Source organism: Desmodus rotundus, chromosome 3 (assembly GCF_022682495.2).
Source record: "Desmodus rotundus isolate HL8 chromosome 3, HLdesRot8A.1, whole genome shotgun sequence".
Taxonomy (NCBI): Eukaryota; Metazoa; Chordata; class Mammalia; order Chiroptera; family Phyllostomidae; genus Desmodus; species Desmodus rotundus.
Window position 1 is genome coordinate 187,773,973 of NC_071389.1, and position 214,204 is coordinate 187,988,176.

A 214,204-nucleotide genomic window follows, 5' to 3' on the forward strand; every position below is an offset into this window, starting at 1 on the left:
AGTAGCCCACTCCCCTTATATGCAGGGAGTTAAAACAGAGTTGGCTTCGAAGATTAAGCTAAGATGTTTTTCCCCTGAAGGAACAACTTGACAAACACTCTGTCTACTCCATAAAAAGAATCTACTGTTCCATACTTTGCATGATTTGGATTTTGTTTCCTTTCAAATCGGTGACCTTGAGCGTTGAATTAGAGTTCTACGCTTCTGTTAGCCTTCCATATCCAAAGCATAGTGTTTCAAAGCAAGCTACACCACTAATGAGTCAAATATTTGTTTTCACAGTAGTTACACAAGAGGTATTACAACTGGTGCATGCAAAGACAAAGAACTGGTTGCTAATGCTGATGTTATTTTACCAAGAGAAAAGGGCCTCTCCTTCCCCCACACTCAGACTTGGATTTTAATAATTTTGTCTCCCCTTAAGCCTTCATATGTCACTATAATAAAAGCTGTGCGGATGTCCCAGCTCAGGAAGAGTTCTTTTGAATTTACAAATCACCCCACTTCAATATTTAGGAGAAAGTCAATATTGTACATAAACCAAAAAGAGTAACATAAACATAACTTCTCTCTTCTACCCCTGAAATAGGACCAGTTCCCGGGAAGTTGTAATGGGAAAGCCCCCTAACTTGATGGTGGCACCGTCCATGCATGGTCAGTCACCCAAATCAAGGCAAAGGTAATTATCTTGAGGCACTAACCAGTCTCTCTGCCTCTTATCTTTCTCTTATCCTCTCCTTCAATCCATCTCCCAAATTGGCCTGGATTGATCTTCCTAAAGAACAGTTAACCTTCATGTTACAGTCTCTGCTCAGAAATCACCAAAGGTTCTCCACTGTCCTTGGTTTGGCATTTAAGACCTTCTGCCCCTTTACGTAAACCACTTTCCCAGCCATAGCCACCACTCTCCCCTGGACACACTCTCAGCTCCCCCTTACACACTTTGCTGTTCCCAACATGCTTCACACCCTTCTAGCTGCCCGGCAGCATTCATAGTCGGTCATCTGCCTTTTCACTCCTTAACTGTGTCCAGGTCCCAATTTTAATGATCTAAGAGGCCATCAGTAACCTTTAAGCACTTTGAGAAGAGAGACTGTTGCTTAGTTTTGAATCTACTCAGTAACTAAGAATGCCTTATGCTGGGTAGATGCTAGCACCATATTTACCAGATGGATAAATGGATGAATGCAGAGATGAATAGGAGAAGAAAAGGTGGAATTCATGGGTGAGCGGGAGGATGATGAGTAGACAAGTGGATGAATGGGTGGATGATTCAATGGTTTCATGAGTAAACTAATAAAGTATATCTTCTTACATGAGATTCAAGTTAGGAGAAACAACATCTAATAGTCAGTTGACACTGAAAACTTTCTGGTAAAGAACGTCCGCTGAACTCTGGTCTAACCTTTGTTCACAAAGACATTGTTAGAAGATAACTTTGCTACTCTGTCCTACAGCCAAGAGCTCTGTGGAACAGTTGTTTATTTCTATAGCTAGGATGGGAATGGTATTTAAATGAATCTCAACCCAGATCTATTTCTAAAAAACTACCTAAATAAATCCTCCTTTCACTGACTTGGAAAATATACTGTTTTCTCAATACAATAATTGTTACATCTGAAAAATTCAGGTTTCTGGCACCGTCAACATTGAGGCACAAGTCTCTGAGGTTTCAGAACAAGGGAGGTAAAAGCCAGATACCAGCTGGCCTGTGCTCTTCTTAGGTAGGAGTCTGCAGCCTTCACTTAAAGCCTGGAGACTCATATAACACAAAATGCTACTAAGACAGTCTGATCCCCAGCATGGGGCAGATTACAAGTTCCTGGGACACAGAAAGAGTTCCTGGCACAGACCAGTGTATTTACTGCAGCAAAAACTAACAATTCACAGCTACCTTTTAAGCAGGGTGAAGGAAAACTGTTTTAAGACAATTTTAAGAAGTCATTTTCTGGGCACAACATTCCATTAAGTTTTTGTTGTTGTTGTTGTTTTATTTTGCTTCATTTTTTTGTAACCACATTATATAGCTTACTTACATTGTCTCTGCTGCTGACAGAAATCTGGAGTTCTTTCCACGCGAGCTCTGGTTCTCTGAGTCCATCAGTGAGACAAAGAATTCAATAGGTCAACTAGAGGACAGCCAGCTAACCCAGGCCCAAGATACCCCAAAAGACTTCCTAAACACAGTGCCATCCACACGTAGACCTGAATGAAGGATGAGCAGGAAGACAGCACAAACAACAGAGAGATGATGGCCCGTTCAGGGAACCACAAGAAGCGCAGAGCAATGGTGGCAAAGAGAAGAGAGGAAATTGAGTGGCAGATTCGAGCTGGAGAGGAAGCAGGGTTTGGATGGCAAAGGACTTTATAAATTTGTACAGGAGTTTGGAATTTATTATGGAATTTATTATTATTATAATTGGCGTGGCATTAGAAGGTTTTAAGCTAAGGTGTGACTTTTTAAGCAAAGATATGTTTTCAGAGAGGTCGCCTGGGCCCCAGTGTGGAGCTTGTATGGGATAAAGTAGAGTCAGCGTGAGGACCTAGGGGACGATGCCATTGTCAACTGTAAGGACCCCAGTGACCCGACTCACTGACGGCCCCCTGCCCGAGTTCCCCAGGCTGCACTCCCCAATTCCCCAGTGCTGCTTTGTGCACAGGCCAGTCCTGCGGACCTGTTTGTGCCCCCTCCTTTAACTGGCCTTGGCTTCTCCAGCTTGGCCTTTGCATTTTTGGAGAAACTTAGCTGAGAATCGCCCTTTAGTTAACTCCATTCCACACCCCTCTGGGGATACAGTGCCTCAGCTCTGCCTCCTAGAGCCCAAACCTGGTCTCAGTTTCCTCAAGGGTCCCCTAAGCAAGGGCTTCATACAGATTTTCTGCCACAAAACTGCACTTGCGGAGAAAGCTTTCTGCAACTAACATTTCCATGATTGTTGGTAATTGCACAAAATTATATATATATATATGTATATTTCATATAAAACTGCATTTTTTAAAAGCCAAAGGAAATGTCAGAAAGCAGGAAAGTTGCACTGTCCTTTACATGCACACATTTTACATGATCATCATCACCATGAACATGAACATGAGGCCCCATGGTGGGGAGGGTCCGCAGACTAGTGAGAAAAGAGATCAAGAGAGAAGAAGGGGATGCAGAAGGTAAAGAAGCAAAACAAAAAGAGCAAGACCAAGTACCTGTAAACTTAAAAATACTTTAGAAAACAAAATGCACTGATATCAACATGATATATGAACAGGAAGTAGCAAAAGAACAAATTAAAACTTCTTAAAACTAATACTCCAATACAGTAGCATTGTCTCAATACTGCTTCAAAACAACCGTTCAATGCATACCTTTGGTCTATTACTCCCTCATTACTGAAGGATCCAGTACTGCCTGGAATCTACACCAAAGGCTCTGCGAAAGTACAAATCAATTGCTAGAAATGTCAAGATAACAGCTTTCCAGAAGGAATGACTAATCACAAACACCTCAGTCCCAGTCTCCAATCCTTTACACCTGGTACGTTCATCTTCCAAGAAAGGAAATAAGATGCTCTTTGTATCTGAAATATATTCATTGGATCCAGAGGGACAAATTTATGTAAAATGAAGTACTGAACTTGTTTAAATTTGGCATTGATTATTAAATTATTTCTTAAATAAAGAAGAAAAAAAGTGTTGCTCTGAAGGGCAAGCATGAAATAAATCTGAGCGAAAGCTCTATTTTTGAACAATCCCTTGTTCTAGTCAAACCTCTTTAAATTCACTAAAATGAATTTGAATCCTGAAAAGGTCATGACTCAAAAAAAGAAAAACCCAAAATTGATTTAAAGGGGCTAATCAAGGAGAACATTTGCAGTACTTTCAAGAAACAACCTTCTGAAATGGAAGAGAATTGGCCAACAATTCCATTTTACATGTTAATATAACAGCCAATTATTGCTCCACAAAAGCAATATCCCAATTCATTCTTTTTCATAAGGTAATGACTCTGGTTTGTGAGTTGAGACAATAAAATGATGGACTAGACACACGCCACAGAGGCGAAGTGTGGGTAGGATTTGGGGCTTTTTACTGGATGCGGTACATTTCATTAGAGGTTCTGAGTCTCCCGCTGGGCTCTTATTTCTAAGCCTTTTGTGAGGGATTTTCCTTTTAAAATGATACCTCAATGCCAACGTCCACATTAGTGTAAGAAAGCCCTTAAGCACACGCCTCAGAAACCTGTAGAATGGTCATGGAAAGCACAGAAATTTTTTAAAGCAAAAATAAAGGGACTAAAATGGGATATTTTAGGCTGCCCTAGCAGGTGGGTATTTTGGTGGTTGAAAACTTGCTCTGAAACAAGCAGGACTATAACTAGAACAAGAGAAAAGACACTTCTGTTCCAATAATCCTGACAAAACGAAATTGCAGACCTGGGAACATTAAAAAAAATCAACAACAACAACAAAAAACACAACACCCTTCAAAAGAAAAATAAAACAATGCTCCCAAAACAGGCTTGATTATGTGGGTCACTGCATACTGTGTGTTTCCCCTGTAGCATTTTATCGTGGTTACTGTTGCCAGGGGACGGTTGACGCTCTCATTATATATGTTTGTCTTTCACATCAGAGCCTGTCTTTTCCCTTGGATGCTCCCAGAACTGTAACAGAAATAAAAATAAGGAATGGACCCCATTATTACACAAATACCTACAAAGCAGAGGGAGTGACCCCAGTGGGTCACCGTGTTGTCCCTGGAAGCATCGATGCCTTGCCCCGGGGGCCCCCAGCCTTTTGTCCCAGGGTCAAAGCCAGGACCTCGGCTGAGTATCCTCTGTGAAGAATTAACAAGTGTGACAATTTGCGGGCCCTCCCCCCTCAGCCCCTGGGCCGGCCAGCCTGAATGCTGTAAATAGAGACATCTGGATGGAGCCCTTTCACTGCAGTAATTGAAAATGAACACGGATCAAGTTCTGGCCTGTTGTATTCATAAATCTTGAGGCTTAATTACATTAAAGGGAAATCTAGGGCCCAGTGCTATGGAAACTGCAGATTCTACTGGGCGCTTGAATCATGAATCTTTAAGATAAGTGGGTTTTCGCTCCCCACCCCATCCTCAATTCTTTGCTAAGGTTAAATGGGAAATTTCCAAAGCGAGCCTTCCTGGATGCATGTAGGAAACTTCTGGGAAGACTTGGGCCCTTCGCTAAGCATCCTCATGCTCCCATTGCATGTCCCTGGGGTGACGTGCGGGGTCCCTCCTTGCAGATCAGCATTTCTAAGCCTCCAGTGACGGACCTGACAGATACTGAAAATAAGTTTTCCCCCTAGTTGAGCAGAAAGAGTGTGCATCTAGTTAAAATTTAATGAGTTTCAAAACAAACAAACAAACAAACAAAAGGATTATGGCCACTGAACATTCAGATGATGTCAAAACTCTCAGCATCCCTTGCAACAAGTTGAAAATTATACTCAGATAATTCTATTGAAATATATTATAGATACATATGGACATAAATCTATATGGACATATATACACACAGGGTGGGGCAAAAGTAGGCTTACAGTTGTTTGCAGGGAAAATAATACAATAATTAATAAATAATACAAGAATAAACTCTGTATTTCGGACTCACAACTGTAAACCCACTTTGCCCCAGCCTGTATAGGTATATATGTGTGTATATATACACATAAAACAAATTTTTTTATTTGCTTAATGTAAAAATTCACTGAACTTTATTACCTAAAGTTGAATTTAAAAGTACATGCATGACGCATATGGTTTGTTTGGCTTATGTTTTTGTTACGATTTCACGTATTGTATGATAGACCCACGTTGGCAAATGGGTGGGTGGGAAGCAGTTCTGCTTAACTTACTAGACATACATCTACACCAATCACCACACAGAAGCCCTCGAAGGACAGGCTCCACCTGTGACTCTCCCCCAGCTTGCCTTGATACAGGGTCTTCCCCAGCTGCTCACACCCTGGGGGCACACAGTAAGTATTGTGGGGATGGCTAATAAATGAATCTCCACAGTGGATCTGTATTTCTGGGGTCAGCTATAATATGTTACTACTACCCGTTGTCTTCACTACTTTGTGGTTACTTCCTAGCCTGGAGAAAAAAATCACTGGGTATAAAAAATGCTAAGGAATTGTAAGGAGACTGTAATAGTAGTTATCACTGATCTAAAATCTAACCTTTCAGACATTGTGCTCCCCACATAGTCTCTCGAATGCTCACAACAATCCATCAAGTCAAATATCATTATTTCCATTTTCTAGATTGAGAAACTGTAGCTCAGAGGAATGAGGGAGCTAGAAGTGATGAAGTTGAAAATTAAAGAGACCATTTTGACTCTAGAGTCCATGCTAGTTCTACCAAACTACATTAATATCTAACCTTTTATGGAGGTCTATTATTTATAAAACACTGTTCTAAATATCATGGGCAACATAATATTCTGGTATGGCCACGAGCTCTGGGTCCAAATTCTGGATCATGCACTTATTTGCGATGGCAGCCCAGACAGGTTCACCTTTCTTGGTTTCTTACCTCGCAAGTTCCTTACCCTCAAAGGGACAGTGATAATAATAGTAATGACAGCAGCCAAACTGGAGGGTCATTTTGAAGATGAAATAACAATGTGTGTGTGTGTGTGTGTGTGTGTGTGTGTACTTAGCCTGGTCCATAAATAAGTGCTCAAGAAAAAATAGCTATATTATCCTTTCCTTCACACAAGCATTCAATAAATGTTTCCTATCAGGATTTAACTTTCTAGAAGCCTCTTGCTAGAAACTTATTAGAACCATGTCAGAAGTTCATGAGGTATAAGAAGGCCCTTGCTCCCTAAAAAGGCTTATAGCTAGTAAGGGGGAAAATATATAAATACGCAGACTTACTATATTCTATGGGCTCAACTGTGTCCCCCAAACTCATATGTTGAAGTCCTAACCCCCAGTACCTCAGAATGTATCTGTGTTTGGAGATAGGACCTTTAAAGAGGTGGTTAAGGTTAAATAAGGTTTACCTGGGTGAGTCCTAATCCAATCTGAGCAGTGTCCTTCTAAAGAAGATATTAGGACTGAGACATACACCGAGGAAAACCTTGTGAAGGTACGGGGAGAAGACAGCCATCTATAAGCCACGGAGAGGCCTCAGAAGAAAGCAACCCTGCTGACCTTGATCTTGGACTTCTATCATCCAGAACTGTGAAAGCGTAAATGTCTGTTCCTTAAGCCACACAGTCTATGGCATTTTGTTACGGCAGCCCTGGCAAATTGCTACACGAAACAGAATGGATTAAAAACAATAATACAGGAACAAAAACTGATAGAGAAGAAAAGGACTTACTTACTTGTGTAATTGAAAGTCCCAAAAGGAGACACCGACCAATACAAAATATAGATTAATCTTCAGGACAGAAATAAATGAATCAAGTAGACAAAAATTAGTATGACCAAGGAGGATATAAGTAACATAATTGATGAGTATACACCTATATATATTTATGTACACAGATAAATACAAAGTAAACACCATTTTAAAATACATTTGGGAAATTATAAAAATCAGCTGTGTACTTATGTATTAAGTACACAGGAACACTCAACAAATTTCACAATTTAATATCATAAGAGGCCAATTTGCTGACAAAGAATTATGCAATAAAATTTAGAAAACGCTTCTAATTTTGTTCTAAGTTCTTAATTTGGAAGTTATGATCTAAGTGGTAATGACTGAGGGCCCTTCACATCAAAACCTAGTGAAGATCACTTATGTGAGGCCCAGGGGAAAATGTGTAGCTTTACATGGCATTTTATTAAATAAATAAATAAATAAATAAATAAATAAATAAATAAATAAAACACTGAAAAAAAGAATCAAGCTTTCAACTTCAAAAGCTAGCAAATGGAGACTTCCAGCTAAGATGGAGGTGTAAGTAGACACACTGTGCCTCCTTGCACAACCGAAAGAAGAACAACAATTTAAAAACAAAAACAACCAGAACTGACAGAAAATTGAACTGTATGGGAGTCCAACAACCAAGGAGATAAAGAAGAAACATTCATCCAGACCGTAGGAGAGGCGGAGACGGGCAGCTGGGCAGAGAGGACTCACAGCAAGGCGGCAGCTGGTGGACTGGGGTGGGCAAGGCTGCAGTTGACGGACTCTGCCACACAGCGAGGGGAAATAAAGCCTCAAACCTCTGATTGAAAACACGTGTGGGGGTTGAGGCAGCAGTGTAAGAAACTCCCAGACTCACAGGAGAGGTCGTCAGAGAGACCCACAGGGTCCTAGAACATAAACAAACCCACCCACCTGGGAATCAGCACCAGAAGGGCCCAGTTTGATTGTAGGTAGTGGAGGGAGTGATTGAAAACCGGCAGAGAGCGGAGCTAGTGCCATTGTTCCCTCTTGGACCCCTCCCCACGTACAGTGTCACAGCACAGCGACCAGCGTTACCCCACCCTGGTGAACATCTAAGGCTCCACCCCTTACTACATAACAGGCACACCAAGACAAAAAAATGGCCCAAATGAAAGAACAGATCAAAGCTCCAGAAAAAAATACAACTAAGCAACGAAAAGATAGCCAACCTATCAGATGCACAGTTCAAGACACTGATAATCAGGAAACTCACAGAATTGGTTGAATTTGGTCACAAATTAGATGAAAAAATTAAGGCTATGCTAAGAGAAACAAAGGAAAATGTACAGGGAACCAATAGTGATGGGAAGGAAACTGGGACTCAAATCAACAGTGTGGACCAGAAGGAAGAAGGAAGCAACCAACCAGAAAAGAATGAAGAAACAAGAATTCAAAAAAATGAGGAGAGGCTTAGGAACTTCCAGGACATCTTTAAACGTTCCAACATCCGAATTATAGGGGTGCCAGAAGGAGAAGAGGAAGAACAAAAAATTGAAAACTTAGGAAATCCAGGAAGCTCAGAGAGTCCCAAAGAAGTTGGACCCAAGGAGGAATACACCAAGGCACATCATAATTACATTACCTAAGATTAAACAGAAGGAGAGAATCTTAGAAGCAGCAAGAGATAAGGACATAGTTACCTACAAAGGGGTTCCCATAAGACTGTCAGCTGATTTCTCAAAAGAGACCTTACAGGCAAGAAGGGGCTGGAAAGAAGTATTCCAAGTCATGAAAGGCAAAGACCTACATCCAAGATTATTGTATCCAGCAAAGTTATCATTTAGAATGGAAGGGCAGGTAAAGTGTTTCTCAGATAAGGTCAAGTTAAAGGAGTTCATCATCACCAAGCCCTTATTATATGAAATGTTAAAGGGACTTATCTAAGAAAAAGAAGATAAAAAATATGAACAGTAAAATGACAGCAAGCTCTCGGTTATTACAACCACACCTAAAACAAAAACAAAAGCACACTAAGCAATCTAGAACAGGAACAGAACCCAGAAATGGAGATCACATGGAAGGTTATCAGCAGGGGAGTGGGAGGGGGAGAGAGGGGGGAAAGCTACAGAGAATAAGTAGCATAAATGGTAGGTAGAAAATAGTCAGGGGGAGGGTAAGAATAGTATAGGAAATGTAGAAGCCAAAGAACTAATATGTACAACCCATGGACATGAACTAAAGGGGAGGAATGTGGGTGGGAGGGTGTGTGCAGGGCGGAAGGGAGTGAAAGGGGTAAAATGGGACAACTGTAATAGCATAATCAATAAAATATATTTCTTAGAAAAGCTAGCAAATGAATAACAAAGTCAACCATAATGATTACAGTTAGTGAAGATAAAAGCACAAAATACTGAAACAAGAAAATGAAAAATGAGTAAGGTCGAACCATAAAACCAAAAATCAAGTCTTTCTAAAGAACAGAAAAATGAACCTTTGTCATATGTGATAAAGAAAAAGGAGGCACAGCACAGAAGTAAAGAACTTTTATTTGACACTGATTATAAGATACATACAGACTTTAAAGAAGGTAGCATAGGCAGAAATGTCTATCTTTATAACCTTCTCCCAGTTTTAACGGGGTTCAAAACTGTGGTGCAAAGCAATGTGTATTAAAATTTCCCTGTCTTTCCTGATCTCTAGAAATCTTTTATTCTTCTCCCTCAAATAAATTCCCATCTGCACCATCCTGGTCTCATGCCACCACCCTGGGCTGCCATTTCCTCTCTGCTCCTCTCGACACTGAGGAGTCTGGTCTCTCTATCACCACTCCCCTTAAGATGTGAGGGTCCTCTTCTACTTTCATTGATTTTTCTCTTAATAATAAACCCATGCATCTTTTGGTCTTTTTATGTCCTTAGAGAGAAGGAAAAGAAAGATGGGACCCTACATGTGAATATTTACCCTATCGAGCTTAGAATAAGTATTTATAAGTTGAGACACTTAAAGCAACAACTTGTTTTCTACAGAAAGTATCTACTCATACAATATGCGTTTTTACTTTACCCAGAATAAACTTTGTCTACAAAGATCCCCAGATCCTCACATTCTTCTCTGTCTGATGCTGGTGTCGCTGATGTCTCTAGAACAGAGCTCCTTAAAATATGAAGCCTTTTGACATTTACAGGGCATTTTCTGGAAACAAAAGGAGTCTCCCAAACTTTCTCGGTAAAAATGTTCAGGCTCAAAACTCCACAGTTTTAGAGCTGTTGGATGTATCAGGAAAAGGAGACTTTTAATTCACTACCCCCATTCTTATGCAAATAACAGAAGCAGTGCCCACTCGAGAAAAGAACCAATAGCAAAACAGTAAAGTAAGCATGTGGAAATTAACATTGGGTATTTCCTCTGATGTCTTCTTGGGGACGTGGTACGGCTCACATTTCCATAAAAATCAAATTAAAAATCAACTTAAAATCCTTAAAGGTTGAGGTTTATCAGTAGACCTGTGTAATTGGGCTGTGGTTTCCCTCTTCGATCTGATCCCATCTGCATCCTTTCATTTAGAAATTTCTCACAGATTCAAAGATGTTCATTTTTTATTACATTATCAAGTAAATTAACACTCTAGAAAAATCCTTTATGGAGTTATTCATTACTTATGTTTTCTTTGATTTTTAAAATTATATAATCTGCTTTGAAAAATTCATCAGGATGATGAAAAGACTTCTCAAAGAAACAGACTGTCTGGTCCAACTACACTCCTGAAAATGCAATTTCTAAGAAGCATAAAATAGTCCCCACATAACACAGAGGGAACAAACACCTGAGCCCGAGGTTTCCTCTCCCTCTTTGGTCCTTTTCTCAATTAACTCATTCACAAATCTGTACTGAAGAACTATGTTCATAGAACTTCAACCTTGCTGCTTTTAAGTCAGTGGAAACTTTTGGTTACTTATTTTCTACTTTGAACATCATGTATATGATGAGAAGGGGATATTTCTGGGAATTTGCAATTCCAAATGAACACATACACAAGACTGAGTTCCTATATCAGTTCCCCACACTCAAAAAAAATCACTTTAGATATCATTAGTAAAAGAAGCCCCTAGCAGGATGGATACTATATTTCCTGTAGGAAATTCACTTTTCTCTAAGGGGGCAAAAAAGAAGCTCATAGTGCCCTCATGTCTGGGGAGCAGGGATGCTGGGAGCTCCATCCAGCTGACCATCCCGGCTGAGGCCATTGCCCTCACGGCATTCTTTTGTACAATCTGTCCAGTCGTTGCAGAGATGTCTTCCTGCTGTGTTGGCCAGGTCAGCCGAGTGGGGTCTACATGCATCTGTTTGTACAGTATGTTTAGTTCCCATACTTTCAAAAACATCTAGTTAAATTGCCTAAAAAGCTTGTTCTTTCAAACTTTTAAATCAGTTGCCATGGTAACAGATGTTCAAAGGCAGGGGCCTACAATTTTATATTAAAGTATGTTTTCCTCAACTTCCCACAAGCTCCACATTTATAGGCTTTGTCTTGGGGGAAGGGTGCTAAAGTCTCTCCCCAAGCAAAATTCAATCTTCATTCCTCCTTTGTAAAGACTCCACATTGCACTTAAAAATTTAGCCATAACATCAGATGTCATATCACTCTTGCTGTTTAATAAGATCTGAAAATATTGAAACAATCGTCACAGTAACTGAGAAGAAGAAGGAAAAGAGCATTGAGCTCTGTTGCCTATTCTCTGACTACACTTCAGATAAAATTAAAACTACACAAGTCCATTTACTGGACATCTCGAAACAAAGAACAAAAGCTTAATCACATATCTAGACAGGGCAATTAAAGTCAAGACCACAGAAATCTAATTCTCCAAGCACATCCATGCATAATAGCCACTATTGGAAATGTGGCCTATACTGAAAGGCCTCTGTGTCTGTATAGAATCTGTACTTTTTAATTATGAGACATTTCACATAAAGAAGACCTGGGGCCGGGGACCGGGGTAACCTAACAAACCATGAGAGGAGGCCTCTCATTCGCCATAGTCTCTAAAACTGGCAAGTTTCTAGCACCAGCTTGTAAGAAAGAAAACAGACGGTATTTTTCCATGAACTCACTGCAAAACTGCTCTCTGAAAAGGCATGTGGTGTGAAGGAGAAAGCGTATGATGGGTTACAGAACAGGGAAGATCTGGGTTCAAATACCAGCTCTACCTCTTATCAAACATGTGACGTTGGACACATCACTTACCCTCTCTGAACCTTCTTTGGGATAAAAATATCTACCTGAAATGGATTTTCATTTAACTGTCCAATGGGATTTCCTATTAAAAAAACTATCCAACTTAGGAAGGTTTAATAAGTGTTCATCTTTTTTGTTTTTCCATCTCCATCAGGAATCCCCGAGTTTCAAAGCAAGAAATTCTCTTTCCTCATGGATCCTGCAATGTGATCACCCCATTTCTTGAGTGAACCACAGGTGTCTCTGCAAGCACAACTCACCCAGGAGGCCAGAAGAGCTCAAGGGCAAACACTCATATGGTTAGTTATGGAATCTCACCTAGTCTGAGAACTAGAGGAGATAAACACAGGATCCCTCATATTTTAAGAGAACAGGTCCCTTTTTACACTTCCAAATATAAAAATTAAAATGATTTCTAGGTTAGTTCCAATCCTCTGAGAAGCAAAAGTCAAGACAGATTAAACATATAGGAAATTTACTGGAGGAAATTTATTAGGAGAAAATGGGGAGGGACACCTCTGAACCTGGGGGAAGAAGAGAGAAAAGGGAAGAAGGAAGGTTGGATGCAATCTAAGGAAAGCACATCTGGAACTTCAGGGACTTCTCAAGCCAAGATTGGCCATTAACGGTGTCCCTTGCTCCCAGGCTGAGCCTCAGTATGCCAGCCACACTTGACCTCAAGACAAATCTGAGAGGTAAATTCTCAAGGCTGCCACAGCTTCCTAATTAGGTGTCTTTTTTTTCCAGTTGTAAACACAACCTTGAATGAAAACTTAGATGTTTCAAAAAGGAACACTTAGATATATAAAGGCAATTCCCAATTAATCATGTCTTTCTGTGAAGCAAGCTATGCACAAAAGGAGCTGCTATGACACTGTACTTGCTCTACCTGGAGCCATTGTCACAGCTGGAGGACACGCTTTCGTGGCTGAGCCAACACCCACCACTGAGGACCTTAAACCCCGGCCTTTCTCCAGATCTCTGATGCTAGGAGCCTTCCCCCTCAGTTACCTTGAGAGTGACCTCCCCGTACCCTGAGCAGCCTCCTCCCAGATTTCACGCCCTTGCTGCCATCCCATCTTCCTGAAGAGTTCAGAACACAGTGACTTAACTCCCAGGGCGGAGGACTCATATAGCGTATTAATTAATACTTACTGTTGAGACAAGTAAATCCCCAAAGCTCAGTGGTTTCACACAATTGAAACTTATTTTTTGTATACCCAACAATTCATGCAGGTATGTCACAGGAAGCCTCCCACACAAGGATTCAGGGACTTCCACTTGTCAACCCCTAGGAATTTGGGGACCTTCTCTTCCAGCCAGTGGACAGAAAAGAGTGTAGGAATTCCTGGGGGACTTGGGCCAGTTGTCATGGGCCAAGACTAGATATGGAATCTGTCACTGTCACACGTATTTGTTGACAAGAATAAATTCCACAGCCATGTCCAACTGCAAGAAAGGCTGGGAAATGTAGTCTAGCTATGAGCTCCAGAGCAAAAAGATTTGGTGAGCACCTATCTATCTCTGCTACGAAGGGTCCAGGGCTGGGTCCTGAGGGCTGGGGACTTGGACTGACTGAGTTACTATCTTTCTGTGCAACCTTTTCTTTAGAAGGTTTCTGAGGTTGATTTCAGAACCTAAAAAATCACAAGACTATACACTGTTTGTGGCTCCAGCTTCAGGCAGTTAGTAAGTTTGCAAGTGATAAATTTCTATGACAAAATGTGTTTTGAGTTATAAACAAGCCTGTTTATAAACAGATTTCAGTAACCAGAGGAGGGTGGGAGGGGATAATACGGGGGAAAGGGGGAAGGGTTGTCAGGAACATGTATGAAGGGCCCATGGACAAAGCCAAAGGGGGGTAGGATCAAGGGTGGGAGATGGGGATGGCTGGGGTGGGGTTGAGTGGTGGGGTGGAAATGGAGACAACTGTGCTTGAACAGCAATAAAAAAAATGTGGAAAAAAAAGAAAAAATCCATCTGTAAATTGGGAGTTAAGCATACACACGTGGTATAAGTACGTAAGTTAAATGTGAGTTTGGATATAAGGCAATTGGCAATGGGGTATAAGGTAATTGGCAATTGGCTCTCATCCTCCAACAAGCTTAAATTCTTGTTATTGAGGTGAGTGGATTAGAGGCATATTCATATGCAGCTGTGATATACAGTCTTTTGTGAAGACCATTAAGTTAATCTTTATTTCTGTGGTTTGGGGGACAGTACAGACTGACTGAAAATACTGTCTTTCATTAACTTGCAATGAAGCAACATGTTTTATGGCAATAAAAGTTTTGAACTCCATTTATTGCATTCTGGTGAAATTTTATTTTATATTCTCATGCCGATGCAAATAGGCCATTTCAAACATATGCTTGGAGAGAATACAAGGACTGCTGGCAGTCTAGCCACTCAGCTCAGACAACGAACAGTTTCATCTTTTTTTTAAGCTACATCAGAGATTCTTCTCACTTTGAAGATGATAAATAGCTCTTCATAGTCTCCTAACAACAAAATCCTGCATCGCATTGTCCATTTTAGAGGACAGACAATATCGTGGGCTTACAAATTAAAGTCAGGAAATTTTAGGTCTGCTAAGAACTTGAACAATAGATTCCTGATTAGAGAGGATATGCATAAATTGCCTTCCAGATGCACTTTGCATTTATAAAATATTTCCATACCACAGACACGTGGACATAAATGATATCATATCTCTCACATTTGCATTTCCCCTCATGAAATTCTACCAAAGATACCAGAGTAGAAAGAACTGTGACATAGGAGTCCAGAGACTTGAATTCTTGACTCAGGTCTGCATTTACTAGCTGTGTGACCTTTAACAAGTCACCCAACTTCTCTGGGCTTTGGTTCCGCCTCCAGGATTCCATATGATATCTTTAAATTTTCTGAGTTCCCATTTCCAAAAACAGAAAAATGTTTATAAAATCAACTACCCCTTTTTATCCCAGGATTGTTTTAAGGATCAAAATAAAAGCATATGGAAAAGAGCTTTAGAAATTTCAAAATGCTATGCAAATGTAAATTGTTTCCATGAAAAATAATCACATTCATTATGCCCATCTTTTGCATGTTTACTTAGTCTGGACCCCAGGGGAGATTCTGCATCATCAGAATCTTCTAGAGATTTTTTCAGTGGGCAGCCACTAAAATATTCCCTAGTGATCCATCCTTCATTCCTAGTATTACCCCCAGTGTAATATCTGCCCACATGAGCAACTCACTTTTATTAAGTAAATGCAGAAATGATCTGTTAGCACCTCCAAGATTAGGTTATAAAAAGGAAGACTGAGGCTTCCATCTTGGTTCGATCAGTCTCTGTCTCTCTCTCTCTCTGTCTGTCTCTCTCTCTCTCTCCCATTTACTGGCCATTCCCTTCCATATATTATCAGGATCCCTCACTCTACCTGGCCTAGAAAGAGATTCCATCTCCTCTCCATCCAGAAGGAGGATGCCAGACAATCTTTTCCAGGATTTACTCCACTCTCCAATGACAAAGTTCTGACCAACTTGCCAAGCTTACTTCTAGGAACCCTTTGGAATTCAAAAAATTCTTTCCTCTCTCAGATACCTGACTCTTACCATTGAAAGCTGACTTCCCAAGCCATTGTTTCTGAAGTATTATTTTAAATTCTAACTCAGCCTCAATGGGTAGAAAATGGAGAAAAGCAAGAAATCTCAAAAATATAAAATAAATCATACAACATTTCAAAACGTTATCCCATGGAGTAGATTGCATTAACAGCCACAGTTGTTCACCCCTCCCTGCATGTATGCTCCTGTGCCATGTGACTTTGTAGCACCTCCCATTCTGAATCTGGGCTCGGCCATGTGGTTTGCTTTGGCCAATGAGATGTAGCAAATGCAAAACCAAGCACAGGCTTTAAGGGGTTGCACTATTGGACCTGCTCACTCTTATGTTCTCTTGTTATCATGAGACTATATCCACACTAGCCTCCTGGAAGCTGAAAGTCACATGGGGCAGAGCCAAGTGACCCCAGTCTTCCCAGTCAAACCCAGTCAACATCAGCCAACAACAAACCAACACCCCCAGTCAAAATCAGCAGAGCAGCCTAGCAGACTCGCCACTGACCACAGACCAGAGAGGGAGCCATGCTGAGATCAGCCAGGCTGAGACCACATTAGCTGACTCTTCAAACATCTAAGCACAATAAATATGTACTATTGTCAATAGTCTGTTACATATTGCTTAAAATGATGGTAGAAAGTATTTTCCCCCAATGTGTATCATTGATAGGATTCAAAAAGGGAGGAGATCATCAATAATTCTATCTACATATCTAGATATCTTGATTCAGGTCCTTCCAACTTTTTCTAGGTAGATTTTAATTACTTAATGCAACGTTATTGCATATGAATACTTTTTTTGAGAATATGATTCTGATAGTGACATAATGTCATTGCCTGTGGGCACTGTAAGTTCTAGAATGTTCCTGTTACTGGGCAACATAGGTGGCTTCCATTACTTCATGACGATAAATTACATTGTAGTGACCATCCTTGCACAGAAGTTTGGTCTCACACTTTAAATATTTTTTTAATTATTTTTAAGATAAATTCTCAGCAGGGATGAATAGTACCAACAGATATGGACACTTCAACATACTTGATACATAAAAGCAAGTGAACTTGCTCTCCGGAGGGGCTGCAGCGATTAGACGGTGTGTTCAGCAGCTGAATCGGAGAGTTTCATATCAGTGCACTTTCCCCCACACTGTGTTTTTAATCTGTGCTAATTTGACAGGCAAAATTACAGGCTCAAAGTCACTTTCTTTAGTTTATAGATGCAAAATGCATTATAGTTTGGTTTGCTCATAAGATTAGCAAATTGGGTCCATTTGGAAATCCATAAAATCAGTCATTGGAAACCGAAGGTGACCTCAGAGAGCACACAATATACCGAAGGTGAAGTGATTTGCCCAGTATCAAGTGACTGAATTTATGGATGAATTAAGGACTAAAACCTGAGAATTTCTCTAATTCCCATCCAAGTGTTCCTAGGTAGAGATTTTTAGTAAAATAAATCCTACTTTAAAGTCTGGAAAGAATGGAAAAATGGAGGAGACTTTTAACTCTCTTTTGGTAAAGAAACTTTTTTTTCTCTCCTAGTTTTCATGCCTTTGGAGCACTGTGTTGCCAGGTTGGCATTCTGCTGCCCAGCAGTTCCTTCGTTGTCACCTTCTGCCTCTGGAAAGGGTCCTTTTGGAGGAGAGGAGTCACAAAATGTGAATTAACCAGAGCAAAGTGTCGCGAGGAAGTTACATTAGAATGGAACATTCTAATGATATCTCAAATGACAATCTGAAATCACAGGTTAAGGACTTCTCCTTGCTTTTACATTTGAATGATCTGTGGCTCACTTATGTTAAGAACACAAAGGTGAAGACTTTGGAGTCTTCTATTAGAAGTAAAGAACTTCAATAACTTTGCAAATGTAAAATCAGCCATGTTCCAAGAAATCTATCACCCAGAAACATAGTTCTTGCTTTTAAATAAAGCCACCACTTTTGGTCGATTTAACCTCGCCCAAAGTGGATTTTTTCTTCATTATTAACATATATCATTTATATAAATTCAGAGTAGGGCAGTTTTAAGATCAAAACAGCTTTCCACCAAAGCCACAGTTTGCAAAGTCAATAGTGCTAAATGTTAATGGATCTCACCCTCCTGAATCTTGTGGGGAGGGGGACGTGGCTGGATCATTTTGAAACTTCATAAAAACTTTATATACATCAAATGTTGGGAGTTAGCCATGAATAGGTGAAGGTTCAGCGACCCTCAAGATAAACTTGCCGAAGTTAGGCTTCTTTCCTGGTTAACCTCAGTCAAAGGAGTCTCTGGGCGATACAGTAAGTAGGAACTTTTGTGTGGCCCTTTCATTGGTATGTGTGTGTTTTAGCAAGCACCCTGGAACGGCAAATGCTTTTTTGTTGGTGGAACCATGTAGATTCAGAAAAAGCCATCTTCCATTGAGAAGACAATTGTTTTCTATAGAGACAAGAAACAAATGCCCATGACCCGGGTCACCTCATCCCAGCAGGCTTTTGCTGCGGCTTCCTCTGAGCAAACACAGCAAAGTCCGGAGCAGTCAATCCTGCCGCCCCACACTGGGCCCCTGCAGTTGTGCTCTGCTATTTACCCTTCCTATTAATCTGTCAATGTTCTGGTCAAACATGCAGAACAATATGGTGGGTGCATAGTTTGATTGGCCATTGCTAAGTAACTTGGGCCAAAGATGAAGAAATGGAACGTCCAACCAACAAAATGTGAGGCCCAATGTGATTGTTAGAAAATGTTCAACAATACCAGTGCATTTCAGGGTGGCTGTGATTTAGCATCCCTCTCACCAGAAAAGAGTGGTCCCAATCAATGACATTCAGTTCTAGAATCTAAATTCAGGTCACATGGCTGTTTCTACCATTGTGGGGTAAGACAGACCAGGCGTTTTGTAGAGGAAGGTGTTTGATGCAAGATGCCATCATCAGCTTAAACAAGGAACTATGGGCACATAGGTGAGCCCCTGGCTAACAACTAAAACAGTCTTTGAGCTAAAAACTCAGCCTTTCATTCAATGCTCCCTGAATGCAAAAATGTAAAGCTCCCTAGTTCCAAAATGTAATCTGAATTATCAAACAATCTGAGCAAATGTAGTAGCCTGTTTCCTCACTCCCCTTTTCTCCTTTTCTGCCAGTGCAGATGAAGCCTCAGAATCCTTCTCAACACAAAGCTCTCGGTAGCCATTTCCAATCCACTGGAATTAGCACAAAAAGTAGAGCTTATTTGTCACTGCAGTCCTTGAGCCCTGGTCAAGTGAACAAACTCGTCAGAATATAAGATATATAGATGACCAACAACTGTTCACAACTCGCCTTGCTAGCACTACAGAGCACGCATTTCTAGCAGGGAGTAGGTGGCTGAGTACAACAATATGAAAGAAAATATGGATATTAAAGTCAGCCTGACTTGGGGTCAAATGCCCCCTCCCCCCATTTACTAGCTATTTACTAGCTACATGACCTCTGGCAAGTGTTTTACAGATGTTATTTCACCTGTAAATTGGAGAAAGCAGGACTGTATAATGCATGTCAGCACTTTTCAGTGTATCTCCCTGCTCCATTTTCTCTGACTTCTCCACAGACTACAGGTAGCTTTAGGCTAAACTCCTTGCATTTTCTTTTATCCAAGAAAGAAAGGAACCCTCGCTTCCTAGATTATATTCAAAAATTGAAAGAAGCAATTCTGATTGGCTTGATTGAGGTATGTGTCAACCACCAGACTCCCCTACTATGGTGACTGTGATTGGTCCAGACTGCATCACATGCCTATCCATAGCCAAGGTACTGCAGTTGGGCTACTTCCAGAATCACTTTAGTGCGAGTGGTTCAGAGCAGTTTCCCACAGGATGTGCTGAGTTGAGGGAACACTTTTCTGGGGTGGGCAAAACAGTAAAGGCAAGCTCTATGACTTCATGGAGTGAGAAACTACATAAAATAATGTAAAAAACTAAGTAACTGGCAGATAACAAGTATTTCATAGATGGTAGCAAAGATAATGACAACTGCTACTACTACTATCATTATTATTATCATCAGTCTCTAGTCTCCAAAGGTACAGCCAATAGTAAGGGTATTTGCAAAAAGACACTTAATGTTTCACATTGAGTTCGTCACTTGCTGATGGGAGTTTTATTAACTTTGACTACTAAGATTATACACTCAGCACTCTCAGTGAAGTAACTAAGTACAGCAATCATACTTTCTGTACTTTAAGTTGAATTCAGCTTCTAATTCAACTTATAGAGATTTTAGTTTGGTGCAGCTCACTGAAGAAAATGTTTTGCTGAAGAGTGAAATTAAGGTTGACTCGTGCATTTACCTGAGCTCCTATGTGCCAGGCACTGAGCTAGACACTGGTGACATGGAGGAGCAACAGTGACCAAGTCTCTGCCCTCAAGGAGCTTAGTTTCTAGAAGGGGAGCTAGAGACTAGCGAGAAGAGCTACAGAGAAAAAAAGCAGCATGAAAAGAGGTTTGAAGGCACAGAATGGATTTTAGGTACAGGCAGGCCCTCTAAGAAGGGACACATGGCAGAGATAAGAACATAATAAAGGAGACAGCAATGGCCATCCGTGGGGGACAGCATTCCACACAAGGGAACGGTGGGTGCTGAGTGTGGAGTGTGGCGATATGACCAGAGCATAGTGAGCAGAGACACAGTGATGTTAGCCTGCCCCCCTCCATCAGACCCCCGCCAAGAGGCTCAGGTCCTCATGCCTGGAACCTGTGAATATGTTACCTTACATGGCAAAGGGGCTTTGCAGATATGATTAAGTGGAGGACTTTGAGATGGGGGCATTATCCTACAGTATTCAAGTGGGCCAGTGTAATCACATGGGTCATTAAAGGCTGAAGAGGGAGGCAGAGGAGGCGGTCAGAGGGATGCGATATGAGAAAGACAACCTGCTGTTTCAGGCTTTGAAGGTGGAGTAGAGGTAACATGAGCCAAGGAACGTGGCCAACCTCCAGAAGCTGGAAAAGGCAAGGAAATAGAATCACCCTAAAGTCACCAGAAAGGAATGCAACCCAGCCACCAGCTTGATTTTAACCCACTGAGATCCATGTCAGACTGATGACCTGCGGAACTGTAAAATAACAACTTTGTGTTGTTTTAAGCCACTGAGTTTGTGGTAAGTTGTTACAGCAGCAATAGAAAACTAACACAGTATCATTCTTGACATTACCAGATGATTCTTACTTGCTTTACATGTCAGTGAAAAGTTTCTTTCTGACTTTTGTTGAAAGCTTTGACTTATGTACCGTCTAAGGAACAGCACTAATTGCTTTGAAGTGAGTACACATGCCCCACCCTAATGGTCTAGAGTCACCTTATAAATGTACAAAAGAAAGAATAGTAAAGGAAACATGGGCTGTGTCTCCAGATTTTTCTACCAGAGATGTAACATGTCCCTGGGGTGGTAAGAAAAACATTTTATGAAGATATACACAATTATTCTGTAATTTACAATTACGTGGATAAAAATGGAGACTAAGAGGATGTTCCAAACTAAAAGACCAACAGCACTGAAACAAGAATCAAGATTATTACCTGAAATGGAGCAAACTACTGGCTTAAAAAAATGCGAGAAGATATACTAGTTCCTATACTACCTGTAAGCTGATTGCAGAGGGTCTGGTTTGTAGTCCGTGAGAATGCTTCTTATCCATTGCTCCATACTATGCAACTTTACACATATATTTGGTGAGTTCAGCTCCCTATAAACAATGGATGGAGACAGAAGAGAAAGTTTACAATAATGCAACAAAGGGATTAATTGACATTTTTAAGATACTGAATCATCCTATGAACGTATTTCTTCCCCAGGATTGTCAATAAAATTGTATACTTTTCTACATAAAATTCTTGACCATCACTTTTAAAGATTTAATCCTAGGTACTGTTGTGTGTGTTTGGTTGGTTAGTGGTTGGTTTTCATTTGTAATGAAAATTAATGGTATCTTTTAAATAATATTTTTTCTAATCATTTTCAGGGCATAGAAATGATTCAGTTTTATACATTGTTTTAAAACAGTGAGCTAGCTTAACTCTAATATTAATTCTGAAATATATGTCTGTAGGTCATTTGGGGTTTTGATATGAACAATTATATCACCTGCTAATAGTGATAGCGTTGTTTCTTTCCACTTTTTATGCTTTAAATTCCTTGTCTTGTTGCACTAGCTGACATCTCTAACAGAGGTGTGGTGATAGCAGGTATCTGTTTTTTTTCTCCCAAAACAGATTTGCTGCTTATTTACTGAAGCAAATAGAGCTAGCTTGCATAGGCCTCTGTGAGTTCTGAAGATTATTAAGATTTTCAGAGTATTCTAGGTGGAGAGGGGAAGCCCAGTGAAGCTGAGAAGCACTTAATGATAAATTGTTTTAAAAGGTCTCCAAAAGACAAAACTAAGCATATCCTTATTATGTGATCCAGAAGTTCTTGTCCTTGGTATTTACCTAAAGGAGTTGAAAACTCACATCCATACAAAAATCTATGCATGGAAGGATGTTTGTAGTGATGATTTTATTTGTAACTGCTAAAACTTAGAAGGGACCAAGATGTCCTTTTTTAGGTGAATGGACAGTCTATGATATACCCAGACTATAAAATGTTATTCACCAATAAAGTACCAAGCCATGAAAAGACATGAAGGAACCTTAAATGCATATTGCTGAGTGAAAGAAAAAGCTACATACTGTATGATTCCAACTGGGTGTACTGCATATGCACATTCTGAAAAAAAGAACAACTCTGAAGACAGTAAAAAGATGAGTGATTCCCAGGAGTTGGTGGGGGTGAGGAAGAAGGGGTGAAAGGGCAGAGCACAGAGAATTTGGGGGACAGTGAAAATACTCTATATGATACATAATAATGAACACATGACTTTATACATTTCTCCCAACCCAGTCTAATGTGAACTATGGACTTTGTGTGGTAATGATGTGACAATGTAGGTTCATCAATTCAAACCAAGGTACCACTCTGGTGGAGGAAATTGATAATGTGGAGGCTATGCATGTGTGGGGGTTGGGGTATATGGGATATCTCTGTACCTACTCTCAGCTTTATTATAGATCTAAATTTGTTCTAAACAATTGTGTTTAAAGAAAAGTTTCAGACTAAAATGACCTAAATCTCTAAGTCTTCATTTTTTGTGTTTTCTTTTTGCACTCATTTTAATAGATAATTTTTAATTATAGAATTGAGACTTGAGTTATAATATATTTCAAATCAAAGGGAAGTTAACACAGGAAGTTGCTTACAAAGATGTTGGAAAAGAAAAGAAAAGGCAGAGTTCAACAAAATAAGAGAAGGTGATAACAAATCACAAGATGCTAACGCTCAGGTAATGAAGCACCCCAAATAGTGTAAGTTTTCAGCCTTAACAAAAATTGTATATGCTTGGTTGCTCCTGATGTTAACAGGAATTTATATAACACCTCTCCCATCAAGTACAATGTTTGCTGATTTTTAATTTATTATTTACCTTTTCATTCATTTATTCTTTGTACACTGCTTTGTCTGGTTAAACAAGTTCCCATCTGTTACTAGTTTGCAAAGGTTTTTGGTTTGGGGTGGAGGAGGCTGTTTGTTTTAATTAGGAAGAGATGGTGAATTCTATTGAATGTCTTCTCTGCATCCATTAAGATGATCGTATTTTTTCCTTTATTCCATCACAGTGATGTTACATTCATCAAATTTCCAATACTAAACCAACTGGGCATTCATGGCAGGAGAACAACGTGGTCATAACGCATTCTCCTTTTAGTATGTTGCTTAGTTTTGTTTTTTAATATGATGTGTAGTTTTATTTTATTTTTTCAACGATCACGGGTGCAAATGACTTTTCCCCCTCATAATGTCCTTGCTTTGTTTTGGTACCAAGTTTGAAGCCTCATAAAATGACTTGGAGAATATTCTCTTTTTCTCATTGCTGACAGATTGAATATGATTGACATCACCTATCCATTAAATATCTGAATGACTGGATTGGTAAAAACATCTTATTCTGAAGTTTTCTTATAGGAAAATTTTAAACTACTGATTCAATTTATTTACTAGTTATAGGACTATTTATGCTTTCTGTTTCTTTTCAGTCACTTTTGGTAAATTGTGTTTTTCTAGGGAATTATTGTTTTATTTTCTAGGTTTACAAGTTCGACATTAAAGTATATATAATATCCACTTATATTTTTAATCTATTCAGTATGAGTATATATTCCTGTTCTAATTGTCCATATTATTTATATTATTGCATTTCTCTCTTCTTGATAAATCTTGCCAGAGGTTTATCAATTTTATTAGTCTTTTCAAAGAACAAACTTTTAATATTGTTGATCATTTCATATGTTTATTTTGTTATTTATTAGTTTTTATTATGTTTTTTAAATATTGGTTTTCTTACACATTTTGGGAGTTTATTCTGCTGTTCTTAACTCATTGATACTCCATTTTAAAAACTTTTTATCCAGTGTTTGTTTTGTCAATTCAGAGAGTCACATGGGATAATTAGTCTGCAATTTCCTTAGAAATAGACTAATATTTTTAAATTATTAAATTATGCTCTTTTATTGGGCATCCAGTTAGCTTAATCAACATGATCATTTTTCTATTGATTTTCTGACTTTATTAGTGAACAATATATAATTAGGAATTACTGATCTTTTTCTTCTTTTCTTTTCACATGGCTATACTATTTATCTCTGCATCATGTCTTGTATAATTTCCTGGAATTTTCAAAATAATCGAAGTAAAAGTGACACTGTATTTATCCTTGTCTAATTTGTAATTTGAAAGTCATCCAGTGCCTTTCATTAATATGATAATAGCTCTTACATTAAGATAGATTCTTTGTGGTATTAAATAAATATCTATCTGTTTCTAATTTATAAAAAACTTTATAAGAAATAGTCATACATTATCAAAATGTTTGCCATTTAATTGCATTCTCATATGATTATTCTTTTCATCCAACTATTGTGAAATATTTGTTTTTTGTAATTTCTCATATTAAACTATCCTGAAATAATATTTATTGGGGGCATAAAATATAACATGTTTACATTATTTGCCTGTTTATAAAAGACAATATACTTTATGTACACTAAGGACTTCAATGTGTTCATGGGATTTTTAACACATTTACATTTATATTCATGAGTAAAATAGTTTGTTGACTTTTTAAATTATATTACCTTTGTCCAGTTTAGTTATCAAATGTGTTAGAAAAATTGCACCAATTTTTATGTCCTATAATAATTTCTACGATGTGGAACTTGTGTTTCATTAAAACACAAAAAAACTCACTTGAAAAAATGTCTCAGCTCAGAGCCTTGTTTGGGTTAATTTGAAAGCATTGACTAGTATTCTAATTAGGTCTTCCATCCCTCTTTGAGTTAATTTTAGTTGTGTTTGCCCATCAACATGATAATTTGGTAAGGTTTTAAAATGTATTGCCATAAAATTCTACATGGTGATTTCTTATACTTTAAATCTTTGTATGTACTATGGCGAGAGGACACTGGTTCATCTGTTCCACTTCCTTGGAATTGTGGGTATAGTCGCTTCTCTTCTACTCCTTAAGAGAAAATATAGAAACAAACACCCCTCCCCCGAAGAGATAATTGGTGAGAATGGAGAAAGGCTTATATTGATTGGGCCAAATTTACCAGGAGTTGTGCTATTAAAAAAGTAGTGAGGGTGTGTCTCTCACTCTCTGTTTTCATCCTGCTTTCTCCTCTGCCTTCTTGTGCCCAGACGCAGCAGGCCTGGTTTCTATATGAAAAGCTCCTGGTTTCTATATGGTAGGCAGACCTTGCAGACCTTGGAGGTAGGCCACCCAGTCACTGTTGATCAGCTCAGCTTCTCCACTGTGACTCGTGAGTTATCTTCAGTCAGTTCACACTGGAGAGAGTGGGAAACTCACTCTGGCTTAAAAGTCCAGCCTCAATCTCAACTCACTTTCCCAGGGAGCCCTTTCCTTGTTGAGGCATTTGGCCAAATCAGTACAGCTGAGAAGCTGATACAAAACAGGTCTCTATGAAGCAGGACTTTGAAGGGGAAGGAGGAATTAGTCACTTCCCAAACACAAGCTCTTAACTAATTAGAGATCTCTTCTCATTCTCAGTGTTATGTATTTGTGGTTTATCTTCTTCTTCAAATTGACATTCCAGCAATTCTCTTGTCCTCGGTTCACAGTCTAAAATAAGAGAGTCCGCCCGGGGCCAAAAGCAGCTGCAAAGATTGCAACTTCGCAGCTTTACAGATCTTCACTCTGATGGTACTCTGGTCACACAGCAGTTTCTTTACGTGAACTTGCTTCTCTGCCACCTCTTCTTTCCTCTAACAAATAATTTCCTCCCCATCGACTGTTTCATAGCTTCTGCTTATCCATGTCATCCGTTGACCATGATCCTGAATGGTTCTATCTCCAGTTCTTACCTTGTCAGCTCCCCCTTTGATGCTAAGTGCTGGGAAGCCTTAGTATTTCCAGTTCAGATCCAGGAGGTAGATAACCTTCTTACCCCAGCTCATGACTTCATACTAAGCCACATTTCACAGATCTGAAAAAGCCTAGGGAGTGGCCCGCCTAGGGCAGGTCAAGTGTCTACCCCTAAGCCCACCATCTCCTTTTGGCCACCTAGGTAACAGCTCAAAATTAATGTGTCAAACCAGAACAGAAGCCTTTCCTCCCATCTCTGCTCTCTTCCCCATCTCCACAATGTACACGGCAATCTGACCAGTTGTTCGGACCTATGTGCTCTTCTTGGTTCCTCCCTTTCTCTCATCACCTCACTCCCACACTACCACTCAAGTCTCATCCATTCTTCCTCTAAAATAGATCCAAAAGTAACCCATTCTCTTCATTTCCATTAACCTCACTTTAATCCAGGCCACCATTATTTCTTAACTAGATTATGACAACAGTCTCCTAACACTCCCTAACTACTCACTGAACTACCGGTTCCTTTCATCATTCAGTCCATACTCCACACAGCAGCAGAAATAATCTTAAAATATAAACTCAGTCATGAAGCTCCCACATATAAAATCCTTCCAGTAGGTCCCTATTTTTCCTAGAATAAAACCCAGTCTTTTCCATGCCTGACAGGACTTTCCATGATCTGATCCTGGTTAGTCTCTCTACCTCATCTCCCAATATACTCCCCCACTCACAATATCCTAGCCATACTGGCTTCTCTCAGTTAACCAGGACCCTTGAAGCTCTACTCTGCCTCAGGGCCTCTGCACACACCTTAGCTTGCTTCCTCTTCCCTCTCTGTTTCTTCACTCACTTTAGACTTTAGATGTGCAATCTTCCCTGAAAGCCTTTCCTTAACCACCCTACTGAAAGAGAATTCTCCATAATTTGTAATTCTTTATTTTATTGCCTCATGCTTTCATATTTTTGTCTGTCTCCCTGAATTATTAGGAAAGAAACTACAAAGAACAGAGGAAAAACTCAAAAGCCAAAAAGGGAAGAAAGAAAAACTTCAAAAGATAAGAAAAAGGAAGAAAAGGCAAGACGTTTAAAGGAAATCGCCATGCAATCATTAACTTTTTTGGAGAAAAAAGTTCATAGAAGTTTTTAATAAATGGTGTATACCCTTCAAGTGAAGATACTAATCAATTATTTCTAAGTCATATATAATGATTTCTACCTTTCCTGAATTCAGAATTTATGCATGTGGATTTTTCTTGAATTCTGGTGACTACAATAATCCTCTAGTTTGGGAACTTATCAAAATGAAGGCTCAAAATGAGTTGGAGGCCTTTGAAAAAGTCATTATGAGCCACTAGAAGAGTCTAATGCTTTTTTCCTCATTGTAAGTTTGCATAGCAAGCATCCAAGACAAGTTTTAAAATAAAACAACCCTCTCTTACGGCCATGGGTACATGAGGCATCATTTCCCCACAATAGCCTGGCCCTCTCGCCTGCCTTTGTCCTCTGCAATGCCTCTTTGTAAATCACAGGTGTTTGTGGGCATAAAGCCCATCAGAAGAGAGTTTATTGTGAAGAGTTCTTTCTTTGCCACTTGTTCTAAACCTGTTCAGAGAGTGCTCCATGCCTTAGACCAAATCTCCATAAAAATAAAGAAAAAAAAAAACCAAGAAGTTTTCTGTACTCCTGCCCAACAGCCACACTATGACATGGGTTTCGACAGCTCTGTGACCCTGTATTGTCTCAACTTTATTCACTAGTCTCTTTTTCTCTTTCTTTCTCCACTCTTTTTTAAGCCTTTATTGGCATTTTTTATCTACTGTAAAATAAAAAGCAAGAGGATGGGTGTTTTTTAAAACACTCTATGTGGCAGCTAAAAAAAAAAGCTATCTGCAGTTACTGTAGTAATGGTTTCAAAAAACACCTGCAAAGCAAAGAAAGACACCATAGCAGTGCCTTTAGATTTTTTTTTTCTTCTTCCCTCAAAGTTCCTTCTTGGCCATTATAGAGTAGGCTCGGGAGTGAATTTATGTGACAGCTATGAAGTCAGTATTAAAATTGTGAATAGTGCCTAGCAGTTTTCATGGCCTTACTATAAGATCACCTCAATTTGCCACACAGCGGTGAATAGGGTAAGGCGCTGGGGGGTGGAGGGGGGAATGTCAGATGAATGGGAGGAGGAGGGTGTGTGAATGGGAGGGCTCCCCTGGAGGGAGCAGCATGGTAGTCAAGGGAGAAGAGTGATTTACTTTTGAAATTCCCCAAAGAAAGCCAAGAGAAGCTGCGTAAAAGATCCTGGAGCATGTGGTGGAGGGATGTGAGATAAATATGTCCGTATACATTTAGCAAGTGTCAACGCCAAGTCTAGAAGCCAGGATGGGTCTGCAGGGGTTGGGGAGCCAGGTGGGGCGGGGGGGGGGGGGGGGGGGGGGGAGGCAGTGGTAAATCCATTCTTCTGGTCGTCCAAGATGGAATATTAAATGCCAGCAGGAAGCAGATGTGGGTAAGGCTGCAGAGTGGGGGTGGGGGGAGCGTGAAGGCACAGACAGAGGGGGTTAAGTGTTTATCTCAATGGAAATTAACCACTTGGGAAGAATTAAGAGAGAGCTGGAGCGGGTCGGGAGGGGGCGGAGTGTGGAGAGTGTCTCAGTATATTTAAAGACAGGAAATCTTCCGATGGAAGGATTTGTGGAGGACATTCAGAAAAATGAGGTGAGCTGGTAGCAAAGAGCAAGGCGGGGCGTGCCCTCCATCGCCCCCTTGGCCCCGCCCCCGCGGCACTATCCTTCTTCCTCCGCCCTCAGCCCCCGGTATTAGCAAGCGGGCGCAGAGGGCCAGCCGGGCGGGGCAGGGAGGCAGTGGGATCCAAGCGCCAGGCGCATTGTGGGCCGCGCTCGCCTCCGCAGGGGACCATCTGCTCGCTGTCAATGCATCACCTGCTCGTCTGGGCCGTCACCGGGGCAACGGGGAGGGGGGGCGGGGGCGGATTAAGGAGTGTGTGCGTCTCCTGTCTCCACTCCGGCTGCGGCGGCAGGGCGGGCGCCACCGAGAGTCAAAAAAACTAGCCTGCCGGGCGGAGGGGGCCGGCGACCACCTTCGCAGGCTCCGCCACTTGCCGCTGCCCTTCAGGCTTTGCAAAGGACCCCCGAGCTGCCTCCACTCCTGGAGGTAGCTGGAGCCCAGAGGAGGAGCAGAGAGCAAAAGATCTGGCTCTGCGAACCCACCCAGAGGGGGAGAACTGCAACCTCCATGTCTACCTGCAGCTGCTGCCTGGGCCACGTCCCAGGTGCGCCGCTGGCAGCCACCTCCAGAGGAACTGGCCAGTCCAGCCTGGTCCCTGGGGGCATGGAGCAGCGTGGTTCTAAGCACCCCGCAGTCGCTGGGCAACCACAATGGAGTCAGCACCTCGGGTGGAACTTGCCTGGCTCCAGCCACCCAAGTTACAGATAACTTCCACACCTCTCAGCTGACATTCTGGTCTGCCGCCTGATGTCCAGACTAGGGGCGGCCTTCCACAGGAGAGTATGAGTGACACCTGTCCTTTGGGGGCGGGGAGGGTCCTGAGGGTTATCAAAACCTGTTGATTTTCTCCAGAAATCCTGAAATCCCCCTTTCTCTTCCTCATACAAGAGAAGTGCAATGAGTGATGCGCCAACAGGGGGCAGAGCTAGGCTGTAGATGGGAACAGTGTCTACTTTGTGACAACATTTGCTCCAAAGTCATGCTCTCTTAGAAACTTCCAGGAAAATCTGCCCTCTGCCTTTCCCCATCTCCACCCCAACTGGTCAAGAACACTCGTTGCATTAATAAAGGTTATTCATATATGCTAGAGGATTCCATGCCTCTAAACAAAGAGGAACCCCTTAACTGCCCCGCAAGTAAGCTTTCCATAGACTACACAGAACCAAGGAGTTAGTTGTTAAGCTCTAATCACAACTCATAATACGTCTTTTTTTTTCTTTCTGTGCTGGCTAATTACTGTATTGCTCTATAGAATAACAGAAGCAGCAGAAAGTTGAGATTTACAGAGTCCCAGGCTGGATCCCCCAACCCCAGACCCACATCTAACATGTTTCCAGCCAGGTAAAATACCAGCTTGTTTCAAAAAATATCTCTAAGTCAAGAAAGTCCCAAATCTTTGTCGTTAGGTCTGGTTCCAGGGCCTGGTGACTCAAGGAACCAACAGTCTTTCTTTGACTAGCTTAGTGACGCATACCCATTTCCTGCAGTTCTGTTTTCTGAAGAAACAGAGAAATTGGCCCCTTTTCAAATCAACCCTTTGTGTTGAAGGTATTATTAACTTGTCTGTTAACCATCTCAAAAATTCTGCTGTAAAGTGACACCAAATACAAGTTCGTGATGTTGACCCTATGTATCTTCTCCAACTCAAATCTCATCATTAAATACAATTTCTCTCATACTTTTCTGATTTCTACATATAAACACCATAAGTTAGATTAATTTTATGATCAAAGAGAACTTCTAAAAATGTATGGTTACCTCATTTGTTTGCTGTTTCTATCATTTATATGCAAGTGGAAGAAGTCAACTATATCTATACGCTTTGACATAAGAGATGAAGGAAAACGAGCAAGTGTGTAATGCAGAAACTCGCTCAAAAGATAAAGAAAATTCCCCCCATCCAAAACTGCTTTCGATTGTGACTTTTAGGAGTTAAAGTTGAGAATTCTAAAAAGGCTGTTTGATTCACCAGGTACTTCCACACAGAATCAGGGTATCATGCCCACTTAAAGAAGGATGAGTGTGAGCCCAACCACCCTGTCAAGGTGATTGAAACTGAAAGGTAAGTGACCAGCCCATGACTGTTAGACACAGTAGCTGGGGGTGCCCGGGGCACTTTCAACCCCACTAACCTCCCAGAGGAACAGCTTTCCACATTAAGAATACCTCAAGATGCCCTTTGTCCACTCTGTTCCCACTCCTACAGCTGCTGGCCTCCCAGCAGGGATAGGAACTCTTCACCAATTCAACAAATAATTGTCAAACACCTGCCACATGTCAGGCAAGCCTCTACAGAACTCACTGTTTAATAGAGATATATAGATTTTAAAAAAAACTATTTACCCAACAAATGTTTCTTGAGTACCTAATCAACTACTATGATAAGAAAAAAACATATATCTAAATAAGATATGACTATATCCCTCAAAGAGAAAACATACACATAAAAATAGCATATTGTAAGTAATTAAAAAATAATATCCGTATGGAAAAGTATCTTGGAAGTCTAGAGGAAGCATCAGATCATTTTGCCTGGGTAATGCTGCAGAGACATCATAAACTGGGCCATAGAGTAGGAGTCCCCAGCACCTAAAACTGAGCACATAACAGATGCTCTGCAGATAGTTGCCAAAGGAATGAATGATGTCTTTTCCAAGTAGACGAAGGGAAGGTATTTCAGGTAAAGAGATTGCAGTATAAAACAAAGCTCCAGGACATATTGGTTAAGAAATGATGAGTGAGCAATTCATTGTGAGCAACGTAATACAAGAGAAAGAGGAAGATGGAATGCTGGCGTGGAGGCATGTGGAGAAGAGATTTACCAATCCTGCCAAGAATGTGGACTTTGTCTTGAGGACCAATAATTTCTCTTTAATAGCAGAACACTTGTTTTAGACAGAATCTTGTGAATAATCCACATGTAATGAAGTTGACCAAAATAGACTGCTTTAGTTGAAACAGGGATAGGACCTGACACCCTGCCCCCCGGCCACAGCCTTGCCACCTAAGGACCGCTGGAGAACCCTGGTGCGTCCCTTGGAACACTGCTTAGAAACCGTGGGCAATGGGTCATCACTGAACATTATTAGATATGAGAAGGTTGAGTTTGGATGGGAAGAAGTTGAGAGCCATTGGAATGCTATCAAAATTGCCCAAGCACAAAATAATTAGGACTTAAATTAGATCAGGGCCTGAAACCAGGGAGTGAAATGGAAGATAGATTTTGAAGATGAAGTTCTTAATATGTATGGTATTTCTGCTTCAGAGAAGGTAATTTCCCCTCTGGTACATCTGAATTTGGATATTTTTAAATGATAATAGCCCTGGCTGGTGTGGCTCAGTGGATTGAGCGCAGGCCTGTGAACCAAAGGGTCGCCAGTTCCATTCCCAGTCAGGGCACATGCTTGGGTTGCAGGTCAGGTCTCCAGTAGGGGGTGTGTGAGAGGCAAACACACATTAATGTTTCCCTCTCTTTCTCCCTCCTTACTCTTCTGTCTAAAAGTAAATATAACAAATTGTGCATCATAACTGTTACTATGGCCAACACATTCTCACACCTGCCAGAGTTTGTGAAAAAATACAAATTCCTTTGTATTTTTAAAACATGGTTCATATGTCAAAATGTAGATTTTGGGATCCTAAGATGAGCAGATAAAAGATTTAGAAAGATAAGTAAAAGGAGATCACAGGTGAGAGATATTTAATACTTCTTTAACTTACCAGGTGAACCAATTTGGGGGCAATAATCAGAATTATGGTGAACGGAGACCCTTACCCTCACCTCTTCAAATGTAAGCATGCAAGTATTTTACTTAAAAGTCACATAAAATTCATCATTGCTCACTCCCATTTAGATACAATTGCCCCCTAAGAGCCCCTTATGGTTAGAAAGCTTGTGATTTAAGGAATCAATGACCCTTCTGGATTGGGTAAAACAAAGATATGTGCTCACACAAGATAAGCTAATGGAAGAGAGGCAGCAAAGCAGAGCTGGGAAGCTGAGGAAATTCACATGATGAAGCTAGCTGGCATTTAGCCAAAAGTGAAAACTATAAATATTAATCAGACGAGAATCAGTGTCACTTTACTGCACAAGTGTTCTGTAATTAAAAGGATGGGTATTGTGTCGTGCGTGTTAGCACAATTGCCACCAATAACATTGGATGCCAGCAGCTCCCGAGTGCTGGAGACATTCTTAAGAATGTCACCCAGCAGAAAGTTTACTACATAAGCACCAGCCGTTTGTGTCAAATTCAAATGATACTTCGAAATGAGGGGGAATGAATACCAGGGTTCAAAATTGTGTTTCTGTCTTGTCAAGACAAGACAAAATATTTGTTGGACACCTATTATATGCCAGGCATGTACTAAACACTCTCCATACACCATGTCACTTATTCCTTACCTCAGACCTTCGGAAAAGGTATCATCATAACCACATTCAAAGATGCAGCAGGTCCAAAGTTGGCTTTGCAGCACAGGGTATGGCTGTGGGTGTGTCTGAAGTGGAGCAGAGGGGAGAGGTGTCCGACATTGGTGACGTTACAAAGTCATGAGATTAGGATGCTTAACGGGTCGTCCATGTGAGCACTGCGTCAGTCTCCCAGGAAGCTGATGACCCTTGGAATGGAAAGGAAGGATGGGAGGGAGGCGCCCAAGCTCAAATTTGGGGAACTCAGTAATACATCTATTCAACGTTTGGGCAAAGGATGTTCATGCAACATACCAAGAATGTCAGAGGAGAGGGGCTTACCGGAGACCAATGAAGCAATGGTAGAAAGAGGCACAGGCAAACAAAAACATGCTGCCCCCTTTTTTCCTCTGTGCCTGGGCTGGATGAGAGAGAATTAACATCTTTCACTCCAGGAGGGTGCAAAAAAAGTTATCTCTTAAAAAAAAAAACAAAAAACATTTTAGTTAGGTCAGAAGTGGAGGGACCTTTGAATGAAGAGGCCAGAAATGCAGAGGAGTTTCGATTAGGTTATTCTCTCATCTCTCTCTGTCACCTACAGTCTAAAATCCAGGTCCTTAAACATTATTCAAGACCTCCACAATATGTCCTTGTCCAGTGGTGCCCTAGTAAATGTTTAACAACAGGCTCTCTGGGAGAATAAGGCCCATATTTGTAGCAGTTGCCAATTTCCCTGGTGTAAACACTCCACTGTGATTGATCTGCAGCTTCCAATGTGACATTAGAAAGTGCAGAGCTGGGAAAATGTGCACAGTCCATTCTGGTGAGCCAGTGCAAGTTGGCTCCAGCATACCACTAGCCTTGTCTAGTTCATATTTTCCTGACACTGCTTCCCACTCTGTATTCTTGTCCAAAGGAAGTCTGCTAACTTGTGCAAACTCTACTTTGCACAACTCTAGTAGTGCCATGCTCATCACAGTCGTCATGGGTATGTACATATGAGTGTTCCTTCAGATGGCTGTGAACTATACAGAGAAGGATACTTTCCTTAAATTGGCACAAAAGCATCATTTGCTTGTCATGCTCCTCCAAGACCACATACTGGAAGTCACGAGCCAAAATCAGTCGACAGACATATTTTCTTCAGCTCACACTGGGTTAAAAGAATGTTTGCTTTTTAAAAACTAGTTTCTCAGCATTTAAACGTAAGGAGATCAAAATCCAAATTTCTAAATTCTCTCAGAAAAAAATCAGAGCAGCCTGCGTTATTAACACATGGGAAGTGTCTACACCTACAACAAGGCAGTCGTTCAAAAGATGTCAGTACCGTCAGCCCACCCTGGCTGATATTTTACACTTGCCATTTTTAGCGTGATATCCTGGCATCCATGTCATCTGAACTTTATCTTCCCTGGCAGCTCCTCACTCACCTTCTCTCAGTTGCTGGAACTGTCTTTCCACCTCAGGATTTTGCACGTGCCATTCTTATTCCTGAAACACTCCACTCTCCACCCCCTTCATTTGGCCAACTCCTTCTATCCCAATTTAGACACAATCTCCACCATCAGCTCACAACAGGACTCCCAAATAGCCTTCAACCTGCTCCTACCTGTGCTATGCACCACAGAGCACTCAGAGTGTAAAGCACAGTGCAATTATAAGGATTCACAAACTCCTTAAAGTGGCCTTTAAAGGACTCTGTGATTTGGATGTTCTCCTCATTCTTCAGTCACAGTTTCCCTTTCTCTTTCACAGACACACCATACTTGTGCTCTTGCTGATCCTTTACCTGGAATGTTCTTCCCAGATCCTCTTCATAGAGCACACACATTTGTATCATTCAGGCCTCAGCACAAACCAATTGCACATCCTCAGAGAGGCCTTCCCTGGCCATCCACATGAAATAGCAGCCCTCCTCCCTGCAACCCTCCCTTCTGAGACTCTCTGTCACATCCCTGTGACTAATTGTCAAAGATTCCAGATAACCCCACCAGACCTCCAACTCAGAATTCCTGGTGGCAGGACCCGTCAATCTGTCCCTTTGTTTAGCTACCCCTCATGATTCTGATGTGTACTAATTTGGGAAAGTCTAGACTGTAATATAATGGGTGAGGATTGAATATCATGCATGTTAAAGAATGTTGTGATTTATGTTTTGTTCCTTCTGAGTTTTTGTAGTTCAGAATCTCAGTGATAGTATGATATCACAAATCCAGCATAATTTTGCATAAATAAATTCCCAGCATAATTTTGCAGCAATAATTTCCCTATCATTCCCTTGCCTGTTTATTAGTGATTTCTAAAGGCTCGATCCACAAAATTCCAGAAAACCTGTTAGAAACAAAACCAAAACTCCCCCAATCCCTTTGAAGAACAGTTATAATTATACCAGTGAAAAGATAAAGGGTGGACACTCAGAGGTGAACTCAACAACTAATAGGATGAAAAAACTACAGACTCAAGTTAAAAAGAAAGCTGGAGAAGCTGTGAGTACTTAGGAATCACTGGGAAAATATCTAATGTCATAAAGAATTGTAATGCTAAAATCTTAATGCTTATGTAAAATGAAGACTAAAGGAAAAGTTGCCACAGATCGGCAAAGTTTAATAAATCTCGTGAGTGGAAGGATTGTTTTCCCACCAGGGTGAACATGGGAATCATGAAGAAATTATTTCCCAGCAGCTTTGCAAACTTTTGAGTTTGTCTTAACAAAATTGAAGCCAAAAATGATGTCATTTCCATGGTATGTTTCCAAAGTTCATAATTAAATAGGAAACAAATGTCCCAAATCAAATTTGAAAGCCCACATCTAATAACCGGAAGTTCAATTCAGTCGCTGCAAGACTGGCAATTGTAATAATCCGCAACACCACCAAGAAGAAATGCCACTCTCCTCTGAAATGGCCTTCATGTCTCCATCTAAAAAGAACATCTCCTACGGCCTTTCTTTCTTTTATTTTACTGGAAATTACAGTTACTTATAAAAATTTGTATCTTCCTTCTGCACTGTGTTTTTATAGGGCAACGTAATTCAGAAGGGTCGATAACCTAAGCATTGGAGGCAGGGACAGCTGGGTTCAAGTCCCGCCCTGGCCACTTGCCAACTGCATGACCTTGTGTAAATTACTTGACCCCTCTTGGTGTCAATTTCCCCATCTATAAAAAGGTAATCACTTAAGAAATAATAATAGGTAATATTTATAAGTGCTTATATGCCAGGTAGGTACTAAGTGTCCTAAATATTTCATATGCAATATTTTAGTCATCTTTCACAGGAACCTTTTGAGGTGGGTACTATTATTTTCCCTAGTTCATAGATTAGGTAAACTGAGGCATAAGGATATTGAGTAACTTTCTCAGGGGATGGTACTCAAACCGAGCCCATCTGATGCCAGAATGAGATGATGCCTGCAAAGCACTCAGCGCAGCAGCTGTATGCCTGTGGTGATCTTTTCACAGCGGGGGCGGGGGGGGGGGGGGTGCCTCGTGCTGTCTTCCCATCTGTGCCATTCGGCAGTTTCAACTCCAAACTACCTTATGCTCCACTCATGCAATGCGTTTTTCCTGAAAAATTGGGAAGGGGGTAAATGAGCATAACCTGTAAAGTATGTTATTTCTTCTGAAGTTAATCACCACCCAACTGATAGCCTCAAGGAAGAACTATTTTCCTGGAACATTTCCAAACCTGCCATATTCAAAGGAAATAAAAATCTATCTCAGCACTGGAGCCAGGTGTGAACACGTGTACACAGCCTTGAGCATGTAATTTAAACAACAACCAGAAAAGTGTCCTTGTATTAAATACTGAGGGTACTGCCAAAGAAAAGAAAATGGTACATCAAAATGAGTTTCCAAACACGAACAAATTTAGCATCAATTCTGAGCAGAGCAGGTACTGGATATGAGGCATATAGCTACCTTGACCCAAACGAAGTCCCATTCTTACTCTGAATTCCTGTTTTGAGCAGAGCAATCCAGCTAGCTTTCAGAGGTCACACCCATACATGGAATATAACAAATCCCAACAGAGAGGTTTTCTCTTTTTTTCTCCTAAACACATAATAACAATTTCCATATCTCACGTTATCTTAGACCCTTCAACTCTGAACCCAGGAAGTTCTGACATGAAGATATAATTTTCTTAAATCCCCCTGAAGTAATCATTTTGTCCATGATAAAATGACAGTACCACGCTGCCACCCTGGGTTCCTTTATTTTATACTCAAGAGAGGTCAGATCACAGGCATTCGAGCACAGAAAACTTGGACATGAAATCAATAATACTTTATTTTGCCCCTTCTTTAACGGTTGCAATGTGGTTCTTGGCCCATCCTTAATCTCACCTGCACACACTGCAATTCTCTCTTGTATCCTATTTACACAGTCAGGCCCAGCCCCTCTTCTACCAAGAGACTGCTTGCTGTCGGGTGCCCCACGCTAGACAGTGAAAGACATTATTTGGTCACTTTGAAAACCTGTAGAGTTTCCTCTCCATGAAGACAAGGGACAGGACTATGTTTCCTAACTTTCAAATGGTTCACAGGGAAAGCTCTACATTTTAAAGCCCCCAGAGAAGAAATGAGGGGAAGATAGAAACATCTTTGAGAAGAGAATGGAATTCCATTTACCCAAATTCTGGTCTCATTAAGATTTTAAATTGGATTCCAGTGATGTTTGGAAAGCCAAAAAAGTAAACATGGCCCTGACTGGTGTGGCTCACTTGGTTGAGTGTCATCCCTGAGAGCGAAAGGTCACCAGTTTGATTCCCAGTCAGGATACATGCCTTCATCGAGGGCCCAGTCCCCAGTTGGGGTGCATGCAAGAGGCAATTGATAAATGTTTCTCTCTCATATTAATGTTTCTCTCCCTCTCTTTCTCCCTCCTTTCCATATCTCTAAAAATAAATAAATAAAAGCTTTAAAAAAAGAAGTAAACATGAACCAAAACAAATGTTGTATCTATTTAATAAAATAATTCATATAATTTATAATATAATAATATGCATTTATATAATTTAGGTTGTAAATATATTATAAAATATATGTAATAAAATTAATTACATAATATGTGTATATATGAGGTCTGTTCAGAAGGTATCCAGCCATGTAATATGAAAAATAGAGACATTTATTGAAGAAGATACAAGATACAAGAAACATTGTACGTAGGACAATGACACCTCAGTCCCCTTCAAACTACGTACCTTGAGACCTCACACAGTTCTCCCAATCACCATCAGCTTCCCCATGATATTTTCCTGAATCTCATCAGCGGTGTGAAGTCTTTTCCCTTCCAAAGGTGATTATAGTTTTGGGAAAAGCCAGAAGTCACAAGGCACCAAATCTGTGCTGTAAGGGGGCTGAGTCACCTGGGTGATCTGATGTTTCACCATGAGACATGATCTATGAGTGGGCATGTTGTCATGACGAAGCTGCCAATCACCAGTTGCCCATATCTGCAGGCTTCTGAATCATATGAATAATTTCCACAGAGGAATGTTCAAGCTTAACACAAAATTTGATGCATATCCATTGCTCTACTCGCTCAGTCATTTTGAATGCAATAGCCACACCGTACACATGCTCACTCAGCAGCGTCTACCGCCCTCACTGACTAGTACAGTGATGTCTTCATTGTTCTTGCGTGCGCATTCCAGTCCACTCTCCTTGGCTGCCGGGTTATGTCAATGCTGCGCAAACCGTTCTTGTTATATTAAAAACGGCCGGACTTTTTCTGGACAGACATCATATATATTTACATATATATGTATACATACATATAATTGAGAAGTAACAAAGATCATCACACTATAAAAACACTCTCTAACCCTCAAATGGCGGGTGGGGAGTGTAAGGTACTCCAGGCTGGATCGATCACTCCATTGCTCAACTCCCATTTCCTTCTTTCTCCTAACTTCATCGTCACCCTCTCTAGAGGCGTAGGTAGATGCATTCAGTTACTCAGAAGAGCCACTGACATGTTCGTGCACCTGCAAAAAGTTAGTCTAACAAGAAGCAGGAACAGGCAGAGATGTTCCTTGGCCTCCAAGTTGGCCAATAATGTGACGCTCCTGATACAGTTATGCGTTGATGCCTTTTCCAACTGCTATTCTTTAAGTATTTAAAATCCTCACACTCTTCTTTACTGTAAGTTTTAAACACATAAATATATTTTTTAATTGTACCTGTTCTCTCCACCCCTGGGGGCGGGGGAGGGGGTTGGGGTGGAGGATGACAGCCTGGCTTCCTGTAGGCGCGGGACCTGCCCGTGTAGATTAGACAGATTTTCATTTTTATCACTTTTGTACTTTCCTGAGGAGTTCTGGTATATTTGGTTTCCTCCTTCTCATCTTATTTTCAGGGATGTTTTGGTTCCTTTTATGGACTTTATAGCAAACCTGTCCTCTTCCAATAAGACTTGGGGACTCTGTAAGGATTGTTGGAGGAGGCGAAGGTGGAGCTGGTCTCAACAGCATAGTAGATACCTGTTGCTCTGTCTGCCCAGCATTCATTCCTACTTCTTCAGGTAAGAGTTTGCTGATATTCCTTTGGGGAAATGCTCATCCTCCACTCTCCAATGGGGCATGTGTAACTGGCACAGTAACTGGTTCAGGGAAGGACATGTGACCCCAGCCAGGCTGAGAGTCAGGATGTTGCATGAACCCAAAAGAAAAGGGAAGTCTCTTTCCATGAGGTTTGTTAAGCTGGTAGAAGGGAAACCATAGCTCCATTTCTTGCCATCCCATGAGAAGAGAATGAAGCCACAGGGAGGGAGACAAAGCCAAAAAGAAAAAGACTCCCGAGAACATGACTTCCTAACTTACTTAGCCATGCCTAGAGGCAGATATGCCCCTGAATTTCAGCTACATGAGCAGATACCTCCCCCTCTTTGCTTAAGCCCACCTGAGGTGGAGTTTCTGCTTCTCGCAACTGAAAAAGCACAGATTTATGAAAGCAGGTTCCATGATCAGCCTTCCCCTCAAAAACAATAACAAAAAAAAAAAAATTTACCCTGGGATTAGGAAATGGAGTCTTTCTCTAAGGCCATCTCTGGATCTGGAACACTCTAATTTAGGAAGAAAATTAAGACCCATTTGAACTAAATTTATTAACAGAAAGAGTATTCAATCCTTCAACAGGTATTTATTGAGCACCAATGCCTGCTAGACAAAACAGTGTGCCGGGCGCTGAGACAAAAGTCTGAACGAGAGGCACTGTCTGCCTCCAGACGCTCACATCCCAGTGCAGGAAAGCCGAAAATAAACAAGTACTATGTCACATGGTGACCTGTGTTTTGGAGAAAAAGTAAGTAGGGTGCGGGGCATGGAGAGTGGAGGATGTGTTGATAGGAGAGACCTCTCATCTGAGCCGGAACCAGGACAGGGTGTGAGAGCTGCTGCTGCATGAGCAGCTCTGAGGGAAAGGTGCTCCCAGCAGGACACAGGGCAAATGCAAGACCTCCGGAGTCGGCATGTGCAGAGCAGGGCCAAGGGACAGCCAGAAGGCTAGTGCAGCTGGGACAAAGTGAAGTAAAGTCTGGGTTAAAAAGGAGGCCAGATCATACAGGGCCCACTAGGAATTTTAATAACTTTATATTGACTCTGAGTGAGCTGACAGCCATTGAAGGGTATTTGAAAAGAGGAGAGATGTGATGTGATGTCACTTAAAGTTTCGCGCTAGTTCTGTTTAGAAAATCGGTAGGAAGTGGGGCAACAGGCAAAAGCTGAGAGATAGTGTCCCCAGGCAACTGTAAACACGCCTGTAGATGCAGATAATATAAAATCTATGAATCCAAGTAGTCTGTTAGAAGCCCACTACATTTCTCTAAAGTGAAAAACTGAGTATTGAAAACCAATTCCCAAATATACCTGCAGATAAAGAGTTCAAAACCATAGCACATAAATAATTATTTTTTACCCTCATAGTTCTAGATCAGTGGTTCTTAATCAGGGGCCATTTTGCCCCCCAGGAGACATCTGGCAATGTCTGGAGACCTTTTTGATTGTCACAAGTGGCAGAGGAGAGAAAGAAAAGAAAGTGCTACCGACATCTGTGCGTGGAGGCCAGGGAGGCTACCAAACATCTATAATGCACAAGACAGCCCCACAACAAAGGACTGTCCGGCCTCAGATATCCGCAGTGCTGAGGGGGAAAAACCCTCGTCTAGAGAACGTAAACATTCTTTCTTCTTAGTTTCTCTGTTAGTGACTCTCAAATTTGCAATAAATACGAAATCTGAGAAGCACAATCTGAGTTTGATTATTTTCCTCTTTGGCTAAATTATTTGAAAGGCAAAGACTGGAGTTACTGTTTTACATTTAAAAACAACTTCTTGAAAAAATTAAAATAAAAAGTGGCCTATGCTCTCAAATAGATCATTAGAGGAAAATGACATAAGAATATTCCTAAATTTGCAATAAGAAGACATCAGTTTTTTTTTAAAATATGAAAATGTCCTTCCAGGGAAACAGAAGTACCTGGCACAGATCTTGCTTTGGGGAGGAAAATGCCTTTGAAAACCCAACTAGTTGTATAATTAAGTGATAATGAATGCAGAGCTGTACTTTGTATTCCATTCCAGCACATTGGAGTTGAATCTGAGCTTGAAAAGCTAAATCCCTCAATGCTTTGGCCCCTCATCAGTGAAGTGCAAATCAAGGCCTTCACTGCTACAGAAGGGGTGGTTCCAAAAAAAAAAGTGTGAACTACAAATATTATGTTTTCAAACTGCCTGCTTTCTAATGATATGCTAAGTCGTATACGCAAACTGTATTTAATAAAAAGAAATGTTCCCTTGGAACAAGAAAGTAAACTATCATGTGGTATTTTATGCACAATGGAATGATATTCTTTTTACAAAAATAAAAAAGAAAAGAGCTATTTCCATTTTATATGGAAAATAAAAATGTTTTCTGGATGTTTAGCTCACTGGTGATTTCATTTAGAGAAAGACTAAACAGCATGTTACATTGATGCTCTAGTTAACATCATGTATGATAAGATATGTGGCAGTATATACGTGTGTTGGATTGAGCTTTCTGCTTGGTTATAGAGATACAATATGTTACAGTTACTTCTTGAAAATTTGTTTTAACAAAAGTTGGAAAATTCCTTTTTTTTAATATATAATCTTTATTATATTTTTTCCATTACCATTTAGTCTCATATCCCCTCCCCACAGCAATCACCACCCTGTTGTCCATGCCCGTGAGTCCTTTTTCTTTTTTGCTCAATCCCTCCACCCCCTTTGGAAAAATTCTTTAAAAATCTGCAACAAAATATTAACAGAGAACCTGAAAACATAATAAATTCATAACTTGATGAACTATTTAATATTTTATCATTATAATTAAAAGATACGATATAACCAGCCTGTGAATAGGCAACCATTCAAAGAAGCTACTATCATTTGATGTTTTTCTCTTGATGTTTAAGAACAAACAGAAGTTAGAAGAGATGAAAAATTTTTTGTTTCTATGAAATTGGCATTTTCTCAAAGAGGGACTAAAACCAAAACCAAAATCCACACACAAAGAATTTAGGACGTAAGCCTGATGGGGAGCAAAATTGACCATCAAAGATATGTTCAAGTTCGAGTAGCATTTTTACAAATAGATAGGCTTTAATAGTCTGAAGAAAAAGAGGGCTCTACAAATGACAAAAGCAGTGAGAAACATACTTAGCCGTTTAACACCAATCGATACCTGCAGACTTAATAGAGAGGACAGGTTCTTGCTTAGCCTTGCTTAGCCTTGCTTAGCCTCAGGCACAGTCCGGGGTACAATGAAGCCTTGGAAGAGAACCAGCCAGCCACAGGTCGGTTAGAAGGACCACCAAGGAAGCCCAAGACAGCAGTCAGACAAGGCTGCACAGACCAAGCCATCCAATCAGCCCATTTCCTACACAGTGATGACACAATAACAGAAGGAAAACACTTGGACAAGCCAGGGTGGTGACAGAGTAAGACAGATCCGGCATTGTCTTCTTTCTATTGTAAATGTACATACATCTGAGTCTATCCGCCTGAGAACTTTCTGGGTGAGACAAGCAAAAAGATTGCCTGCTGGCCCTGGTCTAACCATTGTAACTAATCATGAAATTGTATACCCACATCGCCCCGCCTTCCCTGCAAGTCAACACCCCGACTCCACCAAAACTGTGGGTTGGGAAGTTTGCAGCCTGCTGCGGCGATGGCTCACCCAAGAGATTTTGGTGGAAATAGTCAAGGCCAAAGCACTGAGAGCAGGTGGGAAGGAGGACTTTGGGATGTCTCTGCAGGTGCCAAACATGGCGTGCGCGCTGCCTGCTTAAAGTTCAAGAGTGGCGCGATCCAGCTGAGGGGCGACCCACAAATCAAATAGGCAATTTCAGTTGGGTGGGTGGAGAGTTACATGAACTGAAACTTCTTTTCTGACATTTTCTGATTAAAAGACACTCACAAGACAGCCCAGTGGAGCAAGAGAGACTGGCCTTCGGGCATATCTTGAACTATGCTTTGAATTACTAATTTTTAATGAAAATGTCTTTTCTCTCAGACTGGATTATATGATTCTTATGTTTCTCTTATCTCAGGCATTTAGTTTTTACAGACAGCCTTCAGCAAGGCCCTGCTTAGAGGAAAGAATAGAGTCATAGAGGACATCTTTCATTTGAAAAAAAATCATTGAAAACAACTGTAAATAGTTTCTTCTGAAAGAGGATGTAAATTATTGGCATATTTGTGGATCATACCTCTACATTTTTCCCTTTGTTTATTTATCATGAGTCAGAAAGCAAAAGAAAAATTTGAGCAGGATTCAAAAGGCAGTGGAAACATTTTAATGCCATTGAAGGCTCAGCAGAAATGGAAACACTTCTGTCAGGATATAAGGGTTAGAGAAATTGTAAATCATGAGAAAGATGCACAGATGTTACTTTGAACTCTAAGCCATAAATTGGCTCACGGGCCTGCCACAAGCTGACACTGTGTCAGCCAGAGTCCTTGGTGGCAAATAACAGAATCTACTTTATCCAGTTCAAGCCGAATAGGAATTTATTAAAATTAAATAAAGTAGCTCATAGAATCTTAGAAGGGGAAGAGCAGCCAGACTTGAAGGCATCTGTCCAGGAATTCTAGCCATCCCATGGGATTCTCAAGCAAAATGTCACTGGCACCTCCACTCAGCAGCCCCTGCTTGGGACCAGACACCAGGAATTGCCACTGCTGCCCCAGATAAAGTGGACACGATTGCCCCACCACACCCAGAAGAGGGACTCTCCCCTATGTGGGGCCAACTCCTCCCAGTACTGTTTTCTAACTCAAGTCTCATATGGGTGGGGCCCATTGGAAAAACGGTCACACATGGGCATCCCATGTGCAGGAGGTCCAGGGACATGAGGTTTTTCACCTTCCAACTTGAAAAGAACTTACAAGGTGAGAAACCATCAAAATGTAGAAGACGTTCAAGGATGGTGAGTAGCCACAAAAGACAAAAGGCCAAGATGAACCCTCATATCCCTTTTTTACTCATATTTTCTTTCCCCAAACCCTCCATTCTAAGCATCCCAATCTCTTTATTTTTCCTTTACATCCTGTATTCCAGCTTTACCATATGAGGCCTGGTATAGTAGCTTACTCCAGATCACACAACTAATAAGAAGTAAAAAATCTGAATTTGAACCCAACACTGCCTTGAGATACAGAATCTACATCTCAGGCATGTGTTGAGAGTAGACTTAAAGTTCATCCTTCACCCTGTCCCCAAGTATCAAGTTCTCTGTTTTAGGTACTTAGTACCATGAATTAAGATAGTAATTTAATTCATTTTCAACAGTTACAGGGTTTTTTTATTGATTTTTTTAGAGAAAGAGAGGAGGAGAGAGAGAGAAACATTGATTTGTTGTTCCATATATTTATGCATTCATTGGTTGTTTCTTGTATGTGTCCTGACCCTGGATCAACCCCTCGACCTTGGCATATTGGGGTGATGCTGTAACCAACTAAGCTACCTGGCCAGGGCTCAACAGCTATGTTTTTAATGCTTGGAATGGAGTCTTAGTTAAGCGAGTTAGAACTTAAGTAATGTTGCACAAATTACTCACTTAAGAGTTTATTTCTTTATCCACAAAGTGGGAATGATGAGATCTCACAGAGTTGATGTGATGACATTTTTGGAAATGAGGCACAAGCCTGGACTAGAATAGACACTCAGTAGGTATCAGGTCAACACTTAAAGGAAGGAGCACAGGATCAAGCCTTATGTTTTAATAGAGTAAGTGGCTTCCTAGCTGTGTGATTTCCAAGGTCTCAGGAAGCCCTCCCAGCCCTCAGCCAGCCTGCTACACACACATACACACACACACACACACACCCCTGCTCACTGACGACTGAAGTCAGGAGATGACAAGACCCATCTAAAATAAATGAAGATGACAAGATCATGGACTGAACAGCCCATGGTGAGGTGAAAGTGATGATTATATGAGGTCCCATTCTGAGAGCAGATTTACAGAAGAGAGAAAAAGACAAAGGTCACTGGACTGTCTGGTGGTGGCAGAGAAAGAACAGAAATGCCAAGACTTCGTGGGTGCACCCAACCACACACGCCTTTTTACCTTCCTCTGTCTTGTGTCCATGCCCTTCCTCCCCATCACTACCTGGTAGACTCCTAGTCATCCTTCAAGACCCAGCTTAATTATTGATTGCCTTCTCTGTGAATCCTTCCTCCCAGGACTATAAACAGGATAAGTCACTCCTTTCCCAGTGAGAAGCTTTTATGCTTCCATCTACTGGAGTGTTCACCTGTCTTCCCTACTAGGCATCAAACTCCTCCTCTACTCATCATGTCAGACTTCTGTATGTGCTATGGGTTGTAGGCTATGGCATGCACAGTGCTGCATTAAACCCTCTAGCTCAGCAGCAAACACAATGCATGGTACACAGATCATGCTCAACAAATGTTGATGAAGTGTCCAACCATGACCTTGGTTCTATTTCCCCCTTGGTTGTGCTTCGTCTCACTTATTTGGGCACCTTTTGCATTCCACTTCCCATTGTCTTAGGCCACCCTTTTGACCCAACCCTTGCTATGGCACCAGCTGTCATAGCAAGGAATTACCTGGCAATCTTGTACCTCAACTGTACTCACATTTCTCCAACACAGCCCCATCCAGCCATCTCAGCACAAGTGTAAACCCAGAAAGAAAAGGAAGTAAACACCCCATGGGACGACCCTTGACCACTCTTTCATGTCTCAGGGGACAATTTTAAAAGGTCCCCTAGGGGATTGCATTCCAGTTGCTGTCATCAGTAACCAGCTAATAATGTACTCTTCAACTGGCTTTCACTCCTCCCCAGTTCCATTCTGTTTAGCCACTACACCATACACAGCTTGAAATTACTTCTGGAAACACACAAGCCCTCTTCTCAGGCTCTGATAAGATTCAAGTTCACAATGGTTTTCATTGGAAAGCCAGAAGGGGACAACATGTCCATAAGGATTACTCTTCTAGCTTCAACAGGTCAGCTTGGACTCCAACAAGTCTCAGTGTAGGAAGATTATGAAAGGAGATAGCACCTAGCAGGTTCTTGTGGCTAGAAAAACACAAACTTATCAGTCCCAGAGGGGACGACAGTACCAATTTTGTAAGATGTTAGCCTGAAAGACCATCTTTGTGTAGGGAGGCCATCTCGGGCATCTAACTTGGCATAGTATCCATAGCAAGATAAATTAATCCTCTCTTATAAAGATGGCCCACCTATAGTTAGAGTTCAACCCTTTCAGATGGTGGCTTCCAGCCACCGGGAGGTCTGTGTGGCTTTTGCAAGAGCCCTTAATAATTTATACAAGCACTGTGCCTAGTCTGCAGAGAGAATAAATGCCTCATCATTTTCATATGGCTACCTGGGAATGTAGATGTGTTGTGATTAATGTACTAGAAACTCATTCAAGAATGTTACTTATTTCAGCCAGTATATATTGTCTCTGCTAATAATACATATCCTACAATGAGGGTTATCTGCAAATTACTTTAATATTATAAAGGGATGTCCATATTCCAACAGTTTGACAACTCCATGTTTTAAGTGATGTTAATATAAAATAGTAGCTTCTCTACATTGAGTGCCTACATATATCATCCTAAACCTCTCAATAATCTGCAAGAAGGTATTATTTGTCTCGTTTTAAAGGTAAGAAAACAGATTCAGAATGTATTAGGGACTTGCCTAAAGCCAAAGAGACAGTAAGTGACAGAGCTAAGATCAAAACCCAGGCCTGTGAGACCTTACTGTCGCCATCATTTGTTCATTCATCCGCTCATTGAGCAGGCATGTCTGGGAACATGGCATGTGTTGTACCCTTTGGGTGAACACAGTCCCTGGCTAACCCCTGCTCCTCCAAACATTTTCCCTCTGCCAATTTAATTCAATTATTCTGTCTTTCTGTTCGGCTCAAGCAGGTTTAAAGTGTAACAGAATCTGACCTTCTCTCTTAACTTACTTTCACAGCACCTAAGACCCACCCTGCCTATCCTTTTTCAAGGATTTCTTGCTCTTTTATCATCTGTTTTCTGCCCTCTCTCTTTTTTTTTTTTTTTTTTTGCTCAGCTGCAAAGAAAGGTGAAAGAAGAAACAAGTCCAGTGACTTGAGTCTCTCCAGCCACCCCAATTTCTTCCTTTTGCCTGGGAGGAGAGCTTAGGTCTACAGAGAGGAATCAAAAATAGGGCCCCATCATGCTTCCTAGGCAAAGTAGGGTCAAGCGAGAAGTGGATGGTTGCCTTTGCCAGATGTGCCCTTTTAGTTTCAAAACCAGGGAGGTGTGCTTCCGTCACCCATTCACACTCAGTGACATCTAAGCCAGGGCAACCCCTCTCTTAAAATGCCACCAGTGAACAAGCCCAGAAAACCCAGGCAGCCATCAACCCTGCCACTTATCAGAATGACTGTCAGCCCAATAACACAGGAAGACTGGACCACATCAGTTTTGATTTATTTGAAATGTATGATTTGCTAGGTAGCTTTATCTGCCACAATGGCGCTGGCTGTTCCCTCACAGGGTGTCTCATGATGAATGGTTGCTCAGAGGCAGAAAGAACAGAAGTACTGTTTCCAGATCCATCAACAGACAGGATGTGAGTGAACACAGTCAACAGGACATCTCCAGGAAATATTTTCAGGAACATCTGGGATGTCACAGTTTCAAAGGAAGCTCAGCATTGCAGGATCTGGATCTGGTTTTGACCAGAATTGCTTTCTCTCCAGTCCAAGGGATGCTAATCACAAAATACACCTGGCCCAGCTGCAAAATTAACTAGTAGACCCTTTAGATGGAATTCTCAAGTTGTAAGCAGTATGGCAAGTGCTCTTTAACCCAGCAATTCAGCCCTTCTAGGAATTCATCATAGTGCATGCAAAGATTAGGCCCCAAAGCTGTTCATCATAGTGTGATGATGGTGATGAGGATGATGATGATGATGATGACGACGACAATGACAGATCGAGCTTAGCACACTGGCCTATGGACTTTGTGTATATGAACTCAGTTTATCTTCATAGCAACCCTATCAGATAAGTGCTATTATTGTTACCACTTTACAAATGAGAAGAACAAACATCAGGTAATTAAATAATTTCTCAAAATTACGCAGCCAGTAAGAGGCAGAACTGGGATTGTGGCCCTGGCAGTCTGGTGTCAGAGACCGCTCTCTTACCAACTATGCTACCTGCAAGAAACCAGCCACCCTAGTGTGCTCCATCTCTCGACTATGCAGAACTTTCCATCGTACATCTTTTAATCTTCAGCAAAATTACCAAGCTACCTTTGAGAAGAAATACAATCCTCAGGCAGAATAAAACAGGTCTGCTTTAAAGAAAACAACATATTTAAGTTACTCTGGCTTCCTGGCCTGCAACAGGCACCTTCTTGCTATATCCTCACAAGGTGGGCGGGAGAGATGTCTCTCTCCTGTCTCTCCTTATAACGGCACTAATCCCGTTCATAAGGGCTCCACCTCATGACCTAGTTACCATCCAAAGGCCCCATCCCCTAATACCATCACACTGGGGCTTAGGTCTTTAATAGGTGAATTTCATGGGATACAACATTCAGTGCACAGCACCAAGACTCAGAGAAGCTAAGAAACGTGTTCAAAGCTATACAGACAATGAGTGGTAAAGCCAAAGTTCACAATTTTTGGACTCAAATCTGTTTTCTACCATTTAATATTTTCAAAAGATTATGAGAGTAAATGCCTTTTAAAAAGCACCAATGCAAACTGAATTTAATATTTTGCCCCACGATCTTATAAAAACTAACAAATGCCTCTCCTCCAAGCACCTAAGAGCTTCCATGAAGGGCACATCTAAAGAGATGATTCCTGTCCCTTACATACATCTTGTTCAAATAATGCAATAATCCCAATGAAAAGTAGCTGGAGATTCCATCCTTTGTACTCAGTATTCCACTCTTCTCTTTACCACTACTAATAGCCACAAGTGTTAAGTTCTGGCGGATCCCTGTGATTTCTTTTGATAAGCCAGGTAGATTTCTTCAGAAGGGAAGAGCTGAAATGCGATGCTGTGGTAGCCCAGTGTTGGAGCACCTCACTGCTAACTGCTTTCATGATTCATGAACTATTTCCACTGAGCCTCAGCCCCTTCTCCATTCTCAGGATCTTGGTTGCCAGGCAAACAGCCGATTGTGAACAATACTACCTTATAAACAGACTGTGCTGAGTTAGCACAAAACCCACAGGTCTGGGCTGGCAGCGGGAGATAGCCAGGGATGGAGGGATTTGAGAATCTGAGCTCTGCAGACATTGGGTGTCTCTGGCGTGAACTAGAGGGTATGAGTTCTGCTCTTCAGAATCCTGGCAGCTGTAATAAATGCATTTCCACTGATCTTTTCAGCCTGCAATTGGCAGAAATCGAATTCCTTTTATGATTTGTGGCTATTTCAATGGTGAGGCAAAACCAACCCTTCACTCGGGCATTGAACTCCCATCTTTTCTAAGCTTCTTGTTTTTCCCCCTCTGAAAAGTTGTTTTCAAAATTTCCCTTTATGGGCACCCTTCTTCAGCATACTTCCTTAGATAGCATTACCCCTCTGACACTGTCAAAACTGTCCCCAGAGAGCCAAGGAATGGCTCTTAGGAATGGATTTCTTACAACTGCCCTTAGTTTTACTTCAATCAATAGACTTAGGTCACAAGTTATTAAAGTATGTTTTACTGACTTGACTTTCGGCTTTAAAAATACAAACACGTCTTCTCTGTATACCAGTGGAACTAGTGAAGATACTGAAAATAATAAAGCCCAAAATGGAAAAACTTCGACTAAATCCTTGTTCAGAGATTCCTCTGAAAAGAGCGCGTGAACCACACCAGGAAACCCAAGTCGTCGGGGTGTGTTTGTGGAGCTTTCCTGGAGGCCGCGGCCCTTCTCCTCTGGAATCTGAACTGTCACTGGCACCTGGAGCAGCGCTGACTTTTGAGGAGCGGACGCAGGGTCGTTTGGTATTCTGCAAAGGCAGTGGCCTGTGTTGGGGGGCCGCGGCGGGCTGGCGACTCCGGGGCCTGCCGGGCTTTCACTCTCTGCGCGCTGCCCTGCCTCCCAGCAGGAGCTGACCCAGGCTTGGAAAAGGTTAACTAGCACAAACAGCCGTCATTTGTGACGAGTGGGAAAGCCCCATGTGTTGCCCCAGCTTCTCTTTATGAGGCATGAGGGGTGGTTTTTCTCTGTTGTTCAGACAGTTGGCACAAGGTAAGTACCCAGCATGCTTCTGCTTTAGGAACCGGGAAGGCCTGTCTCCAGGCAAGTGCTGCGGAGGCCAGCAAAGGAAGCCATCGGAAACCTTCCTATTTCTGCACTGGGGGAGGTGAGGGCGGGAGGGGGAGGGAGAGAAGTTGGGGTGGGGTGCGGGTAGGGGCAGAATAGCTCTTCAGTGTGCGCTGAATAAATGCGTTCACCTCGACCTAATCAGTTCAAATGCTCTATTTTCAGACCCCATCTGCTTATCTCAAGGGAAGTTTGGGGAACGGTTCCCGTCCTATTGTGAGTCCATCATTTTGCAAATCTATTCCCGTCAGGGCTCTCATTATAACAGATGTCAGCGGAGGAATCTGAGCTGTCGCGGGAGGGTGGGGGGAAACGCCAACCATGAAAAGGAGGGGCAGAGGCAACAAGCTATGCACACAAAACCGTGGCCCCCGCCGCAAACGTAAACAGGCATATATTTTCCCACATCGCCAAACGATTCCACGGGACTTATTTCAAAAAGAAAAAGGGTAAAAATCACTGTGACCATAAAGAGGCAGAACCCGTCAGGTTCCTCTCCTCCGCGCTGAAAGATTTGTAACCTATTCCTAAAATCGTCTTTCTCTGCAACGCAAATTAACATGTCTGTTCCTGACAAGAGCGTTTCTTGCTATCAGTGAAAATGGGGCACTGGCTTACTTTTAGTCTGGACAGCAGTGTGAAGAGTTTAAATTCTTCTTCTTCTTTTTTCATTAATAAGCCCTGCCTCATCCTGCCTTGTGAGCAACACAGGACCCAAAGTTTGCACCTTGTGGGAAGGACAGCGCGATTGCCTGCCAGCCCTACCCTGGCCTCAGAACATAAGGCTAACCCAGGAGGGCCGTCTGGAGCAAGAAGACAAGGGCTGCTCACCATGGGTGCAGTTGGCCTAAACTGGGTTTCCTCTTGTCCTGGGAAAGCAAAGAGTTAGGTTTCAGAACCAGAAACAGTGGGAACCCTCAATTTTCTCCCAGCTCATGATTTTAGTGGCTTGAGTGGCAAGTCCATATTTTAGGTAAAAGAATATTAACCTGAGAACTGTTAACACCTAGCACTCATCAAAACACTCATGGAACCTGAGAGGCTTCCCCGAATTCCCTCCCCATAGCAAAGCCTATCAGCAATTTTGTCTGAAGATGGAAGACGGAGCCATATCTGCAAATGGGACCTTCCCTTCTTCATTGGAAGGAACATCTCTGAAAGTGCATGCTGGTTCTTTCAAAGTTTTGTTGTAACTTCAACTTTAAGAGCTGTAGTATGAGGCATTGTGGGATTAAAGTTTTGTTTTTCCACTTCTGAGATGAGACAAGTAGGGCAGACCCTAGTGTTACGGCCTATCTGTGAAGCGTTACCCACATGTCTCATAAACACACCTCAAACAAGAGTCTAGACTATCGGGTGATCGCTTTGTAAGTTCTATAATCACTACTCACTATGTTATACACCTAAAGCTAATAAAATATTGTATGTCAACTGTAATCGAAATTTTTTTCAATACATAAGTTGTTTAAAAATTAAAAAGAATTACTTTCTGGCCTATCTTGTTCTAAGCATCACAGAAACTCCGCTTCTGTGACAATATGGCAGCTAGACAAATGTTAGTGTTTCCATTTTACAGTTGCGGGAAGTGAGGCCCCTGAAGAGCTGAGGTTTAAAGCTGCATCTTCCAACCCTACCACTCAGAGACTCTCCACCCTGTGAATAAAAAGCCCCATTGATTTTCACGCGCACCTGCATCACGGAATTCCATACAACCACAAAAAAGAACAGGGAAGAGCAGAAAATTTGTTAAGATGAGAAAGTGTTTGCAATATCTAAAGTAGGAAAATGCCAGATACCAAAAGTCTGTAACCAAAAGTATGATAATAACTTGTGTTACAAATGGATTTATTTATATGCCTAAATCAAAAATAGTGACAAAAATAATCAACGTGATGGTCCATGAATGTTGAAAGTTTTACTTTTTCAATGATTTTTTAATTTTTCAAGTTTTACTTTTTGCATGTAAAGCATTTCACACAATAAATTTGTAAAAGAGTATTTTAACCATCAGAAAAACAAAATAAAATATTTGATTGGCAGTCCTTTATGACAAACAATGTTCTCAATGAAACAAAATGTAGTAAGAAAGGAAAACAACTCTATTTTATTCTATCTAATTGTCTACGAACTCCTGACACAGTGACATGGCACGCTCTTGACTCAGATCTCTGACCCCCACGGCCAAATCAAACATTGTCATCTGCCGTTTGAATGATATGCTTATTAAATTATCATTAGGATATGTGACCTACTGACTGGGACAGACGCAGAGAAATGCAGACGACCGCCGTAACCATCCCTGTAGCATCTAGGCTTGCCGGCCTCCTCTGGCAACGGGTGAGACACAGCACTGAGTCTTCGAAGAGGTCACATCAAACCACTCTTGCCCCACAGGCAAGGTGAAGTGCAGACCACAGGACAACGGGGAATTGTGTGTCTGCTGGCATGACTGGAACCACTGCCAGTCACACAAAAGCTCAGCCTTCAGTTCAGCCCTTGACAGGATGTGACTCCTTTCAGACTGACTCGGTCAACACAGGGAGCTCCTGGATATTTTCTGGCTGCGTTTCATAACATAATGATGTAAATGAATATTTAGCCTCAAAGATTAACTTTGAGCCACAATGCTGGTTATGTCCTCTAACTCAATAATTACTGGGCTGATTAAATACTATGGTGATTTGTCATTGCTGAAAACAGCAAATTCATTTGGGGGGACTTGAATTTTCTTAAATTGTCCCTTCAGCTTTCTAGTCAGGAATTTATTCTGACAATATAAAGTTTAATATTCATAATATCCCAGAAGGCCCTTGGCTAATCTGATGTTCACCAGTCCAGTGTCTTCTGCAGCTGCTGTCATCTTTTTCTGTTGCTCTTCTTCACTGTGCTTTTGGTCCTTAGGGATTTTAATTAAGAAACTGCCTCTCCCTATTTTCCATGAAGAAATCCCTTGGATGACCTCAGGGCCTAGGTAAAGAGTAAAACTGGGGTCCAGGCATAATTTGAGGAACCAAAGCACACCCTCTGAAGCTACTTTCTGACAGCGGCATTGCTGAGCTGAGGTTCACAGTGCACAGTTGAGGCTGAAAATGTGAAACTGACATTTTATGGGAACAAAACGTTCAAAGACCAGCGATTTCATTTTGTTCAAGCACACAATCCTTGTCAAGCTACAGATTTTCAAATCATAGGATCAGATCCTGATCCACTGACAATGCAGAACATGGGTTAATACTCCACCACCCTCCTTCTCAATGAATGGTAACCCTCCAACAGGGGCACCTTATGCGCAGAGAGATGTTCTGTGCGGAGTCGCTGCCCAGGTCTGAACACCAGCCCAGCACTTACTAATGGCGCAGTCATAGGCAAGCCTTCATTTCTCTAAACCTCGGTTCCCTTGTCAGCAAAATGGGGCTAATATAGTACCTATTTCACAGGGCCATTGTACAAATTAAATGAACTATGTAAGTGCTTAGACCCATACTTGAGCATATAGTGGGTAGTCAGTGAATTTAATTCTTTAACTCAATCAACAAAAATGTATTAAGGACCCACCCTCAGCCCCTTCCAATGGTTTTGTGAGCTTCCAATTCCCTCTAATAGATCCCTCACTGCTTGAAATACCTAACATAGTTTCTGTTTTCCTGACCCAAACGTGCTGACACGTGTTTGGGAGATGGGAGGAGCAAGACACAGCAGGACCGCGTGTGGGACGTGGAGGTGACAGAGATCAGGATGGGACTCAGAGTCTGAGTGAGGAAATGAGCCTTAGACAGGTGAAGGAATCCTTCCCTAATTCTGTCAGAAGAGAAGAAATCAAGGATGAGTATGAATACATCAGAGTGCATCCCAAAGTCTCGTCCCTCTCAGGTGCAATAATAATAATAATGGCTAACATTTATTGAGCCCTAATACAAGTCAATGATCTAAAGACTTGAAATGTATCAGCTCATTTAACGGTCGCCATGATGTGATAAGGCAAGCAGAAGTGTCATTCCCTCCTATTGCAAAGAGGGCGCTGAGGTACAGGGAGTTTGAGTGCGGAGCCAGGATTTTCAGCCGGGCAGTCCATCTCCAGCTAGATCTAGACATGCTATACATATAGGCATAGGTACCCAGCGGCACAGAATTGGATCAACACCATCCTTGGTTCTTGTTTATGTTTTATTTTACTAAGGAAAAGTCACCTCTCTACCCACATCCACTACATGAGCAAGAACATTGACAAGTGACATTTATCTATGTGCTTCCCCAGTTCTGTCCCCGTGACTCTCCCCATCTGAAATGACCATTGTACTGAATCTCGTCTTCATCGCGCTTTTACCTGACAAAATATACTCTTAGGATACATTTGTGTATGTATATGCTAAAGTTAATTTTTGTTAATTTTAATAAAAGGTGACAGGCTGAATCCTCTGAGACTTAGTTTTTCACTTCATACTTTATTAAACATCAGCTTTTGCATATTATTTGCACTTTTTAATTTTTCATATTATTACTGACACTTTGTCTACTTGATCTATCAAGTACCAAGAAAGGTGTATGAAAATCTCCACGGTACGCTGTTACATTTGTCACTTATTCCACGCAGTTAATTTTGGTTTTATGCATTTTAAGGCTATGTTTCCAGGCAAGTACATAGTAAGAATGCTTATATCTTTCTCATGAATTGAACTTTTTATCATTATGTACGATAGTAACTTTCGTTATTTTTCATTGGGTTCTTTGCCTTACAGTCTACAGTTATTCATATTACTACACAAGCTTACTTAAGAGTAGCATTTGCCTGCTCTCTAATTGTCTATACTTCTATTTTTTCTATATGCTGATATTTTAAATGTGTATTTTTTAAATAACATATGGCATATATTTTAAAATCCAGTCTAACAATCTTTGTCTTCTAACTGGAATATTTACCATTTACATTTTTTCCCTGGCAAATGCATTACTTCCTTCACCTTATAAGGCTTTACTTCCATCACCTTATTCTGTATTTTTGGCTTGTATCACATTTTGTGTTTAATTTTTTTTCCTTTATTGCCTTCTTTTGAATTTTTTTTCTTATTCCATTGTCTTTTCTATCAATTTGGAATTTATAATCACATTTTTATTATTCTTTAGATTCCTATGTAAATTCTAGCATGCATATTTAAGTTATTAAAGTCTAAAATTAATCATATATTTATCTCTTCCCACGCAATACAAAGGCCTTAAAACACTTTCATTTAATTAGCCATTTGTCAATTTGCATGCTGTTATTATGTGTAATGAATTCTGTCTTGTCATCATAAATGTTTTATACAATTGATGCTTGTTTGAGACCTATCCGTATATTTACAACTTTTCACTAATCATTCCTTCTTGCATCTAAGAACATTCCATCTGGAAACACTTTTATTATTCCTCAAGTACATCCCCTTAGAATTCTCAGTAGTAAGATTCTGTTGATAGCAAACTTTCTTGGGTTTTAGTTTTCCTTTCAATGCCTTTATTTTACTTTATTAGATTTTGTTTTGCAGAGTAATTCTAGGTTGACAGTTATTTTCTCTGTACAATCACAAAATCTATTTTATTCTGGCCTACATTGTTGACTTTCAGAAGTCAGTTCTATTCAATTGCCATTTTTTTAATAGATAGTCTCTATTTTTCTCAGCCTCCTTTTAAGATAATATCTTTCTTTGAGGATTATAAACTTTGTGAAGTTTCAAAGGCTGTATATTTTTATTTAGCAATACTTGGTTGGAATGGATTAGATTCCTAAACATAAGGATCGGTGCTTTTCATTGGCCCTAGAAAACACTTAGCCGCTGAGTCTTCAAAATTTCTTCCACCTCATATATCTCTTCCCTTCTGAAATTCCAAATATTAGCCCATCTCACTCTAGCCTTATGTTTCTTAACCTTTCTTACGTATTTTTATTTCTTCGTTTGTGCTTCATCCTGGATATTTTCTTCAGACTACTCTCAATTCATCAGTTCTCTCTTTTACTTTGTCTAATTTACAATTAAAATCCATCCATTGATTGTTTTTCTCTCTTTATCTAATACCAAGGTTCAAGGCAGACAATTTTCATTGCTGTTCCCAGCTGAGGGGGATCAGCAACTTTATTTTTAGTTCACCCTTACATCCCCAGCCTGTAAGGATTTGTGGGGTCCCAGCTACATTTGGGGTCTCCCTTATGTTTCCCACATTGGGTGGAATCTAGTTTTACCACTTTTTCCATATATATAAGAGGTCATTACAATAAAAATTCCGCTTCTTTGGGGTTTCAGCAAATGTTCTCAGAATGAAAGTGTTGTTAGTAATCTGTGTACCTCTTTGATTCTCTTTTCTTCTAACAGCTCATTAATGCATTTTGGGATTTTTAAAACTTTTATCCTGCATTTGAGGATTTCACTGAGAGGCTAAGTCCGACTATCTTACCTACCATTCTTCCAGAAGTAGAAAACCGGCTTGTTTTAAATCAGGAATAAAAGCGGACACCACATCTAGCACACTTCTCAGGGTTTTTGTGAGCAATCCAAACAGATGTTGGATATAGGTGACATATGAAAAGCATAACACAATTTTTGTAAAAATAAACACTTGAAAAACTGTCAGTATATATGTGTGTATGTATATGAGCATAGAGAAGATGTAAAGGGTGACATACAAAACTTGGCAACTTCAGAATGAGTGGGACAGATTATGAGAAAATATGGGGGAAATACTACAAAAAGTGAAAATACACAAGTTAATAAAATTTACAGCAAAATATCCTTCCAAATATGTAAAAAGTTTAATAAGTCTATGGACAAGGACTGAAAGGTAACATGGACAAATGTCTCGATGTTTTACGTCAGGGGTGTCAAACTCATTTTCACCAGGGGCCACATCAGCCTTGCAGTTGCCTTCAAAGGGCCGAATGTAATGTTAGGACTGTATAAACGTAACTACTCTCTAACAGTTAAGTGAGAGCTCGGCACTGCTGCCAGGTAGAAACAAGGTGCCGGCCTGGATAAAACAAGGTGGAGGGCGGGATTCGGCCCTCGGGTCTTGTGTTTGCCACCTGTGGTTTAGGTGTTACCTTGCCCAATTATAAAATGATTGACAGATGATCTTGTACATATGCTTTCAATTGCCACTTAAGTAGCCTTGAATTACAATAGACTCACAGTAATCTCTTCTCTCTCCCAGACTTGGCCCTAAATACCTTCTTCTGCTTTATTCCATACTTACATTTCAGACCATCCACAGTACCCATCTTGGCCTGCTTGTGACTTTGGAATTCTTTCATGCATTTACAATTTTTCTTTGGTTCTTAGACCCAAAGCTGACTATTGGTGAAACTTCACTGATGCTCAGATTCTTTATCTGGGTAGGATGCCTCTACTACAGGAATAAGAACAACTAGTATTTTGGGGGCAGTTACCTTGTGGCCAGCACTAATGGGTACTTGCTGTGCATTATTTTATTTGTATTCACAACAGCCCTGTGAAAAGGGGTGCAAAGGCTGAAAGCATTCCAGCAAAATCGAATCAGTGAGGGAGATCTGAGAAGGCATCCTGAGTCGGTGCTGAAGAAGCTGAGTCCTGGAGGATGGGTGGGAGGGAAACCGGCGACTGCACGCCCATGGGATTAAGGCCAGGAAACTCAGCGTGCAATAACCTAATACTAACCTTTTCACTAGCAAAGGAATCTAATGGATATGTGTGTGTGTGTGTGTTTCAGATCTTTTTTATTTTTTGTTCTTGTTTTTCTTTTTATTTTTTTTCACATTTTTTAATTGTTTTTCAAGTACAGTTATCTCCATTTTCCCCTCACCACTACGGCCCACCCCAGCCATCCCCATTTCCCACACTTGATCCTCCCCCTTTGGCTTTGTCCATGTGTCCTTTATACATGTTCCTGACAACCCTTCCCCCTTTTCCCCTGTTATCCCCTCCTACCTCCCCTCCAGTTACTGTCCATTTGTTTTTAATTTCAGTGTCTCTGGTTATATATTTTTTTATTTTTTTATTGTTGTTCTATTATAGTTGTCCCAATATTCCCCCAGTTGCTCTCCCCTGCCTCTCCCACCCCTAAAGACCAGAATACAAGTTTGCCTTTCAAGAGAAGCCAATATTTGGAGTCCCAGTGATCTCAAGACTCTGGCCAGATGGTCCTGTTACCGCTCCCTCTGTCAGGACCCGTGACACCTCTTCCCTAAACGGAGAGCAGGATCAATTCCATTTTTAAATTATCACAGTTTTCTTGGTTGCTTTTAGCTTTGATTTTTTATTGTAATTCTGTTGCTTAGACAATGGGTTAAACAAAATTAACCCTTAGGAGGAAGGATATTTCCTGGGGGTCTTAACAGACACGAGGGAGTGGGAGAAAATAGAACAGCCCCTCGATGGTGAGGTGGGACAAAATGATGAGGTGTTTTCAAGGAGGTCACTGTTGGATAAATGAAGAATGTTGATGTTTGAAGCTACTACAACTTCATAATTTATCATCTAAATTTTCTATGTTGTCAATGTGTAGCTACTAGCCACATAAGGTTTTTTAAATTTAACCTAAATAAAATTAAAAATTAAATTCCTCCTTCTCACTAGCCATGTGTCAAGAGCTCGACAGATAACTGGTAGCCAGCAGCTAGTGCATCAGATAGCTCAGATATAGGAAACCTCTGCTGTTGTAGAAAGTTCCATTGGCCTGAACTGAGAACTCTAAGTTCAGGAGGGGCAGCCCTCTCTGGTGTCAGATACAATTTTCAGTGTAGGTCGTGTCCACCTGAAGTTAAATGTCTTATGTGAAAATTTGTCCACCTCAACAAACCTTTACTAACCACCTTCCAGATGCAAAACACAGAACCAACCACTGGCAGTGAGAGGAACAGAAAAACAAATTAGACAAGGCTCCCGCCTTCCAGTTTATAACCTAGGGAGGAAGAGAGATATGTGACCTGCTTCAGGACCTGCAAGAACTCGGGAAACTTCCCCTTCAGTACAATTTCTTCCAAGGCTAGACCTGTGACGGGTTCCACATTCCAAATTCTCTCATTTTAGTGTTGAAGTGAAGGTTTCTGGAACTTTGGGGACAACGGAATAATATTTGCACGTGTGACAACATAGGTCTCCAATAGAGAATCCAAGACTGGGATTCTTTTAAAGCTTTCTCTCCCGCACCATTTTCAGGGTAAAACGGAGCCTGTTAGGTTGACCTCATGTGGTTAATGGGGTTCAAAGTTGTGTGAAACTGTATCTTCACATTCCTCCAAAAAGGAATGTAAATAGGCTTGTCTTGGCTATTTCCTCATTTGTAAAATGAGCAAGTTGGACTACAAGATAATCCTTTGCAATCTCAAAAAGATCATGTTTGAGCGACTTGTATTTTTTTAATGTGAAAATAGGAGAAAGAAGTAAGGTTTTACTAATCTGGTTTGACAACGGCCCCCACCTGCGCGCTGTGTTGGAGGGTCTGTTGTGGTCATGGAAGATGCTGAGGAACCTTGAGGGAGGAGCAAGAGCTCCACAGCGTGGAGGGACCTCAGCCCTTTGCCTTGAACATGTGGTGACCTATTAGAGTTGGGGACTTTGTTAGTAAATGCATGTGTTACATAAAATATAGTCAAGTCTTCCAAAAAGGACAAGCAGTTAAAAAAAACTCTGTCACATAGCAAGCAGAGTGCAAAGAATGTATCTAGAGGTAAACCACGTGGAATTGCCAACATTTGCTCAGCTTTTACATAAGAAAAACAGCGATTTAATATGGTTCAAACTAATGCTTGCAAACAAGAAGGAAGTGGCGCTATTCCTGGGACCAGCCAACCGACCACATTATAAGGCAAAAACAATAACCACCTGGTGAGACTGGAGAGAAGTGAGCCCCAAGAAGGTGGAATTATCGATATCATTTGCAATACGGACACATGAATCCACTACCCTTAACCGGGAACCTTACTGTAAATACATACACTGCCTTAAGATACTAGCTAATGATAGAGTGAAAACATCATTCTATGATGTTTTACTTTCTCTTTACATCATCTTTTAATTCTGATAGTTGGTGTATTTTATAATGTACATGTGTTAATAGAGCAGTGCCACACGGGGGTGCACGGTCAAAACCACGTGTAGTTGACAAAGATTCCTTGAAAGATAATCACAGTACCTTAGCAGTAACGCTCAGATGGCTTGTGTTCTACTGCCACCTAGTGGCGAGAACACTAAGAGCACGCCTTTGGGAACAGCGGAGAGGAATGGTTTGGACCAGTTGGAACAAACTTCTGGGGATCCTAGGGCCCAGAAAAATAGAACCTGAGCTTTCATGTTTGTCACAGGCACAACATCTGGAAAATTTGATGACTCAAGTAAGTGTCACGTCAGGGTTCTACAACCTTAGCAGATCACTTCACTTCTTTGGACTCCTCTTATCTGTAAAATGATGGTTTTCAAATTCTTGGTGAACTTCAAAAACACCTCCAGTTCTAAAATGCCGCTGATATTAATTGTCACTTTGCATTTTATTAGCTTCCAAGCCCTTTATTTACAGCTCCATAAGGAGCTGTAAAATCTCAGAGTAGTCCCTCCTTCTCTATCACATTGTGTTCACGTGTCCTGAAATACATTTCTAGGCCCAAGACGTAGCTGCTCTTGCCAGGGTGCCACCTCCGCGAACCCAAATTTAGCTTCCAGATCCCTGTACATGTCCCACTCGACCACACAAGAAGTGCTGTAGGCCCAGTCAGCCGGTCCCCAAGGCCAAGTCAACTCTGTGTTCTATACTTATTTCCTTGTTCTAGGAAATAAGAACAAGGAAATTGTTCTCATTCATTTTCTGTTTTTCTCTTCCTTGTTTCTTAGTTCTGGTCGTGCCTTCTTATTAAAGTTTCGTGCCTTCTCTGCCCCATTTCGCAGTCCTATGGACCCTCAACAGCGGAGACTGCCTGCTTCACAAACATTTAAATAGAGTCTGTTTGTGTCATCTAAATTGTCCTCTTCAATCATTTTTAGTCTGTCTCTTACCATTCTTTTTAAGTTGTTCTCTGTTTGTTCATTTGCTTTATTTTTTATTTGGAAATAATTGTAGATTCCCAGGAAGTTGGAGGGTGGGATGTACAAGAAGGGCCCATGAACCCTTCCCAACCTCCCCAGAGGAAGCACCTTGTAGAGAGCGCGCCAGCCTGGCCAGGACACTGACGCTAGTGCCATCCAGAGTTTATTCAGATTCCACTAGTTTTACACGCTCTTGTTTGGGTGCCTACGTTGTTTTTATGTATCCCGCTGTTCTGGATTCCCTGGTTCCCGGTACAGTGACTGACAAATGGATGATGTTCTCTATATGTTGGCGAAGGGAGGCAGGGAGGAAGAACGGAAGGATGAAGGGAGGGAAGGAAAGAAGGGATTCCTGTCAACTAGCAAAACAAGTGAATCGATAAATTAAAAATAGTCCTTAAATAGTACTTTTCACTCGGAATTAAGTCTTTTTTTAATGATTCCCCAATAGATTATTCGACAGCCAGTCTTCAAGACGCTCCACTCAAATGACATCGATACAAATTACAGAACCTCCCGGAGTTTTCAGCTGCTGTTGCAGTGGCTGATGAGGCCCTGACGGACACCTTTTCTTTCTTTCTTTTTTTAAAGCTACTGCTCAAACTGTGCTGGAGGCCAGTTTTACCCCTGGCAGCTACTTCACTCTCTGAACGCCAGTTATCTAAAAAGAAAATGGCAAATGTCCCTCTCAGAAGTGATCTTCTAGTAATTCTATGGTACTATGATATCAGAACTTTCTTTTCAAATGTATTCTTTTTATTACATATAAGTTAATAAATATTTGCTTGTTACCAAAATGCCAAAAAATGTGCTGAAAAAGAAAATTCAAGTCACCTAGAATCTCATCCACTGATGATACATTGTTACTGTTCTGAAGCATTTCCTTTTGTTTCGGTCCTTTCTACACTTGTTCATCTACTTTTATACATCCACATATACATACCAACACCTACGGAAAGAGACACTATATTTACTAATTTGGAATCAAAAGGTGCTTGAAGTTCTGGGGCTGTGGGATCCCCAGAAGTTTTGAGCTGTGTGTCTTTTTCTATTAAAATTATCTTGAAGTTATTGCCTCAGGTCACAAAAATAGTCTCTCAATGTTAGTAGAGTATCCAGCATTCCAATATACTGTTAATATATTCTAATCACTTTCATATTATATTAATATGAAATATATTAATAAATAAAATATATTAATATACTGTTAATATATTTTAATCACATTCATATTATTGGACAGTTACTCCCCCTTTTTTCTATTTTAAATAAATTTGGTATAAACATGTTTGTATGTTTATGGGGTCAATTATCTAAGACTCTGGGGACAGGCCTATATGGATGAATTATATTCCAAAAAGGTAGTTACAATTTACATTTCTGCTTCGTGCAGGCGTATACATTTATTACACCTTTGCTAAAATAATTGTTATTTTTAAAACTGTGCCTAAAATTAGGTAGTTGGAAAATTATATCTCCTTGTTTTTATTTATATTCCTTTAATAGATAATAAAGTTAAATTTTTGTGCCATTATAAAATAATCTATTTATCAAATAACATGGAATTATATTTAAAAATTGTTCTTTGCCTGTTACTTCCATTGATGTTAGTGTTTTCTTATTAATATCATACTAACTTACATATTATCGATATGAACCTTTGTTATAGTTGTTCAGTTTTTTTCTTAATATTTACAACTATCTACAGTTTTGTTAATATTTTATCTTTTTTATTTTTAGAAATTCGTTCTCTAGAATTACTTAAATATTTACCTACATTTCTTTCTTTCTCTTGTGATTTTATTTTTTATATTTAAATTTTAACACCTAAGGACTTGTTATGATATAAGGTGAGCTGCTATAGCCTCATTTTTTTTTTCCTGAATAGCTTCTCTTCTCAAGAATTTGAGAATCAGTCTGTTGCTTGTCTCTGTTGTTTGTGGATTGAAATTTTACCATTGGTTTCCTCAGCCTCCAGCTGGCAGGCGGCAGACCATGGGACTTTCAGCCTCCATGATGATGAGTCAATCCCTCATAATAACTCTGTTTCTATGTATCTATAGAGATCCTATTAGTTCGCTGTCCCTGGAGAGCCCTGACTAATAGAGCAGAGAAGAAAGACAAATAATTGCCAGAGTGTGACCAGTGTTGCAAAGGAGGTAAGTACTTGTTAGAAGAGAAGTGTGAGAATATGCCTCTGTGGGGATTCGAGGGCTGGGAAGGCTTCATGGAAGAGACAAAGCTGAAGGTAGAAATACTGGGTATTCATTACAAATACCGGGTCCACGTACACCTATAGGGAACCATTTCATGTGGTGTGAGGAATGTCGCCCAGCCCCCACTTGGAAAGGCCAGTGGGGATTGAGGTCCAGCACACAGGACCCATGCCCACGGATAGGTTCTTCCACGGGGAATCAGGCCTGCATTGTACCTAGGCCACTTTGAGACTTGCTTTTGCTAAAACTCCCTCACCCTAAATTGAGGCAGCAAATGTTTACTGCATATCTTTAAAGTAACTTCCTAAAATCTATGCTAAACCTTCCAAGGATGAGTGTAACCAGTTCTTTTATATTTGCCTTTATATTTGCAAATATTCTTCCTTTTTGATGTCATTAGCAACATCCTCTCCTTTGTTTTCTGTAAAAGGTAACCACCTAAAGTGAACCTGTGCATAGTAAATGAGGACCATCCTCCATGTAATGTGCCCAGAAAAGCAATAAAAGCCTGTCCAGGCAGGGGTTGGGGCGCTCTCTCACTCAGAGAATGGCTATGCCGTCCCTTTTTCTCAACAACACTTCTGCAGTCCCTGTGAATTTGTTTGTTGCAGCCACAACACACAGACCCCATGGGCCGAGGTCCGCATCATACACCCACAAAAATGCGACAGATGAGCACATGTGTCTAATCCCGGGTTTCTCCACCTCAGCACTGTTGACAGTTGGGGCTGGACAATTCTCTTTGGTGGGCACTGTGGGGGGTTTAGCAGCATTCCTGGTCTCTGCCCACTAGATGTTAGTAGCACCTGCCCCAGCACACAGTTGTGACAACCCAAAATGTCTTCAGACATGGCGAAATGTCCCCTGGGGGGACACAAATCACCCCTGGTTGAGAACCACTGGTCTCATCTTAGCTCTTCTCTTTCTGGCAGCAAAAATGAAAGCTTGGGTGATTTAAGGAGGCAGAGGACTCCTGGGTTCATTATTCATCCTCCCCTGGAAATGGTAGAAGTAGTACTGCAGTCCTTCAAACAGAGAAAACGCATTTCAGAGCAACAATCTTCAATGAATTGCAACCTCTCTAAGTTTCAGTCTTCGTCTGCATGTGGGACTATTTAAACCCTCCTTACTGTAGCACATTACAAGCACTCAAAAATCACACCTACTATTATTGCTTTGTTATTTCTGCCAAGCTATGAACCTGTCAACACCGAACCTACTCAACACTGAGATCTCATAGAACTTAGTCATCATGAACACCAGGGTTAGAACTCAGAAAAAATCACGTGTATTAGTCAGGCAGCGTTCTACAGAGAACCAGAACCAACAGGATATATAGAGATATAGAGAAAGAGATTTATTATAGAGGCTGAGAAGTCCCACAATCTGCAAGCTGGAGGCCCAGAGAGGCCAATGGTATGAGTCCCAGTCTACGTAAGGCCCAGAACCAGCAGCATCCATGTCTAAGGGCAAGAGAAGATAGATGTCCCCATACAGGTAGGGACCAAATTCACCCTTCCTCCACCTTTTTATTCTATTCAGGCCCTGAACAGATTGGATGAGACCCACTCATATTGACAAGGGTGACCTTCTTAACTCAGTCTATGGATTCGAATGCTGATCTCTTCCAGAAACACCATCGCCGACACACGCAGAAATAATGTTTTACCAGCCATATGGGCATCCCTTAGTCCAGTCAAGCTGACACATAAAACTAATATCACACTACCCTCTAAGAAGTTAGGCTGCTTCTGTTTGAAGCCTGTATTTTTGGAGCAGTAGGTCTGAAAAAGAACAGAGAAGCAGCCTGAGTTAACCTGGTCTTGCAAGTCAATCCTGAAAAGATGCGTTAGCTACTTTTAGATGAGAACGTCTGGCCCTTGTGAATGTCAGCAGATTTAAACCAATAAGGGTCTGTAGTGAGTTGAATGGCAACTCCCGCCCCCCCAAAAGATATGTCCATGTCTTAACCCCTAGAACCTGTGAATGGGAACTTATCTGTACAAGGAAATTTTATAGATGTAATTAAGTTGAAGATCTCAAGATAAAATTATCCTAGATTACCCAGATGAGCCCTCAATCCACTGACAAGTATCCTAACAGGCACAGAGGAGAGACAGAGGGAGAAAAGAAGGAGGCCTTGAAGATGGGGGAGCTGTGCAATCACCCACAGAGGAATGCCCAGAAAAAGAAAGAAGGATTTTCCCCCAGAGCTTTCAGAAGGAGCATGGCCTTGCCAACACCTTGATTTCAGACTTCTGGCCTCCAGAACTATGAGAGGATAAATTTGTGTTGTTTTAAATAGCCCAGCATGTGGTAATCTGTTATGACAGTCCTAGGAAACTAGTTCAGCATCCAAGAGCAAAAGAAACAATAGTCAATTCCAAGAAACCATTTGAGTTTATCCAGATCTGTGCAAGGAGAAACATAAAATGAAAGGAAAAAACTTGGAGCCTAGTGAAGGACGCAAAATTTAGAAATCACAGAAAATACACCAAAATTTTTTTACTTAAACAAATTGTGTTTTGACCAAAAAAAAAAAAAAAAAACCATCAGAACTAAAGCAAATTCCTTTTGCTTGGGCATGTGATTAGCTAATCCTTTGAAAGAAAGCCACAGCACATTTTGTTTATAGAGCATTCCAGTAACTGCCAGTGTTATTTCCACTGGGTGGCAAAAGCTGTCCAGGCCCCACCTTGTGGGTCTTGCCCCTACAGTGTAACTTGGCCCGACTGCCACCCTCTGCACCTCTTGGCCTGGGGATTTCCTCTGACCACCAGAGCCCACTGTGCCTCAGAACATGGCCGGTGAAGTGCTGGGAAATAAAAGCCCCCAGGAGTACCCCTCAAGCGGTGTTTGACTGGAGTCAAGCCACACGCACCCCGGCAGTGGTTGGGAGTCTCAGACCCATGAGTCCCCAGCAAGACGAAGCCCCAGATGCCCAGAACACTAATCTGCTCCGTGGTGATGTTTGCCCTCCTGTCTCCCTCCCCTACTTTCCCAGCAACATTTCCTGGGACCACCTCCCAAAGAAATCACTTCCCCTTGAGTCCCTCTCTGAGGGTGTCCTTCTTGAGAAGCCCAAACTAAGACAAATTGCAAACGCACTGAGCAGGAAGCTATTCAGAACCAAAGAACATAACGTGAGGCTTATGCTTCTTTATTCTTTAAGAATTCTTTCTGAACTGCTTACCAATTTCATGTTAATATTAGAAAATAATCTCAAATATTAGACTGGTGTTTCGGGAAATCGACATCTGCCCCATTTATTCCAAGGAGATACACACTAAACTACAGAGAACTTCTTTTTCTCAACCTCAAGCCTACTGTCCATGAAGACACGGGTTCTGACTCCAGAACATCTCTTGTATCCACGACCGTTCGTTCCCACTGCCACTGCTCTGGTCCCCTCCATCAACGTCTCCGGTTAGACAGACCATCTGTTGCCAAACTGTCATGCTGGCCTCCCGAATGGCCCATCCCTGCTTCGACACTTGTCCTTTCCAATCTATCCTTCAGATAGCAACAAAAGAGATTATTTGAAAACAAGCCAGTTTTCCTTTAGGAAACCTTCAGCAGCTTCCCACTGCACCTCCTCTTGGCCTACAAGACTACTCCAGCTTCCTTTTGAAGCCACTGTCCTCTTCCCTCACGATGCTCCAGGAACCTGTTTCCTCTGTTCCTAGCATGGACCCAGCACCTCCCAGCCTCCAGGTTCTGTGCCTGCTCTTCCCTGTTCCCCCAATACTCTGCTCAGACTCTTGGTTGGTATGACTCCTCCTCATCTTTCAGATCTCCTTCTCTGAAGGTCTCCAATTATCTTATCTAAATCATCCCCCTAAATAGCCCACTGTCATTCTCTAGCATTGCACCCTATTTATTTCCTTCATAGAAGCAATAACAGGAGCTAATTGTTTCATTTCTTTGTTCATTCATTCATTATATATATGTACATATAAACACATGTGTGTGTGTATATATATAGAGAGAGAGACTATATATATACAGTTCACTGTATATCAAATAACCATAAAACCTCATTGTCATACAATAGACATTTACTGTTCACACACCAGAGTTCAATGGGCCTGGGGCTTCTTCCATCTCCTCTCAGCTTGAACACGTACCTGGGAGTCTGCTTCCAGTCGGCTGATGTAGACCAGCTTCAGCTGAGTCTATTAGGGGGACTTGGCTCTTCTCCACTTGTTTCTCATCCTCCAGCGGACTAGCCCTGGTACGTTCCCCCAGCTATGGCATAGGGTCAGGAGATCAATCCCAGTGCTCAGGGCAAGTTCAGGCTCTGCTTGCATTGCATCAGCTAACATCCCATTGGCCAAAGCAAGTCATATGCGACAGCCAGCATTAAACCAGGAGGTTCACTAAAAAGTCACCTGGAAAGTGGCATGAATATAAGAAGAGGTAAAGGGACCAGACTTCTAGCTTATAACACATGCTTCTGTACAGCTCCCCATAAAAAGCAATCCATCCCATGAGGTTCAGTCTTTGGGTTCTGATGTTATAAACAATTTGCTTAACACCACCTTGCATAGCACCTCTTCCTGACTTCCCCCCAAGCCTCTTTCTCATTTTATCAATGCTGTGTGTTAGGAAAAGTACATGTTTTGAGTCAAACAGTCCTTGGTTAGCTTCTCGGTTGATCCACTTAAAAGCCATGCTTCCTTGGGACAAGTTACTGCACATCTCTGAGCTCCAGTTTCCTTCTGGGCAAAGCCGGAAGGTGCCCTGTTTGGAAGGCTGTTGCGGATGTTAAACGAGACAGATGTGCACCAAGTGCCCAGCATGTACCGCAAACATTGGATCCTTTCTGCCCATTCCCTCTGCTCACCACAAGGAGGGGCTGGGGAAAAGGATTTTACAATAAGAGGAGTGGATCTGTAAGAACAATTTCACTTGCGAGAGATGGAGAACATGAGTGAAAGCAGCTTACGCAAAAAATTGATTCTGAGCACAGTGAACTGAAAAACTAGGGATAGAGCTTGCGAAAGACCTTCTTGTTAAGGTACAGTGTGATTACAGCCCATTCTGTCCTCTTAATTCTGTTTCTCCCCACTTTGGCTTCTCTCAGGCAAGGGTGGCCTTCAAGGTGGCCTCTGAGACTCACTCCATAGTCACCCCCACAGCCCCAAGTCTAGTGAAGATCCTGTCACCCAACACACAGACTCAGAACAACAGGAAAGAAGACCTGGTTCACGAATAAGACACCCAGTTAATCTTCAATTTCAGGGTAAACAACAGTTTTTTAAAATATAAGTGTGTCCAAAAATATTGCATGGGACATACTTATACTAAACATTTGTTGGTTGTTCTCCTGAAATTTAAATTTAACTGGTAGTCCTGTATTTTTCTTGGCTAAATCTGGCCACCCTATCCAAAGGAAAATAATAATAGTCTTAATAGAAGGAAGAAGAATGCATACTGGGCCACAAAAGAAAGAAAGAAGTAAAAAAAAGAAAGAAAGAGAAACAGGCCCATTATAAAGGGAAACGGGTTTTAGTTCTGTCTCATATCCCGCTTCAATCCCAAGACTTGTGGTCATTTTCAAACCACAGAAGAGATGCCTTCTTTTCTCTCTCATTCTGATTTCTCTGTGGCAATACTTGAAAACAATAAAGAGTTTTCCTAAGGCATTGCATTTGTAAATGTAACTATAGCATTTCAGAACCAGAAAGGAAATTAAAAGTCATCTCTCTCAACCCCACTACTTAACAGACAAAGGCGCAGGAACTCAGCTGAAAAGACCAATCCAAGATGACACAGTTCTCTGGGACAGAACTGGTCTGAAGTTCAGATGTTCTAAAACCTAATCATTGCATTTTCCACTATTTTTCTGATAATCTTTGTAACAGCATCTAGGGAATAAAAGAAAAGTCATTTGGGGCTGACTTTGTTTGTAGCTCTTTACACTGAGTTGAGAGAGAAATTGCTCTCCTTTCGCGGAACACTAAATGCAAGCTCTACCAGAAACAGTAAATGCATCTACAAAACAATTTGCTCACGTGGAAGCCAGGGATTTTCTCAAACCATTTGCCAGACCCAGTGCAACCCTACTTTTCAGAGACCACGAGAATCTGAGCTCTCAAATTCATACTCAGCAGCCACGCTCCCATTGCCCATGAGTTCAGCTCGCCTCCCCAGGCAGGCCTGCCCTGCTCCTGTTCAAACAGAGCTTCCTTTTGTTGATGGCAACTGCGCCAGCTGAGTGACTCTTTTAAGCCACACAACAAAAAGAGATGAAAAGAGGCAGCTTTCAAGATGAATCTATGGGTAACCCCTTCCCAGGCAAGGAGGGTGGCTGTCAGCTGTCGACAGCAGGGCCACAGGCTGGAGTGGCAGCCTGTGCCCTCTGCCCAGCGCCATCCCTGCTCGCCTGATAAAGGCCTGGCTCCATCCCACAGGCGACATTCCTTCGCAGAGCAGCTGCACTTAGGTCTTAACGTGTCCCATTGTACTGTTGGTTTAATGAGGTCTCTTGGGCACTGTTTGTAAATGACAGTCGTCAAAATGCCCAAGCACCGGAGACACAACCGTCTTGCATTCTGCCTTCTGAGAAGCTTGCACCATTAAAGGAATTTTTTTTTGATTTAAAAATAAAATAGAATCATAGTAAAACCCTCCTAACTGTCTGGAATTTATTAATTTATTAATTCTCCTCTAGCACAAATAAGTTATTATGGAGGAGTGGTTACAGCATAAAATTGGAGGCATGAACAAGTCCCACACCCACACTTGCTAGCTGAGACAAGCTCTTGAATTACTTGGAGCTCCAGTTTCTCAGCTGTCAAATGGACATAAAAATCGTACCTCCTACAAAGGGCTGCGGAGAGGCCGAGTGAGATAATATACAAACAATGCTCAGCCCGACATCTGGTATCTTGTAGGAGCTCAACAAATATTAGGTATTATTTGTTTTACCAAAATATACATGATACTGCCAAAAATAATTACATGTGTTCGTGTGTGTGTGTGTGTGTGTATGAAAATGAGTTGCTTTTTGGAAAGTGATTACGAGCAGTGATCAGCACATGATAAGTACTATATAATTGTCAGCTCTTATTACTGTTGTTGATGATCGCATTATTATTATTGTTGAACAAGAAACAAGCTACAGAATCTTTGGAACCAGAGCTCAATTGACTTGACCAATCAATTAACTAATGGCTTCCTCTGCTCTGCAACTTGGGAAGAAAAAGGAAGATGAAATATTATAAGGGGTGGAGAGGGATTCTGGCTAGAATTAAGTTAGAGTGACAAGGTCAACAAACCAGGACCCACCGGGCAACTCCAGCTTTTTATGTTGTAAATAAAGTTTTATTGAAACACAGCCCCACTCATTAGTTTACGTATTGTCTATAGTTGCCTCTACATTACAGCTGCAGGTTTGAGTAGTTGCCAAAGAGATCATATGGCCTACATGGCCTAAGATATTTACTCTCTCGCCCTTTCCAGAGAAAGTTTGCTCACCTCTGAGCTAGAAAGAAGGGAATGGGCCTAGAACAGCATTTGGCACATAGTAGGTCATCAGTAACTATGTGTTGGGAAAAAAATGAGTGAACGGAATAAATGAATAGGCAGGAAGCAGCTGATTTATCATTGGTCCTGGCCTATCAAGGTCTTCATGAACTCGGGACCACTTCATACTGATGTGTCAGCTCTATCATTGTCCCAGGGAACTGTGTGTGCCATTGTTGGGAATGAATAGGGCATAAATATCACTTTGTAAATTTGACCTAACAGTACTGGGTTCCTGCCAGTCGGCTTCAAGTGTTCCATCCTCTGCCCTATTCAAGGAGAGGGGAAGCCGGTGATAGCAGAAAATGCATGGAACTTTACACTGAGATACTCTAGAGAGTAGAGAGCAAAGGGGCGGACTCTGAAATGACACATTTGTCTCTAGTTGGAGTAAAGGAAAAGGATGCATCTGAGTCCTAATCCTGCTGAATGAGTTCTCTACAGAACGCAGTAAGAATAGTAAACCTCCGTATTCAGAGTGAACAATGAGCACAGTCATTTTGAAAGAAAAAAAAGGTAACAACTTGGGTGTGTATATGGCTAGAGTTTGGGGCTGGACTCAATTATGTGACCACAACTGTCTGCCAAAACTTCTGTCATAATTCCTAACTTAACTGGAAATGCTTGGTCTTCCCCATCAGAATATGGGCTCTCTGCAGACCCAGGCTCATCTCGGATCCCTGGGTCCCCCCACGGAGCTCAGAACATTGCTCTGCACGTCCTCTTTGGGGTCAAGCCAATTTGACTTGGGTTTTCTTTACTTGCTACTAAAATGGTCTGAGTTACACCATTAGTGTTGGCTATTGATGACCCCTGCCCTCCTCCCCTCCTAAATCTGTTGATGGCAAAGAGGCGGAAAAAAACAGAGGTTAAGAGTTCAGAAACTGCGGCCAAACTTCCTGGATTTGAACCCCAAACTGTACCACTTGCCCTTGGGCACATTACATCTTTGTGCCTCCATTTCCACATAGATAAATGGGGAATAAGAATAGTATCTATCTCATAGGATTGCTGGAAATCTGTGAGATAACTTAAGTAAGCGCTGAGAATAGCACATAATGATTAATAAGACATAAAAGTACTTGCATTATCACCACAGTGGTGTGCCAGACCTATGTTGCTCCCTCTGCCCTCACCTCAAGGAAGCGATCCCCCTTTCAGCCACCTGGTGCCTTGTTTCTCTCTCTGTCTGTCCCTCCACAGCCACCTCTTTCCTAACTTGATTGGCATGGACTGTGGGAACAACACAAATCACTTCACTAACCCAAAACAGATCCGCCAGCTCACCTGGATGAAATGGAGTTTTGGACACTACAGGTGTCGTATATGAGCAACCAGAGAGATACACACACACGAGCCAAAGCTATCAAAGGCCAAAAGCTGCATTTTCCATGTATTGTGATTGAAAATCTTCTCTTGAAAGGTGACAGGTGGCAACCCAAGTACAAAGCCCAAAATGCCACTTCCACTCTACTGAAATGTGAGCTCCATGAACTGCTCCCTACGAACCTTATTTGTCATGAAATCTAGTATCTCTTTCTAGAAGATGCTGCCGTACCCCATCTCCTGATTGTCCACAAACTCTATGTAATTATATAATCCAAAAGGGGGGTCCATGTGGTACCCACGCTCAGGCCGGGAGAAAACTGGAGTCTCAGATACTCTCATTGCCCTTTGTGGCCACACAGAGTAACTATTACAGGTAGATGCTGCAGGGCCTCGCTGCCATGGCGCCCACTGACCCCAGTTCCCTGTGCAGGCTGTCCTGTCCTGGTCTCTCGAGGAAGGCCACTGTCATGCTGCATGTAGCAGGGGGACCTGCTGTGCTCCCAGAGATGCCACTTTCAAAGACTGGCTCTCTCAGCTCACATGCCCAGCGCTGCCTTCCTGAACCTCAGCCAACCCCAGGCTCACTGAATCAGGTATTCTTTCTAGCATCTGCCACCTTTAGGACAGAATCACCTTCCGCCTGCCTTTTCCTCTGCAATGTTACCATTTTTCAAAGTGGTCGCATTAGGCCCTCCACCCCCTCCCCATTCCCTGAGGGGGCCCTCCTCAGTGGCTCCCAGGACATGCCTTTTAAAGGGAAATTGTCCTCTGTGATTCCAGAAGGCACCTCTCTCACAACTCAAAAGGGCAAACACCACATTTAAAACCAGGCAATGCGTCCTGCCATAGGATAAAGTCTGTCCCTTCCTGTCACCTCCAGGGCAAGAAGGGAAGTGAGGGAAGGAAAGGAACTTGAGGTTTGTACCCTTCAACTTCTGCCCCTACCCCACCCAGACTTTCGTGAACTCTTGTTCAAGAGATTGCTTGCCCTGTGTCGGCTGACACAACACCTTCAGTTAATTTCATTAGATCCACAGTTTTGCGTCCATTTTTGCTACAATCCCATTCACTCTTCTTTTTGTACAGTTTTCAGTAATTTGCGAACTATCCAGGGGTGGCTCTTATGCTTTCAGAGCAGCCACAAAAGAGCACAAAATGAGCCATGACTGAAGGACATTAGATTTTTTTTAACTTTTGTTTTCTACCTAATTTGCTTTCCAGAACATGTAGTAAGTGATTTTTTTCATTATAATTATTTTCAACAACCTAGGCACAAAAAATTTCAATAACCATTAAAATATACACTGTATTATAACAAATGTCGGCAGTAGGTGTATTTTTTTTAGTTAATTATTTTATTGTTGTTCAATTACAGTTGTCTGCATTTACCCCCCACCCCTCCACCCCACCCCAGCCAAACCCACCTCCCTCCCCTGCTTCCACGCCCCCCCCACTTGGTTTTGTCCATGTGTCCTTCATAGCAGTGGGTGTATTTTTAAGAGTTGGCTTACTAAATCAGATCTTTGCTTTTTCAACTACAAGGGTTTTTTCCCTGTTTTCCCTTCCCCACCTTCTTCTCCTGTTCTTTCTTCCTCTTTCATTGTCTCATGCTTTTTTATGCTCTTTGAATTTTTTGCACCCTTGACTGTTGGCCATATTCAACCAAAATGCTTTAATGAATATATTTATTAAATATAATGTAATGTTCTCTCTTCTTAAAGAAATAGCTTCAGTGGAACTTTTTTTTTACATCAAATACATAAACACACAAAATTATGAAAATATAAGAGCTAAAACTAAAAATCCCTTTTTAAGAAAACATAGGGGGAAAATTTCATGACACTCATTTGGCAATGATTTGTTAGATAAAAAGAAAAAATAAATTTGATTTCATTAAAATTTAAAGACATTTGTGCATCAAGGGATGCTGTCAACAAGGTAGACCAAGGGAGGGAAAAAATGTCTGTAAATCATATATCTAATAAACAATTAGTACTCAGGCTGCATAACAAACACCTACAACTCAACAACGAAAAACAAGCAACCCGATTTAAAACTGGGCAAAGGATTTGAATAGACATTCCTCTAAAGAAGATAAACAAATGTTCAATAAGCACGTAAAAAGATGCTCTGTATCATTCAGCATTAGGAAAACACAAATCAAAATCACAGTGAGATACCACTTTACTTCCATTAGGTTGGTTACTATCAACAAAATTTTTAAATAACTGTTGGCAAGGATGTGGAGAAATTGGAACCCTGGTGCACTGCTGGTGGGAATATAAAATGGAACAGCTGCGGTGGAAAACATTATAGGAGCTCCTCAAAAAATTAGGCAGAATTATCAGATGATTCAGCTGTTGGAGGAGGTCATCCAGAGGACATGACAGGAGAGCTGGACCCCAACTATCAGAGGCTCCTCACCCCCTCCCCGTCCTTAGACTATGCATTCTATGCACCATACCCACCGTGGGAGCTGTCCTGGGGACATAGCCACGAGAGAGTAAGGTATTGTTGAGACCACCTGGAGCAAATACGTGGCTGAACCCAGTTAAGACCTCTAATTAAACTTTAAGATTCTGGCAGGCACATGAGGACACCTACTGGTCTTGTGGTTGATCAAGACAAGCCTTATAAGTTCCCCCTGCTTATTAAATCTGCCACCTATGACTCTGGAGCCATCTGCCTCTCCTTGCATTCTGAGTACAAGCCAGTTTCAGATCTTACTCAGGAAGCTCCCACGTTATGAACCTACACCAGCAATTCTGCTTTTGAGTACATTGAAGGATTTCGACCTAAAATGGAGGACGTACAACACAAAATCTCATGCATGCACCCTCAGAATCACAGAACTTAAGAACGGATTTCCCATGAGATGCCTCATTTACAGAAGACTGATACTCTACTAACCAATAGACTTCCACCAAGAATCCCGCCCCCCCGGCCCCCGCATCCTCAAGCCAATGAACTTACTGTTTGAGTCTCACTGGACTAAACCCTTTTTGCACTCCTTACACATAAAGACAGCCCACCCCAAACCCTCAGTGTACTCGCTTATAGCTTGTTACAGCATTTGGTTCTTGAATCACAGTTCCTCTTCTATTCTTGGATAAATTTAATTTCTGGTAATTTGAGCCTGCCTTGGTTTACCTCTTTATTTAGGGAGACAGGTATATACCCAGAAGAATTGAAAGCAGAGATTCAGACATGTTTGTGGTGTCATTATTCATCACAGCTAAAGGTAGAAACAACCCAAGTGTTCATCGAAGGATGAATGGGTAAATAAAATGTGGTAGATACAAACAATGGAATATTATCAGTCTTTCAAAAAAAAAAAAAGAAAATTTCGACCCATGCTTCACCACGGATGAACCTTGAAGACAATCTGCTAAGTGAAATAATCCAGACACAAAAGGACAAATACTGCAATTTCACTTACACGCAGTACCTAGAATAGTCAAGTTCTTAGAGACAGAGACTTGTCTTAGAGACAAGTTGTAGAGCCCAGTTCTTAGAGAAGAGTAGACTGGTGGTTCCCAGAGGCTGGGAGGAGGAAAGAAATGGGGGATTAGTGTTTAATGGGTATGGAGTTTCAGTTTGAGACGGTGGAAAAGTTTGGAGATGAATAATAGTGATGGCTACACAACGACATGAACATACTTAATGTCATTAAACTGTACGCTTAAAATTAACTAACATTGTCAGTTTTATGGGGTGTATGTTTTTGCCACAATAAAAAAAGAAAAGAGTGAATTGTCTTTTAATTTATGTATGTTTGAATTGTATGTTCTTAGGCTAGTGGTCAACCAAACAGAGTGAAGCAAAAAGAAAATGAAAAAAAGAAAATTTCTGCTGCAGACCTCCAAAAAGACTCCGAGAAGCTAGAACAATAAAAAGTCAAAATCAAAGTGGAATTAAGTTGAGGAACCCAAGGACATTAACAGGTATGTGGCTTGTCCAAGATTACACAGCTCATTAATGGGAGAGCTAAAATGAAAACCCTGGAGAATGTGTGATGGTTTAGTGATTTTCTTGGTTTTGGGGTCTTGTCTGAGAGACCTTAACAACTCCACATCTCCCTCTGTCTCCAACAAAGGTGCCCACCAGCAAAGTGCCACAAGGCAAGAAGTCCTGGAGACTAGCACAGGCCACCTAAGCCACTGAAGGCTCTACATCTTGAGGACCAACCCTGGGTCTGGGGCTCCAGTAGGGAATTTGGAGAGTGGGAATGTTCAAGTGAGAGGTGGGTGGGTTTGGGGCATAAGCCATTGGTTTGTGGGTATCAGACTATTATTTAGGATAGATTCTGTAAGGTGTATTTGTGTGTGTCTATTTGTTAGTTTTGACTTTTATCGTGGAAGCTGGTTAAAATTTGTTTCCCTTCTATCTGGAATACAAACACTAGGGATAGTTAGTTACTTAACATTTGAAAGCTTCCAATTCAAAGCTTACAGGCCAGAAGTACCACCACTCCAGTATCTGTACATACCAGTTTCACCAGACAGTGAATTAATCATTATAATGGAAATAGGGATGGCTTTTTCAATATTGACACTAATCCTGATTATTATCAATTTTTCCTTCTCTATTGGAACATTCCCATGAACATATAAAAAGTTTGTTAATTTTTCTCATCTTTTAAAAAATCTTTCCTTGACTCATTTCCAACCTCACCCTCCCCAATCACTGCCTTATTTCTTCATTCCCCATTTTCTGCAGAACTCAATGAAAAAGAGACCTACTCCATCTCCAATTTATCTCCTCTCATCCTTTCTTTTTTAAAATATTTTATTGTTATTCTATTACAGTTGTCCCAGTTCTTCCCCCTACACTGTCCTCCGCCCAGCCCACCCCCAACTCCCACAGTCACTCCCCACACTGTTGGCCATGGGTCACTCATGCATGTTCCTTGACTAGTCCCTTCCCCTTCTTTCTACCATTATCCCCACTTCCCTCCCTTCTGGTTGCTGTCAGTCTGTTTCTTGTTTCCATGCCTCTAGTTCCATTTTCTAGTTAATTTATTTTGTTCATTGGTTTTCTCTTCTGGGTGAAATCATATGGTGTTTGTCTTTCACCAACTGGCTTATTTCACTTAGCATAATCCAGTTCTACCCATGCTGTTGCAAAAGGTAGGAGTTCCTTCTTTCTTTCTGCTGTGTAGTATCCCATTGTGTAAATGTACCACAGTTTTTTTATCCTCTAATTTACTGATGGGCACTTAGGCTGTTTCTAACACTTGGCTATTATAAATAATGCTGCTATGAACATAGGGGTGCATTAAGGTCTTTGAATTGGTGAATCAAGATTCTTAGGGTATATTCCTAATAGTGGAATCACTGGGTCAAAAGGCAGTTCCATTTTTAGTTTTTTGAAGAAATTCCATACTGTTTGCCACAATACTGCACCAGTCTGCATTCCCACCAACAGTGCACCAGGGTTTCCTTTTCTCTGCATCCTTGCCAACACTTGTTTATTGATTTATCAATGATGACCATTCTGACAGGTGTGAGGTGATATCTCATTGTGGTTTTAATTTGCATCTCTCTGATGGCTAGTGATGTTGAACATCTTTTCGCATGTCTATGTGCCATGTGTATGTCCTCCTTGGAGAAGTGTCTATTCAGGTCCTTTGCCCATTTTTTAATTGGGTTGTTTGTCTTCCTGGTGTTGAGTCCTATGAGTTCTTTACATATTTTGGAGATCAAACCCTTATCCAATGTATCATTGGCAAATATGTTCTCCCATACAGTTGGTTGGGGGGGGGCTCTGCCCACGAAGCCCCACTGGTCACCAAGGATGAGAATAAGTCTACCAAGACATGATCTGCTTGGGGAGGAAATGTGGCCGATCTCTCAAAGAAAAAGGGCCAGGAGCCTTTTCCTCAATGGGCTTTTATTGGGCTTAATTTGCATAGGAATACAGGGCATGTATATATATGTGTGTGTGTGTGTGTACACACACACACATAAGGCTCAATCATTGTCAGGCAGTAATGACCAAACAATAGATAACAAACAAAGAACTATGAGGGCTTATTTAGAGTCAGGGTCAGATAGCTAAAGGGCTATAAAACTTTGGGGAACAAACTCATTTTGTGCTTGGATCCTTATCATTTAAATTGAGGGTATTAGCAAAGTAGGTTTCACAGGATTTTATGCATTCTTTCTTAGGCCTGATTGCCCCTGGGGAACCCGCCCTTTCCAGCACAGGGCTGCACCCACCTCCTGCATTGTTTCAGGCTTAAGGCAGGCAGGGGAAGTAAGGCAGCCAAAAGATTAGGAGACTTCTTGCAGATAGAATGAGGACTCAGGCTATGTCAAAGCCAAGGGGCGAGGGTCCATCACCCCCTTTTTCTATAGACCCCCAAGTCCTTCCCTGAGGGCCTCTTCATGACCATGCCTGTCTTAGGTCATCCCTCCCTTGAGGAATCTTACCCATCATTGGCTAACCTGTCATGCCCTGGGGGCCAAGCAGAGTGAAGTAAAGTGGGCAGAGGCAGTGCTCCTGCCGGAGATAAACTTTGTCTCCTTAGTGGCTTATGGCCCCAGGGTCCCTCACTCAGCCTTAGCCATGGGGGTTTACAGCTTCTGAAACCAGGCAGGGTGGTTCCCAACAGTTGGTTCCCTTTTCTCATTTTTATCATTTTCTTAATTGTTATTCCATTACAGTTGTCCCAATTTTTCCCTTTTGCCCTCCTCCACACATCCCACCCCCAGCTACCACAGTCAATTCCCACACTGTTGTCCATGTCCATGGGTCATTCATACATGCTCTTTGTCTAGTCCCTTCCCCTTCTTTCCACCATTATCCCCTCTCCCCACACCCCACCTCCCGTCACTTTCAGTCTGGTTCCCTTTTCATTTTGATGATGGTTCCTTTAGCCATGCAGAAGATTTTGAGTTTGATGTAGTCCCATTTATTCATTTTTTCATTTATTTCCCTTGCTTTAGGAGATATATCAGCACAAAAATTACAATGTGGGATATTTGAAATTTTCCTGCTTATGTTTTCCTCTAGGACTTTTATAGTATCATGACTTATACTTAAGTCTTTTATCCGTTTTGAGTTTATTCTGGTATATGGTACGTTGTGGTCTAGTTTCATTTTTGGCATGTACCAGTCCAGTTTTCCCAACACCATTTATTGAAGACACTATATTTACTCCATTGTATGCTCATGCCTTGTTTGTCAAATATTAACTGACCATAGAGACTTGGGTTTATTCCTTATTTCTCTGTTCTGTTCCATTGATCTGTGTGTCTGTTCCTATGCCAGTACCAGACTGTTTTGATTACAGTGGCCTTGTAGTACAGTTTGATATCAGGTATTGTGATCCCTCCTGTTTTGTTCCTCTTTTTCAAGATTGCTGAGGCTATTTGGGGTCTTTTTTGGTTCCATATAATTTTTTGAAATATTTGTTCTAGATCTGTGAAATATGCCATTAGCATTTTAATAAGAATTGTGTTGAATCTATAGATTGCTTTGGGTAGTATGGACATTTTAATGATGTTAATTCTTCTAATCCATGAACATAGTATATGTTTCCATTTATTTGTGTCTTCCTTAATTTCTTTCTTCAGTGTTGTATAGTTTTCCCAGTACAGGTCTTTTACCTCTTTGGTTAAATGTATTCCTAGGTACTTTACTTTTCTTGTTGCTATAGTAAATGGGATTTTTTTTCCTAGTTTCTCTTTCTCATATTTCATTGTTGGTATACAAAAATGCCATTGATTGCTGAATATTGACTTTGTATTATGCTATTTTTCCAAATTCACTTATTAGGTTGAGTAGTTTTTTGGTGGAGACTATAGGGTTTTCTATGTACACTATCATTTCATCTGTGAAGAATGACAGTTTTACTTCTTCCTTTCCAATTTGGATGCCTTTTATTTATTTTTCTTGTGTGATTGCTGTGGCTAGAACTTCCAGTACTATGTTGAATACTAGTGATGAAAGCAGACACCCTTGTTTCTGATCTTATGGGTAAAGCTTTTAGTTCTTGCCCATTGACTATGATGTTGGCTGTAGGTTTCTTGCATATAGCTTTTATTATGTTGAGATATACTCCCTCTATTCCCACTTTGCTGAGTATTTTTATCATAAATGGGTGCTGGATTTTATCAAATGCTTTTTCATCATCTATTGATATGATCGTGTGATTTTTATCCTTCATTTTATTTATGTGGTATATTATGTTTATTGATTTGCAAATATTGTACCATCCTTACATCCCTGGGATAAATCCCACTTGATCATGGTGCATGATCTTTTTGATGGATCTCTGAATCTGGATTGCCAATATTTTGTTGAGGATTTTAGCATCTATGTTCATCAGATATATTGGCTTCTAGTTTTCTTTTTTCTTGTGTCTTTACCTGATTTGTTGCATTAGTTTGTTAAGAGGTCTTCTCAATTGCCCTTCCATGGTCTAATTTTAATACAGCAGCTGGGATGATGGATTTCTAATAAGATCCAGATTATGTTTCTCTTCTACTTAAAACCCTCCAATATTTCCCAGAATCCTCACCAGGTCCCTTGATCTTTTATCTCCCATTACCACTTCTAATGAAGGGCATTTTCTCTTTCTGCTCCCTCTACCTGGAATACTCTTAGATATCCCTCACCTCCTTTAAGTCTTTCTCATATTTCACCTTCACAGTGAGGATTATACCCTGATTTCCCTACTTAATATGTCTTTCCTCACTCTCTAAAACCCTTTATTCAACCCTGCTTAATCTGTCTTGAAATTTTTAATAATTTTTTTAACAAAGGACCCGGCATTTTTATTTTGCACTGGGCCCCACAAGTTATGTAGCCAAACTTGAAGATCTCTACCTTCCTCTGTTTTCTGATTTGTACAACAAAGATAACAAAAGTACTTTTCCCATAGGAATTTTGAGAGGATTAAATAATATATAGATACAAGGCAAATAAAACTTATAAATTTGTTCAAGAAGAATGTATTATCTATTATGTATCAAGCACTATTCTACACACTGGAGAAATGCCTATGAAAAGTTGTTCTCAAGGAGCTTACACTCCAGTAGAGGAAAGAGAGGTAGTAACAAACAAGATACCATCACATGGAGTAAGTACTATGTGGAGAACTAAAATGTACTCATGTGACAGAGTGACTAGATGACCACAGTTGCTTGGGTGATCAGGGGTGGCTTCTCTGTGAGGTGACATTTAAATGAGAACTGATGACAAGAAAAAAATCAGCCATGCAAAAATTAGAGGCAAGAGCATTCCAGGCAGAGGGAAAGTAGTGAACGTGCCAAAGACGGGAACCAACTGCGGTGTCAGAGACACAGAATAAAGGCAGGATGGGTGTGGCAGAGTACATTGGAGAGTGCTTCCAGATGAGGCCAGAGGGGAGAGTGGAGCCCAGATCAAGTAGGCCACAGCAGTGGGTGCTGCTTGGTTAAATGTGTCACGGCAAGTCATTCAAGTTTTAAGCTGGGAACACTTAGTCTTACTTATGTGTTTAGAAGATAACTGGCTCTTTCCAGCCAGCTCCAAGCAATGGGTATCTCTTGGGACAACTGGCGAAGCGCCACAAGACCGGGAGCAAGAGAAAGCCCTCCACAAGAAGCAAAATATGAGCTGGGGTGCCCTGCTACCTACACTAAGATTAGATCCCGCCACATGCACTATGTTCATGTGCAGGGAGGCAACAAGAAGTACTGAGCCTTGAGGCTGGACGTGGGCAACTTCTGGGTCTCAGAGTGTTGTACAAGCAAAACATGGATTATTGATGTCATCTACAATGCATCCAGCAATGAGCTGGTCCATACCAAGGCCCTAGTAAAGAACGACACCTTGCTCATTGACAGCACACCATACCAACAGTGGTACAAATCCCACTATGCACTGCCCCTGGGCCGGAAGAAGGGGGCCAAGCTGACCTCTGAAGCGGAGGAGATTTTAAACAAAAAAGGATCAAAGAAAATTCAGAACTAGAAAGGAAAAGGAATGCCAAAATCAGCGATCTTCTAGAGGAGCAGTTCCAGCAGGGCAAGCTTGTTGGGTGCATCGCTTCGCGACCAGGCCAGTGTGGCCAAGCGGATGGCTCTGTGCTGCAGGGCAAGGAGCTGGAGTTCTAGCTGAGGCAAATTAAGGCCTGGAAAGGCAAATAAATCCTCTTCCCTCCTTTCTTTAAAGGTCATGTTTGAAAAAAGAACACTCCTGTAATAAAGGTGTTATTCTCAAGTTAACAAATAAGTTACCTCTGGCCCTGGCTGGGTGGTTCGGTTGGTTGGTTGGAGTCGATGTATGGTTGGCCACACATCAAAACGTTCAGGTTAGACTCCTTGTCAGGGCACATACCTAGGTTGCCAGTTTGATTCCCGGTCCCTGGTTGGGGTGTGTATGGGAGGCAGCCGATTGATGTTTCCTCTCACATCAATGTTTTTCTCTCTCACACTTTCTCTCCCTTCCTCTTTCTCTAAAATCAATAAACATATCCTCGGGTGAGGATTTTTTTTTTAAAGTTAACTCTGATTACTGTTTGAAAAATGGACTTGGGTGGAGAGGCAAAGGAAGACAGAGATGTGAAGCAGGATGTTACCACAATAATGTAAGGAAGAGATGATGGCAGCTGGAACCAAGGGGACAGTGGTGGCGATGAAGGGGTCATATTTATAATCGGATTCTACCTATTGGGATAGAATCAATAGAAATTGCTGCTGATAGTGGTGAAGAAAAGGATCAAAAATGTTTCTTGAGCAATTGGGTGGATAAATGTTCACAATGATCATGTGAATACCAAAGATTATTAAGTAAATACCAAATGATCGATAACAAGTATTGGTTAACAATTAATGAAAAATTAATCCTAATTAAGAATCAGGGTGTTTTCATAAAATCACATCCTAAGCAGAAAGGTGCCCTGGGTGTGCCGAGCACCCAGTAGATGTTGCTTGAGTGGAGGAACGGCGGGGAGGGGGGATGCTGAGAGGGAAGTGGAAGGGGAAGCTAAAGAAAAACTTTGTCAACTTTACAGTTTTGCCTAAAGCAGGACCTGCTGACTTGTCTCCACAAAAAGGAAAAACAAAATCACACACACAAAAAAGAAGCTTTGCTGCATGGGAAGATTTGAACTAACAAAGGAACAGGAAAGGGTCAGGAGGACAGGGACACATGTGTTTGGACACATCCCCTACTTGGGAAAGCTGACTCTGGAGAGGCCAAGCCCTGATGGGTGTGCAGGAAACTCTTTTGCCCTGTCAGTTCCTAATAACAAGTGGGTGCGTTTATTTACCCTCTCAAAGGATGATGAGAGGAACCAGGAGGGGTTTGGGGGGCCAGGTGAAGGCATGGATATTTCTCCATCCATTCATCTGGCTCTTCCAGTAAGATGGGAAGCATTTACACAGAGGCAAAGCTGTGATTCTAATGTACATGCTACCTGGAGACATCACGTATCTTATATACCTGTAATAATAACCTTCCTGCAAAATTCATTTCCTGAGAAATGAAGTGAAAGGGTACCTCTCTATGAAGATTGAAAGCTTAGACTCTTTTCTAATCATGGATAGTGCTAAACAGGTGCATGTTAGGGTACACCATAAGAAGTTGCTGGTATTAGTCCATTTTTTTACCTAAAAGAGTGACTATTTCATGTGGTTCAACATCATATCTACCTCTGCAGCTTGATGAAATAGTTAGGCAAAATATCACCATGGCAATGAATCTTAGCTTTATTAAATATATCCCCAACCCTTTCCTCAAAATCACTGAATGTCCTGTCTGTTTCCTTTAAGAAAGTAATATTAAGGAATTAAAGCAATTTCAGATACTTGAGAGAGAAAATAATTTACCTGTATTCCTCTAGGATGCACCCAAATTTCAAGCCAAGTGCCAAAATATTCAAGACTTAAAGAAATTTGGAGGGGGAGAAATCTCCTTAAGGTGAGAAATGTGAAAAGAAATATGTTACAATCCTGTAAATGTGAAGAAGCAGAGTGAATATCATTTCATCCAACACCATTACTTTATCATAGAGCTCAAGGACTTGCCCAAGGTCAGGGTCAGCAGTTTGGGGCAGAACTGGAGCCAGACCCTTGTAGGTATTGAAGCAACTCCCTTTTCTGAATCAATGCTCATTATATACGGAAAGAGTCTGGGACTTTGTGGACGAAAACCATTTCATTTGTAAGAAATAGAAAAATATTTAACACAAATTACGAGAATTTGATTTACCAGATATCAAAATAATAATCTGACAGAATAAGATGTGGAAAAACTCACCGAGAAACAAGGAGATTTTAGAATGGTCCATTAGAGAAAAGTGCTGTGGTAGAGCTGAGTGATACAAAGAGCAGAAAGAACTGATTTTGTAAGAGGCTCAGGGAATTTAGTGAAAAAACAAGAATATGTTTTAATAAGTGAGTTTTTTGAGGATGGTGGTATTTTACTTAAATTATCTAACCTAGTCATCTGTATATCTAAGAAATGTTCATGTCGGTGAGTTATTCTCTCAATCATTTCTACTGAGCACTTGCTATAGATCAAGCACTCTTCCAGATATTCAAGATAAATCATCTGGAAGATATTTAAGATAAATCAGTGAAACAAACAAAAGACCCTGTTCTTAATGAGCAAACATTTTAATTGGGGAAACAGAAAACAAACAATGAATAAAATAAGCAAGTGAAGTGTATGGTGACTTAGAAAGTGACATGTGCCAAGGAAAGGGAAAAAGGAGATCAGGGTAAGAGGAAGCAGGGGCCAGGCCTCCTGGGGTGGGGGGTGCATGCAGCAGTTTTCAACAGAGTAGAGTCGTCTGCATGGGTCTCGTGAAGAAGGTGGACTTGAACAAGCGCTTGAAGGATATGTGCATTAAGTGCTTGAAGGAGTTAGTCGAGTGGCTCTTTGGGGGAAGATTGATTGTTCCAGGCCACAAACAAATCACTAAGCAGAGGCATACCTGGCAGGTATATACTTCATCACGTGCTCTGAGAAGCTGGGATGGTACCATTTCTTCCTTTTACATTGAAAAGGAAGCCTCAGTCCATCCAATTTGCCATGTTCTAGCGTGCAGTGGATGACAAGACTAGTAGACCATGCAGTGGACCATTGGGAATCAGTGACCCAACACTCAGCTCCGGCCCAAGGATGCCTCAGGTTATAGGAATCTCAACCATATTCTTTATTTTGTATCCATGTTTCAGGGCTCTGTGCCCATGGCTTTGTCGACGTGTGACAACAAATAGACAGCACCCAGGGCAGTTCAGCATTTCAATGACTGAATTAGATGAACCACAGATAATGCATTTAGTAGTTCAGGCATCAGCTGTCAGCACGTGGTCTACCATAACAGGCAGAGTGTATGATCAGAGTCAGATTACTGGTTCAGCTCTTGCTAGTTCATACTAACCAATTGACCCTATATGAATCACTCAATTCTTTTATGCCTCAATTTTGACATCTACCAAAACAACATCCATTCCTCTGTCCAGTCTCTTTCACAAGGTTGTAATAAAAGAAAATTAGGTAAAGACTGAAAGTGTCTGGCACATGTAAGATTAATTAAATTAGTTAAAGATTAAGAGTGGCCTGACTTTGTGATAAGGAAGAAGATGAAGAAGAACAAGGCAAAGGAGGAAGAGGAGGAGAAGGGGAGAGGGAGGACAAGGAGGAGGAGGAATTGGTAATGATGGTGATGGTGAGTGCTACTCATACCCCACATGAAATGTTTTATTATTCACAGTGACTGCAATCTCGGTAACTGCCGTGCTACAGAGAAAGGAGCTGTTACACACAAACAATCCAGACCCCTGTGGCCACAGGGGATGCTCAACAGTGTTACCCAGGAAGCGTCCTAGCCCTTCTTTTTCTTTTTCCAAAATGGGAAAAGTCTCTGCAGAGTCCAATCATGAAGTTAATTGTCACATCACCACCACTGAGGACAGATCCCAGGGGCAAAGGAGGTGAGTGGTAGTGGAGGGGGACATGGGAGGACGCAGTGAGAGTGCAGAAGCGTGGCTTGGGCAGAAGAAAGCCAGTCCCAGGTCTTAAGGAGCTGACAACACAGTAGGGGGTGTTGGTAAAAGCAAACTGCCTGGGAAATATTACTGATTAAAAACTGTTGTGTCAAAACAGCTTTGAATGCTAGAGACAGAGATTACACAAGCTGCAAAAAGGAATATGAATCACAGTAAAGAAAGTGGCCTCCCACCCCATTAGGGACACACATATCAGCAGGACAGAGGAAATCCAGACCCACCTCGCAGCCACACTGGACTAGGGTAGAGATTTGTGTATGGTTGTCTACAAAGTTGGCCTCTTTTAATTATATGATAATAATGGTTATGAGTGACTGAGTGCCCACTATGTGCTAGGCACCACCATTCTGAGGACCTTGCTTGTTGATTGCAGGTACATTTGGGGGAAACAGTGGTGAGAATTTGAAGTAATTTGAAGAATCTCTGTTCAAATGTATTTTTTAATGCAACTAATTGATAAGCAAATGAACAGGTCCTATGGAGTCCCCATGGCCATTGGCAGGCTAACTTCTAAAAACAGAATATTCAACCTGCTAATGTCTAGGACCATATTTCCCTAATATAGATCAACAGAGCACTAAATCTGGAGCTTGCTAGGCTAGTTTGCAAAGGAAAAAAGCATCTCTTAGTCTTAAAAATTTGGAAAATTGTGCATTAAGCAAAGTGGAACTATCTTTCCTTGCTTTTGTTACACCAGGTTTTACTGCAGGTCCTCTCAGAACCTTCAATAGGCAAATGAGCATGGCCAGTTAATAAGAAAGGGACATTAGAGGCAGACTTTTCCAAAACCCCTGATGACAGAATTCCGGCACCCCTTGCAGCATTTTCCAGAACTATTTAAAAAATGCAACTATTAGTTCATTTTATTATTTTCCCAGGGATCTAGAAAATTCCAAGCCTCAAATATTTATCCAGGCCCTTCAAAGAGGAAAGAATCAGAAAGGAGCTTCCAAATACTTTTCCTGGTGTATCAGTTAAAGTGACCCAGCTGTGTAACAGATAAGCCTCAAACCCTTATTAGCTTCCCAGAATAATAGTTAATTTTGTCTCTAGCAACAGTCCTATGCAAGTAGAATCATCCAGGAAGCTTGGAAAAAGACTCCTTCTGTTCTCCACACCCAGAAGTTTTGATTGGATGGTTTACAGGAGGGCCGGACATCGAGGAATTATTTCCAAGCTCCGCCAGGACTGTAAATCATGGTTGGAACCCACTGACCTAAGGGAATATAAGAGCTTCCTCATTGGGCATCTTCCCATTCAGACCTCTGGGCGAGCTTCTGAAAGCTGTCTGTATTGGACGTTCCTGAGATTATTGATCAGTGTAACGGAATGTTTCAAAAATTCTAAAAGAGAAAGACTTGGCAGAGAAAGAAGTTTTACCAAAACTAGTCTCTATAACTGCATGAGTCCTCCTGTTAACTCAGGGTCATGAGATGTACCCTCCTAAGCCCACCCTGTTGATAAGCCCAGACTTCATCCTTCCTGACACTTTCCTGTCACATCAGTGGGACCGGAGCACTACCTGCTGTGTGTTTATACGTAACAGTTATTATCTTAGGTAGTACAGGGTAGTGGTTAAAAGTCACACAATATGAAAACTGGATTTCCACCCACTAGCTGTATAACCTTGGAAAAGTTGCCTAACCCCTCTGCCTCAGTTTCCTCATCTACAAAATGGAGAGAATAATTATAAATTTTTTTATGAAGTGTAGTGAGGATTAAACCAGTTAATCCATGGAGAGGCCTAGAATAATAACTAGCACATATTAAGTTTTCAACAAATGTTGGCTACTATTATTTGTTTTTATTATTGTCAAGTGCAGGCCTCTGCTCTAGGTGGTCAGGGGTACAGAGATGATGAAGACTATGGCCCTGTCCCCAAGGAGTTCACAGTTGGGCATGGGAGGCAGACACACAGACATGAGCGGTGATAGATGTGACTAGGCTATCATACTATTGTGTGCATAATGCTAGGAGGGTTTCCAAGATGCTATTAGGGGGGCAGGACAGGAAGGGGTGGCATTAGATCCTTAAAGAGGGGGCCTCGAAAGCTGAGACCTGTAGGCTCAGTCTTTTGTTCCTGACATGACACGGAAGATGAGAAAGGACAAGACAAAAACCCACTGGCGACATCTGCAAAGAGACATTTCTTTGCAGTAGTTTGCCAACCACACCAGGTGAGGCCACCCCTAGTCTTCAAAGACAAGGACAGGGGCTTCTGCAACATTCCCTCCAGGGGATTGTACCCATTTATGGGCACTTCCGCAGATACTGCCAGACAGCGAGCCTGGATTCAGCCAGAAAGGGCTGCAGTTTTCCATGGGGTGGTTGTGGGAATGTTGGCGGGTCTCTGGGTCCAGGAGCAGACAGGACCAGAGGCAGGATGGGCAGAGCAGTGGGAGGCAGGGGCTCATTCTTGGGAGTTTCACAAGGCACAAAAATTCCGGATCGTGTTTCTCCCTCAGCCCCTTCAGGATATCCTGTCATTCAGCCAGGACATATATATACAGTCGAGGTGGCCAATGTCACTGCCACCCCTGGATTTGCTGTCTTTCCTGTATAGAGGCGGGTCCCACAAATCATCTGGTTCAGTCCAGGGAAAGGAGAGGGAAGGGTTTAAAAACAGACACTGAAATGAGAAAGAATTCACTGGGAGTTCATCAGGCGAAGTTGAAATAGGGCAATAGTTCTGACAGGCGCTTGGCACGGAGAAGGAGCAAATATTTTCTCGCTATGCTACAAAATTTAATACTTTTGTTTCTTGGATTGGTTGTACAAAATTTCTGCTCTCCACCGGAAACAACAGAGCAGGTAAGATGAGACGTCAGTCTTTTCATTTATTAATTTTCAGGATATATTCAAAAGCGTTTTGCTTTCCTATGTTGTCACGGGTAGAGAGTACTATCTGGGCTTCATGGAGTAAAGAGAAAGCTTGTGGAGAACAGGATCTAGTGTGATGCACCATCTTTCTGTAGGCACACTACCCCAGCTGGTTATTTCTATGCTAAAAGGCTCTTGTTGGCAATCTCTGATTTTAGTGCTCACATCCCTTGTTCCATGGTGGATTTGGGTATCCTGGGTTTTGTATGTGTGTTTGTTTTAATAGTCTCATCACTTCCCATTGCACCATTTGGAATGTAGAACAACAATGGCTGTGGAGAGGTGGTGTGGGGAATTCCAGGTTGGGTGACATCTGGCTGAGAGATACGTATTAGGAAATGCATTAGGTATTCCCCCTTCTACATTCCCAAGTTGTAGGAAAAGTACCCGGGGCACTTTACGCCAGCAGGCCAGCTTCTCAAGCTAGCTCACGTGAGTTGTCATCATAAAGCAAGTTCAGTGTCAGATGTGCATCAAGGCCAGCCTAAAAAGGGTGTGGGGTGTGGGAGTCAATCTGAGGGGTTTATTTAAAATGCACTTCCCAAGATATGGTTTCTGCTCTGTGAATAATAAACGTGATTCTGAGTCTGTGCCAAGGAAATTTTTATCAACCCCAATTTCACTTCAGTTGGCTGTAGTCTAATAATATTTTTCACAGAAACATTTTTTAAAATGCCATAATGGTTGCTCCCTCCAGCTGTGAGGTTAGATAAGGGTGAGTTTGCACAGTGGTTTCATTTGTTTAACAAATATTTCTGAGGATCAGTAATTTCTGCTCCACAGCTTCCTGGCTGTTCACCCCTGAGCAAGTGACTAGTCTCTCTAAGCCTCAGTTTCTCCCCTGACAGCGCTCCCCACTCAGCAGTAACTGTCATCCTCGCCGTCACCACCACTACCAGCGTCGTGGGTGCCAGCTTTAGTGCAGAAAGCAGGTGTCGACTGATGCTTAAGCTGAGTTTACTCTTCCAGAAGAGATCATATGAGAAGTACAATGAGCCACTCCATTTGAAAAGATCAGTCAAGGTATTTTTGAAAAGAGAATATTAACTGTGGCCTACTAAGAAAGAAAAGGCAAAGTAAGGTCATCCCATCTACTTACCCACATGGGAAAACCTAATGTAAAGAACATTCTGCTTTAAAAAATATAGGGGCTCGTGACCATAATAGGAGATTAATTGAAACTATATCTAAGGGTGGTTTTGTTATTACTCCATAAAGACCATCCAGTGTTATTTTGGTTCATAGTGACCATTAAGTGAAAGCCACCAGAAAGAAAACAGAGGTTTTGATTTTCTATCCACCACTCTGTCGTGTGCAGGGAAGAGACATGGCCAACCAAGGACTCCGAAGACCTCTAGCGTACAGTGTGGTCTTGGGCAGGTCACTGAGCCCCCTCACCTCAGTGAGCTCCTCTCTAAGATGAGGATGATGCTACCTGCCCTACTGATATTTAGGGTGGTCAAATCAAATATGATGCTGCCTTTGAAAGTATGCATAGTGATGAGCTGCTCTATAAGTGGGTTTCTTTTTGTGCAGCCTTCACAGATTTCAACAAACATAGAAGCATTTATGATGTTCTCATGACCCCTAACAGTGCTGGGCCTGTGGGATGACAAAAAAAAAACCCTTAAACACGGTAGTGTTCAAGTGGAGAGCAACAACAACAAATGTGCTCTATTGGCCAACCACTGAGAAAAGGAAAAGAGATGAGTGTGGTTTTGTGTATGCGGTGGTGTTAAACAGGGCCTTGAAAGATTAGAGGTTTGGGTAGCCAGGCGGAGAGGAAAGAACGTGTCTCTCAGGAGAAACAACAAGCACAGCACAGAGACGGGGACAGAGAAGCGGTACAGGAAGTAGCACTCACTGCCTGTGATATTCCAGTACCGGGCCAGGCACTTTGCTCATGTTACATCATTTAAATTTCTCAATATCCTGGAGAGTGGTTATCAATATATTCCCCTTACAGAGAATGGTGAAGACTAAGGAATTCATTCCAGATTATGCAGTTAACAAGATACTGAGCTTGATTCCAAGCTTAAGTCTTTTGACTCACAAGTTTAGTCTCTCGTCATTGTACAGAGCTGCTTCTGTTAAGTTTTGGGGAAATGAAGGAAACCTGGAAAAGGTGAGGAAATTCATTTGGGAGGATCAGCACCAGCAGCTTGGCTACTAAGGGATCCTGAGACAGGGCCCAAGTATGGCTGCATCACTCCTTGTAACGGTTCTCTGCAATATTAGCAAACAGCTGCCAATATTTTCTAGTGTGCCTGTCTGATTTCCTACAATTCATTTATTCAATCAACAAATAACTACTGCACATTGCTATGTGCCAGCCACTATTCTAGGTGTTTCAGACAAAGCATCAGAAAATGAAATAGGAAAAGATTGCTGCCCTCACGGAACCCACGTTCTAGCTGGACTGTAATCAAAAGAATACAAACATCTCTGGAGCAGAAACTGTACGGCATTTAACACTCAGACCAGCCTATGGTCCATTTATGACCAATTGACCTTGAATAACCTGCCTTAACAAATTTCATTTGAATATATTCTACAATATATTTCTCCACTTAGAGAAGTGTTTATAGTGAGGTTACCTTACCTTGCTGGACTCTACGCTCCAGATCAGGGTGGTACAAGCAGCCTGTAGCACAGCTGTGGCAGACATTGCTTGTAGATCCCAACACTTTCCAAATAAGATTGAAAGCAGCCTGCCAGTCATTACTAATCAACCTCATTGCCATCCTGGTCATTCCATTGACATAAAGTCGATGGAGAAGATTGGCCAAGCAAGGCTCTGCTAATGGAACTTGATTTTTCTTTTCTGTTTTCATAGACAAACAGATGCGATAAGAAGTCTCTGCTGGTCATTAGGACTGAGTGCCAATCTTGCTCACTCAGCTCGAGAATGAAGTGCCCGGATGGTTACACCAAGGTTACCAATGGCTCCATAGGGGTTCGAGATTGCAGGTACCCATTATGAGAAAACAGGGCTGCTCGAGTTTTGAAACTCAAGGGATTGTGAATCCAGATAGAAACCTCTTGTCTCAAAAACTGCAAAGCATTTCCATGATTCTCTCTTTCTCTGAGACTGCGTTGAGCCCAAACTTAGGTGATTTACAACTATGACCTTGAGTCTAAAAAAAAGTATTATTGTTGATTCCCATTTTATTACAAAATGGACTATATTACATGGTACAGAAACATTCTTCCTTCATTTGGCCCTTCTTTAGTTTGAAAATCTGGGGTTTGTGTTACTGGAAAATGGTTCCAGGCAGAACACGTTACAAAGCCTTGTTGGGTCCAACAGTCATCTTACTAACTAGCTAGGACCCTGATACTAGATGGAACCCAAAGAAGGGAGACAGCTGAATTACAGTAGCTCTGTTGCATTTTGTGTGAGGACTGCATTCCTGAAATCCTCTTAAGATGCAAAACTCTTGGGATTCCAGGCTAACCCTGGCAAAGGATGACAAGCCGTTCGGCTCACCAGCTAATGGATGCAGCCATGGAGTTCAAGTGCAACCACAATATTTTTTATTTACTCAGTCTACTAATTTAAAAATTAGGCAGCCCTCAGTGACTTTCATTTTTAAGTCAGGGACAGAGAATAAGTATGATTTCTTACTTTGCACAAAATGAAACCTTAACACCGCCATATCACACTATTTTAAATTCATGTTTGCTTAATGTGGCTGCACTATATTCTAAACCCAAGTCATCATTTTTAATAGAGGTTTCCCAACACTAATTGGCCTAGAAGTAGCAAGCGTACGCGGCAGTTGACCACTCAGTCACCGAAGTGGGTGCACATTTGCAACTAGTTTCTTTTAGAAAGCATATCAGGAAGAATTAGGGTTCAAGTTAAAAGTACATAGTGACTTTAGTGAGAACTTTTTTATACTAGTTACTTTTTTCATGGCCAGGGTTGGCACTTGGCTATGTCCCACCCCACTCTACCCTAAACACACACATGTGCACGTTCACAGAATAAGATTAGTAGATTAGTGCACTCGTGTTCTACATTTTAGTATTAAAGATTTCGATTTATCTTTTATTTATACTGAAACAAACCCAAGACTGGTTCTTGAGGGGATGTTTGGTTCTGCCCTTGAATCTCCCTTTTGCAATCTTTATAAAGAGGTGACCCTGCTAGCATTCTCAACCTTTCAAAGGAATCGTCAACTCTATCTTTAACCTGACTGCCCATAAAGCCGGTAGCTCTGTGATTAATCAGCTACCCAACAGGCACTGGTTCAGGAGTACAACCTTGAACTCACCAGAACACTGTTAGTAACAGCCCCGCTGAAAGAAACACTATTTATGGAGGATAATCTCTAGAAACACGAGAGTCAAATCCTGCAATAAGCCACCCATGCAGAGACCTCTATAAGTAGACAATAGTGTTTAGCCTCCAAAGAATGGCTATTCCAGAACTGTACCTCGGATGGTACAAAAACCGTTCTAAAAAAAACCATCACTGGATTTCCCTCAAGAACAATGTAGCAGGTGTTGCTCACTACATTACACCGCCTCTCACAGAGATTTCTACATCTTCGGTACCCTGAGCAGTTGGTGTGATTTAAATTCACAGACCCTGTGCACCACGTAACTCATGGCTTCTATTCTTGCATTGGTTGCTAGGGCACTCAGTGACAAGTGTGAAGTCCACTCGTCCCATGTGCCTAGAACCTAACCTCATTTTTTTCATCTACTAACTTCACTTCCGACATCATTTTAGATATTTCACCCCTATTTTCTTTGTGCCTTGATTTTTTCATCTAATTTTTACAAGTAAAGATAAATCACGATTGTTTTTTCCAACTTTTGTGTTCAATGTATATACGTATTTTTAAATATAAGCAAGTGTAAAGACCTAAAAAAAATGTAGGGCAATTCCACTGCCCAGAGTTAACGCGTCGCTCTGCTAATGGGTTATGTCTCACTTTACCCTTCAAGGTACTCCTTTGAGGTCAGGTCATACTCTCTGTCCCTCCCCGGATGCCGCCACATCTGTAGGAAGGACTACCTCCAGCCTCAGTGCTGTCCCGGCCACTGGGGCCCAGACTGCATGGGTAAGTGGCAAAAGCTTTTCTCAGATTTGGATACTCCCTTCTCCATGTCCCATTTGATGGAAAATTGAGAGGAAGGAAACTTGATAAAAGGAAAATGTTAGCATCTAGAAAGTCACGGTTCTGTTTGTATGTAGAAAAATTTTCTTGCCCTCTCAGCTTTTTTAAAGAAAACTGCTTTCCTCCAGTTCGAGATTTGTCTTTAAGGGAATTCCTTTACCATTCAGCAAAAAGGGATAATTGAAAGGCTACCCATTTTTACAACAACAAATAACTGACTATAGAGAGGAAGTAAGAATGCTGGATTTTAATGACCCCAAACACAATTTTCTGTAAGAAGTTTTATGACAATATCTCAGAGGCTGTAGTTATTGTTTGGCAACCAAAATAATCATTCAACCTTCTAAAAACTTAAGTTTTAGGATGGAATGAAAAACTCTATAATGACTAGTTTCCACTGTAAGGAAAACTAGCCAAGTCTGAGTCAATGGTACAGTTAGACTTCTGTGGTCAAGCATAGCATTTGCTAGCTGAACTTGAACTTCTATCCCGATGGTAGATGTTTACATTCAAGTCGTGACTGCATCCTGGCTGTGACGTGCAAGTTGTGTGAGATCCCCCTTTTGTTCTTGGATAGTAAAAAATCAGGCATTTTAATTCATGAACTTACTCTTTGTTACATTTCATCTTGTAAAATGTAATGAAAATACCTCAAGCATGCACTCAAGGGAAGAGATTAGTTCTCTTTAGCTTTGTTTTTTCTGATTTAAATAATATAAGCAAATTGTACACAGCTTGTAAAGAAAAGTACAAAGAAAGAAAAATAGCATCTTGTATTTTGTCACACATAGGAAACCCTAGACATTTTGGTTTATTTCCCTGATCTCTTCTTTCCTATGGCTTCTAAGTAGTTGAGCCCACAGTGTATGCATAACGTTGTCACTGGTTTCTTTGTGTAAGTAATGATGAAATGAGTTATCTTCCATTAGTCGACATTGCTGACATTAGCTACTAGACAGGTCCTTGGCCTATATTATCTGATTTAATTCTTAAAACAAATCTTTGAGTTACACATTTTTATCTCCATTTTGCATATAAGGAATCAGATATTTGGAGATTGTTTCTTGCCAGTTTCCTTTGAGCTTTTAAGTGATCATGCAAATTCAAGTTCAGGGCTGCTGGCACCAAACTTGCCACAGCAGAGGAGGGGTTAGTATCCTCCAAGTGGGTTTTTTTTTTTATTTCTCTTTGTATTGGTAGTCCTTTCAGACCCCCAGTCGATGCCTGGATTATGCTCCTTACCTGGAAAGGTCAAGTTTGGGGGTTTAGGATATCTGGCCCTTCTCTTGGTTTACTGCTCTGCTCTGTTTCACTCCAGCAAATTGACATAGTGTGTTTCTAAGAGTTTATTAGGTCAAAATCAAGTGATTAACCCAGACTTCCAAACTTTGAGAACTTTTTAAGTATCAGATGTGGTCATCACACCCCATTTTTATAGACACCTGACATAATGGAAAGAACCCTTAGATTTACTTTTCTCCCCCTAACCCACAGAAACTAATCTGATGCTAAGTTATTAATTAGACACACTGTAGAGAAGAAAGGTTCGGCCCAAGATATAAAAGTCAGCATGTTCCACAGAATGAATGACAAGCAGACCACAGCCAGGAGAGAAAAAGAACTCTGGCCTGCTACCAAGTTTTAGGGTTTAATCTAATTCCATCAGTACTGGTTTGGGCAAGTTATTTCCTGCTTGTGCCTCAGTCTCCTTAACTGTCAAGGGTGGTAAAAATCTTACTTTACAAAAATACAGTACAGACTCTAAAACATTGATGCAAGTAAAAATACTAAGCAATGTGTATGCCACTAAGAAGGTACTTTATAAAAATATTATGAATAAATGAATGAGTGAATCACAGTCAAAATAGATCTCTGATAATGAAAGGCAAAAAGAATGACACCCTTTCTCCAAGACCTTTTTAATTTTTTTAATATATTTTATTGATTATGCTATTACAGTTGTCCCATTTCCCCCCTTTATTCCCCTCTGCCCTGCACACCCACCCCCTCCCACCCGCATCATCCCCCCCCACTTAGTTCATGCCCATGGATCATACATATAAGTTCTGTGGCTTCTCTATTTCCTATACTGTTCTTACCCTCCCCCTGTCTATTTTCTACCTACAACAGTGGTAACTCAGAAAACATGAGCAAGCAAGCAGGATTCAAAATCTTTCAGGCCATCAGTCACTCTGTGCTAGGCACAAAGGTGACACCTAAGATCCCACACCTAATACTGAAGGAGTCTTAGAGGATTCCTTAAACATAACATTCAGGCATTTTCTTCTGATGGGTCTCAAGGCCATTGCAGCAAAACACGTGAAAACCGAGGCTTGGACATTTTGCTGTCGTCTCGCTGGTGCAAAAGTGTACTCCCCTTTATCTCTGTCTTCCAAACATACTGAGTGTCTCAACAGGCTTCCTTCCTCTGGTTCAGGAAAGAGATAAGTCTTCCACTGGGCTGTGTGTCAGTTCTCACTCACATTTTCTGGTGATGACAAGAGAGATCTTGCCTATCACTTACATTTCCTCCAGGATAAGGCCATTCGGAACTGCTGACGTGTGTCCCTCCTCCTTTCTGAGGAAGCTCAAGCTCCGGAATGGCCTTCTTCCCAAGGCAAGAGCAGCACCCACTTCATTTTTAGTGCGCTGTGATATACATTCATACTCCGCCCCCTGGGTTACTTTTTAAATTATTTTAATAGTACCTATTCAAATTAGAAAATAACTCTATGGTCCATTCTGAAAACAGGGAAAACACAGTGAAAAACATTACTCATCCTCTTCTAAAATTACAGCCTAGGGAACACAGTCAATAATATTGTAATAACAATGTATGGTGTCAGGTGGGTACTAGAGTTATGGGGGAAATCAATTCCTCAGTCATATAAGTGTCTAATGACTGGGGTGTACACCTGAAACTAGTATTGAGTATCAATACTAGTGGAAAATAAAAATTATTAAAGTGTTTATTCTTCAGAAGTAAGATGTGTCTTCTAAAGAAAATTACGTAGCACTAATAAGGAAAATAAAGAAAATAAATATCAATAAGCTGCCAAAGATATCCACTACTAAACTGGGGATCAATGTGTAGAGTCATATACAGTTGTGATTTGAAGGCACAGAAATCTGGATTTAATACCTGCACAACAATTTATGAGCTCCATTTCTCTTGATCAATTTACTTTACCAAACCAGGGCTCACTTTTACCATCTGCATAATGGAAATGCTAATTAGCATGTTTTTTTTGTGAACACAAAAAAGAAAACATAGCTATTACTATTAACTGTTGTTATTATTACCATTGTTATTACCTTTTGCTATTATTTGTTTGAGGTGTAACAATTTTTAGACCTACACACTGCCTTTGTTTAAAATACCATACTTTTAATATACTTTCAGGTAACTTGTCATTTTCGTTTAACTGCGTGGTTTGAAAATGTTCTATGCAAAAAGAAGTGGCTTTAGTGACACTTTTTTGAATGACTTTAGTAAATGCTTCATGGCCTACATGTCCTGTCATTCGGGGAGCAAATGCCTTATTTTGAACACTTACGTTATTTCCGATATTCCGTTTGTTAAATGAAACTCCGGTAAACATCATAGCCAAAAAGAGAAAAGGAAGAAGGAGGCATGACTTCTCACTTGAGGAGAAAAATATCACCCTGGCACGACAAGGGGGCTTCTACCCCTGTTCAGCACGCTCGCCCCTCATTAAGACTTGCGCTGCTTTTCCGCTGTGTGTATGGAAGTCTTTCCTCATTAGCACAAAACACACTTTTAACCCTGAAAATCAATACGTTTAAACAACCAATTTCTATTTAAGATGAAACAGACTTTTTATTTGAACACGCCAGATCTTTTCCTTCCACCATTAACACTAATGGATGTGAGCTACAACTCAAAGTCATGGGAAAGGAATGTGGAAAAACAATCTGACTGTTTCAAAAGGAAATGACCTTGATTCTACTTTTTGAGGTCAGTGCTATCGAACTGTGCGCACTTGTTTTTTGTATCGTGTTATTGGCGTTTTCAGACCACTTTTTCTTTCCTGTGGTATGTTCCTGGCCATTCACTGCCCAGGTTGCAAACAGACAGTATGGATCTGAGACCATTCTGTAGGTAGGTCCTTTTTGGCTCTGACTAACAAGTAATGCTGAGCTTACATGAAGAACCTACTTCACATCAGTTTCCCAGACAGACAGTTTCAACCAGAGATTTAAATGGAATGGCAGGGCATATTCTCTGCCTCGCTGTGAGCCAAGCTTTTAAACAAAAGTGGTGACAAAGAGTAGGCACCTCCAGGGGTCCTTGGGAGATAAAGTTACAGGGAGGTCCTTGGCCTCTTGTTGGCCAGGAAGTTTATTATCTTCCTTTAAAGAAACAGGCAGCCGATGACTTGCTGACTGTTTAGAATGGGTAAGCTCCCTGCACAGGCAAGTCATAAGCAAGGGACCACCAGAGCAGCAGTGACCAAAGGGAAATGTGATAACAACCTAAAATAGCCTTATCAGCTCCTTGGGCCTCACAATGTCTCAGAAAAGTGCCCTTAGAGCAAAATCCGTAATCTCTCTTTCAAGTGTGGTTGCTGAGATGTCCATTGTACCATCTTTTTTCTTAACGGGAGCTGGAGGTGATAGCAAACGATTTGAGAAGCAGGAAAGAAACTCACACTTTGGCATAAAAACCTTTTCACCTCTTCCTTGTCTGGGAAAATCTACATTCATCGTTCGACATAACCAGTGGTTCTTAAACATTAATGTCTGGTAAAATTACTATCAAGCCTGTGAAAATGCATATTCTGGGGCCTCACACCCAGAAATCCCCATTTGATAGGTGTGAAAGGCCAAACCTGGCATAAAATTGTTATAAGTTATTATTGACCAATAGGGTGAATACGGGCTGATATCCAGCCCATTCTTGGCTCACCGAGCCATACACTCTGATGTGGCCTGGTCCACCCCAGGGAAGGACCACCTCTCGATTTTAGTTTCATCTTCTTGCCAAGCCTAGTGTCTGTGGGGATATGTGGACAAGGGCAGTAGGGTAGGGAGCTCTTTCTAATTTGCACAAAGGCTGTCTGTGCCCTGGTGGATTAGCCAGGGTCCCGTGAAAAGCAGATTCCAAGACACAGCTAGAGCTGCAACAGGTTAATGAAAAGAAGTGCCTGTGAAGGCAAGTGAGAAGGAAGCCAGGAGATGCAGGGGAGCCAGCAGACAGGTGTAAATAAGGGAGGGAGCCAAGGAAGGGTGAATGGAAAAGTCTCAGACTACATGTAGTTCTAAAAAAAAAAAATCAGTGAAGCTGATGGGGTTTCCTCCAGCCAAAGTCACCCAACAGAGGAGTCCCCCATCTTGCAGGAAGAGTCCCGCCTTGGTATCCCTGCCACGCTCAGTCACTGCTGGAGGCAGCCATGGGAATTGTGGTCCTGTGAGCAGAATGGTGTATTTCCGGAAAATCATGCTCCCACCACAGAAATCTGAGAGGTGCTTTTCCGTGGCTACTATTCCTGCAGAGGAAGGCCTTCAGAATCCGCCCTTGGGCAGTGCCCACTCCCAGGTGATTAGATGCAGATGGTGCAGTGAATACCCTTAGAGGAACACCTGCCTATACTTTTTAAGAAGAAAGGCTTGCTAACTGTTCCCCAAGGAAAAAGGGCACAGTGTCACCATCTTGGGAGCTGGGATGGGGGAAGCTCCCCAATTCTTCAGTGACCAGCCTAGAATATGGTTAAATTCTCAATAGATGACTTGGACCTATTTTCTTCTCTATATATTAGCACAAGGCATGGGCAGAGTGGAAGGGACACCCTCGTGATGGCCTCAGAGGAGGTGTCCGGCAGAGCATCTTTGTGGGTGGGAAGGGCACAGGCAAGATGTGGAGGGAAGGGCATGTCTGGGGTAGTCTGCTGGGGTGGACAGAAAGGATGCGAGACAGGCTGCAGCACAGAGGAGACTGGCATTGCCCGCAAAAGTAAAATTGCCTGGAAGGGCATTTCTGCAAGGTGGCGCTGATTTCTGAGTGCCAGGGTGGAGGAGGTTCTGTGTCGCCTCTGAGCCAGCCCAGAAGGCAGGCTGGGGGTCTCTCAGAGAGCCCTTTGCATGCCTAGCCCCAAGGAGAAGCACCAGGGCCAAGAGAAGTAACAGCGACAGAAATGTCACCTCTCTGTCTCTCTGCCCCTGCCCAGAGTTGGGCCTGGTTTCCAAAATACCATCTCAGCCCAAGAAGATCCCAATAGCAAAGGAAATGGGACAAGAGCCATTAGGTAGTCAATGATTTCTGGAAACACTCTCTTGGTACCCTGTGTCCTCCACTGAGAACTCAAGTGCTTCTGTTGGTTTTCAGATGAACCTTAAAGTGCTACCTGGTCCCTGCTTGATGAGGCCCCCTCCCTTCCTCTTCATCCTCACTTCCTCCTGCTCTTTTTAAGATAAAGACCACAGTCTTTAACAAGGCCCTCCCTTAATGATCCAGCTGTTGGCCTCTGTTGAGGCCAGCTCTGGGTCAGCCAGGCCATTTAGGATTAGGGTGTTTTCGGTAAATGTTGGTAACCTCCAGGAGATGGAATGGTGAGAGCTCTCACCCTCTTCCCCCCAACAACCCCCATCCCACTTTTTAAACCAGTATTTATTTGATTGTCTATGAATCCATGCCTCTCTCCCCACTGGACTGGCAGGATCATGGAAATAGAGACCAGTTCTGTATGCTCACCTTGTATATCTAGGACCGTATTTGGTCCTGATTCAAACAGGTGCCCAATAATTTAGTTTCTGAGTGCTGTTGCCTGTTATACTGCCAATCTCAAAGAACAGAAACTGGAGAAGACAGCGTATCCACTCTTAACAACTCCCTTTTATTGAGCGCCTACTATTTCCAGTCCCTACCACAACCTGCCAGGACAACCAACACTAGAACCGAATCTCAGAGCCAGGCATCGACCTTCCCAAAGGAATGCAGCTAGCAAAGAGTTGGCCTGGGGTTTGAACCCAGAACATTCTGACTGCAAAGTCCCCATTCTCTCAGGACACTCTTGCATCCCATGTAACCACTGCCCTAGCCGGGGAGAGCAGTCCAAACCCACATGTTAGTTTTCAAAGCGTGTCTTCTCCCTCACTCACCTCTACACATCCCTGTTAACTGTGCTGTGGCCCAGGTGCACGGTAGTTCCTGGTTGGTAGATAGCGTGGTGATGAGCAGCACGGTGTGGAAGACTCTGGAGCACCTGCCTGGGTTTGAAATCTGTCTCGGCCAGTGTTGTGGGGTGAAAGACCTAGACCCTGCGGTTTACTAATATTCTGCACACACGAAAGAAACAGAGGGGCCAGAGAGAACCCAGTCTACAGGTGCCAGCTCGATTCTCTCACCTGCCTGTACCTGAGAGTTACACGTGTTCTTAAAGAACTAGCCTAGTAAAAAGATTGTCTTTAAATTAAAAACTAGCCTAGTCACTCAGGTGAGCCCATCGGAGTGTCTTAGAGAGAATGGCTTCCCTCTGTGGTCTGTTTTTTAGAGTCTCTTTCCAAGAACTGTTTTTTCAGTTTCCATGGCTGCTGATTTCTCGGAAGATATATGGCCTAGAAAGCCTGTGGCATGGGAGATATCCAAACAAAGGACTTTGTTGATGGGTGGGGAGGGCGGGCAGAAAGGCGGACTCTTCCAGTAGAGAAGGGGCCACTGGCCAGCTGGGTGACTTTGGGCAAGCCACTGCACTACTCTGTGCCTCAGTTTCCTCATCTAGAAAAGGGCATATAGTAGGTGCTGACCGCACCTTGCAGACTGTGTGTGTTCGTGTGTGCCATTGCGAATGAATGAATCTGAGCCCTTTGGTACCCTAGAGTGCCCGGGAGGAGCGCGGTCCCCCTGCAGCGGCAGGGGCAGCTGTGCCGAAGGCATGGAAGGGAACGGAAGCTGCTCGTGCCAAGTAAGTTCAGAAATGTGTTCTTCTCCCCAACTCTGCTTACGTTTGTCCCTCCTTAAACGTACACACCCAGTAGATGGAGTTTCTAGGAAGTGATACTGGTAAAAAAAGAAAAAATAGGCAATCTGCAACAAAAGGACGGCTCAGAGGCTGGGGGCTGTGGAGTTAGTTAACTGCTCAGCCTTAAGTGGACCCATCTGTGAAATGGGTTTGATCATAACCCTATGCACTTACATTTGTTGAAAAAGCGAAAGGAGGTCACAAATGTGAAAATACTTTGTGACACCGTGCAGGGCTCTAGAAACTCTTGTGGTTGCTGATGGTAATCACCACCGTTCGCCGACCGCTCCCGGGGCTGTCCGCGGCTCCCGTTGGCAAGCACCGGGCCTGCCGATTGAAGGATTGCTTTGTTCTCCCACGAAAGCGACTTTTTGCACGTTTCAAGCCTTTGGTTAAAATACAAAGAAATCCTTCTGAAAATGAGCTCAACTGTCTTTACAAATGCAACCTGGAGTTTTCATTTCATCCTTTGGTGACATTCTGTTGTGGCCATTACCACTTGCCCTGTATTTATATCTTTGGATTGACAAAGCAGCTTTCTTATGAAGAACTCTGAACTCACAGTAAAAAAATGATGCAGGGATTAAGGAACATATTATAACAGAAAAACAGCAAAGAATACAGGAAATAATATAAAGAAGGAGCTTCAGGATAGGCGCAGAGGAAAGGTATATTGGAGAAACAAACCCTGGCCAGGCCACCGGTGAGACATCCATGGGCCTTCTGGGTGACGTCACTCACCTCGGGTCTAACAACTCCTACCTGGGGTGTTTTGCAGGAAGGGTTTGGTGGAACAGCCTGCGAGATCTGTGCTGATGACAACTTATTTGGACCCAGCTGTGCAGGAGGTATGTCGGATGTTTGTGTAATCCAGGGCATTTGCAAAGATTGAAAGTCAAACGTGGCTTACATAGCTGAAGACCCCAGAAAGACTGTTCCATGGGGCGTGGGGGGCCGTAAACGCTGAACAGTTATGTATATCCATGTCTACAAAGACAAAACAAAGAGTTGACAACAAATGTGATAAAATGCAGTTCTTGAAAAAAGAGACGGTGCTTTCTGTGGTTTTCAGCACGTGCAGTCAGCTACTCGCCAGTAATGTTTTCCAGCAAACTCGGGGGCATGCAAGTCCATCTCTCCAGACTCCAGGGCCCAACATCCCCGTTCTTTGCCTGTCCAGCTTCTCCCTGAGGTCCTTCCAGATCCTGGTCTCAGCAGTGGTCTTCTCCCCAGGGGCCTTCCCTTCCAGCACGTTGGCACCACATGCTACTCTGTCCCTTCCTTTGGGGTGTTCACAAGTAAATACCCGAGGTGATCAGTGACTGTCGGCTCCATTTTGCAGGTTAAACAAACAAACAAATACAGCAGACACTGGTTTGTCTATTCTTTTATGTCTCATTCCCCCGTTCCCCTAGAAGGAGACCCTGAAACAAGATTCCGGTACAAGTAGCATGTTTGGGAGGTGACCCCGGACACACTAAGAAAGTGACAAAGAGGAGGTACGGGTGTGCTGGCAAGCCAGAGACCAGTGTGATGACCAGGGCCGGATGCCCTGGGGAACTCTGGAGTCCGTGTCGAGTACACCTCGGAGTTTTCTCACTAGAGGGGATGGGGAATCACAGTGTGGCAGGCAGAATAAAGGACCCCCCCAAAAAAATATATGTCCACATCCTCATCCCTTGGACCTAAGAATACATTACCTTACCTGGCAAGGGGGAATTAAAGTAGCAGATGGAATTAAGGTTGCTCATCAGCTGACCTTGACATAGAGAGGGTACCCTGGATTGTCCAGGTGGGCCCAGTGTAATCACAAGGGTTCTTGAACGTGGAGGAGGGAAGTAGAGGAAGAAGATGCAATGTTGGAGTGATGAGATGTGAGGAAGACTCCCCCAGCTCCTGCTGGCTTTGAAGACGGGAGGGACCAGGCACCAAGCAATGTGGGCAGCCTCTCTCTAGAAGCTGGAAAAGACAAGCAAACATATTTTTCCCTCCAGAAAGGAACATGACCCTGCCACCTTGATTTTAGGATAGGAAGTTTGGATTTCTGACCTCCAGAAACGTCAGACAATAAATCTGTGCTGTTTTAAGACACCAAGGTCGGAGTAATTTGTTATGGCGGCAACAGGAAACTAATACATGCAGTTATGGGCGGGGCAGTTGTCCGTTCCCTGGCACTTCCAGCCCCCAGTGCGCATTCAGGTGGCACAGGCTCCCTAGGAAGCATTCACAGGTTCCTGGGAGTCAGCTGGAATGCACAGGATGGGCACGGCCTAGAGAACGTAGGCGTGGTAGGGACAGTGTCAGCCAGAACCGTAGTCCTCCACAAAGGATAAATCCGGTGGCCTTTCTTCAACACCAGCTTGGTTTGGGATTTGAGGGAAACATCAAATTCAGTAGGTACTGCATTGATTCAAACTTTCTTGCAGAAAACCTGCACGTACACACAGACACCCCACGCTCACAAGTGTGCGCTCTCTAATAAGTTTTATCTGCAATAGCAGAGGTGTTGTCTCATTCTGGTAGCCTGCGGGGTCTTTGAAGGCAGACACTGTTGTACCTCTTTATCTCCAGCACCTTCCATAATGCTACCTGTGCGTGCAGTTGATGCTCATCCCACTTTTGTTGGCTAGATGAGCGAGTAAATGAAAGAATGAATGATGTAATTTGCTCCAGCCATGTTGACCTGACTCAAAACCACGGTTTTGAGAGGCAGCCTATAGAGCTCCAGCTTTGGACTCAGAGCAGGTCTCAGCCCCAAGGCTGCTAATTACCTTAAGTTTACAAGCACATTCTATGCCTGTGTCTTCATCTGCAAAAACAGAAATAATGTCTTCTTTAGGATAATTGTGAGGGTTTAATGAGGCAATCAGTGCACGATAAATGTTAGCAGTTATTAATATTGCCTATTATCCCCTAGTGGCCCGCAATCTCAGGACCTTATTCATCCAGCACCCCGTAAATGATTATTATTTCGTAAAAGTGTCAGCAAAGGCAAGTTTAAAAGAGATGTCGACAGTCTGTATAGTTTTAAGATTATACACAATATTAAAGGACATTAAAATATCAACTGTTTAGAAATTACATGTGTCCTAAATTGGCCCTTCCCTACCATAATACCGGAATTTAAATCCCATATTTTATATAAATATTGAAATTGAAAGGGAAAAGACAGCATCTAACATTGCTAACCTCCTAAGAAAGCCAAGTCCTTGCTTTGGGATGAAAATTTAGAAAGGAGAGTCCATGTTGCCCCCAAGAAACTGGTGTTGTCTGCCAATGAGCACAGATATATGTGGACATTTCCAAATATTTCTAAATGAAGTGGCATTTATTCATACTTATTTGTGCCACAGAGAAAGGACAAGTGAAAGGGAGAAAGATGGTATAGAAACCTAAATTGTTAAGAAATTTGGAAACCTAAACTGAGAGGAGAAAAAATTCCAAACCCTAGTTCCCAGTAGAGCTTCACGCAGTGATGGGAATGTCTGGTGTCTGGGCTGTCCCATGGTGCTCCAGGTCACCTGTGGCCACTGAGGGCCTGAAATGTGGCTGGTGCATTTGAAGAACTGATTTTAAATTTTCGTTCATTATACTCTATCGAAGGTTAAACAGCCACACGTGGCTAGTGGCTACCATGTGGGATTGCTCAGCTCTGCAACCGGCTTTGAAATCAGACTGGCTTGAGTTTGAAATCAGCTGCTGTGTGCCCTGGGGCAGACTATTCACCTCTCTCAGCCTTCCTCCTCTGCAAGATGGGAACAGTAACACCTGCCTCACAGCGCTGACACAGTAGCAAAGCTCTTAGCACCATGGCACAAGCACTCAACCAACAAAAGCAAGTATTAAGTGAGGACAAAAGCAATCCAACAGTAAGGTGAACATTTATCCACCTATGAATGAATGAATGAATGGATGGATGGATGGCTCAGCGATGGCTGGTCATTGCCCATTGGCAAGGACTGGGGAACCTGCAAACCTTTTCAGCTGGGCATCCACTGGGTGCCAGTGTTGTTTCATCCAGTGGGGAGTTAGTCCCTCAGAGGTGGCCATTCTGCCTGTAAGTAGGACAGCTCTATTAGCTGCAGTTTATTTTTAACACTGGCTTGAACCTGCTGCTGGAGCATTCTCCTACCCAACCGGTGATTAATTTAGACCTGAGTTAGAGCTGCATCTGCCAAGGGTTTTTACCTCTGCTGCCAAGGCCTTAGCCAACTCAGTGCCTCACTCCTGGCTGGGGCAGAAGGCAAAGCCCATTCTTCTGACATGACCCCCAGATCAGTCCCACAACCATGTCTTGTTACTAACAGTAGCTGGCGTTTGCTGAGCACCCACTGTGTGCCAGGCAGTGTGGGAAGATCCTCACAGCAACTCTTCAAGCTGGGTTTCTCAATTTACGGATGGAGATGCAGAGGGGTTTCTCGAGGTCATGCAGATTTTATAAGGACCAGAGCCAGGGTTTGACCCCAAGCGTCTGACGCCTAGACCTGGGTGCCCAAGCATTGTGCCACTCTGCCCTGGTGAGCATCCACCATTGACCGCTGACAGGTGATAGGGATCCAAAGAGGGGAGAGATTAGGTGCCCAGCCTCAAGGAGCTTGAAACACAGGTGACAATTCTGTCCCAGTGTGCACAGTACCATGGCTACCACAAAAATATGGGAGAGGGAGCAGCTCACTCTGCCAAGGGGCCCAGCACAGGGGCCTTTGCGCACTATCCCTCTGACACAAATGGCCATGGCGTTGACCACTCCAAAGTCACACACCCCAAGTTCCAAGTGTCTCTAGAGATTTGCAACAAATACCAAGGGCTCTTGAAATGACATCTGGGAATCCTTCTGCTGCTCATTTCTCCTTCTCAAGGACACTTTCTTGACAGAGGCTGGCAGCCCTGCAATACATGTCAGAAGTTCCCAAAAACTGCTAATCCAGTCTGAGGCTGCGCTAGAGGACAGGACCTGGGGAGAGGCTGGTGCCAGATTCTTGGGCTCAGACTACACAGCCTGAGGGGAAGCTCAGCAACAGGGACAGCTGTTGCAGTGAGCTGGGAATCAGGAGCAGGGGCTGGGTCACATTCAGCTCCCCCGTCTGCCCCCTCGCCCTCTTCCGTGGACCACGTGACAACACTCAGATCACACCGGGTCATTGTAGCTGTTCGGGTCCGGCTTCTGCACTGCCCAGTGAGCTCCTTAAATTAAGATATTGTGAATTACTCGTGTTTGTATTCCCCATGCCTAATACAGTGCCTGCCACTAGGTAGGAGCAGAGTAGATATTTTTTAATTGAATTGAATTGAGTCTTCTCTGCTGAGCTCCTAGTGCACCCCCTCCTCACCCCAGTTACCTCCATGACCAATTTCACTTCCCTCAGGAACTCATCTCTTCCGAAAGCTACAGCCATCGGTGGATGTCAAAGTGCTCTGCTAAAACAGAAGTGGTGGCAAATTGGTTTTTGAAGAAAAAATGACAAACGCAGATCTGATTGAATTTTTCACTCATTTGAATGAGTTCTTGAGCTAGTCACCTCCTATTTTTCATATGTATTTTCATACTGATAAATGAATGAATGAATGAATGAATGAACGATCCCTACCTCACAGGGCGCTGTCAGCATTACATGAGATAATACATGTAAAGCCTGTGGCAGAATGCTTGGTAGATAATAAGTACTCAACAGAAACAGGTGCAGGGCCAGTTCGAGGGTGAGGCAAGTGAGGGGTATGTCTGACATGCAGAACTTAAGGGGACATCAAAACCTCAATAACCAAGAGAAATCATTTTATTAGTTATCTAGGGCTGGTGTGACAAAGCACCATACCACAAACTGGGTGGCTTAAAAAATAGGAATTTATGGTCTCAGAAATCCAAAATCAACATGTTAGCAGGCCAGTCCCCTTTCAAAGCCTCCAGCAGAAGACCCTTCCTGGCTACATCCAGCTTCTGGTGGCAGCAGGCATTCCTTGGCTTGTGGCAGCAGCACCCCAGTCATTGCTGCTGTTTTCACTTGGCTTTCTCATTCCTGAAATGCCCTGTCACTGGGCTGAAAATTCACCTAGCTCAAATTGTGAAACATGGCATAGTTATTCTCTGCCCTTCTGAATTTCTCTTTTGACTCACATTGTCTCATCATCCAGGAAGTAGGATTTATTCCCCCAGATTCCTGTTACCAACAGTGATGGCATCAGTGGTAGCGTTTTTCTCTTAAACCTGACAGGTATACATAAGACATCCAGGTTAATCTTTTGTTGAGCTGTCCAAGAATGACATAACTAGTTTCAAAGTAGAGAAAGGAACTCCAGTGCTTGTGATATGCTAAGTATGCCTTATATACACTATCTCATTTAATTTGATAGAAATCTCATGATGTAGGTGTCATTATCTACATGTTATATGTAAATACATGGAAGCTATTAAAAGAAACTGAAGTCAAGGTTCAAGCCAAGGTCTCGAGCACTTCAAACCCATAGTTCTCCCTGCCTCATCATGCAGATGCTCCATAAACGCTATCTGAAAACATTATCCATCCCGGTACTGAAAAATCCCCATTTTCCATCTGCAGTGTGCACCTGTGTGCATGGAGTGTGCAGCAGCGGAGTACACGGCAATGGGACCTGTGAGTGCTACTCTGCATACACCGGCCCCAGCTGTGACACGCGTAAGTACTGCCAATTTCCTCAATGCCACACCAGGTCAAAGGGGCACAGACATACCCATTTCAGACAGTGCAGGCCTGGCCACAGCCCAGGGGCGTGCTGTTCTGCACACCCCCTCCTCAGCCCTGCACCCACCAAGGGCTTCACAGGACTGGCCACCTGGGGAGCTGGCCACCTTACCTTCATCCCACACGGCTGGCCCCTGAAGCCACCCCAGCCCCAGTCACACACAGAAGTCCACTGCACTTCTGAGAGAGTGTCTGTTAGCTCCTGGTCCCAGCAGCTTCCCCAGACACCAAGTGAGTCCTGACTCTTAGCACCTCCCTGTGGATGACCTTCCCTAAAGGGAAGGTCTCCGGCAACTCTTGCCATGAAGGCATCTTAGCACCTCCTCCCCCATCCAGTGGCCATGGCAATGCCCTTTCCAGGGGCATCTGGACCTCAGTCCTGGACAGAGGAGGGCCTACCTTGGGTGCTTACCTCAACCCAAGGGGAGTGGTTGCTGCCTATATTTCTGCTATTCCTTTATTCTTTAGAGTTCTTTCAACTCTCACAAGGAATTCCCCATTATTTTAATTCTCTGGTTGTAATTCTTTACACTACAGTTTGCCCTGTTCATATTATTATGTGTTTTGTGTCTCCCGCCTGGGCCCTAATACATTGCCTATTTAAAAACAACAACAACAAAAAAAACCCTCAGGTCCCCTAAGATCAGAGCTCCTGTCCTATAATGAAACCCCCTGCATGTTCAGTCTCCATCTGGGCCTCTCTGCGTGGCCCCATGAGAACTGGGGCTTGGAAGGCCTGGAGCAATAATGCTGACACCCTGACTACTGCTGTTTACACAAGTAATAAGCTGCCCTTCATCTCTGACCCAGGAGTCTCACATCTTCTACCAGCACCCACGAAACTGAATCCGCCCAGCTGGTTAGCTTTGCATGTTGGTCGTTGTGTCAAACTCTTTATACTTTTTAACAACCATCTACGTTCATCAATATTGTAAAATACTATGCAGTTATTAGAGGTTAAAGTATACCCTCAAAGACCTCCATAGTATATTGCTGAATTAAAAAACAAGTTTCTAAATATTTAACAGGATTCTACTTTGTTTTAAATATCATATAAATAAATGTATTGGTTGTTGACATTGGTTATGTTAGGAATGGGGTGGGGTAGTGAGAATAGGAAGACAGTTGAGTGTCACTTTATGCTTTCTGCTTTTTTGGAATTATTACAACAAATCCGTGTTACCTTTTTAATAATAGGAAGTGTTGCATTTGTTGAGTTTTTTAGAACTGGGTATTCTACTGATGCAGTTACCTCAACAACCTCCCTTTGCAGCCATCCCTGAATGTGCAGCCTTGCTCTGCCCAGAAAATTCCAGATGCTCGTTTTCCAGCGAAGATGAAAGGAGACTAGAATGCAAATGCCTTCCCAATTACAAAGGCGATGGCAAACACTGCGAGCGTGAGTAGAGTGTAGATCCTGCTAGTGTATTAGTTGAGATGTTCAGGTTACTCAGCAGAAAAAAACCCTCACGACCTCCCTCATTTTAGTGCAATGACCACTTCTATTTCTCTCTCGGTCAATGAATGAAATACATAAACAGTTCTAAGCAAAATTCTCATCATGAAACTGGAGCCAGACTGCCTGGGTTCAAACCCCAGATCTGCCTATTACTGACTACTTAACCTTGGTTAAATTCTTTAACCTGCCTGTGCCCCCATTTTCCTATCTAACAAATGGGGATAATAATGGTACTTACAGACGGTTGTAAGGATTGACTGAGTTAACATATGACAAATGCTTAGAACAGAGCGCGGTACATCCTATAAATTCCCTAAGCCTCAATGCTTTCTTTCATGCTCTTTTATATTTAAATTTGCATGTCACATGGCATAATAATATATCAACACAATATTTATAGTTATAATCTCTGATGGTCATATGTAAATCTGTTTAGTAGGTGGGGTGATCTGGTGGGGTAGGGTGAAATGTTTCTTACTCCTGCTTTTAAAATTGTCGGACTGCCTGTGCAACTTTGATGAGCCATGATGGGCAGTGCCTTCACCGTTCAGTGTTCCTTCTCCATCCCGGGGGTGGTAACTGCCTCTTGCCTTGTCATTGCCTCTCAAGCCATCGATCCATGCTTACAAAATGTCTGCCACCGTCATGCTCATTGCACGTACCTGGGACCAAACCAGCACCGTTGTACATGCCAAGAAGGCTACCACGGGGATGGCCAAGTGTGCTTACCAGTTGACCCCTGCCAAACGAACTTTGGAAACTGCCCTACAAAGTCTACGGTGTGCAAATATGACGGGCCTGGACAGGTGAGCTACTGCTGCACGGAACTGATGCGAATAGAAGTAGGACAACCCATAGAAGGTAAAACAAGCCACAGGGGTAATTGTCTTCTGGGCCTTCCCAATGCTCCCTTTCAACGCCCAGCTGGGCTTCCTCTCCAGACAGACCTGCACATGCTCAGGGATGACTGCAGCACGTCCCTTCCCCCAGGGAACCTTTACACTCACTTTCCAAGCTCCCCAGTCGAAACCTAACTGTCCAACATTCTCTTCTATCCTAGTCCTATAGGGTGATCGACAAATACATACACAATTCAAATTAGATTAACAAATGAACTGTTAACCAAGTCTTGAGTGACTGTGTAAGTGACTTTCACCAGCCAGTCACTAGTCACTAGTGGGTTTTTTTTCCCCAAAAATACTCTGTGCCAAAGGGATGAACACTGATAAAATGCCAGGCAGCACTGGCAGAGAGTACAGGGAGCAGTGAGGATATTCTGGGGTGAGACCCTGACCCTCAAAATCACGTCACGACCATGACTGGTAAAATTCAGCCTGGTCAGGAGACCTTTGCTGAGGAGTCCAGTTAAAAGAACCCTTTTCCTAATATCTCATTCATCTGTCAAACATGTAGGGGTGCCTACTGAACCCAGAACTGCACATTGAGTGTTTAGCAGAGGAAATCCGTCCACACCCAAGGCTGTTGCTGCCTGGGTAGGAGGAAAGGCTTCTGTGCCTGACCCAGACACAGTGATGGGTCCCTGGCTGTCTGATCAGCACCCCACAGGAGCACTCCTGGCATTCCCTGCACAGAATCCACCCAATCTTATCTCGTAGGAAAAAGAATATAACACACAACATTTCTGCTATCAATTTCTGAGGCAGATTTGCAAGAAATTTAGAGGGCCAAACCGTATCCTCTAAACAAGGTCCCCTGTGGGCAAAGTCATGTTACACCCCGAACCGAGGTCCCAGGACCTTGGGAGTGAGGTTAAAAATATATTTTGTCTCTTAAGATATGTCTCCCAAGGCAGACTTTCCATTGCTCACACAGAAGCAGTGCATTCATTATTTTCATTATTCCAGAGCAGGGGTCCTCAGCCTCGGTATTGACATTTTGGACCAGATATATTATTCTTTGTTGGGGGGTTGCTGTCCTGAGCATTGTTGGATGTTTGGGAGCATCTCTGACCTCCAGTGACACCACCCCCAACCCGTTGTGAAAATCAAAAATCTCCAGACATAGCCCAATGCCATTGAGTTTAGTGGCTGAAAACCAGTATTCTAGAGCAATAATACTTCCCATCTGACCCCCACTCTCTACTCAGCTGTGGACAATCTAAAATTGGGAATTATGGTGCCAGTGAGGCCCAGGGTCTGCAAACGAGAAAACTGAAGGGTAAACTACCAACAAGTGTATGAGTTTCCAAACAGACAAGGCACAGAGAGAGGGTTTCCAATCCTACACACTTTGACAAAGGTCTGGCTTCAGCCCACGCTCTGGACCTCCCCTCAGGTAGTTTTTATGGCAGTATAAAGACGTGAGCGTAAGAAGAGAGTCAGCTTCAGTGACTGACTAGAACCCTCTTTGTTTTTTCTCCTGTCCACTGTAGTCTCACTGTGAGTGTAAAGAACATTACCACGACTTTGTACCTGGCCTGGGGTGCAGTATGACCGACCTCTGTGCATCTAAGAACCCCTGTCACAGGAAAGCAAACTGCTCCACCATCGCACCAGGTCAAACCAGGTAAGTCTTTGCAGTTCCACCACCTTCTTTCCAAGTGGTGACAGCGGTGGCCAATCAGTGCCGTTTCTCTAAGGAAGAAAATGTGTCTTATTCTGCGCATGTCCACCCTACCCCTACACAGCACAACGCAAAAAGCACAGTAGGTACTCCATGAATCTTTGTTTAATTGATGAATCATTCAAAAAGTGTTTCCTTTCCAATGACCATTAGAAAGGTCTGAAATACTGATGTGGCTGCTAATCTGGTAGGAGGTGGTCAGAGGGTGCGAGAAGGAAGCCGCTGTCACTGGGAAAATGAATGTCTGTCGCGATTACAGGAGTTTGGCCTCTAATGTATATGCCTGTTTCCTCATCCGTGAAATATTTCTTGTTAGTGGTGCCAAACAAAAGCAGGGAATGCGAATAAACACTAATGGGGTTTCCTGGACTCCAGGACTTAAAAGGAGGGGTTTACTGTGAGTAAAAATATTTGCGTGAAAATTCCTGAGGCAGAGGCAGCTGGCGAGGTGGGAAGGAGGAGGTATTTGAAGTCTAAAGACCTGGGTTTGAGTCTCTGCACTGGTATCTTTCAGCCGTATGACCTGGGGGAAGTGACACCATCTCTCTGGCCTTAGTTTCTCTATGTATGACATGAGCACAGTGATGTCTACTTCATAAGGTTGTTGTGAAGATGACAGGAGAGAATGTTCTGGAAACTACCGTACAGCTCTGTCTCGTGTTGTTATTCGTGGGTGAACTGAGGCTAGAACCCAAGTCTTTCCCAGGCCAAGGCTTCCATCTTGGTGCCACTTTCAGTTCTTATTGTCATCAGCATCTGAGAAGGACTCAGATGCCATGTGAGCTCAACATCATATGGGACTGTAGCGTTTCTGTGGTTCCGACCCCCTTCTACTTCCTCTCATGGTTGGGGTTTGAATGTGCACATTTGTCCAGATAGGTTCTGTGGTCATCATATCCTGTCTACGCAGATAAGTAAATCCACACCCGCCGTGGATAAAGTGGAAAGAACTGGGTATCAGAACATCTGGGTTCAAATCACAGCTCTGCCACATACCTTAACCTCTCTGAACGAGGAATACAGTGAGGCTGTCATGAGATTGCGTTCGTCCATCTCTGAGCAGAACCTGGCACATGGAAACCATTCCACATGTGTGTGTACACACAAACACACCCCATCTGTGTGTATGGTCACGTATGCACCCAACATGCATAGTATACAGGCACATCCGCTTTTTTAACACAGATTCCGGTAACACTGACAACCAAACAAGCCAACTTACACACCTTCAACCACCCTCTGAGGAAGCTTGAGTAGAATACTCTAAGCACTTTCTTTCTTTTGTGTTTGAGAAGATAAAATCGGGGGGAAAAAACCTAGTGAACATTAGAATAGTATAAATGGCATTAAAACTTCTGTTTAGAATGTCAGTGGAACTAACAAGGGATGTTAGGGGTATGTGTGTCACTTACAAACCTCCTTAACCCTCCCTGCCCCCTCCCCAATAATGGCCTGTCTTCAGCAGGAAAGAAGCTTGGGTTAAAGCCTGGCTAAGTAACTTGGATAAAACATCAGGCCATCAGCAATTCAGGTAATTTAGTTCACCTCAGAGAAAGATCTACTTTGTTTATGTGTCCTCAATATGGTAATCAGTTTCTGCAGAATATTCAAAATCACACTGTATTAGCACCAAAGAACACCCAATAAAGACGAATGGGCTCAATGGAGACTCCACTATTCACCTGTGGGGTGACCTCAGCAAGTCACGTGCATTCTGACCCACGGTTATGGGTGGTTTTGTTTCTTTCTTTATTTATTTATTTTGGGGGGAACCTAAAACTCTCACAATTCTCTTTTTTTAATTTTCAATTATGGTTTACATTCAATATTATTTTATATTAGTTTCAGGTGTACAGCACAGTGGTTAGACAGTCATATGCTTTACAAAGTGATCCCCCCAATATCTCCACTACCCACCTGGCCCCACACATAGTTATGACAATGTTGTTGACTCTATTTCCTACGCTGTGCTTTACGTCCCCTTGACTATTTCGTAACTAGCATCAATCCCTTCACCTTTTTCACCCAGCCCCACGACCCCCGCCCCCTTGGCAACCATTGGTCTGTTCTCTGTTTCTACGAGTCTGTTCCTGTGTTATTTGTTTATTTATATTGGTCTTTAGATTTCACATATAAGTAAAATCATATGGTATTTGTCTTTCTCTGACTGGCTTATTTTACTTAGTGTAATACCCTCTAGGCCCATCCATGCTGTCACAAATAGCAAGATTTCATTCCTTTCTTGGCCAAGTGATCTTCCATTGTATCTATGTACTATGGCTTTTGTATCCACTTGTCTATTGGGCCGCTTCCATGTGTTGGCAATTGTAAGTAACGCTGCAATGAACATAGGGGTGGCTGTGTTCTTTCAAATTAGTGTTTTGGGTTTCTTTGGATATATACCCAGAAGTCGAATCACTGAATCATAAGACAGTACTATTTTTAATTTTTTGAGGACCCTCCACCCTGTTTTCCATAGTAGCTGAACCTACCAACATTGGTAGAAATCTGCATTCCTACCAACAGGGCACACGGGTTTAAAAACATGAGGGGGTGTTTTTAAAGCTTTAAGACAGCAGTAGACCTTTACACCTAAAAAGGAACCAATTTATAAAGAAGGCAATGCTGTGAATGTGCCGTAGCCCAACTGAGAACATTTAAGTCAGAAAGTGATCTCATGAAGTCTCAGATTTTGGACCGAGATTTTAAATAAAAATTTAAAAATATTTATGTCTCATACATTCCATTCCACACTGAGGCCATTAAAATATCATTCTTAGAAAAAACAAGTCAAGTCATTTTACACAAAACAGATTATTGGCCTCATAACAACTTAGGGAACTTTTAGAGAGAAACAGACTTAATGGTTTGTAAAGGTTACTTGTCCAACTATTAACAGTTGTCATCAAATGAAACTTACGTAATTTAGAGCACGATTGATTTTTGACAATGACTCTTGTATCACTTCCGATCCCGCCCTTGGCCTTCTTAAATTCACCATCTTGTGGCACAGTACCTGCAGAAAAAGTTGATGTTTAAGTAGGAATCTGTTATTTGATTGTATTAAATAGACTACCATCCCATGGCTGGATCCACCTTAGTGATGTGCTATAACAAGGTCTCTCAACCTCAGCGTTGTTGACCTTTGGGGCTGGGTAACTCTCTGTAGTAGGTGCTGTCCTGTGCATTGTAGGGTGTATAGCAGCATCCCTGACCTCTACTTACTATTGAGAGTTGCCACTAGCACCTTCTCTGTAGTTGCAACAACCAAAAATGTCTCCAGACATTGCCAAATGTCCCCTGGGGGGCAAAATTGCTCCTGGTTGAGAGTGGCTGCTCTATAAAAACTTTGAAAACTCAGTCACTAAATTTGTCTTGCTGGGAAACTCTTAGGTATCCTTCTGGAATTATCTAGAATCCTGGGGTTACAACAGTGAATAAATACATACATAGCCCTTGCTCTCACTCTCTTCTCAAATTAGATGGGGTCGAATAACCACACGGTTAGGATAGAATTGCAATGGCCCTGGTGGCACAGAGAAGAGCTATATGGTACCATGAGAGTACACACTAGGGGGGGCCTGATCCACATGGGGGAGTAGGAAGTGGATGGACAATCTGGGAATACTTCCCTAAGGAAGGGAGAGTTGAGCAGAGATCTCGGCTAGGAAGGAAGTAGAAGGGAAGAGTCTTCTAAGGAGATCAACAGCTCTGGATCTTTACTTGAGGCTGACATCAGTAGTTTATTCTGATTCACTGGCTCTATGGTGGGGCTCTATGATGCAGACTCCAACCAGTGGGGTCCCTGTACTGTGGCTGTGATGAACAAATTCACAGGGACTACAGAAGTCCTGTGGAGAAGAAGGATGGCATGGCCACTCTCTAAGTGAGAGAGGGCCCTGACCCCTGCCTGGACAGGCTTTTATTGCTTTTCTGGGCATATTACATCAAGGATGGTCCTCATTTACTATGCACAGGTTTGCTTTAGGTGATTACCTTTTACAGATAACAAAGGAAAGAATGTTGCTGATTACTTCAAAGAAAAGGATGTTGCAAATACAAGGGGAAAAGCAGTGGAACTGGTTACACTCTGTCCTTGAGAGGATTAGCACAGACTTTAGGAAGTTACTTTAAAGATATGCAGTAAAGATTTGCTGCTTCAATTCAGGGTGAGGGAGTTTTAGCAAAAGCAAGTCTCAAGCAGCCTAGGTGCAATGCAGGCCTGGTTCCACATGGGAAAGCGGGAGCTGTGGGCCTGGCTCCTGTGTGCCGCCTCGCGCCTGTAAGTTTCCCGAACCAGGGCTGAGCTGCATTTGTCATACCGCATGGATCGGTTCCTTATAGCTCTAGACTCTGCATTCATAGTAAGCGCTCCAAGTGATTCTGATGTACATGGTCTCTTGACCACACTATGAAAAATACTGGGAAAGTATACAAAGATATCTAGTGTTTATAGATAGACATAATTTATTAAATATCTATTTCTTGTGGGCTGACCCTATGTCAGGCACTGCCCTAGGGGGGCTCACCTGTGTAGCGACTCTCCTCTCCTGGCCTCCATCCCTGGCCAACCCTGGGCATCGCTCTCCCCATCGCTGCAGACAAGGATGCAGACAAAGGAGCTGTTCTGCAGAATCTCACCACTCAATGGCTCTGAGACCCTGAGAATGTGTTTTTACCCTCTCTGTAGATGCACTTGCCAGAAAGGTTACGTGGGCGATGGCTCAACGTGTTACGGAAACATCATGGAAAGACTCAGAGAATTAAACACTGAACCTGGAGGAAAATGGCAAGGAAGTCTGACTTCTTTCATCTCGCTCCTGGGTACGCATCCACGGGTGTAGATTCCACATAAAGGGCAGCCCTCTTTCAGGCAACAGCAACTGCAAGACACAATCATTCAAAAAAGGCTGAGCAGGCTAGGCAAGGCTGTGAATGGGGATCAGCCCTTCAAGGAAGGGCCATGCAGGTGGGAAGGAAAGGCCAGGCAGCTGTTTCCAAAGGGAGAGAGGAGCTAGTGCCGGGAGACCTAGCAACGCCACAGTTAAGAGACAGGGAGCTGGGTCACCACAGGTTACCAGGTCTGCAACAACATTGAGACAGGGCAGCTACTGATATGAATAGGGAGACCATCCTCTTTCCCTTGACCTTATGGGCCCTTCGGGTATGAAACGAGGTTGGCAGGTAATACTGGGAATAAAGAGTGACTAAGGCCGTGAGGCAGCATCTATGTTCCTCAGCGGAGGTGCTGTTTGAATTTTGGGAATAGTCTTGACTGTGTGTGACCATCTCAAAGATTGCTGGATATTTAGCATCATTGGCACCCACCCACTAATTGTCTGTAGTGACACATTCTCCACTAGCCCCCTCAGGGAGGGTGACAGCCCCAAATACCCTCCTGCATTTCCAAATGCCCTCTAGGTCATTAAGAATCAAATATGATAGCTGATTGCAGCCTTAGACAACGCTGTCAATAAAACACAAATATGGCCAATAAACAGAAAATAAAACACACTCAACCAATCAACGGAAGCCTTAAAATATAAGTATCTTGAATTTTCCAGTCACCAAAAATGATTTCCAGAAAGAGCAAAGAGAGAAATGTCCTGCATGGGTCCTTGCATAATCTGAACGTGGGCCCTGCATAAACGCCCTGTCCCTTCCAGGGCATCCTAAGCGGGTTCAAGCATTACTGGCCTGCCTCAGGGCTCCAGGGCAATGTTCCAGGCTCCTCACAGCCTTCAAAGGACTCTGGAAGGAGCAGATGAGAGCAGATTGGAATGACAGTGTTCTTTGCAGGCTGGGCCCTCGAATATTTCCCCGGACAGAGTTCAGTAGCCCTCTCTCCCGCCTGTTTGTAAAGTGCTGGTACACGCTTTGCCTCCTGTGTGAGAGCACAGCTTCCCCAGCGGCATGGAGACACGACCAGCCACGGGCCTTGCAGGGCCCCCGCAGAATGAAAAGGCAGAGTCCTTGGATTAAAAAAAAATTAACCTTTTCAAAATGGCAAGAGCAGAGCAATAACCAAGCATGGGGCTTTTCTGAGCTGGCTCCGGATGGGACAAGGGCGTTACTCACTGAAATGGTGACAGCTCAGAGAGTCCGGCACAGGGTCAGGGACCTGCTGGCTGGGACTGTCTGAGGGCTTGGTCACATGGCCCCCACAGAACCTCTCATTTCATCCCATGGTGTCCTTCAAGCCAAAACTGTGGCTGCAGAGGAAATCACACCGTTATGAGGAAACTTTTGGGGCCGTACATTGGTAAACAGCTTCCCCGTCTACAAAGGGCCCACATGTGACACTTAGGACACAGGAGCCCTGAGTCAAGGGCGCACATGGACCACAAGGACCATTGCCTGACTGTGCTCTGCCTGTGCCACTGACCCACTGTGTTTTCTTTGTGTGTTTCGACCGCTAAGGCAAAGCCTACGCCTGGCCACTCAGTAACCTGGGACCCTTCACCGTGCTGTTGACGACAGACAAGGGGCTGAAAGGACTCAACGTAAGTACTTAAGAGAAACCTACACCGAGAGACTGATGCAAAAATAATAATAACAAAAAAAATCTTAGTAGGCACTACCTGCTTTTACATGAAGCAAGAAGCCCCCATTAAAATCAAACCTACTGATGACCAGGAGGGTGATGGTTTGGTAAACTTCTTTTAGTGAAACATAACACCCTGACAGAAAGTATGCCGAGGGCGAGTGCACCGCTCAACAAGTTGTCACAAAGTGAATGTGCTTGTGTGTCCAGGAAGGCCATTACCAGCTCCCATCAAGACCCTGAAAGCCCCTTCCAGGTATTATCCCTTCAAGGGCAATCACAGAGGGTTCTAGGCTACAGTCATGGGGTAAATAGGATTTGCATAGTGCAAAGCTGCTCACTTCCTACAGGAAGAATTAAATTAATGCATTAGCTAGGTATTTTTTTCTTTAAAATCCTAAGTGGTCACAGAGATGGAAACTAGAAAATTGTCATCTCCCATGTGTGCAGCTGTCATCTGAGACAATGTCATCCCCTGGGAGTGAAACTCATAGTGCCTGGGGTCCCATCACGATGGTGTCAAAGAGTTAGATTTGGTTTAATGTACATAATGGACACACTGATTTGTATAAAACTGGTTTATCTTACTGTACGATGCTTTGTGATCATTGTTGCTGCATTGAAGAAAAACCCGGTAAGTTCCAGATCCATCGGCCCTAATACGCCAGCATATTTAATCTGCCTGAGATGAATCTGTCATTAACCTTCAGAGGTGCCCTCCCTTCTCTCCTGTTGGGGAGAACTGGTAAAGACTGCACGCCTCTGGGCGGGCACTTCGCGTGTGGTCTCTTGTTTAATAAACAGATTCAGTTACAGAAAGTTAATTTTTTAAAAATCTGTGTTTGTTGATTGTTGATGATATCCTAAAAAAATGTAGATTTGGTCCAATGGATTCCAAAAATCTTAATATTACTGTTCAAAAGCTCCATTGGTCCACTCTGCCTGCTCCTTTCACCTAACTTTATATTTCATTTTCATCTGCTTCCTGAGCACAAGATGATTCCTCGGTGCCCGCCCCGCTCCGTGTTCTTCCTGGACCAGATGCTGTGCTCTCTCCACTGTGTCAGTTTCCAGGCTAGAGCACCTCCCTGGTTGGAGAGTATAATCTGCATCACCTTTCACTCTCCAGCTTTCCGCTCCCTTTAAGGCCTGGCCAGTGCAGCTGTGCACAGGGAAAGGCGCCTGTATCTGTAATCCGAGTGAGAGCGCAATGACTTTGATGTCTGTGATGAACAAGTCAATGTATGAATCATAAACCTCACCTGTTCCTTCCGACAATGGAGATGACTAAAGGAAAGGGCTCTCTTTTTTTGGTGAAGGGGCTTTTGGTGGATAATAAGGCTACTCAGTACTTCGTGAAACTCCACATAATTGCTGGACAGATGAGCACCGAGAGTATGAATAACACAGACACATTCTACACTTTGACGGGAAGGCCGGGAGAAATCCTCAGTGGTGATAAGGTAAGGGTTTCTCTAATGTCCACTCCCAGAACAGAACTGTCCACTGAGTCAGCACCCACAGCTGGCTCTCCCTGTTTGTCAAAGAACTTCCCTGCATAGGAAGAAGTGGGGAGCAACACCAGAAAGGGTCATGTAGGAGAGTGGCAGACTGTTATAAAAAGGGGGTCATAAAGCGTTTGGTTTTCAAGGTAACCACTAAACTGTGAGCAGGAAGGAGAAACTTTGCAGCCAGCCTGTTCCCTGGAAGTATCAGCGCAAAGCCAGATCAGCCTTGTTCTTAAAAGGAAACGGATGATGTCTGTTTTAGATTGCTGGAGTTTGTCCATCCTCTCCTGTGTAACATTCCATCTTCCCTAATGCCATTAGCTCTGTTTTGTTTTTTTAACCAAACTATCCCCCCCTTTCAAAAATAGCTCTTTCTGTAACTTTGCGGAGGTACACATGACTAATCGACAGTGTGTGTGTGTGTGTGTGCATTATGGACTCTACAGTTATGTTTTACCAAATACCTATAGTTGATTACTGAGCACTTACTCTATGCAAGGTACTAGGGTAAATCTTTACTTATGTTAGGTAAGATTCACAGCAACCCTTTTGCCAGAAGGACATTTTGCCAGAGCCAGGGTTCAAATGCAGGTCTTTCTCCCAAGGACATACATGCATTCATTCCCCTATCCAGTCAACAAATATTTACTAAGTCTGTAACTTATAGGAGCCACATGGGAGGAAGAAGGAATTAGCTTTTGTTATTCACTCAACAAATATTTTTTACTGTATGCCTTCTCTGTACAAGATACTAAAATACAATAAGTGATGTGCCCTGGCCGGGTGGTTCAGTCGGCTGGAGCATTGTCCCATACACCAAATTCCTGGTCAGGGAACATACCTAGGATGCGTGTTTGATCCTGGTTGGGATGTGTATGGGAGACAACCAAACAATTCTCTCTCTCCTCCCCCGCCCTCAGCAATAAATATATCCTTAGGTGAGAAAGAAAGAAAGAAAGAAAGAAAGAAAGAAAGAAAGAAAGAAAGAAAGAAAGAAAGAAAGAAAGAAAGAAAGAAAGAAAGAAAGAAAGAAAGAAAGAAAGGAAGGAAGGAAGGAAGAAAGGAAGGAAGGAAGGAAGGAAGGAAGGAAGGAAGGAAGGAAGGAAGGAAGGAAAAAGATGATATATTTATAGTAAATTGAATAGTTTTGCCTTTTTGGAGGTTGCAGATTATTAGGGGAGACTTGTAATGCCTTATTCACATTCAGCATGATAGTCATCAGTGATTTCACAAGCTACATCATCTGATCTTAATGAAAACCCTGTGAAGCCAATCCAGCAGATACCATCATCCCCATTTCAGGTTAAGTGACTTATTCAAGATCACACAGCTATTAAATGGCTGGACCCAGGGACCTCTGACTTCTAGTCCAGTACTCACTCGTTCAAGGCCACCCCACTAATTTTATTCTCCCTTGGTGTTATAGGACAATCAGCTAAAGCTTAAACTCCATGGAGGTAAAAAGAAGGTAAAAATTATAGAGGGGAACATAGTTGCTTCCAACGGGCTACTGCACATTCTTGACCGAGCCATGGACAAGATGGCACCCACATTTAAGAGCAACATGGAGGTGAGATATTTCAGCTGAGAGTGACATCAACCCAAGTTCATCTTCCTTTGTTCCATGGAGGGTCACGTCCAAAAAGCAAATGTATGCCAGCAGTATATATTTGTCCCTCATTTGTGCTAGCACCCCCACCACTGGGAAGATGGGATCATTTATCTGTTTTCAACAGAACTCCAGACACCTCTCCAGAGAGAAAGACGTGCAGTAGGTGTAGGAAAGACCTTGATTCTGTGACCCTGCAGCCCTCTTTCAGGGCTGCATCTGACCACTCAGTCCAGTGACCAGTGAAAACTTCTCTCTCATGCTTTATGGAGGAGGGCTATCTCATTTCAATAACATTTATTCCCTCTGACCTATTTGTTGGAGGCCATTTCAGGATGTGTAGGTCTAAACTACTGTTTCAAAAGCAACAGAAAATATTTGTAACTATCCACACTTACACATAAACTCTGTCTTTTAAAGTTAGGGTGTCTATTTTCTCAACCACCTTTTTTTTTTACTATTTGTTTTAAATGTCTGTTTTTAGCAAACCATAACGACAATGCTACAACCAAGATACAGCAAGTTCAGATCTTTGTTAGAGGTACGTACTTTTCATGAATTTCTGGGAAATTTTTAGGCTCGGCCTTTGTAAAATTAGCAAATGTGTTTATTATCAATATTTTGAAGACTTAAATACTTGTCTGAGATAGTTGCAGATATAAAATTTTACTTCTTAAATGCAGAAAACCAACATGGGGCATGCCTATGATGAGGATGGAGCTGGTGAACCATACACCATTTTTGTTCCAAGTAATGAAGCATTGAATAACATGGAGGATGGCACTCTCGATTACCTCCTCTCTCCAGAGGTATTGTTTCCTTCTTACTCTGATGGTATCATGTCAGCACCACTGCCTCAGTCCGTGTCCAGACAGGCTTTTCCTAAACTGGGCATGGCAAAAAAGTCACACACATATCACTACCTACCCTCCCACAACCAAGGCAGACATCATTAATCGATCACAGTTCTCTGGAACTAAGCCTGGTGTTTCAGTGGCTTACTTCTCCTCAGTGGAGTTCCAAATAGTTGTGACCAGTCAATCAGACTAGGCATAGGAAATAAAATCTATTTGCATCCCCAAATCTAAATGGCTGGTTTAATCAGCCCTGTCTCTTCTAATATTTCTCAGTAGCAAAATAGTATTTTAAGTTCTCTACAACCCTAAAACTATCTAGAAAATGAAGTCTATAAACTAGGCCATTCTGGACCAGGTCTAGGCTAAATTTAAAAGGCATAAATGTTTTTTTTTTTATTTTAGATGATTCAGCCTTTCCTTTTGATTGCTTTCATCTCTGTCCACTGTAATCCTCTCTTTGTAAACCATAAACCTTCAATTCTCTCACAATCTTCTGTAGAAAAGGAGATTTTGTTACTCCTTCAAGCTAAGGTGTAAATGACTGAAAGCATCTAAAGTGTTTCCTCTCCCAGAAATAACAGTCTTGAAGTGAAGAGAAGAATAGTTAACTATGGAGTTTTTTTCATTAGAATGTCAACTGGTGAAAGGGCCACGGCTTCCTTCCAGCGTCCTGGAATCATGCTGCCATCGTGGCCATGAATGAGCAAGACTGCCTACACCTCATATAGATTAGTGCCGATTACGCAGAAGGGGAGATCCAGATATTTTAGGTTAATGATTCCCTCACTTTCATATGCTTAGGAATCACCGAGGGAGCTCATTAAAACTAGGCATATTCCAGAACCTTTCCCCAAGTACTCTGATTTAATGGTACTGGAAGGAGGCCCAGAAATAGACATTTTGGTAAACACCAGCTTTAACTCGGGTAGCCCAGGCCACACTCCTTCTGGAACCCTGAAACCTGTTTGTGTATGGTTTAGAGGTTCATGTGGATACCTCCATTTTTAGAATACTTTCCAGTACTACAAGGATATCTTACTTTCAGGAAACTTTGGATTAAAAAGGTATGCATCAAGGAGATAACTAAGGAGGCAAGCTCCCTTACATTGCAAACAGATGTTCATCATATTAAAGGACTTGCTACAGGTTTTCATTAAAAATGCTGTATTTCCCAGTGTCTTAAAAATAGGATCTTATTTTAAACATATGATTCACACTCAAATTTTCTGAAACTTAGCTGTTGGGGAAAAAAAAATCTGTTATATCTGTCTTTAGAATTCAAACTTATACCTACCTAATTTTAAAGCTAAAAAAGTAATGTTGCTCCCCTGGGAAATTATTACAATCCTGATATGTCCTCTCTGAGTGCATGAGCTTCTGATACAGATATTTTTAATAATAAAGGAGTTCTCAGACACATAATCAGGTACACCTAAAATTAAAACAAAACCTTTTAACGAGAATAGAAAACAAATCAACCTCCCTGCTTTTGTGTCAAGCACCTTCACTCAGAAAAGCTTTTCTCTTTTTTCCTCCCCTGTAATCCCTTCCGAGGGTGTCTGGAGCCGGCACCCTCAGGCTCTCCCTCAGGCTCTCCCGAGTACATTGTGAGCACCTCTTCCCAGCTCTATTCACTGAGGTCACACTGGTAGCTTGAAATCAGCCCGTGGTGATTTATACCATAGAAATTGACCAACACTATAAATCATGGCTTATTTTCTCCCCATAGAAATGATTACTAACACACCACTACTCCTGGCTCTCAATCTCTTTTCTCTTTCAGGCAATATTTTTCTTCCTGCAAAGAATATAACCCTCCAAGTCTCTTTGTCCTCAGTCATAAACTGTTTTTCCACTTCAATTTCTAGATAAAGGATGAAACAACCACTTTGCCTCTTTCTCAAGTACACAGCCTGGGTGGGTTAAAATTTCTCAACCTATTGGAAGCGACTTCTGTCTTCATTCATCTTACTAGCACCCGTTAGTTGTTTCTTCCAAGAAGAACCTCAGCTGGAGACAGTGAAATTTCCATCAGCTACACCAATAAAATAGAAAACCAACCAATCTCAGTAGAAGAGTGGTTTCTAATTCTCATTTGGGATGCCATGTTTCCTTTCCAGTGTATCTCTTTATTTCTCCCTGAAAAAAGTGTTTCGGTCTCAAAATCATCCCATTCCCACAAAGACCACAGCTACTGATTATAAGCCCTAGTATATGACTTTGTCCTTGAACTAGACAGAAATAAAAGCAAAAGGGGGAGGGATTGGCCCTTGCCAATTCTCATATACCTTGAAACTTAAATGGGACAAAAGGAAGTGGATTTACAGAATTCAAGGTCATTCAATTGAGGAAAAAACTCTCTCTGGCACCCAGAGGTTTGATTTTTGTTGTTATTGTTGTTGTTCTTGTTACCTAGAACAGCTGGGAGGAAGTGGATGTCCTTATAAGGGAAAGAATACACTTCCCCAAAAGAATTTTCTACGACAACAGCACCTGGAAGCACATCCTATCACTGTGAGCCGTGCTGGGCTGAATTCTAATGGGAAGGTGGCCCCCAGCCAGATAAGGCAGTGGGCACACACAGGGGCAGGGGTGATGCTGATCTATGCCTTTGTCCCTTTCATTCTCCTGTTTCTTGTAAAAAGGATCCCACACCAATTAATTATCGAGGCTTTAGAAGTGGATTACTCAGTCATTAAAGTCCTCCATATAGAATTAGGGGGCTGGAAGGAGTCCTGACCAGTCCCTTTATTTTCAGGTGAAGCTGTGAGTGGAGGAGTTAAGTGGTTTGCTCAAGGTCACGCAGAAGCAGAAGCAGGATAAAACTCAGGATCCTGAGGTCCAGCTCAGTAGGGACCCCCTTCCTCTTAATTTATTGTCATAAATGCTTATGCAGTGCCTTCCATGTGCCCCATACTGTACTGGATGGAGACGTAGTGATTAATAAAATAGACAGACCCAGTTCCTGCCTTCCAGAAGTTTGCAGTGCAGTTCGGTCTGACATTTTCCCCAGTGGCACCCACTTTTTCTTACCCCTTCTGCCCCTGAGCATCCAAGTTTGTAACAGCATTGTTTTTGCCTGCAAGTCTCACTCCAGGGTACCATAAAGTATCATAAAAGGGAAAGTAAGTGATTAAGTGACTTGCTCAAGGTCACATGGTAGCAGAAAGAGTACTACAGATGGTAGTCAACTTCAACACTCTTTTTGGCAGCCGTGCCCTGCACATAATGCTATTGACTTACAGATATGGTAGCCATATAATTTATCATTTACACCAGGACAACTCTGAGAGCAATTGGGGCTGCCAGGACAATGAGAGTTGTGCCAGAAAAACCAGGATATGTGGTCACCTTACTTACAGGTAACTCCCCTGCATAGGAACCAGGGCCAAATGCAGAGAAGTCTGGGTGAACAGAACTCAGATTCAGCAGGACTTCCTTTTGATCTGGGACTTCACACTGTTGGAACATGTCCCTAGAATGGTCAGCCCCTTGGGCATTACTATGATCTTGATTTGCAATCATTTACCTAGTAACTATGGCTGTGCCACTTAAGAAACAGATTCAAGGGCTGTGAAGCTTGCAACTCCCAGCTCTGGATCAGCTGGAAGATTGCGACATCCTGCAATAGACCACCACCACTGCCACCAGCTTGTTCCCCCCAAAGAGAGTGGTCCTTGGGCTCCTCAACTCTGTGTGTTCTCTCCACAGTACCCTTATGGGGACTGCTCATCCTGTTTATAGTCCCAAGACCCTCTTTTTCATCCACTCTCGCTTCCATTTTCTGAAGCATGAGAAATCTTGGTAAGGGCTTTGCAAGAGAAATGCCCATGTACCAGGGGAGCTCAGAAATGAAAGCGTCCTGGCGAAGAGATTCAAATAAGGACTGTATACTCCTCAATAATCAGTATGTGGTTATGGCAAAAGTGAAGCAGAATCATAAACTAAGACTGTAGTAGAAAATCCAGAAGGTAGCCTTGGGCATTCAAAGAGGTCATGGAGAAGAGTGACTGAGAGTGTGGGCTAATTCTTAGATTTATATCCTAAGTTAGCTTTGTGACCTTGGACATGTCTTTAAAATTCAGTGTTATCATACATAGAATGACTCGACAGTAGTCCCTGCTTCACAGGGCTGTTGAGGGGAGTAAAGGAAATCTGCACATGTTTTCAGATCAGCCTCTGCCAGAGTAGGAATTTGGTAAATGTTAGCTATTTAGGGGATGGGATTTTTCTCAACCTGGACTTCCCAATAAAGAGAGTATGGGTTACTTACTTTTCTTGACTAAGTGTCCAAAGTCATTTGAGGAGGTTCCCACAAGACAGGGGTGGTGTTTTGTTTTCTTCATTGACTTAATAAGTATTTTAATTCCTTTGCAGGGATCTCAGAAGCTTCTGGAACTTGTCAGACACCACATTGTCCCCTTTACCCAGGTTGGCCCTATTTCTCCTGCTCTTTCCCCCCCTGCTTTTAAGGTATCTGACCTAGTCTTAAGTTGCAATATTTGATGCTAGAAAAATAGGTGTCAATTGTCCTTTTTCTGTAGTTCCAAGTGTACCCTTAGCTATGAATGATGAGCCTTCTATCAAAGCCATCTTCAAAACCACAAAGATGCATGACATCAAAGGTCCCATTATTTATTCCATAAACCTGCAGGCTGTTTTTTCTAGTGAGGGCTTTATGAAGGCAGGGTTCTGTGTATCGCTCTAAATGTTTCTGTCTGTTGTTCTCATTGCAGCTTGAAGTGGCCGCCCTCATTTCGACCTTTCACATTAGGAGCATGGCCAACCAGATCATACAATTTAACACAACCAGCAATGTAGGTGAAGATTCTACCACTGGTTTTGTGACTTATTTTTTGCCCTTCTTATGATTATTCTTTAGGTTATCCTACCTCTTCGCTAATTCAAAGGCTTAAAATCTTTATGATTATTTCATTCATTTTTTACCTTTTTCACCAAATGCCTGCTGAGGAGCTACATGTGTGACAGTCTGAACTAGATGCCAAGGGTGAAGCAGTGAGAGAGACAGGCTTCCATCCCAACAAAGAAAAGGGACTTTAAACAACTAATTAGCAACCAGTTAATTATTTAATAACAATGATAATAAGTGCCACCAAGTGGAAGTTAAGAGGTCTGTGAGAACATGCAATAGGAGGAGCAGGAGGAAGTCTGGGGGTCCAGAGGTCCTTAGTGAGAAAGTGAGGATTTGGCCAAGACTTGAAAGATGAGTAGAGTGAACTTGGACAAAGAAGAGTAGAAGAGAGCTCTAGGCAGCAGTAAGAACATGTGCAAAGGCCCTGAGGTGGGAGACAACATGACTGATTTAAGAAACTCAAAGAAGGCAGCATTATTCAGCTAACTCCCTGGGGTTGTAATATCAGCAAAAGTCTGGCAGCATAGAGATTGTGTCTCCTGTCGATTCATTGTTGATGATGATGATGAATGACCACTCAACCTTTCAACAAATATCTATTGAGTGCCTACTTCGTGCCAGACACCATTTTAGGTCCTGAAGGTAGCTCAGTGAGCATACGAAAGCTCTGATTGTGTGGAACTTTCATTCTAGTATATAGGAGGATGGGCGATAAACAAAAAGTAAAATATGCCACGTGTTAGGGAATTGGAAGTGAGAAGAGGAAAAGCAGCAAAGCAAGGAAGGGGACTAGAAAGCAGGGAGGGGGCTGACATTTTAGATAAAGTGCCCAAGAAATCCTCATGGAGAAGAAAACATATCAGCAAAGACCTGAAAGAAAGCAAGGGAGAAGCAGTGTGACTATTTGGGAAAGATCACTCCAGGGAGAGGAAGAGTAAGTGCAAAGGCACGAAGCAAGGACTGTGCCCGACCTGTTCGAGGAATCAGCAAGGTCAGTGTGGCTAGATCAGAGAGAGTAGAAGTGAGAAGTTTAGAGAGGATGTCAAGACAGTGGAAGGGAGAAGGAGAGGTGGGGTCAGGGTATGCAGGGCCTAAGAATTCAAGGTAAGGACATAGGCTCTTAACTTCGAATGAGTTGAAAAGCCACTGGAGGATTTTGGGCAGTGGAATGATGTGATCAGATGTACATTTTGGGAGACAGATCAGGAGGCAATTGAGAAGAATGATGGTGACTCGGACTAGGGTGGTCACAGGGATATAATGAGAAGTAGTTGAATTCTGAAGATATTTTGAGGGTAGATGTAACAAAATGTGCTGATGGATTGGGGAATAAAGAGAGAGGAAGCTAAGGATGAGTCCCAAACTTTTGACTTGAGCAACCGCAAAGATGAGTTGCCATTAGTACTGCAGGTGGAGCAGATTTGGGGGAAAAGTGGAGGTCAGAATTTCTCACTAATTTGTCCATTTTCTGCTCCCTTCCCTACGACATAAGCAGGAACATGTCTTAGTTTGTTTACTGATACATCACAAGGTCAATAAATGTATCTGAATGAATGTGAATGGATCACCACAGAGAGGTCAGCTAATTTGCCCAAAGTGTCATAACAAATATATTGTGGGGCAGGACCACTAAGGACCTCTGGACCCCCAGACTTCCCCATGCTCCTCCTATTGCATGTTCTCACAGACCTCTTTACTTCCACTTGGTGGCACTTATTATCATTGTAATTAAATAATTAACTGGTTGCCAATTACTTGTTTAAAGTCTCTTTTCTTTGTTTGGATGCAAGCCTGTCTCTTTCACTGCTTTACCCTTGGCATCTAGTTTAGTCAAATATATTGACTAAAATTGTTATAACTCTTCCCTAGTATAGCACCTGCACAGTCCATTGCTGCAAGAACATCCTTGTCTGGCATTAATCAAAAATTCATTTAACAGATTCATCTTTCCCTGTCAGCCAAGCCCTTCTAGTAGCAAATCATCCACTCGCTGAAAAGTTAAGTGAAGTTGAAGTTCTCCAGTGAGGTGGCCACTATGCAGATCTTCCAGGGGACCACTGGTGTTCCTGAAGGACGGAATGAAAGACGTCATTGCTTCTTTCCAGGGGCAGATTCTGGCAAATGATGTGGCAATGGAAGAACTTGAGGTCACTGCCAAAAATGGCCAAATTTACACACTGGCTGGAGTTCTGATTCCTCCCTCCATCATCCCAATTCTACCCCACCGATGTGATGAAACAAAGAGAGAAATGAAACTGGTAAGAAAACTAGGGAAGGAAATTAGGGTCCCTAAACAGCCTCACAAAGCAGACAGTGTTTCCAGCTCTCCCAGTTCTGAGGAGCCCAGTCCCAGAAGGTTTCTGTCTTCATGGAGAGCCAGGCACAAACTAAGGTTCCTTTGGGGGATTTCTACAATGATAGATGCTGCCTGAGTGTATTGTTTTCTAAAGCTGTTATAACAAATTACCACAAACTTAATGGCTTAAAGCAACAGAGATTTATTCTCTTACACCTCTGGAGGCCAGAAGTCAGAAATCAAAGCATTAGCCGAGCCATGCTCCCTCTGAAGCTTTGGGTAGATGGGGGAAGGGATTCTTCCTTGCCTTTTCCAGCTTCTGGTGCCTCCCGGAGATCCTTGGTGTTCCTTGGCTGGTAACTGCATCAGTTCAATCTCTTCCTCCATCTTTGGATGGCTTTTTTTTATGTATGTGTCATGGTGCATCTCCTTCTCTTCTTGCAAGGACGTGAGTCATTAGATTTAGAGCCCACCCTAATCCAGTATGACCTCATCTTAACTAACTACATCTGTGAAGACTCAGTTTCCAAATAAGATCACATTCTGAAATTTGTGGGAACATAAATTGTGGCGGGAACTCTATTCAACCCACTAACTTCACAATACTTTAAGAGGGATTGGAAGTAGAATTTCTTCTCTGGCGGGTGCTCTGACCTAGCCCATCATCCATTTTTCTGTACTTCTCTTCAAATACGAAACTTACTATTTGCCTATGAGTTTGTGTACCTTCTAATGGCCTTTCTTGTTTCCATAGCAACTTTTTTGGCTCATCTGGTTTTAATCAGAACACCCCAAATTTTAACACTGCTGTTACATGTGATCTTTCAGTTCCCACAGAAACCACAGCCCCAAAGTCACAGCAATAAGTCTGAGTATTTCTTTTCAGGACAGTTCAATATTACATCAATAATTGTCCTCACAATATTGTTGGACTGAACTTGTGCACTGAACAAGGAATCTTTTTACAGATTTTATTTTATTGATCCCTCTTCTCGTCATGAAGGCTGGAAATACACAGTTGAGTACCTGGCACAGGCTTGTGGCTCATTGCTTTGATTTCAGATTTCTTAATTAATGTAATTACTCTGACGTTTTAGGCTACTGTGGTGGTACCGGTCCTCTGGGCCACTCACATACCAACTGAGGGATTTGATTCAATGCTGAGAACCACACTTTAGGACACAGAAACTTGGTCACTTTCCCAGCCCGTCCCTGGCAGTGATTTGTGTTTGGTTCAAGCCTTTAAATAAGTACTGGCAGGTATATCACCTGGCTTGGGCCAGGATGAAGATCAGACCAGGCCAGTTGAAAATAGTCTCAACTCCTGGCCCAAAGACTAGGAAAACATGGCCTCTGCAGAGAAGAGTCAAAAGAAATCAATAATTAGACTCCTTCAGAGTTCCTCCACCTCGAGCAGCTGCCATTTGAGTTCAGGGGGAAAAGCCTGTGGAGTCATGAGGGCAGCCCTGGGTTCAAGGTTGCCTAACCACAGGATGTTCAAAAGTTTGTTCTCCATCACCCAAAAGAATAGAATCAAGATGTGGCTTTGAACCACAACCCAGAGAATTGTGGATAGGAGAAAGACCTTTGTAGTATCTGTCTCAGAATGAAGTCTTCAACTATTTTCTCTGGGTCTAAAATCAAATCTATCTGCTCCTCATGGGTTAGGGTGGTTTTGATTGTCTAGTGGAACCACAAGTATGTTCTCTGGAAAGTATTTTGGGCTAGCAAAGAATAGAAACTCCTGGCACCTTCTAGAAGTCTCAGTTTTCACCAGGCTGAACCCATAGCTGCCTTTGGCCATGTACGTTTGGATTTAGGGGCACTTATTTTGGATTTTAGAGTTTTAACAAATAGCACCCTGTACTTGTTAGGGTCTAGGGTCCCTGCAGGAAACATAATTTATCCTAAAGGTTCAAATGGAGAGAATTTAATGAAGAAGCTACTGAAGAGAGATGAGCAGGGCTAAGGAAACAAACAAGTTATGTTAGGGCATCCAGGGAGGGGCAATGGCAGGAAGTCATTAACACCCCAGGACCAAAGAGTCACAGTGAGGGGTCAAGAAGGGGAGTGGGGTTACCTGAACCTGGTGAGAGTGGGAGTAGTGGAAGAAGTGACATCATCAGGAGCTGTAGGGATGGGGCCTAAGCACACAGAGAGCAGGGAAGAAATGTCTTGACCTTGTTCTCCTCCTACCCATCAACACCCTGCTGGTGCCTCCCATTGACCAAGGCCAATCAGCAGTGGACAAGGAAACGCAAGAGACCATCCTTCACTGTCTGCCTGCTAGAGCACAAAGCCCAGTAGAGAAGGTCAGAGAATGCATCTGGAGAGATTTGGAGGCATACACCCCTTTCCTTGCTCCTGAATTCAGACCCACTGGAGCAAAAAACCCAGGAGACTAAAAGGTGGAGCTTCAGTGTTCAGCCTCATTACTGCTAGGCTAATTGGAGAACAAGGACTTCATCCTAATACTTTATCCTTGGCACAGGTTGACAACCACAGTGTCCCCTGAGGGTCAGGTGCCTCTCTAGATGGCAGAGAGTTTATCTGTCTGACCCTAAAAGAGGGAGAGGAAGGGCCTGAGCAGGCTCAGTTCCTTCTCCCAAAACCCTCCTGCATTGTCTTTACTCCTTTTCTCTGAGTCAGTAGGGGATGGGGAGAGAGACCAACAGTTACTCTGGTAGAATGCCTCTCTCAGGGAGGAAGTGTGAAGCCAGACAGGGTGGTCCCCTGCTTCCTTCTAAAGGGGCATCTGTGCTGATCCACTGTCTTTCCTTCCAGGGCACTTGTGTTAGCTGTTCCCTGATACATTGGAGCAAATGTCCTGCCAACTCCGAGCCCACAGTGAGTGTGACAGCTTCATGAAAGCATGCATCACCCAAGCACCCCACTGGTGTGGTTTCTCATCCTTTCAATCTTCCTCTTAAAACATGTTAACTCCAACTGGGGTATGTAAGATTAGCTATTAGCCTACCAGCTGGGAGATTGTAGACAGGCAACCCACAGGTCTGTGTTTGAATCCTTGCATATTAACCCTAAGTAAGTTGCTTAACATTTTTACTACACTGTTTTCACCTGTAAGTAATAAGAACAATAACCACAACAAGAAGATTAGCATAGATTGAAAACCCAAGCACAATGCCTAAATCAAGTAGCCATTCAGTAAAAATGTATTCCTTCTCTGCTTTTCCCTCTTAAATAAAACACAATGTGTTGGGAAGGCAACACCTTACATCCAGTTTCTTAGGGTCTCCAGCTGGGCCTCAGAATTAAGCTGACATGAAACAGATCAATAGAAGAAAAGCTCACAGATTTTTACACCTACATGAGAGCCTCCATAGGAGAATGAATACCCAGACAAGTGACAAAACCCAAATGCTTATTTAGTAGGTTGAACAAAGAATGGCAATTTTGGGAAAGCAACTAGAATGTATGGGGAGGCTAACAGAAGATGAGTAATTTTAACGAAGTCTGTGTGTACAGATTTTTCTTGGCTTCAAATCCCTGATCATGGCGACAAGATATTTCTTCCCTCCTGGTACAGGGAGAGCATCTTTCACATAGGAGTTTTATCTCCTGTTTTCAGAAAGAAAAAAAGAAATCAGAGGGTCCCTTTTGTATCTCCTATTTTTCAGGTGCCTTTAGCTCAAAATATCCTTATGTCAAAGTGGCATACTTTGGGATGGCATGTTCTGCCACCCTTAATTTGTGTTTGCTCTTCCCAAGCATTATTCCAGAGAGAAATATCCAAAAAAGACACTAGAATCATCAAAACCTTTTCAGGTTGAATTCTATACACGTCTATTGGGAAGTATAGTGCTGGTTCTGGGGGTAAAAAGATGAGTAAGATAGTTTGTTTTATCTTGTTTTTGTCTCAAGAACTCTAATCTAACAGGAAAACAGACAGCTGTACAATTCACAGTCCGTGTGCCATGTACTCTCTTGGTGTCAAAACAAAATGTTCTAAGGTTAAGTTGATGATAGGAATGTCTGCCTATAAGTTCATCCTAAGAAAGAACTTCCCCCGTCCAGAAGTTTCATTCAACACTAGAATAAATCACTAAGGACAGTGATGAGTTCCTAGTGAAACCCTATTTTGAAGTATTTAATAAAGAAAACATTAAAATTAAGTAGGCACAGGGGTTCAGATATGTGTTTTGCTTAATGAAGCCATCACCCCTGAGTCTTTCAGCATGCTGTCAACCAGGGAATGTGGAGAGGGAAGGGGAAGGAGGAAATCGTGTTGGCCGGTATCACAGCGACCGCTGTGTGCCAGACATTGTTCTAAACGCCTTATGCAGCAAATCTATGAGGTAGGTAGATTATTACCATGTCCACTGTGTCATCAAGAAACTAAGGCAAAGAAATATAAAACACCTCACACAAGGTCACTCAGCTGATACGGGACAGAACCACGAGCCCGCATTGCCTCAGCCCAAAGACGGAGGAGGCAGAGAAGAAAGGGAGATGAGACCCTTGGGTTGGAGCCAAAGGAGCCTTGAAAGTGCCCCTCCCAGTCTTCCATGTTGGACGCTTGGTTAGTAATCCTGAGATCCACCGAGAGGACTGAATATTCCTTCCTCAATAAATATATCTCAGATTTTAGGGTTTTATAGTCAGTGAAGTTCTCGATGTCTTCTTCTTGAGCAAGAGCCTAAGATGAAGCAGCAAGCTCAACATCAACATTTATCTAACATAAAATCTGAGCCAGGGACTAATGCTTCTGACAAAATTTGAGATCAGCATGATTGTCCCACTTAGTGGATTAGGCAGCTGAGGCCCATGGAGATGACACGACTTGCCTCTGACATCCTAAAGTTAGCTTGTGGTAGGGCAGGTCCCATTCTCCAGAACTGCCACGTACTAGCAGTGTTCCTTAGAAAAACGACAACCTATTTGGGCCTCAGCTTCCTCATCTACAAAAAGGGATGAAAACCATCCACATGGCGTGGAAGATGGATAACCTCATATGTGTAATGTGTCCAACCCTAGTAAGTTCTCAAGAAATTGTAGTTCTGGAGAGTTATGAGTGGGCATTGGGGTTAGAGAATGGAAGGAAGCATTTACATCTTCCCCCACCCCCAAGAGAAAATTCAGACTATCACTATTCGGGGGAGGTCCTTCTAAAGTTAGAGATAGACTCTTTACTGGCTCCAATATTTCTACATAAGAGGAGCTTAGGGATGGCAATGGACTGGAAGGGGAAGCTAAGCCATATCCGGGATGAACAGGAAGGTGTTCCCTGATGGCTGCTGTCACTTGAGCAGGGGCACAAAGTTACATGTGTCCTGGTGCGAGCCCTGGCCTGTAGTCTACCAAGCTCTGACGGGGACCCCCCTGTGCCAGTGCGGCCTAGAGCAGCTCCCTGATGTCGCTGGTAAAATGGAAGTAGACTGTCTAGTGTACACAGATGCTGGGAAATGCCCAGAGGACCTCGAAAGGCAGACAGCAACGCTTTTTCTCATTGGCTTTTCTCCAGGCACTCTTCACACACAAATGTGTCTACACTGGCAGAACAAGGACCCTGAAGAGTGGCTGTGCCCGGTACTGCAACGCCACTGTGAAGGTGAGGAGTGTGTGCGGCCAGGCCCTCATCCAGGCCATCAGGGCCCACACAGAAGCCGGCAGGGCTGGGAGGCACCAAGGCCACACCCTTGGGCCCCAGGTTCTGTGCAATCACAGGTTGCCTTGGGTGAACTTGGCAATGTCTTCCTGCAAGGGAATCGAAGGGTGGATTCTCTACACGGCAGCCAGGTCACCCCCTTCCCTGCATCCACCTCGCCCATGGTGCCCTCTCACTCTTAATAAAGAGCCCACACTCTCACTGCCTCCCACACTCACCCACCCCCTCCTTCTCTGACCTGCCTCTTACCCTCATTCCCACCTCAGAGCATGCACACTGGCCCTTCCCAACTTCAGAATGCTCTTCCACATTCTCTTGAGGCTGAGTTATCTTTCAAGTCTCCATTTCATTCTCACCTCCTCTATCACCACCCAATCCACAGTGGCCTCCCCAGTCTCTCCCACCTCTGCCTTCACCTGCTACCACTTTATTATAGTACTTTGTTTCCCCAGCTCTGAAATTCCCTCCTTTTCTCCTCCTTCTCCTGCCCTCTTCCTTCTCTTCCTCTCCTCCCTCCCCTCTCCTCCTCCTCTTTCCTATTTATTATCCCTTCCTGATTAGACAGAACATAGACCCCTGAGCACAAGCCTTCATCTCTCTTGCTCACGTGGTGCCAGAGCCCGGCAGACCCCCAGTGTCAGCCCTCAGTAGCCTTGTGGCGAACAGATGCCTGAGCCCTAGCCTTGACATCATGTGCAAAAGAAAAGTCAAGCTCATAATGGGGGAGGGGGCTGATGCTGTTTATGATAATAATAGAAATTGAGGAATTGGCACTCTGCTTTGGATTTTAAAAAGGCAACAACGCATTCTGTTTCTCAGATACCACAGTGCTGCAAAGGCTTCTATGGGCCCAGCTGCAACCAGTGTCCAGGAGGCTTCACCAATCCGTGCTCAGGAAATGGACAGGTGATCAGGACAGTCCCTGATGCATACTTTTTTATGAATGCTGAGGTTAATCGTTCTTAAGTTGAAAAATGATTTTTAAAACCACTGAACCAAGAGATGATACAATGCCAGCCACTATTCCAGGAAGGAAAATAAAACAGATCAGTTACTAAAAGAACAGGCATTTGAAGGAATCTTGCCTGGGAAGAGGGAGTGGGGGAGGGGTACTTCACAGGTGGCAAACACAAGGCCTGCGGGCTGAATCCCGCCCTGCACCTTGTTTCTACCCAGGGGCAGAGCCGAGCTCTCACTTAACTGTCAAGGAGTAGTTACATGTATACAGTCCTAAAATTATATTCGGCCCTTTGAAGGCAACTGCGAGGCTGATGTGGCCCCTGTGAAAATGAGTTTGACACCCCTGGGGTACAGAGATGTCACATCTAGCCTTTGCTTTCCGTCTGCTGACTACATGACCTTGGGCACCTTAACAAAGGCTCTCTGGACCCAACTTCCTCCTGGGAGATAGTAGGGATGGCTGAATCTTCAAGATTCTTTCCAGGACCAAGATTTTATGATACTTTAAAAAAATAGCACTGCCCAGTGATTGCTTTTTTTAAACCTATCTGCAAAACCCAGTGAAACATAAAGGCCAACGTTAAATTCACTTAGCTTGGAGGCCCGAGCTAAATAAACAAAGGTTAAAAATAAAAGTAGCTGTGATTCGTATGGAAAAAGCATAGTTCTGTGCATTTAAGACATCCATATTTTAAAATAGGCCGATTGCAAGGAGAAGGAAAAATTGCACAACCACAAACGGGGACACCACGCAGGCGCAGAGCCGGGGGCAGAGCTGGAACCAATGAGTTACTATAGCTGGGTGGTCGGGAAGGCATCGGTGCCCAACTCCGATGAATGTCGATCATTAGAAATCTAACCTTAAAATGGCTGGGGAGGTGGGAGGGAAAAATGTTTCCCACTGAAGGGAGAGACATTGCAGTGTGAGGTCACAGATCTGAGCAGGCGAGGGTCTGAAAAGAAAAGCCAGTCTTGATTCTGGGGGTCAGCGTCTTGTCACTCATTGTTGGGAGGTTCCCAGTTCCCTGCTAGGGCTCCCCCCACCCCAGTTGAATGACTTCCTTTAAAGCTCTAAATCCTGGTTTGGGATCCCAAGCTTGTCACTGAAGCTTCCTACCTGATACCAACAAGAGTCCCAAAGAGTCCCAGAGAGTCATTTCCAGCAGGCTTGAATCTGAGTTCCAAGAAGTCAGGCCACGCAGCGGAAGGGTCCGGGACCCCTTGGGGAAGGGCACACGCTGTTCTGACGGCCCGCGGGGCCTGTCTTCGCTCTCAGTGCTCAGACGGCCGTGATGGCAATGGGACGTGCATCTGCCAGGATGGCTTCCGGGGCTCCCAGTGTCAGTTCTGCCTGGACCCCAACAAATACGGACCTCAATGTGACAAAAGTAAGTGACACTTCCAGAGCTTCCCTCCGCCCCCCAGCCAGGCTCCCTGCTGCACTGCGGCAAGCCGACAGAGCAGGCCGCTGTCTTGTGCCCCTTTGCTCGGTGAATGCCCTCATCACCGGGCATTTCTGAAGCGCTTGGTTCTGAAACTGTAGCACGTAGAGGTGGGCCTGGGGTGGTATTTGAGAATTTGCATCTCCAACAAGTTCCTGGGAAGGCTGCCCGCTGCTAGTCCAAGCACTGCATTTTCAAAACCAGTCTCTTAAAGTTTCTCCACGTACCTGAAGTGATAGTGGATTCCATAGCAAGGAACAGACTCGCTCCCTGCCTTTCAAGGCGTCTGCTTCCATTGGCTGCTCCCTTTGCAAAATGTGGGACCTCGGGCAAGTTAGTACTCCTCTCTAGGGCTCGGTTTCCTTGTCTATAAAATGGAGATACACTAACTGTCCCATACTGTAAGTACCAGTTATAAATGGAAAGCACTTGCCTTAGAACAATGCCTAGCACATAGTATGCACTACAAATACTCTAGCTCTTATTATTATCTATTATATTGTATTATTATCTATTATCTGTTGCCACTGTTGCTGTTATTCTCAGTTCAGTCACATAAAATGTCAGGAAGCTTATAAAAAATGTAGGAAGCTCCACAATAGACAATGAAAAATGCAGTTATATAATCTTAGAAAATACATTGTGTTCTTTAAAATGACAATATGTGTAGATTTATGTATAGAAATACATTTAGATACATACTTCTAAACTAAGATTAGAACTTAACAAGCATAAAGGGACTGGATCAGAGCTAGCTGTGAAGTCAAACCCAACTGAAGTTAAATCCCCACTGTGCTACTTACTACTTTAGAAAAAGTCTCTCGCTGAGCCTGTTTTCCCATCCATAAAATGAGGATAACACCGGTGCCCACGGCACAGACCACTGATTAAGTTAGACCACAATTTAGGGATTTAGCACAGAGCTCGCACCCAGCAAATAATCAAAAACTGAAGCCATTCTTACCACTGTCACTACTAACTTCACTCATTTGTTATAAAACGCACAGCCCTTCCCCCTCTGACCCTGCTTTGCTTCACAACTACCTCTTAAGATGGACAGGAAGCTAGAGAACCGCAGTCGCAGTCGGGGCTGCTGGTCCTAGTTCAGTGTTCTTTTTGCCAAATGAGTTTTCTGAGAAAAGAAAAACAGGGTTTATTCCAAAGCCTGCCAATAGTGACATTCTTATGAGGCCAGTGGGACGGACAGGCTGCCCAGGCTGGGGGCAGAGGTGCTGGGCTTCCTGGGTGGACGCCTCTCGTCCCAGGGCTGGGGCTGCCCACCATCTCAGGCAGGGGAGCCTTCTTTCTGGGGTCTTGTTTCTAGCAAATTAAGCCCTGACTTGCTTAAAAGTTTATGAAAAGTCTCTTTTGTTTTAAATCCAGCCATGCTTTTCCAGACCCTTCACCGTGTTTCTCTTCCCTTTCCTGGATGTTGGCTCCACACTCACAGACTAATTTCTCCCCCCACCAACCCCTTCAGGGGCAAAACCACAGGTTCCTTCATTGCCGATAAGTTTTAAGCCCCCAAATCTGTGCCTCCTCCCTCTGAGAATCATTCCCTCCTGCATGCATTGGAGCCCGAGTCTGATGAGCTGCTCACACTGCCGTTTGTAAATATCTGTAACCAAAAGCAAAGTGAGCAGCTCAAGTTTAAAACGACAATGGGCATGTGGAAATGCCAGTGCATACACGGATCTGCTGTGTTTACACACGGTCACTAACAGAAACGGACTTTGAAGGCCTGAGTTCAAGTCTGTGCTTGGGAACTGACCAACAAGTCAGGCAATTTGCTTCACCTCTCTGGGCCTCAGTTATCTCATCCAGAAAATGGGGGTGATGAAAGTACCTACCTGCTGAGGCTGGTGGCTGTTAATGAGACGGTACAGGTTAAAGGCTGGCCCCATGCCTCGAAGAAGGCCAGTGTGCGAATACTGGCCACCATTAACACTGGCTTACTGTGATGGAGAGTGAGGAAGAAATATGTGAGCTGGAGTCAGAGGCCCTGCCGGCATGAGACATCACTTCTATTTGTTCCAAAAGGTCTGCACAAAAAGGTGACACATTTCCAGACTAAATTCTTCAACCAGAATTTGGTGAACATTGAGATCCTTGGCTGCTGTCACACCGTCACAACCCTCCCTGGGCTCCCCCACCCCCACCCCACGTAAATCGGAGCAGCTCTGAGTCCAAGTTTGTCTCATCCTTGATGGGACAGTCTGCCTCACAGAGAGACCCTAAGAAGTAGCATCCCGAGCATCTCCCTGCTCTGCCTCAGGTTCTCCTCTGACAGGAGTGAGTGGGACACCAGGGGAGCTGTCCCCTGTCTTCCCTGACCCATGTGCCCCAAGGCTAAGCTTGTCCCCCAAGCCCTGAATGTCGCTCTTCCTTCTCTTTCAGAATGTCTGTGCATTCACGGGATGTGTGATAACCGGGTAGACAGTGACGGGGCCTGCCTCGCCGGCACGTGCAGGGAGGGCTCCGCGGGGACATTCTGCCACAAGCAGACCTCAGCCTGTGGGCCCTATGTGCAGTTCTGTCACATCCACGCCACCTGCGAATACAGCAATGGGACAGCAAGGTAGATCTTAGGGGAGGGGGGCTCCACCCTTCATGGCCGGTGGCCACCGTGTTACCTGTAGACAGACCCAACCCATATACTCAGGCCTCTTCTCTCAAACTGCCAGTGTGGCTTTTGTGGAGAAAACCTCAAAGTAAGCTGGGTTCGAATTGCTGTTCTCCCTCCTTTGAAACCTATCAGCTGTGTGACCTTGGGCAAGTTACTCAACCTCTCTGAGCCCTTCTTTCCTCAACAGTGCAATAAGGGTGATGCTGCCTATCTAGCAGGGCAGTTGTGGAAACTGTAAGTGCATCCAGCACCAGGGCTAGCACTCAGAGATGTTTAGTTGTGGAAACTATAATTATTATCACCACTTATGTGAAGGAAATAAAGAGTTCTCCACCAACTTTCTGAGCCTTTAAAAACATCTTTGCTTCCGAAGGCCCTTGATAATAACTCCCCTGTTAAAGGCATCTTACAAGAAAGTGGGTCCTTGGTCACTGGATCATTATTTGTTTCCTTAACGTTAACATACTCGGTGGGCTTAGAGAGCAAATTTCCTCCCCGGGCATATTTAGTTCAAAGTCAGTAACCACCCCCAAAATATTCTGGGAAATACAGAGCATGTCTGGATTCTTGGCCTTATTTTTACAGCACTTTTCTTAATTCATAATTTCATAGCTGCGTGCTTACCTGTTGCGGTCTGTCTCCCCCCCCAGACTGTAGGCAGCCTGGGACTAGTCTTTTCTCTTCCACAGTTTAAGACAGAAATGCATCTTTCTAGGGGTGAGGGTCTATATCAGTGCACAAGGGAGAAACCACAAGTAATCAAAGTTCCCTTAAAACGGCCTAAATCACCCACAAAGGACTATAGACGTAGGTCTGTATAGACTATATAAACTTAAGTGTAAATCAGTATTGGAACAGTCCAAACTATGTCTTCATACAGGCACCAGATAAAGTATTTTGTTTCTCTAGGGGCCTTGATACATGGAAAATGTTATTTTTATTTTTGGCAAGCACACAGTTTGCAGTAGGAACACGGGTGTATGATGTGCCCATAGGGAGTCCCAGCCCCTATCATAAAGCCCCCAATAAATATTGAACAAATGGCCCTGCATTTAATAGTGAAAGTATTGTGGTGGAACATTTTGAGAGGAGTGTCTGAGAGATAAGGGGCCAGGAAACTATTTCAATTCACAGAATGAGTCGCCTGAGAATGTTGTGTTTGGGGAAAAAAATTGAGGGAGTAGAAGAGGGAGAGAGGGGAGGTCGCACGGGTCTGTCCTTTGCACACAGTTTAAGGGCTAACACATAGAAAAGAGGGTAGAGTGGTTTTCTGCCAAATCAGAGATAGTAACTAGAATTATAAAGAGGCAGATTCCAGTCCAGTATGAGCAGAAAAGCTGGCAGGTTCTGAGCCTTCTAAGGTGCAAATGCCCTGCTAACTGCTCCACATGTATGAGCTCATTCGATCTCCACTGCAGCCTTAGAAGGGAGGTGGAATGATTAGGGCCACTTTCCAGATGAGGAAATGACGTCTCCCAGAGGGTGACGGACTCACCCAGGGTCACATGACTGCTGAGAGGTGAGGCCTGGATTCCCACCTACGTCTGTCTGGCTGCAGACCCCAGAAATTCCTACAACCATCTTGGTGCATAGGTCATGCCCTGAACTCCTGGCTGGCTGGCCATCTTGTGGGTGGTTGGTGCTTATTTTTCTGGGGCTGATTTTGTGCATTCCCCTTCTTGCAGCTGTGTTTGCAAACCAGGATACGAAGGGGATGGGAGCCTCTGTTCAGAGATGGACCCTTGCATGGGATTAACCCCAGGGGGTTGCAGCCGCAATGTGAGTATCAGCTTGTATTTCTAAAGTGCCTGGTTTTGGGGGTAAATCCTGAAGGCAGGCCTTCCAAAAGGCAGGGTCTGATGGCTTTTCATCACATGAAGCACATTTATTTGAACTTTGCATTTCAAAGGTAGTGCCAGGTACCTTCTGTGAGGCTCCACTTCCTAAGTCCACATGTGCAGAGGGGTTGGGACTCTTAAAAACACAGCCTGGGATTCAGCTATTGAAATCATTAGTATTAAACTCATGCCCTGGCTGGTGTGGCTCAGTGGACTGAGTGCTGGCCTGCAAACCAAAGGGTCACTGGTTTGATTCCCAGTCAAGGCACATGCCTGGGTTGTGGGCCAGGTCCCCAGTTAGGGGCACACAAGAGACAATCACATATTGATGTTTCTCTCCCTCTCTTTCTCCCTCCCTGTCCCTCTTTCTAAAAATAAATAAATAAAATCTTTAAAAATAAATAAATAAATCCTTGATTCAGATGCTACAGCTTCCAAGCAACTCTACTGTGTGCAACCTCACTTACTCTCCCACCAACCCAATGAAGCAGATTTCATAATCCCCATCTTACTGGTTAGGAAACTGAAGCTTGGAGACATTAAGTGACTCACCCCAAGTTCTATTATTGTCAGAGTGTAGCCCAGCCCACCACTGCTTTCATCCCTCACCCACCATTGCTTTCATTAATGCTTTTTGAATAGCACCACCCCCACCTGGCCATGATCACCTTCATCCCTTACCCACAGTTTAATAACTGGTCTCCCTGCTGCCTCTCTCGCCAACCCACAGTACATCCATTGTCCACCCACAGCCAGAGTGGCCTGAAGCTGATCAGATCATGTTTCTCCCATGCTGCGAGCCCCTCAGTTACTCCCCCTGGCTATGAGGATGAAACCAGATGCAAATCCCTCACCCCAGCCCATGAGACTACACTTGGGCTACAAGCACCTCCTCAGACAGCCTCAGCTTAACAATTTACCTTGCCCTTCTCTGCCCACCCCCACCATGTTTTTTGACCTCCTGGTGTGGTCATCCTAAGAAAAGATATAGTGATTGGAAGCTTGGTTTTCAGCACCATATAGACCCGGGTTTGTGCCTGCTTGTAACTGTGTGACCTGGGGCAGTTTACTTAGCCCCTCTGAGACTCAGTTGGCTTGTCTGCAATAACAATACCTTCCTCAAAAGTGGCATACACCTACAAAATATTAAGAAGAGTCCCTAGCTCAGTAAAATGGCAGTAATGTTAGTGGTGGCCATTAGCTGGCCAACTCCAAGCAATTTCGCTCTTTAAACCATCTCATCTTCTCCATCGATCTCAATGCAAATGTGTGCTTTAATTATTTCCATTGGATTCCATGCAAATATGTGTTTCTAGAAGGTACCTCAGAAAATCTTTTTCTGCTTTTCGAATCATGTGGCTGGACTGAGCTTTCCAAAGTTTTGCTTCCTTATTTCCTCCTGCAGGCAGAATGCATCAAAACTGGCGTGGGCACCCACACCTGCGTGTGCCAGAAGGGGTGGACCGGGGACGGAAGAGATTGCTCAGAGATCAACAACTGCCAGCTGCCCGGCACTGGCGGCTGCCACGACAATGCAACCTGTCTGTACGTGGGCCCTGGGCAGGTAGGTGCGCCGTGGCAGAGAGCAAAGGAGGCTTTATTCCCTCTAGACGTAGAAGCACCTCTGGAAACCACCAATCTGTTCTTTGTTTCTGACCTTGGTTTGGGAGGGCTTTTGGGATTTTTTTAGATTTCACATGTAAGTGAGATCATACAGTATTTGTCTTTCTTTAACTTACTTCACTTAATGTAATGCGCTCAAGGTCCATTCATATTGTCACAAAGGGCAAGATTTTATTCCTTTTTATGGTTGAGTAATATTTCTGTGTGGGCGCATATGTGACTCTCATTTTACTTATTGTTCATCTGTCGATGGACTCTTAGCTCATGCCCATGTCTTGGCTAACATAAATAGTGCTGAAGGGACATGGGGGTGCACATAGCTTTTCAAGTTCATGTTCTGATTTCTTCAGATGAATACCCAGAAGTGGAATTGCTGGATCCTATGGTAGCTTTACTTTTAACTTTTTAGTGACCTCCATACTTTTTTCATAGCAGCTGCGCCAATTTACATTCCCATCAACAGAGCACAAGGGTGCCCTTTCCTGCACATCATCACCCACACTTGTTACTTCTTGTCTTTTTGGTGATAGCCGTTCTCACGTGCGCGTGGTGATCACTCGTGGTTTTGATTTGCATTTTCCTGACGATCAGTGATGGTGGACATCTCTTCGTGTACCCATTGGCCATCTCTACGTATTCTCTGAAAAATGACTATTCAGATTTCTACCCGTGTTTTATTTAGATTGTTTAGGGTTTTGCTATTGAGTTGTATGAGTTCTTTATATTTTTTACATTAACCCCTTATTACATACGACTTACGAATATTTTCTCCTGCTCGATAAGTTGTCTTTTCATTTTGTTGATGGTTTCCCTTGCTGTATAAAGCTTTTTAGTTTGATGGTGTCACACATTTATTTTTGCTTTTTGTGCCACATAGGTATAATTATTAATATTTCTTATGAAAGAGGCACAAAGAGGCTAACTACTTTGCTCCCATCACACAGAAAGTAAATTGTGGTGTGAGAGCCACAGCCAGACAGTCTGACTCCAGAGCTGCCCTCTTAATCACGCTTTATATTTCTTTTCAGGTTCTTTTTTTATTATTGTTGTTCAAGTACAGTTGTCTCCATCTCCCCCTCCCACTCCCCCCCACCCCAGCCGTGCTTTATATTTCTGTAGCACTGCAGTCTGTCAATCACTTTCACTTAGCCTCACCTGAGGGATACTGAGGCAGAAAAAGCTACTGCTCAGGAATTCATCCAATAAATTAGGAGAGGTGATGACAACTGTACTAGGATTGCAGCCATGGAAATTACTCATCATGCCCTGGCCAGGCAGCTTAGTTAGTTGGAGCATCGTCCCATACACCTTTTGGTCACAGGTTCGATTCCTAGCCAGGGCACATACCTAGGTTGTGGGTTCAGTCCCTCATCGGGCACATATGAGAAGCAACCAATCAGTGTTTTCTCTCTCTCTCTCCCTCTCCCTTCCTCTCTCTCTAAAATATCAACAAACATATCTTCAGTGAGGATTAAAAACAACAACAAAAAAGTACTAAACATGGAAGAGCTCACTGCAGTCTCCTGTCTCACGGAGCATTTAACAAAAAAATTGCATTTATTTTTGACTCACCTGAGATGTCAAATTGTATTTGAGAAAGAAAAAAAGATTTCTCAGTATATATATTAGCTTGCTAAGGCAGCCATAACAAAGTGTCCCTAACTGGGTGTCATTGAACAACAAAACTATATCATGTCACAACTGTGGAGGCTAGAGGTCCAAGATCAAGGTGTCAGCAAGTTGGGTTCCTTCCAGGGGCTGTGAAGAAGAATCTGGTCCACGCCTGTCTCCTAGCTCTGGGTGGTTTGCTGGCGATCTTCGGTGTTCCTTGGCTTATGCATACATCACCGTGATCTCTGTCTCCATGTTCACATGGCAGCCCCTCTTTGTGTGTGTCTGTGTCTGCATCTCCCCTTTTTTATAAGGACACAAGTCATGGTGGATTAGGGACCAACCCTACTCCAGTATGACCTCATTTTAACTGAACTAATTACATAGTAACAATCCTCTTCCCAAATGAGGTCACATTCAGAGGTACTGGTTGTCCATGTAGAGGTGGTGCCTTCCTCAGATTCAGAGGGGATGCTTATCTTAAATTGCACACAGTGCCTTCTAGTCTAGCAATGGCCCCAGGCATGGAGCTCCACCAAGTGGATACCTCATGGCTCACTTAATCTTTCCCTCTTAAATGGAGGGGCCAATTTTTCCAATGTGATGCTCCTTGGAGTCTAAGTTTTCTGAGGCTCTCCACATGGTCCTCTTGGGATAAAAAATTCAAAATGAGCCCTGGCTGGTGTGGCTCAGGGCACATGTCTGGGTTGCAGGTTCAGTCCCCAGTCGGGGCTCATGCAAGAGGCAACCAATCAATGTTTCTCTGTCACATCGATGTTTCTCTCCTTCTCTTCCTCTCTGTCTAAAGTCAATATATATGTCCTCTAGTGAGGACAAAAAATAGTTAAAGTACCAAGAAACTTGTCAGAATGAGAAATTCAGCGTGGCATGTAGATGATCAACAGCTCTAGAATCTGAAGTATAACGAAAAACTATGGTTCCCATAGTTCATTTCCCAGGACCACATGAGGTCATGACGCGGAAGGCAGTTGTTTCCCATAACCCCCTTTGGCTCTGCTCTTGGCATTACAGAATGAGTGTGAGTGCAAGAAAGGATTTCGAGGCAATGGGATTGAATGTGAACCAATAACTTCATGCTTGGAACAAACCAGGCAATGTCATCCCCTGGTGAGTTTCTTGATTTCTTTTATTCTTACAAAAAAAATTACTTGAGAAAGAAAGTTTGGTTATTTCTTACGTGGGCCTATAGATGGGCACAGAATCTCTCTTAGTGCCAGAGGCTGCCCCTAAGCAGCATGGGAGCAGTTATTGTAACTTTCACTCCATTCCAAAGCTTGGAAGAACCAACATATGATTTCCAGATAAAATACAGGACTCCCAGTTAAATATGAATTTTAAATACATAATGAATCTTTTTGCAGCCACAAGTATAGCCTCCGAGTATTGCATGGGACATACTTATACTAAAACGCGTTTGTTTATCTGAAGTTCAAATTAGCTGTGTGTCCTGTGGTTTTTCTTGCTACATCTGGCAGGGATGAAAAAAAAAAAAGAATTTAACTATGATTAAGTAAGAGCTGCCTCGAACATGCAAACTGGAGCGTTTCATTGCGACCTGGAAGGGTCTACGGGTAACTTCCACCATCTTTCAACCCCAAATTCGTAGTTCTCACCTTAGATAGAGCCTGGTGTCTCACAGATGTAACTCATATTGAACTCTTTGGTTACAAAATCAGACCATTATTTTCCACCTCCGTTTTATCAGGCAACCTGTCAGGTTACTGCTGGCATCTGGAGCTGTGTTTGTCGAGAGGGCTATGAAGGAGATGGCTTTCTGTGCTACGGAAACGCAGCAGAGGTAAGTCCTCGGAGATGAACTCCAGCACAGAATGATGAAGACAGGACTTGTTTTTACAATGCGCTGAGCTCAGATGCCTTTAAAGTGCTATACGAACCAGGTGCTCCAGGAGATTTTATATGAAGCAAGCTGCTTCTCCCAGATGGTGTATATGGCCCGTGGGTAACATGTTTTCTATAGGCTAATGGGAGCTAACTTTTATTTGGCACCTGCTGTGTACCCAGTAGTCCTGGCTTCCTTTTCTGGTCATTCTACCTCTTTCCATTCCCAAACTTCCTAAATGGACAACACACTGGCCCCTGCTGAGCTCTCGGTGTGCTCCTGTCTAGGTTGTGTGTCCCCTGTAGTACCCAGAGCACCCAGCACTCACCACATCTGTGTGTGTGTGTGTGTGTGTGTGAATACCTTCTGTGTACCAGGCATCTTACTAAGCCCTTAACATGCAGGCACCCCATTTAAACCTCAGGGCAACCTCTGAGGTAAATGCTACTATTTTGCCCGTTTTATAGATGAAGAAACCAAGAGGCTAAGAAAACTTGCCTGAGGCCCCTCAGCTGCAAAGCACAGAGCCCAAGCACTTCACCACATGGGGGGTGCTCCATCAGTGTAGCACCTGCCACATCGGATTGTCGTTGCTCATACATCTATCTCTCTGTCCCCCGCCAGTGGGCTCTAAACGCTTGAGGGCACGTCTTCACCTTGGCTCCTACTTCACTCCCATGGTTTATAAAGATTTGTTGAAAAGAGAAATAAAGTAAATTAACAAACTTTCTCATCACTTATTTTTTGATCAGTTCACCACAATTTGGTTCCTGTCCCTCTCAGCTGAAACCACCGGTCTGGCAGACCCCAGGACCTGCACCCTGCCCAAACTAAGAGCCTCCCTCAGGCTCGGGTCCTTGTTCCCTGAAGCTGGCTGTGGCATCGGGCTCTTGGCCTGTCTGCCTCTCCCTGGTCCTTTCCACCTTCACTTCCCACTGTTCCTTCTGTTCACCCTGCCAGGCCCAAGAGCCATCTCCTGATTCCCAGACCATGGAGCATAGACCCAACATTTCCTCTGCACTGTCCCTGGACCTCATTTCCTAACGCCTTAACACCCTGCATTCACAATGTCCCTCTCCTCCCACAGAATACGAGGTGACGTCCAAATCCTCAGCCTGATGCTCCAGGCATCTTCACACAGGCTCACCTCACTTTTCCTACAAGTAGCTGAGCTTAGCTATGGCTGTTCCAGCTATGGCTCTGTTCCCTCTCCCAGGGACAAACCTCTGGTCTTCCTGCCATCAGTTCAGGTCCAACTCGTGCCTCCTTCTCCCTTAAAGCCACCCCTTTAAGGAATAACATGAGCATCTCAACTCTTGTACTTATCTGTTTACTAATTTACTTTTTGACAGGTATTTCCTGGCTGACTTAATAACCTCAACTTCTATCAAAAAGAAATTGAGAGAGCTCTGAGATTTGTTGTCTTTATGAAATTTGCATATTATAATTGTTATTGCCATTTTCCTGGTGTTTAATGGTTTAAAAATGCTTTTTTCAAACATTAATGCAGTCAATATTTATAATCCCAGGTGCTAGGCATCATCCCGGTCATTGCTCAGATTAGACCCTTGGGTTTTCAGAGCAGTTCAGTGACTTGCCCAAGATCACATCGCGAGTAAATGGCAAGCTTGGGAACAGAAACTGGCCTTTTTTAACTCAAAGTCCAGAGCTTTCTTTCCTCTATCACGTGCAATGTCACTGATCCGCTGGCACTGTTCATTATCTTTTCAAGTCCTCACTTCCCCAGAACAACTGTAAGTTGTTTAATAGCAGAAGCCACCTTTTCCCTTTCATCTCTCATATCCTCCCTGCAGTCCAGCCTGGTACCCATTGTGCTGGTTCAGTTTATATGCTCATGAATAAATTCCATGGGGTAAATTAAAAATAAGCCTGTCCTCCATGCCAGCCTCTTTCTAAGCACTTTAAAAACATTAACTCCTCCAGTTCACACATCAACCCTCTGAGTGGGAGCTTTTATTATCCCCAACTTACAGATGAGAAAATTGAGGCCCAGAGAAATTAAGTCACTTGCATAGGGAACTTTGGCTCCATGTTCTAAGCCACTACTCAACATTGGCTCTGAAATGGGGTTCTTTACTGAGCTCTGTGACCCTCCCTAGGGTTGGGTGGCCATGTCCTTACAACCTAAATTCTGACTTGGAAGACCTTCAGGTAGTTGTTCCATTTGACGTTCCTGGGATTACTGCTTTACCTCAAATACTGAAGACAATAGAGCCACTGAGACTGAAAGAAATGAGCAGCTCTGACAACAAGGAAATTTAAGTAGCTGGGACACCCATTCATGTCGGATCGAGGAGGCTGGCAAGGAAAATGAGCCTAGCACAGGCAGGCTAAGTTCAGGCTACCCCAAAATGTGCTGTGATTATATTTCTCATTGTTCCTTCTCTCACATTCTCTCTCCTCTCTCCCTCCCTCCCTTGCACGATGAATAAGGAATTGTCATTTCTCTCTGCGGCAGCTATATTTAACCAGTGGATAAATGTGAGTACCTTTGTTGGAATTTAACATTGGGAATGTATGTAATTTTAGAAATTTGGAATGCATATAATGGAAAACTGAAAATGCAGCTGGTATGAGGAGGGAAGGCCATTGTCTAGAGCAGAGTTTCTCAACCCCACTGTACTTTAGAATCACATGGGACCATCTTTTAAAGAGCCTTGCCCAGGCACACGCCCCAGACACTGATTTGACCGGTCAGAGGTTTGCCCTGGGGGTCAGCGGACTCCCAGGTGACTCTGACATGAAACCAGGGCTAAGAACTTCTGGTCTCTGATAAGCTGGGGTGGTCAACTTTCCAACCAATTCAAATATACATGTGTAGCTCCATTCATGACAGAGGTCTTTTTTTAAAAGTCAACCTAATTCATCACAGTAACTCACTGAGTTAGAGCTGGGATTTATAGTTGCAATCTGGAAAACTCTGTGCGTGCTTAGCTCTCAGCCCAACCTGCACAGAAATAACAAAGTTCTACAACAAAGAACCCAGTCCCCACCTTACCCAGTTGTCTGAATCTCTCATCTGTGCCTGAGGGGACTGAGGTCAGCCAGCCAGCACACAAGAGGTTTATCCCCTATAAATAGGCATGTACAAAGCCAGGAAGCTCTCTCCTGTCAGCACCTTCCTACTGCTTCTTTGTGGGGCCTCTCTGGTCCCATTACAGGGAAAAAGCAGGGACTGAGAGTCCTGCTCTGCGTGCTGATTTCCTCATAGACCAACCTCACATGCATAAGCTTGCCCAATGGTGTACTGGACCCAGCTCCTCCCAGCTCAAGAGAGCACACCTTTCCCAACTCCGCTGTCCTGTTGGTAGCTTGAATTCAGCCACGGTGGGAATATGGACCCCATAGAAATCAGCAAACACTATAAACCAGGGCTTTTTGTTTGCTTCTTTATCTTGGAGAACCAATTGCTAAACATAAGTGCACCATTGCTTTTATCCATACTAGATCTATTAGTAGGTAAAGTTTGATCTCAGTCCTCCAGTCTCTCTCCTGGGCTGAAACTGTCCCTGTTATCTTCCCACCATACCGTTGCAAAATTTCTAAGGATTATGCATGCACACACATGCACACACAGGCACAATCCTATCGAGAATCTTCTCTGACTCTTCATTTAGACTAAAGGGTAAAGGACTGATAAGGACTCAGACTGTGACTTGATCAGGAAAATTTGCCTTTTGACACTGTTCACACAATTAAATAAAAGGAAGGATTTGGGAAGGCGGTCTTTCTGACCTTTCCAGTGTCCCTGAAATTACATCAAAGGGAAAGTGTCATCTATGCCAAACATGAAGACAGCCTTGGTCTGTCCCCTAATATGAGTCAGGCCACTGTGTTTTCCTTCTGTGATTCAGAATGCTTCTCTACATCCCACGCTGGCAGCTGCCTCCAACCTCACTGTCCTTGTGCCTTCCCAACAAGCTATTGAGGACATGGACCAAGATGAGAAAGACTTTTGGTTGTCCAAGAACAATATTCCTGCCCTGATAAAGTAAGTATTATGTACTTTATTCTTCATGGTACGTTACTGGTGTCACTGTGAACAAGCTCCTTGGAGGGAAGCCACATGGTCCTTCAGATTCACAGCGCTGAGTGTGTTCTAGGACTCCCCTCCTCTCCCCCGAGGGTGGCAACAGCTAACGTCATTGACAGCCCACTCTCCGGTAATGGCTTTACATACAACTCAGTTAATCTTCCTAACAACCCTATGAGATAGGCATTATAATTATTCCCCTTTTACAGATGTGGAGACTGAGGCACTTGAGTAACTAACCCAAGGGTGCCATGGCTGATAACTGCAGGGGGAGATTTTGAACCTGGCAGCCTGGCTCCAGAACCAGTTTTTTAAAAGCACTCAATGATACTGCCTCGTGCACTGGTGCTTCATTGTAGCCCTGATGGGCTGTCGTTTCAGAAACCATATGCTTCGAGGCACGTACGGAGCGGCAGATCTGCAGGCTCTGTCGTCTTCAGATACGCTGGCCACGTCGCTGCAGGGCAACTTCCTTCACCTGGCGAAGGCAGCCGGGGTAAGAGCACTGTCATCCGTCTGGTTAGTGGAAACACGCCAATTATCTTCATATCAACCTTTTCCAATTTTTCTGTTGCGGCAATTTCCAAACATGAGCCAAAACAGACTAATCAAACCTCCAGTGTCCGTGTAAGCCTCACCCAGCTTCAACCATCATCAACCTAGGTTGATACATACACAAACAATATGCACAGTGACTCTATAGCAGCAATCCTGTGACACGTGGCCCTCTGCCCACTGGTTAGCCACAGGGCCCTTCCAGACAGACCACAGGCTGATCCAGAAAGTCAGATCTTTCCATTCTTCTGGGCGAAGGTTGTACAGTTTCACCACTTTGACTTTTTACGTGTGGTTAACCAAGAGCTTTGTCAGTGTAACTCACTGACTGAGTCATGACAGGTTACTAAAATGTTATATTAAGTTGGGGTCAGCCGGCCAACAAACATTGGCTGAGCACCTGCTGTGCTCCAGGAACTGATCCAAGTGCTGGAGTTAGGGTGGGGCCCAGGGAAGAACCAAACCCTACAGATGCTCAGCTTCTGGCACCTCCTGCGGTGTGTCCGGGACTTGGACTTAGTCTTCCCCACGGAAGTCCAGCTGCCCTGCTGCACGTGGAGGTGTCTTCAAACTCTTTCTGTGAATCTCAGAAGATGAGAATGAAGATTCTGCTGGAGAGTGAGAACTGCTACATCAGTGGACCGTGGGCTACAGCCAAAATGTTTCAGAATTACTGCTCTAAAGCGTTTCTGCCTTCCCATTCATCAGTGTGAGCACTATGAAGAGGCTCTATCACTAGTACTACCTAAATGTATGTGCTTCAGTAGATAATTCCTTTTAGAAAGCAGAGAAGAGTTTCCTATGGCCCCATGGATTCTTTACATATTATTATAATTCTTGTGCGTTACATACACATATCAGATAATGGGGTTGTTTTCTACCAGTGGTTTAAATCACTAGTTCTCTTAGCAAGCATTCAGTGAACATCCAGCCTGGTCATGCTTATCCAGACTATAGATTCAAGGATAAATCAATCAAGACCTCTGGTCAGGAGGAGCTCACCAACAAAGACACATTTTAATGAGTTTATCCCTGTATCTGATGTAAATGTCTCCCTTTAACCAAGGGAGGTGTGCTAGGTGGCCAGGAATGTTTTTTCAGGGCCTCTGCAGATGCGACTTTGGAGCTGCTCAGGGTGAGACAATTCCCTTCTGCACCCAAAGTGCCCAGGAAGAATTTCAAATAAAGGGCCATGGTGGGGAGATAAGGAAAGGAAACAGAGAAACCAGAGAGGGCGGAGCCCAGTTGTCATGGTCAGTTGGTGGCCAGGTGGGTGGGTAGGTTGCATTTTATTTAGCTCCATTCCCCTTGTAATTATTATTCTTGAAAAATAGTTGGATTCTGACCAGGAAAGTCAGTTACTGTCTGTGTAAGGTTGCTAGGGCTGTGATAACAAATTACCACAGACGGGGGGCTCAAATAACAGAAATTTTTATCTCACATTTCTGGAGGCTGCAAGTCCAAGATCAAGGGGTGGGGAGAATTGCCTCCTCCTGAGGGCTGTGGAGGGAGCTGCTCCAGGCTGTCTTGCAGATGACTGTCCTCATGTTCTCCCCACATGGCTGTGTCCAAATTTCCTCTTCTGATAAGAACACCAGTCATACCATTCTAATGGGCCCATTCTAATGACCTCATTTTAACCTGATTACCTCTGTAAAGAACCTACCTCCAAGTAAGGTCACATGTTGACGTACTGGGGGTTAGGACTTCTACATAAGAATTTTGGGAGAGGAAGGAAAGACAGTCCAACCCACAACATTGTCTGCAGTGTTTTTCAAACATCAAGGTCACTTTAGTGCCTGGTCAGTGCTTTTTTAATGAAATAGAATGGAGTGGAATAAAATCAATGATTAGCTGCCCCCCACAGAGTAGAGGAAAGTACTGTTTCATTTTGATTGTGTGTTTGTATGTGTGTGTGTGTGTGTGATAGCTAATGGGTCCCCATTAAAGGTACTTCTAACTGTGGGTCATGGACCAAAAGGGAGAAGTCACTGCTTCTCAGGAAGTGGAAAACCCAGAAATAACGTCGATCCCTAGGTGTACTCTATGGAGACTCACCTTCCCACTGTGGTTCGCATTTGCAGAACATCACGATTGAAGGGGCATCTATCATTGACAGTGACAACGCAGCCACAAATGGCGTGATACACATCATCAACAAGGTACGAAGTTCCATCCTCTCTCATAGGTAGCTTCTCTCCCCCTCTTATTTATCCTCCTGTACGGTATCTTTGGTAGGGGGGAGGGGTAAATGCTTATCCTTAATATAAAAGTAACCTGCAATGGGCTTAAGTACTTTTCTTTTAAAACCATTTCAAGGTTCTACTCATTCAATCAGACTCAGTTACTACCTACTCAGCCCATATTCTGCAACATGCCCTGTGTAAAGGGTGGCCACATAGAGTATATTTCTTACGTATGGGAACATCTTACACGGCACACAGAGCCTTGGTGCTGGGAAGTCCATACATCCAGGTGGAAGGTAGTCAAGAACTGGAGGAGAAGCAAGTGCTCACTTATCACTTTTCCAGCCCCCTCTCTGCGTTATTGCATTCTAAAACAATGGGGTGGGTAAAGCCCCATTGTTTTAGAAAAATGGAAAAGGGTAGCCCTGGCCAGGATGGCTTACTTGGTTGGAAAGTCATCCTGTAAATCGGAAGGTCTCAGGTTCAGTTCCCAGTGAAGGTACGTGCCTAGGTTGCAGGTTCAGTCCCCAGTTACGGCACTTATGAGAGGTTGCTGGTCAGGGCGTGTAAGAGAAGAAAACCAATCGATGCTTCTCTCTCATATCAATAAGCATGTCCTCATGTGGGGATTTAAAAAAATGGAAAAGGGTAGAAAAGGTATTATGAAATTTTCATTTTCCTCTAAGGTATAATTCAACAATATTCAGGTATGAAATAGAAAATAAAGCATAGTGTGAAATAGGGTTTGAAGCTATACTACAATTCTTAGTTATTATATTAGAATCTTTATTTGAAATTAAAGCTAGAATTTAGGGTATATTGGGAGCTTTTGAAAGGTGGGAGATTAAGAAAAACAATGAACTAACTGCACTTTAACTAAAAGGATTCTCATTTGGCACTTACACACTCATGTTCTTATTTTAGGTTAGAGAGAAGGTCAACTATTTCCATTCAGAAAAGAGAGGCTCTTTATAAGGCTCCTGGGTGCATTACCCGGGAGGGTGGAGCTGCATCTTCTCTGGTTCTCATCAGCATGAGCACCTCTGCCTTGCATACAGTCATAATTGGAACCATTAACAGCCCACTAGGGGCTAGCCATGGTGACAAGTACATGTCCCACATTGTCACATTTGATGTTGACAACACCTGAGGAAGTAGATGCTATTGTTCTCACAATGAGGCAGCTGAGCATACTCATGGTTAAGTAACTGGATTGAGGAAGAAGGTATGTGAACACAAAGTTTCAGGGATGCATGTCCACCAATTCAAGTTCTCTGCCTAGCTTCTAGGATTCGCTGGCTCCCTAAGGATCTCCTTCTACACCTGTCCATTGGACATTGTGGTCACCTTTGTCAAAGCCACCATGAACAGCTGTGCAGGTTGTGCCCTGTATAAGGGTTCCCTGCCTGAAGGTGGAGTGTGGCTGAAATCCAGCCCACTTCACGCCCCAAGCCATGTGTCCTATTGGTATTGCAAACTATCAGAGCAGGGTGCCTTATTTTATGTCCACGGAGGCATTTGAGGGGCTGGGAGTAGCCCTGAAAATTGAATAGTGTTCTGTGATATGAACCCATGTATTGGAGAGTTGTAGTCCAACCAACACCTGCTAACAGAATTTTGGGGCTTCCTTTCCCAGGTTCTGGTTCCCCAAAGAGGTCTAAGTGGCTCCTTACCAAACCTACTCACCCGGCTGGACCAGATGCCTGACTACTCCACCTTCCGGGACTACATCATTGCAAGTACCACGTTCTCTGCATGACCCCCTTGCGCAGGTTCCTGGGAACATAAATCCCTCATGCGCTCTTGTCTCTTTCCATTACAGCGGTATAATCTGGTGAACACAATAGAGGCTTCTGATGCTTACACGGTGTTTGCACCAAACAATGATGCCATTGAGAATTACATCCAGGAAAATAAGGTCACAAGTCTAGTAGGTATTGGGAACGATAACCAGGGAAATCATTTTCTGGAAATTCAGACACTCAACACTTTACAATTCATCAGTCATATATCCTTTCACTCTTCTACCAAAACTTCCTTTCCATAACCAGATACTTCACATAAAGTCATGAGGAGATGCTGTAATACACACACCTCCCCAACCTATATGTGCCAGAGATGTCCATGTGCTGTATTTAGGTTCTACTCACGGAAGCAAACATTTGGGCCCATGTCCACAAGAACGCAGGAGTCCCAGGAACCTGGATGTGTGTCCACAAGACACGAGTGTCCAGTGTCCCAGCCAACAGCGGGAGTGCAGGGATCCCTGTGCAGGGACAAGCCAGCCTGCCAGCAGTACCTGGCATGAGATCGCTCAGGCCTGAGTGAGACCCCAGTCCCACAGGCCAGCCCCTCTGCAGGGGAAACACAGCAAGCTCTTTAACACATCCATCAAACCTCCTCTCATGGCTTGTAATGTGAAAGGCAGGCTGGGGTGTGGCAACTCTCTCTCTTCACGGCAGTTCTTTCCAAAGAAATCTTTAAAACTTTCCCCCAACCTTTCTTGCCCTCAGTCTGGGTTTTAGGATCACCTAATGAGTTCTCGACTACCTCATATGGAAAATGTGCACGTTCTCCAAAGTGAGTTGCCTCAGATTTCATATTTTAAGGCTACAGTGCCCTGGTGTCTCGGTCAAAACTTCTGGGTCAACAAGCCGTTGCTCCTGTAATGGCCCCCAGTGGCCGACACGTGAGAGCAGCCTGGTAAGTGACTGCGGACTGACTGGCCTGTGGGTTGATTTTCAATTTTGTGTGTTGTCCAGGAGGAGGACACCCTCAAGTATCATGTGATCTTGGAGGAGAAACTCCTGAAGAATGACCTGCACAACGGCATTCACCGGGCGTCCATGCTGGGCTTCTCCTACCCCCTCAGCTTCTATGTCTCCCAAGGACAGGTGCAGTCCTTTCACTCCAAACCCAGGAATGGGTGTCTTAGCTGCTGTCATCTGACATCACTTCCACACTGGAGTGATCTCACCAGGGCTTCCTAAATGTTACCCAGATAGTTGTCTGTTTCACCATAAAGTAACGACTAAGCCAGAGCGTCTGTCACCAGCCTTCGGATAACCAATGTGGCTCTGCTAATCATGGCATTTGAATCCCAGCAAGTAACAGGTGCCCCTCAAGGCTGATTCCCATCAAGCCCAGCAGATAGTCCCCAAGTGGTCTCTAAGAGGGAAGGGAACCGCCAGCAACACCTTACCCCCAGAAAGGGGCACAGGCTCCAGGCCACAAGGAACCTAAGGACATAAGTAGGACACAGCAGCCAGAAAAATTAACATTGTCACTGATTGTGGAGACTGAGGCCCTAGGACCAACTGACCTCCACACCAGCATATGCCAGTATACATCTCACACAACCCCGTATATTTAAATGTTTAGAATTCATTTAAAAAAGAATTAGCAAGACTACATATTTAATATATTGCAAATAGGGAATTTCCTTCACACATTTCATTTAAAACATCAAGAGAGAAGGTCAATCTATGAAAATTCAACAAGAAACTCAGAGTTACTCAAGTATACATTCTCATAAAAAATGCTAAAAGCAAATTATTAAGACAAACTTAGCTCTACATTAAAATAAAGTAAGTTTAATCATAAAAACCTTTCATCGATAATGCTGTTTGGCTCTTGTTAGGAAGGGCAGCTTACAAACAGTTTTCTCAGTGGTATCACCATTGAGTTCCGGGCGAATTTTATGAGCATGTTTGTTAAACTGCTCGGGTAAAAGAAAGTCTTTCTGACTCTTCATTACTTAGGGAATAATCGAACTCCAAAGATTTTTCTCTGACTCCTACAAATATCTCACCTATTTTATAATAACTTGGAGGAGATTCTTTTAAATATATTTTCTTATTTTCTCAGGAAAAGCAATTTCTATTAAGAACTTACATTTTTATTTTTAGTCTATGTCATCTTTTACTTCATCGCACAGAAAGGAATGTTCCGGTGCAGTTAGTTGAGTCAGTTTCAATTATGTCACGTTTATTTTCCATTTGTTCAGAAAGCCTTTGATCCAGAACCATCTTAAAACAGAGGCTTCATCTCCCAATAAATAAATGGTTCCATCTTACAACCAAGGTTTTCCTTTTAGTGATAACTTACTTTCTCTTAGGACAATGGAGATGTAGAAAAACGCTCTCTGCATTGACTTGTGTCCAAATCAAAATTTTAATGCAACACAAAATTCTCTGGATATGTCAAAATTAATCACATTTTAATGTCAAATCAACAGTATTATAGCATCAGAAGTTCTGTCATTTTGAAATTTCAAATTAGCTCAACATCTTGGAATTCTGGAAATTTTTGTGTTGTAATCACCATTTGACACCACCAGGTTTACTGCTAGTCATTCAAATTTACACAGACCCTGCACTACCTCTGGGGAGCTCAGCCACTGGCAGCTCACCTGACTCCAAGTACATCATCACAAGGGACTCTAACATTCAGTGGAAGTTCAAGTTTAAGCCCTTAGCAGAGTCGTTTTAATATTGCTGCTGTGGGGACTTTGGGGGAAATTATTAATCATTTGGAAACACTTACTGAATATGAACTTGACATTTGCTCAGTACAATAAAGAATTCTCCCAACCTCAGCCCTACCACACCCACACACACAGACACACACACCACCCCGATTTTTCAAAGAACCATTTATTTCCAATTATATTACTTATGTTAATGAATGAATTAATAGATTGATCTATCTTGTATTAATCAATCATGAAGGCCTTCTCCTTAAAAAAATCAGAACAAAACAAATTTCAACTTAAAGTTGAATTTGAGTTGACCTCATATAGATATTGACCTAGTGCCCATGTCTTGGATGCGTATAGACACACTAGGCAAAGATGGATGCAGACACACCATACACCCCACAGAAACCCCAAGGGAAACACGGGGAAATGCTGACCTCAGAGCAGTCTCCACACGCTGGGAAATGATGCTATCACACAGCTGGTGCGACATTTTTTACAAACTAAAACAGTTAGTTAATTTTATTCTAATACAAGTGTCACCTAGCCTTTCTGAGACTTAATTGCAAATGAACCATGAAGTAGAGACATGCAGAAAGAACAGTGAATCTCATTGTCCACTTCTTGGTCTGGGAAAGTATGCACCCCTCCAGGGCCACTAGGCCGGACGGAGCACAGCCGAGCCCGTCCACAGAGCCATTTCACCCGTGGTCACTAACATAAAGACCATGCTATAAGATTCTTCAAACAATCATAAACCAGTTAGCTTGAAGGGTGGAGAGAAACCTCGGAGATTATCTGCAACAACCTGCTTCTTTTACAAAAGAGAACTTTGAGATTCAGAGAGGAAAAGCAACGGGCCCAACTCACACAGCTGGATGGTCCAGATGCAGGACTGCTACTCAGACCCCCCTCTCCGAGGCCAGGGCTCCTTCCACTGCAGCGTGCCACCCTCTGAGTGGGTGGGGGACTATCTCTTAGGCTGTTGTCATATTGACCGCCTCCAATCCCCATCTTCCCCACTTCCCTTGAAACAGTTATTAACGACCACACCTAAAACAAAAACAAGAGCAAACTAGGCAAACAACTAGAACAGGAACAGAACCATAGAGATGGAGATCACATGGAGGGTTGTCAATAGGGGAGTGGGAGGGGGAGAGGGGGGGAAAGGTACAGAGAATAAGTAGCATAGATGATAGGTGGAAAATAGTCAGGGGGAGGGTAAGAATAATATAGGAAATGTAGAAGCCAAAGAACTTATAAGTATGACCCATGGACATGAACTATAGGGGGGGAATGTGGGAGGGAGGGGGTGGGCAGGATGGAATGGAGTGAGGGGGGTGGGAAATGGGACAATCGTAATATCATAATCAATAAATATATTAAAAAAGAAATCACTACAATAAAAATTTACATCGAACGCTCTCATTCACAGATCTATGTAAATGAAGCCATAATTAACTACACCGATGCAGTCACTGACAAGGGAGTGATCCACGGCTTGGATAAAGTTCTGGAAATTCAGAAGAATAGATGTGATAGTATCGACACTGTTAATATACGTGTAAGTTATATCCAAGGCCAACAATGCATCTGAGTGTTGGTTTATTTGTTCATATTTTAAGCATTAGATTCATCTATTAGGATGCCTCAATTTAGTTCAAAAAAACCCTGGGTGAGCATCTCTGATGTGCACAAGAACATTACAACCACCCAGCTGAGGCTCTGCAAACATAAGACATGACCTCTGCCCTCGATGGGCTCACAATCTAATGTAGTAAGTTTTACCTTGGATGCCTGGGAAAGCCTGCCTGGAGGGCGGTGTTGAGCAGAATTTTGAAGCCAGGATCTTTCTCAAAGAGAAGATGTGCCATGCCCACCATACACACAGGGAGGGGACTATGGTATTTGGCAGATACTGGCCAAGCCTGATCTAGTAGGAGAGAAAATATGGAAATGGAGACTTTTCACTCTAGTCCATTATCATTCTTTCAGTAATAGTAATAGCTGCTGACATTTATTGGGCACTTACTATGTGCCAGGCACTGCTCTAAACCTTTTACACGTGTTAACCCATATAATTTTCACAGCACTCTACAAAGTAGGGACTATTACTATCCCCATTCCATCAATGGGGGAAATGAGCCACAGAGAAGCGAACTAATGCATCCGGGTTCACAGAGCTGACAAGTGGCAGAGAAGGAGTTCCAATCCCGGCAGTGGGGCCCCAGAGCTGGGACTCTGAACTACCAATCTCACCATGCTGTCCAGTAGATGCTGAGTTAAGATCTAGAGCTCTTGAAAATTCTAAGGGAAAAACAAGTGTGTGAGTTAAGTAAGGTTTATTTATTTGGGGGAGGGTAACTTTGTATTTTCCATCTATTTATTCTTTGTGTATTAATCAAAGTACTAGCCGAGGTTCTGCAGGGTGGTACACATGTACACACACATACACACATCTAGTGTGGTAGAGAATAAGGAGCCAACTTAATAAATTCTGTTGTTCTAAGTTCATAATGTTTTTTGAATAAAAGAAAATTGAAATTAAAAAAAAAATCTAGATGTATTGACCTGTTCTTGTTTTAGGAACATGTCACACTTAGAGAGTTTCTGTCATTCTTAAGTGGTGCTCTTTGTTTTGTGATAGTATATGTATTATCTCCACCCTGACCCCTCAGCTGGACCATGGGCTCCCAGGGCTGGGCACTGAATCTGGCCCAATCCACTAAATAATGGGTTACCAATAAGTAAGGGCTGTTGATAAAGAAATTTGGACTTAGATGAGATAAGACCTCCTCACATTAAAGGATTATCAGCATCAGAAGCAATGCACAAACATCCAAGACCTGAAGCATTGATAATTAAAGTGCTTGTCTCGAAAAATATTAAAGAGGTTGACCAGGCGAGCTTCCCTAATAGCTTCCTGATTTTCAATTCTGTAACCTATCACCTTCAGCTCTAAAGCCTGGAAAATATTTACAGCCTCATTTTGCACTGAAATCAATAACCATGAAATGTTCTCTTTGCCTCTGTGTTTTGTCAAGGGAAAGTGTGGGAAGTGTCCCCAGCAACCCATCTGCCCACCTGAAAGTAAACCACTAGTAAGTATTTTTCCTGCTTTGATCAAATAGTTTCCAGATCCCAGGGAGGTAGGTCCAAATCTCGAGAATCAGGGAGGTCCTTCCTTTTCACTTCCTTCACTTCTTCACTGGTTTTACTTTTGTTTTACCTTGTTATGTGGTACGCATCTTTCTAAAGCCTTGAATCCACTTCTTTTGGACTAAATCAAAATTTTAATTAATAAATAATAGAAAGTGGAGATCATCTCAACCAATGCCCAATGCAGAAAGAGACTGTTCACTTTATACATATTCTGGTAGCCAGTTGAGGCCAGAAGCAAGACATCGTATTGGGAGGCAGCTTCCATATCCAAAACCATATCCAGCCCGGATAAGCTCCACCTGCCTGATTTCCTTCTACAGTTGAAGATGCAGCTGATTTTCTCTAAGAAACAGATGGCAGACTTGGGCGTGGTAGATTTGTCTTTGAATTAATTACCAACCTGTGTTTCTTGTAGCTCTTTATTGTATAATAAAAAACTAATTCTGATAATGCTCCAACCATGAGGAAGAATAAATACTGGTGCACCTTCCAAAGTATGATGATAATAATTTATAACAGGCCCCAGCTAGGTGGCTCAGTTGGTTGGAGCATCATCCCATACACCAAAAGGTTGTGGGTTCAATTCCTGGTCAGGGCATGTATGGGAGGCAACTGGTTGATGTTTCTCACATCAGTCTCTTTCTCTCTCTCTCTCTCTCTCTCCCATCCTCCCCCACCCTCCCCACCCTTCCTCTCTCTCTAAAATCAATAAAAACTACCCTCAGATGAGGATTTAAAATAATAATAATTATAATTATAATTACAATTATAATTATAATTATTATTATTATTTGTAACAGTCACAATGCTGATTCTCTCACTTGAGTTTTAATTTAATCTTGTGTGTCAGAGGTCTTTGTAAGTAGCCTTAATCCCTTCTCTGATCAAGGCAGAATAGAAATCAGTAAATAGAAGCCCAGGCTCAGACCAACTGGCACATAATGCTAGAAGGACATTTCCATCTGGTTTACTCTATGATTCTTCCTAACTTGAGTTAGTCTTCTAGAGAAAAATTCTTTTTCCAGAATACTACCTTACAGTAGAATTACTTGCATTTTCCCACCTGGTGTTCCAGCTGCCAACACTGTGTTTTTATGTTTTCTTTCCTATAAAGCAGCTCTAAGAAACCATCCCCATCCCTTTCCAAAACATTTCAAAGAGACAGCCCCGTGTCACCCACCTATTTGCTTTTAGGGAGTAGAAAACATTTTTCTAACTAAAAAGCTGATATAATCATTACTATTTCATAGAATAACGAGACAAAGAGATGTATCTATACCATTTATTTCATGGGCAAACGATCCGTGTTCATTGGATGCCAACCAACCTGTGTGCTAACTATCATTGTGAGTATCACAATTTAATCATTCTTCTAATTATAGAGGTGGCATTGGGAAACTTAATCATGTGTCATGGTTTTCAATGTGCCTTTACACATATGCCTTCTGCCGTCTTATCTTTCTTCCACCTTATTATCTTCGTTATCATTGTCACTCAAAGTGGTGGTGATGGCCAGAAAGCCCAGGACAGCCCTGTCAGTCAGCAAACAGGTCAACACTGCAATGTCCAATTAGATGATGAAGAAACTGAGGGACTGAGAAGTTGAGAGGCGAACTGCCCTCTGAGCATGCTTGCAAGCAAAAGAGGCTGAAGACACGGCCAACTCCCTGAGCAACAAGCGGGTGCACTGGGCATTTAGGAAACAGGACCCCAGAGCTAAGTATCTGTGAGGTCCTGCTGCTTAGGAACCTGCAGGAAAATTCTTTATAACTTCCTGTCTTACTGCTTTCCCAGAAGACCAAACATAACCTCTACCTATCCACAGAGGTAAGATGTTTTAGCCCTAAGCCTCAGAGCTTGAGGCTATAAGAGATCTTGTGTTTTCAGGTTCTTAAGAATAAAATCAGGCCAAACCATGCAGACCTCACACAGGGCTTCCCTGAACTATCAGAGATTTGTTGTAAGAGTGACTAAAGCCTCATCAGCATGGGCCTCCCACTGTTGGTACCAAGTGGATGACATACAATGGGAAGGGGTCAGGTTGGGGTTCGGGAGCCCCTCGATGTCCCTCCCCTTTCACATTGCTTGCATTATTTTGTACTTAGAACCTGCTGCCCCTCTTTCTCTCTCGCTTTGCTTCATCCTCTTCTCTTCCTTGCCTATTTCCTTTCCCTCTTTCCTACCTCCTCAGTGGAGGCCTCCGTCCGTCCCTGGCACCCCTGGAGGTTGCTTAGCCTCTCAGGGGTTCCTGCAACCCCTTCACAGTGGGGTCCCAGCCCAGGGCGCACAGACAGTCTAGCCGGTGGGATTTCTGCACCGCAGCTGGACAAAACCAGGAGAGGGGAGTGTGGGCCCAGCCTTAGCCTTCTGTTTCAGAAACGAGAATGCTGTGCGGGCTTCTTTGGCCACCAGTGCCAGCCCTGCCCCGGGCAAGATGAGAAGGTCTGCTTTGGAAATGGCATCTGCTCGGACGGATCGTACGGCACGGGCAAGTGCCAGTGTGGAGAGGGCTTCAATGGGACAGCCTGCGAGACCTGTGTGGAGGGCAAGTACGGCGTCCACTGTGACCAAGGTACACACCCCCCCCCTCCCTGCTCGAGTGCCGAGGAGAAGAGGAACTCGGCCTGGGTCCTAGGCAGGCTGCTATCCTACCCCCGTGACCATGTGAACTACAACGTCACTTGTGTTATGTGATTTGCATAGGACAGAGTTTCCCAGCGTATTCCGTCTCTAACCTAGACCTACCAACCCAGCACCCCATTTGTTCATTGGCACTCCCCATCCTAACCACCTCTGCGTATTTGCCGTGTAGCTGGTCCTCATAGTCACACTCTCAGTTTTGGTCAGTGCTCGATAGTTTGAAAAGCAGATGTGTGCACCTTGTCTCATTTACTCCACACAGGCACCTTATACAGGTGGCTATATCAGGTCATGCCCATTTTACAGATGAAGATATTAAGGCAAATAGGTTAGATGATTTTCCCCAAGGTCACACCTGAAAGATGCAGAACTGAGATTTGAATGTATACTTTGCTTGACTCCAAAGCTTTGCTCTTGAAGGATGTTGTCTTTTATATGAAGATCACTCTATAGATTCACCCTCAGGAAGCCACATGCTTTCATTTGTTTTCACCACAAAAAAAAAAAAAAAAAAAAAAAAAAAGGTACTGTATTTGAGCCCAGACATTTGCATTCTCTTACCCTGAACTTTCCTGTGCCCAGGAACACAACCTGGTCGACTTCAGAGGGGGATTTCCTAATTCATGATAAGAAGACAAAGCATTTCTTCTACTTTGTACTAAAAACCACAAATTTGACTTGGCTCTCACTGCTTTATCATCAGCTGGCCCAAGCGAGGCAAAATCAATATATAGTCGACTCATTACCATTGGGCCATATAATATATAATTGGCATTATAGTGCTGGTTTTTTCTATGTTACATGGAAGATTGCCCATTTGTATCTGTGCAGGAGGTCCTGGCTTGGGCCCAGAGAGGACCCTCATGGGCTGAATGCTTTTTCCAGGGGAAGGCACCCCTAGCTTTCATCCAGTCCTCGAAGGGGCTCGTGATACTGCTGCATAACAAAGGAACTGTCATTTCTATGGAGTTGAGGAGGGCAGTGCCACGCCGGGTTTATATAAACCCAGTAGCAAATGGGCCTCTTTTAAAGTCCGCTCTTCAGGACTCCAAGGGGTCCCACATAAACTCGGCTCCTCCAATAACCCCAGCTGAGGACACTCTCACTTCTTGGGCGGCTGCCCCACGATGCTACACGGTCCCAAAACTATGGTCCTTGTAGAGGCATGGCCTGATTCACCCGTTAGCCTGCTCGATTCTACCTCCCAGATCCCTGCCCCTCCTGTGAATCCAGCTCTTCATTAAAGACAGCTATTCTCTGAAACCAGGTTGGAGAATTAAGTGCACTGCAGTGAACCTTCATAGTAAATGATCGATGAGTCATGGAACACAGCTCAGAAGTCTGACAATGTGTGGGCACTTTTTCATTTAGTGTGTTCTTGTGTCCATGGGAGATGCAGCCAAGGACCCTCCGGTGACGGCTCCTGTGAATGTGATGTTGGCTGGCGAGGAGTGAGATGTGACAGCGGTAAGAGCCAGCCCCTCGGGACTTACGACCTGTCCTCAGCCTCCCTTCTCGGCAGCTACATTTTGCTTCCCCCTTCTAAAATAGAAGGGACATCTTTATTTCTTCCTTGAGCAATAAAAGTAACTCTACTTGCAGCAAAAAGTTTGTAAAATAAAGAAAAGCAGGAAGAAGAAAATAAAAATTATTCATATTCCCAAGGCAGGAAAAGGCTATCCTTAACATTTTGTATTAGCCTTCCAAAATTTTTATAGGCATACAAACATACGTGTATAGGGCTGTGGTCTATAGACTATTCTGTAGTCTACTTTTTCACTTTATATAATGGATATCTTTCTGTGTAAATAAATATGGGTCAACATCACTATTTTCTCAACTTCTATGTAATATTCTATTATATGACTGTACCAAGCTTTTTGAAAACAATTTTCTGCTATCATACACAATGCTACAGTGAGCATCTCATACGTACATCTTTCTGCATTTGTTTTATTCCTCTATTCTGCTCCTTTTCTCACCAGTAGCCTGGTGATACATCGTGTTGCCTCTTGTTATATTTCTTTCCATTCCATTCTCCACATTGCTGCCAGAGAGAACTTTCCAAAACATAGAAGTCTTAGTCTGTTCAGGCTGCTGTAACAAAGTATCATATACTGGGTGGCTTATAAGCAACAGAAATTAACATCTCCAGTTCAGGAGGCTGGAAGTCCAGTTCACGGTCAGGTTCTGGTGAAAGCCCTCTTCTGGTTGCAGACTGCCATCTTCTTGTGTTATGGCAAGAGAGGCAAGGTAGCTCCCTGGGGTAGCTTTTAAAAGGGACTAATCCCATTCACGAGGGCCCCACCCTCACAACCTAATCACCTCCCAAAAGCCCACCTCCAATACCATTGCACTGGGGATTAGTTTCAACATATAGAAAGGGGCAGGACACAAACATTCAGTCTACAGCACGAGATAAGGTCATGTTCCTCACCTCCTACCTGCTATGGCTCTTCATTGTCTCCAGGAGACAGTTCAGTGCCTCCAAGAGAAACAGCTTAGCAGGGTGGTGTTCAAAGCTATTCACCAATAGGCACTTGCCGGGTTTTCCAGCCTTGCCTCCAGTACACACTCTGCAAAAGAGCTTCCAGTCTAGAAAAGGAAATGAATGTTCAACAGCGTTCAAAAATGGTGGTACGGGAGTGGGGAGCACAGAGGCTCTAGGCTACAGCAAGGAAGACAGCTCCTGCAGACGCCTCACTCCCCAGCCCATGACAGACATCCCGAATCAGTCATTGCAGTCCTTCTCTCTGAGGCAGGGGATGGGGGGGGCGGGGGTTCACATCAAAAGAGCTCACCATGTAGTCACTACCAATACTACCAATTAATTGAAGTTAGTTGAAAGGTTTAGAGCAGGTTTCAAAAAGGAGGACCTAAAAGATGATTGGGATTTCAATAGACAGTGAATAGAAAGAAGCAGACTTCCGGGCTCGAGGGATAGTGCACATAAAGGCACGAAATTGCATTGCATCCGCACGATTCCATCTGAGCCTGCAAATGTCCCCTCTGACACAAAGCAGGTCACTGCTGCACCCAGGGCTGTTTCAGCGCCTTCTGTGGGACTTGCCAGGCCTAAGCAGGTTTCTCTCCTGAAAGCTCTTAGCATGAGCATCCTGGCCAAAGGGTACTCTTTCCTCATCTTTAACCACTTTCTGGATCCTCCCCTGCCAGGAGCATCCAAAAAAACTAAGCATTCAAGAGCAAAAACCTATACTGTTCCAGGAAATTAGGAATTAATTCAACAAATACATACTGAGTACCATATTTTTCAGACTATAAGACGCAATTTCTCCCGCCCAAATTTGGGAGGAAAATGGGGGTGCATCTTACAGTCCAAATGTAGCTTACCTGGCTTGCTTGCGGGGGGCAGTAGAGAGGGGTCACAGGAGGCAGGAGCAGGACCACACTTTTTGCTTCTAAATTTTTTTCCCTATTTTCCTGCTCTAAAACCTAGGTGTGTCTTAGGGTCCAGTGTGTCTCATAGTCCAAAAAATCTGGTAGCTCCTGTATGCCAGACCCTGAGCTATTTCTGCATATACCCCAAGAAAGTCACCTTTAATATCTATTATAATTAGGTGTTTGCTTATTTATATCACTTCCTAAGAAAGTGATGAAAAACTAGAAAGAATAAGAAATGTAGAAAATATAAATAAATTAGAAAATAAAGCTCCGGGGAGGGACTCGCCTCAACACCCAGCCCTGAGGGAGGATACTGAGTGTTACCCACCCTCACATCCTCACCACCTAGCACAGGGCCTGGCACCCAGGAGGCACTGTGTCACTATGTTTGACCTTCAGATTTGGCTCTGAGCTTCCTGGCAGCCAGTGACAAAGAGATCTGCCTGATCTATACGACATTACCAGACGGGACGGGGGTTGGGGGATGGATGAAAAGGGTAGAGGGACTAGGAAGTACAAATCGATAGTTACAAAATAGTCATGGGGATGTAAAGTACAGCACAGGGAACGTAGTCAACAATCTTATAATAACTATACATGGTATCGGATGGGCACTAGATTTATTGGGGCAATTACTTTATAAGTCCTGTAGCATCTAATCACCAGGATGTACACCTGAAACTAATATAATATGGTACATCAACTGTAATTGAAAATTAAAAAAATATTTTTTTAAAAAATTGACATGGTCCCATAGTTTGACACAGTAAACTTCATGCGTAAACCTTTTCCTAGCACCAAGTACTAAAAAATAGGTCTTGAATGAACTTTAATAAAAGAGGTCTGACAAAGCAAATTTTTTTTTCAGCAATCACAAAAGACAACTGCAATGGGACATGCCACACCAGCGCCAAGTAGGTACCCTCTGGGCCCCTCTGGGGCAACACCAAGGGGATTCTTGCCTAATAGTGTGCACCCCAGGCCCCATCCTCACAAGAGTATTTTTCTAAGGCTGTTTCTGAGGATTAGAAAAAAAATTAATATAAAACTAGAAGGATTTCTGAAGAGACTGCCATCAACTTGCCAGATCCAGTGTTTTGAACAAGCTGCCACCTGAGTTACCTGGCACATTGGCAAAATGCCAGCCATTATCCCCAGTTCACACCACAGCGGCGCCTTCACAGAGGCAGAGGGAGCCCAGCAGTGGGCTTCTGCTCTCGTCAGAGCTTCCTCCTGACTCACAGCCAAGCCTGCTCCACTCTTGGACTTCATGCTCCTAACTCCCAGCAGGGCTTAATGGGTTAATCAATGAGGAGCCTCTTAGCTGGAGTTAGAGGTGAATTCAAATAAGCCTCTGTCATTGTCACTGACTGCACGACATTGACTCAATGATTTAATGCCTCTAAGCCCTGGTTTCTTCGCCTGTAAATGGGAACAATAATAATACCCACTTGTCAGGGCTATCGGATATTGGGTAAGGTACAGGCAGTAATGTGTGAAGCACAGCCCCTGGCACAGGTGACTCTCCGAAGATGGGTAGCTGGCCCCTTATCCCCGAGCTCGTGCCCACCTGTACGTCCTCTAGTTTGCCTGATAATGACTGCGATTTTAGGTGCCTGTGGCCAAACTAGGAAGGGCCTGTCCTCCTGAGCCCATAGGCAGGACCTCTGATGCTGCCTGGGGCAGGAGCTGGACCGCCGGCCATATACGGGGTGGGTATTATGTGCTTACCTACCAACAGCATTTGCCCTTTCTCCTGGCAGCTGCCTTCTCAGCCCAGATGGCACGGCCTCGTGCAAATGTGCAGCAGGATTCCAAGGGAATGGGACAGTCTGCACAGGCAAGTGAAGCAGAATTTGCTCTGGGGGGAAAGGCTAGCGTGCGCTGCGGGGAGACCCACGCTCCTGCAGGCAGAGCGGGAAGCTGCTACCGACCATGGCTGGGCAGCTGGGTGGAACAGGAAAGGGAAACCGCTGCTGGGGGACTGCACCCCTGCGCTCCAAACAGTGGTTCACACCCTCAACTGCAATTGAAGGGCTTTTGAAACACTGATTTGACTGACCTAGGGTGTGACCTGGGCGTGGGGACTCTGGAGTAAGGAAGAAAGGGACTTGAGCCCCTGCAACATTGTTGAACTTGATTCAATAAATGCTTTTGCTCCTCCTGTTGAGATGATCATGTGGTTTTTGTCTTTAATCCTATTGAAATGCTGTATTACATTAACTGATTTTTTTTTATATTAAACCACACTGTGTTCCTGTGTAGATCCCACCTGGTTATGGCGTAGAGTCATTCCCCCTTTCCATGGTTTCAGTGACCTGGTTAGTCAACCGCAGTCTGAAAATATTAAATAGAAAATTCCAGGTATTTTGAGAGAGAGAGAAACCACATTCACATAACTTTTATTATAGTACATTGTTATAATTGTTTTATTTTATTATTAGTTATTGCTGTTAATCTCCTACTGTGCCTAATTTATAAGTTAAACCTTATCCTAGGTATCTACATATAGGAAAAAACAATATACATAAGGTGTGATATTATCCACAGTTTCGGGCACCCACTGGAAATCTTGGAATGCACCCCCTCATGGGTAACAGGGGACCACTGTATAATCCTTCTTATATATTGCTGAATTTGACTTGCAAGTATTTTTTTTTGGATTTTTTGTGTCTATATTCATAAAAGATATTGGTTTGTATTTTTCTTGCAATGACTTTGTCTGGTTTTGATATCAGGGAAATACTGGCTTCATAACATGAACCAGGAAGTCTTCCCTTCTCTTCCAGTTTTTGGAAGAAGTTGTGAAAATTTGGTATTTATTCTTCTTTTACTGTGTGGTAGACATCAACAGTGAAAAGATCTGATCCTTTGCATTCTTTTGAATTATTCCTATTTAATCCAACGTCTGCCATTCTGAAGTACTTCCGTTTCTCAGTGACGAGTAAAATGCATCAATGTTTCTCTCCCTCCCCCTTCTCTGCTCTGATCTGTCTCCCACAGCAATCAATGCCTGTGAGATCGGCAATGGAGGCTGCTCTGCCAAGGCTACCTGCAAGAGAACCATCCCAGGAAGCCGAGTGTGCGTGTGCAAGGCAGGCTATGCTGGCGACGGCGTCGTGTGCATAGGTACGTGCCATCCCTCATGGATGCAGTGGCAATGGTTTAAGAGTCGGGGCCTGTTATAGGACCCTAACATGTGGATGAGGTCAGGCCGTCTTTTAGTTTGCCTGGGCAGGAAGGTGTGAAGGTATGGAAATGCGACCACAAGGGTATGAATGTGTGTGATCGCTCTGAGAGCAGAAAGGGGAAATATTTTTAGTTAAACATGATTGATGGTAACTGAATTTTAAAACATTTATTAGTTCTTTTTTTATGTAAGTAGTGCCTCCTCAATATAGAAAAATTAGAGGATGCATATAGGCTGGGGAGGGGGGGGAATCTGGAGATGATCACTCTTGCTACTATTAAATTACCCCATTTTGCTATGTATACATGTATTTTTTTAAGACCCTACTTATTTATTTTTTAGAGAGAGAGGAAGGGAGGGAGAAGGAGAGAGAGAGAAACATCAATGTGAGGGAGAAACGTGGATCAGCCACCTCTCATACAGTGAACCCGCAACCCAGGCATGTGCCCTGAGTGGGAATTGAACCCACAACCTTTCACAATGAGGGACGACACCCAACCAACTGAGCCACACCGGTCAGGGCTGTATGTATATATTTTTTAAAGACAAAAAATGTGTCTTATGCTATATAATGTTTACTGTGCCTAGCAACATGATGGAACAACCCGCCCTGAAAACAAGGGTACCTCCAAATCATTATTTTAATGGCTACACATTGTTCTTCTCTAGAGGCATGCCATTGTTAAGTTGTCTAAACTTTAACTTTTTAGTTGTAAAAAAAAATCACACACAAGAGTTGCAAACACAGTGCAAAAAAAAAAAACACCTATTTCCTCTTTACTTAGGTTGACTTATTGTTAATATTTTGCCCCATTTGCTTTATCTTTTGTTCTCTCTCCATCTATATATTTATATTTACATTTTAAACATTTGAGAATAAGCTCTATACATCATATTGCCTTTATCCTTTAATACCTGACTGCACTTGAGAATAAGGATGGACTCTTACAGAACCACAGCAGTGTCAACTGCAGTAAAATTATTATTATTGATCTAATACTTTTGTCTAATTATCATTTGTACTCCAATTTTATCAAATGACCCAGCAACAGTCTTTTTTTGACAGTATTTTTCCTCTAGTGCAGAATCCAGTCTGGGATTGGGCGTGGCATTTCATTATCCTGTGTCTTTACTCTCCTTTGACCTGGGAAGTTTCCTCAGCCTTGCTTTGTCTTCTATGGCATGGACACTTTGGAATAATATCATTCACCACCCAAACTGTTTTCTTCTTACATGTCCTTCATTCGAGATTTGTCTGATGTTCTTTCATGATTATATTCAGATTTGGCATTCCAGGCCCAATATCACGCTGGAAGCTCATGGTTCCCATCCGCCTCTCATTTGTGCGGTTAATTTTGACCCCATGGTCAAGGTGCTGCCTGATTTCTCCACTGGTACTGATTAGCAATCAGTGAGAAGACACTTTAACACCGAGCAAATATTTGGCTCCTCATCAAAAATATCACCTGAAATTAGCATCTACTGATGATTCTTCCCTGAATCAATTATACTGTGAAGATTGCAACACATTTTTTAATTCCTAAATCTCATCATTCATAACATGTTGGGTTGAACTCCAAGATTCTATTATTTCAAGCCCTTGGCTGCAAATGCTTATATTCATTCAACAGAGGACAGATTCAAGCCCACAGATGATGGCTCTGCTGGCACACCCCACCCCAGAGTCAACTTCGAGAAACCATGCCTGGTACCCTCCCCATTAGGTTACTTCTGCCTCCGGGTTGTCAGAAAACCGAAAATCACACTTTGACACCTGTTCCATTAGCCACCTGGCTGGTCTCTCAAGATGCCTGTACTTGAAAATGAGGCGTGATTCTCATGGCAAGGCTTGGCTTCTTGTCTTACAGAGATCAACCCGTGTTTGGAGAACAATGGCGGCTGTCACAAGCATGCCGAGTGCACCCAGACTGGACCCAACCAGGTGAGCTCCGCCTCCCTGGGGGTGAGGCTCAAGGTCTTTAGACCTAGGCCTGAGAGAAGGGGGCTGAGAAGAGACCTCAGCAGAAAATAAACACTTTAGGAGAAATTTTGACAGCATTCCCCATGAGGCCATTCTTTGGGAATGAGGAGAAATGGGAGGGGAGCAAAGGGTCCCTAGGAGAAGGGGTTTTCCTAGAGTGGGGAGTAGTCTTCTCCAAACACCACATGGCTCCAGGAGCACCTAGAAGATCTTCAACAATATTCCCCTTTCTTTCAGCTCCCTGATTCCCAGAATCCCACACGTTTTCTTTGGCTCGAGGCTGAAATGCTCGTGCCACAGCAGAGATGACATTTTTAGGCCCTCTGTCGGTCATCTATTCCCTAACACAGTGACCTTGCAGGGCCTCCCTAATGCACAGATTTGGGCCGGTGTGAAAATCTGAGGGTTCCAAATGAGGGGAAAGCTGCCACTTGGGGGGACACACTAGCAGCAGGTGCCCCTTCTTCTGGACACACAGCTTGGTGAACAGAGCAGAGCTGGCTTTTAGCACCACTCACCCCCATGCTCAGGTCCTCCTGAGCATGGCCCATGGGACATGGGGATGAATCAGGCAGTCCCCAACTTCATATAGACAGTGTCCCCTCCCTCAACTTGAAGTGCCCAGCTGACTTCCTTGGTCAAACAGTGGGTTTGACTGATTATTTTCACATGTGCAACTGATTTGCCTGCAAAGCCATCACCTGGTGTTCATGCCAGGGGGCGGAGCCTGGGTGGACATGAGCAAGAACTGAGTATAAATGCAAGTGGGTAAGAGCTTAGCTTCCTTGCAACTGAACCTTTACCAACCAAAGAGAGAAAACAGCTGAGTGCCCAAAAGGTGAGGGACCAAATAAGGTAACAAAGCTTTGTTTTTTTTTAAGTATCTTGGTAGCAAAGATAGAATAGGTAGGAGATCCCAGTACTAGAGTGAGGTGGGCCCAAGGTGCTAAAATGTAAGATGACAGTTACCATTGTAAAATAGATATCACTGATGTAAAATCTGTGAACATCACCATTAATGGTATGGAATTCAAGTGTGAGAGGCAGCAGAATGTATCTGTGAAATGACCCCTGTCCCTCTCCTCCCGGACAGGCCGTATGCAACTGTCTGCCGAGGTACACTGGAGATGGGAAGGTCTGCTCGCTCATCAACGTCTGCTTAACTGTGAGTACAACTCTAGGACTGAGGCCCCCTCGGGTCAGGCGCAGGGTGCCTTGTACCCTCTTCTAGGAGATGGGGTGTTGAGGTGATTGCCTCAGAGCTGCTTTGGGCTGGAGGCTCATTTCTCCCTCACGTTCCAGTGGTACTGTTGGGGAAACTCCAGTCTCTGCCTCTGTCTTCTCGTGGCCTTGGTGTCTGTGTCTGTCTTCTTTCCTAATAAGGATGCTGGCGGACCTCAGGCCCGCCTGTTTAACCTAAGATAATCTCATCTCAAGATCCTTAATGACATCTGCAAAGACTCTCTAAACAAGGACACGCTCACCAGTACCAGGGCTTAGGAGGTGGACACACCTTTCGGAGGGCCAAAATTCAACCTCCTGCAAATGGGAAGAGTGAAGGTCCTTGCCTAAGATCACAGAGCGAGTGAAGGCACAGCCAGAACTTGAAGCCACATCTCTCTGACTCAAAGGCTAGTCTTGACCACTTCGTGAGGTACTTGTTCCTCCCACAAGGCAGTGACCCCAGTGGGGCCCCATCGAAACACCTTCCTTTCCTTATTCATACACACTGCCCACCTGAGAGCCTCGAGCTGTGGGCATGAGAACAGCGCAGACACACCATAATGAAAGCCCTTCCTCCAAGGGAGGTCGCTACTGTTGCCTTGTGTCGGTGTGGCAAGCCCATCTGGAGAACAGTGTCCCCACATGAAATGACCATGTGGGGACAATAGGGAAGAATCCTCAGAGAGCAGAGAGCTGGGGTGTGGAGCTATTACAACTAATACTAAGGCCAGATTTTTTTTTATCCTTACCCAAAGACATGCTTATTGATTTTAGAGAGAGGGGAAGGAAGGGAGAGAGAGGGAGACAAATATTAATGCAAGAGAGAAACATTGACAGGTCACCTCTCATACAATGCCCCAACTGGGACCAAACCCGCAACCTGGGCATGTGCCCTGACTAGGAATTGCACCACAACCTTTCGGTTTAGGGGAGGATGCTCCAACCAACCAAGCCACACCGGCCAGGACTGGCCAGATTTAACAGCAGCTATTTTCATCTTTTTCCAAAATGGCCACCTTACTTTGGCAATTAATGCAATGAAGCCACTAGTACCTGACACTCCAGCACTAGAGTCACTAACTCACGGCCACTCCCCTTTCATCTGTGCCCATGACTGCCGCCGCCACTGGATTCTTTTCATGAAGAAAGGAAGTTCGTTTCCTCTCAAGATGAATAATATTGAGGCATGTGTTTATGCTGATGAGTATAAAAATACCACAGAGAGAAGGCCATCGCTACTGGAGGAGAGGAGGTGGATTGTTACAGGAGGACAGTACAGGAGTCGGTAAGGGGAGTGGACCCAGAGCCCACAGGTGGCGAGCAGAGCCTCACACAGGAGCACGGGCCGGGGCAGGTATGCAGAGAGGTAGGTAGTCAGTCAGTCCATTAGTTGGTCAGTCAGGCAGTTAGTTAGTTGGTTAGTTGATTAGTTAGTTACTCAGCCACTCAGTCAAGTCAATGAGTCACTCATGGGCAACTACTTCATGGGGCCCTTTACTGTGAATTAACTTTAAAATGTCTGTGCCTGGCCATTCTAAATGAATAGTTCTGTGCAGACAGGGACTGTCTGCATTGTGTGTATCCAATGGGGAGCCTCGCACAGCAGCGAGCGCGGGTGGCTGCAGAGCGTTCTCTGGACACCGGCACCGTTTCAGGTACTGGGAGGGAAGCCGCTGTGAGGCGAGGCTCAGGCAGGCGGTGAACTTCAGGACAAGAAGATGAGGAGGTTCTTGTCTGTTATCTCTCTTTTCTCCATGAGATATGAGTTGAGCTCATCAACTGAGAGGAGGGGGACAGCGATGGAGAGTTGAGGAGAGAGGGGACAGAGTGAAATGCCGTTGGGGTTGAAGGGCCGGTGCACAGGGCAAACAGTGTTTGCAGGAGACAGACACCTCTTCAGTAAAAGGTGACAAGAGCTTTTGGGGAGCGGGTGGAGACTGTTGGGAGTCTGCGAACAGCGGTGAGTCTCAGAGGGCACAGAGAGGGGTTTGTGAGGGCGGGAAGTGGGAGGCTACAGAGTCAGATCCCCGGTACACAGAGCGACGTGGTGGGGAGTATCCCTGTAGTAGGAGGTGACTTTGGACACCTAGATCTCTGCTGTTGATGGAGATAAGCAGGAAGGTGAGACGAGAGGGGATTCATCTTAGTGGTCTCAGAGCACGCAGGGTATTAGGACAAGTAAATCCAGGGTATTTAGCTGGAAGACCCAGGGCCCCCAGGAGGTGGTCCATGGTCTCTCAGGAGTCAGCTTTCTTGAAAAGTTCACTGACTTGTGCCAGCTTGGTGCAAGAATCTGAGGCAGTAGGTCCCTCCTGGGCTGAAATATCATGCTCCACAAATACCTTTTTAAAGAGATTTTATTTATATATTTTAGAGAGAAGGGAAGGGAGGGAGAGAAACATCGATGTGAGAAAGAAATGTCAATCAGTTGCCTCTCATACACAGGGACCTGGGACTGATCTCACAAGTCAGGCATGTGCCCTGATGGGGAATCGAACCAACAACTTTTCACTTTGCAAGACGACACCCAACCCACTGAGCCACACTGGTCGGGTCCACAAATACTTTTGGAATGGGGATTAGAAGGGGACATTTTGCAGCTTGCCTTTAAACTGTTGACCTCCTCCTCTGTTTAACCTCATCTGATTTGTTCTTCTGGAGCTTTCCATTCTTTCCCCTCTGAAGACCTTTGCTTGGGCTTGCAAAGTCCTTCTTGGTGTTCCCATGGGTGTCAGCTTTGAACTGCACTTGGCTTTTTTATAGCTTAGATCTCTGCCCCATCTTCTATAGTTTATAAGTTCTTTGCAGATAAGGACAACGTGTTGTATCATTTTATACCTATTTCCTTCTAGCTGATGACTGTTACCTTTGCTACCAAGGAATCAGAGTTCAGCCTATAGCTAGAAAATGTCAAACAAGATTGGGACCTTTCCAATTAACCCCTGGATGCCAGCAAAGTTCCCATTTGGCAATTCTGGGCTTATCAATGTACCTGCCACAAGGCCAGTTCAGGAAAGGACAAATAATGCAAACCAGTCAAAGAGGCAGCAAAAAATAAATTTCAATACAGACTTGTTTCACGAATATTGGCAAAGTTATCAAACTAACTGATCTGATTCCTATACCCCACCCCTTGGAAATGTTACCAGAAAAACGGCGGCTGTAGTGAATTTGCTATCTGCAACCACACTGGGGGAGAAGAAAGGACCTGTACTTGCAAGCCAAATTACATTGGGGACGGGTTCACCTGCCGCGGCAACATCTATCAGGTAAGTCGAGGCGTGTTTCCATAAAGTAAACTCTACTTCCCTCTCTGTGCTAGGAATCCAGGTTGCTAAAGAACATTCGAGAATCTTATAACATGGGATGCTCCCTAACAATGTGAAAGACTGTTTTCACCTAAATTGGAAGTGAAAAGAAATGTTATCTACCCCTGGGAATTCATTTGACTTTGGACACACTGATTCGGAACACCTGGGTTGGAATTCAGCCCTGTCCTTTAGTCATGTGACTTTGGGCAGATTCCATCACCTCTCTCTGCAGGAGTTTTCCAACCTAAGAGAATCACGGTGCCCACCCCATCAGGCTGGTGTGAGTATTAAATGAGATCACCTGTGCACCAGGCACAGCAAGCGCAGCAACGGCAGGTGCGGCATGATGAGGGCTGCTGCTGCAGAGTGCGTGCATCAGCACGGGCCTGCAGGGTGAGGCCCCAGCACACTTGCAGATTTCTGCCTCTTACCAAGTGAGCGCCCCGTCCTTTGATTTAAAGAGAAGCTCGAGCATTCCAGTTGACCCAAAATTTGTGTTAATAGAGGAACTAAACCCGCCATAAACCTATAACTCAGTTTTTAAAAAAACATTTGAACTTTAACACACAAAAGAGACACCAGGGCCATTCACACAGTGGGCAGGCCGTGTGAGGACATCGTAAGAGGGCCACGGGACCTGCAAGCCAAGGAGGGAGGCCCCGGAAGAATACGGCACCTTGATCTTGGATTTCCAGCCTCAGAATTGTGAAAAAAAAAAAATTGTTGTTGTTGTTTAAAAAGTAGCAATAATAATAAAAGTAGTTGAACTTTTCAAAATACTCTTAAAGCTCAGCAGCTTCTGGAAATGGCTGGATCTTTCCTTGATAAATCAATCCGATGGTGACTCCAAAAAGGTTATGGAACTCAGCACACCCACATTGTCACCCCGGACATTGGTTACACAGCCTGTCCATGGGCCTGGAGAAGGCCCGTGGGGCAGATCCCCAGCTGGAAGGACGGTAGATACCCTCGATCTTAGAGAAATTGTCCTGCAACAACACTGTGTTCTCACATACAATCCACAGACGTTAAATGCACCTGCCGTCTCTTTGTTTCCAGGAGCTTCCCAGGAACCCCAAAACTTCCCAGTATTTCTTCCAGCTGCTGGTAAGAATACTGTGCATCTGTCTTGCTAATTCCAGCTGGGTCTCAAGCCTCTGGGGAAGGTGAGGGGAGAAGAAAGACGGGGGCCCTGGATTTCTGGAGCGGGCTCTGTGCTGGTCATTGGTGAACTTTTCAGACGTCAGGTAGGCAGTGTGAAAGAGCGAAAAATGTCACCCTGGCCCATTCTACACATAAGAATGTGGCACATGAAAAAACTACCATCATGCCAGTGGCAAAAAGAAGCATTACGAGACACCTGGTTAAGTCTTTGGGTGAAAATATTATGTTAGATCTTTCTGCACATTATGTATCTACGTTCTACACATGTTAAGAATAAAAGATAAAAATCCAGAGGAGTGAAATCATAAAAATTAGACAAGAATATAACCATAGGATGTTAATATTGGCAACAAGATAATTACAACAGTTAAGCAAATTATCTTATGACTTATGTTTATTGTCCCAAGTATGTACAATATTTCCATGTGGAGGAGGCCCTGGAAAGGGACACCTGCAAATGTCAGGTGGTGGGGTTATGGGCGGTGATTTTATTCTTCATGCTGTATTTTCAGATCTCTAATACAATAAGCATTGTTACTTGGATAGCCAGATAAATAAACTTTATTTCAATGACAATGAACCTGAATGAATTTGACTCTGAGACTAACTGAAGCACAGGGCTCCCCACCCAGTGTTCTCGCCCTCCGCCACCACGGTCTACTCCCTCTGCTCTTGGTTTGAGCCTCTGCCTGTATGTGTTAAGTACATGTGCCCCCCGCCTTCCTTCCCACAGGAGCATTCTGTACGAGACCTGGCCGGTCCGGGCCCCTTCACTGTTCTTGCACCTTCGTCTACAGCCTTTGATGAGGATCCTCGGGTAAGAGTGAAGTGTAGGCGGGGCGGGGGCGGGGTGGGGGGGGTGTGGATCTGGGACTGGAACACAGTCTTTGGTGCCACCCTGGAACTGACAGTGGAGACATTTCTGAGCGGGAGAGTTAAGATCAGCTGGAGCTGACCAGCAACGGAAGGGACTGCCTCTCAGCATAGGGACGCTTATCAGGGGAAGCAGGCAAGTGGATTCGGCAAACCACTGGCCAGAGCCCCTCTAAAGGACATTCCTGAATAGAATAGGAGGTTGAAAAAGATCAGCAATTCTCAAATGATCCAAACTTCCCATTAACAAAAAAAAGGGGGGAGGATTAAAGGAATTTAAATATGTTTTTTTCCTTAACAGAGCCTTTAATATCCTCACATGCACTGGGACTCTTCATGCAGGGTTGCCTATTAATATGTCACACCGCAGCAAAGATTCACTGAATGCACCAGACACTATTTCCAGCCCTGATTGTGTCAGCCCCATGAGCTGAGTGCTATTATTACCCCCGTTTTACAGTCAATGACCCTGAGAGGAGTAGCTTTTCTAAGGCGACCTGACCAGCCAACGGTGGCACAAGTACCCGAACACGCCCCCGGAGTCTGTGTTCTCAGCCGCCACACACACCGCCTCTCTCTGCGTGGATTTAGGGCACCAGCAAAGCAGGGACACAAAAATCATTTTTGCTAAACATTGACATTTGATCAGTTTTTAAAAACATCAAAGGAGTTATCACAGTGAGAACCACGTGGTTCTTTATTACACCTACTTTATGGGTAATTTTGTTTGCATTTTGATTCACAAGTGGAGAAGCATCTCCCATCCTCAAGGTTTCAGTCTGGCCCAGGTTCCTCTCTGACAGGGGACACAAATGTGGTGTTTCCCAGTACTTTTCACAAGAAAACTCTTTTTTTTTTTTTTCAAGTGGCATCTCACAGGACTTGGGGTCCTTGCCAAATGTGAAAGGCTGGGCCACAGGGACCCCAAGTGCTCTTCCACTCCAAGGTCCTACAGTGGAAGCCAGAGAGGAACTAGGGCCACTTTCCCGCTCTTGTCTGACAGTCTCTAACCTACCACCCTGACCGCAAGCCAGCCCTGACCCCTGCCTCCCAGGGCCCAGGTGGGAGAGATGGTGGGGGCGCATGGAGACAGGGCAGCGAACGGACAAGCGGGAGCAAAGGCTCCTGGCTCTGGCAGGGACCCTCTGACCTTCTATTTCAGATTAACGACTGGGACAAGCAGGGCCTCATGCCCCAGGTTCTCCGGTACCATGTGGTCGCCTGCCACCAGCTGCTCCTGGAAAACCTGAAATTGATCCCAAACGCTACTTCTCTCCAAGGGGAGTCAATTGTCATCTCCGTCTCTCAGGTGAGGGAGGCCACTTCAGGAAGGCGCCCATTCTCCTTGGGCCTCCTTTCTTCTCCCCTTCCTCAGAGTAAAATACCGGGGATAATCAAACCAACAACAATAACAAACACAGGTTGAGTGATTGCTGTATGGCAGGTACTAAGTGTTTCATACGCACTAACTCATTTAATCCTCAAAATAATCCCATAATATAGATACTATTATTTTCCTCAACTGATAAATTAGGCAACTGAGCTCAGAGATGTTATACAGTCACATAGGAAGCAAACCGTAGAGCTGCAATTCAACCGCAGAGGCAAGGGAGCTTCAGGTCGACAGACCCGCTTCAGGCAGCACTGACCAGAATTCTGCTGGAGAGAGATGAAAGCTTTTGATCGAATCCACTCAGCCACGCTGGCCCACTCCCGCCCTACCGCAGAGAAACAAATGGTGGCTTTCGGACCCCTGCCGAGGGGGAAAAGGGTGTGCTGGGCAGAAGGGGAGGGTTGGTGATCTAGACAGTACGTGCGAGCGAGAAGCCAATTTTGGTCTGCTTGTTATTTCATATTTAAGAATCACAGTGAAAGGACTGTTTGGGCTGATTATTTGCTATGAACTTCTCCAGGTAAAAATTACATTCTCGCCTCAGTTTCCTTCTTTTCTAACCATAATAAGAAATGTGCTAAGCTTGGATCTTCAGATTTCTCCCACAGATCTGCTTAAACATGCACTTTTATGACAATTTCACGTGTTGGCGAACATTCGGAAAGAAGTGATTGTGTGTCTATTTCTGTTTGTGCTCATTTTTTCCCTTTCTGGTTGACTTCAGGACACGGTGCATATAAATAATAAAGCTAAAATCATATCCAGTGACATCATCAGCACCAATGGAGTTATCCACATCATAGACAAGTTGCTGTCTCCCCAAGACTTGCTTATCACCCCTAGAGATGCTGCTGGAAGGATTCTGGTGGGTGAGCTCAATGGTCACACTCTCAGCACAGAGCGACTCATAATACTAATAATTTACTATCTCAATTCTCATTTGAGGCATCATTTTGAGACATTTTAACTTTGCTGCTTCAACTATGAAAAGCCTAGTAAATATTATTCTTAGTAAGAAGCAAATAAGTCTATTTTAAAGAGATAAGTGGATTTTATCGGTTTTTTCTTTGTGTCCACAGGGGCAGGTGGTTTTGCACAGGTTTGGAAGATGGAGGAATTATGTAAATGGATGGTGATGATAGATAGATGGATAGGTAGATATCACCACAACTAGACCTGGAGTAAAACTCCTTCTCAACTGACAGAAAAGACAATTTTAACTTTTATTGTTATTTATTCGTATTGACCAGGGTTCGTGTTATATAGCAGAATTCACTATACCCAAACAAAAAGGAGTTTCTTAGGCTATTGGCATCCCCAAATCTCTGGAAAGCCAGAGATCCTAATTCAAGTGCAGCTCAGCTGGGCACAAAGCAGTCCTGGGGACCCCTGCAAAGGGAAGACCCCTGGCTTCCCCACTGTGAGCTCTGCCAGAGTCACCTGTCTCCAGCCTCACCACCTAGGACACAGGGGTCTGGACACCTGATGTCTCACCATGTGTTTGCCAGAAGATCTGATCTCCCTGCCAGCAGCCGCGCCACTTCCTGTTGTCTCTTTCCACCTTGTACAAGCGCTTCTCCTTGGAGGACCCTTTATCCCCTGAGGCTCTAGCTGCTAGGCAGTCTGGGAAATGCAGTGCTTAGCCTTCCGGCCTCATAATGCAGAAAGTCCAGGGTAGACTGGAGCTGGGTGGGCACCAATGAACCAATCCATGGTACCTGCCACGTTATCTTACCCTCACTGCATGCAGTTGAGATTTTGTTGAAGTGCTTTGTGAAGTGCATGAGGGAAGGTATCATCCCCCTTCTTATTATCTTTGCAGCAAAATCTGACAACGGTGGCAGAGAACCACGGCTACATCAAATTTAGCAACTTAATACAGGTAAAAACTTCAGAGGACAGTTACCTCAGGGGATAGCCTGACTAAAGAGGTTTGTTTTGGAGGTTTTTTGGGTTTTTGGTGTTAGGTGTGTGTGTGTGTGTGTGTGTGTGTGTGTGTGTGTGTGTGTGTGTGTGTGTGTGGTTTTTGGGTGTTTGGGGCACTAGCCAGCTGTCCTGGTGTCTGTCTGGGGAAGTCCTAATTTTCTAGAGAACAAACTCATTCTCTGCCACTCCATCCCCAAAACGTGGTATGGTTTGTTCAGCTATATAGTGCATATTGGCCAAGTTAGAAATTGAAGTGCATGAGGCTGGAGCCAGAGAAAGGAATTAGGGTGTGCCCGCCCCTGAACTAAGGGCTTCCCATCTGCAGTTATCACCTCCATGAGAGTGATGGCGACCTGAGGTGGAGAGCCAGGGAATCCATGTCCGTGGGACAGGTAGAAATTGCATTTAAACCATGTCTTTCTGACTTCAGAGACTGTTCCCACGAATTGAATAGAAAAACTTCTTGTTCAAACAAACATTGCAGGGGAGCATCAGCAATGATGGGGGGGATTCCAAGCCCCCCCTCTCCTCCTGCTGCTCCAAGGAGTCCCAGGAGGGCTCTAAGAACCCCATCCCTCCCCGCCAGAGCACCATCTAAGACTTCATGTTGACCAAGAATTTCCAAACCATCTGGGGCTCACACCCTCTGGGGAGCCCTTAAGAAATGGAGATTTCAAGGTGTTCAAAATGAGAATCCCACGGATGTTACAGACCAGTAATCTTTGCCCACCCACTCCCTCCCAAAACCTGAGGGTCCCTGCCACACCTGGGCATCAGGTCCGGATGAACACAGGCTTTTATGGCAAGTTAGGAAACCTGTTTGAGGCTCAGTGAGAGGGAGTAATAAAGCCTACTTCATGGGGTTGTTGGAAAAAATTACAAGAAAAAAATGTGTATGATGCACACAGGTTAGAGAAAGCTTCCAGATGATCCCTTCCCAATCATCTGGCAATTGCTTTTTTGGGTCTGTGTGATCTTATAAATTTTATAAATACACAGAAGTATCTCAGTATGGGGTAGACTTCACTTTTTTTAAATAAAATATGAGAAAAGTGCTAAATGGGTCTTCCAGAAATTAAAATATTTGGGCAGGAGTAGTAAAAAGAAAAAAATTTTAAGATACTCACTAAAGTTTATTTTCCTATTAAAGCCCAGAATTTGACTTCCTGTTTTGCTTTCTAAGAAAATGAGGGTTCAAATGGCAAGAGGGAGATGGGCCTCTGGTTTCTGGCTGTGTCACGAGTGGGCACAGGGGGGTAGGAGGACACAGAGGGGCCTGCAGCTGCCTTTAGTCCTCCCCACAGACTGGGCTTTGCCGAGCACGGGACCGACCCTGTGTTTCAGGAAGCTGGTTTGCTGAGCGTCATCACTGACCCCATCCACACTCCGATCACTCTCTTCTGGCCCACGGACAAGGCCCTCCAAGCCCTGTCCCCTGGGCAACAGGATTTCCTGTTCAACCAAGACAACAAGGACAAGCTGAAGGAGTATCTAAAGTTCCATGTGATCCGAGACACCAAGGTATCCATGTTATGTTTTTATGCAGATGTGAGTGCAGGGAAGCCCCAGGGGTGATGCGATCCAGGAACTGGGAGCAGCCCCTGTCCCACTGTGTCCTCTGCCTGGCCGTCATTAACTGACCCCTGCAGTATACCACGCCTCATTCTGTTTCTCCGACCTGCCTGTGTCTTTCTCACTTTCACCAGTGCCCGAGAACAGCATGTCTGCCTTGTACAGCAGAGCAGCTTTTCCGCCCCCAACATTCACATGGCCAAAGGGCTGCTGACAGCAGTCCCCACGTGTCTCCAGAGGGACTCTCTCCCTCCCAGTTCCACAGTTCCAAGGCAAGGACTGATCATGCAGCTGCAGTCAGCTGTTCGTTGCTGAACCGGTCTACTGTGCTCCGGGAATCGAGATCTTGCAGAAACACGGCAGATCTTGCTAAAACCCTATCACTCTGGGTCCGGCCAGGACCCACGTTTCTCTCCGGGAGTGAAGCTGCCCAATCCAAAAACACCACATGTCCGAACTTTGGTTAATTCATAGGATCTGTATTAGTTTCCTGGGGCTGCTATAACAAACTACCACAAACTGGGTGACTCGAAACAACAGAAATTGATTCTCTCCGAGTTCTGGAGGCTGGATGTCTGAAATCGAGGTGCTATGAGGTTGTCCCTTCTCGAGGCTCTAACAGACAATCTGCTCCGCGCTTCCCTCCTAGCTGCTGGTGGTGGCTGCGCATCCTCAGCACTCCTGGGCTTGCAGCTGCACCCCACCAGCCTCGGCCTCTGCTGTCGCGAGGCTGTCTTCTCCCTGAGCGTTTCTGTGTCTTCACGGGGCATTCTCTTCTCTCTTCTTCGTATAAGGACACCAGTCATAGTGGATTAAAGGCCCACTCTACTCTAGCGTGACTTCTTCTTGGCTGATTACATCTGCAATGATCTTATTTCTAAGTAAGATCACTTTCTAAAGTAATGGGGTCAGGACTCTGACTTTGGGGGGGGGGCATAACTCCACCCGTAACAGCGCCATCTCCCTAACCCATTCATCCTGTCATTGGCTTCACACACCAAGGGAGCACCTTCCATGGACTCCCAGGCACAGATGGGAGACGGAAGGGTGACTGAACCAGCCAGCTATTGGAAACTCTCTCTGCAGAAAGAACTTCCAAGCTCCAGAGGGCCTGTAATGATTATTCGTGTTGACTATACCTGCTGTCATTTTAAAGCTGGAATTATTAGAACTCTTGGGAAAACTTGTGTCTGAATTTGGTTTGTTGGCAAAGATCCTCTGGGCCCCTCCTCAGCCCAAATTCGGGGTATTAATATGGCATCCTCATTGCCACAGGTTTTAGCGGTGGATCTCCCCAGATATGGTTCCTTGAAGACCCTGCAAGGCTCAGAGCTGAGTGTGCGGTGCGGAGCTGACAGTGACATCGTGAGTGTTGTCTAGGGGTGGGGGCTGGGGACACACTGTCCGCATTCCCCCACCGCTCCCCTTTCAACACGTCCGTTTTTTCCCATTGTTGACAGCAAGCTCTTTTCCCTCACTGCCTTGAGAGGTATTTTCCCTGAAAGTAAGTAAGCCGATGTGAAAAACCTGATAAGCCCTGGCCCACCTATGCCCTGGGAGCAGGTGTCAAGGAGCCCCCTCCCTTGCACATGTGGAGAGCAGTTTTTAGAGTGAGTTTGTTAGTTAGTTACTTAGTTATTGGTGGAGCATTTATTTTCCATTGTGGGACACTTCCCTGAAGCAGGAAAGGACACTGTCATTCCTTCCCTTTCCTTCCTAGCCTTCCTGTGACCTCGTCTCCAGTCCTCTCTTAGTCAGAACCGGCTCTGGGCTATTGCTTCTTAAATCAGTCAACAGAGTGAAAGTTTGCAATTTTCACCTTTCCTGGCTGGTTCCTGAACAATTTTACCTTCCTGTACTTCCCTGTGATGAATGGATATGATAGGATAATAGTAGCTCCATTCTATATCCTGCATATAATGGAAAACCCAAAATGCAGTGACTTAAATTTAAATATAAGTTTATCTCTCTTATAAAAGAAATCAGGAGGTGGTCCATACAGGGCTAGTATGATGTCTCAATGGGAGAGCTCCTTTTGTCTTTCTGCTCTTCACCATATGTTTCCAGCCTCAAGGTAACCTCAAGGGTCCAACATAGTTGCTGGAGCTCCAGCCATCATGTCCACTTTCCAGGTAGTAAGAAAGAGAAATGGCAAAAGGGATGCAGCTCCCAGATGAGTTGATTCCCTTCAAGGAGCCTTCTGAGAAGTCCCATACAACTTTTTGTTTACAGCTGACAACCAGCCAGAATCCCTTTGGTGTTTGGATTGAAATTGCATTGAATTTATAACTGAATATGAGGAATGTTAGCATATTTACATTCCAGCTTCTGGAAAGTTCCCCCAGTGTATTTACACTGGGGATCAGCTGTACTATCTCCATAGACCAAACTGGATGCCTATTAAAGAAGTAGTGGGCATAAGAATGCCCACTAAGAATGCTCGTTCTGTGTGCTAATACAGCTTTCAGAGAATTTTGCAATGTATTATTTAGTTTGATCTTTATAACAGCCCTATGCAATGGAATCGTAAATCCTACGTGCCTGGTGAGGAAAACTAAACCCCAGAGAAGTCCGCTGACTTGCCCAGCCACATAGCAATAAGTAGAAGCCGGGGGGGGGGGGGGGGGGGAGGGAGGTGGAATTTAACCAGTTTTCTAGTGTTCTTTCTACTGAATCACATTGTGTCCATTGCATCATTGATGCTGAGATTTATCTTTTTTTCTTTTCAAGCAAGTTTCTAAAAATATTTTGCTTCCCGGGGGCAGGGAGGAATGTATTAACTTTGCTGGGTGGACCTTATGAAAACAAGTGCTAGGATTGTTGCAGCATGAAATGAAGTAATGTATCTAAAGCACAATTTAGACAATGCCTAGTACATTTGAAGAAAAAGTTATTGTTTTCATTATAAAGGAAAAGCCCATCACTTGTATATCCTGGAAAGAAAGTTGTGTCGGGCACTTTGCTGGGTGCTGGCACTAAATAAGAAAACTGGGTTACTGTACATGAAGTGGCCGTGCACCAAAGTTTATCCTGAACCACAGCCAGGCCACCCCTTCTCCACTCTGTCACCTCCCCGCCACTGTTTCTACTCTGGCACAGACGGTGCTGCAGAGTGGCCAACAGTGTGGGCTCGGAGGCCGAGTGCCTGGTATGAATGCCTGCACCACCACTTCCTGCTCAGTGACCTTGGGCGAGTTATTTAACCTCTCGCTGCCTCAGTTTCCTTACCTGGAAATGGGAATACTAGCAATAGTAGCTACATCCTAGGGTTGTTGTAAGGAATAAAAGAATTTGCACAGGTAAAGCACATGGAACTGTGCTTGGCACATAACATGCGCTGAGTATTTGAGATATATAAATATGTATCTTAGTTCCTTCTGAGTCTTGCAAGTGCTGGCTACATTATATGGTGTGGAAGAAAAGAAGTCTAAGAAGGATTGTTGAGTCTCTCTGTCTCTCTCTCTCTCTGTCTCTCTCTGTCTCTGTCTCTCTCTCTCTCTGTCCCTCAGGGCGAACTCTTCCTGAATGGCCAAGCATGCAGAATTATACAACGAGAGCTCTTATTTGACCTGGGTGTGGCCTATGGCATCGACTGTCTACTGATTGACCCCACCCTAGGGGGCCGCTGTGACACTTTCACTACATTCAACGTCTCGGTCAGTCCTAAAAACACTTAACTCTTATTACTGTGGGGAGAGAACCTTGAACCAAAGAGCAGCCCTCCTGATCCAGCACAGGCTCTGCTGTCAAACTTCTGGGGCCAGTCCCCCATGAGCCTGGGACCCAAGAAGTCAGAGGCCAGATGACGGTGTTCTTCAGATTCTCAATCAACAAGCATCTACCTAGCCCTGCGCGGGCCTGGCAACTGTTCATTCACCCACCCTCACCCATCCATTCCTTCCCTCGCTATTAAGGAGACATGGGTGGGTGCCAAACTCGTGCCCTGCCAGTCATTTTCAAATCCTCCCATCCATTTAGTTAGCTCTTCACTCATTGATTCAACAAATATTTTTTGAGCTTCTGCTATATTAAACCACATGAAATTGCCATATTTACCAGACTGTGACTACAAACAGCAATTTGACATAGTTCAATCTAGTACTTTACGCCACCCACACCTCCATGCACTTGCTCAGTGGAACAACATTCTATTTTAGGCCCTGCACTGTATGGGGCGTTTTCATATTTCACGCTTGCTCATCCACCCAGGACCATTTTTTGAGTTTGGCTTGATGCTCCTCTTATCCCTGCAATAACCCAATAATAGAAGTAGATATCATCAACTCTATTCCATGGATTTGGAAATTGAGTCTCCAAGAGATGAAGTGACTTTATGTGGCTAAGTCCATCACCAGTTGATTTTGGTATCTGGCAACATGTAGGCATTCGTATATATCCCAAATTATTAGGGTACCTGTCAGCCTGAGTCGGACACAAAAACCCAGTTGTCCTTTCTGCTGTGGAGGTGTGGCCTTCTTAACTTCCAAAGTATATTCAGGCACGTTTTTTCGGTTAATCATTTTTCCTCACTAATCCCCTGAATATCAAATAGCATCAAGAATTATCATCCGTGTTTTATGGATCTGAAACCTAGGGATCAAAGGATGTGACTGGCCAGAAGCACCCCAGCGGGTCTGTAATGGCACCGACTCCCGTGTCCACAGGCCCCGCTGTATTACCACATGCCTGTGTGAGGCCGCCCTGGCCCACCTCCGCCAGCAGGGGACTGTTCATCTCCAAGAACTAAACGAGGAGCTGAGGTCCAAGGCTCAATGCTTGGACCTCGAGAATTCTCCATGGCAAAGTTGCCGTGTGTTTGCTTTGATATCATTGGTCATAGCCAGAATCTTAATCAAGATCAAGTTCTTAGTCATCTCATCAAGACATTCACCAGGGGCATTTCCTTGTGTTTCCAGTATTCTTGATTTTTAAGTGTTTTTTTTTTTTTCTTAACTACTAGGGGGATTGTGGGAGCTGTTCCCATACTCCCAGCTGCCCCAGTTGGACGAAACCAAAGGTAATTATGAACGCAGGGATGCCACTTAGAGAGCGATAGGTCTGTTTCATTATCAGAGCCCGGTCTTCTGGTAGGCGTGTGTGGGCATCGCATAACTGTAATTATGCCATGCTTTTCAACCACAGGCCACCGGGGTGGGAGAGGAACATTCTTCTTTTAACATTTTTTAAAGATTTTATTTATTCATTTTAGAGAGAGGGGACGGGAGGGGAAAAAGAAAGGGAGAGAAGCATCCATGTGTGATTAGTTGCTTCTCGCATGCCCCCAACTGGGGACCTGGCCTGCAACCTGGGCATGTGTCCTGCGGCATGTGCCCTGACTGGGTATTGAACCAGCAACCTGTGGGTTCCCAAGCGAGCACTTGATCCACTGAGCCTTACCAGCCAGGGTAAGAGATGAACATTCTTTACCCAGATAACCTATCAACCCACTACCCATCTTCTAGGAACTGTCTAGAAAAGTCATGGAAGTGTAGACCTAGAAGGGACTTCAGAGATAACTACAATGATAAAAACAACAGCTGGATTTGGCTAGCTGCTATTCATGTCCCTATTCCTCATTATAACACTCATAAGAAGCTATTATAATCTCCACTTATGAAAAATATGTGTGTCAGAGAGGGTAAGCAACCAGCCAAGATCACACAGCTCATAACAAGCAAAGCTAGCAGTGGAGCCCAGAAAGCAATGTAGAAGTAATGGTTTAGCCAATGAGATGTGGAGTTCATAAATCCAGGGTCATATTTCAGTGGGTAATCTTTGGAAAATCACATAATCTATACATTTTTGCCTCTAAAATAGAGCTAATAACTATGTGATGTTTTAAAATGTGGGCACAGAACTTGCCACACACTAAGTGTTCATTAAATACTGGCTTTATTACTGATTCCAAAGCCAAGTTCTTTCTATTCTACTAGGAAAACTTCTAACAAAAACATCCCTGCAAAACAAAATGTAACTCCTACCCTCCCTTCCAACATCTTGCCTTGATAGAAAGACCCCTCCCATGATAGAAAGCTACCTGGCCACGCCCCACCCTCTCACCTGGCAACCACATCCTTTGCAAACAGCCTAAGGGCCTTAAGACTGGAGAGAAGTCTTTCTAGCTCTGCACCCTCCCCCTTCATGTGCCTATCTGAGGCTCCAAGGAAAGAATTCCCTGTAAAGACCATTGAGTCCCCTTTTCCACTTGGGCACTACGAGATCCCCTACTGGGAGCAGGCTAGAGCCCAAGTTCAGGCTGTGGAAGGCAGAGGGATGGTTCGTTCTCTTCCTTTAGGGCGTGAAGCAGAGGTGTCTATACAACCTGTCCTTCAAGAGTAATGTGGAAGGCTGCCAGCAGCAGTGCGCCCTGGTGATACAGCTGCCCAGGTGCTGCAAGGGCTACTTCGGAAGAGACTGCCAGGGTGAGGGCGCCTCTTCCCGCCGCGAGATTCCGAATGGGTTGCACCATCACTATGCAGCAGCCAGAAGTTTTGAAAGTGCTGAAATTAGAAAGTGTGTGTTTTGGGGAGGGGGCGGGGCACATCCTCTGAATGATGCCGCTAAGATCCCAAAGCAATCATTCTGAATAGCTGTGTAGCTTTTCTTCAACTTTTTTCTTTTGTGCTATTTTAGTCTTTGACAGAGTTGAGAGTCTACTCAGCTCTGTGCATGGACTGTGATTGTGTAGCAGGCTTTTGTGCTTACCACCATAGCATAAGGCGTTCCCCTGGCTTGGCACTAGAAACCCCAGATTTCATTTATTACTCCAGCCTGTGACAGGATAAGCACGTGAATTTAAATGCATCTAATAGAGTTCTACCCTGGCACAGTGCCATACTACTATGATATGTTTGAGCCATTATTTACGGAACACCCCCCTGTTATTGGGTATATGGCATTGCCCCCCCTTACCTCACCAGGAAATGGAGGACCATCCTGAAACCCCTGTGTCGGGGTACAACGCCTGGCCAGTAACACATCAGCGGCATAACGATGTCATGGCACGTCCCACCGGCCGTGCATTGTTTTAAGTAAGCTCGCTACTCAGGTGCTACTTCCCATATATATAATTATACTTCACCTGGAAACAACCCCTAAGAAGTAGACTATGTTGTTATCCCCATTTTACAAATGAGAAAACGGAGGCACAGAGAGGATAAGAAGCAAGCCCAAGCTCCCACGGTGTGTTTGTTTGTAGTAGCCAGGATTTTAACTACCAGGCATACTCTGTTTATTCTGGTTCAGCTGAGAAAATTCTGGGCTGGGGGTCCCTGCAATCACCCACTCTCCACTCTCCATCACGAAAGTGGACTGTCACAAAATTCGGCGCCATCCCTTATATGTGGTCAGTGCTTTATATTTTTTAAATGTTCGCAGTTATACTGCCTCATGTGACCCTCGTGTCACAATGTGACATAGGACATTATATTACCACCACCATCATCATCATCACCATCATCATCATCGTCATCATCATCTAGAGCTAAGGGAACGGAAGCTCAGAGCGAGTTCATTACTCAGCCCAGATCTACCCAAGCCAGGTCTCCTGACCCCCAGATGCAGTGCGCAGTTCAGGGTATCACCCTGCCAAGCTAGAACCCCATCAGATGCATTTAAGTTCATGTCCCATAAACATCGAGACACTGTGGGTATGTCTCTAGGGCCACCATCCCTCTGGGCTAATGGAGGTCAAAACCCACAGCTGAGGATGGGTCAGCAGCGCGCTTACAAATGCTGGAGGCACTGCTGAGTCCCTGCCACTTCCTCTCTTCCAGCCTGCCCTGGAGGACCAGATGCCCCCTGTAATAACCGGGGTGTCTGCCTGGATCAGTACTCAGCCACTGGAGAGTGTAAATGCAACACCGGCTTCAACGGGACGGCGTGTGAGCTGTGCTGGCCAGGGAGATTCGGGCCTGACTGTCAGCGTAGGTGACACCTCTGCCCCTGTGTTCAGCCTGCTGTTCAGCTCCGTGCTCCCCGTCCTATTCCACACCATCCTGCTGACTTGAAGCACCCTTCTTCCCCCCTCTCCTGGGCACCCACCCCCTATCTGTGAGCCCTTACATGTTCTTTCCCTCCTTGGATGTATTCCCAGTTCCATCTGCTGAAAGAGCTTCATCTGTAAAAAGTGAAGCTCCCATCCCCTGCAGCCTCCAAGGCAAGCGGCATTCATTCACTCAGTTATTTGACCAACACATATCACTCAGTTCTTACTAGGATTGATAGCTAACAGTTTATGGAGTGCCTCCTATGTGCCAGACAGCTATGCTTTACCATTTAATTCTCACAATAACACCTTGAGATTGGTACTGTTATTATTCCCACTTAGCAGATGAGGAAACGGAGACACAGAGAGGCTCAGTGACTTGCTCAGAAGCCAGAAATGGTTCTAAGCTGTAAGGATACAGTAGTGTAGGAGGGGAAAATCCCAGCTCTCGGAGAGTGTGCATTCAAAGGGAGGAAACAGACAAAAACTGCAGGAACAAAAATAGTTGTAAAGGTGTAAATAAAAAGAAGCAGGTAAAGGGAATGGTGGAAGAGAGATGAGCAAGGGCAAAGTCCCTGAAGCAGGAGCAGGCTTGGCATGAAACAACAGCAAAGAGGCCAGGGTGACTGAGCAGAGTGAGCAAAGGGAGGAAGGAGTGAAACCTGAAGGTTGCCGGGGCCCAAATCACACGGAAGCTTCTCGGGCAGAGAAAGAGCTACAGCATCTATTCTGAGTGTGATGGGCGGCCAGTGGAGGGTTATGAATGGAGAAGCGTCATGTGCAGATTAGAAGGGATCACTCCAGCTGCCCTGCGGCGAACACACTGCAGGGAGCAAGTGCAGGGGCAGGGTCACCTCTAGGGGAGCTAACGCCGCAATCTCGGTGAGAGCTCGTGCCGCCTTGGGCTACGGTGGTAGTGCTGGGGGTGGCGAGAAGTGGAAGAGTCGGTACATATCTTGCAGATTTTACCATTAAATAATGGTTTTTCTGTTAGGAGGCCCCAGATAAGGTTCTCTCCCCCTCCTACTCTGTTACATACCCCGTCACATTCTCTGCTTCTGTGTTTATGACACTCACCATATCTATAATTACGTGCTCAATAGCCAGTTACTCCTACTGGATGCTCCATGTGTCTTATGTTTTCCCGTGTCACCTCATTGCCCAGCAGTGTCTGCCCCAGGATAGCCACTGAATAAGTGGTCTTTTGAATGTGTGGATGGGTGAGTGAGTGAATGAATGACTGTGGCAAAGGCAGGGTGCCTCGCACACTGGCAACATAGCCAACAGGTGTGAGCTGCTTGGTTGGATTTCGAACTCCGATCACTGATCACTGATCACTCTGCCATTTGCTTTCCAGCCTGTGGCTGCTCAGACCACGGACAGTGTGATGAGGGCATCACGGGCTCCGGGCAGTGCCTCTGTGAAGCAGGGTGGGCCGGCCGCTTCTGCGACACGCAGGCAGGTAGGCCATGGGAGGGATACCCGCCAGCAGCACCAGGCTGCAGTGGACCCTGCCGAGAGCTTCCAGCTGAGGTGGGGTCTGAGCAACACCTGGACAAGAAAAAAAGACAAAACAGCAGGTGTTCCCCGTTTATGTGGAAAAGGTGGCATGGCTATGCAGCCCCAGGCCTCAGGAGGTGTGGCGACTTGAAGGAAAAGCTGATGAACATATTTAATTCAATGAAACCAGTGTGCATTCACGGAAGGACCCCCCTCAGGCCCAGAATGCAGGATGGGGCAGGAATGGCCCCTCGGGATCGTGGTCCTGGGCCCAGAGGCTGAGTGGTTTCATAGCAAAGGCACAGTGTGGAATCCCCGATCTGACCCCTGACTCTGCTCCTGAGCAGACAAATGGCCGTAGATAACCTGCCCGCTCTGGCCTTGATGTGCTCATCCTTGAGAAGAAGTGTGTGTTACACATTTCGCAGGGGGAAGATGGTTGTGAGGGTCAGAGGTCATGGTTTGAAGTACCTGGCGTATGTGGACACTTACAAGCAGTAGCTGCCATTATCATGTCCCCATTGTCATTGTCATTGTCGTCTTGATCCTTATTGAGCAGTCATTTTTCTGAGACCTCCCTCGTGCCAAAGTCCTATTGCTGGCAGAAGGTCTGAGACATAAAGTTTGAACTATCTCATGTGAACCACTGTTATTTCATCCTCCCTGGCGTCCCAAGGGCAGACTAGGCCCCTCTGCTGGGCTTTAGCAACCTGAAGTCCCAGAATTCCAACAATACCCTTAATTCATTTCCCCTTCCTCCCTCCTCCTGCTCCCCTAACCCCCGACTGCCTCATGGCTTCACATGGCCTATCGATGCCGCAGCCCCATCCGATCCCCAAAGCTCCAGACCTCTCCCTCTGTGGAATTTCTCCTCCAGTTTAACCATCTCCATCCAGAACCCCATGCCCTTAGGACCAGAGAAGTAATCTGCCGAATTCACCTCTATTAGCAACCTTTGAAGTATGAAGTTTTCATTGGTTGCCCCCAAGATAACATATTTGCAGTTTAACCTGATCAACTTTGCAGAGATAATGTCTTGATATGAAGGAGTGATTTCAGAATCTCCGAATCTCCAGGCTAGAAGGAACCTTAGCAAATCCCCCCATCTCCCCGCTAGAAGGGGACCCGTTTGAAACACAGTGGCAGGCCAGAGAGAGAGTCTTGGGGAGACACGTTCAGTGGGTCTCAACTCTTCTTACCGTGACTCAAGGTGAACGGTGACCTTTTTCTTTGTAGTTTTGCCCCCCGTGTGCACACCTCCTTGCTCCGCTTACGCTACCTGCAAGGAGAACAACACGTGTGAGTGCAACCTGAATTATGAAGGCGACGGGCTGACATGCACAGGTGGGTGCCCTTTGTGTGTGTGTGAAGCAGCAGTGTGATGCAGAAGCAGAGCGGGACTCCATCACAGTGCTTGGGCTCCATCCAGCCCTTCTACCTCCTGCCTGGGCCCCTTGGTAATACCGACCCTCTCTGCGACTCAGTTTCCTTAATGGGTTTGCTTACACCTGAGGTCCTGATTTGAAATTGCTTCGCAAACTGTGATGCACTTTATTTTATAGTGTTTGTCTAACTGTATGAGTAATCTAGTCTTACTTCAAATAACTCAGAAGATACACTCCAGTGTTAAAAAGAAGAAAAGGAAAACCTACACATCCTCTCACCCCTCAGTGAGAACCACTCTGCACATTGTAATGTCTGTCTTTAGTAGTGAGGATATGGGTTCAGCCACAGACACCCAAAGGAACAGTGGCATTAATAAGGCTGATATTTAGTAATTAGATGCTCATTTTTCTCTCACATAACAGTTTGGATGGAGGCATCCAGGGCTAACATGGGATGTCACTCTGAAAGGTCATCTGGGAGCCCAGGCTCCTTCTATCTTGTTGCTCTGCCATCACGCAGTTGCCTGGCCCAAGACGGCCACCACCATAAGCACCTCCCAAGGAAGCAGGATGGAGACAGAGAGGAGGGAGATTTTAGGACACACCTAGTAGTTGCTAAAGTCCTGTCTGCTCCCATCCCATTGGTTGGGTCCTCATTATCTGTCACTTCTAGCCTTGGGAAATGTAGTCTTTCATTGGGCAACCACGAGCCCAGCTAAAAATCTACTATTACAGATAAAGGAAACAGTAGGTACCAGGGGAGAACTGCCAGTCTTGGCCACAAGTACTTTGCTTCTTCATGAATAATTCATTCACAGAGATATAGACTTTCTTTACAAAAATGAGATCTTGCTATACCTGCTCTTTTTAACCTGCCACGAGGCCGTCTAGAAGTGGCACAAGGCGCCCTACAATGGCAATAACGTCCCAGGTCTGCCTTTCCACCCTGCCATCCTTAGGGGGAGGACAGCCTTGTGTCCTAATGTCCCCTAATGTGGTCTCAAGTGGCCCCAAGAACTCTAGGCAAAAAGGCAGGCAAGAGAAGGCAGAGAGCTTCCCAACTATTCCTGAGATGAGAGCTAATCTGCATCAGGTTGAAATTTCGGGGGTTATGAGAACAAAGGTCCTAAGAGGCAGCACAACACAGCGGGCACAGCACGGGCTTCGGAGTCAAACGAATCCAGTTTAAATCCCAGCTCTGCCCCATTCTAGCTCTCCAAGTGTCAGTTTGCTCATCTGCAGAGAGGGGTACAATGTCGGCCTCACAGCTGTTCCATAGTGTGCCAGCTCTGCACACACACACATACACACGCGCGTGACTGTTCTGACGTTAAAACCCAAACTCATGCAGAAAAGTGCTACCAAAATAGAGTCTAGAAGTATGTGACAAAGGGGCAGAAGTGGACAGATGTCATCAGGCCTGGTCTGTGAGGGTATGAACCACAGGGTATTAGGTTCACAAACGCTAGCACAGAGGCCATGGGGCAGGGGGAGACAAGTTGCCAACCTGTTGGGGCCCATTTACTCCCCCCAGTGCCACTGGTCCTGGCCCTGGGGTGACCCACCCCCAATCTGAAGCCTCAGTTACACAGACAGTGGCTCACGCAGCCCTCTCTCCCCCGCTCTTGCAGTTGTGGATTTCTGCAAACAGAACAACGGAGGGTGCGCGAAGGTCGCCAAGTGCTCGCAGAAGGGCACAAAGGTCTCTTGCAGCTGCCCGAAGAGCTACAAGGGGGACGGCTACAGCTGCTCCGAGATAGACCCCTGTGCAGACGGCCTCAATGGTGGATGCCATGAGCATGCCACCTGCAAGATGACCGGCCCGGTGAGTCTCTCTTCCCCGAGGATGTGTGAGATCAGCTCCTTGTGCCTCACACAGCCTGGCTTCTCCTCTCTGCTTCCCATCTGGCCTCTCGCTAAGCTTTCTTCCCACCTCAGTCTATTTCTCATTAAGTCAGTGAGCCAAGTGCAAGGTGGCATCCTCAGCCAGAAAAGGACATTAGTGGAAAAAACGGTGAAGTCCACATGAAGTCTATTGTTTAGTTAATGATAAGGTACCAGCACTAATCTCTTAGCTTTAACAAATGTATTATGGTGACGTAAGATATTAACATTAGGGGAATGGGTAGGGACCATATGGGAGGGACTCTCTCTGCTGTCTTTGCAGCTTTTCACCAAATCTAAAATTACTCCAACTACAAATTTCATTAAAACAAAAAGAGTGGGTTGAAATGGCAGGGAAAGTGCAGGTTTGGACCCCCTCGAGTCCTTTTAGAAGGGAATCAGCATCCCAGCGCCCTGTTTATCTGGTGGGAAGAGAAAGCAGTGGGAGATAATGTCCACTGTGCTTACAAACTTAGAGTCAGACAGCCTTTGAGTCTTAGCTCCAGGACTTAGTGCTGTGTGGCCTGGGGCTGGTGACTTAATCTCCCTGAGCCTCAGTTTCCTCATCTGCAAAGTGGGCCTAATAATAAGGCAGATCTCATAGGATTGTTGTGGGGATTTGTGAGATCATTCATTGATTCAACAAATGTTCATCAAGCACCTACTATGTGCTGTTGTCGGGGCCAGAGACGTCACAATATAAAGCTTGTATGCAGGCAGAGGGGGGGGGGCGGTGCTCGTTGCAGAAACAAATGCACAAGATACTTTCAGAGAGCACCAAGAGTCAGGAGGAACATAAACCGGCCCATGCGCTAGAAGGGACTGGGAGAGCTACCGTATTTCGGGGGGTTAGGGAGGCTGTCTCTGAGCAAGCGACATTTGAGCCGAGATGCAAAGAACGGCACTTCCTCATGGTCCTGCCAAACACGTGACGTGGCAGTTACTCCATTCCCACAGGCCAGGAGAGGCCTACATTCTTGGTGCTTCTGAACATCTACTCTGGAGGGCGGCTGGCAGAGCCCTGGGGGGTCCTGGGGTCCTAGACAAGGGGCTTCTTCACCTTTTCCATTCTCCCCACAGAGCAAGAAGAAGTGTGAATGTAAAAGCCATTACATAGGAGACGGGGTGAGCTGCGAGCCAGAGCAGCTGCCCGTGGACCGCTGCCTACAGGACAACGGGCAGTGCCACGCGGACGCCAACTGTGCCGACCTCCACTTCCAGGGTCAGTGGGCTAGGGGCTCCGGACCCAAAGCACCTGGTCTTCAGGCGAAGGAAAACAAATTTTTAACTTTAAAAAAGTAAAAATTCTAATTCCATTACATTTTACAGTTTAATTAAAGTTTTTTTTCAATAACAAATTGGAAGCCAAACAGCCCATGCTGCCTGGTGCCCAGGAGACAGCGGCTCCTGCAGCAGAGGGGTGAGTGGGCTCAGAACTGGACCCTGAGCCGTGAGAACCAGAAGGGAGCTCAGAGGTCCTCTATCACGAATTTTCCTGACACTTGCTTTCTTCAAATTACTTAGTAATCCCTGCAACCCTTCATTGCATTTGAATCTAAAGAGCATATTTTAGGGTTTAAATAACAAAGAGGAAGCACTGGCCACATGCAGAAGCAATTTCTCCGCAGTTATTTTGATGGGAGCACATTGATTGGCTTGGGCCCCACTTACTTCCAAGGATGATTTGAACAGTTTATAATAAACCGAGTATAAGAAAACTAAGTACAGAGGAGGTACAGCTGATAGGGCATCCTGAAACCTGATGGAGGAAAAGCATTAAGGACCCACCGGACAAATATGATTCCACATACTGAGACTCGGTAGCTGGCCTTTCTCTTTGAAAGTCCTTCAAAGTTCTTTGCCGGAAGTACTGACCTGGGCGATTCCTCTCCTTCCCTATCTAGATACCACTGTTGGAGTGTTCCATCTACGCTCCCCACTGGGCCGGTATAAGCTGACCTTTGACAAAGCCAAAGAGGCCTGTGCCAACGAAGCTGCAACCATGGCAACGTACAACCAGCTCTCCTATGCTCAGAAGGTGGGGCCCCAATTAGTGAGCACCACGCAGGGAGGAGCTACAGGCTCTTCTTAACACGAGGACACTTACACTGTTGCCTTCTTGTAGGGGAGTCCAGGAAGCTCCTGGAGCTATAATCCCAATTTGTCACATCCATTGGGTGTCTACTATGTGTCAGGCACTGTGAGGGGTGGTTTGTTGACATTACTGTCATCCTTATGACATCCCTGGAGGTATAGATAGGGCACCTAAGGCTCTAAAATATTAAGTAATGTGTCCAATGTCACCTAGCCAAGAAGTGGCAGATCCAGTATTCAAATGTAGCCCTGCCTCCAAAAGTCTGTTCTTGACCATGACATTCAACTGCCAAGGCAGAAGCATGAACTGGGAGTGCACACATCACAGCTGCAGACAAGGAAAAATCAATAACCAGAAGCCTGGGATCTCCCTGCACCCTCAAAGTAGTTGAGTTTCTCTGGAATAGCTGGAATCCTCTGTGTCTGGAGGGGCTGAGAAGTGGGTAGATGAGGGTGGCCCCAGCTCTCAGCCATGTAAGTAGAGCTCTGGCCAGAGCTACTCTCTTGGCCTCAAAAACCAGAAGCCCTGCCCATTAGGAAGGCCAGCACCTTGGAGTTACCTAGTGATTGTTCTCTGGGAGTGGAGGAAGTGACCGCCTACACAGGAAAATTTAAGAACTCTTCCTCTAACCTCCATCACTACCAAATCTCTCTACCTTTCCTCAGACCTGACATTTCTTTATCAAGGAACAAACCTTTGATGCCAGGACCCAGTATCTTGGAGGGTCTGAATTTCTGTTCTACTTCCTGGTTGTGTGGCCTTGATCAAGCCATTGAAACCTCTGTCCTACTTGGTGTAGTTGTATAAAGACTAAAAGTGATATGGCACCGTGACCACTGTACAGTAGGACCTCAATTTTTAAGATTAAGAGCTCTGGAGTAGACTGCATGGGTTTGAATCTGAGCTCTGCTACTTGCTGGGTGTATGACTTGGAGCAAGTTACTTAAGTCCTCTTTGACTCCATTTTCTTATTTATATGACAAGGATTTTTTTTTTTAAGTTCCTTTCTGAAAGGCTTAATGCGAGGGTTAAAGGTGTTGACACATGAAAAGCCCTTGCGACAGAACCTGGCCCAGAGGAAGCTCTCGGTGTGCATGATGATGATGGTGGTAGTGATGATGATGGTGTTAATTATGGTGATGATGAAGGTGCTAATGGTGTTGGTGATAATGGTAAGAATGATGATGATAATGGTGATGATGAGATGATGATGGTAGTGATGATCAGTTAGAGTTCTGCCAGTCCATAAGCAGAGGAGTTTACACCCAGCAGGCAATGGCTGAGAGCAAATCCCTTCTCAAGAGCAGGGAGAAGAGAAATGTGTGAAGGACTCAGGCAGCTCCAAGAAAGAGAGGGCACCACTTTCACCTATCCTACGGCTCAATCAACAGAAACTTAACGAGCACCTGCTGTGTTACAGGCAGGGAGGCACAACAGGAAAAATGAGCCACAACCCCTGACTCCATAGAGTTTGTAGTCTGATGGGGGAACAGACGTTAACCAAAGGACTCCACAACAGATATAAAGTTGCAGCTGACCCGTGGCCACATCTGTGTCCCTACAGGCCAAGTACCACCTCTGTTCGGCAGGCTGGATTGAGAGTGGGCGGGTTGCCTACCCCATAGCCTTTGCCTCCCAGAACTGTGGCTCTGGCATTGTTGGGATAGTGGACTATGGGCCAAGAAACACCAGTGAAATGTGGGATGTCTTCTGCTACCGGATGAAAGGTAATTATCCCAAGCTACACTTCAGATTCCAGGCCACACAGCTGCTGAGCCATGCTTGGCCTGGCCAGCCAATGTCCAAGGGTGAGGTTGGCAGCTGGGGCCTCTGCCCCACTGGAAGGGGACCCCATGTGCTCCTGCCTTCCAGATGTGAACTGCACCTGCAAGAAGGGCTACGTGGGAGATGGCTTCTCATGCAGTGGGAACCTGCTGCAGGTCCTGATGTCCTTCCCCTCACTCACAAACTTCCTGACGGTACGTACCATGTCTGCTTATTTTCACCTCTAGGAAAAAGGGGTTGTCTCAAAGCAGGTCTTAGAGAGGTGAGTCCTTGAAAGAAGCCAGAGGCTCCAGTCAAGGTTAAGGGCATGGGCACTGGAGCACATTGCCTGAATTTAGAGCTGGAGTGTACCCCTTGTTGCAGCACCTTAAAGTTACTTTCTTCTCTGGGCCTCAGTTTTCTCATCTATAAAATGGGGGTGATGACAGCACCAACTTCACAGAATCATTGTGATGATTAAGTGAGTCAATATTTGCAAAGCGCTTAGACCTGAGGCCAGCACGTGGGAAGTGCCCTGTTGGTATTGGTATTACCACCTCTGTTGCATCTAGAGCATCGTGAGAGTCTGATCTGCAGCAATGAGATGCTCTTTCGTCTTCACAGACACGGTGGGACACAGTGAGCTAAGCCTGCCTGGGGATCACCCAATGAGCCAAATTACCAACATGGCGTCAACTTGTATTTTGCACATGAAGTCACCCCAGTAGTCCACAAGTTATGTCCAACAAAGACAAAGCCCCAATTGGAGGAGGATTTGAGGTTGACTGATCAAACATCTAGCTAATAATAATAACAATAATGAGAAAGCTAGTATTTCCTGAGCATTGATTTTGCACTGAGCCCCTTCAGAGCACTTTTCACTCAATTCACAGAATGTAAGCTCTGTGAGGGGAAGGATTTTCTCTGCCTTGTGGCTTACATGTACTCAGTGCTCAATAAATCCTTGTTTAGAAGGAATAAATCTTCATGAAGCTGTATGAGGTCACTTCTGCTATTATTCCCGTTTTGTAGATAAAGAAACTGAGGTTTAGGAAGGTCATGGGCACTGCCAAGGACAGTAGACTAGTCATAAATATAAAGTTTGCAGTGTCAGGCCAGAAGTTAGACCAAGGACCCCAAAATAGTGAATCTTTGTCCATAGACCAAAGGTATCCATCTAGCTGGTCTAAAAATCAAGGATACTGTAAATACTCTAGAGATAATCACCCAAACCCACGTTTCTGCTGTGTGGGAGCTTGGCTTGTGACAGCATTTCAGGGAAAAGACAGTGTCAGAGTAAAACCCACTGGCTGTGTGCCCTTGAGCAAGTTAGTTAACCTCACTGGGCACTAGCAGTCCTGTCTGCACAATGGCTAGGTTGAGCTGAGAAGTGTGATTTCTCATAATCTGTTCAGTGAGTATTTATTGAGCACTTGCTGTGTGCTTGAGCTATAGTAGTGAACACAAACGGAATAAACAAGTACATAATGTTGAATGCTAGAAGGCGGTATGGGGGGAAGGGGGGGGAGGGGCACCACAGAGTATCCATTTTGCAGAGTATGAGGGGAGGCCTTAGTGAGAAGGTGACATTTGAGACAGGCAGATTTGAGGACGATCGTTCAGGGAAGAAGCAAGAAGGCTAAGCAAGGGACAAAGGCAGGACCGCTCCAGACAAATTGGAGCAACAGCAAGGAAACCAGTGTTGCTGGAGCAGACTGAGCGAGAGGGGGACAGCTGGATATGCGGTCAGAAGAGCTACCGTGTCCAGCGTTGGGCCTCACGGGTCATTATAAGGACTCTGACTTTTCCTCTGAGTGAAGTGGGGACCCGGGCAGGGTTTTGGCAACAGGAAACTCAAGGTTTGACTTAACGCTTCAGAGGACTGGGAAGGTGGCTGCGCTGAGGATGCTCTGTGATGTGGCTGTGATTTAGGACCACAGGATTCACCGAAGAAAAAGGGAAAGTGCTCCTGAAACTCTGCCAGAGTCCAGTCAGAAGAAATAGCATAATGTTCTCCAGGTCCACACGAGAGAGACAAATACCACATGATCTCACTCAGATGTGGAATCTAATGAACAAACTGAACTAACAAGCAAAATAGAAACAGACTCATAGATAGAGAGCAGGCTGACAGCTCGCGGGGTGAGGGGGATGGGTGGAAGTGGAAGAAGGGATAAGGTGGATAAATAGTAATGGAAAAAAATATAATTAGAAAGAGAAACATCAGGCTAGTGGCTGCTGAGTTGGGGCTACTAACAGCAGGAATATCCCTGGGAATATTCTCCAGCCAACCCCTCCCTGCACACCACTGGCCCATCTGATCTCTTCCTTCCCCTCCCCAGGAAATGCTGGCCTACTCCAACAGCTCAGCCAAGGGCCGGACATTTCTGAACCTCCTGACTGACCTGTCAGTCCGCGGCACCCTCTTTGTGCCCCAAAACAGCGAGCTAGAGGACAATGAGGTGAGTCGGGTCCCTGGTTTCTGTGCTGTGGATTAATTCTTCTACCCAGTGTCAGTTACCCATCACCACAAAGAGGCCATGCCACAAATCACCCCAAAACTCAGCAACTACACATTTATTTAGCTCTCACATCTGCAGGTCAGTGGACAGTTCTTCTGGTCTTGGCCAGGCCTGCTCGTGTGCCTGAGGTGGGCTGGCTCTCGGCTGATCTAGGCTAGCCAGTCTGGGGCTCTGCTCCTCAGGGCTCTCACCCTCCAGCAGGCTAGCCGGGGCATGTTGTCATCGCAACGGCAGGATGTGGTGAGAGCAAGCCCTGTCCTGCTAGCACTTTTCAAGCCCCTGTCTGGTCACGTTTGCTAATATACCACCGGCCTAATCAAGTCAAACAGCTGAGCACAAAGCCAGAGTGGGAGACCCTCGGAGTTACTTGGCAAAGTGCAAGGACACAGAAAGGGGTGGAGAATGAGGGCCATTGATAAAACCAATCTGCCGCCCCAAACGTCATCACACATGGCACACAGAGGGATTGGCAACGTGTACTCATCCCCGCCACAGACGGTTGTCCTGCAGGCTCGGACAGCCCGGGCCCTTCTCACCCCCAAGGCCAAATGGAACAACACCTCTGCCCACTTGATGCCCACCCAAGACCCACTCTTCCCGGGACACCCCTGGGAAGCCCTGCTTAGATCACAAGACGAACTCCCAATGCCACGGACTAGGACCTAGCTGGAGGGGGACCTCTGGCAGAGCCCAGACAGCCCAAAGCCTGAGACAAACCCGCCCCTTCCTGACCTCCACAGGACGCAGAAAGCCCATGGCCACAAGATGTGACATTTTTTCTATGTCGTCCTTATCATTAAAAAGAAAAAACATTGCTTGGCCTTTAAAGACCATTCTTGCATTGCTTCTTTCCTCTCAGAAGCTGTCTGGGCGGGACATCGAGTACCACTTCACCAATGTCAGCATCTTCTTTTACAATGACCTTGTCAACGGTACCATGCTGCGAACTAGGCTGGGAAGCCAGCTGCTCATCACCTCCAGCCAGAACCAGAGCCAACCGGTATGAAAAGTCTTCTGGGCTTATTAGAAGAACTGGAGATAATACATGCAAAGCTCCTAGCACACAGTAGGTGCTTAATAGATGGCAGCTATTCTAATGGGAAAGTATACTGTAAACCTGCAGTGAGGGGATGGTATTCGCTGCACACCATAGCACCCCACATTGACTGTGAGACCGCCCCTACCCGTTGGGAAATAAGCCGTTGGTGACCTCGAGCCTCAGAAGCCAGTAATGAGGAATTACAGATGCAACCACTTTAAAGCTGTCCAGTCACTGCCTTTGTTTCTGTCTGTTTGTCAGCCTATCCCACGTGTTAACTTGTGAGCCTTGAAGTCAAGTAACCCTGCAGTGGAAACTACTTCTGCCACTTACCAGTTTTAGGAACTTAGACAAGTCATCCAACTTCTCTGCATCCCAATCTCCTCATCTGAAAATGGGGATGATGGGATGTGTTGATGATGTTGATGATGATGGTGGTAATAACGATAATATTCCATCAATGGTGATCGTGGTGATTACGTTGAGGGGATGGTGTTGTTGATGATGATGGTGGTGGTGGTGGTGCTTATTTTGCTGCTGATAGTGGTGGTGGCGGTGGTGGTGATGACCGGGACACCCGTGAAGTCAGACCAAAGCATAGAGTGTGCTTTCATGGGGACTCGGTGACTCAAGGCTTCTGATGTGTGGGAGTGGTGCCTGATGTGCAGCAAATGTTAAATAAGTATTTTTTCTTATTTTTACCTAATAAAAGATTTCTATTGTTGAAGCGGTAGTTTAGGCCTGTGCTTCTCACACTTTAACAGGCATTGACGTCACCTGCGGGTGTGTTCAAATGCAGGCTGTGATTCAGCAGGTAGAGCGTGGGGCCTCAGGTTCTGCATTTCCAGTGGACTCTCAGGAGACCGCCCACGCCACAAGCCAGTGGATCACACTTTCATCAGCTAGGGATTCGATCACTTAAAACCTTCTCTTCTCCAGTGTGGTGTGATACTCAGAGCAATGGATCTGGAGGCAAGAGGCAGGCGGCTTGCCGCTTACTACCTGGGTGATCTTGGACAAACCTTTTTCCTCCTGAACCCTCACCTATCAGGCGAATGGGCTGCACAGATGACACCCTAGGTTCTCCGCAGCTCTTGGATCAAGTTGGTGGCACAGGGGCAACTATTGTGTCCTGGGCTGAGTCCTGCTGGAGAGCGGAGTCCTGTGCTGCCTGTCAGGGAACACAGGCCTGAGCCCCAGGCTCCGAGAGCTCGGGCAACATGAACAACTTCCCTCCATGGGAGGGCCACCACGTGGGGAGAAAGAGCCAGGTGGCCACCAATCTCCATCATCCCCCTCCTCATTTCCCTAGGAGACCAGGTTCGTTGATGGAAGAACCATTGTGCAGTGGGACATCTTTGCCTCCAATGGGATCATTCATGTCATTTCCAGGCCTTTAAAAGCACCGCCTGCCCCATTGGTGAGTACCGGGGCTCCTGGAGAGGGGCCAGGAAGAGCCCAACGCCCTCTCTCCAGGAGGGCAACTCTTGCTGGAGGCCCTGCACACTGCTCCCCCGGAGACTGGCGGAGCCTCCCAGAGTCACGGCAGCTGGCCTTGGGGACACCTGGCCCTGGTTCAGCCCAGCCCCACTCCTGCGTACTCCCAACACAACACCTGTCACCGTTAATATTTGTCAAGTGAAAGGGACAGGATGGGCCAATGGAGAAACCACTGGAAGGGAAGTGAGAAATCCTGAGCCCCTCCCCTTCATAGCTGTGTGATCTGGGACAAGTCCCAGAACATCTCTGAGCCCCATTTTTTCTTACCTGCAAAATGAGGGTCACAATGCCTACCTCCCTGGGTTCTTGGGAGGACTATGAGTTAACGTGAAATAACTAGGACAGTCCCTGGCACACAGTCCATGGTATGTAAGAGTTAGGTGGTCAATGTTGTTAATATCCTAACCTTGTTCCAAAGTGTGAGGGAGGGTGAGCACAGCTGGATGCTGGGAGTTCCACAGCAGAGTAGTTAAGCTCAGCAGCTCCATAGCCAAGCTGCTTCAAAGCCCAGCTCTACCACTCACTGGCTGTGTTATACTGAGCAAGTGCTTAACCTCTCTGTGCCTCAGTTTCCCTGTGTAAAATGGAAACAATAATGATTGTCCCTATTTCTTTGGGCTGCCATATATTTAAATGGATTATTTCATGCAAGGGAGTAGTAGAACAGACTCTGGCAGTAGTAAGGGAAGATACATGTTAACTATTTTATCACTAATTTTATGCCAACTTGCTCCAAGATGCCCAGGCCAGCAAGAACAGGATGGGCTCTAGAAAGCACACCTCCTTGGGAAGTCATCAGATTCAAGTACCACCCCCTCCCCTTTCTGTGTTCAGACTGCAGCCCACACTGGCTTGGGATCGGGGATATTCTTTGCCATCCTGCTGGTCATTGGAGCCATCGCTTTGGGTGCATATTCTTACTTCCGACTGAACCGGAGAACAATTGGCTTCCAGCATTTTGAGGTAGGAAGGAGAAAAGCGGGAACCTGGTGACAGGCGTCCTCTCCATAGTCCAGCCCCTGGCTCTGGGCTACTTCAGCTGACCGGTGGCTTCCAAGAGCTCGCCCAGCAGTGGGTGCTTGGCACACACCTCCTGCCTCCAGGGCGGGATCTCTGCCCCTAAGAGCAGCAGTGGTGGCAGCCCCGAGCCCCTCTTCCTGGCCGAGACAAGGTTTGCTCAGGAGGGTGGTGGGGCCACCAATAGCCCAGATCCTCAAGCCTCTCTGCCAGGGGTCTGGCTTGGAAGCAAATTCCCCAAGGCCAGGAGGTATGCTCATCTTGGGGGATTCATAAGACAGACTCCCACCGTAATGGGCTTGGGCTTCAAGGCTGAGTGTGAGGTGGGGGACAGGGTCAGACACCTGCACCAAGGGGCCTCCTGCTGCAGCCGGTGAAACACATTTCACCCTGTTTGAACTGTTGAGCCCACATCTAGGTCAGCGGGTGTTGGCTGACCGTGGAGTGAACCTGGGACCAGGTTCACCAGCCACATGGCAGCTGAGCACCCTCCCTTATGAGCTTCCCAACCCTCCCTGGCCTCTCCTCTCCTCTCCTCTGGCTGCTGCCTCCAGACACACCCGGCACAGACTGAACAGAGCCTCCAAGCAGTTCACTTCCTTCTAGCACAGAGTGTCAAACTCATTGTCACCGGGGGCCACATTAGCCTTGCAGTTGCCTTCAAAGGGCCGAATGTAATTTTAGGACTGTATAAATGTAACTACTCCTAACAATTAAGCCAGAGCTCGGCGCCAGGCGGAAACAAGGTGCCAGGTCAGATAAAACAAGGTGGAGGGCGGGATTTGGCCCCTGGGCGTTGGGTTTGCCACGTGTGTTCTAGCAGATAACCTGCCTACAAAGCCCAAAACCATGATTTAAGCACAGGTGCACACACTGTGTAAATTCTTTTAAATTAAGCTCAAGGGCAGGCAAAACCACTCCGGGGAGATGGAAGTCAAAGCAGCAATTATGCTGGGTGGGACTGCACACTGGGGAGTGGGGGGTAGGGGGGCAGCGAGTGAGTGGCATGCAGGCACTTCCTGGTGGGGGGTGTGGAAATGCCCAACATGCTGATTTGGGTGGTGGTCACACCTGGGTGGACATATTAAGAAATCATTGAGCTGAACACTTAAGATTGGTGTATGTCACTCTATGTAAATCGGATTTCTATTAAAGTACTGTAACAGAGGTAGAGGTAGGGGTGGGGCTTGCTTTACCCGCCAACTTGGAAGGAGAAGTTCGGCCCAGGGACATCCTGGCTCTCGGCCCTGGTGCTTGTCTTTCTGAACAGTCGGAAGAGGATATTGACGTCACAGCTCTGGGCAAGCAGCCGCCTGAGAACATCTCGAACCCCCTGTATGAGAACACAACATCGGCTCCCCCAGAACCTTCCTACGACCCCTTCGTGGTGAGTTTGCATTATTTATTTAGGAACAGGTTCCACTGGGGCATGGGGAATGATGTCTTTCAGCTAATCTCAGTGGAAAGCTTCACACCAAGAAAAGCTCACCTCTAGGACGTATCTGGGGCAACAAGCCTAAAAGCCAGTGTTGCGAGCAGAGGGAAGCCATGTGGTTGGTTGGTTGGTGCTCCTAGGTTCCTCTGGGTGGGAGACAGAAGCCCCAGTGGTTAGAAGCAGGGGAAACCAGAGGTTACCCCACGCCAACCCCACAATCAGGTGACATGTCACAAGGAGAAGGAGTGAGCTAAATTCTGCTGCAAATATTGGTGAGGTTGCTGCTGGGAAATAAGACATAAAGCCTTTGAAATGTATGTTTCCTTGGTTATGTGTTAAACTTACATTTATGTGGCCATCCAAGATTGTTCTGCCTGTTGTCAGAGCAGCTTCCGGCCTTTGAAGGTTCCCTCCTTCGATGAGGTCTTTTATATCCAGGGGAGCGTGGTCTGCCCTGGTTTCCCAGAATAGGACCATCTGTTCCTGGAGTTGGTGATCCTTGAGCTTAGAAGGGGCCTCCACTGACTTCAACCTGGGGGGACCCCATGGCAGGGTGCCCCAGGCACACTGAATGTGGGAAGTGCACCCTGCCTGTATTACCAGGTCTGGACTGAGAAGCTAGCAGTAAAATTTAATTCTTTTATATAAAGAAAGAGAAGCTGGCAGCTGGTGTGCTGACTGCCCTTTTGTACCTCAGCAGACTGAGCTGACGGCCTCACTCAGGGCTCAGGAAGTACTTGGCTTGTGTGCATCTAGAACCTTCCTGCAACAGTAACCAAGACCACAGAGCTGCTATAATTGTTTCTTGTGCAGACGTATGCGGTCCCTCTCCCCAAAGACTACATTAAGGTTGTTGAATTTTTGTAAGCTGCACCAAAACATTACAAAAATACTGTATTGCACCATTTTAAGCTCAGCTGGCACAATAGACGTCATTTGTAGGCAGTGAGCCAAACGTGCACACCTGTGGCTCCGAGCGCCCGTGGCGCTCTGGGTGCAGCAGAATGAAAAGTAACTATGTCATAAACCCTATTTTGTTTGTTAACCAAACCCACGTGAGCGTTTCCAGTCTAACTGCAAGGGTAAGCGCAGCCAGATTGCATGTATTAATATTTTATTTCTGCAAGCATGATGCTGAAATCAGCCTCATTTGAAAAGCAGAGAAAAAGTCACCCGTCCTGTTCACATGCTCCATGCCTTCTCTGCTAAGGGCTCCATCAGCACTGTGCATTAGAGTCACCTGAGGCAGGTGAGAGAGTATCCTAGATGCAGGATTCAGCTAAGCCTTCTAATGAGGCCAGGTGGCAAAAACGTTCCAGTAACAGGAATGCTATGATGAGGGCGCCATCCCAGAAAGAGACGTGCTATACTCTCATACCTTTCGTATCTGTAGCCAACCCAGACACCTCAAACACGTGCATTATGCTAACAAAGTCTCAGTGCTCGTCAGAGAGAAAGGCCACGGGAAGCTTCGGCATCGGCCTCTGGAGTAGGGCTTCTGATTGCCTCTCAGATGCTCAAGGACCAGCCCTGGTTCAAGATGAATTTTCAGCCTAAAAGGAGTCTTATGGTAATCACAGGAATAGCCACCATTTGTGGGGTGCTTATATTTTTCTTAATGTCGTAGCTAATTCAATCCTCACACCTATTACAACTTTTTATAGGTGAGGGAACTACAGCTGAGTTTAAATAATCTGTCCAGGGCACACAACAGCAGCAACCGACCCCAGAACGGGGCCCCTAACCACCCAACCACCCTGCCTCCCAACACGAGGCGTGAGACAGCCATGTGCAGGAGCGTTCCCACCACGCGTGTGCACGGGCATTTGGGGAAGAGTCGTATTTGAGGCTCTAGGGGAGGGAAGAGTTTTCCTCAACCCTTTTAGAGACCCAGGCTGGGTCTGAAAAGTAAACTGACAATGACAGATTCGCGAAAGAAAAGCATATCATTTTATTGAGTGTTTACATGGAAATGAGAGGCTTCACAAGAGAATGAAGACCCAAAGAAGTGACCAGAGCAGGAAGCTTTTATACCTTTTAAACAAGGAAACAATAGATTTGTGAAGAATTGATAAAACGAAGAGGCTTGGGCCGGGGTAGTCCCTGGTGAAGAAGTAACTAGGAAGGTAAAAGGGTGGTCGAACAAGGTTGGTTTGTACAGGTTTCCTGGCCCCACATCCCTCATCTCTGGTGGTAAGAGTGTCTCTTTCCTCTGGGTGCAAGGAGGGGACCTTCACATGGGAGCTTTATGACCTGTGTTGGGGACAATGGGGGAGGAGGTCAGAATGACCTCCCTGCTTCTGCCATTTTTTTTAAAGAATTCTTTCAGCTTAAAACATTGAATATGCCAAGGTGTCCTATTCTGGGGTAGTGTGTCCTGAACCCCATCTGGGTCTCAGACCCGTGGCCAAAGGAAATGCTCAACCTAGAAAGGTCCCGGGCCCCCCAGCGTGTTTCACAGACCTCTCTTCCCCAGGACTCCGAAGACCAGCAGCTGGAGGGCAGTGACCCCCTCGGGGCGCTGTGAGGGCCCAGCCCTGCTGCAGCCAGACTCACTCCAGCCGCCTGGGCGCCCACAGCCTCCTCACAGAGGCCGTCAACTGTGAATCCTCAGCCCCCGTTGCCTCTGGGGACCAGAAGGTCCTTTAGCATTTTGAAGTATATGAAGCACTCAAGCCGTACCTCATCTCTTTGGTCCACCTGGGGCACTGTTTTGTTTCTGTGGGTGAGGGACCCTGTGAAATCCACCCACCAACTCAGGGGGCTTCTCCCTCCTCCTCTGACCTTCCGCTGTCCTTCCTGTGTGCCCTTAGTGGCTCTTACTACCTTCTACCCAGTAGATAGTAACTGTGCCCTTGTCTTATTTTCCTGTTAGATTGTAAGCTCCCACAGGCAGGCACCCGCCTCATTCATCTTGTATCCTAGCGCTTAGCACGGTGTCTGGCACATGCAATGTGCTCAATAAATGTTTATGGAACAGAAATAAAGCCCGTGGAACAAACCTAGTGATTTGGGAAACAAACAAAAATGCTGTTTGCCACTGAAGGGGTCAAGCTTCGATGATAAAAATCCACTTACTGGACCTAACTAGGGTCTTTTCAGCAGCCAACCTCTGCCTGACGACTTTTCTTTAATTGTGTTCTGTCCGTGTGTGTATTAAGAGGACATAATAAACCACAATGACACCACTTCCCAACCACTAGGGTGGCTGTGATCAGACAGACAGAT

At 44.0% G+C, this 214,204-nt stretch overlaps 1 protein-coding gene and 1 pseudogene across 2 annotated transcripts; both read left to right on the top strand.

The window, feature by feature from the left end:
* The first annotated feature begins 83,231 nt into the window (after nt 1-83,231).
* Nucleotides 83,232-83,845, top strand: LOC112322086 (small ribosomal subunit protein eS8 pseudogene; annotated as a pseudogene).
* Nucleotides 83,846-90,270: 6,425 nt separating this feature from the next.
* On the top strand, nt 90,271-213,997 carry STAB2 (stabilin 2). Of its 2 annotated transcripts, none has more exons than XM_053921971.1 (69): nt 90,271-90,526; nt 93,432-93,565; nt 95,555-95,670; nt 103,564-103,649; nt 104,485-104,554; nt 110,261-110,356; nt 111,696-111,821; nt 112,491-112,687; nt 114,274-114,407; nt 119,155-119,288; nt 120,885-120,967; nt 122,328-122,471; nt 123,943-124,086; nt 124,610-124,666; nt 124,809-124,934; nt 129,360-129,413; nt 129,719-129,799; nt 131,961-132,113; nt 134,936-134,998; nt 137,634-137,720; nt 138,597-138,683; nt 140,014-140,125; nt 142,577-142,757; nt 144,491-144,584; nt 146,049-146,207; nt 148,910-149,005; nt 149,604-149,696; nt 152,193-152,240; nt 153,614-153,750; nt 154,174-154,288; nt 156,432-156,509; nt 158,170-158,268; nt 158,356-158,463; nt 159,296-159,427; nt 162,446-162,574; nt 164,055-164,111; nt 165,423-165,518; nt 166,549-166,744; nt 168,184-168,279; nt 171,083-171,128; nt 171,978-172,054; nt 173,218-173,343; nt 175,273-175,346; nt 176,479-176,550; nt 179,759-179,878; nt 180,980-181,027; nt 181,818-181,901; nt 183,120-183,266; nt 184,075-184,215; nt 185,173-185,232; nt 186,621-186,797; nt 188,124-188,213; nt 190,358-190,504; nt 191,809-191,865; nt 193,144-193,270; nt 194,624-194,773; nt 196,193-196,297; nt 197,572-197,679; nt 199,352-199,545; nt 200,685-200,826; nt 201,509-201,642; nt 203,264-203,426; nt 203,572-203,678; nt 205,806-205,925; nt 206,845-206,985; nt 208,337-208,444; nt 209,359-209,487; nt 210,812-210,928; nt 213,453-213,997. In XM_053921971.1, the coding sequence occupies exons 1-69, from the start codon at nt 90,449-90,451 to the stop codon at nt 213,501-213,503; spliced, it is 7,638 nt and encodes a 2,545-aa protein (XP_053777946.1). In that variant the 5' UTR covers nt 90,271-90,448; the 3' UTR covers nt 213,504-213,997. The 2 variants fall into 2 exon arrangements, with proteins under 2 accessions (XP_053777946.1, XP_053777947.1); XM_053921972.1 differs by having other exon boundaries at nt 164,061-164,111.
* Nucleotides 213,998-214,204: the final 207 nt, after the last annotated feature.

What these genes read in the sequence shown, in the direction of transcription:
- STAB2 (XM_053921971.1), top strand. Translation starts at nt 90,449, where the DNA reads ATGCTACAAAATTTAATACTTTTGTTTCTTGGATTGGTTGTACAAAAT. An exon ending in CGACGGCGTCGTGTGCATAG is followed by an intron (nt 173,344 to 175,272) that starts GTACGTGCCATC and finishes CTTGTCTTACAG; the next exon opens with AGATCAACCCGTGTTTGGAG. An exon ending in TTGGCTTCCAGCATTTTGAG is followed by an intron (nt 209,488 to 210,811) that starts GTAGGAAGGAGA and finishes CTTTCTGAACAG; the next exon opens with TCGGAAGAGGATATTGACGT.